Source organism: Uloborus diversus, chromosome 7 (genome assembly GCF_026930045.1).
Source record: "Uloborus diversus isolate 005 chromosome 7, Udiv.v.3.1, whole genome shotgun sequence".
Lineage (NCBI taxonomy): Eukaryota > Metazoa > Arthropoda > Arachnida > Araneae > Uloboridae > Uloborus > Uloborus diversus.
The window spans coordinates 151,149,992-151,398,067 of NC_072737.1; the positions used below are offsets into that span (position 1 = coordinate 151,149,992).

The 248,076-nt window shown below is 35.1% G+C and overlaps 1 protein-coding gene and 1 non-coding gene across 2 annotated transcripts; both read left to right on the forward strand.

Moving 5' to 3' along the window:
• Window positions 1-18,410: 18,410 nt before the first annotated feature.
• On the forward strand, window positions 18,411-229,214 carry LOC129225817 (uncharacterized). Its single transcript, XM_054860329.1, has 4 exons — window positions 18,411-18,601; window positions 217,043-217,210; window positions 225,924-226,125; window positions 228,649-229,214. Exons 1-4 carry the CDS (start codon window positions 18,460-18,462, stop codon window positions 229,160-229,162), a joined length of 1,026 nt encoding a protein of 341 aa, XP_054716304.1. The 5' UTR covers window positions 18,411-18,459; the 3' UTR covers window positions 229,163-229,214.
• On the forward strand, window positions 71,508-71,589 carry Trnas-uga (transfer RNA serine (anticodon UGA)). Its single transcript has one exon. It is a non-coding gene; the product is annotated as a tRNA-Ser (tRNA).
• Window positions 229,215-248,076: the final 18,862 nt, after the last annotated feature.

Consider the following 248,076-nt stretch of genomic DNA (forward strand, 5'->3'; position numbering starts at 1 on the left):
ATATTGTTTGGTAATGTTTGCCGTGCAGGAAAATGTTTTATTTTGATGAGTCTGAACTGGTTCCGGTATCTTAACTGTTTTACTGGAAGACTCATTTTAGCAGAATGAATAAACGAAATAGAGTGGTCAACAATGAACGCTACCTACTGGAGTTGAGGGTTAATCCACTGGAGTAGGGGTTAAAATTTCAACTATCAAAATAATCACCAAACAGGCAATGGCTTTAGGGGAGGAAGAGGGGAGGTAGTAAAATTAAGTGTGACACTTTGTGACAAAGGATGTTTTTGGAGTCGAATATGTTGACAAAAAGAGTGACATAATTTATGGACGGCCCTTATGCAATGAGCTGTGTAGATTGTTGTCAACTAATTTTGTGAAATAATAAGAAAATTCGGTGGGGATTAACCATAGTTCTAGCATAACCTCCACCTTTCGTCGTGTCCTTCTTTGCAGAGGAACAAGGACACGATTTTCCTTTCACCATGGGGTGGGGGGGGGTGTTCTTTTTAGTTTATTTGTTTAAATATATTTATTGATTTATTTTTAATTTAAATTATTTATTTTATTTTACTTTATTATATTTATATTATATTTCATTTACTTATATAATTTGTGTGTCTCTGTGTGTATGTCATTAGCGTAGCACAGAACTCTTCTAATAAAATAATAATAATAATAATTAGAAATAAATAAATAAATAAAATATTTAAAAAAAAAATGAGAGCTAAAAATTAAAAAAAAGGAAAGAGGGTTGAGAAATATTGGAGGGGGGGGGGGGGGGGATTTGTGCCATTGAGCTTAGGGGGGTAGGCACCCCTGCTTGTTTGGTGACGACTAGTTTCTCATGCCAATTATAAGAGTAGGGATGTGTGCAAGGGGTGAAACAAAATTAATCTATGATTTTTTGAAGTATTTTCTCATTATTTGAACAGAAATATAAAGTTGAAGATTATATTTTAAAATCTTTTTAAAAATAGTGGATTTAAATGTCCCAAGTGTTTTTAAAAGCTTTTTTTTTCACCATAAACGTGTTTTTAACTGCCGTCAAGCTCTTTTTTTTTTTTTTTACAATCTTGGCTTCTTGCTTGGCGACAAACGAAAGGGAACTGTTATTTATTCCAGCAGATGTGAGCGCGAATCATCCCGGTCTTTTACATAAAACGGGAATGAGATGAATGAAGGGGGGGGGGGGGGGGGCTCTATGGCAGGGGGGAGGTTGGGGCTGGAAGTCGCGAGAGGAGAAAGTCGTCCTCCCTTCCTCCATAAGCTTCGGGATGGGGACCAGAAGATGTTGGAGAGCTTTTATGGGAGCTATGTTTTGTCGGGGATAGGGTGTGTGGACATTAACGGCTCAGAGAATGATATGAGATACTACGAATGGGGTGTGCCTATCTAAAGACATCGGTAAGTCTTGGAATTTTATTTCTTTTAACATTTATGTAATACCACCAAAAATATGTAAAAAATCCGGGTAAATACGTTTTTTTTTTGGTGCCCAATGTAGGTTTCAAATGAATCTAAGAATTTCAAGATATATTTCATATGTAATTTAAAATACTTTAGGAAATGGAAAAATAGTTATTTGTAAAAACAGAAAAAAGTGTGAACTTAATACTAGTGAAGGTAACTGATTGATTTGTTGAAAGATTTCATTCAGTAAATATAAGGCGTTTCATTACTTAACACGAAAGAAAAAGTTGCAAATGATTTTATTGTTGAAACACATTGTTACAAAGACGTAAATCATCGTTTCTTTTCATTGTAATTTTCAAATTGTAAACTTTTTTTTTTTTTTTTTTTGAGCGATTAAAATCTGAACCCTTTTTTTTTACGCGGTAGATCGGAAGTGTTCAACATTTTATACATTAAGGAACCCTTTAAGCTTAACTTTTATTTGAAGGAACTTCTTGATCAAAAAAAAAAAAAAAAGGATATCAAAGCGTTATCCTACTCAAATTTGCAAAATTATTTTTGCACCTTTGTTTTATCCCAATGATTTTTTAGTTTTTTGTACAAACATTTTAGTAAGATAGTGAAAGAAAAGCAGTTAATGAGGTTTCTTGTTGGTTTTCTAAATTATATTCTATGAATAAAAACAACAAATAAAAAGTTTATTTTTACGAAAAAAAAATCGACTTGAAGAATGTAATCTTTTATAAAACTTTAAATGTTACTAAAGTTTGGGGGGGGGGGGCGCTTTGTTAAAGCAAATAGTGATTAAACATCAGAGTTCCAAAGAGTCCAGTTGAAGACCTCAGAATTAGACGACTAAAACCTCAATATTTTCTAAAAATTAGAAACCTTTTCACACTTATAATGTATTGTGTAAAAAATGATGTTACTGAATTTTTGTTTTTCACCTACTGAAAAAATGTTTCAGTAGATTTTTTTGAAATTTTATGTTCGGAGGAAAATTTTGTTGCTATTAAGTTCTACATTTTGTTTTCCTACGTTTGAATACACACCTACGTACATACTGGGAAAATGTACTTGATTTCAAAATGCTCCTATTGAAACTAATAAATTATAAATTACTGATAACAGTTTGAGAGACTGAATTTGATCTTGTTTTTATAATATACTTGTATTTTTAACAATACTACAAATTAGAAGTGTAAAAGAACAAAAATCAATCAATCATTTTTTTTTTTTTTTTTTTTGGAATACTTTCTGGAGGAGTTTGACTGGTCCTATGTGTTTTACAGTTATTCTCAGTGTTTTTCAAAGAGATTTCGTGATATTTTCAAAATTGAAGTTTCAAAAAGGCAGTATGAGACGGTTTTTAGGGATGTTAGGAGGACATCTTTCAGACAGTTTTCAAAATGAAAGTCGTAAAAACACGATAGTAGATCGCCTCAGATAACGTTAGTAGAAGGAATAGGGTTCGGGGATTTTCTAACTGAAGTTTCAAAAGCTAAATTTTAGATGACCTTCGATGATGTTAAAGAAAAAGGGATTTCAAAGGGAACTCCGGAACTTTTCCGAAGTTCAAAAAATGCAATTTCACACCCTTGGTAACGTAAAAGGAAGGAAATAGATTCAAGCACTCCTCCCTCATTGGCTACATCTCACTATATAGATATATGTATAGGGGAAAAGGGGGCTCATGTGAACACGTGGCACACGTGAACATGGTGTGTTTTACTAAGATCGCTTCAAGCAAAAAATCTGGAAAAATTCTCAAATAAGGACAGTACCAGTTGTACCTCTTGGACAAACATTTAGAGCAATGAACCATTTTATGTGTCTGTGGTGTCAACTTCTTTGTTTTAGCAGGTGTTGAAAAATTTTTTTTTCTTCAAGTGAAAACATTTTTAACGCTAACTGAAAACACTAAACCTAAGTATTACGAAACATTGTATGAACATTTAAGTAAATTTATGACAATGCTTAAATTTTTTTATTAAATTAAAAATTCTTTGTTTTTGCGAGTTAGCTCTAAAGTAGACAATGGGGCACTTGTGAACACAACATCTAGGGGCACAAGTGAACAGTTCTCAAAGCCGCTCTCGTAATATTATTATTAGCGCAGGATAGTGTAAGTGTTAAAAATGTGTAAATATTTATAATTATTATCCTCCTATAATTATTTTGTAAATTTATTGTTAATTGTTGTTAATATTATTAAGTAATTATTTATTTATGTTTATTATTTGTATTTTTAAAGTTTTTTGTTACTAAATTAATTGATTAATTTAATTTTTAATGAGGTCAATAATTTAGTGTTATATAATGCTTAAATTAATTCAAATTTAACATTTGGAATTTAAATTATGTTTTTCGCAATCACGAGTGCGTGTGTATGTAGGCGTGTGTGTATGCGTAGGTATCTGTATGTATGTGTAGGTGTCTATGCGTGTGTGTGTGTATGTGTGTGTAGGCGTATGTATGTGTGTGTATGTGTTTGTGTGTGTAGGCGTATGTATGTGTGTGTATGTGTTTGTGTGTGTGTACGTGAGTGTATGTATGCGTGTAAGTGTAGGACATGGATGCAACCTGGAGACGGCTTTCGCTATAGAAGCAGCATCGTGAGGCAGGCGGCCGGTCGACGGTGATGCTGCAGAGGGTGCTGGCGGGAAAATAAAATCATAGGACATCAAAACAGTCAAATGAAAGCAATAAGCAATCGTGATTGCTCAAAAATCACTTTTATTCATTTATTTATTATTATTATTATTATTATATATATATTTTTGATAAAAACGCTGTGAGAGCCCTGTCCTATAAATGTGTGAATTAGATACGTATTACGCAATTAGTGTTAAGTTATAAAAATAAATCGCCCCCTAATTGGAAAATTTCTGGATTCACCCCTGTTTTGTGATCTAGATCGGAGTATCAGCGCCCCCCCCCCCCCGTAAAATAGTCACAGTGCAAAACGTTTCCAATGATCTTTGGAATGTGCACGTTTCGTCAGTACAGATGATGAATTATTTGAAGAAAGAAAAAAAAAGAAGTTTTTACATCTCTTTAGCTTGTTCTTTCAGCTCGTTTTTGAAATGTTCGCACAGGAGAAAGAGAACTAATGCAAGTGTTTTAGCGTTATAAAAAGGAAAAGTTAAGCATATGAGTGTTCAAAGTACAATTATTTTAAAAATATTCTTCCTCTGGAATGACAATGGAATGGAAAAAAACTTTACAAAATTGGATCTCTTATCGGAAAAGTTCCAATTTTCTGTCTTGTTTCAATGTTTGCAAAAGTGAAGTAAAGTTGATAAATCATTCAACAGATAAAAATATTCCAAATGATGCGCTATGATTGCTGGCAGAAGAGTGGAAATTTGAAATAGAGCTTCGAAATGAATAAAATTTAACGTAGCAGTTTCTAAATTGGTTTCTTTCAACGATTTTCATAAAAATACATATTCTTATTGTATACTCTTGTCAGTTCTGAAATTTGTATTGATTTATAACTTTCACAATTTTTTATGTATAACGGGATTACGGGATGAAAGAAGTACAATTAGCAGTAAGTTTTTAATGCAAAGTGTACGTTATCATGCATGCCATGAAATTTTAAAGCTAAAAGCAACAATTGTTTGTCCGAGTCATATGCACAAAATTTGAATTCTACAGAAGTAAATTCATTTGTAATTCATAACTAAAAAGCAAATGATAACGAATTAACCAATAGTGTTATTGATTTATTTATGTATTTTGTTTTGCTTATTGTTTTCCTTATCTTGGCTCTCAACATAAATGCTGGATTGGATTCATGGCGATAGCGATTGAAGAAAAATAGTCAAAACTTCATTCTAATATTAAATAGAAAAAATTTGTTCCATGAAGTATCTAATCAATTACTCGACAAAATGATTCAGTTAAAAGCAGCTGTTAATATCTAGTAATCATATTGCTGTTGGAAGAGATGAATTGAATACCGAATATTCGATTAAAATTTGAACAGAATATCTAATCGAGTTATTTTCTTAATCTGTATGTTATTTTTATTTAATACCAATTTAAAATAGTTTATCTATTTTGTGTCTAATGTGAAATTTCAATCTAGTTCCATTTAAAATCCTAATAGCATAATTATTAATAAAAAATAATAAAGAAAATCATTCCAAAAGCAAATTAATATAACTCCTGATTAAGGAACTAAGTTAGGTTCATCAAAATTCTGCTAAGAAAGTATTTTTTTTCCAGTACATGGATTCATCTGATAATCATGATCTAACTAGGTCAGTGGTCGGAAGTAGCGGCGCTACTCTGTCATAGCTAGTCGGACACCGATTTAACGAAATCATCGGGACTGAAACTTTTATACGTTAAATTGAGGTTATTCGTAATATCTGGGTGATAAAAAATTTAAAAAATAATACACTCAATCTGTCACTAAGTTACTATAGCCAAACTCAATTTTCTTTTGAAATTGAAAAAAAAAAAAAAATCAATTCATCAAAATTTAAATTTTAAAATCTATTTTGATTCAAATACTTTTATTTTATAACTAGTGGTACCACAGGCTTTGCCCGTAATAGAAAAATTAAAAGCTCTTTTGGTTCGCCAGTGTATTTACAATGTTATCAATGTGTGGTGAATTTTCTCGCCATTTGGCTTGTGCCCATGTTACGGTTCCACGTTATGATAATTTCATATGTCGCCAGTTGGCTTGTGCCCATGTTATGGTTCCACGTTATGATAATTTCGTAATTTACTCATCCATCTTATGATAGTTGTGTTCATAAAATTGGAATAGAAAAAGAACCACATCGAATTTATGAAAAATCGCTTCGAGGTGCACAAACCCATACTACAACCTAACTTTATGCCGAATTTCATGAATATCGGCCGAACGGTCTAGGCCCTATGTGCGTTACAGAGATCCAGACAGAGAGATTTTCAGATTTATTATTAGTAAAGAAGACAGGCAGCGGCTCTTCCTACCTGCCTACTTCCTCTAGATATGTCTATGGGCATTAACTGAAACATAAAACGAGAAATATGAATACAGTCAACTCTAGACAACTTGAAGTTCTAGCAACCAGCTAAAACCTTTGAGTTATGGGAAGTTCCCATAGCCTTGTCAAGGGTTTGAGGCCTATTGTAAACTTCAAGATGAAGGAATATTAGACTTATGAGGTTTCAATTTATCTCAAGTTAACTATAAAATCTTCTTTTCCCGAAAAATAAAATTATATTGACCTTTAACACTTTACAAACCTGACTCCCCCCCCCCTAGTTTTAGCTTCGATATTTTAATATTTCTTCTTGGAAAAAATAAAACTGGTTTTTGCCAACCGTAGTTCAAATTGAAATAAAAGTTAGTGAATGTATGAGAAATACTTTATTTGAGTTACATTTTATGTACACTTAAAACGTGACAGCACAACATTTAAACACAATAAAATTGTAGCAGATATAGGATATAGATCAACTCATTATCAGTGCCACTCGGTAAACTACAAAAATAGATTACCTCTATTAAGAACGAGGCTTGCACAGAGCCGTGTCCAAGGGGAGGGTTTTAGGGGTTAAACCCCTCCCATTAGAAAAAAAAATATATATCAAATGAAGAAAATGATTGACTTAAATTGACTTTAATGTGAAAGTTTGCCTGCGTCCCCCCCCCCCTTTCTCTGAAGTTTTTCTGTAATTTAATTCAGTAATTCTGTAACTTTTTTCTGTAATTCAACTCGGTTAACGCTTGCATTTCTTTCTTCTTTTTTAACTTAAAAAGTTTTACATAACATTCAAATATTATGTAATTTACAATTGTTAAAGCTTCACCGACTGAAGTAATATTTTGGAAAAACTGGTGGTAGAACGCCATATTGGGATCGACAATTTGTCGAAAAACTAAAGGTTGTGAGAGATTGAATCCCCCCCCCCCCCAGGTAAGATTAAAACCCCTCCCTTTATGAAAATCTGGACACGGGCCTGGGCTTGCAAACTTGTTAAACTGTGATTCTTCTAGAAGAAAGCTTGTTTTGCCAATAATTGATTTGATTAGCCAGGATTAATTTCATTTTTAATCACTTTTTAAGTAGATTTGCCCACAGAAAAATTTCAACTATTGTGGCATGGACTGTACTAAGAAACATATTTTCACAGGTTTCAAAAAATGGGATGTTTTGTTTCCAGTTTTCAGGTTCTTCCAGCCAATCAATCCTAAATCAAATTCTCTCTGAAGCAATAGCAAAGAACATTTTCTAATTTCTACTCCAATTTTATCCATAGCACTGTGATGCCGAAATAATTGATTAGCAAGTTACCAATATGACAGATAATTTTGTTTATTAAACTGCCAATATTGATAAACCAGCTAGTTTTGAAAGGAACAAGTGTGATACTTGAATTAAATCTTCTGCAAAAATGACAAGAACAGGGTCAACGAAATGCTTTTTGTCCACATAGTTCTGCATTTTCTTGCCAATGCACCAGGGTCCTTTAACTTGAATACAACTATAAACTTTCTTGTTGTTACATCACTCTCCGAGGGTCCCCTCTTTCTATCACTGAAGTGATTTCCCGATGTATGGGGCCCACGGATCTTGTTGTTACAGTGGCCGCAGCTTATATGAATCAACTTTCTTCTAAACAGCTTCAATAAAGCTGAATTTTGTTATTTTTGACGATTTGATATTGTCAATGCAGTTCATTCAATTAACCGGTATACACTGTATTAGACTTACTTTAGTCATCTTTTGAATCACAGAAAAAAACCACAACATGAAAATTTTACTATGCATAAAATATAAAGCATGTAATAATAAATATACTCTTTTGAGCTCATTTGCAACTTATAGATATCAAAAGTCTCCAACTAAGAGTACTTTTAAACCCTACAAATCTATGTACACTGAAATCTCCCTACCACAAACTTCAAGGAGCCTCACATTTTGTACATTGCACCGGGAATTTTGTTGCAATGGAATTTAAGCAATGCATTGAAACTCAGACCAGGAATCAAATTTTTTTTTTTTTTTTACGTTGAAATGAATATTTCATTGAAAGTTCGTCACAATGGGATTTCATTCACTGTATTCTTTTCAATCAAACCAGTTGAGACTTTTGTAAAAAGTTTTCAATACATCACAAACTGAATACAAGGATGTAGCAAAGGAGTAGAGGACATACCCCTCCCCAAAACTCAGAAATTCCCCTTTTTTTGACTAAAAACAAACCATCTATCTTTCCGTGTTTGTTTATCCAACTAAACATGCATATATGTGTTAAGGCCCATATGGAAATTTGACCATCAAAAGAGGGCGCTGCGAATGCCACAAAATGCTTATCAAAAAGCGAAGTGCCTTATGTAGTGATCGAGTGTGGGAGTCGGCAAGAGATGTCCGATCTCCAAGTAAATAAAGAGTTTCGAGAAGTGTTACAGTCCACTTTGTGAAGATTTTGAGTTTGTGTGGTCAATGTGAAAAGCGCCAAAACAATATGTACGGAAGTTTTTTAGAATTCAATTTTTATATCTCAAGACCATTTTTAAAACATTAATATTTCTCATAAGATACTTGGACATTGGATAATTTTTAACGTTCGATATATAAGGGGAGACAAAATTTATCTATCATGTGTAGTATTTTCAAAGTTTTTGTTTTTACCTATGCATTATCAAATGCTAAAATTAGTCTGAGACTGTTAGATGTTTGCACTTTAGTTTTACACTACAAATACCACTCATTGAGTATAAACAAAGCCACTATCGCAATGTGTACTTCTGATAAAATTTTTAAAGAAAGTGCATGAAAATTAACTTGAAATAAGTAAAAATGAGCAGTGAACAAAAGCATATTGCAGTATCATTTGATTTTCAAAACATTCCGCTGTAACGAATCTCTTCTGCCAGAAAATGTTTAAAATAATAAAAGCACAGGGTGTACAATTATCTTTTTTGCAATTAAGAGATAAAAAACACTCGAAACATGCAATGTGGAGTCAAACGCTATATCGGTAACATTATACATTCACACCGATAACGTAAACATAACAAGGAAGCTAAGTTAGTACTACTTGACATTAATGACAGTTGTACAGATATTATACTACAACACTGGACGAAACTAAACATAATACCCCCCTAACACTGAAATATATAAAAATACTGCACAAATAAGAGATTATTATGTAAAAAGAAATGCGAAATAGGCTAGAGCTCGCAACAAATAGTAAAATCAACAAAGCTTGCTATGTAAAATGCGATTACGGCCACGGTTAGTTACAGGTTTCGGTCCGGCATTGATCATCCCGGCAACGCCCACTTTTTCTCATTGGAATCGCCAATTGTATTTCTATTCAGTTTTGTTTTATCGTAGTTCTTCCTCTATGTCAATTTGGTGGTGCTGCCATCTATTAGTATTCGTTGTAACCAGCGCTGTGAAAAACGATTTTTTGGAACATTCACAAACTCAAGTGAATAATTTAGCGGTTGATTTTAAAAAGATATTGGGATCAAAAAACCATTAAAAAACCACTGGTTCTGTCAGAATCTTTTAAAGGGGAAATGGAATAATTTTGGAAAATATTTCGCGATTTGCAAATCCTCTTCTTGAAAATCACCGGGAAAATAATTATAAGTATTTAGAACTTTATTTAGTTAGAACTTTTTCAGGGAGGGAGTGGGGGGAGGGACAATGGGTGCGTACTGATTGATAATTTGATCGGAAAACAACAGAAGCAAAAAAAAAGTTTTTGTAAAACCCTTAATTTTACAAAGCCAGGAAGGCGCTATTGAGGCCCCTGACCCCCTCCCCCCCCCACAAATGACGGATTTGGTATTAAATACACCAAAAAAATTTAGTTTTGTGGGTTTGAGTTTGAATTTTCATTCATATTTTCATTTTCTGTCACATGCTTTATAATTTCCAGTTTGAGGAACAGGGGCGCTCCGAACTTAAATTTTTGGGGAATGAGGAACATCTCAATTTGCTCCAAATTGGAATGTGGAGCTCCAAATTTTGCCGAATGATAAAGTACGGGGTATGTACACTACACATAGGTACATCTAATAAAAACGGACATTCGGGCATTCAAAAATTGTAATATTGCAAATATATCCCCAAGTTTTCCGAATCGTCAGACAAAATTTTCCAAAACAGGAAATTTTTGGGAGGTCATAGGGACCTCCTATCGGGACGATTTTGTTAAGAAGACGCATTTAAAGAATTTCTAAATCTACCAATTATTTTCAAAGGGACACTTTGACTGAGTTGGCAGCACCTTTAGTCCCAAAAAGAGGAAAGGTTACAACAAATGCTTAAAAATTTTCATTTTAGTTATTAGGCGGGTTTTTCCTATGCAATCATCTCTTTAACTACTGCCTTACCCCGCCTACACATTTTACAAGCATGTGCTTGTTTTATTATGATGACTACATAGAAGCAGGGATGATGGCTAACCCATGGCAAGTGTGACACAGTGTGAGGCACGCAGAGACGTTTTGAAAATTTTTGAAAATTGAAACAAAAACAAAAAAAAAAAAAAAATAATAATAATAATAATTCTGATGTAAATAATAGCTGATGATCGAGTAATCCGCGTGTTTCCACTATGAAACTCGCGCCACGGCATGATAATTTGATGATATGTTTTGGTAATGTTTAACAAGCAGGGAAAGACTTGATTGTGACAAGGCTGAACTCGATCCGGTAACTTAACTATTTTACTGGCAAGACTTTCATTTTAGGAAAACGAAGAAACCATAACAATTAACGCTATATACTGCAGTTTAGGGTTAATCTACTGGTGTTAGGGTTAAAATTTCAATTATCAAAATATCACTAAACAGGCAATTGCTTCGTTCAAATTTAGAAACAATTTTCACCCGTCATACCATTACGAGCGATTTTCTAGTAATAATAATAGTTTTTTTAGCACAGGTTTTGAGGCCATATTGCTAGCACGAATTCCAATTCTTCACGCCGACTGGTTCATTGCCTAGCATTTCATTTAGACAGACGATCGATAAAGGCTCCATCATTTTGATTAATCTTTTGTAAGTTTACCTACTTCTTAAAAAAAAAAAAAATCCTGGTAAAGCTCTCTAGGAGTTCTGAATATATAATGTCACTTTTGTGTGTGTGCACTTTCGGTAGTCTTTTTTTCTTTTTCTTCTTCATTTGAGCAATCACGAATTGCTTATTGTTTCTCCCATTGCTTATTGTTTCACATTCTTCGTTGAATTACGTCCGCGTCCTTTGATTGTGTACTCTACGAGCACCACCGTCTCCAGGTTCTGCTCCTCTGGTCCTGGATCCTAGATCTCTACCAGCAGCACTGTCCACCGGAATCTGCTCCTGCTGGACGGTTGCGTCCATATCCTACACACAAGCATGCCTACACACACACACACACACACACACACCTACACTACATGCCTTTCACACACACGCCCTTTCACACTTACCACACACGCCTGCGCGCACACACACAGATCTACATACACGCACAAGTCTACCCGCACACAGAGGTATACAAACACACAGCTACACATACACACACGCGCGCGCGCGCGTGCGTGATTACGAAAAGCATAATTTGAATTCAAAATGTTAAAAATTCAAATTTACTTTTTCCTTTTCTTCTTATTATTTTTTTTAATCGTGCACTCAGCGCAAAGAGTAAATAACCAATTCACTGCGACAGTATTAACAACACAAAATAAACTATTATGATACTCTACAAAAATAACAAATGAAATTTCACTGGATTTTTTTTTTTTTTTGATATAAAGACATGAGCATAACAAAAGGAATTACTTTAATTGAAAATATTCGATCTGAAATGAACGACAGCAAAAAATTGACTTGTTAAAAAATAAAAAAAAATCAAGATAACCTCTTACAAAGGAATCAAGAGAAGGGTTCAAACAGGATTGGATACGTGTGGTCGGAGCTCGATTTTATCTTTAACAAAAAAAGGAACACCTGGCTGCCACTTCTGGCGACTGGGATTTTTATTCTTTGGTAGCCATTTTCAATGAAATTGTCGCCCGTTGGCGATTGGCGACGGCTAATCTAGAGCTTTAAACTCTAGTACATATTTCGATCTAATTTTTCATAATGTGTTACACATAACCTTTTCCCGTCCCCTCCCCTTGCCACGTGTCACGCTATTTTTCACAAATATATTCTCATAAAAAATGCGTGATGTCACTTGTTACCCCCTCCCTTCCCTTGTCACAATTTAAAGAGCCCCCGCCCCCTCTCACCCCCAAAGCGTAACATATTTGTGGACATCCCCTTACTGGAATAAATTCATACGCATACTTCTGTAAAATTCCAGATTCATGAACTCAGTTCCTTTAATTATTTCGAGAAGAAAAATCAATACCATAGCTCTCTGGGGATGCAAAAGAAAATGTCAAGCATAGATCTCCTTTTCAATGGAATTATAAGATGAGAGCGAAAATGCGAAGGCTTTTTAAAAGTTAATTAGAAGCTCAAAAGCGTAGTTAAAGATTTGAAAAGTTTTAAGATCGATTTTCTTATAATTTGCTTGTGGATTATTTACTTGTTAGTATTTATTGTTTAATGCAGAGATTTTAATTCTATTTTGTGTTTAATGTAGAAATTTTAATTCTAATTTATATTCGTTGTAAGGATTCTAATCCCATTTTCAATTCAATTTACGGCTTTTAGTTATAATTTGTTGTTGTTGCCATTTATTCCAAACTAGAAAAACGAATGCATGGGTGCTTCCCGATAAGAGGTCACGGGAGGTCACTGTGACTTCAATTCCTTATTCGGCAAATTCTGCTGACGCTGCAGCAAATTCGGAAACAATATTGCAACAATTAGGTTATTTCTTCGCCTTTTTTTTTTTTTAAACTCTTCATATACAAGTATACAAGAGCCAATGATCGAGTAACGCTCCTGACGTCATCAACAAACAAACTCACGCCACGGCATGATCATTTGATAATATTTTCTGGTAATGTTTGACGTGCGGGGAAATGTTTTATTTTGACGAGGCTGAACTGGATCCGGTATCTTAACTCTTTTAATGGAAGACTGTCATTTTAGCAGAATGAAGAAACGCAAAAGTGGTCAACAATTAATGCTATCTACAGGAGTTTAGGGTTCATCCACTAGAATTAGGGTTAAAATTTCAACCATCAAAACATGAACAAAAAGGCAATTGCTTCGTTCAAATTTAGAAGCAATTTTTACGCGTCATATCTTAACGGGCGATTTTCTAGTTATTTAATAATACCGCCTAATGTTTCTTCTCATTGGACGCTATGGTGAATGATATACGTGCACATGTTTGCTATAAAATACTTTTGGGGATTTACGACAACTTCCTATGAGAAAACGGATTTTCGAGTTGAAATTATCTGAAAAGCGAGTGTGGAAAAAAGTTTTGTGTCGTAAATGATTTGAAGCCGCCGCATTTGACCAAGCTGGAGCCAAACATTGAAGAACTTTGTGACAAAAAAAAAAAAAAAATGTGCGTCACCGGACGCTCGGCAGAAGTGATAACTTTCATAGGATTATATTATTATCATTATTTAATGCTATGAAAGTACCAATTGACTTATGATAGCTATAATAAGCAACGACATTTTTGCATTGTATGTTATCTAAAAATCTTGCAAAGACTGCATTAAGTACAGTTCCGCGACTTGTAGTGGCTTCTTCTAGCTTATTAATCATTCGTAATTGTAATTTGGATTGTAGAAACGATACTAAATTTTTAGCTCGATCAGAAACAAAGTTAACATTATAATCTCCGGTTAAAATTAAAGTAATTGTGTAATAATCTTCATTAACTAAAGCAGAACCTTCTTGTGTATAATTTAAAAGCTGTTTAAGAATAAATTGAATAATACTTGAAATACTTTTGTTTGGAGATATTTCAAGTTGGAGATATGTCAAGTTTCATGTTGGCAATAATAATTTGTTGCCTTGCTTCATTGAGACGACTTCAAAATTGCTCTAAATGAAAAATAATTTTGTTCTTTGATCACATTCAGTCTACTTTTAAACATAAGTTTTGATGTCGGCGCAAAAACAATAGATTAAATGACACGTCGTTTCTAAATATTTCGTTTATCAGAAAAAACACTCAAACTTACGAAACATTTTAGATTTTACTCTGTGGTAACCAAATTAAATGTTTATTCATTATTTTTGTTTTCTCGGCCATCCCCAACCCCCGTGTTGCGGAGTCTGCAGGGATGATGTTCGTTTAAAATATGTACACCTTATCACATTTCAAAACCCCAATATATGAAGCGAGATATTTTTAGTATAACTAATCGTAAAAATGCTTTTGTTTTGAAAATAAATTTAAAGATTTAATGCTGTTTTGAATATATATTGTTTATAATGTTATTGGTGTTATTTTATATTATTAAACTCACTTTTCGTTAAGAGATTGCGTTATGTTGCGACGATTATTCATCTTCTGTTAGTTTCATTACTTTTTCTACTATCACTTAGCGCTTAAAGCTGACCCAAAGAGTAAAGAAACAAAATTTTCTCGTCCATGCGCGCTTCTGTCGTATGCGCGAACGAAAGGAATGCCAGACGAGAGTTGCGCCGTTACGCGCGTTATGTCACAAATCAGTTTACCCTCCCATAAGAAGTGATCACTTCAAAAAAGCTAAGCATTTCCAATCACTATTTTCTGAGACTTCTGATATTGCAGTCTGATTAATGAAAACTTTAATGAAGCATTCATTAAAGCAAAATTTCTTGTTTTGAACTTAAATTGCATATGTATAATTGATTAATAAAACAAAGAATTTTGATACAATCAAAATGCTTTTTGTTGGGGATAAGCATAGTTACTGTCTGATCATCGACAAGATGGGATAGCGAACATCCATTTGACTGCTGGAAACAGTCGCCTCAAATAGTGTGCAAAGATGCTAGTTCGCCGTTACATATGTGTGTTAGTCTCTAAACTAAGCAGAGTCAGATTGAAATGAACGAAACACGCTCATCAAAATTTTCCCTTTTCCCTCATTCACGTAAAATTGCCTAAACTGGCCGTTTGCCAATTACAAAATACATTACAAAAATACAAAATACGGCCTGCAGAAATACATTCACTCGTCTTTTATTAAAACAGTGTGTACATGTATATAATAAAGTTGTCGGATGAAGCGAAGTCCGGTTTAATGGGATCTGGATTAATGAGGGTTTAGTATGTGCCCTTCTGCTTAGGAAAACCTGACTGCTGCGCAAGCCCCAAGCACCCCTGGAGTCGACCATCCCTGTTCGAAGAAGTTAAGGAAAATTGCTTAATCGTTTTCTGATAATAATATTTTGCTTAGCGCCATACTTCTTTTAAGAAGGATTTCATCACCACTCCGTAAATGGAAAATCGATATCGTTTTATTTTATGCGGAAGCGTGTCTTACAAATTGTTATCATTTTCTGAATCAGTAAACAAGTCTTTGGTGAAATACTGTCAAATTTTAACTGTTTTGGAGCACTTTTGCTGACATGATGCAGGGTGCCCACCCCCTAAATATCGCAAAAACCCCCTTCCAGAAAAAAAGCAAGAGAACTCCCCTAAAAAGAGAAAAATACCTCTCAAAACTAGCCCACTCCCTAAAAATTTCACTGGCGCAGTCTGCGCCATGACCCTCCCCCCCCCCCCCTAGGTGGGCACCCCTGCAAGATGAATAACGTGTAGAAAAATGTTGAAATGTAAAAAAGTAAGAAGTGTTATGTCACATTTAATTAATTTGCGTGTAAAAACATATTTCTATCACAATGCTATTTAGATTTTCCCTGAACATACGAGTACATGCACCCAAAGTAGGCATCCGTTTTTTGACTTTTCATCAATGAAACATTCAATCTGTAAAAAATTTCCCATTTGAAAAAATTTCATATTTTGAATCAGTAAAGGGCAATTCCGTGAAAATTACAACTTTCAGAAAAATATTTTTTTCACGAACTTTACTGGTATGATTTTATAAATTATTTCACAAATTAAACTGTATTCTGTAAATTCATGTGACCCAAGTACAACATGTTTTTTTTATTTCATTTAAAATATGGTCACTTTTATCGCAATAAATGCACTTAGAAAAAACTCGTCATTCCGTCAGTACATAAACTTAAATTGCTTTAATCAAAATAGTGCAACGAAGTAGTGCTGATAAAGCAATTAAAATTTAGTTATGAAAAGGCGCGAAAATTTTCAATTTGTCGAGAGGAACTCCAAATTTACCGATTGATAAAATATGGGCATGCACACTTAAGTCCATCTAATGAAAAATGGACACTCGGGCGTTCAAAAATAGAAATATTGCAATTATGCTTCTAAATTTGCCGATTCAGACAAAACTGCTGAATAAGGAAATTTTTTGAGAGGTCCCAATGACCTCCCGTGACTTTTCATTAGGGCGCCCCTGGTTATAATGTTCAGGTCTTGTAAGAGGAAAAAAAAAATCTTTCGTAATTTCTAATACTTTTTCTCAAACGGCAGCTGGTTAAAAAGGAAAACTTATGACATTTCATTTATCTTTTATACTAATGATTGTTCAAATTGCTTATTTATTTATTTTATTTTATTTATTTATTTATTTATTTTTTTGTCTTCCCAAATATAACAAGACACATGTTTTGCTGCAAAAAACAAAAAAAAATCCACAGGAAAACACGAAAAATAATGTCTTATAAATTTCCGCTTTGTAGGGTTTCACATTTTCCTTCTATCTAGTTGAAGAAGGAGAAAAGTGTTATTTTTATATTTTAAGTAGCTTCAAATGTGAATTACTGATGCGAGATCGATGGATTTTTCTTTACGCACTATTTAGGGTCTTGAAGATGCACGCCGGAACGTCTGACGTCACCGAGGATCACCAGATGGCGCCTGCTCTGCAACACTCGACAGCTCATGCGCACTCGCCTCTCACGCTGCCGAGCCAGACGAATCAGTTGTTGCCAGACAACCGTGGAGTTGACAACTGTGGGTACGATTCCGACTTCGACTCTGTGGTTGTCGATGACCGAAGTTTTGTTGACATCCGCGTCGATTCGTCTTCCACCCATCCCAGTGCTCCTGCCTGCTTCAGCTATTCCTCGGAGTGGCGATTGGGATTATCTGCTCGACCTCCGCGGCTGAATCGGATTTATCCGAGACGCTTGTGGTTCGAAAGGAGTTGGGGATCGGCCCTCCCCCGAGAAGACCACGAATATGCCAACTCGTTCGATGCTTCAGATGTCGAATTTCCGGATCGTGGGGAACTAGGTCAGGGCAGTAGCTCTTCACTTGGAAGCCGCTCTTCTCCTTCGTCTGCAAATTCACCATCTCGACTTGAAGGAGCAGACATCCACCCGTACGTGGTACCCTCAGATGCAGTGTTGGAAAGTCCAGCTTTTGTGCCGCCTCTGCCCCCAACAAATGTAGTGTACAGCATCGGCATTTTCTATTCCGACACCGACCTGTGCAAGGATTCCGACATCGAGAACACGGGAGACATTTCTCTGGGTTCCAAGAGCCCTCGTTTGGATATTCGCCATGTGTCACCCCCGCGATTTACAATCCGACAAACAGATAAGTGTGCCACCGATGACCAGCACTTCGGGCGTTGTGGGGGAGGGCTCCAACCTCCCCCACGAACACCCCCCGCGACGTGCCAGCTGCAGGAGCAGCCGCCGACTGCAACAGACGACAGCCCATACACAGCTCACACCGGATACCTACACGGATAACACTCGCGGCAATGGATATGCGCCGCCGGACGACGCCATCAACAACAACAACAACAACGCGCTCCCGGACATACTCAACTCCCACCTGCCCCCTCCCTACTCCACGCTGCCCCCCGAGCGGGGCGGCGGCCGGAGGCTCCCGCCCCCCTCGCATCCCCCTCCTCCCCCGCCCCCGTGCCCGCACGTGGCCTCCCCCCCTCGCAGGACGTCCAGGGGGCGCAACTTCCGGGGCCCCTCCTCGCGGGGGCACAGCCGGGGCGGCCCCAGTTTCGCGCCCACCGCCGCGGCTTCCGAGTCGGACGAGCCCAAGCACTGCTGTGGTGTGATGGTGACGCAGACCGTCAGCATTCGCTGGTTCATTGTTATGATTGCCTTCGTCGGACTGTGTTGTGCCATAGTTGGAACAGTACTGGGAGCTCTCAAAGCCACGGGAAGGGAGCACCTGACAGTGTCCTTACTCATGATCGGTGAGTACTTGATTTTTGTACAGTTAAATAGTTTCGTGATCGATGATTCATAAAACTTAACTTGCGTATGTGCAGGGTCCGATCAAGTCAAAGTGGTGCCCAGGTCCAGGTAAAATTTGGTGCCCCTCTTGCAAGATAATCGGTACATTTCCGAAGTTATAGTTCCAAAAAAAGTGCAGAAAGAACAAAATTTACCCTATTTTTGTGCCCCTAAAATTGTGGTGCCCAGGTCCATGGACTCGCTGGACCATGCATTAATCGGGCCCTGCGTATGTGTTGTGAAAGGCCGAAACTGGAGAATGTCAACACTCACCAGTGACTTACGAGAAGTATTCTGTCTTTCGCCGATATCTTTGCCATGTGAATATTCATACTCGCCGGCGAGTGTAGACATTTACTGAGTTTCGGATTTTCCCCGGAATACTCCGAAAACAGAGCCTTTGTTCAGGCCCGTCAGTTCAAACAACATAGTGCTAAACTTGGAGCAGGAATTAAAATTTCGCGAGCAAGTCCATCCATTGGCTAAGCAAAAGCTTGGACTAAGTCATGTGACTCAACATTGACGAATGGTTGACACGTTTCGCGTGAACTAGGGAAAGAAACCTGATTTCTTACTAAATGCTTTTCTTTAAAATAAATCAAGTGACTTGGGGTCTTTCCTTCACGAATGAAAGTCTTCACTCCCTCCGTTTTATCTCTTCTCAATGATGCTAAACGATGAACTTATTGAACTTAATATGCTGAAACAATGAGTTATTTCAAATAATTAAGTTAAACTAAAAATATGAAAACTTCTGAAGTTTCTCAATTCTTTTGAACATACTTCAGCATAAAACAATCGGCTTACACACACAAAATTCTGTATGATACTATTTTCGCGTATTATGTTCATGCCGAACTAATATTTTCGCTACATTACCTGTCTTACATTTATTGATCAATGAATTCCTTTTCATTTAACAGAATAAATTTCACAGAATTATTTTCACAAAATGCTGAAATATTCATAAATAGTAGTGGGTTTGTTAACTTTCCTCCTAAACTGCCAAAAACAAGCTCATCATCTCATGACCTTCATGACAACATTCATTCGAGGGTGGGGGGGGGGGGGAATGGAAATTAAGACCGATTTTTAAGTGAAAATGTTTTTGCAAATACAATACTTCTTTTTTTATAGGGAAAAGTTTTGTAAAGGAAGTAAAAAATTGATGGTTCTCAAAAAGCATCAGTAGATAGTCGTAACAGAGTAAAGAAAAAAAAAAAAAAAAAAAACCTAGCATTTCCGCCATTGAAACGCAATGAAATTGACGAATATCTTCGTTGTATCCCCCTTCTACAGATTATTTCTCCTAAAAGCACAGTCACGCATTCGAAAGAGAGGTTCAAAGGATCAAATCCTCCCCAAACATGAAATATCGATTTCTGTGATCTTCCAAATCGGTTTTGCTCAGAAAACAGTTCCATATTGCCATGATTGTATGATTGCCCCTGCAATTTGTGTTAAATGCGATAATGCTAAGTAACTTCAATCGTGAACAAAGCGAGTGGATAACAATCCACGAGTTAAACTCATCGACAATTACTTTGAAATTCAACTTTTTCTTTCAACGTCAATTATTTTTCAAGTAAAACTTAATGGTAGGATGATATCAAACAATTTGTATACGTTCAGCGTTAGTCGTGGAAATTTTTGTGCAAATGAAAAAGAGTGAAATGTGAATGCTGTACAAAAGGATTTTCAAAAATAAGAAATATTAGACTGCTATTGCAACATAATGATTCCATCTTTACTTACTTATCTTCCTTATTGTTTTCGTTTTTATGTCCAATCCTCATATTTCAGCTGAGGGCCGGACTGAGAAAGAGTGCCCCCCATGGAATGACACTATGACCTTTCAAAACATTCTTTATTCGACAAATTTTGTCTGACGATGTTGTAAATTTGGATACAGTTTGCAATTTAAAACAAAACTTTTCGAATGGTGATGCCTAAGGTGTTTTATCAGATGTATGCAGGTAGGTATGAGTGCATGCACGTATTTTATCTTTCGGTTAAATTTGGTGTTTCATTCTGGAGTTAGAGAATTTTCCCCCTCCAAAAATCTTTATATCGGGGCGCTCCTGGGCCCTATACAAAAACGTGTTTCAAATAGTATACTTACTAACAAAAATGGAAGAGGCTCGAGTCCGATCTAGGTAAGGGGTTCCGCAATAAATGGGAGGGGGGGCGACATACCTAACTTAAGTGAAAGATCATCCACTTAAAGTAGGAAATTTTTCATATTCTCTCGCAAAATTACATGGAAAAGAAAGCACTTTTTTTGCTTTTCTGGAAAACCGGGTGAAAAATTAGACGTCTGTAGACGAAACTTCCCCTCTGGTGAAAGGTCAGGTACAGGACGCGACGCGACTAGGATTACAATTGAACAACTCAAGAAGCAACTTATCGTTGGGTTCCAATTAACTTATTTTGCACGTATTTGCTCGAATGAGAATTCAGTTCAGTCGGGCGTCAACAGTTCATTCCTGAAATCTTGTTGACTAAGATATTTTGTTTTAAAAGATTTAAAACTGTTGAATAATTTGCATTTGTTGTGCTTGCCAGTGACTAGTGATTGCAATACCGGTATTTCGAGCAGTTTTGCAATTTCGAAATACCGGTATTTGCTGAGGTAAAATACCGGTATTTTCGGTATTAGCTGCAAAATGTTGAATAGTTTTAATTAAAGAATTTTCAATTAAACTTAATAAATATCTACTCATATTTTAAATGTACATTTCGTTTTCCATGATACAGAACCAAAATTAATCTATTGATTTAAAAATTTGGCCTCAAAATCACGATTTAATAGAATATCCTGAAGCAAAAGTAGCGGAAAAATTGCAAAATGATGTTTTCATTACTATATGGTGAGATGAATCGCATTTTTGTGCACCATGTTTTATTTTTTCTATTTCCCTGATCACTCACTTTCCCTTTTGTGAAAGTTAATTTCGAGTGTAATTTTGAATGTATTTGTTCTACGAATAATTTATTCTAACCATCAATTTAAGCAATACTTTATGATATTTTCTTTAAATATTTGTCTCAATTGTACTGAATTTTGTCAAAACTTTTTCTTGTTAGTAATACAAATGGTAATTTGCTGTCACCGGTATTGGTTTGTTGTCATGTCTCGCTTGAAGCAGGGTAAAATTTGCATAAATGTTAAGAATAATCATTTGAAACATATTTTCACACGTTTACACAATTGTAATTGTAAAGAATTTTGAAAAGAACGCGAAAACGAATACAAGAAACTAATAAGATTAAATTTAGTCAAGTTTACGTAAATTTCAAACCAAAGGGCTAATGATAAAAATCAAACAGAAACCTCTCCTGCTCAAAGGAAAATGATGCTATTATTGAAAAAATATCGTCTCTCGGGGAAAAAAATTACAACAAGCTGTAACTTAAGGGGAAAAAAATAATACACACAATACAAAAGAAACACACACACACAAAATATGTATCCAAAAATAACAAGCAAAAGACCGAATTATTTGAAGATGAAAGACTTCTAGACAATTAGAGGTGGTGGATCGCGCATTGATAACAATACCACCGACCTGCGTGAATTCAGAAAGTACTTTTAACTGTTGGGGAAAGTAGAGCACTAAATGAGTTCTAGGCTCAGAAACAATTCAATCGATGCATAATGTTTTTCACTATTATTGATTTTTTATTTTGAAAATTGTTCCTTCATTTTACAGTTGTTCACAATACGTTTTCATAAATAATACAATTTTTGCACAAAATTAAAAAAGAAATGTGGTAATTTGCATACGAAACAATAAATTAAACAATACGAATAAAATAACAAAAACGAAACACTATGTTTTCAAGTATTTTTTGAGAAATTTCAAATACCGGTGTTCCGGCATCAGGTTTTAAAAATACCGAATACAGGTAATGAATTTTTGGTCCGGTATTGCAATCCCCTACCAAGGGGGGTGGGGGATGACGTAATGGAAGTGTCCTAAACATTCGTTAAAGCCAGAGCTTATTTTTTAGCAAAAGAAGTTTGAGAGCCTTTTGTTCTTAAGAACTACTTTTCATGCTTAAGTAGCCTGAACTTCGCCTGATGTATGTAAAGAATGAAATGAAATGGGAAATAAGTGCTGATCTGTCGTTAGCTCCTATGCAAAATAAGCCGTACGGTTAAAATTGAAACTGATCTCTCGGCAAGGTCGTATCCAGCTCAAAATGTAAGGGGAGCATTCCCGTCATTGGGGCAATCAGGAACCCCCGATCTTAAAAAGAATAATTTTGATTTTTGCCTGGATTTTGTTCTTTTCCCTTTTAAAATGCATTGAAGCATCCCCCCTCCCCCGACTAGCCTTCGGCAGACACTTGTGAAAATTTAAACTGTTGTATGGGGAAGGGTCTTGTGTAATGGCACATTTTTGCAAAAGAATGGGCTTTTTCTATGGAGAGTTTGTAGGAAAGGAAGGTTTTTTTTTTTTTTTTTTTGGCGCTGAATTACCTTACGTTTCCTTCAAAGCAATATTTCGTCGGTAACCCAACTAAATACCAATAACTTTCTCATTTTCTTCCCTAAAAAGAAACACACACACTTTCAAAATCGGGCACTAGTTTACTAGAGCCGTACTCGTCGATAAAATTGAAGCAAAAAAAAAAAAAAAAAAAAACATTTCTTTTACTTTCTTGTTTTTCTTTTCTTTTAAATATTTTCCATTTTGAAAGGGATAAGCTACTTTTCCTTGCCCCCCCCCCCCTGTGGATCCGCACTTTCCATGGGCGGAGTAATTTGAGTTCATAGATTAAATTTATAGATTGAGCAAATTCATAGGCATCAGGGGCGGCGCCATGAACTTGAATATTCTGGAAGAGGGAAATTACCAAATAGCGGAATGAAACTAATCGCTAGGAACATTACGGCGACTTTTAAAAAGATGCAATAGGGTAATATTGTATCCAAATTGCCGAATCGCAAGCCCGTCATTCCGAATTTCTCCGGGAGGGGGGATCAAAGGGTGTATCCTCAATGTAAATTATACCAAAAACAAAACTCCCCACGCCCAATTGCATGTAAATAATAGATTTGCCAAAGTCGTCGTGGGAGGGGCGGGGGGCAATTAACCCCCTTAAATGACGGGCCCGCCGAATCTCAGAGAAAGTTTCCAAATAAGTACTTTTTTTTGGGAGGGGGGTGAGTTTACTCACGTTGAATACCTATCGCGGCGCCCCCTCTATCTTTCCCTGCTGTTTTCCATCTCATCCTTAGAAAGTTAGTTTTTTATTTTTGTGGAATTGGTCATTATTATGGCGGTTTTCGCTATTTTTGTATATTTCCCTCCTCCTCAAATAATATCGAGGTTTTTATTTTTTAAAAATTTATTATTATTATCATTATTTTTTATGTTCAGTGCGGCCGCCAACGTTTCATAAGAAGCACAGCTTCAAAAACCCCAGCTATATCTTTGCTTGCAACTGATCCCCATATTTCATTAGAATAAAATTAAACAAAAAATTGGAACAAGAACTATTTCTTGCTAAAATGTATTTAAAATTTCCAAATTCCATGGTTTTACCTTAATGTTAATGTACCAGGGTCTGGATTGAGTAGTTGCATAAGCCGTATTGTTCTGCAAAGTTATTTTTGAAAAAGTGTAAGTTTAAAAAGCGAACCAGGGAATCATATCTGAATGCATTTAGAGAACGTTAAATTTATCCACATTATTTCCGATCCCGTTTCGTTGACATATTTTCCCGATTTTACCTAATGTATAAAAATGTTAAGAAATGGCAGAGCGGTTGGGTTGAAGTCGTGAAGGAATCGCAACCCGTTGGGTGAATCCTCGGGCTTTTGCAACCTGCAGGTGGAAGATACGCAGGTTACGTATGGCTGGCCTACATCCTCGACAAACCCTTTTTTAATCCGAGGAGATTAGCGTGCGAATACTATGTAATTTGCAAGGCGAATGAAGTAATTCTGAAAGTAATGTTGCAAAAGCATCCTGTTTTGTTTTATGCTGCTGGTGCAGGTAAAATCGTATTGATGGTTTTAGTTCTATGCCGTAACTCATCTCAATTCATAGCAGAATGTTAAATTTTAAAATTTCATTGAATAAAAATAATGGAGTTGTTTTCTTCAGTCAAAAGTAGTACTTTTTGTCACTAAAATTGATAGAATAAGAAAAAAAAAAAAAAACATAGACCCAGAAAATACTTTTGTTTTCCCAACAGTTATTTTTTAATTAATTTTTTAAAAGGTCCGATTTTTCAAACAAGGCGTGGTCTTGATGACATCACAAATGATGCACTTTGCCGCATCTTTCCATCGCGATTCCACGTTATGATAATCAAGAAGCGAATTAAAATTGCACTCTACGCTTGCTATCAACCCTATCGTTGCCAATACACGTGAGTAAAGATGCAAATTAAATATTTTGTTCTGTGAATGGCAACATTGAATGGTATTTCATCATTTGTGATGTCACACGCCAGAAGTGTAAACAATAAAAGCTCACCGATTTAAGTAATTTTTTAAAAATATTAAACTTAAATAAATTATTTAAAAAATGGTCAGATCCTATGTTTTTAAGCATGTTCCTTCAGAAAAAATTCTTTTAAAATTTTGGGAACGACTCCATTATCTGTTTGCAAAATAATGCACACCTGGAAGAATAGTGCCACAATTCAAAGAGTCAAAATTCCGAATGCTTAGGGATGATCACGAAGCTATGAGTTACGAATCAAAGAGAAACTTTTGTTTTAGGAATATTGCAAGGAAACCGAAATGTTCACAACCAACGTATGGTTGACTACATCATAACTAAATTGTATTTTTTTTTAATAATAATTTTGTTTCCCTGTCTTGAAAGTTTCTGGTTTTGAAATGTAACCATGTTCTTTAAGGTTTGGGATGTAATGGTGATGAAAACGAAAGCGCTGCAAATGCTAGTAGAAATCCCACAGTTGAAAAGTTAATCAAAAAAACTGAATGCCTAAGTGTAGGAATCGGGCAGCATTTTATGGTTGCGAACGAAAGCATTCATTATGTATCGTATTTCCTATTTCATAAAACGTATCGGTCAACTGTGCGAAGTTTTTGCTTGTTCCTCGTCTTTGCTTAGCAACTTTTTTCCTTGTGGAATGTTATAGTTTCGATCAAGAATATTCAACTTTTTTATCGGTTGGGGAACCCTTTGAAGCTTACTGTTTTCTTGAAGGAATCTTTTTATCAAAGAGCAGAAAAAAAGAATGTCAATTCTTTTTTCCTTTTTAAATTTACAAAATCTTTATCAGAATGTGTGATGTCACATTTCTTGTAAACCCCTCCCTCTCCTTTGTCACAAATTCTCAGTTTCAACCCTCTCCCTTTAAAAGCACCCCCATTACAGTTTGCTGTTTGAGGCAACTTTCACCGCCATTATTGTATAATTGTTCTTGCATATGAATAATTCGTAGTTAATATATGAGCAGTTTTATTTGCTTTACTGTTTTAATTCGTTTGTTAGCATTTCTTTGGAAAGTATTTTTTTACTTTTAACTCTTGACAATGAAAAACATAGCACGGTGAAAATGTGCGATGTTTTTTTGGTTGTGATTAAATCAAATCTCGAAAATTCGAACGAAAAAAAAAAGAGGAAAATTTTAAAACATCTTGATTAGGAGTTTTTCAAAACAAATTTATGAATCGTTTGCTCTCTTTTTGGTGACCTACTTAAACTTTAACTTAAAAAAAGAACATGATCTCAAGTTATCAAGACAAGTATCTAAAACATGTATTAGATGCCTGAGCAATACGCATTCCAATTTGCATAACATTCACCAAATAATAACGATTTAAGATAGTACGTTTACTGTTTTACAATCTCCACCTGTTCAAACGTGTCTGTAGATTTCTCTTTTTAGAAGGAAATAAAGGAGACAGCCAACTGTAAAGGAAAGTCAAACAAAATTGAGTAAACATTGAATGGAAAAATTCAGTTCATTTCACGGATCATCCGCTGCTGTGAGGAAACGAATCGGTTTAGCTGTTGCGTTAAAAGTGAAAGATTGCACTGAAAATACACGGCAGACGCACAAAAAAGTCAGGTAGTTCTGTTTTTCGATTCTAATTTAGTTTCTTATAAAAGGGATGCCTCATTTGCTGGGAAATAAGTTTTTTCAAAACAAACAAACTCCGCTCAAAGTAAGAAAACAAATATATAATTTATTTACACATTTAATTTCTTAAAAATAGCAAATGGTCCTACGGACCAGTAAGCCTGGACATATGGTTCTCAGACAGTGTGACTTTTTCAAGTACCACGAAATGTAGTTTAACATCAAGTATTTGTTACTAACTACAGAAATAGTTACTTCGTATTTATTTTTCGCTCAATTTGCATAATGTTGCTCATATTTAAAATGCAAAACATTAAGTGCATTAAAGAAAAATTTACTAATTTATAAATACACAAAATTACTGTAATATAGAAATAAAATTGTTAGAAATGTTAAATCGCATGATTCCGTCAATTTATTTGTTTCGCAGACGATTGAAACACGACTCTTTTTGCAGACGATTTTTGATTAATATATTTCAAATGGTGTTTTTAAAATCATCGTTTTAAATTGTAAGCAAATCCCAACTAACCTTTTTGTTTTACTATTTTAAATTCGTTTAATTTTAACTTTGCATTTCTTTGGAAATTATTTTTACGAGCATTAACTCTTGAAAATGGAAAACATAGTACGTTAAAAAATTTAGATATTTAAAAAATTGTTCATGTAGTACGTCATCAAGCTTTTTCTCTCTAAGTTATGAAAACTTTGACGGTTTCATTTATATTAATAAAATTAAGTTTTTTTTTTTTTTTTCGAAACTGCTTGCTGAAAGATAAATATTTCTCCGCTTCATAATACACAAAAGCTGGACATCGACAAAATATTGTGCTTTTGAGAATATTAAATTGAAGATGCTTTTAAGTCGTTGTAGACTTTTAAAAGTTACTATCAATGAAAGATGACTTCAGAAAATAAAATGCTTTGACTTCGCCTGACCCGTTGTGTGACCTACATTTTAAATATTTATTTTTGATGAATATTATTTTATTCGTGCTTGAAAATACGAAATACAAGTTTTCTATTCTTTCTTCTTCTAGTAGCAGTGGATGTGTGGAGCAGTTATATTTCGAAAAATCGTGAACAATAGCTTCAGAAAAGCAAAATAAAAAGGGGAAAATCACGACTTCTTTTGAATAAGGACTTACAACATGCTCATGGTATTGTTTAAATGTTAATCCTTAAATCTCGCCTCTCAGTTTATGGCAGTTTGCCTCGACTACCAGTTATCTAAATTGTTAAAATTTATATCCTTGCTAGAAGGAATAAAAAACAAAAACAAAAGTATGGGTAACGTGATGAATAAGCGTCAAGAAGTAAATGTGTAAGAAATAGATAGAAAAGGATTTTAACAAAACTTTTAAAGCATATTTCTTTATATTTTGAAAATAGATTCAGTTTTATTCATTTGCACTCCCTTCCTCCTTATCTTATTTCTTAACACATATCAAAGACTAAAAATAAAAAAGTTTTTTTCGGATGTATTTTCATTCATAAAGCACCAGAGCCGCGGGTCGGAGTTGGGATATTTTGAGGAAAATTGATCAAAGTTTTGAGGCTATAAAATTCTTAGTGTCTGGGCAGGCTCGCGCCAAGCCTGATCAGCGCCGTAGTGCAAATGCCTTTTGAGCGCCTTTATGCAGTCGCGTTCGGTGAGAAAATACAGTTAACGCCTGGAGTGAGGTTTTGTAGACACATAAAATGGGAAAAATACATTCGGCATTTTATTTATTAAAAAACAATGCGAAAATATTTTATTTTGGAATACAGTGTACGTTTTTAATCCACATTTTAAGCACATCCACCTTCAAAGTAGTCACCTTGACCGACTATGCACTTCTTCCAACGTTCATATAACTTTTGGAAGCCCTCCTGGAAGCCATTTTTCGCAACCTCCTGTAAGGCTTCCTCTTCTGCGATACAGCTTTAACTGCATCGTGGGGAAGATGGTGACTTCCATGTTGAAGATGCACGTTCAATTGGATGTCAAACAAATAATTTAATAATAAAAGTCAAATAAATAATAATTTCGTCGGACTTAGTCCCGTGTGAGTTTTATCTGTTAAAAAAACATTTGCAGAGAGGCCGCTTTCTTTCGTCAAATGAAATTGAAGCTACATCGCTGGAGGCCTTAGAGGAGGTTGCGGGAAATGGCTCCCAGGAGTGCTTCCAAAAGTTATACGTACGTTTACAGAAGTGCGTAGTCGCTCAAGGTGACTATTTTGAAGGTGGATGTGCTTTGGTGATGCGAACTATTCAGGGTTAAGATTTCCGAACTTTTGAATCGTACTACGTATTAGAGCAACGGTTTCCAACCGGTGGTTCGCGAGAGGTTTTTAGGGAGTTCGCAAAAAAAAAAAAAAAAAAAAAAAATGTAGTGACCTGTTTCTAATGTTAATAAGTCTCATGTTCAGGGGTTTCAAGCAAATTTTGCTCCTTTTTTATTCATTTTGGTTTCACACATTCGATACTCTTAGCATGAAAATATTTGCATACTTGCTGACATATTTTACATTTAAAGAATTTAGCCTGTCGTTGCAAAGCACCGGTTTTAGCGCATTCATTGAGAATTGATACCGCAGAAGCCATGGTGAAAAAGCTCTACTTGTGAATACTATGTCCTCAGATGAAAGAATTTGAAAGCGTTCGTTTTCTCAGAAGCTTTCGATTGGAAAAGTTGATCAACCTTGACGAAAACATTACATGGAGCATATGTGAGCGTCTCAAATATTTTGAAGTTTAGTTTCTTTACCAAATATAGTAGACCCTCGTTTTACGTAGGGGTTACGTTCCACTGAAATGCCACGTAAATCGAAACCGCGTAAAGTGAGACCTAAAACTACGAAATAGGGGTTTGGTTCCATAGATAACAAAATACTTCATTCTAGTGATGACTAATTGTATAATAAGTTTATTGTGTAGTTATATCGAATCTTATGCACAACATGCATAAAGAAAACATAAAGTAATTTCCTGTTCTGTTTATAAAGAGGTGCTGGATATGATAGTCTTTTGGCAGTCATTAAGTTTTTTTTCTGTAATTATTTGCAGAGCATTAACGCATCCATGATCACTTGCGTCATTTCCATGATAGAATCTTCCTTCACTAGCAAATCAGAAAGATCATTTCTATTGTCTAGGAATAGCTCAAAATTTTCAACGTGAACGCTTTTGGTTGTGTGTCACCGAAGTCGGTATCCTCGTTGGTTTTGGCCTCCTTTGTCACTCCTAAGAGCTCTTCTTCCAGTGAGTTCTGAGCTGTGTGAGTTTAAAAACTTTACTTCTGGAAAGAGCTCTGGAACCAGTCGCATAAAATGTCTCCAGAGGCCCAAGTTCGGTTATTAGCACGTTAAAATGCAGTTTATTACGTGTAATCTGCAATCTTTAGGAGTTTGGATTTTGAAAGAGGGAAAAATTTTATCTGTTTACATTGCCGCATCCACGTAAAAAAAAAAAAAAAAAAAAAAGATATCAAATCTTAAACCGCGCATAATCGAAAACGCGTAAAATAAACCCGCGTAAAACGTGGGTCTACTGTACGTTACAAAACTGTATCAGAAGTCCCCTTATAGTCAAAATATAAGCCTCCCTTCTATAGCGTAGCGTAACCCAATGTAAGCGTGCAGCTCAAGCGTACAAGCGCTACATAGCTCATCGAAAACGCTGCTCTTGGTTCAAAATTCGGCACGTCTGTGAATGCTTAAAACATATTGATTAAAATCTTTAATTACTTATTCCCCCTCAGGCTTTTCATCGACCTTTTTTACTTCTAGCCTGTTCACCATCGGGGAGACATCGCTTCATTATTTTCCCTTAGCATACAAAAAAAAAAAAAAAAAAACTCTGAACAATAACTTGTTTCTTTATTTTCCTCTTTCCAGAGATAGGTAAAAATACTTTCTATTAAACTCGGCTTTTATGACACCGTCTAATGTCTACCCTCGCTCATCTATGATTGATCACCCTGTCGGATACATTTGTAATCGCGAAGAAGACAAAGTAAAAGCAAAAATCAGCCAATGATTGAAAGTCCTACATTCTGAATTTTAAAGTAGAATTCATCCTAGAGGGCAGCAATTAATTCGAGATGTTTTCTTCGGGGGCTTTTTTTTCCCCCTTTGTTCTTTGAAAGTCAATGCATTGTAAAATGTAGTGAAGGTTAGTGTTAAAGAAAATTCTACTTGGTTCTACCATGATGCTCTTTTCATAATGGAGCCGTTTCCAAAATTTTAAAAGTATTTTTTTTTCTGAAAGAGCGTGCTTAAAAACATAGGATTTAACTATTTCTTAAACAAGTTGACTAAGTTTAATATTTTTAAAAATGCATTTTTATCGGCGTGCAGATTCAATTTCATTTTTTTTTTCGCTTCTGCTCGTGACATCACATGTGATGAAATGCTATTCACTGATGTTATTAGCAGAAAGCAGAATATTTAATTCGCTTCTTTACGCAGATGTACTGGCAACGATATGGTTGATAGCAAGCGTAGAGTGCAATATTTAAATCGCTTCTTTATTGTTTTATCGTGGAAACGCGGTAGACAGCAATCGTAAGCATTCAGCGCGCCAGTGGAATAGCGCGTCAAAGTTCATCACTTGTGATGCCATAAAGACTACGCCTTATTTTTAAAAAAATCGAACAATTAAAAAAAACAATTAAAAATTAAACGTTTTGAAAATAAAAGATTTCCATCGTTTCCAATTTTTTTTCTTTGTTCATTATATCAACTCCAGAGAATTACAACGCGTAATGCGGGGCTTCTCCTTCTTACTCGTTTTTCTTTCTTTGAAATCTAGTGCATTGCAGTCATTCAGGATGATTGTGGGCCACGACTTCTCTATTTTGAATTACCCCACTCATATTTTAACTCAGTAAAATCCCGTTACAATGAACATCAATGCCAGGAAATATCCGTTTCAACGAAATAGATGTTCTGACCCGTTTCAGTCGCAATGAGCATAATTTGAGGTCACTTGAAGTTCGTTGCAACGGGATTTCGGCGGAGTTTTAGTGTATTTGTTAATTTTAAACGGAATCCAAATTGTTGCACAGTTAAATCCCAAATTAAAAAATAATCCTCATGCATGGAAAAGTCAATGATCGAATAACGCTCCTGACGTCATCAACAATGAAAATCGCGTCACGGCATGATAATTTGATTATGTTTAAAATGCGGGGAAAGGCTTTATTGTAACAAGACTGAACTGAATCGAGACTGAATCAGGTAACTTAAGTGTCTTACTGGTAGGACTGTGCCATTTCAGGGGAATGAAGAAACGAAAAAATAGTCAACAATGAACGCTATCCACTGGAGTTTAGGGTTAATCCACTGGAGTTAAGGTTACAATTTCAACTATCAAAATATCACCAAACAGGCACAATGGCTTCGTTCAAATGTAGAAGCAATTTTCACCCGTCATACCTTGACGGGCGATTTTCTAGTTGTAGTTAAATAATATAAAATTATGTATACATTTAAATTACATTTTTAAAATTTTTTTGGACCTGATTCACTGCTATCCTGCCATTTCTTTGAGCCACGTCTGAAATGCGATGCTGAATAACTTATTTTAATAAAATTAATGCAACTCTAAAGTAGAAAAATAAAATTTTGAAATGTTTTAAAATTTCCCCTTTGTACCCATCAACCGTCACAATATTTCTTTCATTTGTTACATATGGCAATCAAAAGCCACAGCAAACAGCATCGAAATAAATACTAATGTAAAAGCAATTTATTTACTTAGGTTTTTTGATCATTTGTTGATTTATCAACATCAAACCCTTTTCTTTCATTTTTTTTAGTAAACGAGCTGATGTGAGCATCACATGACTTCCTTTTACTGTCATTTTCTCATTATTGGCAGTTTTAGTATGATTCAATAGTTTACTCTCTAAATATCACCAACAATGGCCAAATTAAAACCAGATTTAAAAAAAAAAATTTAAAAAAAATCGCCAAATTTGTTGCCAAATTGGCGACAAAACTTGGCGACCAAAAGACTAGCAATATATCACCAAGTGTCCGCCAAATTATAACACCACGTGAGTTTACATCGAAATTAACAATGATTTCCCCCCAAAAAGGAGCAAAAGACCCCCTTTGGAGCATATGAATGCAACCAAAAAAGAAGGTGCACAACTAGACCCCACTAGGAGTCTACGTACCAAATTTCAACTTTCTAGGACATTCCGTTCTTGAGTTATGAGACATACATACACACATACACACATACGCACGTACATACAGACGTCACGAGAAAACTCGTTGTAATTAACTCGGAGATCGTCATAATGGATATTTCGGGTGTCTGTACCTTCCTTGGCGCATATTCACGTGTGGTCGGGTTGAAAAAAAAAAAAAACTCAACATTCACTTGGGGGTGAACAAAATGGAAATTAAGGCCGATTTTTGGGTGAAATTTTTTTCGCGAATACAATACTTCCTTTTTTGTAAAAGGAAGTAAAAATATAATTAGACTAGAAAGTTGCCCGTCAAGGTATGACTGGTGAAAATTGCTTCTACTCTTCTGCATTTTAACGAAGCAATTGCCTGGTTGGTAATATATTTTGATAGTAGAAATTTTAACCCCAACTCCAGCGGATAAACTCTGAACTTCAGTAGATACTAGATATCGTTAATAGTTGACCACTTCTTCGTTTCTTCATTCCCCTAAAATGACAGTCTTACCAGTAAAACATTTAAGTGACTGTTTCCAGTTCAGCCTTGCCAAAATAGAGCATTTCCCTGCATGTCAAACATTACCAAAAAATAGTATCAAATTATCATGCCGTGGCGCGAGTTTCATTGCTGATGACGTCAGGAGCGTTACTCGATCATACGCTAATCCAATAACAATGTATGAATTTTTCATACCTTTTGAACTTTGAAAACTGAAGATGTTGACCACAAATACTTTCAGCACTACTTTGTAGAAAAATACGTCTTGAGGTGTAAAATTCAAAATTTACCTTTTGGTTTAAAATCTCAGCACAAAACCTATTTTAGTCAGGGTTGTAAGAGTTTCGGCCAGTGGTGGTTTTAACCATGGATAGAACCGGTTTAAACCGGCCGGGATAAAATCAGTTTTATCCAGTTTTGGCCACTTAGATAATTATAAAATTTTAAATGAAACCAAATAATAATTTATTAAAAAGAAATGCAAAATAAACCATAATCAATAATCTTTCATTATTTATCTAAATAGTATCTTTTACAGTTTTTAGAAATTACAGCATGTTAAGAAGATAAGGTTTACATGAAAAATATGCAGTGAACATTGAGTGAAAAAATAATAGAGTGAAACATTGTTAGTTGAATAGATAGATTTTAATTCTCACACACAAATGTACAAAGAATTTGAAAGTATTTCAGATAATTTAGAAGAATAAATGAGAGAAAAAAAGAAAAAAAAAATCTTTTAGAAACATGTATAGGCATTTTTTAAAAAACAAAACTAAAGGCACAGGGGGAAACACTTTTGAAAATTAAAAAGCAACGCTACTGAAAAGTTATTATATTTATGCTACAGGCTGTTTTGTATTCCTTATGTCTTTTGTTTTAGTTGTGAGCAATTTCAGCTATTTGTTTTGAAGAAAGTTGAAATTTGTTCACTACTACTGTTATAATAATGTAAATTACTTCACTAATATTATATTTAATTGACTAAAATTACTGTGCTTAATTAAAAAACTTCCAACTGACAGATTTATTAGTTGCATCTCTCACATACATACACATTATAAGCGTATTTTCATGTAATTTAGTTTTGGCCAGTTCTATGATGGTTAAAACCAGTTTTGGCCGGTTTTAACCGGTTTTAGCCAGTGGCTTGGATAAAATCGATTTTGTCCGGCCAAAACTACAACCCTGATTTTGGTGCTAAAATACTGAAAAACCAGCACCTTTTGGAAAGTCCAATCTGATTTTAGAAGCTCGTCGAAAGTGGCAGTCCTTATTTAACAAGTAGAGATCAATAACCCAAGTTCCTGCATTACTTTGAGCGGCGTCATAAAGTCTATTGTCGTTTAATCCTGTATAAAGTATCAGCTCCGCAGCGAGGGTTGTTCATTAACATTACAAGGAGGTGAGCTGCTTCTCCCATCCACCCACTTTTATGGAATATTTAGAATAACGAGTCTGCGTTCGGAGATCGATGGGAAGGGATTGTCGTCTGCTGTTCCCCGAGAGGAAAAGGGTTCTTGGCCATCTTGGGGGTCACTCATAAAATGTGGCGTGCTGTTTTCAGTTTCGGGAAATTCATCGCCCAAGAGTTCAGCAAGGGAGGGGAACGAAAGTGATTTTTTTTTTTTTTTTTAATCAGGTAGGAAAATGTCTGTGTGGAATAATTTTGACTACACACACTAACGATAAATGTCCCGTGTAGGCATGGGCAATGTCGTTCTTTTTAATGACCCGTTCATCAGAAGATCGTTCATTTTTTTACACGTACGATGATCTCGTTCATGGGGGAAAAAAAAAGTTGACTTCTCTGTGAGAGTTACTCACGTACATTGAAAATGTTTCATTGGATCAGTAGGGGAAGGTGGGGCACCTTGAGACACTTTTTAGATAATAATTTTTAGCAATTTTATTTTCAAACCAATTTTCATCAAACTTAGCTGAACATGCAATGTAGACGTTTTTGCTTCATATAAAATTTATTTTACTCCATTATTTCATCAAATTAAATTTTCATAAAAAAAGTTAAAAAGTCATTACAACGTCCCAACCTGCCCCTCTAGGTGGGGCACCTTGGGACCCCTGCAATAATCCTTAGAATTGTCATCTTAAATAATTGAAACCTTTTTACTAATAACATTTTCTGCTGCTATTTCAGCCACAGACGCATCAACAGCAGAGAAAACTTCCCATTTTCTTTTCTAGATACTCACCATTTCTGTTATTTTATAATGTTTTAATACTTTACCTAGAAAGAAAAATCCATTTTCTGTAAAACAGTAGCTATTTTCTCAATTTTAGTTCATTTAAATTTATCAGATTTATTAAGTATATTGAAATAGGCTTTTTCTGTACATCGGTGGAGCATCTTCGGACTGTGTCCCAACCGGCCCCACCACTGTGTGTTCCAACCTGCCCCACTTAAGATTGTTATTATGTATCAACTTTTTAAAAGTTAGACTTAGCAGCAAAATACATTTTTTAACCTTAAAATTATTATGAAAGGACATGTTTTAATTCCCACATGCTCTGATTGAAATTATTTCATTTCATAATTGAAATTTTTAATAATGAAACCACTTATTATTGTAACTCAGAACCTTCCAAAACAAAGAAAATGAGATCATGTTTTTTCTTGTTCATGTGCGAAATTCCAAAATACACTGAAGAGTAGATCCTGCTGTCATTGATGATGTCCTAAGACAACTAATTTCTGTTTACAAAATTGAAGCTGAAATTTATGGTGTCCCACCTTCCCCTAATATTCTGTTTAGGAAAAACATCTAAAATGACCTAAAAGTAAGAGAATATGCCAATAAAAATGTAATCAAAAGTATTTTGGTTTAGATGTATGAAACAACAGCAAAAAGTTCCGAATTCCAAACCATTCATTGTTTAAAAGAACGGTCGTTCATCTTCAGTACTCGGCCTTGTAGATCCGTTCGTTCATGAACTATTCATCCTAGAGCCGCTATATAGATAGGCCGACGCATCAGCTTAAGTTTAACCATTCTGGATCGGATTTTGCATTGTTGCCCTGCTAGGGTTACCACAGCAAAGTTTCGGATATTGCCAAATTTGCCGATATATTTTATTTAAGAAACAATTCAAGTGTCGCTAATAATTGCTCACAGTGAACAATCACCAAACGCGATAACTCGCCAGAAAAGACAACCAGTCAAACACGCGCTCCGATCCAAAATGCCTAATCTTTAGCTGATGCATCGGCTCGTATATATAGGGGCCTTAATTCATCCGTAATCCCGTGTAGTGGTCGAAGGAACGTTTTGTTGTACATTTGAACGTTAAAAAACCGAAACTTCAAAAATTTGAACGCACTCCCATGAAGTTTTAATTAACTGCTCGACAATAGCTAAACGACAGATACATTTTTATTAGCAACAACCAGAAAATAAATGAAGGACTTGGCAGGTAGGAAAGGAATTTCAAAGCTCTCCTACCCGAAAATCAGTGATTTTTTTGATAAAACGAGTGAGTCAGTTTGTGGTAAAAACCGCCGTATTTTTCAGAAGTTCATTCAATTTTTATGTCTTATCCTCAAATATATAATAGCCAATGATCGAGTAACGCTTCTGACGTCATCAACAACGAAACTCGCGCCACGACATGGTAATTTGATACGTTTTGGTAATGTTAACACGCAAGGAAATGCTTTATTGTGACAAGGCTGAACTCGATCCGGTAACTTAACTGTTTTACTGGTGAGACTGTGTCACTTCAGGGGAATGAAGAAACGAAAGAATGGTCAACAATGAACACTACCTACTGGAGTTTAGGGTTCATCCACTGGAGTTAGGGTTAAAATTTCATCTATCAAAATATCGCAAAACAGGCAATTGCTTCGTTCAAATGTAGAAGCGATTTTCACCCGCCATATCTTGACGGGCGATTTCTTAGTTTCTGTATAATAGTTTTTCGCAGAGTAATACACTACTCTAAATATCTTTTCATTTTCCCTTTGTATTCAGTAAACAATAAGAGTTAGTTTTTGTAAAATTTTGCTAAAAAATGCAATCGCATATTGTAGCGTTTGTACTGTACTGTATTGTGTGTAATGTACACTCATTGTGTAATTACTTTATTTGGTTAAATGGCATACTATCTTTCTAATCAGTATATTTTTGGTATTTTTCGGAAATCCGAACAATTTGAAAATCCGAACTACCTATGGTCCCAACTGATTCGGATTTTTTGAGTCGCGGATCTGCATGTTTGGGGGACCGTCGCAATCGGGTCCCTTAGAGATACACAGAACTTGGTAAATTATTTCTCATGTGCCTCTTTGGATCCCCCTCGAGACCCCTCTGTCATGGGAGCCCTTCGCAATGGGGTCGTTTCCAAAATTTTTAAAGTATTTTTTTCTGAAACAGCATGCTTAAAAACATAGGATCTGACCATTTTTTAAATAATTTGACTAAGTTTACTATTTTTTAAAAAAATACTTTAAAAATTACGCGCTTTCAGTGTTTACTTCTGCCGATGACATTACAAATGATGAAATGCCATTCACTGTTGCCAATTCGCGGACGTTATATTTAATTCGCTTCTTTACTCACGTGAACTGGCAACGATATGGTTGATAACAAGCGTAGCGCGCAATATTTCATTCGCATAACGTGGAATCGTGGCAGACAGATGCGCCAAAATGCATCATTTGTGACGTCATCAAGATCACGCCTTGTTTGAAAATTCAGACATTTAAAAAAATAATTTAAAAATAACTGTTGGGAAAATGAAAGTACTTTTTGGGTCTATGTTTTCTTTCTTTCTTTCTTTTTTTTCTTTTTTTTTTTTTTTGGCTTATTCTATCAATTTCAGTGACTAAAAGTAGTACTTTTGACTGAAAGAAACAACCCCATTGTGATATTTTCGACATGGTAAAACCGCAATTGATACCATCGATGTTTTGTCATCGGTATCGTTTCTGTAATTACATAGAATATTGAATTAGGTGACAAAGAACTTCTTTTTTGTCTGTGAAAGAATTTTATTTTTAGAATAAAAAGAATCCCTTTAGTAATTTGCTACTTCCTTCAGGCGAGTGTTTTTCAATCGGAAATGATTTCGGAATGTTTTTTCTCTGAACACAGTTCAAGGACAGCTACCAATTATTGGTAGTCTTTGTGAAAAGTACGAAATAAAAATGTGAACAAGATGTCATTCAAAATGTGCAGCACAATTTCAGTAGGTATCGCATGAGCCATTTATAATTAAAAACTTGCGAAGCGCTACGTTGACAGTGTGACAGCCTGCACTTATTCATTTGGAACTTGATTCCATCAAAGTTAGAATTGCTTCAATTTGATTAACTCAACCGCGTGTGTAACTGTCACATTTAATGACAGAAAAGTTGGAAATCCTTTCTGCTCAGGGTGAAATCTCTGTCTCGATTGGATTTCAGGCAATATTTGGAACAGTAGAAGCAGCACCCCCTCCCCGACTTTTCTCATATTTTTAACTTCTTCTTTGAGGAAGAAAAACTTAGTTTCAAATTATTAAGATATAATGATTTTACACGGAAGATGGATTGGAAAATGAACAAAATTAGTTTTTGCTTTCGATAAAACACTATAAAAAGGTTAATTGCAAAAAAAAAAAAAAAGAAGAAGAAGAAAGAAAAAGAAATGTGAACTTAAAACATAAACTCGAACACATGTTTTGACATTTGATGTTACGAATTTACTTGCGTGTTTCGTGCACTTAAAAAGTTGCTTTTGGCGTATTTATTGGCGTCATTTATTTTTGTTATCTATTTATTGTTAAACCCCCAATCAAGGTATAGTAATATTTGTGATGGTCACATCAAAAGCTCAGACTCCAACCTTTGATCTGGCATCGTAAATTAAAACAATTTTTAAGTTCATATCTCGCTTTAAAAGCAATTTTTCTCTTGTCGCCACGGTAGAAAGTAAACAAATCGTCAAACCAAATGACGTACCTTTATCGGAAAAGTAACGGATTTCCAACATTTAGAATAGTTGATATTATGTGTTAAAAAAAGCATTAAAATGCAAAATTTTAAAAACTCCAATTTTTTTCTCCGCGCTTTCCACGATGCTACATTTTTATTAAAATACAAAACGTTGGACTTGACTGGCGTAGCTCCGATTTTCGATGCGTGAATAGAGGCGTTAAATATATCTCTGAAAATTAACAAGGTAACTACAAATTTTGAAAAATAGAATGTTTCACTTTTGTTGAAAATTTTGTTCGAGAGTATACATAATTATTTCTGAAGAAATAAGATTTAGAAATGGTAATTTAACATTTCAATCAAGTCTTTTTGATTCTCCTAAAAATGTTTTAAAAATGCATCAAATTGTTGAATTTTCCTTGAAGCAGTTTGAAAAACCTGAATTGTAATTATCTAGTTGTATTCAGGGTTGCGGAGTCGGGGAGAAAACGTCCGAATCCTGGAATTTTAAGCCTTCGATTCCGACTCCTTTACCCCAATATCAGTCAAACTCCGTCTCCGACTCTGCAGCACTGACAGAGTTGCAGACTCTGGGGGAAAAGGACCGACTACTACTCCGATTCTCGAAAGTTTAAAACCTTCTACTTCCGACTCTGACTAATTTACCAAAAAATGAGTCCAACTCCACGATTTAAACTTTGACTCCGACTGTACTTTTCTCCGCACGCACCCCACCTCTTAGCCGTGGGCCTTAGGTTCCATCTCACGGGGGGTCCGCGTAGCGGGCCCCCCGCGGGACTGAGTGCGACGGTCGATAGTCGTCTGTGCTACGGACGGGCTTGGTGCTTATTGCGCCGGGGAAGGTCACCATACTGAGCTTCCGCTCAGCTGGGTGTTTACCCCTTAATGTGTGGGTCTTGCTCACCGTGAGACTCCGACTGTACTGGCAGATTTGAGGACTGTGAGGACTGATTCCTACTCCGACTTTTGGAATTTTAAAGTCTTCGACTCCCGACTCTGACTTCCTTACCGGCAAATCAGTCCAACTACACGACTTCGTCTTTGACTCCGCAGCGCGGACAGATTTGGGGGCTCTGAGGGAAAAGGACTGACCAAGGGCGCCCATATAGGGGGGCAGGGGGGGCTCGAGCCCCCCTTTGAAATTAGAACTTCCTTGCTTTTGGTACATTTATCTTTGAAAAAAATGTAAAAACATTTATGCTCCAGCCATTAATGAATAAATTATTAAAAATGAAATATTTTAATGACTCTAATCTGCCCTGAAATCGGTTTCCATGGAGAAAATACCCTCCTAACCCATGGGGAAAATATCTGAGCCCCCCCCCCCCCTTACAATTTTGCATATGGGCGTCCTTGGGACTGACTCCGAGTGTTGGAGTTTTAAAGTCTTTGACTCTCGACTCCAACTCCTTCACTCTAAAATCAGTTTAACTCCACAGCTCTGGTGGTAGTATTCACTTCACGAAATGTAACACAATAACTATTTTAACTACTGATATTATCTCCAAGCCTCTTCCGTTTTTCCGGTCTACAGTTTAGTAATAGGTGGAAAGTCCCTCGCGGCATTTAATTCTCGTTATTCATCGTCTCCGGAATTCCCCAAAGGTTCTCAACGGGAAATAGCCGATGACTGCTGCATTATAAACTCGGGACTCGACGAAAATGATTAAACAGTCCTCCCTTGTTCCCCGGAAATAATGAGATCATGTACATAAGATTATGCATGTTAGAAGCTAACATTTATTAACAGACGTCGACTAAGTTAATTATGCTTCATTTCGCGTTTTTACCTTCGTCCGAAAGTAACCACTTTTACATAATACATTGGGAGCCCTATCTGACCATCGCAATTATACGGAAAGTAATTTAGTTAATGAAGTATTAATGTCCGTGATGGAATATTGGGAATGGAGCAAAAATGCATAACTCTTGCTTTTTTATTTTCTATACTTTTGTGCAAAATAAAAGGAATAAATGCTCTTTGGAAAAATATTTTTATTGTTATTTAGTTCCTTTGTTCGATCTTAACTGATATATATATATATATATATATATATATATATATATATATATATATATATATATCTTGATCTTTTCCAAACATACAATAAACAACGTTGTTTTAAAATTCCGAAATTAGTGCACGGGGAAAGAAGGAGCAGCAAATTTAGCTACTTGTAATATCTGTTTGGTATTTACATCATTTTTCATTGCAAAACCAATAAATAGCGCATATTTTTTTAATGTATCAATAATCAATCAATCTTAAAAGTTGTTACTACAGTAGAATCTCATTAATCCGGACTAATAGTGGATCTAAGTCATCCGGATTAATGGAAGTGCGGATTAGACAAAATAACCTTTTAACTCAGCCAAGGCCAAGGTACTTAAACTACCTGACACAGTGAAAATAGTGTTTTGAAGGTTTACCCTACCTTTCGCCGACATTTAAAATACCCTCCCCCTCCCCCTATCTATTAAAAGGTAAAGTTGAAACTGAAAAACAGGGGGGGGGGGATTTTAAATGTTGGCGAAAAGTAGGGACACCTTTTTGAATTTAAGGGAATGAAATAAAAATCTACATAAGAGAAAATGACAAAAAATACAAAATCCGCCCCCCCCCCCCCCCGTTTCTCCGACACTAAGGGAAAAACAGGGGAGGGGGGCATTTCGTGTCTGCGAAACGGCTGATACACCCAAAATGCGACCTGTAAAAATACCTTGATATGCTAACTCGCCTGTTATTTATACAGTATATACATTTAAATCGCTGTTCGGATTAAACGAAGTCCGATTTAATAGGGTACGGATCAATGAAGGCTTACTGTATGCAGAAGTTTTACACGCTTATCGATCAGATGAACAAAGCACAACAACGGCGGTTTAATTTACATTTCTCTCCCCCCCCCGGACACCTCCCCATGTGTAATGGCGCAAATCTCCCCCTCCTCCCAATTTTCTCAACCCTCTTCCTTTTTTTTTATTTTTAGCTCTCTCTTTTTTTTATTTATTTTTTAAAAAATATTTTAAATTTTTTATTTATTAATTTTTAATTATTATTATAATTATTATTTATTAAAGTTCTGTGCTAGGCCAATGACATGCACACACACAGACACACAAAATAAATAAGTAAATTAAATTAAATATAAACAAAAAAATTAATTAAAAAATCAATAAATAAATTAAAATTAAAAAATTAAATTTTTTTTAAATCTTTTTTTCCTTTGAACATTAGATGGCTCAACTTGCGCCATTATCCCCCCCCCCCCCTGTGAGCACCCCCCTCCATTCTTGCTTTTCGACAAGAAAAAATTTAGCACAACTCTAGTCTTGCCTATATTTAACAAAAACGTCTCTTTATCCTTCCGCTGAGGAATCACACGCATTCTATCTACATCTCTCTCGTTTCTGTTTGTTATTGCAATCTCTTTCCGAATTGTCAAAAGAGGGAGGAAAAAGGAGACTTCCTCTAAAGTGTGTGCGAAAGATCAGTCGCTCCCATGAAGCATTTCCGCTCTTGCAGAACTCGGCGAAGGAAATCCTATATCACACATAATGCGTAATTGCGTGTATGGATCGTTTCCCGAGAAGGATGAAAAGCTTTCGCCGCTTGAGAAAGCGTCGAGTCTGACTGCTCAGTCTCAAACGTCGACGTTTTGAACAAAAAACAAAAGGAAATTGGTTTAATTAAATAAATACAGTTATTCAGGCTAATTTAGATCCGCAATTTCTCTACTTTTCACTGATCTACTCATTTTCCAATAGTGTTATTGCACTATGTATGAGCATAAAGCGGAAGTCACAAATCTTCACATCGGACATACCAGATTTACTGATAAACTTTTTTTTCCTTGAACCAACTCCAATATTCAACACATGTAACGTCAATCAGACAGTGTTGCAAACCCTCTCTGATTGTCCAAATTTCATTCATTTTCATCATCTTTGAAGGAATTGATAGTGAGAAGTAGGGCTGCGGAGTTGGTGGAAAAATGACCAACTCCGACTCTGCAAGTACTTGCAGAATTACGGATTTTGAGAGAAAATGACTGACTCCGATTCTTTGAAGAATTTTAAATCTTCAATTCCGGACTCTTTCTCCGACTCCTTTACTTCAAAATCAGTCCGACTCCGACTCCACAGTCTTAGTGGGAATACCGCATCCCAAACAGTTCATTTTCGTTCAGGAGATAGGTTTCTTGTCCTTTAATTTAGTGTTTGTCTCTCTGTCTTTGTTTTGTTTTCTGCGTTTTTTGTTTTATTTAAAACTAGTGGCACTCCCGCAGGGCTTTGCCCGTAGTCGAAAATTAAAAGGTCTTTTGGTTAAAATAATGTATGATGAATTTCTCGCCAATCGGCTTGCCCATGTTACGGTTCCACGTTATGATAACTTTGTAATTTACTCGTCCATCTTATGATAATTTTGCTCGGGAAAATTTCTTAAAATTGGAATAGAAAAAGAACAAAATCGAATTTTCGAAAAATCTCTTCGAGGTGCCCATCGCCATGCTACAAACTAATTCTATGCCAAATTTCATGAAAATCGGCCGAACGGTCTTGGTGCTATGCGCGTCACAGAAATCCGGACAGAGAGAGATCCAGACAAAGAGACTTTCAGCTTTATTATTAGTAAAGATGTATACACAAAGAATAAATAAATGTAATCTTTTTTTTTTTTAAGTGACAAACAGAACGAAGTAATTTGTAGGGTTTAATAATAATATCTTGTAATATCTATATAACGTTACCAAAAAATTTGGAATAGTTATAAAAAGATAGACAGCTGAAATAAGGGAATTTGAAGGAACTAATGAAACTGAAAATTAAAATTTTCTAATAATCGCCATGGACCTAAATTAGAAAAAGGAATGCATAAAAAGTATACATGTATACTTTCATTCCTAATTTTCATTTTTAACATGATAAGCTCTGTTATTTTTCACTAATCGAACATTTTATAAATAAACTTCACGTTACTTTAAAAATGTTCAAGTTGAGTACAAACTTGAAACAATACTGATGTTAATAGTTATTTCATTGCAGAAAAAAGGCAGTAATAATAATGGTTTTTAGGGGTTGTATTCAATTGTTCGTAAACAATCATATACGTTACGAATACAGTGACTTACCTATCCCAGGTCTCGCTTAATATGAATTAAAAAATATGTCTTACTAAATTGGGAAGAAAAAAATAAAATGTATTTCGGTTTTGAGTCACCTACTTTCTTTACTTAAAATCCTTCCACGCGATTCTTCTTTTTGTATAAAAACCCACCTCAAATGAGTTCTAGAGCCCAAGCGTGCCATTTCGAATAGTACACCTTCCCTTCCGATGCCAGTTGGTTATTCCTGGCACGTTTTCTCTGCTCTCATCCCTCGATTTGTTTCTTTCCTGTCTTCCATCCAATTCCACGACTCTCCGTCCAAATTCTATTTCCATCTTCCCGCCGTTTTTCCTACCGGATCGTACTCTTAAACTCTATAAAGGCTGAGGAGAAAAGGATCCGGGAGGATTTCGGTTTTGTTCATGGGTTCGATGACTTTTATGTTATGGTCTGGTCGAAAATTCGAGGTAACTTGACAGACATCGTATATGGAATTATGAAGAATATTGGAAGCTTTTGTATTTCCTTTATTTAAGAAGCTTTATTCCTTTATAATATCATTCAAATGAGATTGCACTCTAATTAGCCAAATGGTATACAATATTAGAAAGTTTAAAAATGCAGACGAAAATTTAAAAGCCTCATGAATTTCCCCAATTGTTTTGTTTTTAACACGAACCAAAAGCCCACTTTTTACATCTTCAGCTTGCTGCAAGATATTTTTCAATATTTTACGAATTATAGTAAATAGTTACAAAACTAGTAATAGTAGTAAGTACTAGTAGTAAATAGTTAGTTTTCTAATGATAAAATATCAATAAATTGTCGCGACCCGCCAAAAAGTTGGTATCACTATGAGTTGATTCCCAATCGCTGGTTTGAAATCGTATCACTCAATGGCAACAATAGTAGTACATTAAAAAAAAAAGGTGAAAATTAAGGTTTTACGCGACACTAATTTTTTTTTCTTCTGATTTATTCACAAATTCTACAATACGCGCTAAACATTTAGTATGATGTTATGTTTACTGGTTGGTCTTAGTAGTATAAATCAATAATAAAGTAAATCATTGATTGTTTCACTTTTGGGAAACTTTTGAGATATGCCGGTGTTGTCGCTGGAAATCGATATTGGCAATCCTGTTTGCGTTCTGATTCTTTCAATGTGTGAAGTTTCTAATTAATATCGTTTGAAGGTTCTCTCGAAAAGAAGGCCATTTCACGAAAAAGCAGGCATTTTATCCCACACGTGACAGATCTACTCTTAATTTCAAAATGTGTAACAAGCAAAAGCTTTTTGTCTAGGAAATCACACTTGTGTGTATAGTTTCTTAAGAAAAAATTTTTTTTGTTTGTAATTACATTTTTTAAACATTACCCTTGACACGAAATATAGAGCTTTCACATGTGAAACATAATGTCTGATTTTCTGCGGAATGGCCCACTATTTGTTTCTTTTTCAAACTATAACACTAAAAAATACTCACATGTATATATGACAGCGAATTCACTGACGCTGACTCATCAACAATGAAACTCGTGCCATGGCATGATAATTTAATAATAGCTTTTGGTAATATTTGACATGGCAGGGAAATGGTTTATTTTGACAGGGCTGAACTCGATCCGGTAACTTAACTGCTTTACTGTAAGACTGAGTCATTTCAGGGGAATGAAGAAACGAAAAAAAGGTCAACAGTGAACGCTACCTACTGGAGTTTAGGGTTCATCCACTGGAGTTAGGGTTAAAATTTCAACTATCAAAATATCACCAAATAGGAAATTGCTTCGTTCAAAGTAGAAGCAATTTTCATCCGTCATACCTTGAAGATCGATTTTTTAGTAATATGTAGAAAAGAAAAGTAGATTAAATTTGCAACAGTGTCCAAGTTAATGTCCAAAACTGTGTCGCACATTTCATCTAAAGAAGAAAAAAAAGGCAGTTAAATAAAAAAATTTTATTCCCGCCTTACAAATCGCGCTAGCAAGGCCTGATTAACGCACGGTCCGGCGGGTCCGTGGACCTGGGCACCACAAGTTTAGGGCACTAAAATAGCCTAAATTAACTTAATTCCTTCCTTTTCAGCTTTGAAAAGAATCAAAAATCGTTTGAGAAACTGCGTTTCTCAGGGTAATTTACAGGCGTTTTTCTTATCGACCATTGAAAATACTGTGACATCAAAATTAGATTTCGGACACATTTGCCTCTGTTAAAGCCAGAAAGAAGCCTTTTAAAGTTTAATGTCAGAATTAGTTTTTTTTTTTTTTTTGATATTTTTGCAGTTTTAAATGGTTTTTTAATTCATTTTCACCTTGAGGTAAGGCAATTTTAACTATGATTAGTATGGGAACGATCAAGTATTTGGTATTCAAATCCCAGGTTTCTGTAGTAATGTGTAGATTTCTAGTGCATTAGGTTTCTAGTACAAAACATTAACTTAGAAATTGTGCTGATTTTCTCATGGGGGAGAACAAATTTTTACTCAGGACCTGGGCACCAGTTTGTTTTGATCGGGCCCTGCGCGCTAGTCAAATACTGTCATTAGGTCAACAAACTATCAACTTTCAACCCTCATTAAATTGTATATAAAGAAGTTAAAATGAGAATTTAGTCCGAATTGTCCCACACGTGACCGTGAAATCACCCAAGAGAATTTTATATCTCGAAGAATCGCCGGGGAATATCGAATCACGTATTAGTCTTGCGAAATGTATTCCATGACCGCCGCACAGTGGAGTATTTGACTGAAAATCCTGGCCAAAACTAGTTTGAAATTTTCACTCTTCTGAAGGCGACACCCTTGTGTGCGTTTGTGCGCTGTACGGCGAAGCTATCCCACTTATAGACACGAAACTTGGTATACAAGTTGTCTGAAATGTTTGATGTTACAATTTGAAACTCGATTTTTAAAATTTGAATTAGAAAATGAAATATTTAATATTTTATCCACTGTTTAGACATTTGCATGTTTACGACCGTAAAAACGATCCTAGTAAACGTAGAAAAAAACCCAATGCATCACTAGATAGGAAAAATAATTTTCTTCAAGATTATGGTTTGTTTGAAGTTCTAACGTAATTAACCGAATTTCTAAGAATTTACAAATGGAGGTCACTTTTTCGACTTTTTTCAATTATTCAATCAATGTAAACTAAACTTCTTGCATCCAATATTCTAATAATGTTATGGCTCTGAAACTTTTTAAGGAAATAATATAAACACCTTACCTTCATTTACAGCGAAAACGGTGAAGTTATGTTCTTTCACTGATTTATAATGAATTTTTTTTCAATGAGTTGAAATAAAAATTTTCAATAATTTTCACTCGATCCGAAATGCATGCCACGGTTGGCTCTTTGCCAATAATGCTTAGACAAGTGATAAGTAAACATGTTCGATGCGAACGGCTGTTTTCCTTTGAAGATATGTAATTAAGTGCACTGTTCGAGGGGGGGGGGAAGCAAAACGCGGTTAAAAAATCCTAGTATTCTGTACAAAACACTAATTTGAAACCAAAAAAATAATCAATTTTATTCTTTTCGTTTGGTTTCAATCATTAAAACCCTGAGTTAATCATGCACAAAAAGAATTAAAGACAAGGGTTTCAGGGTTACAAAGAACCTTTTTTCGATTGAAAAATAAATAAATAAATAAATGAACTAGGATATTATAACTGTAAAAACACTCGAACATGGATATTCAAAAGCTCTTTGTTTTTGAATTGTATATATTGTACTCGTACCTTGGGTCGATCCTTAGTTTTACATCGCGTGATGTGTGCCGCTAAAAATTGTACGAATAAACTTGGAACTAAAATTTTATATCACTTTAATTTCACAATGAGTAGTTAAATGTCTTAAATATGGATAGCTCGCTAGCGTAGGAACGTTAGGAGACAATTACAATTGTCTCCTAACGCTAGCAAGTGGGAGGGGGGGGGGTATTTTCCCCCTTTTGCTACGTATAAGGGGGAAAAGACCCCCTCCCTCGTCACATTATTTGCAGCAATTGATCTGAAAAAATATAAATATTTATTTATTTTAACTAAAATCTATCTCAATTTTAAGGAAGAGCAAATTTTCTTAGCGAGATCACAAAATAATTTAATTTATTAACTCATTAACGTACATGAGAAAATTAACATAACTGAACGCAAACACATGTTTTAGGGGTGCAATGAATCTCTTTAGCAATGCATAAAGGTAAGCGTTTCGAAACTAATTGGATGATTCTAATTCCATAACTTACATCTTTACACATTGATGAAGCGGTTTCTCGTAACCATGAAACTCGTGTCTGAAATTTTATTGTTGTTTGTGCGCTCAAATATGTCGATCTTTTCATTCAGTAGTACTTATGATAACTTTTTTACAAATTTATTAAATCTTTGTAGGTAAATTCAGTTTAAAATCATGACTTGTCACAAAAAGATCGGATTATGCACTTTAAAAAAAAAATCATTTAAAAAAGGGCAGTTGTAGGCGGAAGATTTTTTTGCTGAAATTAGCACTAGAGACTTTGCCAAATACGATGCAACTTTCAAAACTGCCCGACCAAGCCCGACACCTATTTAAAAAGCTTTCTCTAGTTATAAATTAAGGCGAAAAGCCTTTAAAAATCTCACGTACCAAGTTTTCTTTATTTTTTTCACAAAAAGAAAATAAAAATATTTACTTTGATTTATAATTAGCACTAAGTATTGACATTTCTTTATACCGTAAAATTAGTTTGGTTCAATTCCATTCATTTAGAAAGCCACAAAAAAATCTACATTGAAACGTAATAATTAGGCTGAAACGTAACAAAAAAGCGAAAATTCTTATAGAAATCTCATCTTTCACCGAGGCTATGAGAAATTGTATGTGACTCAAGTTTTCAAAACAGGTGCCGATCGATGGACCAGTTAGTCAACTATCATGGAATAAATTTTCATAAAAATCGGGTAAATTTTTAATTTTGGACTTTTGGCCAGGATTTTCAGTCAAATACTCCACTGTGCGCCGCAAAGCTAAATGTGGGATGAATATCTGAAACTGATAACCTCATTATCTATATATTACGTCCTCAAACGTATATGGAACGTCGGAAAATATGCAGAAATGATACGCGCGTGCTGGCAACGTCACCCACACGGAATTAGCCATTTTCATGACCGCCATAACTTTTTTTAAAAACTTCTTTTACTGCCCTTCGATTAGCACTTTTTGCTGGGAAGCTATTCCGAGGGCGTGAAAACTGGCTTTTAAAATCTTTTCCTTTTTTCTAAACGATTGTTGCAGGATGTGTCTAAATTGCGGAAATTGTTTGGTGCCTTGCAGTCTGGTGGGTTTCCAGTTGACATTGTTTGGAAATCTTTTTCGTTTTGTTTTGCGTATTGTTCGCTGTTAATTAGTGTCATTAACTAAAGGCTTTGACGCTCTATTGTTAGCTTAGAATGACTTCTAAATATGTTTCATTTAAAATGAATAGACCTTCAATTAAGGGATATTTAACTTAATGGAAATTGGGTCGCATCCTGTTTACCCTATTGATCTTATTGAGTGAATTAAAGCGCATTTTATGCAATTTGATACAGACGCAAATATATTTTGAAGTCTAAAAGTAACTTTAAATCTATTGTATGAGACGTTCAAGTAAATATTTCTTTCATAAAGATATAGGTATATCTCTTTACGTAATCCGTATAATGATCAAAAATGAAAAGTTTTTCAATAAAACGTGAAATGTGATAAAACTTATTGAAAAATATAATGAATAATGGTAATAAGAATAAAAATAATAAAGAATATTTCAGTTAAAATGTGCGATGTAATAATAATGCTATCCTCTCTCAAGGCTTGAAATCATTTGAGGCAGTGAGAAGCAAAGAGATGTAAGTGCCAAAATTAAAATTTTTGATAACCATTACAAATGGCTGCTGCTGCAATATTCTGATGATTTTCTTTATCTTTACTAATAATAAAGATGAAAGTCTCTCTGTCCGGAGGATGTCAGTAAGATGTCTGTAGGATGTGTGTGACGCGCATAGCACCTAGACCGTTCGGCCGATTTTCATGAAATTTGGCACAAAGTTAGTTTGTAGCATGGGGGTGTGCACCTCGAAGCGATTTTTCGAAAATTCGATGTGGTTCTTTTTCTATTCCAATTTTAAGAACAAAAATATCATAAGATGGACAAGTAAATTACGAAATTATCATAACGTGGAACCGTAACAAGGGTACAAGCCAATGGGCGAGAAAATTCACCATACATTATTTGTAAATATGCAGGCGAACCAAAAGACCTTTTAATTTTTCTATTACGGGCAAAGCCGTGCGGGAACCACTAGTATTTAATAAACATAAAGCATTCAGTCTTTTTTATTTTAAATTATCATTTTCATTTTTCTGGAAATGTATTTTTAACAACGGTTTTACAAACTTAAAGAGATTACTCTTGAGCAGAATTAAAAATGTTCAGATAACCAGTACAAATAGTAGGGAAAACTCTCCTCTGCCTTGAAGTAAGAAATAGTCCTTATAGCCATGGTTGGTGCTGCTATACAGCATGATGTAGAAAAAAAAATTCAATGAAAGCAAAAGCCTACCGAGCCCCGCAACTTTAAACGCGTTTCACTCAAAACTTGAAAATGTCTACCTACATCCCTTTGCTTCTCACTTTCCTCCTTGTTGTACGAATCCTAAGATATATAAGCTATTTAAAAAATACAGTAAAACCCTTTCTAAAGGACACCTCTCTTATGCGACAATTTTCAATTGTACAAATTTTCCCGATTCCAAGGCAAATAACATTATTAAACCCCTGTCCTCTGACACCCCTCTATTGTGGACAAAAAAAGAAAGTGTTTCGTTAGTGTCGCATTGGAGGGGTTTTACTGTACTTTTAAACCCCGAATTCTCAATGTATCTTATCACATGAATCATTTCCAATTTATCATTTTGCAAATGTAATTGTATTAAGATGAAAAGATAAATTTCAGTGGAAAAGAATATGTTCCTTGGTACATGCGTAGGCTGTTCAATAAGTAATAGGACTAATTTTACTGCGACGAAACCATTCATCAGAATGTTAATTCGTGTGGCATGAGAAATGTCTGTTGTCTGTATTAACAAAGCCTACCGATGGTTGGCGCGTACAGACTCATGTTCCTGAGTATCACGTGTTGAATTGAAGCCTGTTGTTCGCCTACAAGAGGCAGCTAGTTGCTAAAATGGAAGCGGCGTCGGAACCAAATTAATGCAATTCAAGTTTGTTTTCGTTTGTAAAAATCAACATCAGTTTTCAACGATGAAGCAATTTTTAGAGTTAGTACTTTTTGCTGGCATAAAGCTTTTAAGGAAGGCAGGCACAATATGGAAGACATTGTACGTGAGGGTTCATTTTCAGCGTCCATCACAGAAACAATGATTAACACTGCTGCTAATATTATCAAGGGGAATCTCAGGATTATTTCACATCAGTCAAGTCTAGCTGTTTCCTCAACTTAAGAAAACATCACGAGGCAAACATTTTGTAAACAACAAAGCATGTCTAAACTCTTCGGAGGCGGCTTTGAAATAGCTCTCACAAGCTTAACGTTCACAAGCTTTTCAGACGTGGACAGAACCAAGGGCGCCCATGGGGGGAAGGGGGATCAAGCCCCCCCCCCTCCTTTGAAATTAAAACTTCCTTGCTTTTAGTACTTTTTTTCTTTGCAAAAATGTAAAAACATTTCTTCTCCATCAATTAATGAATAAGTTATTAAAAATGTCAAATTTTACTAACTGTAATCGGTACTGAAATTGGTTTCTTTGGGGAAAATATCCTGCTAAACCATGAGGAAAATATCCTGCTAAACCATGAGGAAAATATCTGAGCCCCCCCTCCCCCTTAAAATTTCGCATATGGGCGCCCTTGGACAGAACGTTGGAATAAATGCATTTAGTCCTGCAGACGTTATTCTTTAAAAAAAAAAAAAACATGTAAATTATGACGAATGAAGTTGCTCTGTATTTTTTTTATAAATTTAGTCTTATTACTTATTGAAGAGCTCTCGTATTTCTCCTTTATGGGTTTCTCATAGCTCGTTTTCAACATTTTCTGCCAAACTAATCAAAGCAAAGTGCCTAGTGGCTGCTCAAAAGTTGCCAAAATCAATATTGCTGAAATTTAAAATTTAATGATCATTTCATTTTATGTGTGTGTGTGTTCCATGTAGAAATCTACAGCCATAGAAATCCACAGTTGACGTCACATCTTCGCCAAATTTGACATAGATGTCTTTTAATGTTCAGGAATTCACGTAGGGGATTAATTGCTCTCATAAAATTGCTCTATTCTACACGTTAACGGGAAACTTTAAACTATTTTTTTTCCTTTTATTTAAGCCTAATTGTTGAACATGCGCCATTTGACGCAAATTTTATTTTCGAGGCAGACCGTGCAACGCCGGGAAAAACAGCTTGTTAGTTCCTTTATAAAATTCTGCATAAAAACAGCTTTCGCAGCAGCAAAACAACTATGCACTTTCCGACATAAAACTCGCGCTTCCGCGAACAAATACAATAAACTTTTACAAATTTCTGAACTGGCGACGTTGAACTCATAAACAATGGCAGCGACGCGTTTTACCTTTCGCGGAGAGCTGCCGTCGCGCGAATGGGGGGGGGGGGGCATTTGGTCAAGTGTGAGGACCGCTGCGTGAAAAGGGAGAGAGATGGAATTCTTCATTTCGTTCTTCGGATCGGAAGTCGGTCAAGCGATGGAGCGAGGAGGAGATACAGAAATAAACTTGCTCTTTTTCGATTTTTTTTTCTTTTTTGCTAACCTGGTTTTGGCCGTCTCGGCTGCGCGACCCCGGTTTTTATACCACGCATCACGCTTGCATCGCGGCCCTCGGGACCACCTTTACGAGAAGAGGAACATGAAACAGAAATAAGTTTTAAAATAAAATTTCACGCCAAAAACATCATACGCTGTTTTTTTTGAAAATGGAGATATTCGGTATTCATTGAGTAGAGAGACATTAGTTTTAACATTTTTTATGTGTAAACGGATTTAAACGAAGAAGTTTTGAATTTTGTAATTTCGTATTTTGACATTTAAAGAAATTTTTAAGAAACTTTTAAGTTTGGGCCTAGTAAAGAATGTTTTGTGATCTGCATTACTGCCCACGAGCCTTTTACTTGCCTTTTCATCGCGCTAAAATTTTTGGCTTTTCCTACTCAAATTTGGGTTTTTTTCGTAGTCATCAAATTTTATGATTCTGTTCAGCAAAAATGTTTCATTTTCTGGGTTTTTCAAACAATCTTTAAGTTTAAAGTGGAACATATATTTATTCATCTTTACTAATAATAAAGCTCAAAGTCTCTCTGTCTGGAGGATGTCTGGATCTCTGTGACGCGCATAGCGCCTAGACCGTTCGGCCGATTTTCATGAAATTTGGCACAAAGTTAGTTTGTAGCATGGGAGTGTGCACCCCGAAGTGATTTTTCGAAAATTCGATTTTATTCTTTTTCTGTTTCAATTTTAAGAACATTTACTGGAGAAAAATTATCATAAAGATGGACGAGTAAATTACGAAATAATCATGACGTGGAATAAGAGAGCGAATGAACATAGCCAATTGGCGAGAAATTCATCATCCATTATTTGTAAATATACAGGCGAACCGAATGACCTTTTAATTTTCAACTACGGGCAAAGCCGTGCGGGTACCACTAGTTATAACATAAAACATCTTACAGCACTTTAATTTTATTGGTCTGGCAAACTAAGACTATAAAAAATAAACGTTTATCCGAATAGTTATGCTGCAATAAAACCAAGGCTGTGGAGTCGAAGTCTGACTGATTTTGGGGTAAAGAAGTCGAAGTCTGGGGACAAAACAATGTCCACAATGATTGGAGTTAAGGACTGGGGTAAATGACGAGGAGGCTCTGGTTACACAAGTCTTTCTTTTGCTATGTGTTCTCATTCTTCTGCAACGTAGTAAGTCTTCTAATTAAAAACTTGGTAAATCTCTAACCAACTCTTTAGAGTTGGCAAGATGCTCTTCTGCTGTTTTTTTAAAACAGCAATTTTCTGTCGTCCTCCTAATTAATTTATGTCTTTTTAACTGTCTTCTTGATTTTTACCTAGTATTAGGACACACATAGTTTTGACGGTGATTTTGTTCCACAAAAAATTTGTTTTACAAAATAATGTCCATAATGATGGTTGGAATTAAAAACTGATTGAAATGATAAGACGGTACTGTAACGTAAGTTTTCTTTTGTTATTTTTTCTCATTCTTCTGTAACTTAGTCTTCTACTCAAGTCTAATCAACTCTTGGACATCAACCAAGCTACCCCGTAGCTTTGAAACAGTTAGTTGCACTACTTCGTAAATATGTTTCGTCTAAGACTATTTTAATGACACTGTGGCAACACTTCATACAGTACCTTTATCATGTGATGTAACGGCTTCCCTGTGGCAAGTTTAGTTTTTCTGATAATCAGTCGTAAACATGTTTCGACAGCTGCAAGTATAGCGTCCAAATTAGAAATGCGTGCAGTCAGTAGTGATTCGTTTTTTGTGGGTAAAAAGCTGCAACTGCTCTGAAATTTGTGGGCAGTTTCATGAAGTGCACGGTGAAAATTCAATGTCACGTTAAGCTAGCGCGAAATATTCAACATGTTCCAGAATGGACGTACAGATATTGACGACGACGACGCTGAGCACGAGGGAAGACAAATTCGGACAAAACTGCAACAAATTCGGAAATCGTGAATGAATGCATTCTTGCAAACAGATGCATAATGATAGACGAAATCTCAAATGAACTGGATATTTCTCAGGGAAGTATGCATAAAATTATTGCCGGATCACCTTAAATTTCTTTAAGTTGACGAAGTGAAACATGTTTACCGAACTGTCTGTTTACATGTTCCCGAACTGACATGTTTACCTGAACCTGCAACCGAACAATGGTTATCGGACATTGGACGGGATTTCTTTGCAGCAGGCATCGATACACTTGTACCACGCCTTGAAAAATGCTTAAAAACGGAGGTGGTTGCGTTGAAATGTTGAAAAGTAGTCGAGATTTTGAATGGAACTTAAAGGTACCAATAAAATTATTGCAAAATTTCTATCCTGTTTAGTTTTCTTGAGGAATGCAATTAACTTTTTGACTGACCCTCGTATTTTATAAAGGATTTGCTATGCAAAATAATGTTCATACTGGTGTTCGGAGTTAGGACTGATAGAAATGACTTGATCTTGCACTCAAGTCCTTCTTTTGCAATGTTTCCTTGTTCTGCTATAACGCATGAAGCAATATTCTCCCTTGTAGCTTTGAAACAGGAATTTTCTATCATCTTTAATCACTTATGTCTTCTCTTTTTTTCTTTCTTCTTTCACCTGCAATGAGGGCTCTGACAATTTTGCCGGCAATTTCGTTTCGTGGAAAAATTCGATTTAAACACAGTATTTAAATGTCGCTCACTGATTGCCACTTGAACAAATGAGCCATCTGAATATGTAATGGCCCGCTAGAAAGCGAATAAATGTGTTGCAATTAAACGAAACATTCGCTCTGCCCTTTTGTTACCTCTCCTCGCCAGTCACGCGAATATCTTCCCCATGTGTTTAGCTTTTTTTTTTTTTTTTCGAAAAACAAGCTGGTGCTCTCCTTTCCATGAGACGACCTCAGAAACCAGTTCGGTTTTGTACGCGAGGCCAACAAAGGAGACGAGTTAACAGCGCATACTCGTGTAATAAAATCTGAGGGTTCTTCCACGTGGTGGAGAAGGTGCTTAAAAATACAATAATAATAAAAAGAGAGAGAGAGGTTATTCTTGTTCCACCCTGAAGGGAAATTTTTTTTTCCAAACAGGCGTGAAAAGTCGAAGGAAAGTTGATATTTAAGTATATCTTTACGAATTTGTTTGCTGTAAAAGCACTAATTTTCTGAGCTGAAAATTTCTCAAATTTTATACGAGCAGAACCGAAAGTTGATAAAATGTATAAAAATGAAATATTTCGCGAGGCTTACATTTTTGCCATGATGACGGGCTCGCGAAAATCAAAGTCGCGCAAAAATAAGTGCTTTTACAGTATTCAGAGTTAAAGCAGTATTTCTTGATTTTTTTTCCCCCTCTTCGGAAAATTACTAACAGAAGTGTTAACCACTAATATATGTAACCACTAAAAAACTTTTAAACGGATGACGTGAATCAAGAAAAGCCTATATCATTTGAAAACTTTTCAAAAAAGCCCAAAATCTACTCATTTATTCTTGCGTAAGTTCAGCCTTGAAACTAATTTGTTATTTTAACAATTAGCTTCATAATTACAGTCATTCATATTTGTTTTCGACAACGATTAAAAATGTCCCACCAACTGTCTGAAAGGTATCTTTTTCTGAAACGTATTTGTTGCTTTTTAGGTTCATTACAATGTTTCCAAATGTTTGTTTAAACGCAAACTATACTTGCATTAAAATAAGATTTTTAGATGCATTTCCCCTATGATTTAAACAAGAAATGAAAGCCGAAGAACATTTTTGAAACGATTATTAAAAATCAGGCGTTTAAGGGTTAACACACGTTTTCGCTACTGTGATACATTTATTGATGTTTTAAAAGCGATCAATTTCGTAATTTTAACGAACATAAGGGCATTTAAAAAAAATTTTGTGAAAGTAGGTTTTTATCATAAACACCACAAACGTGGAAGTACTGTTAGAGACTTAAAAAAAATTGAAAACTGAAATATTCCGAAAGTAGAACTTTTAGAAATTGAATTTATGGTCATTCCAGAGTCAGCGTCAGCCTCAGAAATGTTTTCCCCACAAAGCCCTAATTGTGGCCTATTATTTCATTCAGCTTTCTTTCTAATACATAAATCCAGTAAAAGTTCGCAAAAATTTCATTCAGTGCTTTTCTTCAGGTTCTAAACGTGCGAGGTTGTAGAAAAGGCTTACTAGTTAGCATATAGATGCAAGAAAATTTGCGTCCAAGTTTTCCTGCGTAATGTAAAAGGTTTTGCAAATTTTTAAAGGAACTATGTTTATTCTAAAAGCTTAGATGTTGGTCCAATAAAATTGACTGTTCTTTTTACATATATTATAAGAAAAGTGTTTTAATTAGTTTGGTTATTTCACTGAAAATATATGCGTCAAGTTAGTCACGAAAATGTATTATTTTTTGTTTAAAAACTAAATCAGATGATTGAATCTATTTATTTTCTTACATCTGTATCATATCTACTTAAAAAGGGCAAAATATTTTTTTTACACACAGTAGATATAAAATAATTAGTGTCCCTAACGTAACATTTGTGCTGTGACTAACGTAACGGTTTAGATATGACTAACGTGACATTTTAAAAATGACTGCTTATATTTAAAACGTATTTAATTTAATTTACGTTTTCGTTGACAATTTTGATTAAGTAGACATTTTGCATTGATTAAAAATATTTAGATTGAATAATACCAGTAATGTGTGTGTTACAATGTAGGCCTTCTGTCTACATGAAAAAAGCCTTTTTTAAAGGTTTTTTTTAAAAGAAATACTTCCAATTTAAAGAAGAATCATTATTTTTAAGGGTTTGTAAAGCAAAACGAGTTCTCTGATGAATATGCATTCAACACAAGAATCCAAGCTAAAGAACTAAGAAAATTGAAAGATAATCTTAACAAAGGAGAACGTTTATATTTTTTAGGAAATATCTCCACTTATTATTACAATGAAGTAATGGCAGCTCGTTGGAAAACATTTGAAGATGTTACATGATACAGTGACAATAAACGCTGCTGCAGCATATTACAGAAAATGCATGAATGATCATTTAGAAAATTTAAACATTTGCGGTGATATCTGGAATTAAAATGCATTTTGCAAAAATGTTTGAACATTTTTTTTCAATATTACATTTTAATTCCTGAATTAAAAAATGTAATACTAAAAAAAAAATGTGTACAATACTATTCGTTTGATGAATCAGTAAACCTTGAAGAATAATATGTCGTTGAAAAGTACTACAGAGTTTCTTATGACGATAACTACTATATTGGCAAAATACTAGAATTTGGTGAAACTATCAACTTGTGTAAAGTTTAATTTTTGAAAGAGAGATATTTAGGATTCAATTAGCCCAAAAATAATGTTATTCAGTTAGTAAAAGCAGTTTTTTTTTTTCTTTTCTTTCTTCCCTTTTTTTTTTTTTTTTTTTGCACATTAAAATTGAGTTAATAGAACTGAATGATTACATTCAATTTCTTATTAATGTAGAAAAATAGTTAGAAAGAACCATAATGCAACATAAAAAAAGTTCCTAAAAAGTGTAAAAGTAATGTAAGAGTAAGAGATTAATTACAAAAAGTTTTTTCATATGCATGCATTGCTGGTTATTCGATGATTATGTTAGTCACGTTACGGTAGTCACACACAGTCTTTTGTAAAAGTACCTTTAAGGGCCAAAAAAGATTCAGCTGTAATAAATCTGTAGTACATTTTTAAAAATAAACTGTTTACCTTTTACAAATATATTAGCCAATTTTAAATGCCTGAGCAACTTTCATAAAAATTTGCCTCGTAACTCAAGCATTGTTTCAGGGGTAGCAAAAATGTTACGTTAGTCACAATGCTTTTTTTTTTTTTTTTTGCTGAAAAAAAATACCTATCAGCAATTATTTTGCTTCAAATTCTTGGTAGAAATGAAAAATAGTCACCTTGTACATTTTAAATCTGCATATTAAAAAAAAAAAAAAAAATCTTTTTACTCTCGGGTAAAAAGAGGTAAAAAATCAGCTGCGAATGTTACGTTAGTCACTATGAAATGACCCTGTATAGAAAATTAGTTGAACTACGAAAAAGAGAAGTAATTCACGCAAACCAACTTTATGAATTTTGTTGTTTAAATTCGTAAATTATTACGTTTGTTAGTTTTTGTGTTTTGAATATGATTTATTTATTTATTTACTCTTTTGTTGACTTTTTATGGTAGAAATGTTTGAAAAGGAGATACTAAACTTAAATACTGCAAGTGCGCTCGATCTGTGTGGATCATATCCCAGAAAATACGGTACAAATCTTCATTCTCTAAAATTTAAATTTTTTCTTAATTTTTATTTATTTAATATGCATTTTTTCGCCTTAAAAAGAATGTGCAGATTTTCTCAAGACAAGAATAACCTACGACGTACGTCGCAGCGTCGCGTTACTTATGCAACTGAGGTTAACTCCAATTAAAATTACCAATAGTTCTCGTTTTTATTTAAGAAGCGACAATTAGTATAATCAACTCGCTTGCTTTCTTACGGAATCCTTTTCGATGATACTTGTTCCTCAATTTGTATTCCTCCCCTTTGTTCGTGCTCGCGCTTTGAAAAGAGATGCTAAATCCGGCTTAGGTCATGAACATCTTTTTCGACATACAGGAGACGCGGAAGGCCTATTCGTTCAATAGAGGTGGGCCGCTGGATACCCTGATTGTGCATGGCATTCATCAAGAAGTCGCAGCGAAAGGTATGTTTCCGCGAAACTGGAGATAGGACTCGTAAAATATCATAGATCTAGGCAAGAAAACCTCATAATTCTTAAAATTTATTTACTTTTTGTAATTGTTACTATTGTAGCTGGTCGAAGGTTCATCTTAAAAATGAAGTAGAAAAAGGTGATGATGAATACTAAAATTGATCTCTCAATAATTGTTTTTCGGAAACATTTGTTTAAAAACGGTGTCAAGTCGTCTGTAGCATTAAATAAACAAATAAATAAATTTTAAGAAATTAAAAATATGTCTTGATATAATTACACAAATAACACAAGACAGAAAGAGCTTCATCTATTTGCACAAATTAGACCTTTTTGTGCATATATTTGCACTTTATTCTCCGGAATTATAAACTTCGACTTTTAATTCTGATACATAAGATTGTAATGGGCCTTTATGAAGTATCAGCTTTTCTAAAATGTTTTCTTGAGTTTGAAAAATAATGATTTGTACATATTCACGTACAAATCATTATTTTTCAAGTACGTTTTTAGGTAGTTGATGCTTCATATCATGATTGATACAAACTGGTTTCTCATATTCGAATTTATAAAAATCAAAACCCTACGTTTGAAGTTCCGGTAATGCAGTGCAAATATATACATTAAAATGGATTAGACCCGTGCAAATAGATTGAGCAACAGTCATTAAATACCTATGACATAAAGAAACCTCCAGCCTAGGTTGCTGAACCAAAAAATTATATTTTAATGTAAATCTTATGTTTTATCGTTAAAATATCTAATAAATATATATTTTTCATCAATGAAGCCCAAAACACAAGATTTCCGACCAAAATCACAGCAACCCAAGATCTTAAGGGATATCCCTAGCTTTGGCGGCTCTGATTCGTTTTCAGTGACAATGCTTTTAAAAATGTGCATTCAGAGTCCCTGGTTATCAAAATTATAATAACTGAGTGATGAATTGCGTAGTCCTAGGCGCCGTCCCCCCAATTAATTTTTTTACTGCCAAACTAATTTTGTGCAACGACAATAATTAACAATATCTACTTGTAGAATAATCTAGGCAACACGAGAGCGTTTTAAAAAGAAGCATCGTAAATTTGCTCACGTTCTCAAAACGGTTGCAATTCCTCAGGAAGCATTATTTCCTGAATAAATGAATAAACTCTGCATAATGAAAGGGAATCAAAATTAAACGTCAGAACAGAAAAAGCGAAAGTTCTCAAAAATCTTATTACTTAATTATAATGTGTACAAACGTAGAATATATGAAAAATTGCCGTGAATTGAATTCGTAATTTAACCGTAAGAATGAATTGGAAAAAAAAAAAAAAAAAAGCCTTTGTCGGAGACTGAAGATTATGTAATCACGGAAAACTGTTTAAACTTATAAATATAAGCCTCTTAAACACAAAAGTGCTAACCCATGGGACTTTTCATACATCTTTTTCAAATTTGTAGGCATTTTGCTTCCGGTAAAAGTCCACACACACACACACACAAAAAAAAAAAAAGGTATAGATCACTGAAATAAATTAGACTTTACAATTAGTTATTTCACGATGTAAACCAATTATAAAATTTAAAAGATACGTATTGTACGAGTTAGGTGCCTGTAAAATGATTTTGCTGTTTCTCATAACGATTTAAAACTTTCAATTGATTTTGTCTCAAAACTGGAGTTTTGGTCTTAGTGACTTGAGCTTGAGCGGCCGACGAGTTCTGTTTCCGCCAATTGCCTCTGTGATAGTTTACAGAAGCCTGATATGACCCTCTCTCCAAAATACCCATGGTTGATTGACAATATACATAGATCAGGGTTTCTCAAACGGTGGGTCGCGACCCCCCAGGAGGGTCGCGGGATGTGAGGAGGGGGGGAATCGCGAGATGTGGTAGAAAATTTTAAGAAATTTAATTTATTGTGGTGTTTTTAATATAAACATAGCAAATGCACAAAAAAGCACAAAAACAGATCAAAAACTGTTATAAAACTACTGCAAGATTATAAAATCACTAAGGTCTACTACTGTATCTTATTATAAAATATTCAAGAGACAAAAACTTTTGTTTATTTTACTAGTTACTTGTGTTTCTAAGGATAAAACTTAACGATTTGTGTAGTTTTTAGTTATTGTTTTAGGGGGGTTTTGACAGAGTTAAAACTTTGGAGGGTCGCCAAAATACTTAATCTAAAAAAGGGGTCGCAATGTCTAAAAGTTTGAGAACCCCTGATATAGATCATCCCAATAAGTAACTAAATGAAAAGAAAACGTGTATATTTTTTAATTTCGCAATTGGAAGAAGAAAAAAATATAAATCTTACTGCTAATGTAATTTGTTTTGCAAAGACCCCTGAAAAACGACCGATTGTGACGATTAAAATCTTTGGACAATCTTGTACTGAATTTAATTTCGAAACTCATGGCTCCAGCTGCTCTTTCTTTCTTTTTTGAAAAAATTATCGTTCCTTACGATTGCAATAACGAAGTTATCCCAGTCATATATTAGCTCATAAGGAGCTTTGATGACAAAGCTAAAACGAAAAGAATGCGAGAGCATAATTAACCTTGCTGCCCTTTATTAATGACTTTTAATTCTGTCTGAAGTTAATTGTTTCCATTTTTTAACTGGAGGAAAAAACTGACGTCTCTACCAGACGTTTGCGTCGAGAGAAATCAGTCCAGATAAAAATATTCCATTTTATGAATTTAATTATCCAGAAAAGGATTTTTTTTTTTTTTTTTGTTGTTGTTAAATGGCATCACACTGAGGATGAATGAGTTTTAGTTGTTCCGGAGACAGTGAAAGTTACGAGTTTTAGCAAGAAACCGCTCTATTTTGTTCTGACTTACCTAAAAAAAAGAAAGAAAGAAAAATCACTAACATACGACTGGAAATAAAGCGGAAGGAGTTAATTAAAAAAGATTTTTATACACTTTATTTGAGAGATTAATTCCGAAAGAAATAATTAATTGGATTACGTACAAAACGAAAACACTGCACTCTTTCTGAGAAGTTTCGTAATTAAAATTGTGGAAAAAGAGTTTAGTCAGGTTGTAAAAACTGAACATTGCCAAGAAAACTCCTTCTGCCATATGTATTTTGAAAAGCAGTATCATTTGTTTCTTCGAGTTTTCCGCTTACGTCGCTGTGTTTGTTTGTTTTTAAAAAATGACTCTTTTCATTAAAAATAATATAAGGGAAGATGCTAACAGTGCTACGCTCTAGATCACGGAATTCTTTTAATCTGTAACATCTTTGCGCTGTTTGTCTCTAGCTATTTGTTTGGCATGAAATTGTGGAGAAAAAGTGCTTCATCTGTTGTATTCGAATGCGTTATCAGTGAATCAAACATTAATAATAATAAGATAAATTTGTTTCTTACTAAATTGTTTTCGCAATCAAGGACTGCAACCAGGTTTTGAGTCATTGTTTTTCATATTTTTGAAATGTTCTTGTATTTTCTATGTCTACAAGTTCTAATTTTTGTTGATTATTCCACGTTTCTAAAAGTTTTAATTTTGCATGACTTTCAGCCTTATCTTTTTAGAACTTTTATTCGTATTTAACATCATGCAAAAGGAACACAAATGTATCGTCACGTTTTTTGTTTTGAAATTATCAATTTAAAAAGTGAGAAGGAACGTATGGAGTAATAGGGAATTGTATATCTGTGATTGCTAATTTTATAAAATTCAGAGTTGGTCATTTCATTTTTCAAAAGTTAAGTACAGTATAACTCCGATTTAACGATTGTCAAGGGATGGGAAAAATTATCGTTAGATCTAGGATATCGTTAAATCGAGAAGCATATACAGTATAACCTCGATTTAAAGATTGTCAAGGGACTGGAAAAAGCTATTATTAAATCAAGGATATCGTTAAATCGAGGAGCATAGACATTAAATACAGGTGGGAAATGACACTTGTTGGCCCGGGCGCGAGCCTGAAGATGGTCCAAAAATTTTTTAATGGGGAGCGAAATATATGTAAGGATGATTCAATACAGTGAAATCTGGACCAGGTGAAATGTATCATAAAATTGAAGAAATCGTTAAATGGGTATCGTTAAATCGAAATTATTCTGTACATCAGTTAAGCAGTTAAATCCGGACTAGTGAAATATATCATTAAATTGAGGAAATCGTTAAATTGGGTATCGTTAAATCGAAATTATTCTGTACATCAGTTAAGCAGTTAAATCCGGACTAGTGAAATGTATCATTAAATTGAGGAAATCGTTAAATTGGGTATCATTAAATCGAAGTTATTCTGTACATCAGTTAAGCAGTTAAATCCGGACTAGTGAAATATATCATTCAATTGAGGAAATCGTTAAATCGAGGTCATACTGTATTTTGACTTTTGTAATCAACGTCATCTGTATTTTTTTTCCAGCGCGATGTTTTTGAATGAACTGGGGATAAAAGACACGATTTCAACCTTTCAACGCATCAAAAAAATGTTTGTTTACTTTCTCTCCTAATAGACTTCGATTTTCAATATATCTGCTCCATTCGTACGACCAACTCCATGTAAAGCACATAATTGAATCCACCGACCACCAGAACCTCGATAATGAACCGTAATTCTAAACCACAACAAACGATTCCCATCACGCACAATTATCGAAAAAAGTGTGTTTGTAGAATGTCTCCGTCGACGACCCCGGGCATTCATATTCTTCGGTGTGAATTCGTGCTCGGAATAAAATTCCGCCAAGATATTCCTTCCCTTTTTTTTTTCATCCTTCCCCCATCCAGCAGCACCGGAAGAAAGAATAGGCCTCGAATTAATAAAATAAAAGGTCTACGTGTTTTACGACTAAAAAAAGAACAAAAGAAGAAGGTGGGAAGGAAATGTTCACATTGGAGACGCGGAGGAATTTTCATTCTTGACACGAAATGTCTTTTCTTCCGCTGCTCAAGTAAAGAAGCTGTGCTGTGCCTGAACTTTAAATGACAATTTTCATTTGTTCTGAAAAGCGGCTCTCCTGACATTTGATTCCGGAGTATGAACACATCGTATCTTATGTTCATGGCTGGAATGTCTAGGAGAGGAGGTTTTTTTTCCCTTCGTTTATTTAATGGTGGTCGTACATTGCTTTCGTTAATCCAGATGTTGAGAATATTAGACGCGTTGAATATCAGATAACATGTGTCGTAGGTTTATTTCTATATGCATTTCTTCTTTTTGCTTTCTTCAAATCCAGGTGTTAAAAATATTAGACGCGTCAGGTGTCCTTCTAATTAACACGTTTTATACATTTCTTTCCCATGCATATTCTTCTCTCTCTCTCTTTTTTGCTTTCGTTAAATCCAGGTATTTCAAAACTAAATGCGTCGAATATCAGATAACATACATTGGTGCACTTATTTATAGTTGGAAAAAAAATATTATAACCAAATGTTATTTGAAACAAATTTACATTTCATTTACATTGTTTGTGCAATAAAAAGCAAAATACTTCAGGATACGACGTCTCCTTGCGCCCCCCCCCCCCTCTACTGCACTTTTATGCATTTTTTCTTTTTCTTTTTTTTTTTTTTTTTTGCTTTCGTTAAATCCAGGTGTCGAAATACAGTGGCTCCCAAAAGTGATCGTACACTTTGAAATTTTTTAGTAAAATCGAAATAACGCGAAACTGAATTCGAATATGAAGTCCATTACTTTTTATATACTTTATATATTTTCGATGCTCTGGAAATCAAACTATTTACTCATTGGACACCAAATTTTAACCATTTTCGTATCTGGTCAAAACACTCATGCCTACAAAATTTCAAAGCAATCGGATGATTGCTTCTTGGTGCGTCGATTTTTTTTGTTATAGAGTGTATTTTGGTAGGCATCTTTATTATAAACGCATCATTTCTTAATCAGGGTTCCACAAGAAATCAAAATTTCTTGCCCTTCAGGCCTTCTGTTGTATGTCAGTAAATAGTAGTGTTCGCATCTATGTCAACCTCTAGTCAGCTAAGCATACTTGTAGGGGTGCCCACCTAGACGGCTCATGGCGCAGACTGAGCCATTGAAATTTTTAGGGGGGCTGTTTTAAAGGGTATTTTTTCACTTTTTTGGGGAGGGGGCTCTTGCTTTTTTGGGGGGGGGCTCTTCGCGATATTTGGTGGGGCGCCCTTGCCCTTAGGGGGGGGATGAATCCCCGGTACACTTGTAATCTAGGCTATACATCTGTGTATCGTTTGTGTATTTCAAACATAGGTGATGCAAGGGGTAAATGGCATAACAATGGTTATGCAACGTCTAAGTAGTATGCTACACATGGGACCAAATTGACAGTCAGTTTGAAATGTTTATAACACGCAATTGAACACAACCCAAATGATACGAAACTTGTATTTTCCACGTAGATATTGATAAAAATACCGTTTCGTTTATCTCAGATCCGACAAAAAATAGTTGTTGGAAAACATTTCTTTCCTCCTATTAAGTGATATTTTCGCGTTCTGTGAATTTACTGCCATCTATCCTGTGGTTTGACCCATTTTGTTTGTGGCGCGAAACTGCGTGATAGAGGAGTTTCTTCCCGAAGATACGGGTGGTTACTCGCCGTAATGGAAGCACTTCAAGCCTTAAAAATTGCCCCATCATTGCAACGGAAAGTTTGATCGGATAATATGAAACACAGCGCCCATGCAATGAAGGCTGGAGAGAGGAAAGCTATTTGCTTCCCATATTGTCCGAAAATAACGGACGAAATGGGAGCCTGTGTGTTATATGGGTTTCGATTCCATTTAAGGACAAAAAACAGGGAATTTTAATGGTGAATAAAAGCGATTCGATTTTATTTGGTGGGCTCTGTGGCTACTGATATGTACTTCGTCGGGAGAACAGTGGAAAGGCTTTGACCTTTCGATGATGCAGATGCAAGAAAATTCTTGTAGTTCTCAGGGATGCGGAGTCAAAAGGAAAATGATAGTCTCCGGCTCCGACTTCTGAAATTTTAAACCTTCGACTCTGACTTCTTTGCCCCAAAATCAGTCCGACTCGGACTTTTTTAACCTCGGTCCTGGCAGAGTTATAGACCGACTCCGCCTTTTGAAATTTTAAAGTTTTCGACTCCCGACTCCGATTTCTTTTTTGCCAAAATCTATCCTACCCCGACTCCACAGCCCTGGTCATTCAACTACAGTCGACTCCCGCTACAAAGCGATCCGACTTACGCGAAATGGCTATAACGCGCATTTTTTCATCAGTAAAGAATTTTAGACATAACACGAATTTCTCGTCCGCAACACGAAAATTTTCGGAAGGGAATCACGGTCTGTAAGTATCGGCTTTGTTATTGAATACTAATTTTTTTTTTCGTGAATGGACCTTCATCCCTTTAGCATCACTGAGAGTGGAAGTTCCCACACCTTGTACTAGTCAGATACATCGCCTATACAAATAACTACTCCTCATTTACCATTTTTTTTCATTCCAAATATGAAAGTTGTTGAAATATAATGACACCTAACAGCGATGTTTCATCTTGTGAAGATCGAAAGAGGAAAAGAAAAAGTTTCTGACAATTAAAGAAAAGCTAAAGATTATGTGCTTGAACAACAATAAAATGCGTCGAAAGTAGCACGACAATTAAAAAAGGCATGAGTGAATCGCTCATATGTACAATTTTAAAAGTCAAGAAAATCGAGAGGGATCTTGGAACGCATCCCTCGCGTAAGTCCGGACTCGACTATATAATCAGGGGTCTGTCCAGGATTTTTCAGAGTCCGTTTTTTGTGAAAAATCAAATAATTTTGTGAAAAATGAATTAATTTTGTGAAAAATCAAAAAATTTCGCAAAAAAAAAAAAAAAAAAAAAAATGTTAAAACGAAATTTTAGAATTTAGAGATGGCACAAACTGCATCAATTAAACTTAGAGCTGAGTGTTTTCCTCTTCTATGACGAGAAAATCATTCTGGATTTTTTTTCTGATATTTGGCGGGGGGGGGGGGGGCATCGCTCATTCAAGTATCAATATTTATCTACAATTCTGCATTATGTTAAATTATACTAGATATATTTCTGTACAGTATTTAAAATAATAGTAACAAAAATATAAATAAATAAAACAAAATTCAGAATAGAGTTCGGCATTCAACTTTTTGACCCAAGACACTCTTAAAAAGCACAGAATTTCGTTTAAAACTTATAAATTCCGTGATTTTAACAAAAATAAAAAGATATTTCAATTGTTTACCTCTTAACAAAGCGTAATAATCATCAAAAGTTCGAAAAATCGGATTCCCATAGCGGATGCAAAGATATCGCAATTCTCAAAGTGAAGGCATCAAAAGTATAAAAACGGCTTGTAAAAGAAATATTTTCGATAAAATTATTTTAAAATTTCATTTTAGAGTCCTATGATAACATATCATTAATATCTGTGGACACAGTTGACCCCCTCCCCCCCCAAAAAAATAATAATAAAATAAAATAAACCATCTATTCAGCATTTTTATTTTTGACTCATTACAGAAAATGGAATTTTGCTTTAAAAACTTGAAATGAGAGTTAAATAAAGAGACTTTTCATTTATTTGAATCCTAATAAAGCGAAGTTAGCTTGAAAAAAGAACAAAATATGATTCTCATATCGGATGTTAAAAGATTGCATTTTTCAAAATGTAGACATCTAAAGAAAAAAAACGGTAATTAAAAGAGTTTATTTAAAGTTAATCATCCTTGTTAGCATCGAAAAATCAAAACCCATATAATTTTCTCCCAAAGTAACAATCAAACATCGCACCGCACCGTAAAAACGCAAATATTGACAAGCCGACAAAATGATGAGAATATTTTCTAATCAAGTCATTATAAAGGTTCAACGCCAGACACTAAGTGGTGATAGTTTTGAAGTTGGTAACCCTATCTGAAGCGATCATATTTTTTCCTCACCCTTACTATCCCTTTGCAGTTCTAAGTTCATTTCGCAGATATATATATTATTATTGTTTATTAAATCATGAGCGGAGAAAAGTGCTTACCAATGCCTTTTCAAAAAAGTTTACAACAACACCGCTGCTAATTAGCTGTGATAAAACAAACAACCATTATATTTATTTGGCAGTAGCAATTATTTATCGCTTGCAGGAGCATCGCAAGAGTGCCGATTTTGTCTTTTTTTCAAAATTAGCCGATTTTGTATAAGCTGATCCCTCTAATTTGACTTAAAAAAAGGTTCCAAAAATTATCGGTTTATACACAGAAATATGCGTTTTTTTGCTTTCAGATTTGCTCTTTCAATAAACAATTTGTGACAGATCTGATCTTGTTTATCAGAATTTTGTGAAGGGTCCGTTTTGTTTGATCGGGATTTTGTGAAAGGTCCGTTTTGTTTGATCGGGATTTTCTGAAAGGTCCGTTTTGGTTGATCGGATTTTTGTGAAGGGTCCGTTAACGGACCCAAATATCCCCTGGCCAGACCCCTGATAATAAATACACACGTACACCCTCCGCTCATCATAAATGTTTTAACCCACATACATAGGGAGAGAGAGAGCCCGACAAAAGTTGTAAAATCTCAGGAGCAAGGAAAACATTTTAGGCTTCGGATAAATAATTTCTCAGTGTCTAGGAAAATTCAGTGCAGTAAAGGCTTCTGGGGGAAATAGTCTTGTTCTGAAAAAAACTTTTTTTTAGTCGCCCGCGATTTGTCGGACCCTGTATTTATAAAAAGTTCATTTCGTTAATTATTAATACGATAGTGGTAAATGGTGGAAAATACTGTCATTAAATTTTAAAATAAGGAAATTAAAATAAATTATGAATGAATTACAAAACAAATTGATCTTAAATATAGAACTGGTGGAATTAAAGAACGAGAAGAAATTTAGTAAAATCTGGACAAATTATGGAATTAGAAAAAATATTAGTTAAGGAGTAAAAATTAAAAATTGAACAGATTTGTCTTTTCTAAAGAGTATTGTACTCACTGGAATGGTGTGAACGTACAAGATAAAAACGGCTTTGGGTGTAGAATGGTACACTTTTTAGAATGCTCTGAAGATATACTTTTTGAGTTATGAACAACTTTAATCTCTTAACGATCTGGGAGAAAAAACTAATGACAATTTCTGTTCAATTACTATTACTGTAGGAATTATTCAAAACTAATCGAAATGATTCATACAAAAGTTCAGTGACGTGCCAGAAGATCCAGTACACAGGGCCGGGCCTGATTACTGAATAGGCCAGCTAGGCCATGGCCTAGGACCCCCGCTCTTTAGGGGCCCCCAAATGGACAAAATTGTTTTTATGCAATAGCTAAAATTCTACGGTTAACTACTTAGGGGTCCCCAAAAAAGCGTTTTGCCTAGGGCCCCCTGATACATTAATTGGGATTTGCGAGTGCAGCAAATATCTGTACACATACACAGTGCTACTTGATAGATGCAACAAGAATATTTTGTAATTCAGGAAATGATTTTAAGCAGGCAAAAGTTAAAAAAAAAAAACAAAAATCTCGGTAAAGACTTGTACACGGAAATGCATTTATTTATTATTGTCTACTTATCCAAATCATGCCTAAAACTTTTATTTTTTTCTTTCGAAGCCATGAACCAAATAAAATGCATTATTGATATCAAAAAGAGACAGAGAAAGTGTTGCAGAAATCCTAAAGCACATGAAGTAGGGATTGTACCGGTTAAAGTCATGAATAAAATAATTTTCCGAATTTCGCTTTTTCTTTTTACGACTGACTACTGGACGTAGTATAGTGAGAGAACATGCATTGTTTGGGAAACATAATTTGAATGTAAAATTTCGGGCGATGGAAATGGAGACCAACGATTTTGAATTTCTCCATGCCTTCCATTTTCAGTTTATATATATTTATCTGGGTCGACTGCGGCAAATCTTTTTGTTTCGTACCTTAACGTAAATGCTCCGTATTTCTTCTATAATTGTTTACAAAAGTACAGCTAATTTTTCACTCTATTGCATAATTCAGTTCGCTTGTCATTTTTGTTATGCTTTTGAAATAATGCCGAAGTTGGGTAATGTTTTTTAAAAAAGTATGATTTGAAATATCTATTCAAAAAAAAAAAAATCGATTCAAAAAAAAAAAAAAATAAATAAATAAAATAAATAAATAAATAAAAAGCGACAGCCGTTATAAAAATATCTGACAAAATAATTTTCTTTTCAAGAACTTCCGGAATTCTCTTGTTTCTTTTCCAAATCTTTTACAGTTTAATCAAAATTGTATTTGGAAAACCAATTATGAAACTTAGAAAATGTGTTTCATTATTCACTAGTGGTACCCGCACGGTTTTGCCAGTAGTAGAAAATTAAAAGGTGGGTTAACATTTGGTTCACCTGTATATTTACAAAAGATGGATGATGAATTTCTCGCCAATATGCTATGTTAATTTCATGTTGCGGTAATTCGCTCGTTGCAGAGGAGTTAGCCCACCAATAGTGGTAAAAATAAAATCATAGAAAATTAAAAGGCAACAATCGAAGTGACAGTGAAACGAAAGCTATAAAGAGCGCCGTTCTGCCGTTAGCTCGTATAAAACTTGTTTAACACTCCTCAACCGAGCAGTCGTGGCCGAGTGGTTAAGGCGATGGACTTGAAATCCATTGGGGTTTCCCCGCGTAGGTTCGAATCCTACCGGCTGCGAGACTTTTTTTTCTTGTATACAATATATGTAGTTTTCTGTTGTCTGCGTTATAATTGATTCCATCAAAAGAGAAAAATGTATCTAACGTCTTGGATAAAAGTAAAAAAACTCAATTTCTGAGTTGTTGGGTTATTTATCATATCTGACTTAAATTAATTATTATTTTGTTGTTATTCTGATGTAATGAAATTCAAAGTATGATTTCAGGAAAACACGAAACCTTTATGACTTATTACATTTTACTCCTCGGAAAGATATTGCAATTATATTTTCTGATTATTAGTTATATAGCTTCTAAAGTCTTGTTCTCTCGGAAGTTATATTTTGTGTTATTCCCAGTGTATTACGTACTGCAGTTTAAAGGAATCGAATTTCAACAGTGTAGTAAAAAAAAAAATTATGCCGGATATTTTATTATAAAATTTAATATTCTTAATGGAATAATTATGAGTTGAACATTTTCAAGTGTTTAACCACCTGTTCAACTTATTTTACTGACGTGCATTAATGGCTTATAATTAAGTAACATTGACCCCTCTTAGGAGATAAAATTTTATAGCAACTTTCTTTCTGTATGAAGAATTTTTCGATCCTTCAGGGATCTGTTTCAAGGTCATGCAAATCATTATTTGACCTTGAATATTTTAAAAAGTAGATTTTTTTAAAGATATGGAACAAATATATTTTTTGCTTACTAATGTGGTTTACGCGTGGTAAAAATTTTAGAATGGGACAACAGTGAGATCGTATTGAAAATTAATTATTCCTTTTGAATAAACAACAGCACATTCGGAAAATAGCATTACTCTGCGGAATCAAAATATTTCATAATTGATTTTCAGTATGATCCCATAGCTGTCCCATTCTGAAATTTTTACCATGCTTAGACCACATTAGTAAGCAAAATATATATTTTATTCAGATTTTTAAAAAATCTACTTTTTAAAATATTCAAGGTCAAATAATGATTTGCATGACCTTGAAATATTAATGTTTTGTTACCTTTCAAGTGACCTATCATATGAAAGCCTATTAAAAGAGCTTTAAAATGACACCTAGTACAACACTCTAGCTGCTATAAGAGCTGAGAAAAACTAATTTTTGTAACTATCAAAAGTGTCACTTTTGCCATTTTTCGAATATTTTGAGGAGTCTCACACAAAAAACTGAAGTCAAAAACATCTTTAAAAAAAAAAATATTCTATCTTCACGTAGGTAGACTCAAACCCGTAAATTTTGTAGAAATCGAAGATAAGTCAATTTCAGAGGGTCGTTCTTTTGTCGTGGAATGACCCAGAAAGGCAATTTGGCCCCATCATATCATGGGGGGGGGGGGGGGGTTCTAGTAAAAGGCAGGCTTGAAAAGTTCGGAAATAAAATGCAAATTAATAGGGAAACATTTCACCCTCGCGCAGTTAGATTAAGAAAGATATAATTATTTGCTTATACTTAAAGGAAAATGTTTTATATTCATCCCTTGTATTAATTATTTTACCATCATAAGGGTTATATTTATTTGTTATAAAAAATTTAAATTAAACTATATTGCGAAAACATCCTGAAAGAAATGACGTATTGAAAAACGAATCCTGAATTTCATTACATTTTAATAAAGAGCGGGCGGGGGAAAACGAAAAAGTGCAGAGCCAGTCTTTTCATGCGTTCTTGGCTGTCATCATTATTTCTCCCAGCGGTCAGTTTCCGCTGCTCAGACTCATTAGAGACTTCCCTTATTCTCGCAAGGAGTGTAATCGATTCTCATACGGCGGATAATAAATAAGCCGTGAACCATTCCTCTCTCCGTAATCGCCTTGGCCCTCGAGGTGTATCAGAAATTGAGTCTGCTGTGTTTTTATGCCCTTTTCTCTGCCGATTTTCTGGAAATGACGTGGTCAGCGTTGTGTGTTGTGAATTTCATATTCCGTTATTCGAGGAAGTTTATTTCGGGGCTGCGGAGTCAGAGTCGGACTGATTTTGAGGTAAATAAAATTAGTCAGGGCCTGAAAAGCCAAGGCGGGCCCCTTGTCAGTTACGTCGCCGGGCCCCTCCCGCCCCCAAAAAGAACTCTGAGAAAATTTAAGTTTTCAAAAATGAGTATTCTTACTTTCAAATTTTCTTGAAACCTTTTGTTTCAAATATATGAGTACCCATGTTTTCGAATAGTATGCTGAATTATTTCATACTCAAAAATAAGTACATAATACTCAGTTTTGAAATTATTACACATTGATTCAAAAATGAGCACAAATACCTCAAATGGAGCTCACGTGTTGAATTGAGTGTCTGAATGCTTCAAATTTGAATACCACGTAGTCGGAGCCATTTTGACTCACGATAGGTTCAAATTTGAGTACTTTTTCGTCATTTTTGAAATTGTTGTTTTTAGAGTGAAGAAAAAAGAGCGCAAAAAAGGGGGAGGGGTGAAAAGAAAAAAGAAGGGGAAAAAATGGGGGGAATCAAAACTGCTTGCTAGAAAACAAATAACTATTTTAAGTATCACAACAGAAAATGCCAAAAGAGTAAATTTTACTTAATCTTTACGTTTTCTCTTATTCGGAGTCCCGTGTCCTCCCACCTTTTTCTTTTCTCCTTTCCTTTTTTTTGAGCAATCACGATTGCTTATTGTTCTCATTTGACCGTTTTTGGTGTCCGTGCCTTTTTCAACTTGGACCGGAAGCCTCTGCAGCACCACCGCCCACCGTCCTCTGCTGGCGGCGCGGCTGCTCCGGTTTTGAGCTATCCGATCTCCTGGTCGGAGGCGTCCATGTCCTACACACACGCACGCTCACACACATACACACACACGACTTCACACACATACCCTCACACACGTCTACGTGCATACACACAGGTCCACGCACACACACACAGGTCTACGCACACACACACACAGGTCTATGCACACACACAACTATGCACACGTAACCGCCCAGGAGGAGAGGCAGGCTTGGGGGGGGGGGGGACAGGAGCCGTTTCTAGAAACAATAACTCCAATGAGTAGGGTTCTGTCTCAGTTCGTGATTGCGAAAAACATAATTTGAATTCAAAATTTCAGAATTCAAATTAATTTTTTATATTTTTCTTTTCTTTTCTTTCTTTCCTTTTTTTTGCGTTAGTGGTGCCTCCCCCCCCCCGAAGGCCCGGGCCTCTAGTTTCCGACTAGGCTGACATATCATCTCGTCGGGCCTGAAACTAGTCAGTGTCGGGAGTCGATGTTTTTATAATTCCAAGAGTCGGAGTTGGTCATTTTCCTTCGGGATTACCAGCTCTGTCAGGGTTGTGGAGTCATATTCGGAGTCGTGGAGTCGGTGTTGGACTAATTTTGAACCGAAGGAGTTGAAGTCGAAGGCTCTAAAAATCTTGAAGTCGGAGTCGGTCATTTCCCTTCTGACTCCGCAGCGCTGGTTTATTTCTGAATTTTGTTGGTTGTTTGGTTATTCGAAGCACAGCAAGAGTTTTCGAGTGTTATAAACTGCAGAAATGTAGTTTAAAATACGTACCAACATGTTTTTCTCAACCTTCATTTTATCAACTTTTGGGCTCTTTGATCTCAGTGCTGATTATCCGAATTTCAATTAGTTGAACGATCCAATTAACCGGACACAAAATCCCTCTTATTTTGTCCAACTGAGCAAACGTATAATCGAAAACATTCCCTCAATGTATAAAGCATTGAGCGGTTGTGAATCCGGGCTATTAGGGTTATTTTAGGCCCGGGAAATTAGGCTTTTTATACATGAAAATAAGCACTGTAACCTAAAGATCTTCCGCTATTCGTTTGTTAAAAATTTGGTAATTATTATAATAACTATTAAATTGTTATCGTTGAAGAAAAATAACCAATAAAGTAATATCTCCATCCTCATCTTTCCATTCATCTCTAACCGGCCAGCCAGCGAAGTACCATAAAAAGAACTTCGTCGAACCAAGATCTGATGAGAAGAAACTAGATCCTCACAAAAACAATCTGGGTCACAGAGGGTTAATCGGACAAGGATTCGCAGCGGCGTCTGGGAGAGAAGACCAGAAACACCAAATTTCTGCTTTTAAACCAGTATGAAAGTCTTTTTGTTTCCATCCAAGATCTCGAAGACTACACACACTCCACGCCTCGTATTTCGAGTTTTGAGACGAAACAGCTTGTTCCCTTCAGTTAAATACCGGTATTCCAGGGTCAGAGTATCTCAGGCCTCCTTCCGCAATGATCGTATCTCGCCCCTGCGCTATTGTTACAATTTGATGAAAGTAATGTCAGACATTTTAAAGTTCAATGTAGTAAAACCACCCAAAAAAAGGTAATCTCTACACAAGCCCGTCATTTCGAAATTTTCCATGATGGGTCAAAGGGTATAGAGTAACGTCGCACAGTGGCCGATTTGCCCGATTTAGGTGGACAAAATTGAAGTTCTAATTTCAGATTTTTTTTTTGTGTTGTATCTTGTTCTGACATGTCTGGAAGAAACGAAAATGACAGTAAAAAGTTTCGGAGTTTGTTCGTTACTCGTGGAGGAACGCGTGAATGAGAGTTTTCGACGATTTTAAAGGCGATTTTGACAAAAATTTTATACTCATAAAAGCTCATCTCCAGGCAGACCATGGTTTAATGTACGTTTGTGGTGAATTTTCTTGGGTTATGTAGACTCTAAAGAAGCTTTTCCAATTTTTTATTAATTTTTTTAACCATCTACCTGAAATCGGCGCATTTTTTGAGTCAAGTTTTTAGCGAAAAATTTTCACATCTGCGACTTTAATTGCCTCGAACCGACGAAAACCAGAAAAAACCAGAATGATTTTTCCACCAAAATTACCACTAAAACCTCCTCTTTCCAGCCATACTAAACTATTTTTGCGCAAGGTATTTTATTTCCGAAATTAAGTGTCTATTGTTTTACGAAATTATGTTTAATTGTATTCAAGAAATTATGTTTTTATTTATACAAAATAACTAAGGTATACCTTAGTTATTCTGGAAAGAGAGAGAGAGAGAGACAATCCATATTATGTTTTGAAATTTGTGAACAGTTACCATTCTATAATCTTCCTCCTTGTTATTAAAAGAAATTTCTTCATCTAAATTTTTAATTCTTTATTCAATTTTCCTCATTTTAAATAGATTTGTGAGAACTGTTTATTTTTACTACATCAAATAAATCAGAGAAAATGTTGCAATAAAAAGAAAAAAAAACAGTCAGTCATGCAGCATAACTAAATATGCGAATTTTCACCATTTTCCTTGTCTATCAAGTAAGTCGTTTCTGGGTGAATGTAGGGACTAATTTCTTCATCATTTGGGGTATCATGTTACATGTATTTTTCTACGCTGAATCGATTGAGACCATCCCCGTCTTCGTAGCTTGCTTCTGGACCGAGATAGAGCCAAAAACGTACGAAAAACAACGGTTTTCGACCTGTAGCGTGCTCTAGCTTCACCGCTATTGAACCTAGAGGGCCAATCTTCGAACTTAGCTTGTTCAATTACCTAAAGAATACTTGTAATTTTTTTCAGATTTTTAAATGCAAAATTGCGACCTATAGAGCGCAAAGCTGTACATACATACATACATAATACATACATACATATATACATATATAGAGGTTTTGACAGAGAAAATTGACAAAATGGATAGACTTACAAAAATTGGATATTTCGGTTTCAACCGTGCGTCTTCAGCAAAGTGACGTCATACATATATACATATATATACGTGTATACATATTTATATATACATACGACAAAATCGTCAAAATTCACCATTCGATTCTTTGAGGTCTGAAACACATTTTGAGTGGTTAATCTGACCAGGTGCACCCCTTTTTGCAAACTCGATCAAACGCAATAAGTGAATTTTCTGTGAAAATTCGCTTAAAAAAACACTAGTTTTAGTGATTTTTGGGGGGAAAAACAAGATTTTTATTGGTTTTTTGGAGAAAAACAAGGGAAGGAAGCATTTTAGACCTATGAAGTAGGATATATTCGTGATCAGCGTAAAATTTCCTGTAAGGCAGGCTCATTAAATAACTTTGTAAACCTGATTGGGACCAAATTAGTCTGTTTTTGTCTAAAAAAACACGATTTTTAGTGGTTTTTTGGCGAAAAACAAGGGAAGGAAGCATTTTAGACCTATTAACTAGGGTATATTCGTGATCAGCGTAAAATTTCCTGTAAGGCAGGCTCATTAAATAATTTTGTCCACCTAAATCGGGCAAATCGGCCACTGTGCGTCGCCAGTAACAGACATCGCTCTTAAGTTAACTCAATTTTCTGAGCATTTTAATGTATTTTGACTTTTAAAACTGTCTTTCTCTCATGCAACTACATCTCAGCTATTGTTTGGCTGTTTCTGGATCCTTTGAGTGAGTTAATTCTATTCTTATTTGCTCAATTTCAAAAAAAGGGTCCGGGCCCCAGTAACAGACACCGAAAAATCTGATGATACCCAGTAACAGATAGATTTAGGAAAGGATGAGTAATGGACAATATAACCCTTTTCTCTTTAAAATGTGCAAAAGTTCTTTATTTTTAGAACTAAAGCCTTATTAAATTTAAATGAACATGAAGCACTTGCTGATCTCGTGGTAGCTGTTCATAATCTTCCACCACTGCTTTGTAAATACCAACTGGCTCGTAAAATTCACTCTGATAATACTAGATGGTTGCACCGTATGCATGGGCCACAGCAACATCAGTTTTACCCGCCTAAAATTCTTATTATTTAAATCCAAACTTACGACTGTCTGTTACTGAACACTTGTTTGTTATTGGTGCCATTACCCTATACTCAATGATGCAAATTGCACCGAAAACCAACAAAAACCGCTCCCACTAATAGGCGAACACAATAATTTCTCAACACAACACAACAATTGGCGAAACAATGTTACAATTTGGCGAAAGTAATGTCTGATATCTTTCGGTTTAATGTAGGAAAACCGCTCGAAAAGGCCACCTCTGCAAAGAGACCATACTTCATCAAGATTTTATTTTTGGGTCTAGAATTCCTAGTTGTAGACTCAAATGTCAATTCTCTCTTGTGTGTGTGAACTTTAATTATTAAAGGATCACATATTTCCAGGCTCTACTTTCGCTGTTGTTACAATTTGAAGAAAGTAATCAAGTTTAATGCAGTAAAACCTCTCAAAACGACTACCTCCATAAAGAGACTAGCACTCCTTGAAGCTTAATTTCTAGTTGTAGACCCAATGTTAATTTGCTCTCCATTAGACTTTAATGATTGAAGGACCACATACTGTCTGATCACGGTGACAGATGAATTTTTTTTTTTTCTCGTACTCGTTGTAGCATGCAAAACTTTATTCACTCTAGTTCACTCTAGTTTCACCTTGATCTTCCTCCACTTGCAGCCTGTTGGAATTTCAAATACAAATAGCAGTATTGGTCAAGTATTATTCCTATTCAGCCAAGTCTATTGCCAAAGTAAAACGATACCATTAAATGTATGAAATGAAAATTCATTTCCACAGGCTTTTTTACTAAAAAGAAAAGCAAAAGGAACTAAAAAGTTCAACTATTCGAGATGTTTTTTTATGACTATTTTAAACAAAATTCTTCGCCGCATGGCTCCAGACAATTAAACTAATAAGGCGTACACCTCACTTCTGATGTCAAAAGAAACCTAGCAGACTTTCTTTTTTCATTTGCATATTTTCTTGCATAATTAACTCATTTGTTCAAGCACTTCTTTTAGAGAACTTTGAGCGAACTTTAACCTTTTCCCCTCACTAGATAATGCTTTCAATAGATTCTCCGCGTACGTTTGAGAAACGTTAATGATCTGCTACTTTCAGACTCTTCTTTCTGATGCAAAAGAAATTTTAACTGAAGTAATGGTAGCAGAGTTTTATTTCGAGCTGTACAAATAAACATCAACCGTAGTTATTATTTTTGTTGTATAGATCCGGGGGTTTTAAACTTTTCCGATTCACGTCACCCTTTGAAGAGTTAGAGTTTTCTCACTTCTCCCTAATCCAGGGGTTCCCAAGCTTTTCTGACTCGCTGACCTTAAAAAATTAGAATTTTCTAGCAGCATCTCACTCTATCTTTGTTAGAGTCGCGCTACTACGAAAAGGCGGGGGGGGGGGGGGGGGAGGGGGTTGCTCTGTGTGTCACTTGTCTGGGAGGGGTGACATCCAAAATGGAATTGCAAGTTTTTGAATGTAAAGCTAAAATGGCTTTTAAGGCTACAAATTTGAAAATTTTCCCTGGGGGAAACCCTCGGAACTCTTTTCCCCCACCCTACATCATGGAGGACTACACTCAGGATTGAGTCAGTACTCTGACATACTAGTGACTTCCTTCCAAACCAAAAAAACTGAACCACCCCATTATCATTCCCTGTGTTTGAGATACGTTTGAAATAATTAAGGGGCCATTCATCTCATACACCCTTGTACGCTTCTAGAGCAAGGGGAAAAAAAAAGCATTCATAGTTTTAATTTGTCTTTTGTACATTAGCCCAGTTAAAATTTCGTTTTTACACAAATGTAGTTGTTTTTGAAAATTGTATAAATTTCATGCTTAGGTACATAGAACCTTAAAACCTTTTTTTGTGTGTGTGTGTGTGTGTGTGTGGGTGGGGGGTGACATCACAAATTACCACCCATTCGCGGCACCCCATGCCCTAGTATATCTCTATTGTATCTTGCTCAATCCATTTGCACGGATTTGACATTTTTGCGTGTGTAATTGACTTTTACTCCCGGAATTTCAATCTTTGGCTTTAACCTACCATATACTTCAATGTAAGAAACAAATTTGCATGTATCATAGAGCTATACCGATGCGATTTCTCCAGATTGTTTGCTGTTGTGATTCAATGTGTGGGGTCGGTCTAGAAATTCTTTTCCAGACCACACTCATCGTGAGAAAAACATGTTACGCGGGTGTTTTATATCTGTCACCAGTATGGGAGCTGGATAAGTATAAGACCACACGTAAATACGGTTTTTGCTCCCCTTTTCTGAGAAAGGTTCGAAATTAGATCTTCAGAATAGCTGAATTCTATCCGAAGCTGGACATTTGTTGTGCACATAAACTTTCTCCGTTTGGTGTGATATGATGTCTGTGACACTATAGGGGACATTTTTCAGCCATCTTGTCAACGCAGTTGAGACCCCAGACAGCAGAAGGAAAAAGATCTTAGCGCATTTTTGTCAACATCGTCTGAATGTTGTAAACAGGGGTGCATTCCCCGCCAAACGAATCCCCGTATATAAGAGAAAGTAAATAAGTCAAACGGGAGAGACTCTTGTGATGCAAAGGGCAGAGTAGTCGTGGAGTGCGGCTCTCGCAGTTCAAAATATCTTTGTAACATTAAATAATCTGTAAATTGTAATATAGCTGTACATAATAATATGTTGATTAAACGTCTCTAAAAGACCATGCAATCTCTTGTCGTCTTTACACAAGAGGTGGAAACGGTACAGCTTAAAATGGTGTCAGAAGTGGGATGCGAAAGATAACCCTGAACTGACTCTTTGCTCATAAAGAAAACGAGGGGAGAAGAAAAGTCGATGCTTTCTCCCGCTCCTCGAAGAATTCCCGAACAGCTGTTTGAAGCGGAGTTTGTTTCCCTTCTTGCGAAAAGGGGGCTTTTCGTTTTCGTCTTCTTGTAACACGGAGAAAAAGGAGAAAGAAGAACGAAACCGGAACTTTCGCGTCTCTTAATGATTTGCTGTTCGTGTTGTGAGGATCGCCTTGATCTTCGAAGTGCAGCGTTGGAAACGGTCAACCTGACCGAAGGTTTATGAGATTTCCAGGATCTCGCTGTTTGCGCTGGAAGGGTCAAACTGACCATATGCTGAAGAGATCACCTTGATCTGTGCATTGTTGGAAACGGTCAAACTGACCGAAGGTTTCTGAGTTCTCCAGGATCTCGCTGTTTGCGCTGGAAGGGTCAAACTGACCATATGCTGAAGAGATCACCTCGATCTGTGCAACGTTGGAAACGGTCAAACTGGCCGCAAGTTGCTGTAGCGGAATCCAGTCACGGAGGCTTGTGTTCGTGCTGAAGAGAGGGTCAACCGGACCTGTTTAAGAGCAGAAACGCCGTCAACGTTCTGCTTTTGTGATCACATTGATCAACCGATAAATGGTCAAACTGACCATACTGTGAAAAGGTCAAGCTGACCTTCAAAAGTGTGTGTGTGTTAGTGGGCAAATCTTGCCGAAGAAAATCTATTGTGCACGTGCCAATTGTGGATTACAAAAAGAAGAAAGGCGCTCAAAAAATCTGGGGTATGTACCTTTGCTTTTTCTTGAGTTGTCATTGACTTGTTGCTATATTAAGTTTTAAGTTTTGGAATTAGCTTAATTCTAATTAGTTAAATGTATGACAGTGCAAATCTTGTACGGGAAAATTGTGTACATTTTAAGTCATTTAAAAGTTAACTGTGGGAACTCAAGTACGAGTACATTAACTTTCTTTTGCTTTCTAAGTAGCTAATTAAGTAATTTCTTGTTGTAATTTTTGTATTCCTTGAAATGGCGTTCCTCGGAAAAGGAAAGAAGCAGGATTTGCTAATCCTGGCGGAGAATTTAGGGGTAACCGTTACTCCGGAGTGGAAACTTGTCGAACTTAAAAAGGCAATTACGAGTTCCGACGATTACGAAGAGGATTTTGTTAGGACCCTCTTCGAAAATATAATCTCCACTAGAAAATTAGAGGAAGAAATGGCTGAAAAAGCGAGGGTAGAAGAATTACAAAGGGCTGAAAAGGCGAGGGTAGAAGAATTACAAAGGGCTGAAAAGGCGAGGGTAGAAGAATTACAAAGGGCTGAACAGGATAGACAAAGGGAACATGCATTAAAAGAAAAAGAAATTCAAATGAAGCACGAGCTAGAAATGCTAAAATTAAAATGTGAAAACCCTTCTATTTTTGAAAATAATAATGTAGGACCGCCATCTATCGTGTCGCGCTTAAACATTAAGAAACTAATTCCTGAATTTGATGCGAAACAATCGGACATCAGCCTATATCTGGTGATCTTCGAGCGACAAGCAAAGAGAGCTGAAATTCCCGAGGAAAATTGGGTCGCTCATTTGCTTAGCTTGTTGCCACTGGATATAGTGCAGCTGATCGCGAGGGAACCCGAAGAAGTAGCATCGGATTACCATCATGTAAAACAAGTATTGCTAAAAAGATATAAATTAAGTTCAGAAGTCTTTCGACAAAAGTTCACTCAACATCAGAAGAAACCCGAAAATTCCTGGAAAGATTTCACTTTTGAAATCACTAATTATTTAAATGAATGGTTAGCGGGGCTGGAAATAGAAACTTTTGACCAATTGAAAGAGCTCATGGTAGTGGATCAATTAAAAAAACGTGCCGGTCCCGAAATGAAAAGTCATTTTCTGGACGACTGGACTAGTTACAAATCAGCTGCCAAACTTTCAGAACAATTTGATAATTACGACGAAGCCCGAAAACATAATTCAAAATCTGAGGAAAATTCTAATAGACATTTTAAATTTTCTGCAGAGGGTACTGGATTTAAAGAGACAGGAAGTAAGACGAGAGAAGGAAATCAGACATCTAAGTCGGCAAATTCTTCTAACGTGCGAATTCGGAAGGATTTCGAAAAACGCGCGGCTCCGCGGTGTTACTACTGCCATGAGGTAGGTCACATTAAGCCTGCCTGTCCAAAACTGGGAAAGGGAGCCGGAGTGGAGTCTGTCAATTGTATCTATCCTGAAATAGAAACTATAAATTTTATAGAGACGACAGAACTCACAGAGGGCTTGATTTCTTACACCGAGGGTACCGTGGATGGGAATCCGATATATTTATATCGGGATACAGGATCGACCATTGATTTAGTCAACGCTAAATATGTAAAGCAATCGAGTTGGTGCGATCAAAAGGTAAGGATAAGGCAACCATTAAGTCTGGATTTAGTAACATTACCCCTAGCTCAAATAGAAATTTCAGGTCCTTTTGGTACAGTGAAAACAAAAGCCGCAGTTTGCGGAGATGTGTTTGATCGAAATCGGTACCTGTTGGGAAATCGGACGGCCGCGTTGATCAAAGAAAGGACCGGCTATGAATTTTCCCTGGTAGATTCGATGAGCGGGAGCCCCCCGTGTTCTGATATAAATTTCTCACTGACCAAATGTGGGAATGGGGCAGCAGTTGATATAAATTCAGATCTGGAGGATGTCCTTGATGACAAGAAAAAAACTTGTCTTTATGTTGAGGGGCAGGTTTTGGTTTCCGGAACAGAGGAAAACTCCTCGCAAGTAGTCCTTTTTGATAATAATAGTAATGAGTTGAGCACAGCTCGCAATAGGGGTTCAAATCGTGATCCGAAAGTTAGTGAGAGGAACGGTTCCGAAGCCGAAAATACGAATCAAACAGGTTCATTCGAGAACGTAATGTTGCGCAATCCTCGGGAAAACGTTCCATTAAAATGCATACATTTTATTGAATTAGGAAAGGAAATTGTGCCGGTTCTCGTTACAGAATTAGTAAATGATTTAATTAAGAGTTTTGGAAATTCGGTAGTACTTTGTTCGGATAATACAGAGGCATCTTCGAGCATAGGGAAGTTTCTTTATAGGATCCCGAAAGCAAAACTAACTGCTATCAGCACGTCCAAGTGTAGAGTTTCTCCGGGGCGAGAAAGAGGGAACGCAGTAGCTCTGCAAGTAAAAGATCATCGCTTCTTCGTTTTTCGGAATCCCCTTACGCGGGTTCAACTTAGGATACTTCTCAAGTTACTGTGTTTTGCGCATTATACGAAGTGTCGCGAGCGGGAAGGATTCCTTTTGGAACGAAAGAAACGAGTGACCTAGTTTGTTTTGCTAACTTGGGGGAAAGAATAGCATATGTAAGGATGTCGGTAAAATATGCTGAATATTTTTGTTAAATGTTGTTAATCTTAACTATAACCAATTATATAATTTTAAATTTCATTGCATGGTTTGGTTAATTGTGTGTACTCGTACTGCGTTCTAATGAATAGCACGTTAACAATGTTCATGAATAAATAAGGTAGTTGGATGTGCTTACTTTTAATTATGTTATTTATGAACGCGTTATTTTTATGATTAATTTTGTTGTTGTTTTCTTTTGTAATTCCTATATGATTTTTCTATTTTACTTATATGACCCTTACAAGTTTCGCACTGTGTTTACATTGTAGGAGTAAGATTCTTTAAAGTAGTTTAGTTGTTTTAAAATGGAAATTGAGTATTGAGTCAATTGCAACTCCAGAATTAGCATAGTACTGCCTAGAGAAGTGCTATTTTTGTAATCAAGTGTACTTGAGTGTCATTACCAGAAAAATGAAACTTTTCTCTTAATCGAAAAGTTCTTCTAAGGGGGAAGGAGCTATACCGATGCGATTTCTCCAGATTGTTTGCTGTTGTGATTCAATGTGTGGGGTCGGTCTAGAAATTCTTTTCCAGACCACACTCATCGTGAGAAAAACATGTTACGCGGGTGTTTTATATCTGTCACCAGTATGGGAGCTGGATAAGTATAAGACCACACGTAAATACGGTTTTTGCTCCCCTTTTCTGAGAAAGGTTCGAAATTAGATCTTCAGAATAGCTGAATTCTATCCGAAGCTGGACATTTGTTGTGCACATAAACTTTCTCCGTTTGGTGTGATATGATGTCTGTGACACTATAGGGGACATTTTTCAGCCATCTTGTCAACGCAGTTGAGACCCCAGACAGCAGAAGGAAAAAGATCTTAGCGCATTTTTGTCAACATCGTCTGAATGTTGTAAACAGGGGTGCATTCCCCGCCAAACGAATCCCCGTATATAAGAGAAAGTAAATAAGTCAAACGGGAGAGACTCTTGTGATGCAAAGGGCAGAGTAGTCGTGGAGTGCGGCTCTCGCAGTTCAAAATATCTTTGTAACATTAAATAATCTGTAAATTGTAATATAGCTGTACATAATAATATGTTGATTAAACGTCTCTAAAAGACCATGCAATCTCTTGTCGTCTTTACACAAGAGGTGGAAACGGTACAGTACAAAGTGTCAACTATTGAGGGTTTTTTTTTCTTTTGCATGTTATAAACAGTGATTTGTACGTGTTGCAGGTGTCACTGTACTGCCTCACCCGCAACACGTACAAATCATTACTTTTAAAATCCAGAAACGTTTTTTAGAAAGTTGATACTTTGTATTATGATTAGGCTTGCGAAATTTCTGAAACGATCAACCAGTACAATGGAATGCTCCCCCCTTCGCCCCCTCAGCGTCGCGAATATTCAAAATAGTTTACACTCTTGGCTGATTTTTAGAGTGTTTTACAGGGTAGTTCATTCTCAATATCTAATGAATAAATGGTTACTAACTATGAACCCAAACCAGGGGTAAGAACACATTGTCCGTAGAATTCATAGTGGCTAACTAAGCACGTAAGTTACACTTTTTCTTAAAAATACACTAGATTTCTTAAAAATAGTGCCATATTTAAAGTACAGTATAACATCGATTTAACGATTGTCAAGGGGCTGGAAAAAGTTATCGTTGAATCAAGGATATCGTTTAATCGAGGAGCATAGACATTCAATGTAGTCGAGTCCGGACCAGTGAAATTTAGGGGATATTTCGATAATTGGGATTCTGGCGCAGTCGTATCATTTTTGGCGCAAATAATTTTATTTTGGTAACCCTGCTGATTTATAGTAACCCTATGTGAATAGATGTTTCCGATCTCTGTTTTGATTTGCAAAGAAAAATACCTTTCGCGCAGGCGCTGGAGCCAAAACTTGACACCAATGAAGAAAGATCGCCAGATTCCCAATCATCGAAATATCTCCGAAATGTATCATTAAATTGAAGAAATCGTTAAACCGAAGTTACACTGTAATCGTATGTTTTATTTTCGAAACTGCTGTAACAGAGCGGACAATATAAACCATAGGAAATGTTTATCCGATAAAGTTTGGCACAAAAGTTAAGGTTGTATTGATTTTCTTTGTAGTGGATACTCAACACAATTGAAAAGCGTCACGTGACTGATCTGACCAATCACAAAGGCAAGAGACATCGACGCGACATTTTTGAAGACCCTTCTGTCTATCATAAAACTAAGTAAAACATTTAATGTGTGCATTTCTGTATCTCCTTCGGGGCCCTTCGGTCGTAGGGACCCCTTGCAATTACGACGTGATAAATCTGTCACTGATCACCGAGGTTGAAAAAACCGCGAAACTACAAATTCTTCCTTTTAGAAAACTTACCCTACATATTTGACAAAAAAAAAAAAGAGCATAGATAAAAGTATCTAAGCTGAAGGCAGAAAATCATGAATATATTCATTCCTTCCGAAGATAAAATTTTGTGAACGAAAGGTTACGGGATTTGATTTTCTGTTTTTAAAGTTCCCCTCCTAGGCGGGGATTTATTTTATTAGATAAAATTCTAGCCGATATTTCAGCTATTGATGTCTTCGAGCGCAGTTGTGTTACTAAAACTTTTATTATTTTTCTCTGAAACTAGTAAGCATTTTCATCTAAAATAAATCATCTAAATTTGTCCAGTTATACTATTCAACTAACTCAAGGCTTATTGCTTCATAAAATGCCCTGAAATTACTGCAGTGCTAATTATTGCAGCGAAATTACTGCAGCGTAGATATTTTACCCAACTTTTTCTTTACTGGAGGTATTCATCTTTGTTGACAAAATTGCTGACAAATTGTGCTGACAAAATTGCTGGAAAACCATTTTTAAGCCACCCTTAAAATTCTTTTTTTGAGGAGAAGTGATTTTTCAAATCCTTAATTTTCTTGCAATGGTTTAAATTTTTCTTTGGGAGGGATGGTTAACTTGAGAATGTATTTATAACTTTTCTACACCAAAACAGAACTGAAAAATCACTTTGTCATTCTGTTTTATAATAAAAATGAATAAAATAATGAAAAAAAAAAAAATTTGTTCGACTCTATATGTTGTTTCTACTCCTGTTCCGCTTCTTTCCTTTTTCTTTCTTCTGTTTTTTATTTATTTTATTTTTCTATTTTTTTATTTTTCATCACAATCTTTGTGAATAAATTCTCTTTTATGACGAACGATTAAAATGAGAAAGTTAATGTTCAACAGAACTCTATTCATCAAAAAAGTGGTTCAATTCGAAGAGAAAATACCACAAAAAACTTTCCTTGAAATATAAATTCCTAAATGTTGCAGCTACTGCGCTTTATCTTTCCACGGCAGAAGTAATTTTGTTGAGAAATAATTGCCGTAGAAATTAATTTATGATTATATTATCTTTATCTTTACTAATAATAAAGGTGAAAGTCTCTCGGTCTGGATATCCGGAGGATGTCTGGATCACTGTGACGCGCATAGCGCCTAGACCGTTCGGCCGATTTTCATGAAATTTGGCGCAAAGTTAGTTTGTAGCATGGGGGTGTGCACCTCGAAGCGATTTTTAGAAAATTCAATGTGGTTCTTTTTCTATTCCAATTTTAAGAACAAAATTATCATAAGATGGACGAGTAAATTACGAAATTATCATAACGTGGAACCGTAACATGGGCACAAGCCAATTGGCGAGATACAAAATTGTCATAACGTGGAACCGTAACATGGGTACAAGCCAATTGGCGAGAAAATTCGCCATACATTATTTGTAAATATACAGGCGAACCAAAAAGACTTTTAATTTTTCTATTACGGGCAAAGCCGTGCGGGTACCACTAGTTGAAAAATATTTAAAAAAATCCCAGGAAATCAACTCACGAAATATTTTCTAATACAATATCTGCTGCGACTGCTGGGTCGACATTTAAATCCCTTCAACATTGAATGAAGAGTAAGAGGGGGGGGGGGGTATTAAAGATCACTTAACAACCAAAATCGTGTAACCACACAAGAGCCAGTCAACAATGGAAACTATGAATACAAAGCCAGTTACGAGCGTGTAATAGATTCGACATTTATCGAGCTTTATTTTTTTACGGCTTTTGTTTTTATTTCTCACGAGAAAAACGTTTAATGGCAATCGAGAGTGAAAGTATCGGTGCGCGCGTGGGAGTGCGTGCGACAGTAGGAACAGCAATAAAAAAATGTCAGTGCCCTTTTTATGAAAACGTCACACCTGGCGGGAGCTTTACTGGTTCTCTCCAAACAAAGGATTGGAACATGTGCCGTGAGCGCAAGGTCGAGTCGCTTTTCATGACGACACTAACAATGGATAATTTCCGGGACTGCATGTTTTTTTTTTTTTTTTCTTTCTTTCTTTACTTTTTCAGTGTTTGATGTGGCCGCGTAATCGGAACCGATCATGCATTATTGCATAAATGAGGTTTATAACTGTAGGATGGATTAACGGTACTTAGCTGTTAATTTTCTCACACCAGGACCGGATCAGCGCAAATAGGGCACCGGGCCTGTGGCCCTAATTCGAGACTCATTCCCAGCTGCTGTAATGTTAATTATTGCAGGGTTGCCAACTTTCGAAGAACAATTTGAGGAGCATCTGTGGTGATTTTGAGGTGCAATTTGAAATTTTGCGGAGCAATTCGGTATTTTGTATAAAAATCAATAAAAATAACTAAAACCAATTATCTAAAATTGTTTTAGAGCTCTGACAACCATTTTAAGCACAAGCATACAACTATTTTGTTTTAATTAATAAAACTTCTTTAAATATTATTTCAATCTTTTATCTTAACAATCAAATATAAGCTTGAAAACGTTCGCCGGGAAATGCGGAGCAAAATAAACTTTTTGCGGACCCGCGGTGTTTTGTAGGGCTCGACCGATGGCATTTTTTGGCCGATGGGCCGATGCCGATTGTTGGCCGATTGTTCAAAGATGGCCGATGGCCGATTGTTTTTCTCCAAATGGCCGATGGCCGATGTTGTTGGCCGATGGCAAAAAAAAAAAAAAAAAAAAAAAAATCGAACAGAAATAAACTGATAAGATTGTCAGGTTTAAAGGATCATTGATTCATTTCACTTTACTTTCTTTCGACGAATAAGGAATTGTAATCACAAAATATATTTATCAGATTTCGACCTAAATTTATATTTTACAATCACCCAATTTAAACTTCACAAGTTTTTTCTTCACATCTGTACATGCATATGTACCTAAGAACATATAGATGACCGAAATTTCCATTTTGAACTCCTCCTTAGTTATTTATCGCAAACTCACTTGTGATGTCTTCATCCGCGTAAACTTGCGTCACTCAAAAATGTTATGAAATAGTAAGTTGGAAACTCATACGTACGTAGTATGATCTAAAAGTTTGAGGCAAGCTGCATAAAACTTTACCCTGAATAGTTCACATTACCGAAGCACATCTATCTACAAAATTGTCACCTTGAACGACTATGCACTTCTGCCAACGTTCGTATAGCTTTTAGAAACACTGGCAGCCATTTTCGCAAGTAAGGGTTTAACTTCATCGTGAGGAAGAAGGCGACTTTCATGATGAGGATGCACGGTTTGGTTTGTCAATACTCTGATATGACAAACAAATAACATAACGTTTCGTCGGACTTAGCTCCGTATGACTTTTACCTGTTCCCAGCAAAAAAGATTTGCATGGACGCCGCTTTCTTCCGTCAGGAGAAGATAAAGCTTCATCACAAAAGGTAGCGAAAAATGACTTCCATGAGTGTTTCCAAAAGTTATATGAACGCTGGAAGAAGTACATAGTCCAGTGTTGCCAGATTGGGGGAAATTTTCCCATTTTGGGGAAATCTGGTGCTCTCTGGGGAAATTTTGAGGAAATGGGTTTTGAGGGGAATTCTTTGGGGGGGGGGAAATTTTCTTGGGGAAAACTTGGGGGAAAAAAAACCTCGGTAAAATTTGTAATTAAATTTGCGTCTTGACATCTGGTAGTTACATTGTTTGTATTAAACAGCGTTGGTTTAGTTTTGTTCAACTTTAGGGAACTCGCATTTCGTATTATGTGGAATATTATGTACGGAATTCGCATTAATAGTTCTGCGTGGGTTTCTAGTTGATACGTGAAACAGGCAAAAATAAGTGTGATGAAGAATATTCTTGGATAAATATATACAAAAATCATAGTTAAAATTTACAGAAGCAGAGTATTAATTGCGAGTAGAAAAAAAATATTTGGTTATTTCTTATCTTTCGGTCAGGCGCTTGTATTTATGACTAGTGGCACCTGCACGGCTTTGCACGTAGTAGAAAAATCAAAAGGTATTTTGGTTCCCCTGTATATTTACAAATAATGCATGGTGAATTTCCCGCCAATTGGCTTGCCCACGTTACGGTTCCATAATATGATAACTTGGTAATTTAGTCTTCCATCTTATGATAATTTTGCTTGGGAAAATGTTTTTAAAATTGGAATAGAAAAAGAACAAAATCGAATTTTCGAAAAATCGCTTAAAGGCGCGCACCCACATGCTACAAACTGATTCTTTGCCAAATTTCATGAAAATCAGTCGAACGGTCTAGGTGCTATGCGCGTCACAGAGATCCTGACAGAGGGAGAGATCCGGAGAGAGAGACTTTCAGCTTTATTATTAGTAAAGATAAAAAAAAGATAAAGACAAAAAAAAGCAAAAATGGGAAGAAAAAAACAGTTGGGAAATTTTGTAAGAAAATTTGGCTATTTGGGGGGGGGGGATTTTTTCAAGGGGAGACAAAAATATCAGAGGAAGTCGATTCTTTTTATGAAAATTTTAGTGGAAAAATAATTTTTAAATTTGGGGAATTTTGATAGAAAACATCGCTTTTGGGGGGAAAAGTTGGAAGGGGATTGGGGAAATCTGGATTTGACCATCTGGCAACACTGACATAGTCCCTCATGGTGACCTTTTGAAGGTGGATGTGCTTCGGTTATGTGAACTATTCTGGGTAAGGTTTTATACAGCTTGTCCCCCGAACTTTTGGATCGTAGTACGTACAATCTGTATAGGGTGTAGTTATGTTTTTCCTTTTTTGACTGCTGTATGATGGAAGACAAAGAACAAACAAAAAAAAAAGAATAAAATAAAATAAAGAAAGAAAGAAAAAAAAAAGGAAGAGAAACAAAGAGACTGTTTAATAACCAATTGATTTTTTTAAATTGAACATATAGCTAAGATTTCAGTAATATTGTAATAATGTATAGATTTAGATACATTAAACATAGTTAAAAAACATTAAATTATGTTTTATCATTAAAATTAAGAATAAAACTATGATACCGTCAACAAATAACGCAATTAAAGTGGGAAAATTGCACGTAGACATTTTTTAGTCATCAAATTCAACAAAAAAGGTGACAGATAAATTTCGATATTAAATCATATTAGGAATATTTTTATACTTATTTAAAATTTATGAATAGAAAAGTTTGCATTTTTCATAAAAACTATAAGAGTGACATAAATTTTGCTGAAAATAGAAATAGCATGAAAAGAGCGAGGTTCTTAAAACGCAACTACAATAAACAAACTCAATATTTACACCAAGTTAATAACTGAATACACATACTACTTGTTCTGATGCACACGTAATATTGAATAATTTGATTGTTTAATCTTTTATGAAGCACTACGAACAAGTTCAAATTCAATTTTTCAATTTAACAATAATTTTCTGAAATTTAAAAAATTGCATAATAAAAAATCCTTTAAACTTTTCTATAACATATTATTAAAAATATGATGAAAACGAAAATAACTTATTCATTAATGTTATGTAAATACGTAAAAATAGTTACTTACAACAGAAAAAAAATCGATTGCTATTAATGATGCAAAAAAGATGGCGCATTACGAAATATAGGTGAAACAAGTATAAGAAATACACAAAATGACATTTCTTGACCAAAATAATCTCTAAATATGTAAGAAATGCTTGACACAACGAGGGTGGGTTAGGAGGGTCACCCTTTGATTTTGGGGTAACTCACAACATTAAACTTCGGCCTCATTTTTTTAGTACAGAACCGCTACCACCAACGCATCGGAAGAGTTTCTGAATCAACTGCAGCACTTACGAAGAAAAAATTCAAAAGTCCCTTTGATTTCCGAATTATGTCACTATTCAAAACGTCTTTAATCAATTTTGTTAGATTAATTCTCTAAATTTTTCCCAAACAAAAAATAAAGCTTGAAAAAAAAAAAAAAAAAAAAAAAAAAACCCCTCTAATTTTATGAATGGTGTTACTTTTAAACAACTCAAAAGTACAACTACAGTTTAATTTCAGAAATTGAGGGAGTGGGAGGAGGGGCACGCAAGTGTTCTCGGAAATACAAAAAATAGTCGTAAAAAAAGAGTTCAAAGTAATCATAAACATTGAGCAGAAAAACTCTTTTAAAACTTGCACCCGAGTTTGTTTCGACGCGCAGTGGCGGATTTAAAATATTGCAATTGCACAAGAGGCCCCATAACCGTAGGGGCCCGAGTTAGAAAATGCTTATGATAAATGTTTTACATTTTCTATGATTGAGAAATAGGGCCCCAAAATGTATTTCGATGGGCCCCAAACTTGTAGCTACGCCGAAGCGATACAAAAAAGACTGCATTACTGTGATTCATATTATAAATATTGAAAAATTAAAAATTACCGTCGGTTCAACGAGAATCTAACAAAATGAAACAAAACCGGTTTCGCCATCTCATATTTGTTTGCATAGTCTTCAATTCGGCAATATATCACCAAATGATTGTCAGTCTGAGGCGCTGTATTAGTTTTGCCTTGAAATAAGTAATTAACAGCCACAAAAAAATGAGTAAATAGGCTTTTTAGAACACCCGATTGAAAACAAAAAGGGAATTGCACAACTGGAACGTACGCACACCCCACACGCGAAAATTTAGCCTTCTACAGTTTACCATTTTTGAGTTATGACTTATGAGAGATACTTACATACATCCAACCGCAAGAAACAACGCAATAATTAACTTGTTTGGTACCTGAATGCAGTATTAAAACTCTTTCAGGGGTGATTGAAATAAAAATTCATACTGAAATTTAAGTAAATAATTTTATGTGAAAACAATAACTCTCTTTACTTTGTATTAAAAAGTAAAACAACAAAGATCCTTTTTTTTTCCAAAAACATCGGCCAATTCCATCGGCTTTTCGATGTTTTTTAAGGCCGATGGGCCGATGTTTCCTGCAAATTAGCATCGGCCGCCGATGCCGATGCCGATGGCTAAATTGTTGAACCATCGGCGCCGATGCATCGGCCAGGCCGATGCATCGGTCGAGTCCTAGTGTTTTGCCGTTTTTCCGGAGCAGTTCGTAGGATAGGGGTGACCACCTCGAAGCGATTTTTCCAAAATTCGATTTTTTTTTCTTCCTATTATAATTTTAAGAATTTCTTATCTAGCAAATTATCATAACGTGGTCGAGTAAATTATCATAACGTGTGCGAGCAAATTACTATAACATGGGCGGTGAACATAGCAAATTGGCGAGAAATTCATCATCCATTATTTGTAAATATACAGGCGAACCAAATGACCTTTTAATTTTATACTACGGGCAAAGCCGTGCGGGTACCGCTAGTGAAATAATAAATGAAATTCAAAGTTCACATTGTATACACATATGCGATGTACCACGTAAATCTTTCATGGCAGAGAAAAAGGGTGGATAAGTTTAGTTTCTCGTTTTGAAATGAAAAATAGAGCTTTTTTCAGCTACCACGAGTAACGTCCTGATCTAAACAGTAACTTCAGAATTATACAGTGAACTGTGTTGTACAGTGTTGCCAACTTAGCGAAATAAAACGTAGAAAACTGATGGAATAACCTTCCCAGCAAAGTGCAGTGTAGAGCATTCTGCAATTTCTATTAAATCCAAATTTGTTTAAAAATGTTAAGTGTAGCAAAATTAATCTACATGGTTCAAAGTTATTCTTAATGACTTTAAAACAAATTTGGCGTGAGTTTGAAATACATGAACAAGAAAGAAAAAAAAAGCAATAAAAAGATAAATTACGTCAATTCCTACTTAGATCATATCAATCTAAATATCTTGTATAAGGGACATTTTTTCTCCCATATAAAACTAAAATTAATTAATTAAATTTAATTAATTAATTAATATTAAAAAAACTATTAACATCAAGTGCCATCCACTACAAGTTTTAAAAAAATGTAACTGGACTTGAGTGGATGAATAAAAAGTATTTTACGATTGAAAATTTGAACAAGTCAAATAAAGATAAGGAGAGTGAAATATCAAGGGGAGCAATGAGTTTTTACAAACTTTGTACTAGGTGTATTAAGTCATTTCCGCTGTTATTTATGCTTGTTTAAGCAGTTCTCTGTAAAATGGCTCAATCTTGTAGAAAAGAATATAACCCAGATACTTTTTTAAATATTATTATCATAATACTCCTTTAATCTGCTTTAAAAAAATACTAGTGGCACCCGCCCGGCTTTGCCCGTAATAGAAAATTAAAAGGTCTTTTGGTTCGCCTGTATATTTACAACTAATGTATGGTGAATTTTCTCGCCAATTGGCTTGTACCCATGTTACGGTTCCACGTTATGATAATTTCGTATCTCGCCAATTGGCTTGTGCCCATGTTACGATTCCACGTTACGATAATTTCGTAATTTACTCGTCCATCTTATGATATTTTTGTTCTTAAAATTGGAATAGAAAAAGAACCACATCGAATTTTCGAAAAATCGCTTCGAGGTGCACACCCCCATGCTACAAACTAACTTTGTGCCATATTTCATGAAAATCGGACGAACGGTCTAGGCGCTATGCGCGTCACAGAGATCCAGACATCCTCCGGACCTTCAGACATCCAGACAGAGAGACTTTCAGCTTTATTATTAGTAAAGAAGATAATTTAGTATTCATTATTATCATTTAATGTGTGTACTCCCGTAAACTATCCTGATAAAATATTAGTACATTGTTATTAAGAGTTCCTCGTAGCTTGGAAACAGTCGGAATCGAAAGGGCTACGTACTAATCAAAATGTGCGTAAACGCTGGTTTAGAGAATCCAAAAGCATTTTAACTTGTTTCAGTTTAATTAAGAGTCTCAATGCTGCTAATCGTATAAACTTTATCGAGTTTAAATGCCCTCCGTGTACCGGAGCAGTTAAAATTACCTTGGCATGTTAGAATTTATATACGCGTTGAATATTCAGGGCATTGGAGGGAAACAAACTTAACACCTTTGAGCACTTAAAAGCTTGAATGGAGGATTAAAATATTTGGATTATAATAACACGTGGTGGACATTTCCTCGTTTTGGGTTTTGGCTATTACTTAAATTCGCTCTAATTCTTTTCTGATTTAGATTTTATTAGTAGCATTGGAATATTTTTTACGAATTACAACACATTGAAAAACTGTTCAATAAAATTGACTGTATGATAGAGATTTGGTTTAAAAGGAAAAACTATAATAAGGTACTAGTTCATAGCTTGGACTGCGAGATTAAAATTTTTAGGGAAATTAATTTTTGATGGGTTTTGATCTCATTTGTGGGGAAAGTTCCCGTTCTTGGGGACTGCGCTATCGTCCTGATTTGGGCAAGGGAGGGGGGGGGGGGGGGGGGCACTTCGACTAGTTTGAAATATATGCCTTTCCATATTATAAAGCTTCCTTTAGAACTGATAAAGTAAATGACAGGAGACCAGAAGGTCTCAGGCTCTAATCCCGGTTTTAGGCAATGCTTTGAGAAACGAGAAAATGAGTTGATAGTCAAGCATGTATGCAATGGTAAACAGGTAAACTAGTTGTGTCATTATCTTTGTGATGTTGAAGAGACATGACCTTTGTGTCTACAAATGAATAAATAAAAAAAACTTCCCATTATTTATTTCTTTTTCTTTTCTTTTTTAGGTAAGTTCCCCAAGTTTGACTTTTTTCTTGTGAATTTATGAATGGTAAGATTTTTTAAACCATGATATCGATTTTTTTTCCTTATTGAAAATGTAAAAATATTTCTTTACGGACAAGGTAAAAGAGGTCAACTTTGAAATTCGAATTTTCACAACCTTTATCTTCTACTAGCTGCGTTGCCCGGCTTTGCCCGGTCCACCTTGAAAATAAAAATTGTGTCAAGTGACGTATATTCAACAATCATGCGTAAAAAATAAATAAAAAAATCATCATGATTTAACTTCCAAACAATGACGACAGGTATTAAAATACTTTTAAGAAATTAAATCATGAAAGATGGATTTAAAATGCGTAACCATGGAAACACAAAACAAAATAAGTTTAAGGAATTAAAATGCGAAAGAAAATGGTTCACAATTTGAATGGAATCGAGATTTCTTAAGCTTGATTTAAAAAGGCTTGTAACTTTTTTTCCTTTCGAGATAAAAGCTTATTTTTTCGACCATTGGTCGAGTTAGGTCGGAAGTAAAAAAGGTCGCTTTTTCCAATGGCGTCAAAAAGAAAGCTGTGGGACAATTCCTTCACTTTTTATTGATTTATTTAATGAAAAAAGTAGTGCCTAAATTTCAGCTAAGCCTAAAAAAATTCGAGCTAAAAACACAAATAACTCCCGCCGTAATAAAGTTAGAGCATTGAAACAAATTGTGTAGAACGCGGAAAATTCTACCCTTTCTAACAATATGTAATATTAATATGTGCAGGTTTTTTTCACCCCCATATTTGAGAATTTATGTGAAAATTGGACGTATATTGGAATAAAAAAAAGAACTATTCATCGAATTTTATTCGAACTGGTCTGCAAACCTTTTCAGGACTTAAAGGAACAAACTGAAAATTTCAGCGCAATCGGCCGGGTAGTTCTCGAGTTTTGCGAGTTCAAACACACCGACGCTTTTTGGGGACTTCATTTTATACTATGTAGAGATAATAAATATTCCTCATAACTATTCAGGAAGAAAACGAAATATGCATTTAACATGAAATGTTTATTGGATATGGAATACTTAAAAATTTTGTCTAAAACTTTTATTAAATGTGTTCATTTGTTGTTTATAAACAATATACGTATTAGGGTTTCCAATCCCGAGCCGAATTCAATCCCGCGAGATTTCGGGATTGTAAGGAGCCAATCCCGCGGGATCCCGGGATCCCGCAGGATTTATTTTATTCTTATAAAAAATTATTTTTTGAGGTCAATAGAAAAAATTGTGCTTTTCAGGAAGGACTGCTAGAGTGACTTGAATTAATAGTCTTCTTGAATTCTGTACTGCAATTGTAAAACATTACAAAGTCGGATCCTAATTAGCAAATGTCGTTTGGTAAGTAAAAGTATGCCGCTCGTATGGGATGGTAAAGGATTTTCGCTCTAAAAATAATGAAGAAAGCACGCTTGATGAAAACACGTGCTGTGGCTTCACTGTAATGGGGTCGTTTCCAAAATTCTAAAAGTATTTTTTTCTGAAAGAGCATGCTGAAAAACATAGGATCTGACCATTTTTAAAATAATTTATTTAAGTTTAATATTTTTAAAAAATTACTTAAATCGGCGCGCTTTCAATGTTTATGCTTCTGCCCTATGACATCACAAATGATGAAATGCCATTCTGTGTTGCCATTCACAAAGCAAAATATTTAATTCGCATCTTTACTGACGTGTATTGACAACGATATGGTTGATAGCAAGCGTAGAGCGCAATTTTAATTCGCTTCTTGATTATCATAACGTGGAATCGCGGTAGAAAGATGCGGCAAAGTGCATCATTTGTGACGTCATGAAGACCACGCCTTGTTTCAAAAATCGGATATTTTAAAAAATGAATTAAAAAATTGTTGGGGAAAATGAAAGTATTTTCTGGGTCCATGTTATTTTTTTTCGCTTACTCTATCAATTTCAGTGACAAAAGTACTACTTTTGACTGAAGGAAACAACCCCATTGGTTTTACTAAAAGTAAATAATTGTTGACATTTAGAAAAAGATCCTCATTAACTTCCTCATCTTTTGAAATAGATTCGTATTTTCTTTTGCCGCGTTTTTTTCTCCAGAACTGCAAATTTCGGACAAAAACGATGTCTGTTGGATATGTGACGTTTTGCTGTATCAAATTTACTTGCATTGATAATACCCCTTTGTGGCTTCATTAACGTTGGTCACTGTATCAGTGAATTTGTTTCATTGCAGCAAGGGGTGAATGAAGCTTAAATTCACCAAGTCTCGGTCAGGGGCGGATCTAGAGGGGGGCCATGGGGGCCATGGCCCCTCCCAAAGCCTTGCGATTGTAGGAATTTTTTTTAAGGAAAAAAAAAAAGAAAAAAATATTATGAGAAGATAACAAAATTTAACACATGTGTTTTACTGAAAAAGAAGTATAGGCCTTAATTGGGAGATAAATTATATCCCTGTTCTCGAAACAAAACCTTTATTTCCAAAATTTTTCTCCATCTTTTACATCATTTCTTGATTCCAACTACAGACACTTGGACGATCTCTAAATGATGCTATTCTCGAAATTATCGAAATTATTATCTCGCTCATCGAATTTTTAGAGCCACAAAGGCAAAATATTTCCAGGAAGGAAGGATTGTAAGCACCTTCACACTTCCCTTAATGTAAGCAAACATTACCTAAAAATGCATTTTTAGGCTGGACAGCTGAAGAGCTAGAGAAGAGCACCCCTATTCTTCTAACTTCTCAATCTATAATGACAGAATATTTTGGTTTCTAAGCTTTATTTTCAAAAAGTATTTTGGGGCCAGCTCCCGAAACTTGAGCTTTCTCCGTACATCATCAAAAATAGACAAAATGCGTTTTTAGTTTCCTAATTTTCAAAAATTACTCGGAAATTTAAATTTTGAAACATTTTCGAGGGAGATTCCTAAATTTACTCCCTCACCTAATGTCTCGATACCCCGAAAGTTGAGTTTTTAAAACTTCATTTTAATAACATTTCTGGAGAATTCGGAGTTTGTTCAAAAATTTCGGATGGCCCCTCCCAAAACAATCAGCTGGATCCGCGACTGGTCTCGGTCAAAGTGTTAGGATAACTTCGCGAACTGTACCTCTCACTCTAAAGAGACAATAAAAAACTTGAGCAGCTTAACTTACTGCCCTTTCATGCAAGGCATCCTATGTTTCATACAAGTTTCTGTCGCCCCTTTTCAAGTCGTTCTGAGTATATAATAAATGTCGGATTTTTCATTGCTTTTTTCTTTGTAGTGCACTTTTGGTAATTTAAAGGTTTGAGTGTATTACTAAAACTTACACAATGTCTCCAACATTGCATTTAGGCTACTCCAGCGAGTTTGGGACTATGTAATACACTTTCTCTATTTTTTAGCCTACTTTCCCAGTAAAAGTCAGAGAAAGAAGAAAAAAGCATGAAAGAAGACTTAATATCGCGAAAAACAAAAACAAAAAAAAGTCAAAAATAAATAAAATAGTTAGATAAATATTGAAATATCAAAAATTGGAAAGAAGGGTTTTGAGATGGGGAAAAATGTCTGTCGGTCTGTCTGTCTGTCTCCCCCTAATAACTTTGAATGAATAGTCCGATTCGAACAAATTTTTTTTAATGTTAGAAAGATCTCGGCGAGGACATCTCATTCCCATAATTCATTTTTTGATTTGAACAATATTTCGTTCAATTTTGAACAGTTCAAAAAAACTTAACATTAGCGCCTACGGGGAAATTCAAATCAAAAATAAATTTTGAACTTAGAGGCGAAGTGGCTCCAAACAAACTTTGTAGGGAAAAGCTTTTGATGAAAAACATGTATCGAAAATATCTTTTTGATTTGAACAAGTTTTCGTTCAATTTTGAACAGTTCAAATCTCTTAACATTAGCGCCTAAGGGGAAACTGAAAGTCAATATAGATTCCGTACTTGAAGGCGGATATACTTCAAACAAACTTTGTTGGAAATAGCTCTTGACGACCTACTCCTGACTCCAACTCCGATAATTTTGGCGTTCCTGACTCCGACTCCTGTGCCCGAAAATTACTCGGACTCCGACTTCCCGACTTTGAATCTGACTTCGTAGCTTTGGCAAAAATTTATGCACGGAGGAAAAATGGCTGACTCCAACTCTTGGATATTCGACTCTGACTCCAACTCCTGTATCAAATAATAAGTCCTACTCCGTCTCTGCAAATATTGGCAGATTTGCGAACTTTTTGGGGAAATGACCGATTTCAACTCCGAGTCTTTGAATTTAAAGCTTTCGGCTCTCGAATCTAACTCTTTTGTCCCAAAATCAGATGGACTCCGACTCTGACTCCACAACCATGGTTTTTACTGTAAATAATTGTTTTAAATGTGTTTTGATTTTATTTTCAAGCTAAAGTTTTAATTTATGTATTCAGTTTTTGGCGGAGAAATTCGGAGTCCTTTATGTTTCTACATAAAGATATGCACAGACGATTTGTTTTTATTTATTTTTGAAAGTACATTAATTCATTCTTAAAAATTTTTTTGGCAACAGGGGAAAAACAAACGATTTTTTTTTTTTTTTTGATATGATTATTTTAATAAGCTTTTAATTTGAATTCTCTCTTTTTTTTTCTCCTTTTTGAAAGCGGTTGAAAAAAATTTTTGATGGGAAAAAATGTGTTTAGCTGCTTTGTTTGAAAGGTGCTGCTATTTTGTTTGTTCTTTTATTTATTTTTTACGTATCTACTTCTTTAGATGAGTGTGGCATACTTTATTTCTCGAAATCAGCTTAAAATATTTCGAAAATGTGATTGAAATAATTTACGATTTTAGCTAATTTTTAGAATACTGATCAGATACTAGAATGTCGATATTTTTATACGGGAAAGTAGGCTCGTTTAGTTCCAGACAGAACTTCTTGTTCTAAAGAGTAATTTACTGGTTTTTAAATTTTAGTGATGGTTTTCGAAAATGCTAATAAGTTTCGCGCATTTTCTCAATAGCTGCAAGTAGGAAACTGAAACCTCGAATGAGAATAGCAATTCATTCTCAGAAGAATATATGAGACACAGTTTTTCTTTCTCTTCTTGCAGATTTCTTTTTTGCAGACGAGTAAGAAAATTCTAACTTCAGATGGTGCTTGTGAAAACAGTCGTTTTATGGGCAGTAGAAAACGCTTGAATGGGAAAAAAAATTTGCGGGATTGGGAATGTGGCAACGTAGTTTCAATCATCGCAAATAGAAGTACTGATGTGGATTTGTTACATATGATATAAATACTATTAATATTTTATTTTTAAAGAATTTTTAGATAAAAAGCATGTGATTTTTTTTATTTTTATTTTGTCTTTTAAATTATAAAACTTTGGCCACAATATTGTTAAAAAATGATTTTTCGCTTCATTGATTTTATAAATTCGATAGTCCAGAGGCTTTGTATTTGTCAAGCATTACCCGGATAGTTTCTATGAATTTCTTTGTAACGGATATTTAGCTGTATCGGTGCCCTCCCTGCATAATGCCGTGAAAAAATATTAATTTTAGCATTATTCTTTTTATGCACTTTTTAATGTGTGATTTGAATAACTTTGTTATGCATTTTATTCTTATGCCTTCTTTTCCTTTAATTCTAAAAAATTTCTTTCGCTTTTCCGTTAAATAAATAAATAAATAAATATATGAACATGAATATAAATATTTTGAGCTGAATTTCGAATCCTAAATAACCTTTTCAATTTCAGTTTGTTTTCGTCCTTTTTGTATGAAAACCAAAGCGCTTTGTGATGTTTTTATAAATAGAATATGGAAGAAGATTCCAAGCTATTTCTTATGGGTATAAAAAAATGGTTTTGTGAGAACGCAGCATTAAATGCAAAGAAAATCGGATATTTTATCAAATTATATTTTTCTGCTTGCATTTAAACGTTTGCGTTCTCGTTGCAGATCGAGTTTTATCCATAAGTAATATTTGTTTACTTTCCGAAATTGATTTTTTGGGAAATATTTTAATCTATTCAGCTACCTTTTCGTTTGACTACAAAAATTGAATAAATTTTTCATCTCAGAGTTTCATCCCAGTTCGTGCTTTTTATTACATTACTCTCCAGAGTTTCTGTTTTCTTCGTTCAATATTGAAAGAATCTCATGTCCCCCCCCCCCTTTCAGAATCATATCATTTTCATTGTCATCGTACCCGTCTTTTCAATAAAAAGTCCCCTATACAGAACTCGTTCATCTTTTTTAGTCCTCTCTGGATTCTTTAATCTAGCGTTTCTCAATCATTTTCAGCCCACGGACCGATAAAAATAGTGAAAACATATCGCGGAGCGATGTTTTTACTTATTATTTTTTTTACAAGATAAGTTAAAAGGAGCATTTTTCGTGGGCAATGGGGTTGTTTCCTTCAGTCAAAAGGTACTACTTTTAGATTGATAGAACAAGCAAAAAAATAAATAAATAAAAACATGGAGCCAGAAAAAAAAAACTTTTGTTCTACCAATATTAGTTATTTTTTTTATTAATTTTTTTAAATGTCTGATTTTTCAAACAAGGCGTGGTCTTTATGACGTCACAAGTGACGTACTTTTGCACATCTCCACTGGCACATTGAATGCTTATACTTGCTGTCTACCGCGTTTCCAGCTTAAGAAGCGAATTAATCATTGCGCTCTACGCTTGCTATCACCCATATCGTAGCCACAACATTTGATTAAAGATGGGAATTCAATATTGCGCTCTGCGCTAATGGCAATAGTGAGTGGCAATTCATCATTTGTGATGTCATGCGTAGAAGCGTAAGAAATGAAATTGAGTCTGCGCACCGCTTTAAATATTTTTTTTTTAAATAGTAAACTTTGCCAGATTATTTAAAAAATGGTCTGATCCTAAGTTTTTAAGCATGCCATTTCGAACTGTCAATGTTTGTATTTAAAAACATAATTCAGCTAACAAAAAAATAAAATTTGGAAAATAAATGATGTAAAAACTTAATTCTTTAAAAAAAAAAAATAATAATCGCCCTAGAAAATCGCCCGTCAAGAAATGAGGGGTGAAAACTGCTTCAACATTTGAACGAAGCTATTGCCTTTTTCGTGGTACATTTTGATATTGAAATTTTAACCCTAATTCCAGTGGATGAACCCTAAACTCCAGTAGATAGCGTTCGTTGTTGACCATTTTTTCGTTTCTTCATTCCCCTGAAATGACTCAGTCTTACCAGTAAAACAGTTAAGTGACCGGTTCGAGTTCAGCCTTGTCACAATAAAAGCCTTTCCCTGCATGTTCAACATTACCGAAACATGTTATCAAATTATCATGACTTGGCGCGAGTTTCATTGTTGATGACGTCACGACCGTTACTCGATCATTTGCTATTGTATATATATATATATATATATATATATATGTGTGTGTGTGTGTGTGTGGATGATTAGAAAGGAACAAACGCATGGCCTTTACAAAGCAATGAAGATTGCTTCTTGATTTCATTGTGTTGGGGCTTGATGTTAGTACTTTTTATTCACTTTCTGATTGGTAGAGAGCGAGTCACATAATCATATGTGAGGAATTCAAGAAAATTAAATTAGTATTAGGAGGAACAAATTCACGTCTTTGAGAATAAATATTATCGTCCACTCTTTTTGCATGTAAAATATAGTGCTCATTTTTATTTCTTTTCCATCTTTTCTTTCTTAATTTTTATTTATTTATTTATTTATTTATTTATTTATTTTTTTTTTTTGCAATTTCTATAGGATTAGATTTTTTTTTTCAATCATTTTTGTTTGAAGCACAAATAGTATTCCGTACTTTTGATTGTCTCTTTTGGCAACGTGCTTGACTGGAAAGATATCCAATGAATAGAAAGGGTTAGGGAGCAAGACGAAGATGTAATATTTCAACCTTAGACGTTCTGGAGCGCAATTATGCCGCGTTCATTATCAAAAGCCGGCTTGTTTCATTTAACCTCTTGAAGGGCCAAACCAGAATTGACAATTATGTCCTGACATTTCAGTTTATTTAAGAGTTTCTCCGTCTCATTATAAAAGCTCCCCTTTCATTATGCCGTTCATTTTTTCCGTTTTTTCCCCTCCTTTTCATTTTGGTTTTTGACGAAAATTTATTCGATTTTTTTCCTCTGGAGCTGAATTGGTTATGGTTACTTTTTTTTTTCTCCTTACTTTTTTGGGGGCTAATAATTACCTATTATCTTTAAACATGCATATAGAGGCTGGATGGTTTAATTTGATTGAAGGAAAAAAGTACTCTTTCTGTGATTATTCTAAAAAGATATATTCAGGCAGAAAAATTTATTTTTTCTCAAGTTGGGTTCTTGGATTTGAAATTAGGAGTAGAGAAAGAAATAATTGCTTTTTACTATGTGTGCTATTTTAAATTATTGTTATCTATATAAATTGTCTGGCTAATAAGGAGGTAATAATTCTCTCATGATTCACAATCGAAGGAAATTTAACTGAGCAATTATCAGTAATTTCAATCTTTGTGCTAATAAGGAGCTAATAATTCACTCATGATTCACAAACAAAGGCAATTTAATTGCATTATTATCACTCATTTTAATCTTTGTGCTGATAAGGAGCTAATAATTTACTCATTTTCTTTTATTGGAAATTAAATGGAATATATATTATTTATATAAATTCGTATTTTAATGTGGAGGAAACTGTGTCTTTCGATTTTGTGCACTTTCAAACATGTTATGAGGGAGTTATAGCCAGTTACCGATCTGTTTTAATGTTAATGGGAAATGAACACAAAAGCGAGTTTTGCCACTGGACAATGTTCTCCGATGAAGTAAAATTTTGAATGAACTTGTTGCTTCAAAAAAGGTCTATGCATTTGGGATTCTAAATGAAATCTCGCTTAAGAATGGGCATCGAATTCACGTGGCGTGATGGGAAAGTTATTGCAGGTGAATTAAAACCTCACCTAGAATGTTAAGAGACCTTAAATAACTTGAGGTGGCCAAGGAAAAAGTGAAGTTGGAAGGAACTACTCAATACTAACAAAAACAATTAAATCTTGTTGTGAGCAAGATAATTCTTTAGGGGAGAAAAAAACATTATCTGAATATGCCAGTGGTTGCCAACTTTTTCTTGACCAAGCCCGGCCAAATCAGCTCAAAGATTCTGATGCTCAGCCTATCTGGTAATACATATTTTATGTGATTTATAGTACGTCCAAATAATAATATCACATGATGATAACAATATAAGAGTAACATGATGATTACAACTGCAAAAAGTTCATGATACAAAACGAAATCGCTCAATCTTTACTAATAATAATGCTCAAAGTTAATTTGGATCTCTGTCGGGGTGTCTCTCTGTGACGCGCATAGCGCTTAAACCGTTCGACCGATTTTCACGAAATTTGGCACAGAATTAGTTTGTAGCATGGGAGTGTGCACCTCGAAGCGATTTTTCGAAAATTCGATTTTGTTCTTTTTCTATTCCAATTTTAAGAACATTTTTCTGAGCAAATTATCATAACATGGACGAGTAAATTACCAAGTTATCATAACGTGAAACCGTAACATAGGCGAGCAAACTAACACAGCAAATCGGCGAGAAATTCATCATCTATTATTTGTAAATATACAGTCGAACCAAATGATCTGTTAATTTTCTACTACGGGCAAAGCCGTGCGGGTACCGCTAGTTTCAAATAAGTCATGTTCGTTCCGTAATTAATTTTTGGAATGTCAGAATGCCCACGTTCTGCGTGTGCTCCCCACGTTGGGAAGCATACACTCACAATCAACAACAAAACGCAGGACATAGAATTTTATTTCTCCACTTAGAAAGCAAATTGTGCCTCATCCTTTAGTCCAGGAGTGTTCAACTCTTATTTTGCCCATGATCTTCGAGACAGAAAAAATATTTTCTAAATCTAATTCACTTTATCTTTATTCAGAGCATTAACAATTGTTTTATTGAATATTTGGTACTTGACTTAGGGTAGCGGTAAAGGAGCGTTCGGATGTATGGGACAGCTGCATTAATGTGACATGCAGAGAGGAAATATGGAAGATTATTTCTTGGTTTTCCAGTGAGCTAGAAATAATTTTTCACATTTTGTTTGGGTATACAAATACAGCTCTCCCATTTTTTCTACCGTCCCGATTCTTCCTTACTCATAAACTAGCACCTAGATTACTCCCATTCTCATAAACGTTTTATCAAAAACGTTGAAAATCTTTATTAGCGAGACTTTTCTTCGACCCGCAATTATTCTCGATCTGGTTTCTTCAGTGTTACAGCAGAACTTCAATGATCTGAATTAATTAGGACCAGACCCCATTCCAATAATCAAAAATTCCGATTATTCGATTTTTTCCAAAAAACATTAGACTGTTTTATTTATTTACTTTATGTATGTTGAAAATGGAAAAAAAAACCTTTTAAATTAATCAAATGAAAGGTAACACTTTTGCGTGTTAAGCTTATTGACAAATGTTGTACATTAGTACATTATGTACCGCAAATTGGCGTAGCAAAGGCTTTTTTTGGGGCAGGTAACCCCCCCCCCCAATCCCCTCCTAGAGGCATTGGTTTTAACATAAATGCGTATTCTAATACAGTAGTTTAAACATATGAAAGGACTCTTTTGTTCAAGAAACTCCCTCCAGAAGGTGTTTTTGATCAAAAAACCAACCCTCAGGGGTGTTCCCATAGGGTATACTCCATATACGCCGCATACTCTCGAACATTTTTTAGACACATAGCGTATACCCTCAAGGTTCAAAAATTTTCATAATATGACATATTATGTATGATCGCATACACATATTGTGCATAATGGATTACTGGGAGTATACCGTCAGAAAAATTAATGGGAACATCACTGCCAACCCTAGAAGGTATTTTTGATCAAAAACCTTCCTACATAAGGTTTTTATGATCACCCTCACCCCCCCCCCCTCCAGAAGTTATTTATGATTTAAAAAAAAAAAAACCTCCAGCATGTTTTTCTCGTTGCGCTAGTGGTAGCGCACTTTAAATGAAAGATTTCGGTCAAAGTAAACGGTTTGACTAGCTACGCGGAAGGATTAGAGCGTAGACGTAATCATTTTTAAAATTCTTAAAGAGTTTCGGATTATCAGCAATTTTAGTTGCAGGTTTCCGGATAACTGGGATTCTAGTGTACTTCTGTCAATTTTTTCGGAAACTTTAATGTAACTTATGCCTACGTTTTGTTAAACTGTACGTTTTAGTTTCTTTTGCATGATGGGCAAATTGCAGCCAACTTCCCCCCCTTCCCTCCGAATCTATAATTTGATTTCCCCCAAGGGACAATCACAAATTTGATTGTCACAGTGTATAGTTATCGATTTTCCAGCACTTAATAGTCCTCGTTCCGCGGGCTCTTCTTTCTTTTAATACAGCCGAAGGTCAGCCCAGTCGACCTTGATGAATCTTGCTTGACCGAGCAGCTTCTTCTACATTGTCGGCTAGTGGAATGAACTCTTTCTTACCTGACGAAGAAAATGAAGGGTGGGGGGGGGGGGGGGGAGGATGTTTCGTGAAGAATTTTTTTGTGTAATAGATTAGAAGAATTGAAGGATTCCACCCTCCCCACTCCTCGATGTCTTGTTCTTTTTTGTGTGCACATCTTCATCAAACTCGAGTTCGTGGTATTGAAAAGAAGTACGTACGGAATGAAACGTGCCTATTTTCCCGTACACCGTCTTTATTTCTCAAAACTCCCCCTCGGTTAACTTTAGACTGCAAATTGTTTCAAATAAACCCCTTTATCATTTAATAAAATAATTATCTTAAAACAAAATACATATACCTTTTTCATGCAACAAAAAAGCTTCAATTATATAAAAACGATATGAAACTGTTTGACGATAAAGTGCCGTTAACTCCAACTGGTACGAACTCTGGTTTCGCAAATGATGAAACATTGTGTGAAAACAAGTTTTGAGAAATTTATTTTTAGAACGTTCTACACAAATCTGGAATTCTCCACCGGTACAATTTCGGACAGGTCTTTTTAAAATGAACTGTGCAAAAACAGCAGTTTCCGAAAGTCTTTTTTCCAAAACAATGCAGAAATCTCTGGAACGAAGCTGCTGGAAGTTTCTTAGTTTTGATACTATTCACTTATAAGAACTATTAGAACAGGTGTAATAATAGACTGATCATTAATGCATCACTGTATGAAGGAGACTCAATTGGTTATTGTTATTTTGTTATTAAACACAAGCATCGATTGGAGATGGATAACATTTTTTTCTCTCCAGAATATCTGTATCTTCATCACTAGCCAGTTTGACTAATAACAAATCAGTACCACTTCAGACTCAAAAAATATAAATCCACCAATAAAATTAAAAACTCTCACCTAAAAATGTCGGAAGCAGGTAAAAGTTTTCTCATAACAAGAAAATATGACGTCAGTAAAAGTTAATCAGACCGTGAAATTAAAGAAAAACTTCGAAGAAAGTCAACATGTGTTCAAATTTACATGTGATGTCAGCGATTTATTTAACAAGCCCATCGATGGTTGAGGAAGTGGACTAGAAATGAGTTTCAGTGAAAATGAGCGTCAATTGGTACCTTTTAAACTATTGTTACCGATAAGGATAATCACGACACGATCATCGATTCGGTTGAGAAAGAAAGAAAGAAAGAAAAAAAAAATAATAATAATTTGAATTTTGACATCTGGAATTCAAATTATGTTTTTCTCAATTACGAGTGTGTGTGTGTGTATGTAGGCGTGTGTGTTTGTGTCTGTGTGCAGGTATGAGTGTGTGGGTAGTTGTGTGTATGAGTGTTTGTGGGGCTGGGGGGGGGGGGGAATGTGTATGTGTGTGTAGGCATATGTGTTTGTGTCTGTGTGCAGGCATGAGTGTGTAGGTAGTTGTGTGTATATGTGTAAGTGGCTGTATGTATGCGTGCCTGTGAATGTGTTTGTGTATATGTGTAGGTGTATGTATGTGTGTGTATGTGTTTGTTTGTACGTGCGGGTATGTATGCGCGTGTGTGTAGTATATGGACGCAACCTGGAGATGGCTTTCGCTATAGGAGCAGCATCGTGAGGACCCGGTCGACGGTGATGCTGCAGAGGGTGCTGGTGGGAAAATAAAATCATAGCACATCAAAACAGTCAAATAAAAGCAAAAAGGAATCGTGATTGCTCAAAAAAAAAAAAAAAAAAAAAAGCAGAAGATTTACAAAAGTGACTGTTTGTGCGTGTATTTTCCTTAAACAAATACAGTTTACGTCAGATATTTGTGAAATTTGGCACAACAGAGGATCTTTGATGCTCACATAAGGGGAGCGTTTAATTTCGAGGTAGACCGAGAAACGTCAGGCATCGCAGCTAGTCTGGAATAAAAGTGATTTTGAAAAACTTTAAGTGTATAAGTAAAAGAAAATAAAACAACGTTGAATCGGACACATTTGCAAAGAACTGCAGACACGTGTTTCGGGTTTCAAGGAATCCCTTTTTCAGTGTAGAAAAATGAGGTTTTGGATCTAAAGTACTGCGACAAAAGCTTTTATTGGATGACTTTATATCGCGATTTAATGTTGTTATATTTAAATTTAGTTTTTTGCACAAAGGTATTTCTATATTTCTAACTTAAAATGTTGTTTTCTGCTTTCTATTTTACAATTTGCTTTTCAAATCGATATATATATATATATATATATATATATATATATATATATATATATATATATATATATATATATTTACATATATTCGTTTTTTTTTTTAACTTCAGAAAAATATCGACTGTTAACAACTGTGCGTCATGAATTTATTCTTTATAATTTATGTTGATGCAGATCAATGTATTGCAAATAATCGAATTGCGTATAAAAATATTAAAATTAGTAAGTTAATGAGTTAATGAGTTAGAAGATAGAAAAAAGTAAGAAGTATTTGGAAAAAAGAAGAAACTTCTTTTTAAAAAAGACGTTTTTACCAAAGTGGTGTCACACGTTTTTCCGCTTAGAATAGTGAAGTAGGAGTTGAGATAAGAACATCTATCGTGTTTTTCGTTTTTCTCCACCCGCGTTATGACTTTCAGTTTTCCATAACATTTGTAGTTGTGAAATTTAAAAAATGAAAAAAGAAGAATATAAATGCTGATAGCAGTTCTACACCTCATAGGGTTCCTATTTTTGCAGAAGTTTTTAAAAATAGAATTTTCAGCGGTTAGTTTCTCCGAAGAAATGTACGGCGTTTATAAAGTCTTGCACTGATAAAGAAGAAAAAAAAAATTGTTTAGGATTTATGCCCAATTTTTTTCTTATGTCGATCCTTATTGCACCAGGTTTTTTCCTAACTGGTACAATATTAAGTAATATAAGGGCCAGCAGAACCGACGAGAGGCCATGTCAGCCTATTCAGAAACTAAGGTCCTGGGCCGGGGGGAGGGGGGGGGGGCGGCGACACTGACGCAAGAAAGAAAAAGAAAGGAAGAAAGAAAAGGGGGGGGGGAATTCCGAATAAGAGAAAACTTAGGGATTAAGTAAAATTTACTTTTTTGGTTTTTTTCTGTTGTGGCACTTTCAGTAGAGGTAATTGTTTTTTAGTAAGCAGTTTTGATTTTCTTTCTCCCCCCCCCCCTCCCGCTTTTCCTTCTCCCTCCTTTTTTCTTTTCCCCCCATTTTCTTTTCTCTCTCCCCCCTTTTTTCTCCTCTTTTCTTTTTTTGGGGGGCGGCAGGGGCCCGGCGACATAACTGACAAGGGGCTCACCTTGGCTCTCTGCGGCCCTAAGGGCAAGTAGGTCGGCGCTAACATCGAAAACTGATAATGGCGTTCATGAGAGAAAAAAACACTCAGGGGGTGGGGAGGGAGATTTTGAGGGTTGAAATCCCAGAAGCTTTGGCTCACACACATATTGTCAATCCTTATATGACAATCACTTCTGCTATGACCAAACTGTCACTCCCTAGAAGGTATGTTCTGGCTGCGATAGTGCCTGGCGGGAAATTGGAAATCGTTTTAACCTTCTCGGAACTACGAAAAGTGCACACGTAGATGAAGACTAACTTTGTGGAAAAAAAAAAAAAAAAAAAAAGCGTTTTGAGATGAGGATTAAAATATTAAAATTTTTTGATGGATGTTAAAATTTAGTTTAAAAAAAAATAATTTTATTTTTCAGTACACAAGACTTTATAAACACCAACCAATATAAAAGAAATAAATTAATATCTTTTTCCAGTCTGTCAAATTTTTAAATGAGCTGCTAGTTGACACTAACGCTAGTGATGTCGATAACGGATTCAGTGTTATTATATCTTTTAGTTTTGTAGAATGCACCACTCAGGACTGCCCCCCCCCCGAAAATTAAATGGCGCAAATCCCCGCCCCCCCCCTTTTTTTCTCAACCCTCTTTCCCTTTTTAATTTTTAAACTCTCTTTTATTAATTTTTCAAAAAAATTTTTTTATTTAATTTATTTTTAAAAATATTTTTTTTTTTAAATTATTATTATTTTACTAGAAAATCGCCCGTCAAGGTATGACGGATGAAAATTGCTTCTGCATTTGAACGTAGCCATTGCCTGTTTGGTGATAGTTTGATAGTTGAAAATTTTAACCGTAACTCCAGTGGATTACCCCTGAACTCCAGTAGCTAGCTTTCATTGTTGACCATTTTTTCATATCTTCATTCCCCTGAAATGGCACAGTCTTACCAGTAAGACACTTAAGTTACCGGATCGAGTTTAACCTTGTCACAATAAAGCCTTTCCCTGCATGTTAAACATTACCAGAACATATTATCAAATTATCATGCCGTGGCGCGAGTTTCATTGTTGAAACACGCGGGTTACTTGATCATTGGCTATTATATATATGAGGATTACTATTATTATTCTCCTTTTATTTGAAAAATTCTTGTTACGCCAATGACATACACACGCGCACAAACTAAATAAAATGTAAACAGAATGAAATAAAATATATAATTTAAACAAATAAAATCCCCCCCCCCAAATTGTGTTGACTAACTTGCGCCATAACCCCTCCTGTGGACCCCCCCCTCCGTGAACCAAACTCTGAACAAAAGGAGTAATTCTTTTTGTATATTAAGCATCGGCGTGTTAGAAGCAGTCCATTGATCAATAACACTGTCAAGGAAAAAGATACCATCAATTTTTATCAGCATGTATCTGCGCACGATTTTGCCACTTATGCAGAAAATTCGACACTTACAGCAAGGACCCAGTTTGCAATCCAACGATTGGGGAGTGCTTTTGCGTAACTATGCTAATTTTGCTTTTCACCAGAAGGAAGAAAGGATTTGAACGCAGCACAGAAATATTGAAGGAAGCTATCAGCGAAAGTGATTTTATTATTTAGTGACATAGTTCTGTATTTTGTCTCAAGAAACGAAATTATTTTCGAAAAATTTGCACCCTTGTCCGCATTCACTCTTGTATGACTATGTCTCCTTTATGAAAAGCGCGATTTTCTTGTTTTAATGAATTCATTCAATAAACGAGTGTGTGTACTTAGTGTTTTTTAAAAACCAGCTGATCACACATGACTTCCTTTTACTCTAATTTAATGTCATTTCCCCATTACTTGCAATTTTAATGTGACAGTTTAAAATAAAAAAAATCGCCAAATTTGTTGCCAAGTTGGTGACAAAACTTGGCGACCAAAAGACTGGTGATATATCGCCAAGTGCCCGCCAAAGAATAACACCACTTGAGTTTACATCGAAATTAACAATGATCCCCCCCCCCCACAAAAGGGGCAAAAGACCTCTTTAGAAACACCCGAATGCAACCAAAAGGAGAGGTGCACAACTAGACCCCACTAGGGGTTTACGTACCAAATTTCAATTTTCTAGGCCTTACCGTTCTTGAGTTATGCGACATACATACGCACATACGTACATACGTACATACAGACGTCACAAGAAAATTCGTTGTAATTAACTCGGGAATCGTCATTATGGATATTTCGCGTATCTATATGTTCTTAAGCACTTATCCACGTGTGGTCGAGTCGAAAAAAAAAAAAACTCAATATTCATTCGGGGGTGAGTAAAATGGAAATTAAGGTCGATTTTTGAGTGAAAATTTTTCGCGAATACAATACTTCCTTTTTTGAAAAAGGAAGTAAAAAGGCTGGTTGTGATAGTCTTTTGACACCCATTAATTATTTTTCTCTGTAGGTGGGGCATTAACGCATCCATGATCACTCGCGTCAATTCCATAAAGGGATCTTTCTTCACTAACACATCAGAAAGATCATTTGCCATTGTCAAGGAATGGCTCAGAATTTTCAATGCGACAGCTTTTGGTTGTGTGTCATCGATGTTAGTATCCTCGTTAGTTTCGTTCTCCTTTGTTACGTCAAAAAGCTATTCTAACCAGTGAGCTCTGAATTGTGTGACTTCAATTACTTTACTTCTAATAGGATCTCTGGAACCAGTCACAAAAATATCTCCAGCGGGCCAAGCTCGGTTTTTCGCACGCCAAAAGGCAGTTGATTACGTGTAATCTGCCTTCTCTGGAGTAAGGATTTTGTAAAAGGGGAAAATTTTATCTGGCTTGCAGTGCCGCGTCTGCGAGGAATCAAAACTCATCCGCGTAAAATGAGGATCTACTTAAAAGTAACTTTTAGATATTTGTAAGTTAATTATTAAAACGTGCATATGATGGAATATGAATTTTAATTCGGCTGCCTTAGAGAATATGTAATATTTCGCTGATAAAAATCAGTTGATAATTATATTTTAGTTTTGTGTGAACTTCTATTTCCCGCTATTGATTTTTCAGACAAAACGTCTGCGAAAGAGCTCATTGGGAAAGTTCCTTTTGCAAAAATGTTCTATTACACAATACACATAACCCCCCTTACACCCCGAAAAAACTTAAATTCAGAAAAGTACCTCCCCAAAGCCTGTCATTTCCAAACAGTACATACTCAACTGCATTGAGGGAAAAAAAGAAACACATACACAAGGTCATATTTATATTATGTTTACAAAATCCCGGGGAGGGGCAGTTAGCCCCCCCCCCTCATCGTGCAAATGATGGACCATTGTTCTTCAATCTGAGCTGTAACACTGAGCTGTACACAATACACATAAACCCCCTTACACCCTGAAAAAACTTAAATTCAGAAAAGTGTCTCCCCAAAGCCTGTCATTTCCAAGCGGTACATACTCAACTGCATTGAGGGAAAAAAAGAAACACATACACAAGGTCATATTTATATTATGTTTACAAAATCCCGGGGAGGGGCAGTTAGCCCCCCCCCCCTCATCGTGCAAATGATGGACCATTGTTCTTCAATCTGAGCTGTAACACTGAGCTGTACACAATACACATAAACCCCCTTACACCCTGAAAAAACTTAAATTCAGAAAAGTGTCTCCCCAAAGCCTGTCATTTCCAAGCGGTACATACTCAACTGCATTGAGGGAAAAAAAGAAACACATACACAAGGTCATATTTATATTATGTTTACAAAATCCCGGGGAGGGGCAGTTAGCCCCCCCCCCTCATCGTGCAAATGATGGACCATTGTTCTTCAATCTGAGCTGTAACACTGAGCTGTACACAATACACATAAACCCCCTTACACCCTGAAAAAACGTAAATTCAGAAAAGTGTCTCCCCAAAGCCTGTCATTTCCAAGCGGTACATACTCAACTGCATTGAGGGAAAAAAAGAAACACATACACAAGGTCATATTTATATTATGTTTACAAAATCCCGGGGAGGGGCAGTTAGCCCCCCCCCCCTCATCGTGCAAATGATGGACCATTGTTCTTCAATCTGAGCTGTAACACTGAGCTGTACACAATACACATAAACCCCCTTACACCCTGAAAAAACTTAAATTCAGAAAAGTGTCTCCCCAAAGCCTGTCATTTCCAAGCGGTACATACTCAACTGCATTGAGGGAAAAAAAGAAACACATACACAAGGTCATATTTATATTATGTTTACAAAATCCCGGGGAGGGGCAGTTAGCCCCCCCCCCCCCCTCTCATCGTACAAATGATGGACCATTGTTCTTCCAATCTGAGCTGTAACCGCCTTTGAGCGCAGCTACATATTTGACATCCCCCTCCCTCTTGTTTTATTTTTTAACCTTAAAAAAAATGAAAACGCCACTTCTTTTGAAAAGGTATCAATATTGAGTATCACGTTAAATTTTTATCAACGTATTGCGAAAATATGCATAACTCTCAAAAGAATCTCCCCAAATTCATCACCAGACATACAAATAAAACGCGTGGATTTAGTTCCGCAGGATGCCATAAAACAAACTAATTCTCAAGACCGTCACCAATTTCTTCGCATTTTGTTGCAATACCTCTTCCCTATTGTATCGTTTTGAAAGATAGCCGAAAACAATGTAACGAAATATGGGTTACGATGCCAAGTTAGACGATACGTACAGGTAGAGAAAGGCATGTTGGGAAGGCCCCATCGATTCAGTGACATCATCCCTCGAACCGCGTGCGCATGCGCCTCACGTGGGTAGGGGGGGGGGCTCCCGTCTTTTGGGGGAGAGCGAAAAGGAGCGATCGATGACAGATGGGATATGAATAGGTGTCAAGAAAAGGGGGTACGAAATGATGCCGATGGGAAAAAGAGAATTACGAAACTTTTTAATGGGTGACATTTGTAATTAATTTAGGCGTTTCATGGAGTGAATTACTTCAAAAATTCGTTTAACATTAATTTTAAATGTGATACATTGTTAGATTTGATTATGTTAGATGTTAAGTATGAGCCTTTCTTAGGGATGCTTCGAACTATGAGTTTCAATTCATTATGAAAATATTGCTTCTTTCTCAAATCACCATAAAGAACTATGTACTAGTACTAGTAAAATTATTTTATGCATCAATAGTCGAATGCTAAACGGCTCATATGATCTTCACTTTTTACTTCCAAGGAACAAAAGGGTGTATTGTATTCGCGAAAAAATTTTCACCCAAAAATCGGCCTTAATTTCCATTTTGCTCACCCCCAAATGAATGTTGAGTTTTTTTTATCAACCCGACCACACGTGGATATGTGCCTAGGAACGTACAGACACCCGAAATATCCATTTCGACAATCCAGCAGCAAATTTTCTCGTGACGTCTGTATGTACGTATGTCTGTATGTGTGTATGTATGATGCATAAGTCAAGAACGGAATGCCCTAGAAAGTTGAAATTTGGTACTTAGACTCCTAGTGGGTTCTAGTTGCGCACCTCCCCTTTTGGTTGCATTCGGATGCTCCAAAGGGGATCTGTTGCCCCTTTTTGGGGGGAAATCATTATTAATTTCGATGTAAACTCAAGTGGTGTTATAATTTGGCGGACACTTGGCGATATATCACCAGTCTTTCGGTCGCCAAGTTTGTCGCCAACTTGGCTACAAATTTGGCGATTTATTTATTTATTTATTTTTAAATCTGGTTTCAATTTGGCCATTATTGGTGATATTTGGAGAGTAAACTATTGAATCATATTAAAACTGCCAATAATGAGAAAATTACATTAAATTGGAGTAAAAGGAAGTCATGCGATGCACACATCAGTTCGTTTTTTTTTTTTTTTTTGAGCAATCACGATTGCTAATTGTTTTCACTTGTTGCCGCGGCTCCCCCAGTCCTGAGCACTGTACCCCCAGAATCCACTTCTCATGGTCGGTGGTATCCATGTCCTACACCCACGCACGCTCACACAAACACACTCACACACATAAACAGTCACATACACACGCGCCTTTATACACATACACAACAACGTGCATTCATACATGTCTACGCACATACACAAACCTACACATACACAATTATGCACACGCAACCGCTCAAGAGGAGGAGCAGGTTTGGGGGGGCAAGAGCCGTTTCTAGAAACAATAACTTCAATGAGTAGGGCGTCATATCGCACCTCATGATTGCGAAAAACATAATTTGAATTCAAAATTTCAGAATTTCAATTCATTTATTATTATTTTTTTCTTTTTTCAAATTACAAGGTTACCACTCAATGATTATACGTTCTGCGGAAGCGCACCTTTTTTGTGCATAAAACTATTAAATGACAACGTTAATTACATGCATTATGTCAATTTTGGCGAAAGTTGGTTCAAAAGGCGCATCGCTAAATGGTGGGCTGATGTGGAGAAAAATGCATTTTGTGTAAATGAATGGGACATATTTGTTCCTTAGAGCCAGACTAACATAAGTCACATTAGTGTTATCTTGGAGGAAAGCGGAAGAACTTTCGTGTGATGCATACAACCGGTCGACGCGACGGTGGTGCTGGCAGAGGGAGGTGGTGGAAAAATAAAGTCATAGGAATTCAAAACAGTCAAATGAGAACAATAAGCAATCGTGATTGCTGAAAAAAAAAAGCATTGGAGAAAATCAAGGTTTTAAGCGATTAGTCTCAAAAATTACATTTTGATATTCATTGTTTAGTTTTTGTTGTCTACATTAATAATGCATAATTAAAAATCGAAATTTTGTTTTCTAAATCATGAAATTTTAATAATGTGTCATTACTGATTATATCGCTTTTACACCACCAGGCACCAATCATATAAAATAAGTTTGTACGAGTTTTGTGGCGAAGAAGAGCATTTAATTTAGATTTTAATTCAATAGCTGTGAGTGCTGCAGTCCTTAAGGGATTGGTAATCTATTTTAAAGTAATGAAATTCATAAGATGCTATATTTTTGTGAGAGGTAACGTTTACCTTTGCGCAGAAAAAAAAAAGGCTAAGGCCGCAGTTATTAAAGCACAAAATTGCAAAATGATCATAAAATGCAGAAAGAATTTTGAGGTTCTATGGCTAAGCATCTTATACAAAGACGTAAAGCTTTTTTGCTACTTTTACATAGGGATCTTATGAACAAGACTCCACAGATTACATATTCGTCTGAAGATAATATTTGCAGTCCTGTGGAACTTTTCTATTATCGGTATTGGACATATTTTACAAAACTTGCTGAACAATTTAAATGATAGCAGGACCTTTAAACAATATCCAGCATGAATAATTTTTCCTCGTTATGTGCTATTTTTCTCGTTTTTGCTTTCATTTAAAAAATGTTTTCCTTTGGATTATTTTTCTCTTTATCTGCGGCATAAATGTTTTGAAGCTTTATGCTTTAAGTTTATAAAATGCTGACAATTTTCCAATGTTTGAATTTGCCTTTGATAATAAAATAACGTTATAATAAGAAATACGATATGACTAAAATCTGTACCTCAAAAATATCATCTTGAAATTTACTCAATGCTTTCAATATCTACCATATCTTCAAAGCTCACGCAGATTTTCCCCATGAAATTTGAGTAAATGTCCTGAAATTTTATTGAAATCATGTCCTGAAATTTTTATCATGCGGCTTCTAGCCCAAGAATTAAAATGTAATTTGCGACAGCTAAATATCATTTTCATTAAAATATATTTTTTTTAATGGCATAGTGGGAAAAAATAGTTAATTTATGTAGTTATGTGTCATTACGTACAAATAGGAAGTTTTTTATTTGTCTTTTATAAACATGCTAGTGGTACCCGCACGGCTTTGCCCGCAATAGAAAAATTAAAAGGTCTTTTGGTAACCTGTATATTTACAAATAAGTTATGGTGATTTTTCTCGCCAATTGGCTTGTACCCATGTTACGGTTCCACTTTATGATAATTTCGTATCTCTCCAATCGGCTTGTGCCCATGTTACGGTTCCACGTTATGATAATTTCGTAATTTACTCGTCCATCTTATGATAATTTTGTTCTTAAAATTGGAATTGAAAAAGAACCACATCGAATTTTCGAAAAATCGCTTTGAGGTGCACACCCCCATGCTACAAACTAACTTTGTGCCAAATTTCATGAAAATCGGCCGAACGGTCTAGGCGCTATGCGCGTCACAGAGATCCAGACATCCTACAGACATCCAGACATCCTCCGGACATCTAGGCAGAGAGACTTTCAGCTTTATTATTAGTAAAGATTTTTCACCATTTGACTCCAAATTTGCAACAAGAATGAAGATTATCTGTTATTTTGGAATCTTCTGAAACATATTCTTCGATTCATAACATTGACCATAATAACGGGCCACATGGATCAGCTACGCGAACCGTAAGCTGGGTACCACTGTTTAAAACTATAATTACTCTCTTCCAAACTATATTGCACTTTTCTCTCCCATAAAATTTCCGCATAAGAGATTTCACGAATCGAAGGGGAAGTTTTAAGATCTGCGTCCAAACTCTAATCCTAGCCACTTTATCATCTTCAGAAAAATTGGAAATCATTTCGACCTTATTCAATTCTAGCGGCGAGGAACGGGGGGGAGGGGCTTCCACGTGACTCACACCTTACATCCATCTATTCCCCCTCCCTCTCATCCCCCCCCCCCCCGCCATAGTCGATCGATTACGTATTGCATGCGTACGGTGGGAATAGTGTAGGTGTTAGAAATGTCCATTCTGTTTCCCCCGGAATCTCGACTAGAGAGGGGTGGGATTTTTCCCTGAGAGGGGGGAAAAGTCAATGGGCTGGGGGGGGGGAGGAGGATTCTTCATGCTCTGTTTTAAAAGCAACTTGCATCATTGAGGAGTTCACCCACTGGTTTTTTATTGCTAATCAATTCTTAGCTCATATGAAGTTCGTTGTGTGTTTTTTAGCTCCTTAGCTTTTTCTCTCCACTTTTATTTTTTAAGTTTTTGACAAAGAGTTCATCCTAGTCCATTTTAGTTGTTGTCACAACATTTTTTTTAATTACTATTTTTTTTTGTTTGAAATATGAACTATTTATGTAACATGAACTATAAAATCTGAAGCTTTTTTTCTGCAGTAGCAAATAGTAAGATTTTTTAATGTATTTTATTATTAAGTTCTTTCTCTGCTTTTACCTCCTAAAAATCTTGGACAATGATATGTTATTTTTTTATTTAGGTTTTAATTTTTACTTAATCTTACAATTTGGTTTTACTGTATAGTTACTTCATCAAAAATTAGCATTATATATGTCTAAAACATCAAACAAACTAAGCGCTAACATTTTGGTGTCGCGAAATGGAGCCACGCGCTTTTCAGTCCTGGCCAATTTTTAGAGTGGCACCCATGTTGTTGTGAAAGTTCGATCGGAACTACACCAGTCGAAAAACTGCTAATTTTTGTTTTTCATGAGAACTCCCCCCCCCCTTCCTTGTCATAAACTTACAATTTCACGAACCTCTCTCCCCCTCCAAAGCGTGACATCATTTGTAGACAGCCCCTTACGGTAGTTAACTCGCTCAATCCACTAGACTCGATCCTAGAGCTATTCGTTTGTTTCAATCGTCTTCATTCTTCACTGCCGCACAAACGACGCGACGCGGTAAAACTAGTTTTACAGAATTTTTAAAGGCTTTTCTAGTAGCTAAATGCTGTAAAAGTAGATTAGTTCATGATGATTTAAACTCGTATTTTTAAAAAAGTATTCTCTGTCAAATGACTGATGATTGCTCAGCAAAGGATTTTTTACGACTTGCCACGGAAAGTAGTTAAAATTCTACGCATGCACCAAATCTTAAGTTTTGTTACTGATTAATAATAATAATGATAATAAAACTAAAGGGACAATACTTTAAGACTGTACCTTCTTTTACAGACAGCCTTTGTGTTCCCCCCGTTTCACTTCTTCGGAATAATACTATTTTTTAGTGGATAAAATCAAATTCTTTTGCGAAATTTAAAATGCTGTTCTTTACCTACAATGGACGAAAAAAATAACGTTTACATTCCATCAAAACAATTTCAATTCTTCTATCTTTTTTCAAGGTTGCCATTTCTAAAAATAAATAAATAAATAATAATAATAAAGAACGCAGAGGATATTTAAATCAAATAATAGCAACAAAAAACAAAAACAAAAAAAATTAATTTGAATTTTGAACTCTTGAATTCAAATTATGTTTCTCGCAATCACGAGTGTGTGTGTGTGTGTATGTAGGCGTGTGTGTTTATGTGTATGTGGGGGGGGGGTATATGTGTTTGTGTGTAGGGGATATGTGTATGTGTGTAGGCATGTGTGTTTGTGTCTGTGGATGTATGAGTGTGTGGGTAGTTGTGTGTAGGTGTGTATGTGTAGGTATCTGTATGTATGTGTACGTGTCTGTATGTATGCGTGTGTGTATGTGCTTGAGTTTGTGTGTGTGTATGTGTGTAGGTGTATGTATGTGTGTGTTGTGTGTATATGTTTGTGTGTGTGTGTGTGTACGTGCGTGTATGCATGCGTGTAAGTGTAGGATATTGACGCAACCTGGAGACGGCTTTCGCTAGAGGAGCAGCATCGTGAGGAGCCGGTCGACGGTGGTGCTGCAGAGGGTGCTGGTGGGAAAATAAAATCATAGGAACGCCAAAAACAGTCAATTGAAAGCAATAAAAAAACGTGATTGCTCAAAAAAAATTTGAATTTTGTCATCTGGAATTCAAATTATGTTTTTCGCAATCACGAGTGTGTGTGTGTATGGTTGTAGGCGTGTGTGTTTTTGTGTGTGTGTGGGGGGGGGGTGTATGTGTTTGTGTCTGTGTGCAGGCATGAGGTTGGTAGTTGTGTGTATGAGTGTTTCGGCGTGGGGGTGGGGTATGTCTATGTGTGTGTAGGCATATGTGTTTGTGTCTGTGTGCAGGCATGAATGTGTGGGTAGTTGTGTGTATGCGTTTGTGCGCGTGTATGTGTAGGTGTCTGTATGTATGCGTGTATATGTTTGTGTGTGTGTATGTGTTTGTGTATGTGTGTAGGTGTATGTGTGTGTGTGTGTGTGTATGCATAGGATATGGACGCAACTTGGAGACGGTTTTCGCTAGAGGAGTAGCATCGTGAGGGTGAGGCCGGTCGACGGTGATGCTGCAGAGTGAGGCGGTGGGAAAATAAAATGATAGCACCTCAAAACAGTCAAATGAGAACAATAAACAATCGTGATTGCTCAAAAAAAAAAAATGCATTCGGAAATGAATACATAGATTGAATATAAAGTTGAAGCACATCGCGGCAATGACTTTACAAATAGCTGTTACGCTTTGTTTTTCACTGAATTTTATTTTGTGTGTACACTGCCTTTGGCGGTGTACTTCTAAGATATCTCAACTGTTCGTAATTGTGACAACTCGACTCTTATTTTTACAGCAGGCGAAGTTCGGTTTTTTAGGGTTCGAAAAGTTTTACTGTCTTCAAAAATACCGAAAAATAAAATTTGCGCAAAGTTGACCGGCATGGCTCTAAGTTACCTCTGAATGGCTATTTTAGGTTTCAAATAATTCAAATGAAAATTGAATGATGTGCAAAACAGGGAAAATCGTTCAAAAAGAGTGTTTGGGGGGTCTCAAGTTACCTATCGATCTCTCCCGCGATCTGAGAGTGTGTGGGTTTGACCAAATAAGGATATTCTACTCCTCTGTTTGCTCTCCCGAGGAAGACACCATTTCCTTTCCAGAAAATGTCATTCAGACTTCTTTATTAGAATTCCTCTTTGGGGATTTCTTTCTTTCTGGCGGTCGAAAGGAAGAAATAAGAGCCGTATTTCTTGCAATCTTACAAAAAAGAAAGACTAAAAGCTACCGCACCACGTTTTTGATATTTGTTGGAAGTTTTTCTTTTTTTTTAAATGCTAATCTTTTTTTTTTTTGGTTGAAATAAAACGAGTAACTGCTGCCATTTTTAAATGATAATGGAAAATATGTTTTTTTTTTGTTCAAATTTGTTTGTTTGAATTCTTAAAATTTTGAACTTTTAACAAATTTGTGTTTTTTTTAAATTGAATGTTTAAAATTTTGAATTTTTAAATGACAATTTTTTTCAAAATAAAATGAATAACTAGTCACATTTTTAAATGATATTTCAAAGTCGCGCTTTTTGGTTCCAATTAATAAATAGCTTTCTGCATTTTGAAATAATACTGAAAATCCATGTTTTTTGTTCAAATAAAACGAATAACTAGTGTTATGAAAGTTGAAAGTATGTTTTTTTGTTGAAATAATTAAGTAGCTTGTTGTATTTTTAAGTGATAATAAAAAGTCATGTTTTTTTTTGTTCGAACAAAGTAATAAAGTAATTGCTATTCGCCTTTTAAACAGTAATTGAAAGGTTCGTTTTTATTTTTTGTTCAAACAAATAAATAGCAATTGGCATTTTAAATGATTATTTTTTAAAAAAAAGAATCAAATAAATAAACAGCTAACTGTATGTTATAATGATAAGAAATATAAGGTTAATTTGTTCAAATAAAATAAGCAACTATTTGCATTTTTAAATCAGTACTTAAGAGATAAAGGGCGCCAAGTCACAAAAGCAAAATTTTCCGGTTACATTAAGTGTTTCTTTTAAAGTAAAATTACGAAGTAGGAACAAGCAGGCGACAAGGTAAACGTTATTTTTCTACTTTTGCCAAGAAGAAATTTAGCAAGCCACCAACTCAATTGACGTACCTATAACAGAAAACCCCCAAAAATTTTATAACTGTGAGGCAAATAAATGGAACTTTCCACTTCCACAAAGGCTACCCTATTGCATACATACATAAATTATCGGACACAAAACTGACATTTTCTCACCTATTAAATTCCAAGCGTTGCTTCCATTACCTACAGATGCCACTCTGTTAGTTCTGCCGAACAGATCATTGTTTAAGAGCATAATAGCTTTCTGCCACAATCAGATTGCTCATTTCCAAATCGATTTCCATCAAGATGGCGCCGTTCAATGCTTTAGTTCACAGTGTAAGTGGGACACTTTCATTCTTTAAAGTTGATCTTTTTTAAAAAGTTAAACAGGCCCCTTTGTTTTAAAATGCTTTTGTAATAAAATAAATATGTCGCATAAATTAAAAGTTGATTATTTGTCGCGTAAAGATCATTCTACGTAGGCATGAGATTGTCACAAGCTTAGATGCTACGGTGAGTTACGCCTGTGACAAGTAACTAAAATAAAAAATTAAAGAAAAAAAACCCCTACTGGGTCGCAAATGTGGAATCAAGAGGGAAAATTGTAAATCCTTTTAAAAGCCTTGTCTGTTACAATTATAAAACCATTAAATTTAAGTTCGTTATTTTTACTAATAATAAAGCTGAAAGTCTCTCTGTCCGGGGGATGTCTGTAGGATGTCTGGATGTCTGGATCTTTGTGACGCGCATAGCGCCTAGACCGTTCGGCCGATTTTCATGAAATTTGGCACAAAGTTAGTTTGTAGCATGGGGGTGTGCACCTCGAAGCGATTTTTCGAAAATTCTATGTGGTTCTTTTTCTATTCCAATTTTAAGAACAAAGTTATCATAAGATGGACGAGTAAATTACGAAATTATCATAACGTGGAACCGTAACATGGGCGCAAGCCAATTGGCGAGATACGAAATTATCATGACGTGGAACCGTAACGTGGGTACAAGCCAATTGGCGAGAAAATTCACCATACATTATTTGTAAATATACAGCCGAACCAAAAGATCTTTTAATTTTTCTATTACGGGCAAAGCCGTGCGGGTACCACTAGTTAATGAAATAAAAAAGTTTTAAATGTACCATGTTTTTAAAATGAACTAAAAAGTATAAAATAATTTCTCTAAGTATCATGTAGATTTAAAGCCCCATACAGTTTCAGAATTTCTTACTGATTGATTGCATAGTTTGTGAGTGTGAGTTTTTAATAGCTGTCAAAAAACTTGTGATCTCTAAAAGGAAAAATATAAGGCTCATACAACAAACAATTCATGCATTTATAATTTTATTAACAGTTTTATCACTCTGGAAATAGCATAAACTGAGGTGTAAGTTTTTCATTGATAGATTTTCTTTACTTATAGTTACGTAGTACATATGCCCCACTACATAACACATAAAACTATAAGTCTCTGCTGATTGAAACTTCAGGTAGATGAGTAAATGCAAAAAAAAAAAAAAAAAAAAAGATAATGCAATATATCAGACAGCCCATGGGCGCCCATATGCAAAATTTAAGTGGGGGCTCAGATATTTTCCCCATGGGTTTCACAGGATATTCCCCCCACCCCACCTCCTGGGAAAACAATTTCAGTACAGATTATGGTTGTTAAAATTTGACATTTTAAATGACTTATTCATTAATGACTGGAGAAGAAATGTTTTTACAATTTTGAAAAGAAAAAAGTACTAAAAACCAAGGAAACTCTAATTTGTAAGACGGGGATTGAGCCCCCACTTGCACCCCCATATGGGCGCCTATGAGACAGCGCGCTTATCCCATCCAGAGACTGCAGTTTCGTTCCTGTTAGAACTCATCAGTCTGGAATAGTTAATAACCCAGCTGGAGGTGGATGTCATCTCATTGAAGCTAAGAGCGCAACAAGCTGGTAGATAAAGGAAATTTAACCAGTTTGTTGACAAACTGGTAGATAAAGGAAATTTAACTAGTTTGTTGACAAACTGGTAGATAAAGGAAATTCAACCAATTTGTTGATAAACTGGTAGATAAAGCAAATTCAACCAGTTTGTTGACGCTCTCTGTATTGAATATTTGCGAGATTATCTCAAAAAGTGCAATTATTTTCAAATCACAAATGTCTTTTAAAAAAGTTTGTTTCAACGATCATGAAGTTTAATTTGGTGCTTTATTAGTGCTTTAATTATTTGTTGTCCTCAAATGAGCACTGATCGTAAGTGCATGCGTACTCAGATCGTTTCCTCGTTCACTCATTGCAACGATTCGCTCACAAACGATTCTTGTCTAATGGATGGATCATGACTTTGTAATATGAGTTGAGTAGTGTTGAACACTTAATGCGATCCCATACCTTTCGCGAATCTATAATAACTTTCAAAACTTCATAATTTGGTAGATCAAACCTGCAATCAATATTTAACTTTAAAAAAAAATGCTTGCCGGCTTGATATCAGCTGGCAGAATCTTTCCAAAAATGTAAATAGAGAGCACCTCACGTATTTTTACATGAAAATTAAAAAGCTTCTTCTATTACTGTAAAAGCACTTTTTTTCGCGATCTTGTCGTATTGCGAAAATTTAAGCCTCGCAAAGTATTTTTTGCTTCAACTTTCGATTTTGTTCATTAAAAATTCGCGAAATTTTCAGCTCGCTAATTTATCGATAGCTTTATTTTCGCAAAAATAAGTGCATTTAAGCATTTTATTCTTATTATTTTATTCTCATTCAAAAGGTTAAATAAAGTTAATTGTGGGACATACTCTCGCTGCTGAACATTGCATACTTTACACTAAAAGATTATTTTTTAGTTTTAAGTTCATATTGCTACAGAAGCGTATTTCTTTAGCTTTTCAAACTTTAATTTATTTTTTCTTTATTGACGAAGTTATCTTCAAAGAAGTCATAAAAAATGTTTCCAGTGGGGCTGTATAAGAGGCTATTTGGCCTTTACCAGACCCAGTGCGCTTACCGACAAGGTGTGACTAAGGCACTGATGCATGACACAAGTAGTTTTGACGCCCAGTTTCCACCAGATGGAAGCACCTTGGCTCTCTTCGATGCGAACCTGCAATAGTAATTTAAATTTGCCGAGGGAATTCAAAGCTAAACGAACACCCATGGGATCTTTTACATGCCGCATAATCATACGACATGGGCGCTGATGATTTTCTATATCTCAAAAATTCACCGACTGGCTACCTCAGGTCAGAACCCGGGTTCAAGGCGTAGAAGGCCAGCGCCTTACCTTATCTTCACAAACATTTTTAGATAACGAGCTGATGTGTGCATCACATGACTTCCTTTTACACCAATTTAATGCTATTTCCCTATTATTGCAATTTTAATGGGATTCTCTCTCTAACTCTTTAAATATCACTAGCAATGGCCACATTGAAAGCAGATTTAAAAAAAAAAAAAATCGCCAAATTTTTCGCCAAGTTGGCGACAAAACTTGGCAACCAAAAGACTGGCGATATATCGCCAAGTGACCGCCAAATTATAACACCACTTGAGTTTGCATCGAAATTAACAATGATTTCCCCTCAAAAAGGTGCAAAAGACCCCTTTAGAAACACCCGAATGCAACCAAAATAGGAGGTGCACAACTAGACCCCACTACGAGTCTATGTACCAAATTTCAACTTTCTAGGACATACCATTTTTGAGTTATGCGAGATACATACGCACATACGCACATACGCACATACACACATACGCACATACATACAGACGTCACGAGAAAAGTCGTTGTAATTACCTCGGTGATGGTCAAAATGGATATTTCGCGTGTCTATACATTCTTAGGCACTTTTCCGCATGTGGTCGAATCTAAAAAAAAACTCAACATTCATTTGGGGGTGAGCAAAATGGAAATTAAGGGCGATTTTTGAGTGAAAATTTTTTTCGCGAATACAATACTTCCTTTTTTGTAAAAAGGAAGTAAAAAATGTTTGTAATGAAATTTATTTTGAAAGCAGGGCAGTGGCTGATTTACAGGTTTGGGGGCCCATCGCAATGCATTTTTGAGGGCCCCCTTGTCTATTATCATCTAAATCAGTGAGAAGCAAAGGGATGCAAGTGGACATTTTCAAGTTTTGAGTAAAACGCGTTTAAAATTCTGGTCCTTGCTAGAATTTCATTGAAAATTTTTTCTGAACCATGCTAGCAGCATCTACCAGGAGCTACTGATAGGCCCCAACTCTCTTGCCCTAAAACAGATAGGTTCACCTACCATTAGTACTGGTTATCTCCAAGTCATCAAATTTGGCACTTGCATCCAGGGACTGATTTACTGCAGGGCATTCGGCGCCCGGGCCCGGGGCACCAAAGGAAAGGAGGCACCAAATTTCTGTCATCAATTTTTTTTTTCTTTTTAAGGACCAGTGTTCGGGGAATCCAACTAAAGGGAACAAAAAATTTTTGTCCTTTTTTTTATTATTAAATGAAAGCACATAGTCAATTGTTGCGGAGAACGATCATTTTCGCTATTGAAGAGAATTAAATGTCCTTTGCGTTCTCTCATTTCAGATGGTAAATTATCTTTATTAGCTCTATTATCACTAGAAGGATGTCTGACCTAAAACTTGATCATGAGGACATTATAGATGAATTTACTATAAGAAAACAAAGGAGAAAATATATAAAGAATCATTGATGCCCAGAAAGCACATTATGATTTATCTTTACCATTTGTATCATAGTTTTTTCCATCTGCGACAGTAAAAAAAATTCTAAAATGAAAACCATTAAGATTTTTTTGATTAAATGTTTTTTTTTGCAAAACATCTTAATTATTAACATTTTTTGTTTGAAATCGGTATTTTAAAGTTTTCTTTCTATCAAAATAATATCCAACACTTACCATCATATTTTTTGTGTGGCGGGGGGGGCACCATATTTGTCTGTGCTCGGGGCCCGCAGGTGTGTAAATCGGTCCCTGCTTGCATCCCTTTGCTTCTCACTGTCTCACATGCATTTTTGTATCCCCTTTGGAGCCCCTATGGTCGTGGGGGCCCCTCGTAATTGCAACATGGCAAATCCGCCACTGAAGCAAGGCTTAATTTCTAATGAAAGACATGTAGGAGCCATTAAGTCTTTGGAACTTATTTCAATAGGTAAACAGTCTAGATTTCGTCCAATATATAAATTTCGCATAAAAATTAAAAAGTGTAGGAGCTTAGCTCCCGTGAGCTCCCATGAAAAGTTAGGCAAAGCAAGTCCTGTTATAAAGAAGTCTCGATTCACATGTTCTTTGAACTCCATTCAGTCAAAAAGATTTTTCGGTAATGGGGTGAATCGTGAAAAGCGTAATGAGAGAGGGTGAATGATCATCAAATCTCTCTTTCGCAAAAGACTTCAATAATTTCGAGGACTTGGCCGCCATCTGTTTTGACAAGTCGTAAATGCCTGCTTCCTTGACAGCACGAAACGTTAATTAAGATGGCTATTTCTGTGCGGGCCTAACACACTAACATGATTTTACAATGAGTTACTTCGGCACGCCTGGCTGCCCAAAAGATTCTGCCTCGTTAGACAGTGGTCTTTGGAGTCCTCAACTCAAGTCAGCTCGAATCTTCTTAGTGCACTGTCCTAGATGTCAACCAAGATAAGTTCATTCACTGAAATCAGGGTCAGCGCGAGTTGATTCATAACTGATTTAGCTTCAGTCGGTGCGCGCTTAATGAAATAAGTTTCATTGTCACTCTTAGCTGTGATTTTCTGAAGAACTGTGCCGTGATTCATTCGATTTACTGCATAAAAGAGTCTTATAGTCATTAGATGATAATAGAATCTTATAGCCATGTCCAAATGAATAAGTGCATCTGATGACTTGACTTATGCATTCAAAGTAATTTTGAGCCAAGCCTGATAACTTTGCAACCCGTCATTTTTTTTTTTTACTTTATTTGACTTTTAAAAATAAATGCTTCACTCTCCCGGCAAGGTTCTGAAATAAGTTTTCTGTTCTTTGAGTAACCTTTAAATACACGATTTTTTAGCACTTTAAAAAATTTCTTTGGCTTCTTGAACATCTGCAACTTTATTTAGCCCAGGTTAGCCCAGTACCCATTATCAGGTTACTAACCTGATAACTTTTCTTTCTTTAATTAACCCTAGTAACCTAATAACTTTTTCTCTCTTGATTTACCCTTAAATGCAGGATTTTTTAAAAAGCACTTCAAAATCTGTTCTTTTGCTGCTTGAACTTCTGTTCAAATCATGAAAAAAAAAAATCAATTTAGGTAAGGTTTGTGGTTAAGCAAGCACTTGACACATTAGCGCAGCCAGAAATACCTTCTGGAGGTGTTTATTTAAATCAAAAATACCTCGTGAAGGGGATTTTTTGGTAAAAAATACCTTCTGAAGTTTTTTTTTGTTTAAATCTAAACAGCCCTTTCATATGCATAAACTACTGTATTATAATTTGCATTTACGTTAAAATCAATGCCTCTGGGGGGTGTTTTACCCCCCCCCCTCCTCGCTGCGCCACTGACTTGACAACATAGTGCTTAAACTGAAAAAACAACAGATTATTTACCATAAAATGACCATAAACATTGATAAAAATTATAAAATGGCCTTAGTATTCAAGTAGTAGTAAAACTTAACTCGTCATACAACTCAAAGTTGTCATTTTCAAGTGCACTAAATTTTAAAAGGAAAATGAAAAACATCCTACATTTGCGAATGCCGAAAATAAGATATCAATTTTTGTTTTCCACCATATTGGTACTGTATAAAATTGATTTAATAGCAGCTTCAGTGAGTATTTTTATGGTTATTGACAACTGCAGGGTTTCAATTTGTTCTTAAAAGTATTTTAGAAGACTAAATTGGGAATGTTTCCAAAAGATAGCACGATGCATTTAAGGTTTTTTTTTTTTTAAAAGTTAGCAATGCTGCACGCAGCTAATTGCAACGTTCAATAATTCCGTAGTAACTGTTTGGAAGCTATTTTTGAAGTTGTTGAAAGTGCTCTTTCTGTGTTGAAATAGTCAATACAATGTTAGAAATGGTAGAAATCTTGTGATGATATCAGACCCATCGTTTGTGGGGGTTGGGGATTGAAGGGGGGGGGGCGGAGGTTACCCTTCTGTCTTGGGTAAACTGATGTATTTACATGAAAGTAGGCGTGGCTTTTGATTTTTTTCGATATAATTTACATTGTGCATGTTCCCTTTGCTCCCCCTCCCCCCTGGATGTTATAAAACACAAAGGAGGAAGTTTTTTAGTGTTTAGAATTTTGTTTTGCTGTATAAAAGTTGCATCTTGATTAAAATAATTTAATTTGCCTTAAATGCAGTGACCTTAAATGCCATCATATCTGACCAAGCTAAGAATTCATTTTAAATGGATTTATGAATTACTATTTCTCAATTTTGGATAACTATTATAGAAGAAGTTGGAATGTTTTTTTTTTCGTTTTATAAAAACAAATACCAATAAGAATGTTAAAATGTGAATGGGCAGTTTATGACAGAAAAATCTTGCCTCACAGTTACTTTGAATGGCTGTATTTAAACTTTTTATCATATCCGTTGCGAAAATAAGACTCAGATATTCCTTTTTCCTAGAAATTTTCCTTTCTTTAATTTATTTTTATTTTGATAGATTTGGTTTTTGTGTGAAACGAAATTTAGCTTTACTGATAGCGTATTTTAATGAAAAATGATTATGGAGGAAATTTAAGTCAACAAAATCAGTCCCTTTAATTTTACTTCAAAAATCCCCCTGGGAGTATGGAATAAATTGGAATCCTCTTTCGTTTCGTTCAAAATACTGTATTATTCTTCATAGTTATTTGAATCTGTTCGTTTTACTCTTCTATTTTCAGAGTAAAAACTCATTATCTATATGTGCAAATATTTTGATTTAGATACTGGAGGCTTTTCCATCAGTTAAAAGTACTACTTTTAGTCACTGAAGTTGATAGAATGTGCAAAAAAAAAAAAAAAAAAAAACATGAAGCGAGGAAACTCTTTTTTTTTTCTTCAAAACATTTAATTTTTAATTAATTAATTAATATGTCCGATTTTTCAAATAAGGCGCAGGCTTTATGCCATCTCAAGTGATGAACTTTGGCGCGCTGATTGTTTACGCTTGCTCTCAGCCGCGTTTCCAGGTTATTATAATTCAGATGCGAATTTAATATTGCGCTCTATGCTTGCTATCAGCCATATCGTTACCAGTACATGTGAGTAAAGAAGCAAATTAAATATTACGCTCTGCGCTAATGGCATCAGTGAATGGCATTACATCACTTGTGATGTCATGTGCAGAAGCGTAAAAAAGGAAATTGAATCGGCTCACCGATTAAAAGAATTGTTGAAAAAATATTAAACTTTATCAAATTATTTAAAAAATGGTCGAATCCTATGTTTTTAAGCATGCTCTTTCAGAAAAAAAAGTACTTTTAAAATTTCGGAAACGTCCCCATTCTTGATTTAAAATGTTTTTAGCTAAAATTTATCAGGAGAGACAGCAGGAGTTAATCTACCTCAACTGTTCCAGATCAAGTACATATCTAACTCCATCCCGATCTATATATAGACCCTGATAATAAAATCCCGAGATTCTTATAAGACCACTTCATGCGTGTCACGGTCGTGTTCGAAAACGGCAAGATTACCGCTTATTAGCAATCGTCTGCGAAGAACAGGCGTGGAGTTATTTTATTGTTCGGCATCGGGATACCTCGGAGAATATACCGCAGAATGTTGATTTTTCAACCAGCTGTTGTCTGGGTTCACGAGGGGTCAGCTTCAATTCCAGCTTGTATCTGCAGGATCGCGTGTTCCGGCAACCATTGTTTATCTTCTGCGCCCGGATTTTTTCTTTTGTTTTGAAGAAATGTGAGAGATTTGAGGTTGTTGGAGAGATAACACTTCCTCGTATCGATGGCAGTGACAAACGAGAGGGGAGAGGTGCAACTGCTGTGACATTTTATGATTCTGATCAGTCTTTGATCACGGAATTCGAATAGTGGAAGTTTTGGGGGAGAGTAAAAAGCATGGGTCAAATATTGTGGGGGGAAAACTACAATTAAGTAACTTATAACTCAATTTTTTCAAACTGTTTCTTAGGAAACTTTTGGAGAATGAAAATTTTACCTAAGGGGGTATTCTAGTCTAGCGGCTTTATTTTAAGGTGATTTTACGGGCGTAATAGGAAAAAAAGTAGCTATTTTCACTATACATTTTATTAGTTTTACATTGATATTTTAAACGTATAAAAATGCATAATAGTTGAAAAAAAAAAAAATACAAATTGAAGTTGGTGGAGGCTGGAAAAGTGGGGACTAAAAAAAGGGTTTGTGGGGGGGGGGTGTCTCCTGGTCGACGCGGTTCCAATCCTCCAAGTGATCTGAAACGTAAAGTTAAGGTAAATTCTTATTAAACAGGGATGTTTATTAAGAATTATGGGGTCGTTTCCAAAATTTTAAAAGTTTTTTTTTTTCTGAAAGAGCATGCTTAAAAACAAAGGAACTGACCATTTTTTAAATAATTTGACTAAGTTTAATATTTTTAAAAATTTACGGCGCGCTTTCATTATTTAATAATTTTTTTATTCCTATCCTTATTATTATTTTCGCAGCAGAATCAAGGGAGAAAACTGAAATTTATTTTAAAAGCCTTTTCAACCGCCGACACACAAAGGAAGGGAGTTATAAGCTTGACTTGTCTGTGCATCTGTCTGTCCCACTCTAGTGCCTAAACGTATGGAACGATTTTGGAAAAAAAAAAAAAATTTTTCAAAGGAGAGTTAATCAAGAGAGTTCTTAGCTAGGTGGCGTCATCGGACTTCATTAATTAATGAAAATATTAATTAAAAACCTCTATTATTAATTAAAAACCTCCTCTTGGTTTTTCGCAATTTTTGCAGTGAAAACATATTTTAAAATTTAGTACCAAAATAAAGTGTATTTTTTTCTGCGTCTGATGGAATGTGTTTGAAACTTCCATGGAATATAGAATTCCAATTATGGCCGACGAATGGTTGTATTTAAAATCTACTGAGGGAAGGTTATAGTTCGAATTCTGTATAACTTTGAAGTAGTGATGGGCATAATCGAGATCTTTTGATAATCGAGATCTCGGGAATCGAGTACTTCTGATAATCGGAGTGATTGATAATCGAGATCTTTTGAAATCGAGAACTCGAGCGATGACTTCTCGAGATCTTCCGAATCGAGTACTCGAGCGATTGACTTCTCGAGATCTTTATAATCGAGTACTCGAGCGATTGACTTCTCGAGATCTTTTTAATCGAGTACTCGAGCAATTGACTTCTCGAGATCTTTATAATCGAGTACTCGAGCGATTGACTTCTCGAGATCTTTTTAATCGAGATCTCGAGATGTTTCAAATCGAGATCTCGAGACGTTTGAATCGAGTACTCAAGTAGTTCATTTTATGAACTTTTCCAGAATTGAGTTGACTGCTACAGGGGTGCCCACTAAAAGGGGGGAGGGCGCATGGTGCAGCCTGCGCCATTGGCCGGTTTTTTTAGAGTGTTTTTTATTTCATTTTCAGGAGGGGTGGGGGCATGGCGCAGAAAGTGCCACTAAAATTTTTAGGTCTAGTTTTTTAAGAGGGTTCTTTAAATCTCATTTTCGGGAGGGGGGGGGGGGGTCCATGGCGCAGCTTGCAAAACTGAAATTTTTAGAAGTGATTCTTTGAAAGTTTTTTTTTAAATCTCATTTCGGGAGGGGGGGGGGCTTTTTCTAGACGGATGCTCCGTAACATCTGAGAGGGTGCGCCATATCGCCCTGCGAAAGGGGGTGGGGGAATACCCTTGACTTTTGGAACAGTTGAATTCCCGAGTTGTTTTGGCAGGGGTGCGCTCGAAATAGGAATGTGCCATTAAGCCTATCATTTACTGGTATAATAAGGGGCGAACCCTCCTGGCTTTTAGAAGTTATTGTATTCATTGCTTGTCAACACTACTGTTAGCTTGTCAGAAACTAGGAGCTCGGCATTTGGACGACCCGGCTTGGAGTAGAAAAACTTATATAAGTTTATGGGTAGCGGCTAAAAAAACTGGCAGCGGGCCCTTGACTCTTGGTGGCCCTCAGGGGATTCCCCGTAGCGATTGAAGTGATGCGCTTTCACCCTCTCTCCCTTCCATCTCAATTTGTGTAACGAGTTGATTTCTCGATTTTTAATTTTTTTTTTTTTTTTAACATTCCTTTTGAGTGATTTATTCGAACGGCTATGCATTGAAACTAATGATTCTGAGATATCACGTGATTATTTCGAATGGTTTCGATCTCTCAAACATGAAGTTAATAATGTAAACAAGTAGGGGAATCGTTGCGCTGCGCGAACGGACTCATTTATTCTTGTTTCTTGCTTTTTTTTTTTTTTTTTTTGTGTGTGTTCTTGTTAGTAGAATTATATTTTAATCTGACTGATGCATGAGGTGGGAGGGTAAAATATTTCTGGCTGCGTTTTCCATAAGATTGGGACTCCCGGCCCATTGAACGTTACAAGTGTGGCTTGAAGTGCATTGAAGTTCATGATTTTTTTTTTCTTTCTTGAATCGCTCTTTTTTTTTTTTTTATTCGCTGACTTAAATATGTAATAACAGTAAAAGTGTAGGGAGTGAAGTTGAAATGTTTCTGAATGCATTAAAAAGAAATATTGAAGATTGTCGTGTGGGATTAGTTTTAGCGTTCACTCTTTGACCCATTTTTTTTAACAAAAATGACATTTTACACAGATTATTATTTTTTTTTTTAATTCCATGCGCAAGATATTTGTGACTTCTTGTGTGCTCATTTATGTTTTTCGTGCGTAGTTGAATTTAAATGTTTTTTTTTTTTTTTTTTGTTTTACTCGCTTCTGTTAATGTCATATTCTTTATATTTTTAATATCATATTCCTTATATTTTCATAAATGTTGATTAGTATATTATTTACTCAACTTAAAAATTTGGAGTCAATTGATGTGCTGAAAGTGTGTTGAGGCAAAAGTACTGAAAATGCTTTGGCTCGTGACCATTTTCCGTGCGCTGCCGCTGGTCCTCAAAAAGATTTAAATTGATTACCAAGTTTCTCTGAAAAGCAGATTACGTATTGGATTTTCAAATCCTCCGAGACGCTCAATAACCGAACATTCGACAGCTGGCAATATATTATACAAGGGTCCCCACGAGAGAGAGGGCGGGGAGGGGGGTGGGAATCCATGGCCCCAGACCGCGCCATTGAAGTTTTGAAGAGGAGAGGATAACTTATAAGAGGGCTTTTAGTCTTATTTTAGGGGGCTTTCGTTCTGGGGGTTCTCCGTCGCATTTGAGGTATGATTGTCATCGCCAGGGGGTGGGGGAATGGGCCCCACTGCATTATAAACACATTGCGTTGAAACGTTTCACAAACGTTTTAACATGGTTGTCACAGCGTTAACAATCGTTTTAAACCTTTATCTCAACGAACTGTGCTTTCTGAGTAATCACATCCGAAAAAAAAGCACTTTGGAAGCAATTATTTGATTCTGAAATCTTATAGAATGACAGGGGTGTTCGTCCGTTCCTGTGAGCAATGGCGCGCCTCTTATGACAATTATACCTCCCCCTCCCCCTAAGAAACAATAATCCGAAAAAGAGCTAAGACCACCTTAAATTTTCAATTACGCGGTTTGTACAATGCTGGTTCAATATATTTTTAAGTTTAACAACTCTCGAGTTTAAACCTGCTAGTGTCGTCCAAAGACCCGCTCATATTATCATTATCCCTCACTTTTTAATAAAAATTGTACATATTTAATCTTAATAACTGTCAAGTTCAAAACAGTATGGAAAGCGTTTCTCTACCCTTTGTTTCAAGAGTTCACCGCCGAATCACACCAGGGGCAGATACAGAAAACCATTTTAGGGGGGGGGGAGGCCATGTTGAAGAAAGCCCCCCCCCCCATGAACGAAATTCCCGTTTTAGATACGAAAAATGTCTGAACGTGTTTGGGAGTCAATAAAAAGCACCAAATCGGTCAGGAATAAGGCACTTAGTTAGAGATAAACGTTGTAAATTAATTTTATGATCAATGAAATGAAGTAGTAGTTCAAATATTTACTTTGAAAAATAATTAATGAAATGAAAAGATACTGTCATTGTTTACATTTTATGCATGAAGTGTTTGAACACAATGTGTACGGATACTGTTGGTTTAGGGTGGGAGGGAGGGGGTCATGACCCCCATGACCCTCTCGTTGTATCCGCCACTCTCACAACGCATGCCCCTCCATAAATCCGCTCATATGATAATTAACAATTTTCGTTCGAAAAATATCGTTCGATTATTATGAAATCTCTCAATTATCGAAAATTCGACGCCGAACATTCATTTATAACCCCATTCAAATAAAGCAAGCGAAAAGCAATCATTCGATTTTAAAATCATTCCAAATATATCCATCCCAAGAGCGAAGGCGCGAAGCTCTTCCCCGAGAACAATACCTGCAAAAGAGACAAAATCCTTTAAAAATTACAATTCCACAGTTTGGTGTTAAAACTTATTTGCACCCATATTAGGAAGGAATTACACGAGAAGTAAACCACTTGTTTTATTAAGAAATAAATAAATAACCTTTGTGCCGAGAAGTAACATGAAATAACAAACGTTTTGTATCCCAAATATGCAGAGTACTGCAGAAACGTGTTTTGGAGTTTTAAGGTGCTCTTTTTTCAACAAAAGAGTAAGCTTTTGCATGTAAGGGGCCATTCATTAGTTACGTAAGGATGATTTTGGCAATTTTTGACCCCCCCTCCCTCTATGTAAGGGTACGTAAGATTTTTCAAACCCCTAACCTATCTTACTTAAGATTCCATTTCGTTTTTCAAAATTATAAAATAACGAATCTAACATCACTGGAATCGAAATTAAATTCACTATTATTAAATTAAACCATTTTGTGTAATGAAATATTTACTAGAAAGTAGGAATCTAGACTGAATGTTTTTTCGACATTGTTTTGTATACGATGCGATACTAATTAAAAATAAAACGTGCCATGCATAGTGCGATTCTTTTATTATGTTTTACATTATTCATTCTTTGTAAAATAAATTAAAAACAGCTTATCCTAATACGTTATTTATTTTCCATATGTAAATGAAATATATAATCCCTGTCAAATCACTTGACCGCGCAATTTCAAATGTAAAACATAGACGTGGAAAATATTGCAAAACAATGGGTTTGAACCCCCCCCCCTCCAAGTACATAGACATTTTTCAAACCCCCTCCCACTCAGAACCCTTACGTAATTAATGAATGGTCCCTAAAGACATCCAGTAATGTCCCTACATCCACAATCTCACTTTTTTGCGTTGAAAAAAAGGGTTCCTTGAAACCCCGAAACACGTGTCTGCAGTAATCTGTATATTTGGGCTCTAAAACGTCTGTTAATGCCTGTTACACTTGTATCATTACCCAATGGTATAGTCGAAGGTGGACGTAAGGGGGAAGACGTCCCATCAGGTTTTCAACTTAAGTATTCCCCATTTTTACCTGAAATATAATTTTAATGCCTTTCAAGTTAGAACCTTATTAGCGCCTCAACCTTCACTTCCACCAAACATATAATTAGACTACCAAAGCATCCCAAAGGATCATTTGGTAATCAAGCATTCGACAGCATACATTCAATTATAACACTATTCGAATGAAACATTCAAGAGGCAATTATTTGATAATAACACCATTTAGATTGCAAGGATATCTATTCCTCAAGTGTGATGGCACACCTTTTAAAATCAAGCCCCCCCCCCCCACCCTCAAGAAGGATATTCCTTAAATATGACTAACGTCCATTAAGAATTTCAATGGCGCAGCCTGCGCCATGATCCACCTCCCCTGTGGGCACCGCAGCGCAGCCCGTCAGTCACTCCAAATTTTTCTGGGGGAAGGGTTCAATGCAAATCTTCTCGAAAGATAACAAAAACCATGCCCATTCATAAGTAAAATCATTAATTTTTTAAAGCCAGCCCTCTGACCCCCTAAATGGCAGATCCGTCCCTGCAATTGAATCACTTCAGAAGCAGAGGTGCCCCCCGTAGGTCAAAGGCGCCCCTCTCAATATCGCGGAGCCCCCCAAAAAAGAAAAATACCCCTTAAAACACCCCCCTAAAAATGTCAATGGCACAGGCTGAGCCATGACCCCCCCCCCCCTCCCTTCCTAGGAGGGCACTCCTGTCAGAAGTCAACTATATTGAGAGGTTCATTCGATTATCATATCGGTCGAAAAATACATTGCTCCAGTGGTTGACATCTCGAGAACTCAACATCTCGAAAACTCAACATCTCGAGAACTCAAGATCTCGAGAAGTTCAAAGCGAGAACTCGAGCAGTTGATCACTCGAGCACTCGGAAAGTGGCAATCGAGAACTCGAGCAGTTGATCGCTCGAGTACTCGGAAAGCGATATTCGAGAACTCGAGCAGTCCATCGCTCGAGAACTCGGAAAGTGATAATCGAGAACTCGAGAAGTTCATCGCTCGAGAACTCGAAAAGTGATAACCGAGAACTCGAGATACGATAATCGAGAACTCGTGGTAATCGAGTTCTCGAATGATTTTGAATAATCGAGTGATTTGATTATGAGAACTCGATTATGCCCGTCACTACTTTGAAGTTCCATACAAATTCCACCAAACGCAGAAAGAAAAAATATATATATATTTGAATTTTTGGTATCTTGAATTCAAATTATGTTTTTCGCAATCACGAGCGTGTGTGTGTGTATGAATGCGCGTGGTTGTTTGTGTAAGCGCATGTGTGTGTGTGTGTGTGTGTGTGCGTATGTATGCATGTGTGTGGGTGTTATGTCTGCAGTGCTGTGTGTGTACGCTCGTGTGGTAGGCGTTCGTGTGTGTGTGTGTATGTAGGCATATGTGTGTCTGTTTGCAGGCATGAGTGTGTGTATGTATGTGTGTGTGTAGGATATGGACGCAACCTGGAGACGGTTTTCGCTATAGGAGCAGCATCGTGAGGCCGGCCGACGCGACGGTGGTGCTGGCAGAGGGTGCTGGTGGGAAAATAAAATGATAGGAGTTCAAAACAGTCAAAGAGAACAATAAGCAATCGTGATTGCTCAAAAAAAAAAAAAATAATAATAATAATTTGAATTTTGTCATCTTGAATTCAAATTATGTTTTTCGCAATCACGTGTGTTTGTGTGTGTAGGGGTGTGTGTTTGTGTGTGGGGGTTATGTGTGTTTGTGTGTAGGGGGTATCTGTGTTTGCGTCTGTGTGCATGCATGAATGTGTGAGCAGTTGTGTGTATGAGTGTTTGTGTGCTTGGGGGTGGGGTATGTGTATGTGCGTGTAGGCATATGTGTTTGTGTGCAGGCATGAATGTGTGGGTAGTTCTGTGTATGTGTTTGTGTGTGTGTGCGCGTGTGTGTAGGATATGGACTCAAACTGGAGACTGTTTTCGCTAGAGGAGCAGCATCGTGAGGACCCGGTCGACGGTGATGGTGCGGAGGGTGCTGGCGGGAAAATAAAATCATAGGAACGCCAAAAACAGTCAAATGAAAGCAATAAGCAATCGTGATTGCTCAAAAAAAACATTTCTCGGCAATTAAAGTTTGAACAAAAAGGGAGTTTTAAAAATCGGTTTATCCGTTTACTAGCTGAGGTGCCACAGACATGTCAAACTTATTACCCCCCCCCTTTTTTGCGTCGGGGGTAAAGAATTGCATTGAAAGAGTGACTCAAATTTTTGAAATAACTTTTTTCAACAAAATCTGCTTGTATAAATTCATCTCCTGACTTCAAAACTCGTTTTATAAATTAATCCACCTAAGACGACCATAAATGTGCCGTTTCTTTTAATGATCTGCGCGGAAGATTCGAACGCAGTTCGATTAAGAAAAATGACACCCGCCTAACGGAAAAGAATGATGATATTTAACATCATTCATTTAATTCCCGAAAGAATACTTTAGCCGCTGAACTCATAAATTCCAACACTCTGTGTCGCTCAAGGAACTTGATGCCTACTTAAGGGGCTTAAAAATGTTCTTAACGCATTATGCAAATTACTTTTCCCGAAATTGTAAATTCGGAAAGAAAACATTAGTTTTACCGTTGCATGTGCCTCGAGCAATCATTTATTTCGGCAGACATTAGAAATCTCGAAAATGTTCAATTGCTTTCTTCCATTGTTAAGTTTCCAGCGGTTCGATAATTCCCAGTTTCCCTTTCTCGCATTCGAATTTACGAAATTGTTTAAAGAACTGATGTTCGCGGACTTCTAATGTGTAATTGAAAGGGATTTTTTTATTATTTTTTAATTCTGTGAAATATTATGGTGGAATTGTCATAAATTTAATAATGAGGAGGGTTCGCCGATATATATCAGTCGATATAAATCACGATATATATCTGATATTTACTTTGAAAATATCATGATATTTTCGATAGTTATTTTTTTAACTACCGTATTTTCAATATAAAAGTATATTAATCATAGTGATATTGTTCATTTATTGTTAAAGATAACCAAAAAGTTATATACTACATTTTTATGATGTATTAATACATCATTAATATAACAGAATAATATAATATTTCTTTTTTACTTGTATTTTATATTCATAAAATTTTTAGTAATGTAATAATTTTAATTCAGATTAAAAGTGCCTAATTAAATATTAAACATTGCTCAGAAAAAAGAAAATGTCTTATGACTGCACCGACTAATGCATATTTTTTATTTCTAAATTATAGAATTGTGTAAAAGTTGCAACATAAGAAAAATTAGTAAAACAGCTAATGCTAAATTAATTCCATTTAAAATTGATAAAAATGTAAAATGAAATATTAGGTATAATTAATGAAAGAAACCTTAAATTTAAGTCTACATATTGTAATGATAAGAATAGAAGAAAATGAAGAATGATTTGAGGATGCATTTACTTTTTTTAGTTTGTGCTAATTGAAAATTTCGGATATATATCAAAATATCAGTTATTTTCGAAAATATTATGATATTTTCGAGCCGTGGTAATGAGACAATGTCCCTTTTTGAAATAGGTTTACTTTTCTGTATGCATAGTCGAGCAGGGTTGTAACTGAGGATTAAAAAAAAAATATTTTGAGAAAATGTAACATGATATAGCTGGTGGGTTTGAAAGGGTTTATTTCCTTAAGACTTCTATGGGATTATTATCTTGGCTTCGAACTGGAACTGAACCGAAAATCGGGCGGGGGGGGGGGAGTTGTTTTACTCAGAAGGAAAACCGGAACTGATTCGAAAAAAAAAATGGTTTATTTCGGTTTGATGAATGTATCTTCAGTCATTTTGTTTCTGTAACCAACTAACAATGCTTTTTAATTTAAAGGCAAGCATTTAATTATCATCATCACATATAGGGTAATGTGGGGCAAAGTGAAATACAATGGCAAAATGAAATGGTGAAATATATTGAGACCTACTAATATTCGATGAAATATTTATTTATATAATATTAAACTTATTTCTGCTTTAAACGTCTTGTACTATTAGTCATGTACATGCGAAGCAAAGTGAAATAGTTTATTTCATTTACTTATTTAATCCTTTATCAAATGACTTACGTATTCAGTGATTATTTATTTCATTTACCCAGTCCTTCATTTAATAACTCACTTGTTTATTCATTCATTTATTTTTCTCATGTATTAACTAATTTTTTTATTTATTTATTCGTTTTGCTTTCTTTTCATTTATTCATTATTTCTTTTATTTACTAATTTATCTGATCGAAAATATCGTTAACAATCGAATAGAAAATGTTTCATTAGAAAAATATTTTGTTTTTTTACTTTGCCCCATGAAAAAAATAAGTGAAGCATTTTCATATTTTTTTAAAGGTACAAATTTACTGCCAAAAATGCACGTTTTACCGTAAAAAATATTATTCTTTCTTTACGTACAGTAATTTTCGGAAGAATTATGAAATATGTTCATTTTGAAAAAAGTAAGCTATCTTGACTGTTTCACTTTGCCCCACATTCCCCTACATTGCTTAATACGTTTCGAAGAATAAAATACATGCTGTGAAACTTTCACGTGCATTAGTTTCACCTGCGATAGGCTTACCAGATTTCTGAAATGTCCAATCGGGACACCGGAGTACCCCCCCCCCCCCCTGTGTCACTAGTATTCAAAAGGGTACATGTCCCTGGCTGATTTTTGGAGTTTTTTTATAGGGCAGTTTATTCTCAATGCTATGAATAAATGATTACTAGTGATAACCATAAAAGAGGGGCAATAATAAAAAATGACATTAGCAGATAATTTGACTTCCGAGAATGTAAATATTTACATTTTTTTTTATAGTTAGAAAAAATACTTAGAATGAGGAATAAAAAACTGAAAATATTTAGATCTTTTCAGTTTAATATAGGAGTTTTTTTATAAGTCTTTTTTGGTTTTAATCTTGTAAAAATCCTCACAAGCTAATCTGGTATTAATTTTACAAGTCAATGTTAGAAATGATAAAGTAATTATCCTAAATAATCCTTCACAATTAATTATTTTTAGTCCTTTTTAGTCATTTGTAATCAAATTTATCTTTTTCCGGGACGTGAAGTAAACCAGCCGGGACACCGAGATATTGTTTGAAAACCGGGACAACCCCTCAAACCGGGACGTCTGGCAAGCCTACCTTTGGGAAAACCAAGTAGGAAAGCGAAAGTATACCCGCATTTAAGAAGCTTCCTTTCTTTTCAGTTCGATGATTGGGATGGCATTCGAACCGGAGTTAATGTACCATCAGCATTTTTGCACGCGCCACATAATTAAACGCATTCCAATGTCCGCTAGTCTTTTGTCCTCATGTTGATCAATGACCAGGTGGCAAAAGGAAGACAAAGAGATCTCCGGAGATAGGACACGTAATTCTTTTCTCAACAGCGAAACTCATGAACATCCAAATTAATATGCTCGCTGCACACGCAGGTGAGTGCCATGCTGTTCTTAATGTCCTCAAGAATCGATTACTTTAATTTTGCCATATCCATTCTCTAAGGAATCGGTCGTTGTTGATCACCAGGAGGTTGACGGATAGAATGCGACATCGACTATTGGCTAATGTAATTAAAGTTTTAAATTACAGTGGCCAATCAGTATCATGTCAATAATTTTATCAGAAAATCTGTTTCGGCGACAAGTTGTGAAGTTCTTATGTGATATTAGTTGGGCAGTTTTTCATCATCTAAGTAACCAGTCGTTGTTGGTCACCAGGATTTCGATGGATAGAATGCAACATCGACTATTGGCTAGTGTAATATTTAAGTTTTAGATTACAGTGGCCAATCAACATCATGTAAATAATTTTGTACAATAAGTGTTTTTATCCGAATTTCTGATTTGGCGACGCGCTGTGAAGTTCTTGATGTCCTTCAGATTAGTTGGAACAGATTATCCAAGAAACCAGTCGTTGTTGGCTACCAAGATTTTTGTGGCCAGCATGAGACGTCGACCTCAGCGGTCATTCATATGGTTCTGGTTCTGAAAAATAATCCTGTTCGATTAAAGATTTAAATTACATTAAATCTGTTTTGGCGACGCGCTGTGAAGTTCTTATGTGATGTTCTTCAGATTAGTTGAACAATTTTCCATTATCCAAGCAACCAATTGTTGTTGGTCACCAGTTTTTTTATAGATAGCATGAGACGTTGAGCTTGGAGATTATTCGTATGGTGCTGAAATATAATACACTACACATTGTAGGATTGATTTTTACTTCTTTATATGAAGTAAAAAATATATTGTGCTCGCGAAAGTTTTCCACTTACCTTTCAACGTGAATTTTCCCTTTTAGTTTGCCCTGATTTCTTTTTTTCTCCAATTCTATTTTCATATTGAATTTATCAATAGGCCTAATGGTGTATGAAAAAAAGAACAGTACTACTTATATTTTATAGCATCTAGAAGTAGGCTACTCAAAATATTTTCGTTGCAGACATTTTGATGCTACTAAACTTCGAGATATGGACAAGAAATGGTCATACAGTTGAACCTTGATCAAACGCAGTGATTGGACTGGCAACCTACGCTAAATCGAAACTTCCAGATAAAAGAACAAACTAAAGAACTTGTTTGTCAGGAGACCCCATACAATTTAACTATGTATTTAAAGCATGCACGCATTTTGCAAAATTACTTCCATGTTTTTAATTAGGTTACCATAATTCTAAATAATAAATCCGTTCTATTAGTGTCAGACAGGTCAGAAAATGGAATAGAAATTAAAAAAGACATAAAAAGGAAATTTTACAATTTTCATAAACTTTGTGCTTTGTTCTTTAATTTTGAACATAAATGCGCAGATAATGCTGCGACGTTGAAGAGATCGTGTTCATTTGCAAAAATAAATAGATGGATAATTTCAAGCTTTCAGATTTTGGTCAAACGGGTATCCTGTCACGGGCTTTTACAGCATACAAGTTGCTTGTGATGCAATCCTGTATCTCCTTACTTAGCCCCAATCATCTGTTATTGGCATAGATGATAACGATAAAAATACTACTATATATAGTTCAGGCAAACCTAACCTGATAGCATTGTTGAAGGCTAAGAAGATCCTAATCACTGCATTACCTCCCCCACTATAGAGCAATGACAGTGAAGAAACTTGATACTTGCTTCAGAGAAGCTTTCATTCAAATTTAACATTACAATAACTATTAGTATTACTGTTGTATGGCGCCAAACTTTTGTAACAATGGGTTTTATATTTAATCATTTAATAGGGAAATTGCATGAAATTTGGTGTTTTTTTCTAAGTCCTCCAAGTGAATCGATAACTATGGGGGTGCTGGACCAGGGATTGCTCGGTTTCTGGTCCGGATCAAAATATCAGAATTATCTTCAGGGTCCTATCCAACTAGTTAAACCACAAATAGTGGTAGTTATGGGGGACCCTGGAGTGAAAACTGTGCGTGTAAAATATAATCCATAAGTTTTAACAAGCTTCGAACCTCAATCGTATTGACGCAGAAATGAAAAATCGTTGCATCACTTGCCAATGACTTCTGTCGCGATTTATTCGAAACATAGAATATCCCTTAAGAAGATTCCAGAAGTTCCGAAGCCTCATAAAGATGGAGAAAAGTGAAACAGCCTCGGGTCGCAAATTTTGTGCGCAACGTATAAACTTCGTCGACAGTTTTACACCTTGGGCGAAAAGCCTCCATTTACATATTTCTCACGGTGTAAGATAAAAATATCGATTTTTGGAGGAATATATTTCGGGGCCCTGACAAAACACGTATGAAATATGAAGTTTAGATACAAAGCGTCCTTCAGAGGGGGCTTGATGTAGTATCACCCGGGGCTTTGCTGCAATTCCGATATCTTCTTGCCGGTCCATTAAACCGGAGGTCGTCATTTATCCCGGGAACATATCGATTTCATAGAAATGAGAGATTTCATTGAACCAAGAAAAAGGTAACTTTTTACAGAGAAATTTAATCAATCTTTAGGATTGCAGACTAGTTGCTGTATTGCTTAGTTATGAAAGATCCTGGCAAAATAAGGAAGTCATTCTTAGAAATATATCTTGGTGACTTTTTTTTCTTTTAAAACGCTATGTTAGGTTTTGATCAATTTTGCTTTATTTATTTTTTGGATGGCGAATTCCTTAATAGGAACCATAAAAGACCAGTCCTTTTGGACGAAACTGGAAAGCAAAAATGTTAGCAGTTCTGCTTGTTGGAAAGTATATTACACCAATTCAATCTTATAGTTCTGTAATCAAATTTGTTTTAGATAGATTTTTTTTTCTATTTGATATAAATGCTGGTGCTTTTCTTTCATTTGAAATATTATTTTGTGGCTCTTTTGTGTTAATTTGAGGTTTTCAACATTTTTTGCTATTTGTTCAAAAAAAAGAAAAAAACTTCGCTTTTTAATTTAATATGAATTATTATTATTATCATTTCGAAGTAATAATTTTCAGGTACCCTTTGGTACTTCGAGTCGTTATACTGAAGTTTTAGAAATAAATATAGAAAAATTAAATATTTTCTAGTAAAATTTTTATTAGAAATTTTTGAAACTTTGTCTATGCAAATATGAGTAAAAATGAATGTGTATGGGTGAGTGCATGCATCTTCCTTGTACAAATCCACAGTTTACCTCGGATCGTTGCCATATTTGGCACTAGGTCTTTTAATGCTTTGATTCACATAGGGGTCTTTTTAGAATTAAAAAAAAAAAAAAAGAAGAAGAAGAATTTGAATTCTGCAATTTTAAATTCAAATTATGTTTGTCGCAATTACGAACCGCGACAGGACCCTACTCATTAAAGTTATTGTTTCTGGAAACGGCTCCTGTCCCCCCAAGCCTGCCCCTCTTCTTGGGCGGTTACGGGTGTATAGTTGTGTATGTGAATGTGTAGGCTTGTGTGTGTGCGTAGACCTGTGTGTTTGCACGTTGACGTGTGTGTGTATGTGTGTGAGTGTGTATGACCGTGCGTGTGCGTAGGACATGGACGCCCCCGACCAGGAGAAGCGGATTCTGGGGACATCGCTCAGGCCCGGATGAGCTACACCTGCAGAGGACGGTGGGGTTGAAAAATGAACCGGAACATCAAGGACGGTCAAGTAAAAACAATTAGCAATAGTGATTGCTAAAAAAAAATGAAGAGGTCTAAATTTAAATTTTGAATAAGCAAAATTGCTCTTTTCTACACGTTGACGGGAAATTTTACGCTATTTTTTGCCTTTTTAATTTAAGCCTGATTGTTGAACATGCGTCACTTGACACAACTTTTATTTTCGAGGAAGGCCGTGTAACGCCGAGCGAAGCAGCTTACAGTCGAACCTGTCTATCTCGAATTTTACGGGAGAAAAGAAAAATTCTAGATATGGAGGTTTCGAGATACAGAGGTTTTGAAAAAAGTTCTAAAAATAAGTAATTGGAGCAATGACTCGAAAGTAAAACTTTGGAAGCAATTTTACTAATCAAACAATGTCTCCTTCCTCTCAGTTTCAGAATGGATATAATTGCTGGAAAACTTGCTTTTTGTACATAAAGTTTTAATTCTGGAGGATTACGTGACTGCTAATATTAAGAAAAATGCTTTCTGTCTCAAAATTCTAGTCAATAAAGATCTTGGCTATGGAATTCAAGAAAGACACTTCAGCCGATATTCGAGTTATGCAGGTTTTCAGAAAATTTCATTCGAGACAAACATGGGGAAAACATTGAATTAATACTTTATGTGCAGGGAAAATGAAAAACTTCGACACAGAGAGGTTTTCGAGATAGGCAGGTTCGAGATAAACAGGTTCGACTGTATTAGAAAATAAAAAATTTGCTAATAAAAAAAAAAACTTTATTAAAAAGTAACAAAAAAAAAAAAAACCTGATATTACCTTGTTTTCAATAGTTAGTAAAAAAAATGCAAACTAAGTGAGCTTTCCCACCCTAGGCAGCTAGCTGCCTGTTCAGCTTTAGTTGAAATTCCGCACTGACAGGATTGTAGCAGTTTTCTTTTGAGTTGTAGGTGGAAGTGTATAAAAAAAAGGGGGGGGGGAGCAGAAGAGAAGCAGCTCCGCTTACGTCTCAGTTTAATTCCAGATAAACTAAACTTTCATCTGTCAGAGCAGTGCAATCACGATTTCAACTCCAGAAGAAAAAAAAAAGAAAGGAAATGGAATATGAGACACATTACAGTAATGCTTTCCAAACAGGGAAATGAGTACATTTCTTAGGACATCAACTTTTTATATCAGCCCGAATGTTACGCTCTTTACGAATGACGTTCCTGCTGGGGCCGTTAGGTGGTTGGTTGTACGAGATATCCCGAGATGCAAACCGGTCCCAAATGATAGGTGTGGCGTAATTGCGGAAGATAAATTGCATGTCCCCTTGAAGAGCACCAGTTCATTACCAGAGAGGTAGTTTCCTGCACGTCTTCTTCGCGTCTTTTTCTTTCTGTTTTCTTTATTGAGATCGTAAGACGCTAATGGAATTTTAGATTTATTTAAATCTGAGAATATGGGATAACAGAATGTAGTCACGATGAGATAGGACGGGATATTTTATGATTGATTGTGCAGAACTTAATTGTGATCTTGAATTGGAAAGCATTCAATAAGAAAAAGGATAAATGTTTGAAAAATTGTTACTTGAATTGCATACTTTGTTTAGTATGATATACAGTCGATTCCGGTTAATAGGACCACATTGGGACGGGACCATTTTGGTCCTATTAACCGGTTAGTGCGATTAAGGGAACAGGACCTGTGTAGTTTGACCCAACATGCTGTACACAAAGCATATAAATGCCTTTATGATAATTGTGAGCCCCATATATATGGTAAGCGTACAAAGAAGAAATTTTGCTGTTTACGAAATTTTTCCATTAAAAATAAATTAAAAGTAAAGCGAATACTTTTTTTACACACGTTCCAGACCGATGCAGTTTTAGTTCCTTCCAGTCACTATCGATTCAATTCAACAACCTGAAGTTACTAAAAGTTTAAGAGTGAAAAATAAGTGCTAGAAAATACTAATCGGTCATTAAAAACTTCCAATGAAATGTAAATTACGTATTTTACAAATAAATTGAAGAAATTTGAAATTTCACTGAAATTTTAATAGCTGGAACAGTGCCGCCATGAAGTGGGGAGTTTCGTCAACCATTTTTTTCCTGTAAATATTGCTGGGTTTAATTGAAAGTTACAAGAGACCATTGTTAACTATTATTGCACTAACTATTAAGTTCATTGACCCACTTTAAGCTCGCTTCAAGTGGGCGCTTTTTAATTTTTTTCCAATTTGTTTTTATGTTCCTCGATTCGATTAAACGGATTTTTGATCCCAATTAGCGAATAATATTAAGCTTGTGTAGTCGGATTTGTTTTAGTTCTTTAAGATTTGGTTCGAATAAGCGACTGGTCCATGTCTCATTGGACAGGCCATATCCTACGTAAGAGGGTCAGTCTTGGTTTTACCGCCATTAGCTAAAGACTGCAACGTCTCCTACAGTTTATTTGACTTACGTTATGAAGAATGGGGTTGTTTCCTTCAGTGAAAAAGTACTAATTTTAGTCACTGAAACTGATAGAATGAGTAAAAAAAATAACATGGACCCAGAAAATACTTTCATTTTCCCAACAGTTATTTTTTAATTATTTTTTAAAATGTCCGATTTGAAAACAAGGCGTGGTGTTTATGACGTCACAAATGATGCAATTTGGGGCATCATTCTACCACGTTTCCACGTTATGATAATCAAAAAGCGAATTAAATATTGCGCTCTACGCTTGCTATCAACCATATCGTTGCCAATACACGTGAGTAAAGAAGCGAATTAAATATTTTTCTCCGTGAATGGCAACACTGAATGGCATTTCATCATTTGTGATGTCACACGACAGAAACGTAATCAAAGCGCACCGATTTAAGTATTTTTTTTTAAAAACATTAAACTTGAAGAAATTATTTTAAAAATGGTCAGATCCTATATTTTTAAGCATGCTCTCTCAGAAAAAAATACTTTTAAAATTTTGGAAACGACCCCATTGACGAAACTTCAAAACATTTTACAGCTATTTTACAGATTAATTTGCAAAAGGTATGCTTGTTTAGTGACTTTTTCTTAACTTTAATCAGATGATGTGTACAGAACTTTTGTGACAAAGATCTCGTCTCTGTCGCTATTTGGATGAAATCAAAAAGGCTCATAATTTTCACACGTCCTGTGAGTATTTTTTGGGAAGCACTGCAATGCTTACAAACAACCAAGAAAAGTAAAAGTGTGAACCAAACTGCTTTATTATCATTTTTAGAATGCATTACGATCGTAATGAAAATCATAAAAGATGGAGGAGATGAATAACTGAATCTGTTCTGTACTTTGGGGACGCATTGGAATCATGTCTTATTGATTTTCCATTCTAGAACAGTGCACGTTCACGAAGAACTTTTTATACGGCTACATTTGACATCAAGACTTTCATTCTTCATTTTAACTATATCGCATTCTAAACTTACTAGTTTGTCGCGAACCGAAACAAAAAAGCGTGTTACAGAGATTAATTTTCCAAGTATCGGCAATTTTAATGTGAGTCAATGGTTAACTCTCTCCAACTATCGCCAAACTGAAACCAGATTCGAAAAGAAGAAAAAAAGAAAACGCAAATTTGTCGCCAACTTGGCGTCTGTCCATGAGCAAATAATGCCTCCAGAAACACGTTTTACTACTTTTGATTGCCACCTACAGTGAAACCCCAGTGTTACGTCCCTCGAAACTACGTTTTCCCGCATTTTACGTTTTCCCCCATCAGGTTCCAGTTTTTCCGTATATCGTGTTAATTTTTTCCGGATTGCAAGCTTGTTTTTTATGGAATTTCCAGCATTTTGTTTTTCATTGGAAAGTAAAAAATAAATAAATAAATAAAATAAATATTCTAAAGTAAACAATATTTCTCTTTTTGTGCTTTTTTAATGCTTACCCACGTTATTGAAAGCTAATTATGAAAGCAGAAATCCATTCCACTGACTCCTGTCCTCTGTCGGGTCAAAATATTTCATTCCTGGAAGATGCTGCATTCGCTTTGAACTAAAAAAAATCCACTATTGCGGACTATTTTTAGCCTAAACGCCAGGATTCACAACCAAATTTGTTTTAAGATCTTAAATTGGCATGTGTTAATGTTATTTTTATGAAATATTAGCTGTACCCGACGCGCGTTGCTACGCCAACAAAAAAAAAAAAAAAAAAAAAAAAAACATCATTATACTGATTTTCATGACAATCGGTTGAACGGGGCAGAAGTTTCTACTCTGCAGTGCCACCTGGTGGCGAGTGGCTTCAATGAGCATATTATGCACCTTCTCCGTGGAAAAATGCATATATATAGCAATTTTCATAATAATCGGTCCATTTATCAAGTGAAGCCGTGACTATACTCAAATTTTGTACTCACGCAGTTTGCAAGATCAATCAATCGCTAAAAATATCAAATAGAAAAAGTTTTAAACCCCCTTCCCCCCCCCCGTTGCATGAAAAGCCATAAAACAATAAAGAAAGAATTTATTTGTTCAAACTCAAGAAAAATGGCAACAGCTAACTTCTTATCAATGAGATCTTTCACGCGAATTAATTTCTGCAGCCCATAATTTTATTCGTATTTATCCAATGGATTGTGACTTAAATTGGAATAAAAAAGGAACTATCGATCGGATTTTTTTCGAACTGGTCTATAAACATTCCCAGTACGAAAAATAACAAACGGTGAAAGTTTCAGCCAAATCTGCCGGGTAGTTTTTGAGTTCATGGATGACATACAGACAAACATTCATTTATATATATATATAGACTAGAAGTACCCGCACAGCAATGTCCGTGCTGAAAATTTAATGGAAGTGCTTTGAATAAAAAAAAAATTGACGCCCCCTCCCCCCCCCATGTGAAATTATCAATTTTCTTTGTATAAAATGCGTACACACCTTTTCAAAAAAAAAAAAAAAAAAAACGTTTCTTTGGAATTTCAAACTTTTCGTCAAATCATTAAATTAGATTTACAGTTGCTTTAAAACTTTATTTAGCGAGTGAAGCGGTTTTTACTGCAATTTAATATGTTTCGCCAAATAAACAAATAAAATAATAGTTTAAAAAACTAAAAAAACACGCTTTAGTAGCAAAATGAATTAAAAAGTTAAAAATAATCTTTGGATGACAAGTATGTAAAGTAATTGACCAAACACTTATTTTTACTGTAATAAAAATAGCGTGGGGGGGGGGGTTACCTATTTACATTTTTGCATGGATAACAAGTGAAAGAAATTTAAGATAACTGATAAGAAGCCCCCCACGCTTTTTTTAATTAGAGTAAAATTAAGTGTTTGGTCAATTGCTTTATATACTTGTTATCCAAAGATTATTTTTAACTTTTTAGTTCATTTTGCTACTAAAGCGTAATTTTTTAGTTTTTTAAACTATTATTTTATTTTTTACTTTTTAGTTCATTTTGCTACAAAAGCGTGTTTTTTTTTTTAGTTTTTCAAACTATTATTTTATTTCAAATAAGATTTAGATACAAAATATTGCTAACACTTGTAACTCTTAAATGAAATCTTAGTGCGTGTGTTCGATTTTTAGCCTACTTTCCCAGTAAAAATCAGAGAAAGAAGAAAAAAGCATGAAAGAAGGCTTAATACATCTTAAAAATATCCCGAAAAACAAAAAAAAGTCAAAAATAAATAAAATAGTTAGATAAAAATTGAAAAATTAAAAATTGGAAAGTAGGGTATTGAGAGGGGGAAAAATGTCTGTCGGTCTGTCTGTCTGTCTGTCGGTCTGTCTGTCTGTCCCCCCCTAATAACTTTTGAATGAATAGTCCGATTCGAACAAAATTTTTTTTGTTAGAGAGATCTCGGCGAGGACATCTCATTCCCATAATTCATTTTTTGATTTGAACAATTTTTCGGTCAATTTTGAACAGTTCAAAAAAATTTAACATTAGCGCCTACGGGGAAATTCAAATCAAAAATAAATCTTGAACTTAGAAGCGAAATGGCTCCAAACAAACTATGTAGGGAAAAGCTTTTGATGAAAAACATGTATCGAAAATATCTTTTTGATTTGAACAAGTTTTCGTTCACTTTTGAACAGTTCAAATCTCTTAACATTAGCGCTTAAGGGGAAACTGAAAGTCAATATAGATTCCGAACTTAAAGGCGGATTTACTTCAAACAAACTTTGTTGGAAATAGCTCTTGACGACCTACTCCCGACTCCGACTCCGAGAATTTAGGGGCACCTGACACCGACTCTGACTCCTGTTCCCGACAATTAATCGGACTCCGACTCCCCGACTTCGACTCTGCCTTCGTAGCTTTGGCAAACATTTATACACGGAGGACAAATGACTGACTCCGATTCTTGGATATTCGACTCCGACTCTTTTATCCCAAAATGAGATTGACTCCGACTCCGCTGCTGTGGTTTTAACTGTGAAATAATTATTGTTGATATGATTTGTTTTTATTTTCACGCTAAAGTTTTAATTTAGGTATTTAGTTTTCGGTGAATAAACTCGAAAAATATGCGCAGACGATTTTTTTTTTTGACAATGAAAATTATTTCTTTAAGTTGACATTTTATTGTTTTTTTTATTTTGGTAAGTGCATTAATTCGTTTAAAAAATTATTTTTGGCAACAGGGGAAAAAGAAGCTATTTTTTTTGTATGATGTATTTATTTTATTGAACTTATTATTATTATTTTTTCGTTTTGAAAGCTGTTAAAAAAAATTTTAATGGAAAGAAGTGTATTAGCTGCTTTGTTTAAAAGGTGCTGCTATTTTATTTGTTCGTTTTTTGAAGAAAAGTAAGGAATATTTTATTCCTAGAAATCAGCTTAAAATATTTAAAAAAATATGTTTGAAAAAATTTGCGATTTTAGCTATTTTTGAGAATATTGATCAGGTACTAGAAAGTAGTATGGGTATACGGGAAAGTAGGCTCGTCTAGTTCTAGACGGAACTTCTTGTTTAACCGACGAAAAAACGGAGGAGGTTCTCAATTCGACACGTATATATATATATATATTTTTTAATGTATGACCACGCATAACTTTTTACAGAACAGTCTGAATTTGATAATTCTTTTTTTATTGGAAAGGGTATACCCCGAAGGTGGTCCCATAAAAATTTTGAAAAAAAATTCCTACCCTAAGGGTGGGAAAAGGGGTTGATTTGTTGTTCACTCACAGATTTTTAATGTATGACCACACATAACTTTTTACAAAATAGTCCGATTTTGATAATTCTTCTTTTATTGGAAAGGTTATACCCTAAAGTTGGTTTCATATAAATTTGGAGAAAAAATTCCTACCCTAAGGGTGGGAAAAGGGGGAGATTTGTTGTTCACTCACAGATTTTTTTATATATGACCACACATAACTTTTTACAGAATAGTCCGATTTAGAATATTCTTTTTTTATTGGAAAGAGTATAGCCTGAAGTTGTTCCTATATAAATTTGAGGGGAAAAATCCTACCCTAAGGGTGGGGAAAGGGGGGCGATTAGTAGTTCACTCTAAGATTTTTTGATGCTGAATTGGGTATAACAAAAAAAAAAAAAAAAAAAAACTCACGATGAATGAGATGCAGACTTGTATGTCTCTTGTGTGTACTGTCTTGAGCAGGTAAACGACAGTATCTGCAGAAATGAGTTTTCGAGATATTTGAAGAACTGTGCGCTGGATTCAGTACTATCAACTGGGAAATGTTGAAATTATATTTTTTTTAGCGGAAACCAAATAAGTTAGTTTGTACAACAAAGCTAACGTACAAACAATGATGACAAAATGCAAAAAAAAAAAAAAAAAGATAAAATTGCAGTTATAGCCCTTTACCTGCACACGGCAGTGTAGACCTCTCAATCTCTGGTACTTGTGATTAGGGTTAGTTTTCAGTGCCAGTCGTCAAACATTTTTTATATTCAGGATTTGTATGAAAAAATAGGGCGAAGTTTAGTGATGGTGACGTACTATTTTTAACCGACGAAAAAACGGAGGAAGTTCTCAAATCGACACGTATTTTTTTTTTTTTTTAATGTATGACCACACATAACTTTTTACAGAATAGTCCGATTTTGAATATTCTTTTTTTTTTATTAGAAAGGGTATAGCCTGAAGTAATACGCACGCCCAATGATTCCCGGAAGTGGACGTCAGCGAATACCCGCGCCTTAGAACGCTCGGCTACGAACGCTCATAAAGTGGTGGAATGTACTAACAGTAATAAGCCACTAGCTCTTAGTCCAAAGGAGAGTTACTCACAAACATACAAGTGAACCAAAAGAAGCGTGTTAAAAAAGACATCAAATAATATCTTTCAAATGCAAAAATAGTTCCTCAATTCTGTTGTTTATCGCCAAACTCGCTTAGCAACTACGTTATCATAATCCATCCCTCTAACGAAAAAAAAACCATCCAGTGAAACATTCAAAAATCATCGTCAGAAAAAAAGGAAGAATATGTGGTAAATTTCACTCAGATAAAAACAAATCAAAAGTTTCTTTTCTTTCAAAACAAATTGCCAAAACAATAAATTACATTTACGGTTGCTTTAAAACAATAATCCTAGACTGAACTGCTCAGCGCTCAACGCGCTAAACGACCACGCTACCGGAACCCAGCCCTTTTGCGAGTGAAGCGGATGTTTTTTCTTTGGCAATAATAAATGTTTCGTCAAACAAACAAAAAAGTATAAAATCACATTAACAGTAGCTTTCAAATCTTTATATATTAAGAGCTGCGTTCTCCGGCTTTGCCCGGTCTACAATGAGAATACAAATTGTGTCAAGTGACATACATTCAACAATCAGGCTTAAATAAAAGAAGAAAAAAAAAAGCACCTTGCAAAATTACCCTTCCAGACAATGGCGATAGATATTAAAATACTTTTAAGAAATTAAAATGCGAAAGATGGATTTTAAAAGCGTAACCATGGAAACATGAAATGAAATAAGTTTAAGAAATTAAAAATGCAAAATAAGAAAAGAAACAATGGATTCAAAAAGCGTAACCGTGGAAACGCGAAAATAAAATGGTTGACAGCCTGAATCAAAATGACGTTTTTTGAATTTGATTTAAAAACGCTTGTAAGTTTTTTCCTTTGAATATAGAAGCTAAGTTTTTCGACTATAGGTCAAGAGAGATCTGGAGTAAAAAATGTCGCTTTTTCCAATGGTGTCAAAAACAAATCTGTGGGACAATTCCTTCACTTTTTATTGATAGATTTAATGAAGAAAGTAGTGCCTAAACTTCAGCTAAGCCTAAAAAAGTTCGAGCTAAAAACGCAAATTACTCCCGCTTATTAAGTTAGAGCATTGAAACAAATTGTTAAGAACGTGGAAAACTCTACCCTTTTCAACGATATATAATATTAATATGTGCAAGTAATTTTTCACTCCCATATTCGGGAATTTATGTGAAATTTGGGCCTAAATTGGAATAAAAAAAGAACTATTTATCTTTTTTTTTTTCGACTTATAGCCTATGTTACTCAGTAAGAAAGCACCTTTCATACAATGAAGGAATTTTTCAAATAGGTGCAGTGGCTCCGGAGATTACCTCGAACATATAAACACACAAAAATCCGCCTACTCTTCTTTATAATATTAGTATAGATAGATATTATACCATTTGTACCTTTTATATATTTTTTCTATTTGTTTTTTTTTTCTTAATGTCTTTCCCTGATTTTACGTTTTCCCGTATTTTACATTGTTTAAACTCAGTTCCTTGAGAAACGTAAAATCGGGGTTTCATTGTAGGCACCAATAGCATACATGCTTTAAACATCGCTCTCAGGTCAACTCAATTTTCTGAGCGTTTTAATGTATTTAGACTTTCAAAAACTATTTTTCTCTCATGCAACTGCGTCTCATCTAACGTTTGGCTGCTTCTGGATCCTCTGAATTAGTTAATTCCATTTTTATTTGCTCAGTTTCGAAAAAAGATCCGACCCCCAGTAACAGACACCGGCAATTCTGATGGAACCCAGTAACAGATAGGATGATGAAATGATAAGTACTAGACAGAATTCTACTTTTCTCTTCAAAATGTGAAAAAGTTCTTTATTTTTAGATCTGAAACCTTATTAAATTCAAATGAACATGAAACACCGGCAGACATCGTGGTAGCGGTTCATAACCTTCCACCACTGCCTTATAAATACTAACTGGCTCATAAAATTCACTCTGATAATATTAGATGGTTGTCAGAGTATTCATTGCTCCTAGCAACATCAGTTTTACCCGCCTTAAATTCTTATTATTAGATCCAAATTTACGACTGTTTGTCACTGGACCCATGTCTGTTACTGGTGCCACTACCCTATTCGCAACTCCAGAGCTCGAATACGCTACCTTGCGGTGATTAACAATACTAAAGAAAAAGGTAAAACATTCCGTTCCACGTGTCTTCTTTGGAGAAAATTACAGGCTTCAGAGAGTTTGTGGTGTAATTTAATTTCAGAAGAATAGAAAAGAAAGTTTCCCACAGAAACGATGAAATATTATTGTCCTTCAATAAGCTTCAAATCAAGTCATAAGTTACGGCATCTGTTTGTTTTACCTTTTTCATCCGCCATTAGACAGTGGCTGCAGCGCCCCCTATAGTTTATTGGAGTTGCGAATTAGATATTTTTCATTTTTACACTATCCTACGGTTTCCTGATTTGCAGATAAGATGGCTGATTTGTTACAAAACTTTCATGTGAATAAACGAAATCAAATCGAAAGGGAGCGATTGTTCCGTGATAATATTTCCTCTTCGAATGTTCTTTTACACCATACCCCCGTAACAGCGTGTTTCATCATTGTTGTCGGTTTATTGCTTTTCAAATAAAGGTGATTTACTTTCCATTTGTTTTCGATTCTACGCATGGAGTTAATAAGCCAAACGCTTTCACCAGCGATTCATGCGAGACGTCATTTGCTTGCTGTTCGTTTTATTTCTCACCCCAAGTAAATGTGCCTTGCAGAAAGGGAAAATTTCTCAACGTCCCAACATATTGGAAGCTATTAGAATCTTGTAAGCGGAAAGCAAAAATTAAATAATTGTCTGCTCCAGCTGTTTAACCTGCTTACTAGCAGCGAGAAGTGACTTTTATTATGTCATATCTATATATTCCATGCGTTATTAGTACGAGATTGAAGTAGTAAAAACTGTTTAGATCGATTTGGTTTTAATTTATTTGTCTGATAAATACTAATCTCGTTTTCGTAAAGATAATAAGAAGAACAATATTTTATGTAGTTAAAATATTAACGGTTACGTTATTTCATTTCATTATAACGATTGAATATTTACTGTACCAGAATATCGCGCGAAAACATATTTATGATATGAAGCGCTTAGGGGCGCCTCGAGCCGAACAAAATTACTCCGGATAATAATAATTTTGCTGAATAAAACTCTAAACTCCGCCGGATGATGATATTTTTCCTGAATAGAACTCCCCTGAGCTCCGAATGCTCAGACAAAATTTGCCGAATAAGGAAATTTCTGGAAAGTCACAGTGAATTCTCATCGGAGCGCACCTGGAAGCGCTTGTGCAGCCAAGAAATGTGGTCCCCCCCTCCCCCGGGTGAGCTCAAATGGGGGACTAGATTTCTAAAACTCATATTTTCGAAATTACTGCTCATACTTTAATAATGGGGCCGTTTCCAAAATTTGAAAAGTATTTTTTTTTTCTGAAAGAGCATGCTTAAAACATAGGATCTGACAATTTTTTTAAATAATTTAAGTTTAATATTTTAAAAAAATTACTTAAATCGGTGCGTTTTCATTGTTTAAGCTTCTGCCGATGACATCACAAATGATGAAATGCCATTTCGTGTTGCCATTCGCAGAGCAAAATATTTAATTCCCATCTTTACTCACGCGTATTGGCAACGATATAGTTGATAGCAAGCGTAGAGCGCAATTTTGATTCGCTTCTTGATTATCATAACGTGGAAATGCGGTGAAAAGATGCGCCAAAGAGCATCATTTGTGACGTCCTCAAGACCACTCCTTTTTTGAAAAATCGGAAATTTTAAAAACATAATTAAATAACTATTAGGAAAATAAAAGTATTTTCTGGATCCATGTTATTTTTTTCGCTTATTCTATCTATTTCACCGACTAAAAGTATTACTTTTGACTGAAGGAAACAACCCCACTGGTACATGAATTTAAAGAGAAATATACCATTTTTTTAATGCAAATGTGTGCGCATAGTGTGCTAAATGTTACAAATGCTCAATGTTAGGGAATTTTTTTATACGACAAAATCTAATCTATAATCCAGTTCGTTTCACACATTTTTCAAAATCCCACTGTCAATGGTTCGTAATGCTGAAAAAATGCTTTCCTTAAGTTTTTGTAGTGTTTTCGGTACCGGAGGGTTGAAACAGTGTCTTTGAATATGATTTTTCAATATCGAGTTCATCATTTGTACTCACCCTGTACAATAATATGATCAGGGGCACAAGGGCTGTACAATATGATGGGAGGTCGCGGGAGGTCACTCTTACCTTCCAAAAATTTTCTTATTTGACAAATTTTGTCTGACAATTCGGCAAAATTATCATCATTCTGCAAAATTTGAAATTCCATTCAGCAAAATTATCATCATTCGGCAAAATTTGTAGTTCCATTCGGGAAGTGGAAAATTTCCACCTTCCCAAAAATTTAAGCACCCTTGAATATGATGAAATTTATGAAGGATTATAGAAAAGTCACTATCTTGTATACCAAAATGAAATAAAATAATCTTATTTGCGTTGGAATTTATTTCTTCTGGAAAACAAACTGAGAATGAATTATTTTTTCCCTGCTCAATCACTAAAAAGTAGAGGCTTCGTAAGCTGTTTTATTGGGGTTATCAGGAGGGAAAGAAAGATTGTCTCCACTTAGTGAATTTCAAGTTTCTTATTTCTTAGTGAATCTCAAGCTGATGTTGAGGGAGGCCTTAGAAGTACGTCATTCTTTCCCTATTCCTCCCCTCCTCCACTCTTTGCTAATTTTCCAAGGTCAAATACCGGATTACGTTTTGGCTCATTTGCTCCCTTACAATTTTCTGCTATTTTCCCGTCTTCAAGGAAATTAGAAGACTTTTATGGTAAGTGCAGTAGAATTTCGTTAATGCCCATTCCAATTAATCCGGACATAGGTAAGGTGTTTTTTTTAGATAAATAGGATTTCGTTATTGCGGATCTCTGGATAATCCGGTTGGTGTTGATGCAGATGTTGTGGGACATCACTGCAGCAAATTATCCGATTGTTTGGACTTCGTTATGAAGGATAGCTAAGTATACCAGTTCTTGTCAATGTGATTCTCCGGATAATTTGAACCACGTTACTGCAGATCTTCGTATGAACTGGACCTGGCTTATTTGAATTTCCAGATCATTCGGACCTCATTACGACGAATAGCTAAATCAATCAAATATTGTTAAAGTGAATCTTTGGGTAATTTGAACCGCGTTACTGCAGACCTTCATGTGGCTGATTCAATATTTCTGATCAGTTGGATCTCATTATGACCAGTAGCGTACCAAGGGGTTGGAAGGAGTGGCTCTCTCCAGGGGCACAGCAGCTGGGGGGGGGGGGGGGATTTCGACTGATTAAAAATTAGATTTAAACTGATTTAATTTTTTTTAATTTAAAAAAAAATGATTATGTAAGTAGAAAATGCCTTAAATTTTTTTTTTCTCTCTCTCTCTCTCTCTCAAAAAAAAAAAAAAAAAAAGAGCCAGAGGGGAAAATAAAACAATCTTTAAATCTCAAAAAAAAAAGGGGGGGGGGGGATTTTACCCGTGGCATGAAATTCTATTCCGATTCATTGAGTCAGCTAAAGACTTATTACCAGAGTTGCCAGATTTAAGAACAGTAAATATGGGACAAGCTTCTAGGAGTGTAAAGGGGGGGGGGGAGGGTAATTACTAGGTATGGTGTACTTTTAAGGGGTGCTTTCCGACGTAGAACGTCTCTTCGTGATAAATCTGAAAAATTCAATCGTAACAAAGCATTAAACCTCGCAAAATGTCGCCGATCAAAATATAAAAATCGTTTTCATTGTGATTGACGACGCATGCGCAGAGATATATTTCAACATAAGTCAATGAGCAAAGATCAAGCAATCATTCGACTCCTCATGGTTTGCCGCCAAAACAAAAATCAAATTAAAACGAAAATAATTTTCGCGTCTGCTGCCACACGATTTTCTTATTGTTCTTTATTTCACATCTTTTTGTTTTACTTTAATTTTTCCCGTAAAATATTGTCTCGTTTTCTAAAATATTGTTATTAACTAGAATACGGGACTTTAGCCGTCCCGTATGGAAGTTCCCCGGGACGCGGGACAATTTTTTAAAGTATGGGACTGTCCCTTGAAATCTGAGACGTCTGGCAACCCTGCTTATTACACACAATTTGCATACCAGGGAGCGGTGGTGGAGGCGTCCCTATGCCAGATGATTCCATTTTGGGGGGAAGGGGGCGATATTTTGTCGTGTATAGTTTTTTTATGCAAAGTATTTATTATCATTATTGTAAATAATGAAAGCATAAAAAGTTATTTTTGAACAAAATATTGGAAGGCCTTAATTAGCGAATAGTATTTTTATTTTGCCTGTATGTAGCGGTCGTGTTTTTTAAATGCTTAAAATATTAAGGTTTCTTCCTTTTAGTAAATGTGTAAATTATGTTTATTGTACATTATCTTAGTGGTTTGAATTAAACAAATTCTATTTAAAGTTAAAGCTGTTTTGAAAATAATAATAAACGCATTGCTATAAACGGAACTGAGAAATGTTTATTCGCATTTGGTTCAAGGTTCAAGAACGTACATTATTAAAATTTTTAACGAATTGCAAATATTATTGGTGTTGTTGAATCTACGTGAAATGGTGGGAGGAGAAAAAAAAATGATAGGGGAGAATTCTGAATTATTCAGAATTCTCCCCTTTCAAAAAAATTTTTTGGTTGAATTCAGCCGAATGAAATCCCACTTTTACTGAATGATAAAATTCGCGCATGCTCGCATAACACACATAATATCTACCGCGAAGGAAAATTGGGCATCATTGAAAACAATTTAAAAATAGAAAATAAGAATATTGTTGTGCAATACTGTCTCCTTATTTGTCAAATCAATTAGTCAAATGTTCCCCCAAAAAATTTTTGGGAGGTCACAGTGACCTCCTGTGACTTCCCATGGAAGCGACCCCGGGGGGGGGGGAGGCGCTATTTCTTAAGCTCGCCAAGGGCGCCAGACCCCCTAGGTGTGTTTCTGATTATGACGGATAGCCAAATAAACCAAATCTTGTTAATATGATTTTCCGAGCAATGGGGTCGTTTCCAAAATTTTAAAAGTATTTTTTTCTGAAAGAGCATGCTTAAAAACATAGAATCTGACCATTTTTAAAATAATTTATTTACGTTTAATATTTTTAAAAAATTACTTAAATCAGCGCGCTTTCATTGTTTACACTTCTGTCGTGTGACATCACAAATGATGAAATGCTGCCATTTTCACAGAATAAAACATTTAATTCGCTTATTTACTCACGTGTATTGGCAATGATACGGTTGATAGCAAGCGTAGAGCGCAGTTTTAATTCGCTGCTTGATTATCATATCGTGGAAATGTAGTAGAAAGATGCGCTAAATTGCATCATTTGTGACGTCATAAAGACCACGCCTTGTTTGAAAAATCGGACATTTTAAAAAATTTATTTAAAAAAAATTGTTGGAAAAATGAAAGTATTTTCTGGGTCCATGTATATTTTTCTTTTTTTTTTTGCTCATAGTATCCAATTCAATGACTAAAAGTAGTACTTTTGACTGAAGGAAACCACCTCATTAGAACCGTGTTACCGCAGATCTTCATTAATCTGGACATGGTTGATTCAATACTCCAGATTAGTTGGACATCATTATGATGATTAGCCAAAAAAAATCTTGCTAGTGTGCTGCTGACGCTGATTGGACCAGCAGCCAGAATTTTCTGCTAGGGGAAGTAGCATTACTCATTCATAACTTTGCATTGAAAAATGGGTTCCCTAAAGCCACGAAACACGTGTATACAGTAATCTGCTATTTTTTTGCGTTAACACGTTGTTGATTTTCTTTTACTTCTCTGCACAAAGGTATTTTATTTATTTCGCAGTCCTTGCATGTATTTTGGCTTTCTTTCAGTAAACTCATCGTGAGTTATGACAATTAATATGATTAAATGATAAAATGATCTAATGTTAAAATGATTAAACGGTTTAAGGCATTTGAAGTTACTTTAATACAAGTTGCTTTTAATAAAAGTTGGTGCATAATAATAAAAGTAACTGTTTTTAAATACAAATCCTTCTCCTGACATGGGTAATGATACCCAAACTCTGCCACATCGTTTTTTTTTTTTTTTTTTTTTTTTTTTTTTTTTTTTTTTTTTTTTTTTTTGTGCGTGTGTGTCTAAGAATAAAAAAATAAAAAAACTACCCATTGCTATTTAATTTTATTAATTTCTTTTTCTTTTCTTTTTTAGGTAAGTACTCCAAGTTTGACTTTTTCTAGTGAATTTGGAAACGGTAAGATTTTTCAAGTCATGATATCAATTCTTTTGTCTTGTTGAAAATCTTTAGATTTTTATTGCATGTTCTTGTAAAAGGGTTCAAGTTCGAAATTCGTACATGAACGGAATCTCGTTAAACCGGTTACCGGAAAATCAGCACACTGTTGTTTTCCGGACAATATTTGAAGGCGTAATATTAAAAGGGGAAGGGGGGGGGGGCTGGGAACAACTCTCTTGTAAATTTTGGTTGTTAGTTACATTCCCTGCAACAAAATTGCTATGAGTTCCCAATTGAATGGCCAGTTTCACAACATTGGATGTTACAAAATACAAATTTTGCAAGAGAGCGTTTTTTCTGAGATCACAAGGAAATTTGAAAAATGCTGCTATGGCAAGAAAATGTCACATCTGTCGTTGCTCCCCAAATACTTATAAACCCAAATTCGGTTTTGAAGGAACCAACCAACATTATTTCACCGAAAAACCAATTTTGGAAAAAAAAAAAATCACATCCAACGTTGGTTCAGCCAACCATTCAATTGTTACTTGAAATTCGAAAAGCTGTTACCACATTTTGTGTAAAAATGGCTATGTTTATCATTGACTACATATGAAAATAAATTATTTCTGTTTTATTTTTAATGTATATTTTTGACAATGATGGAACGTCTATTGCCCATTGATACTGTGTAGAAAATTATGAGAGAAATTTCACTTCTATCAAACGTACAGTTAAGAGGGTTTTAATTAATAGCAGAGTTTTTCATATTGACGTACTTGTTCATATTTTAATTGAATTTCAAGTGGATCAAGCAAAAAGATCTATTTCAGAAATGCTATAGGGAAGAAATAGAACGAAATAACTAGCCTGCAGCTAATTATATTTTAATTGACTGAACCTTCCAATGCTTTACGAAAAACGGAATTTATGCAGAGTGCAAAAACTCGGATTTTGATTTTCTTTTACTAACTATGCAAACTTCAAACGTTATTTTAAAAAGCAAAATGTGTTACAGGAGTAAATGATTTTCGTCACATACATTATTTTATTTTGATGGAGAATAAAATAAATACATAACCTTCCCATCAGAAGTTCAGATGCGGTTAAATCATTATGCATTCGGTAACCATAAGAGTTTTTATTCAACTAAGTAAACGCTTCTTAAAAAAGAGTAGAGACAGACATTTTAATTGGAATGTCATTTGAGGCAGTGAGAAGTAAAGGAATGTAAGTGGCAAAATTAAAAATTTGGAGATAACCAATACAAATGGTAGGTGAACATCTCCTCTGTCTTGAGGCAAGAGATGGTACTAGTAGCCCTGGTAGGTTCTTTTATACAGCATGATTGAGAAAAAAAATTCAATGAAAGCCTACCGAACCCCCAAACCTTAAACACCTTTTACTCAAAACTTGAAAATGTCCACTTACGTCCCTTTTCATCTCACTGCCTCCTTTTAAATGTTTTTCAAAAATTTCATCATGTTTACATTTGTTATTGTGTTGTGCAGTGGCGGCTCGTGGGAGGGGCCGGGGGGGGGGGGGGGGCTCACTTTTTTCAGACAATAATTTACAACTTTTTATTTATTTTCATTTTTTTGTGCGAATATGCTTGAAATTAAAAAAAAAAAAAAATCCTGCGTATAATCCGCAGTTTAGCTGTTAAAAAAAAGTAAAATTAATGAAGTGGGGATTATGAGCTGTCGCGGATTATCTGTGTTTTTTCTTTCCTCATTTCCAACGCATTGAACCTCAATATTTACATCAGGATCCGCCGAGACCGTAACCCTGCTCCTCATGTTGTTTATTTTACATTGCTTGAATGTTCTTCTTACGCAATTCAGGCTACATAAAATAAGCTGCATATACGTGAAATACATCGCCAGCTCAATCATTTCCAGCCGAGGACTGCAGTTTCGTGCTTATTAGCACTCATCAGCCCGGCATAGGAAAGTGACTGAGCTGGAGATGGAAAACCTCTTAAGGAAGCCAAGAGTGCGAAACAAACTGGTAGCTAATACAGAATTAGCAGACCAGACGAGTGACCGAAGCAATGGTTCGGTTCAACTCGAAGGTTGAACGCGAGGCAAGGTATATTCAGTAAATATATTTTAAGAACAAGCCTTCATTTGCACAATATTAGACAGTTTGCTCATTTCTTAACTCTTTATCTTCAAGTAATTAACGTAAAAGGAAGAAATCATTATTTTTTACATTAGTTTTGAATACATTTTAAAAGTTATTACTTCTCTTCAGGTTTTTAATTTAGTTGTTAAAATTGTATGTTAAATCAAAACTTCATGTTTTTGCATCGTATTATGCGCGAATTATGCTAAGGATTTTTTTTTTCTTCATGCCGATTTTAGGACTTTAGTTTTAGAAAAAAATCTTGGGGAGAGTTCCAGAACCCCTATACCGTAAAAAAACTTCAAAGTTTGGCTACAATTGCGATTTTGAACTGCAATTTCGAAAAATCAGGGGGGAGGGGGAGGGGAATTGATTTCTATTCATTTTTCAAAAAAAGAAGGAAAAAAAAAACGATCGGGGAGAGTTCCGGAGCTCTAGTCCTTACCCTAACGTCAATAAATATGGCCTATAAATCAGGGCTGCGGAGTCGGAAGGAAAATGGCCGACTCCGACCCCGACTCCGACTCCTGGATTTTGAAACGCCCGACTCCGACTCCAACTCCGACTCCGACTCCGGAAATTGTATTTTTCAATTCCCTCTCTCCTTTCAGGAGAAGGGGGGAAACCTTTAAACAGAGATTAAAATATTTATTCCTTTTTATGAAAATTTCGCATTTTTTTTGTAAACCCAAGATGCATACATACAACGTTAGAAATTCAATTTAAAAATCAAATTTTCCAACAGTTACGAGTTTAAAAATGAAATGACTTAAAAATTCCTTTAAAAAAATTGAAAAGGATTACCTTGCCCCCTTTAATATTTAACAAATAGATATTGATCAAATCGTGTGTTTTCAATTTTTGAAAGCTGTAATTTGAGAGGAAAAAAGCTTTTTTTTTTCCTAAGTCCAAGTTCTTGAGAGGGTGTGGTTTGCCCCGGGTGACACCCATGTGGTAGGTGACACCTAAAGTTAATTTCAGAGTTTATAAAAGGTATAAATACTTTAATTCTGAAAATTCTCCCGATTATATTTTAAATTATATTTCATCAATAAAATTTCAACGAAAATAGGGCACATATACGTCAGGAGGAAATTTTACACAAAATGCGGCGGTATACAGATTTATACGAATAGTTTTTACTATACCTATATTTCTTCTTCGCTAAATTTTTAATTTCAATTTTATTGGCTGCTTTAGAATTAACCTTAATGTGAAGATTTTAAGATTAACTGCAATTATTTAGTATTGTAATCAAGAAATCATTTATACTTATTTTGCTCCAAATTTTTTAGTGAGAACCAAACTTATAGAAATAGTCTTAATAAAGAAAAAAAAACATTAGATTATTTCATCGGATCTTTTGTATTCGTGTTTTCGCGCAAGAACTTATTTGAATTTGTCGATCACTCTCAAAAGTTTCCACCTGAGGTACGGGCCCCGACTTACTAAATTGTTACGTCCCTTTTACTATTTTATAACTGAGATCGAACAAAACACTATATTTTTATTTTTATTTGAAATTGATTACTTGAAAATGTTAGGCGATAAAACTGTTTGCTGACAGTTGCTATATATTAGTTAAGTTAAAAAGCAAGCAAACTAGGGGACGGCTACAGAAAGTTCGATAAGCACTCAAGCTAGCTGATTGCCATTGTAGCAGTTATTTTTTTTCATTAGTAACTTTTTATACATGTAATCGAACCAATTGCTAGTAGTCAGTTTTTAAAAAATGCAATGAGAGTCAGTAAAAATGAAAGACAAAAAGAAGCCCGGAGTCGGAGTCGACATGTTTTCTAACGACTCCGACTCCGACTCCTTTACCCAAAAATTAGTCCGACTCCGACTCTTCGACTCCGACTCCGACTCCACAGCCCTGCTATAAATTGCGTTTTAAAACTTAAATTTCTCCGGAGTCCCCTGTACCGTTCTTTACCCGAATATCACCAAAGACAGCCTAAAATTGCGTTTTTTAAACTTACAAGTTCCAAAATTGAGAGATTTTCTGAGCAAATCAAATCAATGAAATTGATGACATCTTTTTCCTTATTGAGCCCCCCTCCCTCCATCCTCTTAAAAATTATTTTCTAGTTGCATATACAGTCAACCCTCGTTTATCGCGGTTAATTCGTTCCAGTCTTTACCGCGATAACTGAATTTCCGCGAAGTAGAATTCTGTATTTATAAACCGAAAATTTTCCTTATTAGAGTACATGAAACTTAATTACGACTATTTAAATAGGTTTTTAAGATAGAGCACCCTAGAGAGACATGAAACAGCACCCTTAGCCACCATTACATTTGTAGTTTTGAATATATTACACAAAATAATACACTAGACTAAAAAGATAACGTTATTAATTATTTAGAAATAAACTACACACACTTGTAGTTCTTACACACTACCACTAATCTATGAAAATAGCTCAACTTGTTTGATGATGAATTAATTGCCAGTTAGTGACCGTATGTGCCTCCGTTTTTCCTCAACATTCATCCTCATTAAAGGTATTACGTACAGAACTTAAAAAGTTAGTACATTGTTGAACACCATATACACTACAGATGTACTTATCTTTTAGTAATAATTCAGTGATTTATACTTTTCAGTTAGTGCTTAACGGTTAAAATGAGATAGCGATTCCCTTCACTTTCTTCGGAGATTTTATACCTTCACTCCCTCAACTAGTTCAACTACAGCCCCTCAAAAGAGCTCACCTTGCTTAAAAGACATACTACTTTGTTATTCTCTTGTAGTAAAAAGTTTACACGAGCGCATAAAAAAGGTTAATTACTATATTTGCAAAAAAAAAAAAAAAAAAGAACTAGAAAAAACCGCGATGTAGTGAAGCCGCGAAAGTCGAAGCGCGAAGTAGCGAGGGACGACTGTATCGTTACAAGAGTATTCTTTTCACTCAAAAAATGTCTTCCCATTGTTACACAGAAATTATTATTTGGTTTTAATTACTGCTCATGTAGTTTGAAGAAAATGTGACAAGTTATCAATAATTTGGAAAAAAAAAAATCAGGGTTCGATATTATTTTTTCTTTGTCTGCATAAAAATTCTGAATCTGGCCCATGGGCGCTGGCAGATTCCTATGCAAAAGGGTAAACCCGCATGTAAATCGTTTAGAATTTTTTTTACTAGTTTTTCAATGTATTTATTTTTAGTTTTTTTCATTTAGTTTATCTAACTTTATTTTATTTATTTTAAAAAGAATACTGAGATGTATTTTCATCTTTGTTAAAGTTAGTTAGTTCATAATTTTTACATATCTCTCTGATCACAATATTTTCGCGCTTTTGTAATTTGACCTTGCTTAAAATAAAATTACTTTACTCATTTAGAATAATTAGTTATTCAAAGATTCAAAATAATATTACCATTAACACATTAGATTAATATTGCTTTTTAAAATTTATTTATTCATTTTGAAAAGCCAGGGGGTGAAAATGCCTCCCTTGTAGCCCTTTACCGGTGCTGCAAGTGCGGCATAACTTTTTTTTTCGCCGGAAAACATACTGCATATAAACATGAGATTATTAATTTTCGTGATGTATTTTGTAGCTTTTCCCTATCTAATTAATTAAATTTGTTTAAAATGAAGTTTATTTTATTTATTTAACACAAATAATTATTTTAAGTTTAAATATCAAAAAAATATTTAAAAAAAAATGTTTTTTTTCCTCAAAAACCGAAGGGGTGGAGTACACCTATGATCTGTCCCCCTTACTTTTTCAAGGCACGAGCCGCCACTGGTGTTGTGTCATTTGGAATAAGAACTTTCTATTTTTCAAATCATTTTGAAGCGTTCTTGCGTGTAATTATTTTGGAACTCTTTTAAATGAGATTCGTGAGCAGAAAGTCGGCAAATTGTCGTTCGCAGAAAAAAGCAAATTATTGCTTACGATTTGAAATTGCACTGAATTACACACATTGCTATACAATTCTTGCAGTTTCAGTGTTAGCTTCTTCAAGCCTATCGTTTAAGAAAAGCATCTTGTCCTCTAATTAAATGACAGGTCGGTGTTGTGTTAATTTTCCGAAAAAAAAAGTTGTGATTTTTTTTTTAATTTTAATTGTACTAATCTGAAATATTGTTCGACTCAGTTGCGCAGCGCAGGGAGGAGAGGGATCTCTCTCTCTCTCTTCCAACCCTCATCCCCAGAAACCTTGTAACTAACCAAAAGATAACTCCAATGTTCGTGTGAGGACTGTTAGGGTCTCTCTCCTTCTTATAGATGCTAAAATCTGAGCGGCTAGTGGTCCGAAATTTTCTAAAAAAAGTTGCTCCCGAACTTTTGAAAGTGTGAACTTTAGGTTTGATTATTTCAAACATTTTTGAAAGCTTTTATGATATATTGCTTATTGTTACAGTTTGAATGAAATAGCATTTTGTAATATGTTAAATAGAATCTAACCTTCAGTTGTGAATAATTTGAATGCAGAATCATAAAAATGAGCAGTGTTGTTTTCCGCTAATATAAGTCAAGTTGAAAACAAATTTGGCACTATTTTCTCACATCAAAATCAGCTTCAAAACTATGAAAGTTTTTTTTTCTTTTTTGGCAGCAAGATACTTAAAATAAGAAATGTGAAAGGCCGTTAATTCCATTTATGCTGTTAGCTACTGTTTTAAAGACAAAGGTGTCGATAATAATTCAGATAGAAATTACATCAATAAATCAAATGAAGAAATACTAATAGGAGGGAGGGAGTCAATTGCGAGCAAGAAGAAACTGAAAACAGTTTGTCTTTTTTTAGGGAAAATGTGGGGTACTTGTAGCTTATTGTAGCGTAAGTATATGAACAAAGCGCAAAAATTGTCTTGAGGTAAAAAAAGCTGGAAAACTAGTTAAAATTCAGTATAAAAGATGACAAAACCCAAGAATGGTAAAGCTTCAGATTTTTTAGTTTCCATGATTACCAATAGTTAAGGCAAAGTTACTTTTCGAGTGATAAAATCTATTGTTCGTTTTTAATTACTGCGATTTTTTTTTTTTTTTTTTTTTGCATTTTACTTTATTTGTATTTCATTTTGGTATGCAAAACTACTGTAGAACCTCAAGTAGTTTAAAAATCCCTTTTTGCTGAATTCCATCTTAATCGAGACATTTCTTTGAACTTTATGTTGCCTGTTTTTCTATTTCTGTGTACAGAGTAAGAAATATTAAACTTGTTCGAAAGATAATAAAAATACTGTACATCCTATTCTGTTTTCTGTCTGACCGTTTGACAAACCTGTTGATTTCTAAAAAATATGCCTTGTTTATTCGAGATTTGTGACGTGTTGGTTTGCAGAAAATAATTCACATGAAAGCCTTTTAGCTAGAGTAGTTTCCTCTGTACAATCTACAAATATTGAGAAAATCAGAAGTGACAGGACTAAGTCAAGATAATTTGAGTTATTTATTGAGACCAGTTAAAGAAAAAAAGTTAAATATGTTTATTTAAAATCTTTGAAGTATTTTTTTTAATGCCGTCAAGAGTTAAGAAATACTATTAAAGTTCAAAATTCATTTGTTATGTCCATCGTCTGTGATAAAGAACAAATAAAAAATAAGTTTAAATTGTGAAAGTATTTAAATTAATCAATTTTTTAAAAAACTTCTCAGAAAATTTAAAAGTACCCAAAAGTGGGCTAAATAATGGGGGTTTTTTTAATGGTTTTTTTCAAAAAAACCCATTGGGTCCAACACAATTGGATCCCATCCGGCCAACCCTGGTTTCAAGGAACATTTTAATATTTTCGGTTTTTACTTACTGCAGCTTGATAAGTAAATTTTTAAATACATTTGCAATAAAAAATAGTTGTTTGATGAAATTTATTTCGGAATAAAATCACCTTATCGGCTGAGGTACATTTCATTTGTCATTATCTATTTCAGAGTTTCTCAAACTGTGATCCGTGGACCCCCGGGGGTCCGCGAGTCCATGCCAGGGGGTCCACCGCGCTATCCAGCTAACACGTTAAATATAATTGAGATTTGCCCGAACCAGTTAATAATTAAAATCCTAATGCGCCATACAAGTACAAATCATATGAAAAATTAACGACCTTAAACTAGGCTAACAGTGTTTTGTTCACTCACTTCAAAAGTTCATTTTTATTACTAAACTTGTTGTAGAAATTTTGAGATATTTTTATTCCTAATTGAATTTAAAATAAATGTAAACATAAATGCAATAATGTAAAATATGAAAAGCAGACAAGAGTTATGAAAAATATACAGAACAATGAATAAATAAATTTAAAGGAAAAAAGCGTAAAAATATCTTAGGAAAAAACAATATTTAACTGCGTAAAATCTTTTTTTGCATGCTCCGGGGAGGGGTGGGGGGAGCGAAGTTCGTAATTTTTCCGGAGGGGTTTCGCGGAGGTCTGAAGTTAGAGAACCTCTGATCTGTTTTATATAATAAGGAGAGAATTGGAATGTTTCCGAAATTAAAAAGTATTTTTTTCTGAAAGAGCATGCTTCAAGACAAAGTGTTTTAAGCAGTTTAAAAATAATTTGACTAAGTTTAGTATTTTTTGAAAATTATTTTAATCGGTGCGCATATTCAATTTTATTTTTTACGCTTCTGCTCATGACATCACAAGTGATGCAATGCCATTCACTGATGCCATCAGCTCAGAGCGCAGTGTTTTGGCATTATAAAGATAAAAATATTATAGCGCAATAAATACTAATGAATTTCATGTTTGCTTCAGAAAAGTATTCATTCAAAATCGTCATCATGATTGCTATTTCTATTACTGTTTAATGCCAACTTTTTTTTAAGAATGCGTAAACATTCGACGCGCCAATGGAGTAGCGCTCCAAAGTACATCACTTCTGACATCATAAAGGCCACGCCTTAGTTCAAAAATTGGACATTTAAAAAATAAATAAATAAGAACAGTTTCAGTGACTAAAAGTAGTAATTTTGAATGAAGGAAACAATCCCATTTCAGAGCAAAAGGGAGAGAGTACTTCAAGGTTGTAAACCAATATTATAAGTAGCAACCTTTTAACTGCCTCCAAACAAATGCCTAAATGGATTAGTTAACATGAACGGCAAATATCTTTGTTTGAATAAAGAGCTTAAAGAATAATAATCCTTTGGATTTTTTTTCTTTTGTTTTTCAGCCTTTCAGCATTCAAGTTCGCTATTAAGAGAAAATAAACGAAGGCGAAAAGACAGAACAAAAACTGCTGTATTAATGGGTTGCCGTTGACTACAGCTGCTTTATTTCGAACAAAGAATTGCTCTGCAACTGCGATTAATTAAAATTGAAAGAACGAAGCAAAAGATTAATTTAGTACTGTGTGATTTTTTTTTATCCATTACATTTTGTCCAAAAAAGAAAGAAAAAAGTTCAAACAATAAGCTTTTGAATGATTTTTCTAAAAATCTTTTGATTCTATTATTTTTTCAAAATTACCATATTTCGTGTAACCGCATTGAATCTGGCATTTTTTCATTTTCTGCACAATATTACGAATGATCAGAAGTGAAAAAGTTCGCAACATTTGAAACTAAAAGGCATGATTTATAATTCATTCTTTTCATTTCAATTTCATCCTTGAATGTTTAGAACAATTGATTTTTTTTCCTTTATAACAAAAACTCTGAATGCATTTCTGTTGCTACTTTAGTTATGTATTTTTGTTCTCGAGGGTTTTCTAGGGCTACAGTTACAGTGAGAGATCCTTTACCTGGTCTCAGTCTCAACAGTTAACATTAGAGAAATGGCGAATGTTTTGCAACATATCTTTTTTTTTTCGTTTCTTTCCGTTCGAGCGTAATATCCTTGAAAGAACAATAATTTTTAGCGCTTTGAATTGGTTTTGAGACACAGAATGGCTTTTTAATAATGAGACATTTGTGCTGCAGTGTCAATTGTTATTTGTTGAAGCATGGCTTTCGCTTAGGTATAATTCGCAACTCCAATAAACTACAGGGGGCGCTGCAGCCACTGTCTAATGACGGATGAAAAAGGTAAAAAAAAACAAATGCCCTAACTTAAAACTTGCTTCAACGTTTAGTGAATGACAGTAATTTTTCATCGTGTTTGTGGGAAGCTTTCTTTGTTATTCTTCTGAAATAACATTAGACCACAAACTGCCTGAAGCCAGTAATTTACCCCAAAGAAAACACGTGGAATGGAATGTTTTACCTTTTTCTTTAGTATTGTTAATCACCGCAAGGTCCAAGGTAGCGTATTCGAGCTCTGGGGTTGCGAATAGGATTTATAACATATATTTATTGTTGAAAAAAGCAGGGAATTTTGAATTTTTGAAACTTTTCAAATAATACAGGTTTTCGAGGCTTTCCTTGATTTACGTCATCAGTTTTAAAGCGTTTTTAAAAGCTTCCCCCCCCCCCCCAAGTTTGCTGTTAGCTGTTGTGATACTTGCTCTGTCACTGGCTAAAAAAAGCATAGCAATTCTAAAGTTTATTGTTAACAAATTAATTTCAAGGCTCAACCTAAGCAAGCATAGATTTTTAGAGTTTGGTAAGTTTGTTACTTTTCAAAGAAATGCAGATTTTCGAAATTTTCCTTGATTGAAGTCATCAGTTTAAAACAGTTTTACAAGCTTTTCACCATATGCTTGTTTAAACACTGTTTATCAAAACTTATTTTGCAGCTCTAACTTCCTGTGAGAAGGCAAGCGCTTACAAAAGCTACACTGCAAGAAAATTTAATTTCGGAGTCATTTTCACATGATCAAATATGACGCAAGCAAAGTACATATTCACAATCACATTAAAAAAAAAATCAAAAGCAAATAAGGACGGAAATGACTTTTGACAGGCCAAGCACACACACACTTATGGAACAAAAACGACACGAAGTGGAACAAGTCTTTTTCTTTTTGTCAATATTGTATTCGACGGCCGCCCTACCGCCGACAGATGGCGCGAACAGATGAAGAGCTAGATACGAGCGAGCGAAAGCGAAAATGCAAACCGACACAATGGTCATTGCCCAACAATGAGCGGCAATGAAACTTAGCGAATACAATATTGCGCTCGCTTCCGCTACGCTTGTAGAAGGAATGTCAAAACCTTGAGCTTTCTCTTTTGGGCGCCGGAAATTGAGGCAGGAAACTCTTGTTTGGGTCATCCTGGCGTAACGTATCCATACCGCCGTGATCTCGACCCATATATATGTAAAAAAAAGTTTCAGGTTATTATTTTCCCTGTACTGTTTTCTCTTCTTACAAAAAAAAAAATGTTGCAATTTTTATGAAAGAATTATTCAATTCTGTCAACGCGCTGTCGTGTAAACGGTGACGTATAATTCAACACTGGAACTCTTTCTGATCTCTTTTTGGAGTGGGTTGCTTAAATTTTATTCTTCGATAATAGTGAATTTCTCCTTGTTTTGTAGGTTGGGGTAATTTTGATCCCTTTTGGTTTCTTTTATTTTGAACTTTTTCTGAAGAAATTAAACTTAGGTTTCAATGATTTAGGGTTTTTTTTTTTTTTTTTTTTTTAAAGAATATATATCATCAAAAATCCTCTAGTTTATTTGCTTAGGTTTTTAAAGGGGTGGTTATAATGGGGTCGTTTCTGAAATTTAAAAGTATTTTTTTTTTCTTCTGAAAGAGCATGCTTAAAAACATAGGATTTGACCATTGTTTAAATAACTTGATAAAGTTTAATATTTTTTAAAATTATTTTAATCGGTGCACAGATTGAAATTTATTTTTTTTACGCTTCTGCTCATGACATCACAAGTAATGAAATGCTATTCACTGATGCCATTAGATAACAGCGCAAATTATGACAATGCAGTGCGGTTGACAGCAAAGCGTAAACATTTAGCGCGGCAATGGAATAGCGGGCCGAAGTACATCACTTGTGATGTCAGAAAGACCACGCCCTATTTCCAAAATTGGACATCTAAAAAAAATAAATAAAAAGTAACTGTTTGGAAAATAAAAGTTTTTTCTGACTCCATGTTATTTTTTATTTTTTAAATTTGCTTATTGTATCAACTTCAGTGACAAAAAGTAGTACTTTCGACTGAAGGAAACAACTTCATAACCCCAACAAAAATTGTAGAGAAAAAAAGAAAGGAAACGAAAACATCACTTAGAACAAAGAAACGAGGAAAAAGAAAAATCAGGTTAATTTTGACCACATGTAGCCGAGTTACGAAAACTTGTTTTTGATGTAATTTCTATCCGCGCGAATGTGTGCTTTGATGGAGCAATTATGGCCATTAAATGCTTTGATTATTTTCGTATAACCCCCCTTTTAAACTGCTGTAGATGTTCTCTCGTAAGCAGTGACGGGTTCAAAAGGGGGATTTAAAACTGGAACCCCTTCCTAAATTTAGGAATTTTCTTTTTTTTTCTTTTAAACATTTGAAAGGGACTAAAATTAGTCATACCCTCTTCCAAAATTTAACCATATTCTAATTCGAAATTTCCTTTTGGCTACGCCACTGCTCTTAGTCCCTCTTTAAATTGACTAAAACATACGATCCAGGCTAAAAATTATATCCTATTTTTTGGTGTCGGATAATTTACTTTTTCTGGATTTCCGGATCACTTTGCGGTGCAGCATAAATTTTTGTTCTCCTGGTATCTTTATAAGAAGATAATGAAAAGTCTAAGGATCTCTTCACTCATTTTTTTTTTCTTTAATTTGGAGCATTTTACTATCTTTCAATTGTTTATTTATTAATTAATTTTTTTGAGTTATTGTCATTTTTACTTGTTTACCTATAGATTTTTCTCTTTTGAGAAAAATCTGTAGGTTTTCGAATTAGAATATGGTTAAATTTTGGAAGAGGGTATGACTAATTTTAGTCCCTTTCAAATGTTTAAAAGAAAAAAAGAAAATTCCAAAATTTAGGAAGGGGTTCCAGTATATAGGCCCCCAGACCTATAGGTTCTCTCTTCCCCCCTCTCTTGTTTATTAATTTATTAACTTCTTTTTTAGCTCTCATCTTCTCTACTTTATGCAGATTTTCCATCATGTCTTTTGCTAAAAATACTTCTCTATACCTTTCTGATTTAAGCCTCATTTTAAATTAATCCCCCCCCCCCTTAACTCTTTTCGGAAAAATTGTCTAAAAAGTAGCGAAATCGATCATCCGACAATGTATTATTTGGTGTACAATTATGTCAATTTATGAAGTTTTGAGTATCAAAGCCCGTAAAATTGCTTTGCAGAGATTTTCCTGCATCAATTCATCACGATGTCCAATGAATCTAAGTTTCATTGAAAGGTTTTCAGTTGCAGGTTCATAACTGTTTTTAAGTTTATTGTAATAGTTTTTGAGCAGTCTCGTCATTTGGGCGGTCAAGAAAAGGGGGGCAATGAACTCCCCCCGGTTTTTCAAAATATAATGCAATCGTGTATTTTGCATGTATTTTGATGGTTTTTTTTTCTCCAAAAACATTTGTTGAATATAAACTTTTTGCCCCCTTTCGAAAAAATTTGAAATGACGGGTGGTGGCTCTGAGATGGAAGCGAAAAAGCAAAATGTTCGTTGTAGCCAAATATAGCCGACTGTGATTAATTTTTTCGCCGAGATGATGAGTGGAACTTCAAAGCAAAAAAACTATTGAAAAAAAACCCCTATTCTCCCCCCCCCTCCCCTTTTTTTTTTCAACCTATGTCGAAAACGGGCATTCGGACTGTTACCGTTAGTTTTCTATGACTAATTACTTTCATTACCCCAAACTAAGAATGATACATTCGTTTCGTAAGTTCTTTCACTTTCAAACCAAGGAAGATTTAAAATAAATGTTTCAAAGTCTCCACATAAAAAGATAACGGACTCAAAAACAAACAAAAAAATACCGTTAAAAATCTCCAATTAGTGTCAGAAACAACAAAGAACTTCGAAATAGCCAAGTCATTTGGAACATTTCTACTAAGCATTCGACCTTCTCGGAGTAGACTCGTAAAAACTTCTTTGTACTGAAAGTCCCCATTTTGAAAACAAAGACCACTCTTATTGTAATATTGTTGCTGAATGGCATGAAAAAGAAAACTAAAAACTATCGGCTACCTGACCTTGCTTGGGGAAATTCGCATAATTTGAAGGTGGCAGTTACGTCAATAGTTGGTTGTTGCAATACGAATCGTCAAGGTTAATCTTCGCTTCCCACCTAACCTTGCGTTCATTCTCAATACTTCATTATTTAAGCATGGAAAAGATTGAAAATGGGCTCTTATGTTGGTTTTTTCTTACAAGCAGATTTGCTTTCACCTTCTAATCTTTCATGCATTTTACGTTGTTTTCAGTTTTTGTGTTTTTCATGTGTGATACACTCAGGGGTGTGCACAGAAATTTTGCGGCCCGTCACAAATGACTTTTTCGCCCCCCCCCCCCTCCACATTGTTTATACCTCTATTTCACGCCTTATATTAAAAATATTGGCCCCCCTTCAGGCTCGGGTCCCGGCCAACAAATGTCCCTTCTCCCCCCCCCTCCCCGGTGCACGCCTCTGGATACACTACACAGTCAGGGGCGTAAAGAACTCAAATTTTTGGGAGGAGGAAAATTCTCAATTTGACGAAGGAAACTCCGAGTTTTGCCGAATGGTTAGAAAGAAAAAAATTATAAATAAAACGTCTATATGCATGCGTTTAATGAGAAGAGACATTAGACATCATAAAAAGTAACAAGATAATAGTTGCAATTTTGCTACATATTGTCTCTAAATATTCCAAATCGTCAGTCGAAATTCGCTGAAAGATAAAACTTTCATGGGAGGTCATAGTGACTTCCCGTATCCTCCCATCGTGACTCCCCTGTGTACAGTACAACTAGAAATATCTTGTGTGGAGATCGGTGTATTTTTGAAAAACGCTTCCAATGTTATCTGTTGTTGTTGTCCTGTGCCAACTAGGCTGGCAGCGCTGCTTCACTTTTCTAACTGTACCGTAATTTGGTGTAAAGTTCGACTTCCACAATACACACGTGTCATAAGGACCCATTTATAGGGTAAGCAATCATTATAGCACAACAACACGTTCACACAAGGAAATGACGAGGACAGGAGAGAGAAAGTACATCCATGCCCGAGCCGGGATTTGAACCCTGGACTTCCCCATCCAATCGGACTTCTCGGGGAAAAAAAACAAATATGGTGATCAATTAATTCAGATAATCAAATGTAGTGGTTAAATCTTAAAATATCATTTTATTTCTTATCAGGTTTCATGGACGATTTATTTGCTTATTTGTTTCTCATAAAAACTATTCTGGAGTAGTAATTGTGTGTAGGGCTTAATTTCTACCAAAACAAGTGCAGGAGCCCTAAACCCCCACAATTTTTTTTTTTTTTTATGCCTACCAAGGGCGCCCATATGCAAAATTTTAGGGGGCGGGGCTCAGAAATTTTCCCCATGGTTTAGCAGAATATTTTCTCCATAGAAACCGATTTCAGTACAGTTAGGGTTATTAAAATATGACATTTTTAATAACTTATTCATTAATTGATGGAGAAGAAATGTTTTTACATTTTTGCAAAGAAAAAAGTACTAAAAGCAAGGAAGTTCTAATTTCAAAGGAGGGGCTTGAGCCCTCACTTGCCCCTCCCCCCTTATGGACGCCCTCGATGCCTACATAGCCTGAATTTTGCCTAAAATGTTAAAATTAACATTATATTGAAAAGAAGTTGTGCAAATTAAGTCCCGGTTGTGTGATTTGTTTGTTGCATGTGAAACTATTTTATTGTTATTTGCTTATAAACGTTAACAATGATCGAATCAGCACAAATGTCAAGAAGTGTGGAATTCAATTAAACTGAAATTCTCTCCACACTTAAATTCAGCAGTAGGCACTAGTAAACATTTTATCCTTTGCCTGCTCTACTTCTTTTAAGGTGGCTCATCGCTAATGTTCGAAACATAATAAGTCTTTACACCAAAATAAATCCTCTTATCTCGCCAAATCATCATTTCATTTATCCTAATAAGATGAATGGCCGCAAATGGAATTAAAGCCTTCCATCTGAGCCTGGGGATTGGATACAATGATTCAAGGCAATGAATAGAGAATTTCTTCTCGGTACTGTTGTTTTAGTTGTGGAAGATGGTGTACTTAATAGGGGCTTTGTGAAAAGAGAAATGATTCACTGTGTGCTGTGAGCAAAGGTTTGTGTTGTTCTGCAGCGACATTCCTGATGAACAATCATGGGATTATTGTATTAACTGTAATTACTCAGTGGTGAAATGACTGTTATAATTATATCGTCTGTATTAGAGGTAGATTCGCTTGCGAAAAAAAATAATTGTGTGTTTCTGCAAATTATTGTGCCATCATGAAGAGAAAATATTTTTTCTGTTAAAAAACAAGAGTTCATTATTGAAGCAAGAAATAAATTAAAATCTAGGAAAAATTAGCTGCAATCATCTTATTGACCAGGGGTGCTCCCTCTCTAAGAACAAGAGCGCACCCCTCTAAATATCACAACCTCCCCCCCCCCCAAAAAAAAAGAAAAAGCCCCCCAAATGAGAAAAATACCCGTCAAAACACCCCTTCCTCCTAAAAATTTCAATGCCGCAGGGAGCCGAGTTGCCATGACCCCCCTAAGTGGGCACCCATGTATTGACAGGGGGTGTTTTGAAGGGTAGTTTTCACTTTTGGAGGAAGGGGGGTCTTTGCGATATTTAGGGGGGTGCGCCCTTGCTCTTAGGTAGGCGGCACCCCTGTTATTGAGGATAAATTTCGCCAATGTTACGGCTCTTTTACAAGCTGGTTGTTTGTATAAGCACCGTTACGTCGATGAAACTTAGCACGAACAAGATGATTGTAGCTAAATCTTTCTAGATTTAACCATTTTCCTGTTGAAATATTGAATTTTATTTCTCACAGTGTAGCTGAGCCGAGAATTTTCTCCGGAGGGGAAAGGGGGAGGGGTCATAACAGTCCTTACATCTACAGGTATAGGTATTAATACATGGGATTGGAATGTTCCACATGTCACTGCTGAACCACCATGGAACTGCTGTTTTGATTGCATGTTCTTTAGATAGTGGCAATGATGAGGACCACCCATCTGGCTTCCCAATACGAAACCTTTTTTTTCATCACTGAACGTTCTTCCCATCCATTGGCCTTTCCGCTGCATTAGGATCCACTACAATCTAGGAATTCTGTATATACTTTGGTAAAGAGAGGATTATCAGCGTGGTAGATGCATTAATATTTATTTTATACTAGAAAATCACCCGTCAAGTTGTGACGGGTGAAAATTACCTCTACGTTTGAACGAAGCAATTGCCTGTTTAGAGATATTTTGATAGTTGAAATTGTAACCCCAACTCCAGTGGACAAACCCTAAACTCCAGTAGATAGCGTTCATTGTTGACTGCTTTTTCGTTTCTTTATTCTCTTAAAAGGACAGTGTTACCAGTAAAATAGTTAAGTTGCCGGATCCAGTTCAGCCTTGTCAGAATAAAGGATTTTCCGGCATGTCGAACATTTCCAAAAAATATTATCAAATTATCATGCCGTGCAGCGAATTTCATTGTTGATGACGTCGAGAGCGTTACTCGATCATTCGCTATTCTATATATGAGGATACTAGAGAGCTACCGCCCCCTACTCGTTATCGCTGACCATCACCTGGAAACTACCAGTAATTCCACTCGCTCGTTCACATCATCTTTTTGTCTATCGAATGCAAGTTCAGTAGAATAACAACATATTCTGGGCAATATTTTTTTTTTTGAAATTGCCAAATGTGAGAATTAAAAATAAATTGAGAACACTGTTCTGAAGTGCGTGTCCCTGGGGTTCGACAAACTAGTGTTTTACCAAATTTTAAGGCTGTAGGTGCTAAGAAGGCGGCTTTTGGACGTATGCACCGTACAAAAAGTCATTTTCGAATCCGTTTTCTCTAGTAACATTTCGCTCAATAGCTCAGTTCTTGAATTGAATTTAGCCTAGGATTTCCGTTGAATTAGAAACGCTTACTCCTGTTGGAACAAACTTCATAGTGTGCAGAAAAAAAAAAGCTCTTTGGAACGACATCGAATGCTAAGGGGTGCGTGAATTCTCCCGCCCCCTCATAAGGCAATGGGGTCGTTTCCAAAATTTTAAAAGTGTTTTTTTCTGAAAGAACATGCTTAATAACATAGGATCTAACCATTTTTTAAATAATTTGTTTAAGTGTAATATTTTAAAAAAATTACTTAAATCGGGGCGCTTTCATTATTTACAATTCTTGCAGATGACATCACAAATGATGAAGTGCCATTCTGTGTTGCCATTCACAGAGCAAAATATTTAATTCGCATCTTTACTCACGTGTATTGGCAAAGATGTGGTTGATAACAAGCGTAGAGCGCAATTTTAATTCGCTTCTTGATTATCAAAACGTGGAAACGCGGTACAAAATGCGCCAAAGAGCATCATTTGTGACGTCATCAAGACCACGCCTTGTTTGCAAAATTGGACAGTTTAAAAAATTAATTAAAAAATAACTGTTGGGAAAATGAAAGAGTTTTCTGGGTCCATGTTTTTTTTTTTTTTTGCTTACTCTATCAATTTCAGTGACTAAAAGCACTACTTTTGACTGAAGGAAACAACCCCATTGTATTTTGAAAAAAAAAAAATTTTCCTTTTAAAAACTATTACTGAAAAGGAAAAAAAACGCTCCGAGTTGTGCACCTCCGGAGTCCGAAGTAATTTTGTACAAATTTTCAAGGCTCTAGGTGCTATGCAGTCTCCTGTACATTTGAAAGCCAGAGACAAAATTTCTTTGGAACAATTTCTTAATTTACAGCGATGGAAATTTATTTATTTTTGTCTCTCATAGATAGCATCTTCTACTTCGAATCTTTCAGAATAGTATGTACATCAGTGGCATCGCTACGGGGCACAGTGGGGCGAAAACGTAAAAAAGCGCTTAAAAATGTATTTGTTTTCCTAAATTCAGCCAATTGAGGATTAATAAATTTGCACAGGCGTACCTTCTACGTAATCAGAACTGGAATTTCAGACCCCTTTGTCCTCCACAAAGCTGAAGAGTCTTTAGACGGTGAAGAACCATGAGTGAGGGAATTAACAAAAATTACTTTTAAGCAGTATGTATTTTTTTTTCTTATTAAAGGCGGGCATATTTAACTTGTCTCGTATCCAACGATAGTAATAGCATGAAAAAAATGAATAATCGTATATTGAACCCGAAAATCAGTTTTGATCACCACCGAAAACTAAAGAATTCAAGTTTTTTTTTTTCAAAACACTCTACAAAAAAATGTCCTCTTTTGTCCTCTTAAAAATTAATATCAATTAGTCATAAATGGTCTGTAGAAAGACGCTGAAAAGGAATTAGCTGCACAAACCTGCGAACCCCTGAGACTGCTGAAAACCGGGGGGGGGGGGGGGGTATGCACACCGGTTGTCACCAGTCTGAGGGGTGACACCCAAAGTGGAAATGCAAGTTTTTGAACAATATGAAGCTAAAATACAACTAAATGAAGCTTAAGACTACAAATTTAAAAAAAAAATCTTGAGGTAAGCCCCCGGACACCTTCCCCCCATTTATCTGTTTTTTGTACATTAGCCTACTTAAAATGTCTTTATAACACAAATGTAGTTATTTCTGAAAATTGCTTAAATTTCATGTTTACATTTTTTTCTTTTGCGTTTGTTTGGGGGGGGGGGATGAAACCACAAATTACCGCCCCGGGTGTCACCAGTGCTAGGTACGCCACTAGTATACATACATACATATTTTTTCTGTTCATAATTCGAAAACAGATTTTCCTAGCTACAAAAAATTCTAGAAAGCGACTTTCTATCCCTCAACAAGCATTCTTCAAACTCCCATGCCACTTGTATCCCAGAAACCAATTTCAATCTAATTACGAGCCCTAACGAGGGGAGACGAGAAGCCACGAAAGGCTTAACGGTCTGCTTACTGGGATCCACGAGAGTTCCTCATTACGAACCTTTTGTCTCTCGGAAAATTCCTCAGACTCTTTAACGGTGTTGCCATTCCTGAAGAAAAAGTATCTCATTAAATGATACATTCTTCAGCGGACAAAAGATCGACCGGCAGTTGGAATGCCGTGCGAGTCTTGTAATTTCATTTGCCTACGAGACACAAGCCAACGCATGAACAATTGCGTGCTGTAACGTGTTACAACTAATCTTGTTTTAAGGCAAAGAAGAATTTTAAATGATGTGCTCAGAATGTTTTAATTATTCAACTCGTTCCCGAGGAAGTGTCAGAATTTCGTGTATCGAGTACAATGGGGGAAGGATTGCACCCAATTAAAAGGAATCGAAGAAGATATCTAGATCTGTTTTTAATCGAATTTTTGAAAACTGTTCTTAGTTATCGAAGTTCGAGTACAGCGGACGCCGGTTAATTTGAATCAGTGGTTAATTGAACCAACCGCTTAATGAATCAAATTATCAAAAATTGACCAAAATCCAGCTTCATTGAATTAGCCGCTTTATGGAATCAAAACTGTTTAGAACAAACTTGATTCATATAAGCGACGAGCACTATAGTATTTTTCTTTTTGTTTGTCTTTAGTCATTTCTAAAGTCTTCACATGACCACATTAAAACTAAACTTTTAAACGTGATCCATTATTAAAAAATACTTTACTAGATGCATTTCGATGTTTTGTAACACGTTCCGTGGTTTTCATTTAGTTATTTACAGTTTGTTTCACTTGTATTTTATAAATCTACAAATGTTTTAGAATACGCAAACGTATATAAAACGTACAATAGTGTGACGGAATTTAAAAGTCAAACGTTATGAACTTTAATACCCTTATTTATTTATTTATTTATTTATTTTGAAGCGGCTACCGAAGAAGGCTAATCCAGCCACCCTGGTGGCTAGTCACATTAATTTATATTCTGATCTCGGAAACGTGCAGGGCGCACCAGAGAATCGGAAAAATCAAAAGAACCTAATGTTTTCATGAAACGTTTATGAACATTTTTTTTTTTTTAATTTCTGTTCAGTACATTTTGTCATTGCACGTTTTAAAAGTATCGCCGCTCAAGTGTTAACCACTCCTGTGTGAATATTCTCTTTACCATGTCCAAAAATTTTCCATCACTCGACGAAGCTGTTAGATTTAGTTCATGCAATATCTTGTCTGATTTTCCTTTTTAATTCCGGTATGATTTGCGATCTATCAATAAACACACAGCTTTTCAGCCAACGTGAGAGAAAGGAACCGTGTGTCGACAAACTGAAAATCTCTCAGGTGATATTTTATTTCTGAAATATTAACATTTATGAATGACAATAAATATTATTGTAGTCACATTTATAATAACTATCTTTCTCATTGACTATGAATATCGTTGTGTGGTCAAAAGGTCATATTCCTAGTTACTACATATTTTTCAATGATGATAAATATTGTTGTGGTCATATTCTCAAAAACGATATTTTTGAATGAATATAAATATTGTTGCAATCTTATTCCTAATACCTTTTTATTTTTAAAGGACAATAAATATACACACACGCACGGTCTTATTCTTAACTCCCTGTATATTTTTAAATGACGATAAATATTGCTGCGGTCCCCATTTCTAGTAATTTTCCGCATCAAACTTGTTTCTCTCTAAATGTAAATTATTTTCTTCTTTATCAGTCCCCTATTCCGTTTTACCCAACTATTCAAATACAAACCTCCTAGTGACTTCTTTTTAAAATCCTGTTTTGGGTATAAAATATTTCAAAAAATTACTGTCGAACCAACATATGTACATAACCACAAGTAGTTTGTATCAGTTTTGGTTGAATATTAATAACCTTAAGCATAGATACGAATTTTGTCTTACTCTACTAAACGTTTTTTTCTCAAAAAATATCGTACCACGTTTAACAAAAAATGTTAGAATGTTTCAATATCGTCTGAAGAGCGCAACTACAACTTCGTCAGTGGCTTCGGAACACTGCAAGAGTGGCCAAGCGTTTCCTCGGAGCAACTGTCTTTCCACCGAGACAGGAAAGAGATGGGGGGGGGGGGGGGCAGCGGGATTGAATTAAGTGTTACTCTCTGATACATTTTGGCAAAACAACAGCCCGAGGCACCGCTTCTCTACAAGTTTCTGAATTAATTTCTGACCAAGACTTTTTTTCCTTCAAGGAAAAATAGCAATCATTGGCACTGAAAGGCATGAATGAGTCGATTGTGTAGCTTTCCACTGAAAAAACGCAAAAGAAGGTAGGTGGATTAGGTTTCTCCAAGAACTGATGAAATCTTAAAAATATGAACGTGCATAACTAATCTCTATCTTCTTAGACTTTCCTTTACTTTATCTTCTTTTCAGCGAAAAAAATCGAATATTAAGTTCTTTAAAAGATTATATATGGTACATTTTTCTTTGTTTCACTTTCGTCTTTATCTATGGCAAGAACAAAGTGCTGTCAACGCGTTCGAAGGAAAATATTTCACTCTTAAAAGGATATGAAGAGAGGAACCGTTTTTGCTTTTGGCGGAAATAGGATACTAAAGAAAAAAAAATCCAAGTGTAGTTAAATGTTTATGTTTAAGATGAAAAGTTTTGTTCCAAATTCTGCACTTTCTTTTTTAAGGTAGACGAACACCTTAAATATTTTTTTCTTCAATATTTATTGCACATTTCTTAAACTATATATGATTATTAAATATGACATAAATAACACATTTTGACTAGTACTTATTTGTGTTGAAAAAATAATTTTTTGTAGTTTTTTTTTTTTCAAAACACTACCATTCCCTTAACACTTTCAGTGCATTCACTTTTTCATAATTTTTTTAAACTTTTTGTATCTATCTCTTCGTTTGATACCAGAGTCATATGACCCTCCAATTTGGAAATAATTAACTAAGAACAAGTTTTATTGGTAATTGTTTGAAAAATTCCCCCGAAAAACGTGCTTTATGCCACCTAAGTTTAATTGATTATTATTTGAAAATCACATATTACATATACATTAACTTTTCGGGGTTTATATCACAGTAATATGTTCAATTTCCATTTTTGCAAAGTTTCAAATCTTTAGACTTAATACTTTTTTCGCCAGAGCTGTTGGCGTAAATAAAAACTTCGAAAACGTGGTTATGAGAAAATCAAGAAGGAAAAAGTAGATTTTCGTTATATAAGCAGTGCATTTGAGTTTAGTAAATTTCTTCTAGTTTTCTCAGTAATTCATCGCTTTGGAAAAAAAAATTGCGGAATTAGAAAGAAGAACAATAGAACTCTGCAAAGTTCTCAAAACCTCAAAATCGATTTTTTTTTTTTTTTCGAAAATTAGAGTGTTTGTCTACCTTTAAATTATTATTTCATGTGTTTCCTTGGGCCAAGAAAATCATTGTCTAAGCTTTCTTATAAAACAAAAAGAGAAAGAAGAGTCCAAAAAGTGTTAACTAATCTGCGTTTATGGGTGATGGCCTATGCCAGGGGTGCCCATTCTTCCCAAGTTCAATGGCGCAAATTCCCCCCAAAAATTTTCTCAACCCTCTTTCCCCCCTTTATATTTTCTAACTCTCTTTTTTATTTTTAAAAAATATGTTAATTTATTTATTTAACATTTATTTATTTATTTATTTTTAATCATTATTATCATCATTCTTTTATTAGAAAAGTTCTGTGATACGCCAATGACACACACACACACACATACAAACTAAATAAATTAATGAAATGAAATGTAAACAAAATAAAATAAAATAAATAACTTTGATCAAGAATAAATCAATAAATAAATTTAAATAGAAAAATTAAAAAATCCCCCCCCCCCAAATTTTGATGGCGCAATTTGCGCCATAATCCCCCTCTGTGGGCACCCCTGACAGGGGCGTACTTATGACAGGGGTTCTCAAACTTTTTCGACTTGCGGCACCTTTTGAAGAATAACAACTTTCTCACGGCACCCCAGTCCGTCTCTATTATATAAGGTAAGTGCACCAAATAAGGCCATCCTGAGGTCCATAACCTAGTGTCTCGCTCATTTTTAATTGAATTGTCTCCAGCTTTTGCATAGTCACCAGATGACTCATAAAATTTGAGAAAAAAATTAAACAAGTGAAAATTTAAGTTTTAATTATGTTTTTCAGCATTTTTAACAAAGACGGTTTAACCTTGTCAGGAACATAAATTTAGCTTTAAGAACAATAAATAACTGTTTTCATACTAGTCACTTCAAGTGATCCATGAAGAAACGAAACTTACTCTAAAATAAGGTCAATTTGTTTTGACATCACCCTTCTGTAATAACTTTTGTTACCTGGTTTCTGTTGCCTGGTAATTACAAACTGCTTGTTGATAAAACTTTATCATCAGTTAAAGTTTCTAATGACGATGTAATCACGATCTAGCAAATGTTTACTATGCTACATCAATACGCAGATGACCTTATTGGTAAAAATGACCTTATTTTGCATACCCACCTTAAATATATATTGATACCATGGACACTTCGCTGCAGGCAGTTTGAGAACCCCTGACCTATGACTTTACTGATACTGATTTGCCTAATAGATTGTTTTTAGGCAAGTTATAAATTAAAGAGACTTCAAGATTGTTAATACGCAATCTTGAATGGTCATCAATTAAAAATTGAAAATCACAAAGCTAAGTAGAAAGAGATGTAAAGGGAATGTTTTCATGTTTTTTGAGTGATTCATCGTAATTTCAAAGAATAGGTAGTAAAAACGGGAGATCGTCTTCCTTCTGACAAAGTAAAATACTTTCCAAAAAACAAGTTGAATGCCCTTGTATGGAATGAATCAATATCCTTCTACCGAAATGCTGAACATTTTGTGCGTATAAGCCACCTGTTCTATTTTCTGTTTCCTCATTTATGAAATGTTCTTCGATTGTTCGGACCTGTTCTTTTGTAACTTACTTTCTTGCAGTTGGTCTCTCCCACCGATCAATACTGCTAGGGGAAAAAAAAAAGGCAATAAGAGCGAAGAAAAGTTAACGAAAGTTCTATTCAAGTTTTTGAAATATTCACGTGGCAGGGTAATGTATATGAGTAAGGGAAATTTCAATTATTTTAGATTATATGTGGGTCATTGTGAATCATTTTAATTACCAGAACAAAATTAGAAGCGGTGATTTTTTTTGAAAACAAGCGTAATCAATTTCCGCATTGTTTCAATTTAAAAAAAAATCTTTTTAATCAAACTGTTGTAGAATTGAGTCAAACTCCGTCAGTTAGTTGTACTTCATGAAATCTAAGTCATGCAACTTAATTATGTTATTAGGTTTCAGAAATCTAAGTAAAATGACACAAATAAAAATTTTTTTCTTCCGTGCATGAAAGTTCCGAAGCTGTTTTACTACCATTTAGAAGCAAAATACTGTCATTTAGAGAAACTGATTCATCTCTAATTTACCTTTTTTAATTGTCTCCGCTTTTTTCTTTTTCTTTTTTTTTTTTTTGTGGTTAAATATTCTTTGATCTTCTTGTTTCATGATGACATATCATACAAATTAATTATGACATTTAAGTAACGTATGGTGTTAGTTGTCCACTTTTTCTTTCCTTTTCTATTCCCTAATACTTGTACATTTTAAAGATGCAAGTACAAAGACAAATGTACGACATTTGTTAAAATATCACAGGCAGAATTCAAACTACACTTGTTTGTCCCCAAACTGCACACAAAATAGAAACAGAAAAGGAATCATTTACTCTCAGTCTTGTCAGTCCATCCTTTGAACGAAAATAAAATTTCTCTAAGTGCATCAAAAAAGGCTAACAGAAGTGCTATCCGCGTCAAAATGTAACCTGGTTAACACTGCCAGAGTTTCTCTCTTCGGAATAGCTAAATCATTGCAATGCAAAACATTTTCACTACCAAATGGACAGGCAAAGTGAATTAGTTGCGGGCAACCTCGGTAATGGCGGGGAAAACGTTATTATTGAATGCGCAATTACCAACAGTTCGCGGAAAATGGCTCGCACATTGATTCCTGGGCCGATGCCAGGGAATTGTTGCCAGAGTTGCTATTACTGTAATTCACAGTTTTGGAGGATGCAGGAGATAACTATGTTGTTTGAGGCTGTTGTGATAGAATAAGAATGTTAAAAGTGTATTTGGCTTTGCCAACTTTAGAAAACATTCAGGCTTCGATCAAAAAGAGAAAGGTCTACGAAAAAGAAAAAAACTTTCTGTAATCAGGCCCGACGAGAGGCCATGTCAGCCTAGTCGGAAACTAGAGACACGAGTTGGGGGGAAAGGGGATGTGGCGACACTAACGCAAAAAAAAGAAGAAAGAAAAGAAGGGAAGAAAAAAAAGAAGGAAGAAGTAGAAAGGGGGGGGGGGAACGTAAAGATTAAGTAAAATTTACTCTTTTGGTGTTTAGTGTTGTGGCACTCAGGATAGAGTTAATTGTTTTCTAGTAAGCAATTTTGATTTTTTTTTCTCCCCCCCCTTTTTTTTATCCTTTTACCCCTTTTCTTTTCTCCCTTTTTTTCTGCTTCCCCCCTCTTTTTTCTTCTTTTTTTTGGATACGGGAGGGACCCGGCGACATAACTGACACGTGGCCCGTCTTGACTCTCTGCGGCCCTATCTGTAATCTGTGCTGCAGAATCTGAGTCGAATTAATTTTGGGGTAGATCATTGTTTGGGGCGCATCGAACTTAATTTTATTGGAGGGCGGAAATTTTTGCCGAATGGAACTCAAATTTTGTCAAATGATGATAATTTTGCCGAATGGAACTGAAATTTCGCCAAATGATGATAATTTTTCCGTATCGTCACAGACAAAATTGCCGAATAAGGACATTTTTGGGAGGGCTCAGCGACCTCCCATTGAGGCGCCCTTGCCTGTTGAAAGGGTTGCTGCGTGAATGTGGTTTTTTCAATGGGGTTGTTTCCTTCAGTCAAAAGTAGTACTTTTAGTCACTGAAATTAACAGAATAGCAAAAATAAATAAATAAATAAATAAATAACATGGACCCAGAAAATTCTTTATTTTCCCAACAGTTATCTTTTAATTAATTTTTTAAAATGTCCGACTTTTCAAACAAGGCGTGGTCTTGATAACGTCACAAATGATGCTCTTTGGCGCATCTTTGTATCGCGTTTCCATGTTATGATAATCAAGAAGCGAATTAAAATTGCGCTCTACGCTTGCTATCAACCCTATCGTTGCCAATACACGCGAATAAAGATGCGAATTCAATATTTTGCTCAGTGAATGGCAACACAATGGCATTTCATCATTTGTGATGTCATCGGCAAGAAATGTAAACAATGAAAGCGCACCGATTTAAGTAATTTTTTTTTAAATATTAAACTTAAACAAATTATTTAAAAAATGGTTAGATCCTATGTTTTTAAGCATGTTCTTTCAGATAAAAATACTTTTAAAATTTTGAAAACGAACCCATTTCAGTTTCACTGCTATTGGCGAAGTTGTAATGAAAAAATATTTCGATATCATTCAAGAAATAAAAAGGGGGGGGGGATTAGAAAAAGGGTTTTCTTTCACGCGAAGGGGAAAAAAAAATCCTATTTTTAAAACGGCTATCTGCAAAAGAAAAAGAAAAAAAAAGGCGTTTCAAAGCCGTGATTGCAGTCTTCTAGTACAACACTTACATTGTTAACACAAACGCAGAAATAAATAACTATGACTAGCTCACACGAAACATAAAAATCGAAGATTAGAAAGAAAAGAAAAGCTAGCATGCAGCGGGATAGCTTTCACTCGGTAATTCGGAGTGATTCCTGCTCTGCTTTCCAATATGTATTTTTTGAAAGAAACCGTAGAAAAAAGTCAAGAGCACTTAGGAATCATTGGAAAAGGAAGAGAGGAAAAAAACATGACTCCAATTTAATGTTGGTTACTGAATTTGTATGGCTTCTTGGAAAGAAAACTAAGAAAGAAAAAGTGCAAAAAATGTTATTTTGTCACGGAAGAGTTTTCATGAGTACATAGGAACATTATGTGTTTCTTTTTTTCGTTTAAGCTATGATTACTTGCCATATATAAAGCACAGGTTTTTTTTTTTTTTTTTCAAATTCTTTCTTATCGCTTTTTTTTTTTTCAATCTCTTCAAAATGTTTCAAAAGATTGATCTCCTTTTGACGAGAAAGATAAGACTGCAACCCCACACACACAATGCTTAAAGACTTGTAGAGTTGTTGAAAAAGGATGGTTCAATACCTAGAATTTTATGTTTCTGAATAGGGTGAAGCCCTTTTTTCTTTTTCAGTTAAAGGTAATCAAAATTAATTCCTTTTTTTTTAAAGAAAATTATATTAGGCATTTCAAAATCATAAACCCCCCCCCCTCCATAAATGACGTTTTTTCCCAACATTTTTGACCCTTTATCCCTCTTCTTCACAAAGTGCCTTATTTCACCCCTTACCGCCCCCTTTATCACATGTCTCGCTATTTTTCATAATTATACTTTCATAGAAAAAAAAGGATGTCAGGGTTGTTACCCCCCTTCTCCTCAAGCTGTCATAATGTCACGAAACTATCTCTCCTCAAAGTGCGACATAATTTGGGGACAATCTCTAAGCAGGGCCGCTGAGAGCCTAGGCGGGCCCCTGGTCAATTTGGTCCCCGGGTCCCCATCCCGCCGTAAACCTTATAAAATTCATGCTACTCTGATCTCTAACGCCCCCCCCCCCCATCCCCAAAGAACCAAGGATGCTCTCAGGGAGGGATTATGGCACAAGTTGCCTCATCAAAATGGGGGGGGGGCGGATTTTTGAAAATGTTTTTATTTATTTATTTAAGTTTATTTATTGATTTATTTTTAATTTAAATTATTTATTTTATTTTATTCTATTTATATTTTATTTCATTTATTTATTTGTGTGTGTGTGTGTATGTCATTGGCGTAGCACATAACTTTTCCAATAAAATAATAATAATAATAATTAATAAATAAATAAATATTTAAAAAAATTAATAAAATAAAAAAGCGAGTTAAAAATAAGAAAGGAAAAGAGGGTTGAGATTTTTTTTTGGGGGGGAGGGGGTAATTTGATATTGAACTTGGGGGGGGGGGGCACCTTTGCAAAGGACTGGGACCCTAGATTCCGATTAGGCTGACATGGCCTCTCGTCGGCCCCGCCCCTAAGAGTACAACACGTTTAGGACATAAGTTTGGATTATAATTAAATTGAAGATCTCGGTGCAGGAAGGAAGCAGCTTCACTTGTTGCTGTTTTTGTGTTTTGCTTTGAAATTGAGAAGAAAAATAATGTCTTTCATTCTGTACAAGAACAAGACATCTCAAACCAATCTTCTGTAAGATATTAGAGGAAAAGAGCTGTAACAGGCTACGTACAATCAAATAATTTTTAATGTCTTTAATATTCGCCGGAACCCACAAAAATTGCTTGTTGTTAACAGGTTTATCAGAGCATGACTGAGGTTCAAGTCTAATTAGTAGTATACTTCGTTTATTATTCTGCTGAGAAAAGTTTTGTTAAAGGAAAATTTGAAAGTTTTGAAAATTCAACAATATTCTGCTGAGGACTTTTTATTCCTGATTCTTTCTTCTATTCAAACATAAATTAAATATCATACTAATATTGTGCAGGAAGTAATTGCATGGAGAAATTATTGATTTCATGATACATTACATAGCCGTGTCCAGGGGGGGGGGGGTTTAGGGGTTAAACCCCTCCCATTGGGGAAAAAATAATCAACCAAAAGAAAATTTATAACTGACTGTTATAGCTTTAATGTGAAAGTTTGTGTGCAACGCTTCAAAAAACCCTTTCTCTCTGTAGTTTTTCTGTAATTTAAGAATGTTAGAGCTTTACCAGCTGAAATAACATTTTGGAAAAACTATTATGGCTAAACCACTGAATGATTTGTCAACACAAAGCATTAACAGCGTTAATATTGCTTTAAAAGGTTATGATGAATGCGGTATATGTTGCAGCTATAAAGATGCATTGATTGTATTTAGTAATGTAATTTGCATCTACCATAAGCTCTTTCTTGTTTAGTTTATTAAGCATTATTCCAGAATATGAAATCTAGTAATTTAACATAAAACCAAAGTTGGTAGTGAATTAAACTCTTACTCCCCCCACCCCGCTTTAAAACCCCTCCCTTTATGAAAACCTGGACACGGGCCTGATACATTACATGATGGCAATGATAATTGAACAAACTCGGTGATCCAAAAAATAAATAGGTTGAAAACTAGTCATTTTCTGTGGTTAGATAATGAGTTTATGCAAATAGTGTTTGAAGTTAACACATGTATATTATCTTTCTGTGCTTTTTCTCTCCACACACAGCAATTATGTTAAGAACGTATTTATACTGTTTGTAATATTCTATACTAAAGCAAATTTATATGCCCTAGAAACTTTTTTTTTAACTATGACATGTTACTTATGTGCCCTAGAAACTTTTTACTTTTTTAAAACTTTGATAGATTGGTCAATTATATTTTAGTTTTATACCTCGATTAATAAATGCAACTTGAATTTAAAAAAAAAAATATATGGGTATTATTTAGTGTTAATGTCATTTCATGACATGTAACTTTAGGTGTTAACTGCTATTATAATCTTAGGTTTTTCATTAAAAAACGATGCTTTAATATCTTGATTCATTTTTTCTTCTTCTTTTATTGTAGTAAAAATGGCAACAATCATTGTTATACTTTTACGTCAAAGCTGCATTACTCCCCCCCCCCCCCATCTGTTGAATAAGAATCGCTTGTACATTTTCCTTTCGAATATAAATCACGGACGCATCTTTTGTACCCAGCGTAACCCAACCTGGAATTCTTAGAACATAATGACAAGAACATGACTAAGGAGATGGCCGAAGAATGTACACTTCTATTTTGCGCGAAGAAGGTCATCAAGGATAATCTGCTGCATTTTTTTTATTTTTTCCTTCTTCTTCTTCTCCCCAGATGCTCAAAAGAGGGGAAGAGCGAATTCATGTCTGATGAGAGGTTGCCCAGTTCAAGACCTATGTAACATTCTATAAGGAACTGCTCATTCCAGGCTTTTCAGGCCATTAGCGTTGAATGGGAAGAAACTGACGATTCTTCTGATTTTTTTTTCTAGCCACGAAATAGTCTTAAATATCCTTCCCCCAACTTTTTAGTGTTATTAAAGCTACCGACATGGCGTGGATGATTGTTCGCTTCCAGACTTGGGGTGTTATTTGAGTCGCTCACTTTAGCATAGATCTCTTTTGTGCTTGATGTTTTTTTTTTTTTTGTTTTTTTTGCCTTGGTCCTTAAAACCCTACTTACGTGTATTTGTTATTTTATTTTATGTGTGTAAAAAAAAAACCTTGCTATATTTTTCTTTCGTTCTTTCTTTTCTTTTTTTCTGACTGTCTGTAATTTAAGCGATGCTGTAGTATAAGAGATGCAGTTTTAGATAATTGAAATCAACTTAAAAAAAAAAAAAAAAACTCCTTAAGAAGCTTTAAGAGTTCGTAATTTCTTGCAACAAGATGAAATATAGAAATAATAGTCTTTCTGACTCCATTAAAAACATTTATTTAAATGCAAGTCCCCCTTTTTTTTTGCATTTCAAACTATTAGACACCAATAAAAATCACCAACTTGAAGAAAAAAAAAGCTTAAACACGTGGTAGGAAAAACTGTTGAAATGAAAGTGACATTGAAATTTGAAAAATGAAAATTTATTTTTTGCGAATGGAAGGGCTGCATCTAATGGGAGATATTTTCAACGAGCACACATGTTTAAAAGAGACCGTGTAATAATTCAGAAGCATTTTTTAAAGAATTTCTCTTGCTTCTGAACTTTAGGAATAGGGCTCAATCAAAAGGGCAACAGGGGGTTACGTCCCACCAAACAGCGCTGGTGTCAGCATCAGGTGAATCTACATCTACGTCATATCGATTAAAATGGGGGGGGGGGAGAGAAAAATTAATTTGAATTTTGACATCTTGAATTCAAATTATGTTTTTCGCAATCACGAGTGTGTGTATGTAGGCGTGTGTGGGGAGTATGTGTGTTTGTGTATAGGGGGTATGTGTGTGTGCAGGCATGTGTGTTTGTGTCTGTGCGCTAGCATAAGTGTGTGGGTAGTTGTGTGTATGAATGTGTGTGCGTGGGGGCGGGGTATGTGTATGTGTGTGTAGGCATATGTGTTTGTTTCTGTGTGCAGGCATGAATGTGTGGGTAGTTGTGTGTATGCGTGTGTGTTTGTGTGTGTATGTGTTTGTGTATGTGTGTTTGCGTGTGTGTGTGTGCGTGTGAGTGTGTAGTTGTGTATGTATGCTCGTGTGTGTAGGACATGGATGCAACCTGGAGACGGCTTTCGCTTTAGGAGCAGCATCGTGAGGAGCCGGTCAATGGTGATGGTGCGGAGGGTGGCGGTGGGAAAATAAAATGATAGGACGCCAAAAACAGTCAAGTGAGAACAATAAGCAGTCGTGATTGCTCAAAAAGAACAACGTAAGTGAAACAAATTTGTCAAGAAAATGTTTCAAATAGCTATTTTAACGCTCTAGTGGATTTCTTTTATCAGTGCGATGTGCTCAACACACAACAAGAACTTCGCAAGTGATCATTTTCGTGTTCACTCACGACTTTCTTCTTGTGTATAGTGGTATCGTTGGATACAGAGCACCCACGGGAAGCCATTTTGCCCTGACTCGCCCCTCTAAACCCAGGGGTGCCAACCCCCTCTAAATATCGCAATGCCCCACCAAAGCAAAAGACCCCTCCAAAAAATGAAAAATTCTCTAAAAATTTCTGCGACGCAGTCTGCGCCTTGCCCCCCCCCCCCCCCCCCCAGGTGGGCACCCCTGCTAAACCTTAAGGGACCGGACATCCAGTCCTGAGGATATCCTGAGGACATCCAGGGATAAAGCATTAAAATCATCCCCACCTGATCGTCACCCCCCGTAGGTGGCGAACAGCTGTTGGCGAGCGAAACGAGCAGGGGGTGGGGTCCCTTAGTGAGCGTAGTGAAACAAAAAACAATTGTGAGGTTTCTGGACTCATCATTTTCCTGCTATCATTTTTCTGTTGCACTTGTATGCGGATTCAAATCGAAGTCCAACAAGTCGCATGAAACACTTGTGAAATATGAAATCGTTTCTAATCGCGTGCCACTTGGGATTATTTTAAAAACAGATTCGAGAAAACTTCTTGAAATCTTCGTGCGAGAACTAAATGTCAGAACAAATGTTTCGTCCTTTACAAATTACTCGGATAATAACTTCATCTTTTTATCCTGATTTACTTTGGAAAATTTTCCATTTTGATTGCTGCTGGCATTTTTAACGTCCGGAATCGGAGCAGGTGGTTTTCGTTTTATGTTGGAATATCGAAACACTAATACTGAAAAGATTTTATAAGTAATTAAGTAAACTTGCTTGCCAACGAGGGGGCTAAGCACAGCAGACGATAAATTAACAAAAAGCCGTACCCGCTTGGAAACTATGAAAAATGTTATATTTCGGATTTTTTTTTACTATTTTTGAGTTTTGCGCTAAACTTTTCATATCTTAACTCTGTATCAGATTTTGAGCATTTTTGCAATTGAAAGTATGCGTCTAGTACACTAATGGTTGCGAAAATTAACTCAACTTAAAAGTGCCCTGTATTTTTTTTTTTTAATATACCCTTTTTTAAAAAAAAATTCCAATAATCCGGATTTTTCACTATCCGAATGGGATCCGGTTCCAATTGACTTGAGTAATTGAAGTTCTACTGCACTAAGTTTTATCTGTAATTACCATAAGCTTCTTCTTATTTAGTTATTTATTTTTTTTTTAATGGACTTACTTCACTTTCAAAATAAGCTGCTCTTCTTTTGCATGCTTTTTAGCCTACTTTTCCAGTAAAAGTTAAGAAAGAAGAAAAAAGCATGAAAGAAGACTTAATGCATCTTAAAAAAATCGTAAAAAACAAAAAAAAAAAAAGTCAAAAATAAATAAAATAATTAAATAAATATCGAAAAATCAAAAATTGGAAAGTTGGGTATTGAGATGGGGGAAAATGTCTGTCGGTCTGACTTTCTGCAACCCCCCCCCCCCCCCCCAATAACTTTTGAGTGAATAGTCCGATTCGGACAATTTTTTTTTTCGAAAGATCTCGACGAGGACACCTCATTCCCATATTTCACTTTTTGATTTGAACAATTTTCCGTTCAATTTTGAGCAGTTCAAATCCCTTAACATAAGCGCCTACAGGGAAACTGAAAGTCGATATAGATTCCGAACTTAAAGGCGGATTTACTTCAAACACATTTTGTTGGAAATAGCTCTTGGCGACTAGAATTTTGGGACACTTGACTCCGACTCCGACTCCTGTGCCCTAAAATTAGTCGGGCTCCGACTCCCCGACTTCGCCTGTGACTTCTTAGATTTGGCAAAAATATACACGGAGGAAAAATGACTGACTCTGACTCTCGAAAATTCGGCTCTGACTCCTTTATCCCAAAATAAATGCGACTCCTACTCCGCAAACATTGGCAGCGTTGCGGATTTTAAGTTAAAATGACCGATTCCAATTCCGAGTCTCTGAATTAAAAAGCTTCGGCTCCCGAATCCGACTCTTTTGTCCCAAAATGAGGTTGACCCCGGCTCCGATTTTTCAGCCACGTTTTTTGCTTTGAAATAATTATTGTTTATGTGATTTGTTAATCTATCACGTGTCGAACATCGTCGTGAATCTAAAATTTGCATACGCACAACACGTCTTACCGTATCCCACACTTATACTAATTTCCATATTTCTTTGCCTTCCATTTTGTGGTTCCTAACGCTGCAATTGCCATCGGTAACTTAGCAATTGTCCACCAATGTATTACTTCCTTCACGTTAAATGCAGAAAGGGCATAAGTCCGGGACTTACGCCCTTTCTGCACTAAACGAAAAATGTGACCCCTAAATAAAGTGCTTTGTTGTACAAGAATGACTTGATGCTACACTAGTCGATGTCTCTACATATAAGCATCGAAAAACCACAACTAACTCAATTTTGAAAAAAATGTGACTTATGCCCTTTCTACAATAATCGATTCAATTGCTGTTAAATTGCCTTTGCTCATCATGGTTGTTAGAAAGTCAGATTGTATGAAATCAAGCAAATAAAAACTAACTGGCAAAAAATTGAAAATATAAACTTAAATTAAACGGCTAACTAAAACATTCTGGGTAAATGAAAACGGAATAATGTAGCTAAACCTACTTAAGATAGGTTCTGCCTATCTCTAAATTGGGTAACAAATCATTGTTTTTGAGAAAAATTGTTGTTAAAATGTCGGATGATATGAAATCAAGCAAATACAAACTAACTGGCAAAACAAACTAAACGGCTAAGCAAAACGTTCTGCGCAAATTAGTGCGGAATAATTTAGCCTAAGTAACCCTAGCTAGATTCTCATTATGAAAGTTTCCCAACAGTTTAATCAACAAGCAACGACTTCTCGAAACTTAGAGTACATACAAAAGTATTTTCAGTTTACCTGCGCACTGAATCATTTTTTTCTATCTGTGAATTCTGCATTAACTCATGCCTTTATATTCTTTTCGATAAAAAAAATTTCATACTTGTAATGCTATTTACGAATATACTATAATAAAGTCGACTCCCGCTACAACGCGATCCGACTTACGCGAAATGGCTATTAACGCGATTTTTTCCCCCCGGTAGAGAATTTTATTCCTAACGCGAATTCTTCATCCGCAACATGAAAATTTTCCGAAGAAAATCGTTGTGTTTTCGTGAATGGACCTTCAGCCCTTTGGCATCGCTGAGGGCGGAAGTTCCCACATCGTACTCGTCTAACCATTGCTTATACAAATAACTACTCCTCATTTTCCATTTAATTTTTTCATTCTATATAGGAAAGTTGATGAAATATAATGACACCTAATAGCGCTGTTTCATTTAAAGTTTGTGAAGATGGAAGGAAAAAGAGAAAGTTTTAACAACTATAGTACATTTGTTTTTCTTACTACATAATATACGTACCGTAACGGTTTATTTTACGTCTTCCTTTCCCATTGATCACTGATTTTGTGAATCGTACAGTTTTTTATGTTAAATAAAACGGTGTTTTTTAAAAATACAATAATAAAAATTAAATTTTTTCTTTAAGAAACAGTTATGTATAGTTAAGAAATAGTTTTTAACAGTTTGAGGTGGTGTTTACAAGTGTCTTTAATCGTATGGGTATGTTTATAAAAGTTTTTTACACATACCCTTTTTCACAACGCGAAATTTCAACTTACGCGAAGGGTCTTGGAACGCATCCCTCGCGTAAGTCGGGACTCGATTGTATTGTATAGTGTAAAGTTTATGCATAAATATACATGACACAAATCGCTGTGTTATTCGATTGTACACAATATGCTGTATTCTCTGCGTAAGATATTTCGTTTGGGAAACGTCCTTGCGTGGTATCGAAAAATATCACGAAATATTTATGAAGCCTACTATCGAATCAAAGGAAAAGTAGGAAATACGAGAATTCTATATGGAATAGGATAACGATCCTTCCTCGTGTGGAATGGTAATCGCGAATGCAAGTTTTTCTCTTTGTTGCAGTTTGAATAAAATGGCGAAGCATTATGACATGAAGATTCTATCCGCAGGTTTCAAGGCAATTGTCTTGGTTGTTTCAGGCAGCAGATATCTTTAGATATTCAAAGAAGGAGTATCTAAAGATATCTCTGTTTACATTTTGCATGTCTCAATTTACATTTTGCATGTACGATAACAACATCTTTACTCAGTGTCAGACTTGCTTTCCGTTTTAAAGTAATTAATTTCGTGGAATCAATTTACAGTTTATAAGTAATCTTTCAAAAATGCCATCAGGGACGCCCCGAGCTTAAATTTTTGGGAGGGCAGAAATTCTCAAAATGCCGAATAGAACTCCAAATTTCGCCGAATGATGATAATTTGCCGAATGACACCAATCAACAGTTTCATAAATAATCTTCCAAAAATGCCAATCAAGGGGCGCCCTGAGCTTAAATTTTTTAGGAGGGCAGAAATTCTCAATATGCCGAATGGAACTTCAAATTTCGTCGAATGATGAAATTTTTTGCAGAATGGGACCCCGAATTTCGCCGAATGGAGATACTTTTGCATACTAGAGCTCCGAATTTTGGTGCGTAATGATAATTTTGCCAAAACGTCGGACAAAATTTGCGGAATAAGGAAATTTTTGGGAAGTCACAGTGACCTTCCATCAGGTCAAAAATGAATGCCACCTCTGCACTGATTAGTGCTTATAAAGCTTTGTTTCAGGGAAAAAATCGGTAATTTGTGAAATATTCTGTGTGTGTGTTCTTGCAAGACAGTGACGTTACTAGAATTTTTTCTTAGGTTACCGGGGGTTTCCTAAACAGTCGATATATGTAATAAGGTACAGGTTACCGCCCTATAGCCAGAGCTAAGGTAGAATTATACGCTAACTCCAAACAAGCCGTAACATGTTGTTGAGTATTTTCTAGCGATACTATCATGTGTTGTAAAAAATAGATATTAATATAATAGAATCGGCAATATGGCTAAAACCAAGGATCCCAGAGGAAGGCTTTATCTCCAAAATCACCATCTGGCTATGACCAAGCTTGCAGAATGAAATTTCTGAGAAGTGTATAAGAATTACTTAAATGAATAGGAAAGTTTTCGATTTTTCAATTTTATTTTTATATGATAGAGTAACATGTATGAACATCATAGGTGAAAAAATTTTTGCGATACGATAAGTAGTTTTTTTTAAATTAATTTTTAAAGTTCAAGCGCCAGTGACGTCAGATGGCATAGGAAGTGACGTCCGATAGGAGAGAAACGCTAGCGAACCGGTTCCCATGTCATGGGGAGAAATCGAAGAACGTGCATTCGACTTCGAAGATGAAACGTAAAAGGCTTATCTCCTCGTGTTTCTGGAACATTAAACCTCTCATCCTCTCGGAAATATTCGAATTTCACCATTGATATTATTTGAGGAAGATTATTTAGATTGTGCTTTAACGAATCCAGCCTCCATAGTGTGTTCAAAAGGATTATTGAATTTCTAAAAAATAAAAATATCAGCGCGCTCAAAATGTCCCTAGCGAAAACAAGGGATCTTCGGCGGAAGGTTGCCCATTCGCGCCCTGTGACGTAGGCTCGTGACGTTTCAGAAGAGCGCACTTTTGCGCGTGGATTTTTAAAAATTCATTAAAAAATCAACCACGGTGTTTTAAAATTCGGCGATGGTGAATTTTTTAGTTTTGAGGGTCAATTAACAATATGCAATAGCCAAAATATGAACATTTAATAGGTTGAAACTTCCCTATTGTCAATGCTGAAAAATTAGTAACTGTCAAACCACTGCTCCTTTACATGTGTCTGTTCGGATTTTCCAGAAAATAATACTTTTTGCGTAGGTTGAAGTTTTGGGGAAATGAACAAATTTAGAGAAAGATTGCGAAGTCGATAAATTGAGAAACAAGCTGTCCGTCAATAAATATCCATGTAGGTTGGAAAGTGCCCGCCACTTTCATTTGTGCATTGTCTATTATTGTGTGTGCTCGAAATTTAGCAATTAAATGTTTCTGGTTTAAGTGTTATTATTACTTACATTAAACATTTTTTTTTCGTTTCGGTTCGGTTTAGAAAAAAACATATTGGTTAAGTTCCGGTTTTCGTTCAGCCAAATATAACGGTTATCGGTTTGATGTTTCATTTCAGAGTGAATAATTTTACTTTATGTTTATTCTTAGTTTTACCGAAAAATGTGATTCTATTATAAATGAAGCAATGTACCTAATGAGGGGGGAGGGGGGTTTACCCTTACTTTGGAGGATATGGTGGGGTGTCAAATCCTTTCGTACGTAATATTTTCGAAGTCGATATTTTATTTCAAGGATTGCGCGTTCAAGTGGTTTGGCAAGGATTATGCTTCATTTGTGTCTGGAAGGTAAAAAACGCATTAGGATGAGTTGTTTTTTACTTGTTTTATATAGAATTAATAGTGTAAAATATAAAAAAAGAGTCGCACTATGTACAGCATGTTTTATTTTTAATTAATATTGCATCATATAATAGATTTGAAAAATTAAAATCTTTGATTTACGTCAAAAATGGCAGTTTTAGTGTAACTGATCCTTTTCTAACAACACTTTATTATTTTGAAAAACGAAACGGATTCTTACGTAAGAGTGTAAGAGTGTTGTGTGTGGGGGGGGGGGGGATTGAAAAAATCTTTCAAACCCTACAAGGGGGTAGCAGGGGTCAAAATCGACAAAATCATCTTTACGTAAATTATGAATGGCTCCATGATAATTACTTAATTTTTTGATAACTGTGCAATACTGCTGGAGAAGGTAAAAATAGAAAAATTGTGACACATAGTTATCCTGAATAGCTTAATTTACTTCAAGTAACTATTCTTAGACATTTCATCTACATCATAGCTTTATTTTTATCTCTGCACGATCCTTTTTTATTCTACTTTTGCCCCACCGAAAAGTTAAGATTCCGAAGTCGAAAATTGAAACGTCTCTAGTTGTCCGTCAATAAATATCCATGTAGGTTGGAAAGTGGCCGCCACTTGCTCATTGTCTATTGTGTGCGAGGGAAATTGGACCTCAATTTACGATCCTTTTGTCTTTTCAGAGGCTCCGTTCTGTTGATTGCCGTCGTAAAAAAATCTACAAGTTTCTTCATGTTGTTTGTTAGGGGAACAACGCCCAACTCATTTGGCACACTAAACGTTTTAGGGCAATGCGTGTTCTTTTTTTGCTGGGGAATGGTAGATTACCATTAACGTTAACCTATTCTAAACTTGAAACATTACGCTTCTTTTGCGAGTCGATTATTTGCGGACAACACATCTGACGCGGAGTACGGTGGAATGAAAATTGAAAGCGTTTAAGTTGGTTGAAATGAAGCTACGATAGAGTAATAAGACCGTAAAAACAAAGGCATGTTTTAATTGACTCACAGGATAACAGCGATTTGGCTGTCTTAGGTCTGTGCCAGATTTTGATTAACTTAGGCCTCTGAGTCCGAAAATGATCTTGATTTTACTCTATGACGTCAAGATTTTTAATCTACTCTCTTAAAAAATTCCAGCGATTTTAACTCAGACTGAGTAAATTTTCACTCCTTTCCAGTGTCGAAAACGCACTTTCCTTATAGGAGTGAATTTCATTCCTTTTGCGAAGCGGTTATTTTCACTCCTTTTGGATAAGTTTATTTCACTCCCTTTTGATAAGTGTTTTTCACTCTTTTTAAGACTAAATTAATATCCTAAATGAGTGGTTGCTTTCTGTTTTGGAAAGCCGCTATTTCACTCTTTTTTTAGAATAAAATAGGTAAAATCATTTCACTCTCCTTTGGTGAAATTGTTTTTTTAAACGTGTATTCATGTGCTTATGCTGTGTATTTGAATTTAAAACTGTTTTTAAAACTTATTTCATTTGAAAAAAAAAATTGGTTTTTTAAATTAAAAAATGAAAAAAAAAAATGTTTTTAGTGTTTCCGAAGAGGATGCACAAGAACTGTATGGCAAATACGAAGAATTTTCTTTTTTATTAAAACTTTAACTGGTAATATTTCTTGAACTACTGGTACATCGTTACAAATCACCCACGTGCAATATTACGTACATTTCCGAATCTAAAGATTGAAATAAAACTAAAAAACCCACACAGTTCCAAATAAATAGATTTAAAATTTTTAGTGCCTTTTAACATTAATAATGCTTTAAAAGTTACATCAGTTCAAATTAATTTAAAAAGTCACTCATAAATTGTGACAAGATACGTTTGAATTCAATTTTGTTTCTTCGAGGCCATTCATCAATTACGTAAGGACAATTTTGGCAATTTTTGACCTTCCCTTCCCCCTATGTAAGGGTATGTAAGACTCCCCCCCCCCCCATCTTAGGTAAGATTCTTTTTTTCTTCACAATAATAAAATAACAAATATTACATCACTGGGATCGTTCTTAAATTAACTATCATTTTTTTTTAAAATTTTTTTAAGGAATCTAGACCGAATGTTTTTTGACAAATAATTTTTGTATATGATGCGATAATAATTAAAAATAAGACATGCAAAACACAGTGCGATTCTTTTATTATATTTTACACGTTTCATTCTTTGAAACAAAAGTAAAAAACAGCTCATCCTATAGTTACTATAGTACATATTTTTACCTTCCTGAAGCAAATGAAATATAATATTTGCCAAACCACTTGACCGCGGATTTCTAATATAAAATATCGGCTTAGAAAATATTACGTAAGAATGGATCTACCCCCCCCCCTCCCCCTCAGGACCCTGAATTAATGAATGGCCCGTTACACATATGAATGAATGTATTATACAAAGTTTATGATACTCTTTAAAGTTTAATATACACAAAAACAATGTTTGATTAATTTAAAATATACGCAGTGGTTGGAGCTCCGACCATCGGGAGCGGATTCGGTATCCGACCTATAGATTTGCGCATGGTCGGGTCTGTAACACCTGCCTAAAATATATATACAGTACACACTCACCAAAGATGGTAACGACTGTTTCAAATGTCATATTTTTGATTCGATGATCGAAATAAAATTGTTGATGAAAGTTTCATTCATTTGGAAGAAAAAGTTACAAAAAGTTCGCCGTAACATTGCACGTGGATGATTTGTAATGATATACGAGTAATGAGCAATTTGACTAGCTAGGATGATACGTTGAAATCTGAAAATTGTTTCATTTCTAAAATTACCAAGAAACTCTTCTAAATACCTAGATAAAATATGCACATTAGTCTGACCACGGATTGTAGGGAAAGACAAACATTCGTTTTACAGCCGGAAATGGACGAATCTATGATTTTTTTACCGATGTCAGCTTTTGCAGAAGCAGAGTCCCATTCAAATGAGCGGAATACGTGCATCAAATTTTTACTTTTCTCCCTTATTCACATAGATTCGTCTTATCTGGACGTTTGAAAATTCCATGCAATCCGTGGTTGGACAGTACTTACTAGGCATTCTTTAAAGTGAAAATAAGGTCTTAGGTGGAACAACAGTAGGTTTGCCAGACGTCCCGGTTTGACCGGGACAGTTCCGGTTTTCAGATAAAAAATCCCGGTATCCGGTTTACTTCACGTCCCGGAAAAAGATAAATTTGATTACAAATGACCAAAAAGGTCTAAAAATAATTAACTGTTAAGGATTATTTAAGATAATTACTTTATCATTTTAAACTTTGACGTGTAAAATCAATACCGGATTAGCGTGTGAGGATTTTCACAACAAGAATTAAGCCAAAAAAGACTTAAAAAGTCCTATAAAATTAAGTCTGTCTAAATATCGTTCAATTTTTTATTCCTAAAACGTTTTTTCTAACTAAAACAAATGGTAGATATTTACATCTAAGAAGTGAAATGTTCAAATTTTATCTGCTTATGTCATTTTTTTACTGCCCCTGTTTTAGGTTCATAATTAGTAACCAATTATTCATAGCGTAGAGAAAGAACTGCCCTCTAAAACGCTGCAAAAATCAGCCACAGGTGTGCTTCCCTTTGAATAAGGGGATGGGGGATCCGGGGTCCCGGTTGAACATTTCAGAAATCTTGCAAGCCTGAACAACAGCAATATTTCTGTTCGCTTAAATCAATATAATGTTTCTGACTGCATTTCTACATACAACATAATAGTATTTATTTTTCGATAATTAAAGAACCAATTAAATAATATCAAACACTCAACTAAATGACCAGACAGATAGAATCAATGAAAATTCAATTAACTGTGATACAAAAAATCAAACTGTTTAAAATACTGTAATATTCAAGGAAATGATTTGTGAAACATGTGACAAAGAGATGCTTACTTAGTAGCACAATCTAAAGATTGGTGACATTTGAAATTACGCAGCAATGTTTTGAGTTTTACGAGTAATTATTTAAAAAATCTTTTAAACATAAAAGATAATTCGAACTGCAACATTAACGACTCTCGCACTTTAGCGTTAACAATTATAACGAATCATTGACATAAACGAAAAATAATTGCCAAGCAGTCTCATTTTGTCTCGTTTAAACTTTCACGGTAAATTGGGCTAAAATGGCAAATCGTATGCGGAACAGTATTTGTATAAAAGTTAATTTAAACAGAATTGTTTATTATTTATATATTTATTATTTATATTTTTATTAATTTTATTGTTTAAGCGAATGCGTTACTAGGTTGGAAAAAAAGTCGAATCTATTTATTTTTATTAATCGTGCTAATTTAAAACGACTCTTCGCATTTATATCACAGATGGCAGCACTGAATATCGCTCAGTTACGGCGGACGCGATCAGCTGTTTTCTCTGTCGGCCGGTGACCTTGCCATGTTCTTTTTGTGTGTAGGTCGTCGTTGAATGGTAGAGTGACATCACAATTAAAAAATGTGTAATGCGTTTATTAAAAAGAACAATGTCGTACATAAATCGTGTACCACTTCTTTATTGGACTGTGTCACCAAATTTCTTTCTTTGATGGTAGCTTCCGTAAAGTTACGTTTTTCCGCCACGCGAGGCATTATTTTAATTATACTTCATAATTAATATTGCGTGAAATAAGTTAGGCGTGCTACAATCAATTGCTTCTAAAGTTAGACCCGAAAACCCATTTAGGTTTTTAGTTTTTCCAATGCATTTGTGCGTATAAAATGATGACTTTTTGCAGAAGCTTAAATATTGTATTCACAGAAGAATCCCCTCCTAAGGCCTAATTTTTTTATACCTTTGGTTGTGGAATAATTTGTCATTAGCTAAACGTGCTATCATTACAGCATCCGGTATTTACCTTCAAGGGCAGCTTTTCTCAAACTTTTTTTAACTCGAGGACCTGGAATAGCTTTTCAAAAAAAAAAAAAAAATCTCGTGCCGGTGATTTTTTAAAATGTAATATTAATTTTTATGTTATTATTTTTTTTCCTTTCTTTTCTTTTTTTTAAAGGGAAAAGGGGCGGGGGGGGGGGAGGAGAAAAAGGTAAAAGAATGCTGACACATACGAGCATAAGTTAATGGAATCAGAAAATGGGGGGTCATCACTGTAAAAAAAATGTTGAGGGACGTTGTTTCCCTAAATAAATTTAAAAATAATATTAGAAATGATGTAGATTTTGATGAAACTGCAACGCCTTTCGAACCATATACAGAAATATATTTTTAAATGCTTCCTAAAAATACCCGGAAACCAAGAAGAGACAGATTGACTCGTCCATTAACTGTAAGGGAAGGTTGTTTAGGTTTAAATTTGAAAATATATCCAAAAATAGGGGAAAAGTTTCCGATTCGACTGTACCAAAGGGCCCGCAACCAGCTGTAATGTGCCATGATCCAACAGATGGTTGAATGCAGATGGGGGCATTGCACAGCTGCAGAGGACGCAGATGCGAGTTGCAAAAGTGTCCGATGGGATGGGACAATACACAAGATATTCGTTGTTGACTTTTTCTTTTGTTGCAAATTAACTGATTTTCCATTGAATACATTTTTAGTGTAAAAATACTGGTTGTTTTCGATTTTCTGCTTTTTCTTCTTCTAAACCGCCCATCTTCTACTGTATAACTTCAGATCATTATTTGTTGGGAACTCTTTGAGTGACAACACTAGTGGTTATATTAAGATATGGAATGTTCGCCGTAAATTCGATGTCGAATTGTTTTGTTCTTAAAATTTAGTGCATTTTGTATTAGTTTGTTTTTACGCGTAAATGCTGCATCAATCACTTTTATTTTATCAATACCTTATTACTGCCGTTCGAACTAGCTATAGTCCGTTTTTCACAAGAAGGCACTTGACGCCTCCTTCGTCACATGGTATCCGATGATTCTATTTCGCTGTTTTCGGCAAAAGGTATTTTCGGATCATAGCATTTTGTTAAAAAATCAGCCGTTTTTAAAATGTAAGAATAACTAAAATGATACAGACGAGTGAGGTAAAGGACACTAAGAGTTTTTTGCACGGTAAAATGCATGCCTAAGTTAAGGCTGCCTGGTTGTTCCAGAATCCTTTAGAAGCGCGCGAATTGCGTACCGATCATCCCCGCGTAAAATGGAACTTTGCGTTCAAGGGGGCGTGGTGAAGTGCCTTCTTGTGAAAAACAGATAATACAGGACCGTCATTTCAAATATTTTCGAGACGGGGAGGGGGAGGTGACGGACAAAGGATATAGTGAAAAGCAGCAAAAATTTAGAACATTTGCTTTCGGAGTTCACCACGTGACATATGCTCTATAATCCAAATTTTTACAATATGCCCTTTATAAAAATGACCCTCTCCCCAAGGAAAAAACAAAACGATTTGGAAGAAAAAGGTAATTTGTGAGTAAACCAAACTTTTAACAAAATGTTTCTTTTTAAAAGTGCAGACGAATATCATGAATTACGTATTCTATTCAGCCATTATTGTGTTGAATCCTTCACAATTTTTTAGCCTTATTTCAAAAACAGCAAATATGAAGGTCTTTGATGAGTATTTTTTGTACAAAGAAAACAAAAAATGTCTTCCTAAGCGCAGTTGAAGTAGTAGGTAGTATTGATTTTTTTTCTAATGGCGTTGAATAAAAGCTTCAAAGATCCGAAGCATCTCTAGGCAAACAAAAATGCTTCGTAACTATTTCTTTATTCTACAGAGGTTCCAGAATTTGAAAGATCAAAGCTTTGCAGACATGAACAGGCTTTTTGTTTTTAAGCAAACACCAGTCGGTACGTGCAACTACTGCTTCGGCAAAAATTAAATAAATAAATTTGTAGGTAAGTCACGTGGGGTTTAAAAGCGACTGTACTCCCGAGTTCAGCGATTCGAATGCTGGAAAATCGAATCTATTGGTTTTTCGTTTTTTATTTTTACGTAGTTAAGAAGATCCCGCTTTAAAAGATTTCCTGCTTAATAAGTTTTTTTTTTTTTTTTTTTCTGATTCCAAATTTGTTTCTATCCCTCTAGAAATTTAATGCTCTAGTTTTTCCTGCTAAGAAATTTTCGAATTGTTTAAAATGCAGTATAACCCTGATTTAGCGATTGTCAAGGGACTGGAAAAAGTTATCTTTAAATCAGGGATATCGTTACATGGGAACCCATGGGGATGGGGGGGAGTTGGGACTCAAGCCAGGGGCGGATAGAAAAATTCATTGGGAGGGGGGGTCATGCGGAAGATGAGCCCCCCCCCCCTGAACGAATCTACGGTTTTGGGTACGAAAAATTCCTGAAACTGCTTGGGAGTCAATAAAAGCACCAAGTCGGGCAGGGAACAAGGCACCTAATTGAGGATAAACGTTGTGAGGTTAATTTCATAAGTAATGAAACGAAGAATTAATTCAAACATTTACTTCCAAAAATAACTAAGGAATTGAAAAGATAGTGTAATCGTTTACATTTTATGCAAAAGTGTTTTGAACACAATATGGACGGACACTGTTGCCGACGGTTTCGGGGGGGGGGGGGGGTCATGACTCCCCCTGACCCTCCCCTTGTATCTGCCCCTGGCTCAAGCCCTCCACCCCAGAAAATAGAATTTCCTTGCTTTTAGTACTTTTTTTGTTTGCAAAAATGTAAAAAACATTTCTTTTCCAGCCATTAATGAATAAGTTATTTCAATAACTCTAATCTTTAATGAAATCGGTTTCCATGGAGAAAATATCTAACGCCCCCCCTCCCCTTAAAATTTGCATATGGCCGCCAATGTATCATTAAACCGAGGACCATAGATATTCAATGCAGCCGAATGCGGACCAGTGAAATTTCATTTTATTGAGGCAATCGTGAAATCGGGTATCGTTTAATCGAAGTTATATTGTACATTCTCTATTACATGTTGTAATTTTACTTTTTTTTCACTGATTAAGTTAATCCAGAGGTGCCCACCCATGAGCGGGGGGCATAGCGCAGATTGTGCCATTGAAACATGAAGGGGGAGGGGTGGTAATTTAAGAGGGTTTTGGTCTCGGTTTGTTAAGTCTTGTTCTTGGGGGGTTCTTTAGTAGAATACGGGGTGCGCCTTCGCCTTAGGACGAAGGGACACCCCTGAATTAAATATTTTTCAACTGTTAATTAAAAAATCTTTTTGTTCCTCATCATTATTCAAAATATGTATCTCCAAAATATTGAATTCAAACTTTTGCTTCCCGAGAGCCAATCCCCTCCCCCTTTTTTAACGCAATTTTTTCAACCAGTAATCCGCTTTGAAATCGTTACTGATTTACAAAATTTAATAAGAGATTGGGGGGGGGGGGGAGATGTTGTGATTGGAGTGTTTCGATGTAACTTTTTGTCTGGACACCATTATCTATCTCTTCAATTCTGAAACACGGAAGCAGTTTTTGTGCTTTCGTAGCAGGTGTTAAAATACTGTCATGCATTATCACTAAGAGGGGATCTAAATCGTGAAAAGAACACACCATGAAACCTGTTTTATGTACCATCTGGAATCACTTTGAGATGATTATTGAATAAAAAATCGATAGAATTATCTTAATAGAAGCATTTATTCACTGAAGTGTAGGTTAAAATTCAGAAATGGCATTTCTTTATTATGTTTTAGCTTTTGATCGAACAAAACTAAAGAGAAAAATAGTTTTTAAGTTTTAAATCCTATTAGTAGTACCACGAGCTGTAAAGTACAGTACTGGAGCTCACGACGTTTTCAAAAAAGAAAAGAAAGAAAGAAAGGAAAGAAAAAAGCGATATATTTTTTAAACAGTTGTTGTTTTTGTATTCGAAAATTTATGCAAAAAAACTTGAACTTCTCAAAATATATATCCCGTAATGGTCTCAGTTTAAGTTTGATGCAAAATTTTGCAAAAAGATAATACTGTTAAATCAAGCAGCTCTGAACGATGGGATCAGGGAAAAGAAAAATAAATGAGAATAAATAAGCAAAATTGGAATTTTTGGCTGTGAGACAGAGAAAGTATTTTTCGCAGTCGCAGTCAAAAGAAGTTCTTTGTTTATGTTTCTTTAACAACTTTTTGGGCTTCATCGTGGTCTGCTATGTTTGATAAAGTTGATTTTCAGAATTGGTTTTTCACACTTTCCAAATTTTCTAACTAATTATCTCGCACTCGGTGGGAGTAAAAACTTGGGCAAGTTTTGCAAGACGGTTTTTTACTTCACAATAGTGTTACTGAAGAGCGTAGTAATCAGATGTCGATCGACATTTCTCAAATTAAGAGGAATCCGTTCACTGCGAAGCGTCTACCGACCACAGAGTAAACGCAAAAACGCATTTTTTCAAATGTTGCGATCAGTGAATAGCAACAATCAGTCCGATTGTCATACGACTCAGAAAAACTTCAATGTTGTTTTTGACTCAGTGATGTCCTATTGGTGAATGGGATTCGATCCCGTCTCGTGACTGGTCGAAAACGACAAGGAAAAAGTCTGATCGAAACAAGAATCGCCCTGATTGACTCCCGCGGCTGTAATTCTGACGAAAACGAACAGTATAAATTCGATGTAATGCAGAATTAATCGATGTGCTTAATCCAACAAATGTTTTGCGTTAAATTTTTTTTTTTTTTTTCATTTCCTACGAAATATAATTATTTTTTTAGAAATATTTTGTTTTTATAAAAACAACCTTATTTTTTTTTATCTGAATGGATACTGACAAGGCCAGTCATTTAGAGGGTTGTGGGGAAGGGATATGTTTAGAGACGTGCATGGGGGGGGGGGGGGGGGGGAGAAGGGACACTTGTTGGCCCGGGCCCGAACCTAAAAGGGGCCGGGAATTTTTAAAGTGAGGGGAAAATATAAAGGTAAACAATATGAAGGGGGCCCATAAAAGTCATTTGTGACGGGCTCCAAAATTTCTGTGCAAGCCCCTGGGTACTTTCATCCTCCCCCCTGAGGCTTTCAAGAATTTTTTTTTTTACATATAAGTGGACCTGGTCCCCCCCCCCCCCCCCATAAAATTCGCATTGAATTTTTCACTTTGTCCCTATCCTTAGAAAAATTCGAAATGACGGGCCAGTTTCTGCCATCGTCTTTTAAACTCTCAGATTGAATGAATTTACTAAAATGCACTGTGGATCCCCGAGGCATTATATTTTTCAACAAATGTGATTTACATTGAACGTAAGAACAAATATCCGTTGAGTTTCGTTAGTCTTTGCTTTAAAAAAAATCATACTCTTGGAAATTTGAAACATTACTTTTTTGATTTGTTGCACATCCTCAGTTTCCTCAATAAATCCGAAAATGAAAAAAAAAAAAAAAAAAAAAAAAAAAATCGTAGAATTCATCATGCGTAAAATTTCCTTTTTAAAAGCAAATTATATAAAATTATGACTTGCGAACATATTAATTGCTTCGCAAAAAATATGTTATGATTATTCTTGTGTTATATAATAGCTTGAAATGGTCTACTGGCCTAATAGCAATCTGGATGAACTGTTTTCATTTCTGATTCTTTTTTCTTTCATTGTATTTTTTCATCATTTATTTTAGCTGTTTTATCAAATCCTAGCTCCGTATGAAGTTCTCTTCGCGCGCTTGAGTGTGTTTCGGATGAATAATTATTAGGCCATCAACAGATGGCGCCAGCGAAGCATGAAAAGAATAAGTTACAGTCCGGGAACACAGATTTCAATTAATCTGCCATTTTGCGCTTGATAAATGATGCTGGCTCGATTGATGAGATTTCAATTTGGCATTGAATTAGATTTTACCGGATCAATCATTATGGAAGGGTTTGCAGAACCTTTGGCCGAATAAAAATGTCTGTGAAGTAAAATGTTAATCAAGCTAAAAGTTCCGGTTTAAATACGTATGTTCTTGTTTTCGTAACGTCAAAAATTTTGTAATTATATTTTTAAATTGTAGTGGCACGCACAAATTTTAGGATTTTTGTAATTTTGAATACAGTAGTGAACTATGGATTAAACACAGTCATCCAAATTCACAACTTCAACCGGAAAAATTCAAAAGGAAGAAATTCTTTTTGATTTTTTTCTTTTTTGCGCTTAAATCAGGGTCCCCCCCCCCCTAAGAGCAATGGCACCCCCGCCCCAAATATCGCGAAGAACCCCCTAAAAGCAAGAGCCTCCCCTTCCCCAAATGAGAAAAATCAAAACTGCCCCTCAAATCAACCGCCCTAAAAATTTCAATGACGCAGTCTGCGCCATGACACCCTCTAGGTGGGCACCCCTGCTGAAGAGCTTGCGGATCTGATGTACAGAAATGTATTTTTTTTTTCTTGTTCTCTTAGTTTCTATTGCTTATTGTTTAATTATTAATATGGCGACATAGTTTTCCTTTTATAAAACTTTTAATCTTGTTGTCACTCACTGATGTAGCCAAAAAAAAAAGCACAATGAAAAATATCCATCATTCATTTGAGTTTTGGTGTCTTGTTCAAATTGTGTTTTTCGCCATTACGAAATGCGATAGGATCCTACTTGTTGGACTTCTTGTTTTCTACAAATGGAATGGAGATGGTTAATAGGTAATACGAGGCATATATCCATAAAAAAAGAAATGATGATAGAATGCGGTAATTAAGATAATGATTTCATGTCCTACATCCACCAGTAACTTACCGTAAAAATTATTTACAGCGTATAAAGTTATGTATTTTTACTTCTTCTTATCAATCTTAAATGATGGAAATTAATAATCTGGAAAATTTGTATGTATTTAGATGAAGATTTGCTGTTTAAGTTCATCTTTTTAGGTGCTTTTTTTTTTCATGTAAAATCTGCTTGAGTTCCGCCCTGAGAAAAATACGAATAAAATCAAACCGTTTGACTATTTGTAACTATGACAGCGAAAACTTTTGCTGCCTAAATACAAATTGTATACAACCGTCGTCATGGCAACCTGAAAAATCAGCAACATCAACTTTGGTCAAGTGAAGATAATAAGCAATTCGTGATTGCTATTAAAAAAAAAAAAAAAAAAAAAAAAAAACCGGATGGAGTTGTGATTAAATTTCGAAGTTTTCTGTGGTCAAAGAAGGTAAAATTCTGAGTGGGTTTGTAAGATTGGCAAATTTTTGTTTCATTTTTATTACGTTGTATGTGTAAGAACTGGGCTTAATTAATATGGGAACTGAGGGGAGCCCTGCTTCTGCTCTTTTTATTACATGCTTTTCTTTAACTTCACTCGTTGTACGTAACTTTTTATTTTCGCTTTTTCCTAAAGTTTGGAGTGCTGGAAACATGTTTACATACATGTATATACTGAAAAAAAATTGTTTGTTTGTTTGTTTGTTTGTTTGTTTGTTTGTTTGTTTGTTTGTTTGTTTGTTTGTCTGTCTGTATGACCGGATTTTTTCAAATCTTGCAACTTTGATTAAACCAACTTCCAGATGTCCTAGGGTGCTATTTTTTTAAACACTCGTCTTAAATGACAATAGAAGGTTTCATCATGACTTTTGGAACCGGACATCCAGGTCGATGATGACGGACCGGTATATTCGGGTGGTTACATGCTTTGCTTTAACTTCACTCGTTGTACGTATTTTTTTAATTTCACTTTTTCCTTCAGTTTGGAATGAACAAAATAAGGATCCTATAAAAAAAAAAAAAAACTATAATAAGAAAATAGTACAACAAAGCAGCTCAAAATTGTTTCCACATTCGTGGCAATTCATGCATCAATCCGATGGCTAATCAACATTTCAATGAATAGTAACACTGCATCCATGGATTTAGAAAATAAATATATAGCACAAATACGACAATTCAGAAGTTAAATATCAAAAAAAAAAAAAAAAAAACTGTTCATGCATGAGATAGTACAGTCCTAAACATTTCTTCCTACTTAAAAAACAAGTAATTGATATAATTCTTACCCACGGCTCTTGCAGCACATCCTTCAGCGTCAGCCATGCCATGTGACGAATACCATCAATGCAAAGTTAATCATAATTAATTAGTTTAAGAATAGAGCCCAAGTTGCTATTTTGTGTGATGATTTCTTCCATTTAACAAAAAATAATGATCAATGAGAATTAAATTCAACAGACTGTCCCACTAAAAACGATTATTAAATTACCACATAACTATTCGCCTAACTAGGAGAGGGCGCGAGAGAAGACATGAATAAAAAAATGAACTAAAAAGTGGAAAATAATTTTCTTTTATCACAAAAAATTTATCCTATATAACACATAAGTTAACATCAGACCTATTGTATTACGATACATTGAAATTATCATTTAAATTTCTGACTAAAAAGAAAAGCGTGGGCGCCGTATAACCCGTTTTATACTAATGAAAATTAAAAATTTAACATCATACACATGGAAAAGCAATTATTACCAGATGAATTAAATTTAAAGAAATAAATTGGTATGCATTAATTTATTATATTAGACTTAAGAAAATTAGAATAGAATTATAAAAAAATCACATTAAAAATTAAAACATAAACATTGAATTGAAGATTAAATCATTAAGATGGATCAAGATTCATATAAAACTACAATAAAAATATTAAGAGTGTTATAAATACACACACCAGCATTATAATAAATTACTAAATTAATTTTTATTATATTACGGCTCTGAAGTATCATAAGTGTAAATTTTTTACTAATTTTTAATGTCTGATTTTAAAAAAATGTTTCCACTTGTAAAGAGAACCTTATTGCAAGATACAGTGGTTATTGACACGTAAGTTTAGTAATATGAACAATAAATAGTAGTCGATTGAAAATTGAATTTTAATGTTCGCATATACTTATTAATTATCCTTATAAGATAATCAAAAATATTTTCGATAACTTTATGATAAGGCGCCCACGCTTTTCTTTTGAGTCAGAAATTTAAATGATAATTTCAATGTATCGTAATACAATAGGTCTGATGTTAACTTATGTGTTATATAGGATAAATTTTTTGTGATAAAAGAAAATTATTTTCCACTTTTTAGTTCATTTTTTTGAATGAAAAAAAGAAAAGCATGTTTTTAAAAAAATTTTTATTATTTTTATTTCCAAGCTTACGTAAATTTTTATATATTATTGGACGGAACTCAGGCTATATTTATACGCATTGAAATTAATTCTAAACGCCATAGGGTTCCTGCACTTCTTTTGTTAGAAATTAAGCCCTCTGTGTCAGATTTTTCCATTTTGTGTGAATTTCTTGATTTTAGTTGAAGTGATGTTTTTCGCCTCTTTCAGGTGTGGGCATCGTGTTGATCACGGTGAGTGGAATAGCGTGGAGGCTGACATCCCACGACGCCCCCTCGTGTCGCGCCATGTTGGGCCTTCAGAACTCAGAACAGGAGCCTAACAGGAGGTTCGTGCCTAGGGTCCCGCCTTACGGTAGGCCCCATCATCCGTACGCTGGTAAGTGAAGCAATTTTTAATGCTACAATTGAGTCCGGGGTGCCCATCCAACCCCTCTCAATTTTAGTGTCGCAAATGCCCCCCCCCCCCCCCCCGCATTTCTTCAACCCTCTTTCCCTTTTTTATTTTTTATTTTTAGCTCTCTTTTTTAATGAATTTATCATTTTATTAGAAAAGTTCTAACTTTTAATGACAGACAGACACACACAAACTAAATAAATAAATGAAATAAAATATAAAAAGAATAAAATAAAATAAGTGATTTAAAATAAATCAATAAATAATAAATTTAGAAAAATAAATTTAAAAAAATTAAAAAATCCTCCCCAAAAATTTTGATGACGCAGCTTGCACCATAATCCCCCCTCCCCTGTGGGCACCCTGAATTGAACCATTCGTTTTGCTCTCTTGAAAGGATGTGGGGGGGGGGGGGGGGCAAATGATGACTTCGGACTTAACAAGACGTTTATTTTCTACAAATGTGTCATGAAATAACCTCACATTAAGCAAAACGCGTGTTTAATTCCAAGTACAGTGAAACCTGTGTACGATGAAACACTAAGACAAAACACAACGCGAAGGAAACTCTACTAATAGTCCAGTCAAATTAGGTCATGACAAGGACATTCAAAAAAAAGAATGTGCACCTATACTAAGCTGTTCAGTATCATGAGGACATAACGTACCAAAAAGTCCCAAGAGTTTGAGCGTCGGGTTTGGGAGTTAAGGGGGGGACAAAGAAGGGGGTCAAAATGCAGATTATTGCTTCATTTCAGCTGTATCTCCAACACTATTCCTTTTCATGAAAGAGTAATTGTATAAAAGTTGAAGATTGTACAAAGGACTAATATTGCAAATAATATTTTTACACAAATCCGTCACTGGGGGGGGGGATCCCCCCCCCCCCGGGATTTTGTGTTATGCATTGTACAAATGCAAAAGTTTCATTGCAGGTATTTTAGTGTTTTTAAAATGACAATTTTGAGTGCATTTCCTTTGCCCCCCCCCCCTTCTCCCCCTCCAAGTTAATGAAATGACGAACCCAGTCGGGTCAAAACACAAGCTTTTGTCGTGTTTCTGCTACATTTCAATGTCTATTTCCACCAAATATTTCATCAGATAAAATTGAATGAAGGAAAGTACTTTAAAGCCTGATCCAGATTTAGGTGTGTGGGTTTTTTTTTTAGCATTGTCTTATTTCTCAGTAATTTTACTGTAATTTGAATGATTTGTTCAAAAGTGTTTAGTTTTGATAACTTAAATACTTTACTTCCTTATTATTCAATCTTTGAAATTTCATGAAATGTTTTAATTTCCTGGTGATTAAATGATTAAACCACTCCTTTAAATCTGTATTGGATAACTTCATAAGATGCTGTATTTTTTATGAATGACGTTTAACTTCTTAGTTAGAATTTCATAATTTCAATAATGGGGATTTTATGCTTGTGACTAAAACACATTTAGTGTATTACTTTTTTTTTTCGATTTTGAATCAAGTTTTATATTTTCTGTCATTTTGGCTCATTTTTCTTTTTCTATAATTAGAGTCATAAATGTGGCACAAAATTTGTCAGGACCACGGAGGTATCTCAATGCGACTTTTTTAACAATTTAATTTTGTTCTTGAATTTCATTTGTGATTAAAGGTTTCACAGAAATTCCTTAATTTAGAGACAAAAAAGTCTTTACATTCTTTAAAATGTTTATCAACTCAAATGCTATCAAAGTTTTTTCTTGTTCAAGAACCATATTTAAAATACGATCAAATACCAGAAGAATCTGTGAATTGGAAAATTTTTAACTCTAAGTAAAAATGCTGCTATTATAAGTACTGACTCAAATATAATAGTTTCTAAAATAGATCAGAAAGAAATCCATATAGCAATCTCGGCAGATTTCAAGGAAGATTCAATAATTATTATTTCACCATTGTATTATTACACCATATTATTTGAAAAATATTCCATCTAAAAGCATTATAATTATGTGGGATTTCAATAGTAAAAGCAACTCCCCTGGGGATATGCTGGTGAAGATCCAAGAGGAAGAAGAGTAATTAATTTTGATCGAGCGGGAAATCTGCAAAACGAAGAGAAAACACAAAATATTTTTATAGACGGGCCCGAGTACCGTCTGAAGTGGGAAAGCTCCTTTTCATTTCAGGGCCCCATAAATTTTAAGAAAATTGTTCTAAAAATTTAACGCAGATTCAAATAAAATTCACTGTTGCTGCAGGGTACAGGTGTTATTTTTAAAAGCGACCCTGCAAAATTCAGATTAATGTTAATCCCCTCCTCCTACCCAACACATAGAATTTTTGTATATTACATACAAACATAATTCTCAACAATGATGGGTGGTTAGATTAGTTGCTGAAACAGATGTATCATATCACAAAATTAATCGTTATAAAAGTGCACGGTAATAGTTGGGACAAATTTGATTGAACCAGTTCTAATGTTGCAGTACCTTTAAAAGCTCAATCTGGAATTTTTAAGCAATTTTTGGCGTCCTGAAAAATCTGAGGGTAAGCTCTAGCATCCCGAGCCTTTTGGGTAATCAAACAGCAACGTCCTACCTTTCAGATTTAAGGAACCACACATTTTCTACACATTCAACATTCATTCGGACGTTGGATTCACACCGAGACCCAAAAACAGGCGTACAGAGCAGTACAATGTATAAATTACAATCTTTCGATGAAAATTTTCTTTCAATTTTCATCCTTCAAATTTTCAGAACAGTTGCGTGTGTGCTTTCATTACTATATTTTCAAACTTTAAGGATTCTTACTTATTTGTGCGCATAATATACATACATATTTTTTTATTAAAAAGAATTTGTTTAAAATTCACAATTAGGTGACTCCTGTTAAGCTATTTCTATTAATTAACATTCACAAAAGTTCTTCAGTAATATGTGTTAAGTTTCTATAGGTTCTCAAATTTTATACTATACTAGTGGCACCCGCATGGCTTTGCCCGTAGTAGAAAATTAAAAGGTCTTTGGTTCGCCTGTATATTTACATATAATGTATGATGAATTCCTCGCCAATAGACTTGCCAATGTTACAGTTTCACGTTATAATAACTTTGTAATTTACTCGTCCATCTTATGATAATTTTGCTCAGGAAAATGTTCTTAAAATTGAATAGAAAAAGAACAAAATCGAATTTTCGAAAAATCGCTTCGAGGGGCACACCCCCATGCTACAAACTAATTCTGCGATAAATTTCATGAAAATCGGCCGAACGGTCTAGGCGTTAAGCACGTCACAGAGATCTTGACAGACAGAAATCCGGACAGACAGAGTCCAGACAGAGAGACTTTCGGCTTTATTATTAGTAAAGAAGATTATAAAAACCTTTTCAGCTTTTAAATTTCTTATTTATTGTTATTTATTTAGTGCTTTAAAGTTTTTTGGTTTCTTGGGCAACGGTCCTCCTCAGTGGTATACCCCCTCCCGCATCTCTGGATCTGCGGGTACGTATATTCGGGATTGCGTACAGGAAAAATGATTCTCAATTTACGCCATGAAAATTTATAACCGGAAAAAAAAAGAAAAAACACTTCAAATATAGGATCGCTATTAATTTTCTTAGTCTTCCATAACCGTCGGCAAAAATGAACTTACGAAATTTCATGTTCTTTAGCAAAGCTATAAAAAAATCCAATAAAAGTGCACTTCGGAATTTATTTCTTATTCGATAAACCTAAGTGTTAATGTTATTTTGGATTGAGATATGCATAACTAAACCAGTCATTTCATTTACTTGGGGGGTGGGGTGGGGGGGGGGTAAAGGAAATGCACTCAAAATTGTAATTTTAAAAACACTAAAATACTCGGAATTTTTGTACAGTGCGTAACACAAAATGGGGGGGGGGGGAATCCCCACCCCCCAAAGACGGATTTGTGTAAAAATATTACTTGAAATATTAGACCTTTGTACAATCTTCAACTTTTATTCAATTACCCTTTCATGAAAAGGAATAGTGTTGGAGATACAGCTGAAATGAAGCAATAATCTGCATTTTGACCCCCTTCTTTGTCCCCCCTTAACTCCCAAACCCGACGCTCAAACTCTTGGGACTTTTTGGTACGTCATGTCCTCATGATACTGAACAGCTTGGTATAGGTGCACATTCTTTTTTTTTGAATGTCCGGGTTCGGTCCTTTTTTGACCTAATTTGACTGTTTATGTTCTGGGTCGAAGGTACGCCAATATTTTTGTAAATTACTCCAATCTGTTCAAGTAAAATTGCCAAATCTAGCTCCTAAAGTTAGTTGTAAAAATGAAGCCAGTTTGGCGATATCTCGCCAATCCCCTAGAGCTCCTTGTTAACTGCAGTACCTTACCTTTTCTCGGATGACATTTCATCCAGAAGCTCACACTTCTTAGCATTGAAAACGGTGTTCCTTGTAACCAGGGCTGCGGAGTCGGAAGGAAAATAGCCGACTCCGACCCCGACTCCGACTCCGGGGTTTTGAAACACCCGACTCCAACTCCGACTCCGACTCCGGCTTTTTTATTTATTTATTTTTCAATTCAACCCCTATCCCCCTCATGAGAAGGGAGGAAAACCTCTATACAGAGATTGAAATATTAATTTGTTTCTTATAAATTTAAGCGGTGTATTTTTTTTTTTGTAAAATTAAGAAGTATACAACGTCAGAAATTGAATTTGAAAATCAAATTGTTCCAATAATTACGATTTTAAAATTGAAATCACATAATCATCCTATTGTTAAAAAAAAATTGAAAAGGTTTAACTTGCTCCCCATTAATGTTTAACGAATAGATGTTGATCAAATCGTGTGATTTTCAAAAACGCTTTTTTTGCTAAGTCAAAAAACCTTTCTAGAGCGAGGGCGGTCCGCTCCGGCCGAGATCCATCTGGTGGGTGACACCTCAAGTATATATCAGAGTTTATAAAAACAATACACATACTTTAATTCTGAAAAAAAAATCCCCAATAAATTTGAAATTATATTTCATCTATAAAATTTCAACGAAAATAAGGCACTATACTTGTATTGAGGGAAAATATGGGGTACATGTACGCTTGGAGAAAATTTTACAGAAAATGCGGCAATATACAGCTTTGTACAAATAGCTTTTCTTTTTCCTATAATTATTCCCTCAATTTTTAATTTTAATTTTACTGGCTGCTTTAGAATTAATCTTGAAATGAAGATTTTAAGATTAACTGCAATTATTTGAGTGTTGTTACCAAGATATTTGTTCTATTTCATACTTTTGTTGAGAATCAAGCTTGTAGATGTGTTCCTTAAATTGAAAAGACAGATATATTTTATCATGTCTTTTAGATTTGCGCCTTTGCACGCCAACACTAAGTTGAATTACAGAACTCCGTAAGATACCTCTCGAACTACGGGCTCCAACTTGCTCAAGGGGTACATTCCTTTTACAATTTTATAACTGAGGTCGAAGTAAAAAAAATGTTATTATTGTTGTTTTAAAGTGATTTAAAAAAAAATTATTATTGTTGTTTTAAAGTGATTAAAAAAATATAAAATGTTAGGTAAAAAAACCGTGCTCACAGTTGCTATTATTTCAAGAATGTTGAAAAACAAGCAAACTAGGGAACAGCGTAGGTGGCTATTACAGAAAATTCGATGAACAATCAAGCCAGCTGGTTATTAATGACAGTTGTTTTCCTATTAGTAGGCTTTTATACATGTAATCGAATCAACTGGTAGTCAGTTTTTCAAAAAATGCCAGGAGAGTCAGCGAAAATTAAAGAAAAAAAAGTAGACCGGAGTCGGAGTCGGAGTCGGCATATTTTCTACCGACTCCGACTCCAACTCCTTTACGCCAAAATCAGTCCGACTCCGACTCCGACTCCACAGCCCTGCTTGTAACATCGAAACACGTGTCTGCAATAATTTTGCAATTTTTGTGCTTCACAACGTTGGATTACTAATTGTTCTAATGCCTACAGGCAGTTAGACTGATTTCGATTTTGTTAAGAATTTTTTATTTTTTATTCAAGCAAGATAGAGTGTACTGTACAGAACAAAAATTACAGACATAAGAATAGGTGTAAAACAAAACTAAAATGCAGATTCATAGAAGTTTTCCCGTACTTACTAAATTCAAATAATAAAAATTTCTTTGTTAATTGTTTTGTTCCTTTTTTTTTTCAAGGGGAAGGAAAGGGGACAGAGAGAGAATTTCATACCTTTTAAGAGATCTGTGGAAGGATTAAGAAAAAAAAAAACTAATCTGCGACGGTACCAAAGCAACTTTACGCTCCAATGCCAATTAACTGTTTAAAAAGAAATCATATTTCATTTTTTAAAATGTTGTTTTGTGCCTGTTTTTAAGAATTCCGCGGGATAAGAAAAACTAAGCAATTAAAATTTAAAATAAGAGGCGTATTAATATAACGCGGATTACGGAGACATAGCAGCAGTTATTACTTCCGATTACTAATGCAACTTCGAATGGAAAAATGTTATATCAAAGAAAAAGCCTATTTTCTTAAAAACATCTTTCACATTATTTATTAGGACCCTGAAAAGGAAACAGAAAAAACTACTGCATTAAAAAATTAAAAATAGGTGTACAAAACTGAGCCATAAAATGAACCAGCTCTCGGTTTAAAGCGCAACGCTATTTATGTGCTGCCATCTACCGATGTTCTTGAGAAAATATTTAATGTGATACAAATTGTAAGTTCAATAGTAATATTATTTTTGTTAGTTTAATAAAAGGGGCGTTCTTCGTCAATCGTCTGCACTTTAGAGGACCTTTTGAGCTTAGCATTTTCGTCAAGGAACCTCGTGATCAAAGAGCAGAAAAAATAGGACATCAAAACGTCATCGTACTCAAATTTGCAAAATTATTTTTGTCTTCGTTTTATCACAATAATTTTTCAGATTAGTGCATCTTAATAAGATAATGAATAATAAGGGACTTTTGTCGGATGTCTTTTCATCCATAAGCTCATTATTTTTTGCATTGAAAAAGGCGTTCCCTATAACGCCGAAACACGTGTCTGCTGTAATTTACAAATTTGTGCTTCTTCTAACGGTGTTTTGTCTTACTTTACTATTCAGCACAAAGGTATTTATTTTTCTTAAAGCAACCATATTTTGCATTATAAATTTAAATTATATATTCTTTATATTAATAAAGAAAAATTTTAATGACTTGGCCGTGGCTCTTTTTTATAACTAAGTTAAAATTGTAGCGGTTTTATTAGGCAAATAGTGATCAATTGCGGAACTCCTGCCAAAGTTCTGGGGAACCCCAGTATTCTGCGGAGCCCAGGTTGAAGACCACTGGTTCTCGTTTACGCTAATACAGTGGCGCTATAAACTTACTAAAAGTGACATACCTACTTTTTTTTTTTTTTACAACGAAAGATAAAAGCATCTCATTGATATGAATTCCTTCATTAATAACTTGAGTTACTTAGTTTTTATTTCAATTTCTCTTAAGGTGGACATAATTAGGAATTAAAATGCAGGATTTACATAAATGCTCAAGAAGGTAAAGACATTTTCTAAAATATCCGTAAATAAGTTAGATTGGAAAATTAGTCGACTTCGTTTCGAATGCATGTTCTATATCCTTATACAATTTGGTTTGTTTGATCTTTAAAAAATTTCACATAATTAGAAATTAGGGTGCAGAACTTTCATTGATTTTGAAGTCGGGAAAAGAAATTTTGTAAAAGTATCTAAATTAAGTTGAATCGATGAGTTAGAAAACCAGTCATCTCCTGGGTGCAGCAAAGGAGATCATTGGTTTTAGGACAGGTGCGCAACGATGGGAGGTCACGGGGAGTCACAGTAACCTTCCTAAACTTTCTTTATTCGACAAACTTTAACGATTCTGCAAAATTTGGAGTTTTATTCGGCAAAACTATCATTATTTGGCAAAATTTGGAGTACCACTGGGCAAATTGAGAATAGGAAAGTTTTCGATTTTTCAATTTTATTTTTGTATGATAGAGTAACATGTATGAACATCATAGGTGAAAAAATTTTTGCGATACGAAAAGTAGTTTTTTTTTAAATTAATTTTTAAAGTTCAAGCGCTTGTGACGTCAAATGGCATAGGAAGTGATGTCGTGCGCTCTTCCTATAGGGGAGAAGCCGAAGGTCACGCATTCGACTTCGAAGACGAAACGTAAAAGGCTTATCTCCTCGCATTTAACTCCTCGCGTTTTTGGAATATTAAACCTCTCATCTTCTCGGAAATATTCGAATGTCATCATTGATGTTACATGAGGAAGATTATTTAGATTGTGCTTTAACGAATCCGGTCTCCATAGTGTGTTCAAAAGAATTATTGAATTTCTAAAAAATAAAAATATCAGCGCGCTCAAAATGTTCCTAGCGAAAACAAGGGATCTTCGGCGGAAGGCTGCCCATTCGCGCCCTGTGACGTAGGCTCGTGACGTTTCAGAAGAGCGCACTTTTGCGCTTGGATTTTTAAAAATCGATTGAAAATCAACCACGGTGTATTAAAATTCGGCGATGGTGAATTTTTTAGTTTTGAGGGTCAATTAACAATATCCAATATCAAAAATATGAACATTTAATAGGTTGCAACTTCCCTTTTTACGCCCTCCCAAAAATTTAATTTCGGTGCGCCACTGGACTTTACTATTCAGTTGGATCAGTTGATAATTTATATTTTCATACCTTGAGACTTTTGTTTGTTTTTCTCCGCAGCGATGATGTATCCGGAGTTCCAGTACAGGCCTCCGCCCCCTTCCTATCAGGCGTCCATGCAAGAGTACAGACTCCGGCTTCTGCTTCTGGACAGGCAGCAGGGCTCGTCCGGAAACTCAGCCCCCAGTTCCGCCCTATCGCCTGTATCCCCGCCTCCTACTTACAGGTCGCATAATGCCATTGGAACGCTTCAGCACTCCAGGTAAGACACGTGAAGTTAATAATATTGTTGTATTTGCTTCAAGGGCGGATTCAGGGGAGGGTCAAGGGTCAGCTGACCCCCCTGTGAGAAGAATTTCATTATGATTATTATTAAACTTCAATTCGAAAAAATAGTACATTGAATCAATGTCAATTTTTTTTTTGCTCGGTTCTGTAAGGTAGTTTTTTTTTAGTGCGTCATAATTCAAAGAATTGACTGGGTTTGTTTACTGGGGTACTGCTATTTAGATTTTTTTGTTCATTTTCAAAAGCACAAATTTATCTAATGAGCTTAACTTTTTTCCCAGTTCTCCTCCCCCTCAAACCACATGCTGTGCGTGTCATGTGTGAAGCTTACGGTAACATGACCAGCATATCTGCCGAAACAAATGTGACTTTTGATGAAAATTTTAGGGAATATGATCCATGGCTCAGGCTGCGGCATTGAAATTTTAGGGGGGGGGGAGGTAATTTTAATAGGTTTTGACTTGGGGGGGGGGTACTCCGTATCATATGAGGCGGTACGCTCTCATGCATGGAATGATGGGCAACCCTGCTTAATTGCTACTTTTTCACGTAGGAATAATAACGATATCTATTGAAACTTGACCCCCCTTACAAAAATTTCTGGATCCGCCCCTGACTTGCTCAATGGGTTGAAAAAATAACGATCTAAGGCAGTGGAGCCCAAGCTACGGCCCGTGATTCCCATGTGGCCCTCGAAGCTGATCCATGTGGCCCGAATGAATCGAAAACTATGTTCTGATCATCTTTGTTTGAAATTTAGAATGGTAGTTCAAAAGTTGGAGTTAAATCGACGAAAATTATTTTATGAAAAAAAAATTAACTGAACACCTTGTAAACATGTGATAACTTTATGATTTTTTAAAATAAGGATGAGAGAGTAGTTTCAACGTGCAGCAATTAATTCTTATTTTTGCAGACTAATTGCTTCTGTATTGCCATGAACACGACAATGCAGTAGCAATTAGTTTTTGCTACTGTAGGATTCCCGTTAGGGTGGGGCAGACGTAGGCGCAACAAGATAGTGAATTTTAGTTGCCCCTCCCTCCAGCACGGATGTCGAAAACTGCTTGAAATTATAGTCCTCCTCTCCCCATTGAAAAAATATTTTATGCTATTTTTGGTCAGACGAGGGAAGAAAAAGCTGTTATGTGGCTCTCCCCCGGGAATTTATCGAAATTGAAGTCCCAAAATTGCAGTTTTGAATTATCTTTAGTGACAGGTTACGCCCATGGCCATGAATATATGAAACACATATTCTTAGTATTATCCAGCAAATGTCTTATGTTTTGGTGAGAAATTTCTTTAGGAGCGCGGACAACCCAAATTCAAATCCCAATAGGGAGTATTTGTGCTTAAGCTTGCCATCAAATTTATAGCCCACAAGTATTTTCTAAACAAAGAGAAAGAGTTGAAATTTTCTACAGCAAATGGTCATAAAGTAGGCTATTCTGTTTTTTCCTAGATGTAAATAAAATTCCGAATGTAAGAAGTATAACGTTTAACGCGCATCCTTTCCCCTCCCCCCTAATTTATTATAACATGTTCATAATAGTTTTTACACTTCTCGCATTTGTTTTGGGCATTAAGAAAACCAAAATGAAAACGAAAAACTCTTTAGAACCTTCTCAGTTTGCAGACTTAGGTAAGACTTTGGCATCTAGCATTAAACAATGTACCAATAGCCGCGTTTCTATGGATAGTTTCGCAAATAACCTACTTTTCACCGCTTTCCGGTTATTTGCCGGGGAAATGTGGATTGTTTTTCCTCCTGCTTCCTTCCGGAGTAAATGCGGAGTTTTTACCCAGAATTCATTACGCGAAACAAGTTCGTCTACTTGCTGTGTATAGCCGATAAGGATGCTGGGTAAAAACCGCTTTCTCTGGTACAATGGATAACCTCTTTTAATATGTAAACCGGGAATTTTTCACCCGTTTTTTTTTTTTTTTTTTTTTTTCGGAGCTGGAGCGGTTATTTGCAAGGTACGAAAGTTTGTTGTGAACGCGGCTAATGTGAATATGCTCATAAAAATCGGTTTGTGTGCACTTCGTTTACATATTATTCAGTCTACCATTTCTGTTAAAACCGAAACTTCGCGAAACGCGCGATAGGCTGTCAATGAAATAATCACCAAACTAGTTCTATAGTTGTGTCATGAAGAGATATTGGATGAACTGGAAGTAGAAACAGAACGCTTCATTTTGTAGTCTTAGGATCAGCGAGAACGCTCGAACAGTAAAATTTTACTGCTTGCTCGTTCTTGCCACTGCTACCTATTACAAAAAGGACTATTCTGTTCTCGCTTCCAGTTCATGCGCCAACTTTCCGTGGCACAACAACAATTGTACTCATTTTCGGAAGCTTTTGAATGAAGGTTTTTGGTGAGATCTTATGATCTGACTCTTCATTTGGCGATAGTTTTTGTTTAATCAAAAATGCTCAGCAGAATAATTTGCTCATTGTACCGATTGATAATTTCTGACGAAATTGTTTTTGCAGGCCTCCTCTGACATTAACAGAAAGAGAGTACAGCCGCCCTCCAAGTTACAGGTCCAGAGCGAGTTCCGCAGGTGTGCTGAGGCCGAGCACTGAGACTCTTTGTTCCCTATCTACGCCAGCTGCCCCTGCGGCCCCTACTAGTCACAGCCGCAACCCTTCCCTCAGTCTCAGCTTTCTCTCTCACGAATCGCTTTTCCTGGACTCCGGACATTCGCGACCTCAGGACCCCGCGGTTCACTTCACGAGCCCCAGCGGAGAGTCTCAAAATTCCGTGGTGGGAGGACTCAGCGACGAAAGCCCGCCCTCTCGCGACGGAGGCTCCTCCCCCTGGGGCGGGGCCTGGAAGCCGCGCCCCCATGACGTGAACGCCGTCACCATCGTCCAGACGACGGACTCGTCCGAAGTGCTCAACAGGGACACCGTGATACTTTCGGTCCCGGGAAGAGAGATCAGTCCAGACGTCGGAGGGTGCTCCACGTCCGCTGGAGAAGTGCGCATCTTAGCTCATGTTTGAACTCATTCACATAATTTCATTTAGTCAAAGAGTGCTAAAATCAAAGAAAGAAACTGAAACTGTTGACGATGGAATGAATTGTTTAAAACAGCTCTTTTTTTTGTATACGGAAAACAATGTTGTTTAATCTTGGTAACTTTAGTAAAAAATAAAATTTTTAATACAAATTATGATGCTGGAAATACTCTTCAAGAAACGACGAAAAAAAGTTCTGGATTATTATTATTATTTATGGATTAAAATTTCTATTGCTTGAATGATTTTTTTTTAAAACTTACTGCTGAAAACATTTCGCACATGCGTTAAATCAAATCCAATTTCTTTGCAACCTTGCTTTGTTTTCCACATCTTATGATTTTCTGTTGAAGAGAGAAACATCAAGAGGAAAAGCCCTATCCTGAAAACAATCGGTAGCATTCTGTTTCGGATCGACGTCATAACTCCTCCCTCAAACCGTCTTCCCACAGAAATATCGCAACCGAAGAGGACTTGGGGGAGGAGTTATGTGACGTCAATTCGAAGCGGAATGCTACCGACTTGGTTCTGTAATAGGGCCTTTAATCCTAATTAAATAAATTAAGACTATTAAGATTATTTTTTAATTAAGATTATTTTTTAGGTTGATATAGTTTCATACAATTTCTTGCTACATAAAAATAGTGTTACATAAAATTTCAAAAGGTATTATGAAGTGCTTCTTGGTTATATTCGAAAATCTAAATAATTTGAAAATGCGGACTACCTATGGTCCCAATTGCTTCGGATTTTTGCAGTTCTACTGTAATAAAAATACATCATGTTATATTATAACTTTGTTAATCTGAAAACTAGTCATAACATTAATCTTCGTTGCTGCTTAAGCTGTGCAATTTCAAAGAAATTATTATGTGGATATTATTATAAAAACGTATCGAAGATGTTTATTCACTTTCTATAAATAATTTATTGTTTCTACAAATAAATTCTGTGAAATTACTTTAAAAGGTATCAAAAGTGTTAAGTTGTTTTTAAGTATTCATTTGCAATACTCTTCTTTGTTTTGTTCCTATAAAGATTTCTTTTTCGAGAATTTGTTATTTACGTTTTCTTTTCAAGTTTTAAATTATTTATGTTTTTACATTTTTGCTTTAAGATTTATTTTAGGAAATGGAATTGTATTTTACGATTTTTTATGTGTATGTTTCAACACATATTAAGACATACGCTGCATTTTATGTGCAAAGCTTGTAAACGAAAGAAATTCATTTTTACGTGTTGAAGTAATTATTGCAATTTCAAACTGTAAAAATGTATATCATGATCAGTATATGTAATCAGTATCCGTAATGCAATATTAAAAACAAAATTCAAAAAAGCATATTATTTCTCACATCCAATCAGTAGTTGATAATTATCAACATGAAAGGTTTAAAGCAGTTTCGAAAACATTAGGGACAGCACATGTATATTATTCAGGGTGTCCTGAAATAGACTGACTGGTTCAAAAATTTATTACAGGGAAACGGTTAATGATAAAAAAAAAAAAACAAGTTATTTCTTGTAGAAAACTCATATGAAAATTTTTTCCCTCCGAAGTAGCAAATTTTAGTTCAAAATTTTTCCAATAGATGACGCTGCAGATAGTAAGCCCGTAAATCAAAGAAAAATAGAACATTACATCAAAAATTTTCGTAAAAAATGTTTTTAATAAACAAAATTACACAAATATTTTCAAAATGTCTACCGTCGGCTGCAATCATAAATCGCAATTGGAGGAAAAATCAGTGAATTTCAATTCTTCCTTTTTGACATACAGCTTAATATCTGCAGAGCCATCTATGGAAAAATTTTTGAACTAAAATTTGGAACTCTGGTTAGAAAATTTACGGCCCACCACATGAATTTTCTGCAAGAATTTGTTTTTTATCATTAACCGTTCTCCTGTAATACATTTTTGAAAACAATCAGTCTATTTCAGGACACCCTCTACATATACAAGGCTGTATGTTATATGTTTAAAAAAAATCGAAAATCATTTACATTTCTAAATTTAAAATAAATTATTCCACTAGTAATTGTGTTATGTAGGGTTGCCAACCTTGGATAAACAATTTGAGGAGCATCTGTAGTGATTTTGAGGAGCAATTTAAAATTTTGCGGAGCAGTTAAGTATTTTGTATAAAAATAAATAAAACTCCTTAACTAAAATTGTTTTAGAGCTTTAATAATCTTTTTAAGCACTGGTATAAAATTTATTTATTTTTTATTGAAAAAACAGCATAAAACAATATTTCAATCTTTGAGTGTAACCATCTTTAATTTACCATATTTCATGTTTGTTATGATAAAATAGTAATCATGATAAAATAGCGTAATTTAAGCTTGAAAACGTTCGGCCGGGAAATGAGGAGCCAAAAAACTTGTTTACGGAGTTTCGCTATTCTTGCGGAGCCACTCCGAAAAATGCGGAGCAGTTGGCAACCCTGTGTTATGCAATACATGATTTCTTTTTAAAAAAAAGAAAAAATAAATAAAAAACGAAAAAATATATATAGTTTTTTAAGTTCCGGGAAGTATAGGTTTAATTATACATGAAAGTTAGTTGCTTTGTACCAGGAGAAAATTTCAAATGAAAACAGATATATAAGGGAATGTAGTGCAACTGCAAGTTATATAGTCAATATAACTTATCTTCTTCAAAATGAGAAAAATCGAAAATTTGTTCTAAAAACTACAGCACATAAAGAAAGAAAAATACATTTTGTAACAAAACTTTTTAAGTATTTGTTTTCACGTTTGGCAGTAAATTTGTACCTTCAAACAGACGTGAAAAAATTTCACTTTAAAAATACGTGGGTCAAAGTGAAAAATTAAATATTTTCTATTTTGTTTTTGAAAAGCTTTTTCATCAAATGAATGTATAAATAAGCGGATCAAGGAGTGAAAAAATGAAACAAAAAACGAATTAATAAAGTAATTAATGTGTGAGGGAGAGAAGTTAATAAGAAAGACTAAGTGAATAAATAAATATACATTTGAAATTATATCTGAAGGAATGTAAATGAAAGCTTAAATGATGTAATAAATGAATAAATACAAAAACGAAATGAACTATTTCACTTTACCCATTCATTGTGTTTTCCCCTTGTGTATTTGACAAATTGTATTAAACGTTTAAAATCAAACATGCCTAATGTTAAATAAATAAGTACTGCAGTGGACATGAGTAGATCTCAATTAATACTTAAAATGTTAATTACAAAATCTTTATCATTAAAAAAACATATTTGTGATAAATCACAAAATATTACAATCAAATCTGGTATCAAATCTTGAAAATGACGCAATTACATACCTTGATCTTTAGAACAGTTTATTGTTTGACTGGAATTAACTATAGGCTTAAGAGCATAGTTAAAATATTGCTGGATAGATGGCGCTGCAAACTGAAAATATTTTACTATTTCACTTTGCCCCGCTATTTCAGTTTGCCCTACATTCCCCAACTTAAATTCAATTTGCTTCTTTTATGGATGAATATTTCTCAGAAGAGACTTGTTTGGAAAGAAGTTGGGGAAAAAATGCACATAAAATACACTAAAAACATAGTAAATCAATTGAATCTGAATTTGAAATGTAACATTATTTCTTCAATTTGCTCTTAGATGTAACCCATCAGTTGTTGAAGAATGATATGGTTTGTTCAGTTTGTTTATAGATGTGACATAATGCTTTCCTATTTGTACAGAATCATTGTAAAATATTCATTATAATGTAAATAGAAACTTTTTTTAGTGCTTTAGGATTTGACACTAGGATTGTTAAGGAAATTAACCAAGAAATATTGTCTGTTTAAACCCACTGAGCGGAAATCCCAGTTTTTGCCTGTTGAGTTATAAATTTTGAGAGTGGTTTAAAAAGAAACCAAATCTGAATATTCTAGACGTATAGTGTAATTAAAAGTTTTCGAACATACAGGTACGCTGTATAGGCAAAATGGGTGATCACGGTCTGAAATTTCTTAAAAAGGAGATACAAAATTTAACTTTTGCCTTATACAGGGTAATCCAAAAGTCAGGACCAACTTTAAAACTGAATTATTCGAAAACGAATGACGATAAAAAGATGCGGTTGCAATGAACGAATCGAAAAGAAGCCAGTTCGTGTGGCAACAAAAAAAAAAAAAAAAAGTTCTGTTTTCGACCGACAGATGGCACTACAGCTTTTAATTTCACCATAATTCTTATAATACAGTTGAACTAAACAAGCTTTCTCAACTATGGACAGCATTTCGATGCATATTAGCTTCGACTACCATTATCTGCTGCCGTTGCTCCTTTTTATATTGTTTGTGGTTTTCCATGATCCTAGATCAGAAATCCGACAGCGCTATCTGTTGGTCGCCAACAGAACTATTTTTGGTACGTTGTCAGTCAAAATCCGGCTTCTTTTCCATCCGTTTAATGCGAACCGCAAAGCATCTTTTTATCTTTATTCGTTTTCAAGTCATTCATTTTTAAAGTTGATCCTGACTTTTGGATCACCCAGTATTTCTTTACTTATAAGTTTAAAAAACAGAAAATGACATATCATAATGCTCTCAATTACAATATCGATAATTTGTTAAATTTTGTAATTTGTAAAATTATTTTTGAAAGAGGTAAAGTTTAGTTTCGAAATCTTTTGACGATGAGGAAAGGCAGTTAATAAATGAATATATATGAATAAAAAATTGAGCTTTGTAATATTTTGTACTGTATCATACACATTGTTTGTGCTCTATCACCTGTCTGTAAATTAAATTTATGACATCTGTATAAATGTCAGAATAAAGTCATTTTATTATTGATACATCCAAATGTTTTTTTTTTTTTTTTTTTTTTAACTGATACACACCTTACTGATACACACCAAGTTGGAGTTTACGTTTAATTAACTTTAAGTTTGAAGAGGGGCCGTGGTAGCCCGATCGGTAGAGTGTCGGATTCGGGGCCGGAGGGTCCTGAGTTCGAACCTCGATGGTCGAAGACCCACCGTCGTCATTAAAGGGGACTGGGCGACGTTAAATATGCTCGTGGTCTCAATGTCCTCCAAGTGAAACGATACCTCTGGGGGTGCTAGCACCAGGTAGCTATTAGCTCCTGGACTAGTTCTAAGTTCTCATTAACTGTTCGATCCGGTGATGGTGCTGCCATCTATCGGTATATAAAATAATGGAGGCAAGGCACTTAGTATGCAGTCCTCGACATAAATACAGTTGTAGTCAGTTGTGACTCTGATTAGGAATAGGAAGTTTGAAGAAACTGGCATTTTCTAATATTTATTCATCAAAACACAACTTATTATAAACTAACACAAAATAAGCTTTCCTGTAAGGTATATTGCACGAAAAAACACGAATCTCTCCTGCGTAAAACCGATAATAAGTAAACAAGTTTGAACAGATCTAAGATTGCCTTCGGGTTGCCAAACACAGGTTAGTTTCGTCAGGGATGCCATGCTTAAAAATTATCGCCTCATTGGCCAGAAAAATATTTCATTTTTGTGCAAAAAATCGGATGTCGAAAAATGGGGGGGGGGATATCACATCTGTACCTAAAAAGTGCTTAAAAAAGACCTTATGCGTAAGAAAAAGTTCAACCAGTGACTTGAAATGTAGTTTTACTTTCAACATATCTGACTTTTCACTCTTAAATCCGCTCTCCTGAAAAATCACGTTTTTTGAGATACGACGTTGTTGAAAGGAGCGAGCAATGTGTCATCTTTTTATCTTCCCGAGGGTTCCCAATCTGGGCAAGTCACTATATTGTGATAGAAACGGGGGAACCCTCGGGTGTTATGTCATCTTTAAACAGTGATGACGCCTATCGAACGATTTATTTCTTTGAGAGCTCTAAATATCTGCTATATATTACCTAATCTTCCCCACCATGAGTTTAGTTTCAAAAATGATCAAACGTGTAGTAATAGACTTTGTTTCTATTTTTTCCATATTTCCTTTTACCACAACTGACCCTATATTATTTTGTTAATATTTCTCATGCAGGGTCAGAGCGCTAGGAATTTCAAATTGTTAGCTAAAAAATTCCAAGTGTTTGCCCGACCAATTTTAACACATTTTAATATATATATTTTTTTCTACATACTGCAAGCAGCACTACCGTGGGCAGGTAAACGGCAGTACCTGCAGAATTGAACTTTCGAGATATTTGAAGAAATGTATGTCGGATATCGGATTTAATACTAACAATGGGAAATGTTGGAATTAGACTTTTTTTTCGCACCTTTTTTGTTTCAGCGGAAACCAAATAAGCAAGCTTGTACAGTAAAGCTAACGTGCAATAGATGAAAAAAATGATAAATGAAAAATTTGCAGTTATTGCTCTTTACCTGCACACGGCAGAGCATTAATCACGTCGGCAGTGACTCTAAGTCAATTCCCAATTTGCCGGTATTTACTTTTGTATGGTGGAATTTCACCAATCTTTTGACATAATTATGTGGATCGAGGGAAATATTCAATTTTCGGTGGAAATTTCAGAGATTTTCCGAATCGCCAACACCTGTGCCCACAGTAAGTTCCACCGAACTTGAGATTTTCTCGCATTTGGCGTAATGGCGAATCCTCAGCGCAGGTTCCAGAAAGTACTGCACAGAACTTATGGCTGTAAAATCTGGCACGTACTCAATAGCAGCCACCTGAATTTAACAGAGAGGTAGACCTAACGAGTTGTTGATTGTGAGAATGCTTTCAAATCTAGTTCCAAGAAGAAGCATTTTTCGAATGCCAGACGTTTTGTGTGTAATTATAATTGAAAATCACCTTTACCTGGTTCTGTCCTTCGCGACCAGAAACGCAGTAACGAGGAGAAACACTGCAAGAAGTTTGTCGTTTCAGCAGTTCGCCAGAAGGTAATATGTTTTGATACCCAACTTCAATAGATACTTCTATCTTGCTTTCCTTTGCATGTTATTATGATTGTTGAATTTAACGCTGTTGCTTAAGCTATTTGTTTTGCGAAAGTGTTTCAAATTGTGTAAGTATCGTTTCTGGTCAATAAGAAACAGACGTTAAGTCAAAAGCAATCCGAAACGGTGTCAATTAATATCGTTACAGGCTTTCTGCAAAAGAACCTAAAATCTGGTAGAACAATGCAAAGTTACTTTTTGTGCAACTTGAAGCTCGTTTTAGGTTCACGGGTATTTCGGCTGAATAAATGCCATCCCGTCACTTAAGTTGCATTATTGGATGTAGGAACTTAGTCTCATGTTTTATGCACCGATACTCGAGAAAATCCATAGACTGTGTTGAAACTTAGGATGTTATTGGAGTTGAAATTTCCCTCAAAATCGAGAAGTAAAGACTTCGATGATTTGGATATTGACTGATCAATTTAGAATTAGGCTACAATCGCCGTCTATGTTGTTGAGAACATTGTATCTGTTGTTGAGAACACTGTAGAAATAATTGAGTAAAAACCATATTTATTTTTATTTTTTTAAATTTTGGCTTCGTAGGTTACCGGTATCAGTTCGAACAATTTTAGCGATCATTTCTGAGGATTTTAGTCTATCATTATATCACCTAAAATTTCGACAAATAGCGTCATTTTTGCGATAAAGCTGGGTGAAGTGTCATTTTTTTCAGTTTCATGCGTAGATTACGAATATGCTAAGGCGGATATTGAAATCGGTAGCTTTTGTACAGTAATTGCCAAAAAAAAAAAAAAAAAAAAAACATCAAAATAATCAATTTTGAAGTTTTGGCTTTTTGTTAATTAGAGTGACTTTTACCAGAAAAAAATTCAAATGAAACTTAGTGAGTCTTTAATTATATACTGGGGGCTCTGCTCGATTTGCTCGCTAACCCTCATTCGCCGTCACCGGCGTTGGCTCAATGCCGCGTGCAGTGTGTGGCAATTTTTAGCGAAAAAACTGCTTGTTGCATTTCATACATGTAACAGTTAGTCAGCAATTGATTACATAATGGGGGCTTCTCCCCCTGCTCGATTTGCTCGCTTAATCCCGTTCGGCACCTACAGCTCAATGCCGCCTGCAGCGGGTGGTTAATTTTTAGAGAAAAAAAAACTGATTTGTTGCATTTAATAAGCAAAAAAGAGAACATTTTTAAAAAAAATATTCTAAAAAGTATGCTATACGAGTTTTTAACTATACTTGGAGCAAACATAACCGGGTAGCTTTGTAAAGGCTGCGCTGATCCTAATCTCAACATTATGACACTGCCAGGTTAGCTTTGCCCGAACTATACTTATGTTGAGTTTTATAAAGATGCAATGTTAAAGAAGAATATTTAAGATTCTCTTACTTTAATTGGCTTAAAAATCGTCATTCCAATCTCCTCACAATATCCAGTATTTATGAAGTCGTGACTATCTGCATCATATTCTTGTTTGGCACATAAGCAGTAGCTTACATGTACAGTCAGTACATGGCAGGCTGACATCCGAGCATGGACATACTCCTTCTTACCACTAGAAGACGGTTAAGATTCGATTGCAGTACGTTGTAGAAAAGAATATTCTCTTCGAACTCGAGTATCCACAAAATACAGCGTTTTTTTTTTTTTTTTTAAATTGAATGTCCTTGCTCCGAAAAGTTAAAATCCCTAACGGTCTGACATTCAACGAAATTGGTGAAACCATCTTCTAAGAGATAGTTCATAGTCCTAGAAAAAGAGTTGAAATAGTTTTTGACAAGTATTAAAACTAATTCTATAAAAGATTTTGAGCTAGCTCATCGTCAAGATGATACGATTCTAGCATTGTATGTAAATATCAAAAGAGGCTTAAAAGTTAGGTTTTTGCTACAGTTTTTTACAGCGAACTCCAATAAACCAACTTTATTCAGTTCCTGTTGGATTTGCCGAAAGCACCTGCATATTAGTGTCAATTACAGGGAAAACAATTATTCTTTGGTAGTGATGAGATATACTGGAAAAGAAGATCAAATGAAACTACAGAATGCATGGAACTAGCTTGCGACCTCGAAGAGGCTGACACAAGAATAGCAATACATGCCTCACATGTTGGTTAGACGCAACATATTTCCAATTTAGCTGTTCATTCGGATGCCCTTCTCCTTCTGAAGCATGTGCGTCGCTGGCTCTTCTTTATTGAGGGGAACGATTGATGTAATGCAGATCAATCACCAAGGGGTTATACCCCCCTCCCTTTTTTTGAAAACGGGAACTTTAATTTAGTGATATAAAAAGAAATGAGAAGCCTTCCATATAAAAAATAAAAAGAATGAAATACTGAATATAAGTAAGAATTAAATAAATACCTGTGTGCTGAAAAGTAAAAGAAGACAAAACAAAGTTCATAGCCACAAATTTTCAGGAAATAGCAAGCATGTGTTTCGGAGTTACAAGAAACTCTTTTTCTATCTTAAAGAAGGGAGTTTACGGATAGCTCATTTTTAACGGGCGTGCTTGTTCATCAACATGATTTCTATATATATTATCTGTGAAATTTTATCAGCATTAAAAACGTTTAACAATGAAAATCGATAAAAGCGGATTTTTTACAAATTTTGTAGAAACAGTATTAATGAAAGAGCGTTTTTCTTTTTAAAAAATTAAATCTACTTTTGTTGATAAAAATATTTTTTTGAAAATACAAGCGAAACTTATTAAGTTTTTTTTTTTTTAATTGATGTTCCCATTCGGGAACACTGACGTTCAAAATACTAAAAATGCGGTCAAAAACCGTCTCAAATAAGCGTATTCTTAACGTTTCAATAAGAAAACTGAAAATAAAAAGTTAGTCTCTAAATGAGAATCTTATCCCGTTAAAAGCGAAGCAAACAAACATATTTGAAATCTTGGACCCTGTGGATAAAATAGTTGAATGCATCAAGAAAAAATACTAGAATAGAAAAATGTATTCTTTTAAATCTGTTTTTATCTTTGAAAGATAATGAAGAACAAATTGATTCATTTCTAGAAGAATAATGGCAAAATAAGCCGTACGATTCAATTTTCTAAAAGTATAATTAACGATGTACATGAATTTACACGTTGACCTTTAATACATGCAAAAACCTTTTTCTTTAAAATAACAAATTAAATCAAAACTTTATATCTTTCCCTTTTCTTTTATAGTCTTATATCAATGTTCATTTTGAAATGAATTTAATTACCTAGAGAGAATTATTTAGATTTTAAATCAAAATTAGATGCGCAAGGAAGAGGCATTCTCCTTTTTTAGGTTTATAAAAACTAAAAGTTGAAAATTCAGCTTTTATTTAGGTTTTATGATTCTCTGGATATTTTATAATCCTAGATTATTATTAATAATCTTGATCAATGACTGGGATTTGAGTAAATTCTTATCGCTACATCAAAATGTTTAAATAAATAAAACTGAAATTTTGTACTAATATCAATACAATACAATATAATTTTAAAAGAAATTTCTTAAGGGTTCTCATTGCCGCGACATCTGTCCCGGTAGATTTTAAAAACTGGTACGACTTTTTTATTTTTGGAAGTTTCAAAGCTAGAAATATTTCAAGAATGCAATATTTTGAAGCAACTAAAGATGTTCATATGATTATTAAGTTTATATATTTTAATGTAATTTATTTATTTATTGGGAACTTTCAAGTTTAATAGAATATATTATCAATTATATTGCACACTTTCTGGTGTTCCAAGGGTTCAGCACACAAGTTTTTTAATTAAATATAATTTTCCACTAGATTTTGTTGTATAGTACAGTTGTGTATAACTTAAGGACAATAATTTATAAAATTATAATTGTAAAAATGAATGTTCTCAACATAAATTATTATAGGCTGAAGCGGCCGAGTCACACCTCATGATTCGACCATGCCGAATGCTTCATTCAATCCCTTCTTTGTAATGCGGTTTTTACTACAAAGAAAGAAAAAACCATAAGATTTGTGAACCATTTTAAATTTACCATTAATTCGGAATTTCAACCGAACTTCGAGTTTTCAGTATTTATACAAGTAACGTCTTCTTTCAGTAATGTACACATTCATTTAAATGCAAATTTTACTGATGTTTATAACAATGAACTTTTCAAAAATTTTTGCTGCAAAAACAAGAAAAGTTTTGAATTTTCAGAACTTAAATTATTAATTTTTAGTGAATCTTTAATCACTATTTTTGCAAGCCAAAAGATAATCAAAGAACGAAATTAAGATATTTCTTCTATGTTGGAGAGGGAGAGAGAAACCAGAATCCTCTCTTCAATTGTCATATATCTAGAAGTAATGTAATGTATTAGAAAAATATGGATAAAATATTTTATGTTGTGAACTGTCAATAAATAGTAAAATACTTTCATTTTCATGTGGTCAAAAATTTATACCATCAATAGCGCGACATCATTATTTTCTATTAACTTAGCTGGTAGCAAGTTGATGAAAACTATGAAACATAAAAATGAAATATCGAAAACTTTCTCATAATATTCGCTTTTTTGACACAGGCTTATTTTATCATTGAAAAAAAAAGTCATTTTAAAATTATTCATTTTGAGTGAAAAACTCAAACAGCTTTGTAAACAAATGCATTACAAAACCATTTTAAGGTTCATGTTTAGGCTAAGAGAAAATATAAGAAAAAAAATGCCTGATACCAATTTAAACTCTAGTGTCGATGGCGCTAAAAGAATCGAGGACCCCCCCCCCCTAAAGGGAACAGAAATTTGAGAGGCATTTTTCTAATGAGAGTGTCTTCAAATATTTTTTGAGAGAATCTCCAATAGCTGTACATCGCAATGCCGTTTTCTACGAAAAAAAGAGAGCAATACTTACCATAAAAGAATTAAAATGGGCCTTGAAGTTTTGGAGAAATTGAAAATGATGGTTAATTCGAATTACAGATTTTTTTTTCTTTGTCCGAAGATTGCTGTTCAAACTTCAAACAGCTGTGTTTGGATAGAAAATAACATATACACTTTTTGCAGGGGACAGATTCGACCTTCATCTCAATTCTAAGAAAACATTTTCTTCTAAGACCATGTGATCAAGGGAAGGAAACACGAAGCGAACCCCAATAAAGATTTATCACCCCCATCCGAGAGGTCAAAACGATGGTGGGGGGACTTGGGGAGATTTTAATGGTGGATCGTCGTTTTGATGAGTTTTGTTAGTAGGAGGTGAGGATTAACCTGCCATGAACTGACATCTGCATCTGCTTATGTGACAAACAAGAATTTTATGCAGATAGTAACGACTTTATAAATACTGGATATTGTGAAGAGATTGGGAATGACGACGACAACTATTTTTAAGCCAATTTAAAGTAAGAATTTTAAACACTCTTCTTCTTTAACATTGCGTCTTTTTAAAACTCAACATAAGTATTGTTCGGGCAGTGTCATAATGTTGAGATTTGGATCAGCGCAGGCTTCACAATGCTACCAGGTTAGGTTTGCCCCAAGTATAATTAAAAACTCATATAGCACACTTTTTTGAATAACTATTTAAAAATTTTTTCCTCTTTTTTATTTATTAAATGCAACAAGTCAGTTTTTTTTCTCTAGAAACTAACCACCCGCTGCTGGCTGCGTTGAGCCACCGTAGGTGGCAAACTGGGGTTATCGAGTAGAGGGCGGAGCCACCAGTATGTAATAAATTGCTGATTAACTTGTTACATGTATTAAATGCAACAAGCCAGTTTTTTTTTCTCTAGAAATTGCCATCCGCTGCAGGCGGCATTGAGCCACCTTTGGTGGCGGCTAATGGGGGTTAGCGAGCGAATCGAGCAGAAGTCAGAGCCCCCAGTATATAGTTAAAAGACTGATTAACTTTCATTTGGATTTTTCAGGTAAAAGTAACTCTAATTAACAAAAAGTCAAAACTTCAAAAATTGATGCTTTACTTGGCAATTACTGTACAAAAGCTACCGATTTCGATTTCCGCCTAAGCATATTCGTAATCTACGCAAAAAAACCGAAGACCTCACCCAGCTTTATCGCAGAAATGACGCTATTTTTCGGTCTAGCTGATAGACTATGCAGAAAAGTTAGCGGAAATGACCAATAAAAAGTGCGAATGCAGCACGTTAGTTATAAGCTAAGCCGTTACCGTCGCAACACCGTCGTGTTTTGCGATGTTAACGGATTAACAGATAAGTAAGCTAACTTTAAAACCGCGTGCTGTACCATCACTACCTACAAGAAGGCCTTATCAGTGGTTACCTTAAATGAGCGATGACGTACTAGAAACCGGCAGACTCAAAAATCCTTATTAGGCTGTTTAGCGCTCTCTCAGCACTAGCCAACTACTAAGCACTAGCCAACCACTAATACTACTGACAGCAGAGTTCACTCTGGATTTAGTAAAACTCCTTATTATAGTTAAATTAATTATGCATATATAAAATCATTTTTGTACTATTACACTGTTATGATAGAATAAAATAGAAATAAAAATCTTTGAACTTCAGTAATCTATAATGGATATAGTTTACAACATAAAAACAGGTAAGGAATTTTGTTTTCTTTTTAACCGACTTCAAAAAAGGAGGATATGATTTCGTATTGCGACTTTTTATGTATGTTTTCGTTTTATTCCAAGAATACTGGATCGATTTAAAATATTCCTTTTTTTGTTTGGAAGGGTATATTGTCCAGCTGGTCCCATGTTAATTTAGTCAGGATCTGATGAGGGGTATCGGAGAAATCTAAGAAACTTTAAATTTCATACGTTGTGGCTACGCAGACCAGCTTTCGTCAGCTGAGCGATACATCACACACAGATCACGTGGTTTTGGCGTGAACGGTGCATTTTTTCGACTTGGGAATTTGTCTTGAACAATATTTAATTCTCACGTATCGGATGTTTGATTTTCACGGCGCTGCCTTTTAATTTTAGTCTTAGTAATGTATTTATTGCTCATGTTAGCAAATCAGTAAATCAAATGTATTTTGCTACGAAAATAGTTGAATTAATTAATTTAATATAAAAAGTTTTTTGCTAATAAATAACTTCATTTAGTCATTAAAGTTTATATATATATATATATATATATATATATATATATATATATATATATATATATATATATATATATATATATTTCAATTTTGAAATATATTTAGTGTTAAATTCAAGGGGAATTGAAAATCCCCCCCTTCCGACGATTAAATTTATATTCCTTAATAAATATATCGTAAATGGTGTCCAATTTCTGAAGTTTGACAAGTATTCTAGATTTAATGTATCATGACGCCGTCAGATTCATTTACAGTTATGGCAATACTAATTAACAGACTTCGTTGGAATTTTTTTATGTACTATGCTCCTCGATTCTAGAAGACGCCTGGACCGATTAGGAAAATTCTTTTTCTGTTTGAAGCGGTATACGTCTCCGGTTATCTAATGGTCTTTAAGTCCGAGTATGAGAGATCTTGGAGAAATCGAGGGAACTCATCAAATTTCATACTCGCGCTTTGTTGTTTGTAAATCCATAGCGTCTCACTTAATGAAACAATTTTTATGGTTTTTTAGTTTAATGGATAGGAGTAATCTAACTTAGGTCCGAAACCTTTGCTTCACCATATTTGTTCTTTAAAAAACAGTTATGGGCAAAAAGCAGTAAACTTCATTTAATTTCAATATTAAACGATTAAATATAAAATCCATTGTTAAAGAAAGTGACATAAAACAAAGGTACAGTAAATCTAATGCGGACACTAATGGGACAATTTTTTTTTTGTCCACAATAAAGGGGTGTCCGCAGGAGAGGGGTTTAATAATGCCCGAATGCTTCTGTAGGAAATCTGAAAATGAAAAAATTGCAATTTTGAAAAATTTAAGGGGGAGAGTGTTTAAATCCTTCATCACTGAATATCGCTTAAAAACTTCGTTTTCAAGGACTTCAATTTCGAAATATTTTTTGAAGAGAGCCCCAGAACCCTACTGCTCGAAACATTACCAAAGTTTGTCTGTAACTGCGTGTTTGGAACTTCAATTTTGAAAAATGTAGCGTAGGCATTATCGATTTAGATCTATTTTACAAAAAAATCGATTGGAGGCAGCCCCAAAAAGTCCAATCTCTTACCCTCCTGTCAACAAATATCACCTATAATCGCGTTTTTAAAACTTTAATTTCCGCAGACGGCCCCCGAGCCTTTCTTTCCCGTAACATCACCAGAGACCGTCTAAAACGGAGTTCTTAGGATTAAAATTTCAAAACATTTTCCGGGGGAGGACCCCGGACCCTCCTATCAGATGCCGAACATTTTAAGAGTACCCCCTCTAAAACTTTTTATGACTAAGCCACTGCTGCAAATATTATTTCCTTTAAGCACTTAATAAATAGAACAATGAACTATTTTTTTAAAATGATTATTATCTGATAATTGTACCTGCAGAATTTGTAAAGCATAAAATTTTTTGATAAGCGTTAAGAAGCAAAAGATACGTTGTACAACTCAATATTTATGGGGGGTTTTTAATGAGTAATTTCATATCCCCCCCTCATTAATCCACAGTCTGGATCCGCCCCTGCCTGTTCCTATGCTACAAGTGTTACTATAGGCGGATATTAAATATATTTATTTTTTCTCGTGCATAGAATTGCAAAAAACACACAAAAAATCATTATCAACGGTTTTATTTTTATATATATGATACATATGTTATACTAATAAATACATGATAAAACTGAAACAATTAGTCAAAATGGAAAAAAAAAAGGAATAAAACATATACATATAGAACTCGTATTTGATCCAATGGAATTATTTGAGCAGCATTCTATTACAGTAAATCTGTACATTTTTTGAAAACAATACAGATCTATATTTTAATCGTACGTAATGCTCAGAAACATTCTAAAAGCAATGGATAGAAATAACGTAAGGAGTAGTTTCTCTCACCGAGAATGTTCTAGAAATATTTGGAGGGACACGTGATGTTTAAGAGAAATAACTGTTGCAGATGCAATAATCTTCATTGAATTTTAAACTATAATGAAATGAAACACTTATAAATAAAGCTGTCATTATTAAATAATAATTACACCCAAACCTGTTTTTATGCGGTGGATAGGGTCCGCATAAAAAAAATGTTAGAGACTTCTCGAGTAACTTTTTCGAACTACAGTTTATTTATTTATTTATTTTTTAATGGGCGGTGAATAGGGACCGCATAAAAAAAGTCTCACGAAAAGGCACAGAAAATTCCCCAAAAACTTACAAAATTGTAATCTTTAAACGAAATCGAAATAAACCAAGTGATGATAATTTTTGTCGAGTACTCGAACAAAATTTCCCGAATAAGGAAATTTTTTGGAGGTCACAGTTACTTCCCATCGGGATACCTGTGTTGTCACTCGTCACTTGATGATACTACTTCGCACCCGTTTTAAAAATAATTTCGTCAATTGAATCCCAATCTGATTGAAATTTTAATATAGCGCACAAAAAATAAATTCGCACAAAAAAAAAAAAAAAAAAAAAAAAAAAAAAAAAAAAAAAAAAAAAAAAAAGACCGCATAAAAACAGGTTTGGGTGTATTGTTATTAGTGTGTCTCAAAATTCAGAAAGCTACTTCGGAATACGAAGCCACTTTTAATGAAACTAAGATTAATTGACATTTATGGGGTGAGGGCGTTTTAGCGCTCAATTTCAACTGATGCCATGCAAATATAATAGTATCGGTTATTGTAATGATTGAAATACGTAAACTTCCAAATAAAACTTACTGTCCACCTCAGATAAGCTAAGCTATGGCCTTGAGCAAGTCCATTTCTTTCAAAAGAGAGAAATCAGTAAGGAAAGGAATTGTAGGTGTAGAAGATTAGCTACCATTGCAACCCTTTTATTGGCGAGAAAATCTTATACCGAATGCTACTTCTTACCTGAATAGTAATATTGTTCGCCAAATGAGCAATAACACTGCCAACTAAATCCCTAAGTTCTTAAGCCGTTTTTTTTCAACCCTATTTCTACTAATGGAATCGTTGAATCGGTCGGGCAGCGGAGTTCAACTTGCCAAAGGTGGACAGTAATATGTATTGAGAGGCTCTGAGAAGTTGAGCTCCGACTGTGACAATGTTTACCTCTGTTTCGGAAAATAGGGAGGGGTAATTGGCGCTAAGTTGGGTTAAACTTTTTAGTAGTTTTTCAAAAATATTCCTACTAAAATCCGAGTCAATAACGCGTCTATTTTTCACTTAACTCTTCTAAAACAGGTAAACATAGTCAAGGTCACAGCTCAACTAACCAGAGCTGCACTCTATGTGATTTGCAAACATGTGAATATTTACTTTTCTGTATGCAGGAGAAAAGAAATGAAATCACTTTCAATTGATAAACATTTAAACACGTGGAAAAAGTTCTTGAAGGCAAAAAACTCACAAATATAATTTAAGTACAGTAGGCGCCGCTTAATGTGATCACGGTTAATGTTATCATTCGCTTAATGTTATCAGAATCCGAAGTCCCGGAACACTTGTATGTTAACACGCGTTAAAAAAGTCGGATATTGTAATCAGCGTCGTCTTCTTTTATTGTTATCACTTTTTCATAAACTTTCAATTTTTCCCCCGTTATTGTTCCTCAATTAACAGAAATACATAGTCTCGTCAGGGTTTGCCTAACTTTCTGTGTAGCATTTGTGGTTTTCAATAGCAGTTCAAAATTTTTCTAGGAATGAAGCTACAGAAAGTTCGCCCCCAGTGACCACAGACTCCCCCTAAGAAAACTTTCTTTTGCACCTAAAATAATTCAGTCGCTGGACATAGCATTGATGTAGGACCTCCATTGTTGCTATTGCTTTGTAAACTATTAAAAAACTGTGTCGAGATTGGAAAAAAAACAAAGTTAAATTAAAATTTAAACAAAACAAACAAAACCATGCTGGAAAAGATAGAAAAGCTGAATGTGCTTTGAAACTGGTTTATGAATGTCAGAGAAAACTGTCATATTTTACTTTCACCTATTACTCTGTAATTAAAAATTGCATAATTTAGCTTTAACTTTTTATAGTTCAGATATTTCCATTCTGTTAATTTAATAATTTATACTTTGAAAGTGCGTTTATTTGAGTCACTGATTTTAATTTGAGGTTGCCAAAATAAATGCACCTTAATTGGAAAAAAAATCATTATTTTATGTCTCCTGGATTCTTTTCGGTTATTGTTATCAGTCGGTTATTGTTATCAAATTATATTTGTCCCAAAGTGATCACATTAAGCGGCGCCTACTGTACTAAACTTCGGGCACAGTTTAATTATCTAGCATGACAGAAGATTAGTTTCGTTTTGTTATGCATACAGTCAAAGTAGTGCTATAGTCCACTCCACACTATTGTTAGCACTCCGCAAACTTTAGAAATCAACTATTTTATGTACATGCCGCTTGCAGAATTGTAAACAAATAACAATGCTTGACAAAGAAAAATTGCTTCAACAATGCTTGATTTTGGAAAGCTTGATTCCTCTTGCTTTCAACCGGTTTTTACAGTCCACCTCACGATTGTTGGCACTCGGCAAACTACAAAAATCAAATATTCTTTAGACATACGGCTTGAAAAATTGCAAACAAGCAACGATGCTTCATGAAGGAAACTTTGTTTCGGGCCCCGAAGACGAATGCTAACCCCCCCCCCCCCCATGAGGTGAACTATATCTCTTATCTTCAAAACATTTCCTGTTTTGCATTCGATTCACGGTCTTGTTCCAAAACCATAGCTGAGAAAGCTACTGCATTCAAGTTATGAACACAAGGATGTTTGAGGTAGTATAGACATTTTTGTCTAAGTTCTAAGTGATTGAGTGTTATTGCTGCAGTTTTTATATAAATTACCATACAGCTAAGCATTGAAACCACACTATCCTTAGCATGAGCTAATTTCACCGGTTGTTAAGAAATGTTTAGTTTGAATCTTCTTTTAAAATGATACTTTGCTGAAGAAATCTATAAAAAAAA

Excerpts from the sequence above, each read along its gene's own strand:
- LOC129225817 (XM_054860329.1), top strand. The coding sequence starts at position 18,460 with ATGGTGACGCAGACCGTCAGCATTCGCTGGTTCATTGTTATGATTGCC. Across the intron at positions 18,602-217,042 it reads AGTGTCCTTACTCATGATCG|GTGTGGGCATCGTGTTGATC; the intron begins GTGAGTACTTGA and ends CGCCTCTTTCAG. Across the intron at positions 226,126-228,648 it reads GGAACGCTTCAGCACTCCAG|GCCTCCTCTGACATTAACAG; the intron begins GTAAGACACGTG and ends TTGTTTTTGCAG.